At 36.6% G+C, this 226,663-nt stretch overlaps 11 protein-coding genes and 1 non-coding gene across 15 annotated transcripts; 9 read left to right on the top strand and 3 right to left on the bottom strand.

Moving 5' to 3' along the window:
* The first annotated feature begins 13,141 nt into the window (after positions 1 to 13,141).
* Positions 13,142 to 20,044, top strand: LOC120630946. Its single transcript, XM_039900312.1, has 3 exons — positions 13,142 to 13,285; positions 16,509 to 16,714; positions 16,902 to 20,044. Exons 1-3 carry the CDS (start codon positions 13,231 to 13,233, stop codon positions 17,037 to 17,039), a joined length of 399 nt encoding a protein of 132 aa, XP_039756246.1. The 5' UTR covers positions 13,142 to 13,230; the 3' UTR covers positions 17,040 to 20,044.
* Positions 20,045 to 21,354: 1,310 nt separating this feature from the next.
* LOC120630945 lies at positions 21,355 to 25,677 on the top strand. The gene is made up of 4 exons (XM_039900310.1): positions 21,355 to 21,407; positions 23,499 to 23,625; positions 24,478 to 24,571; positions 25,376 to 25,677. Exons 1-4 carry the CDS (start codon positions 21,356 to 21,358, stop codon positions 25,541 to 25,543), a joined length of 441 nt encoding a protein of 146 aa, XP_039756244.1. The 5' UTR covers position 21,355; the 3' UTR covers positions 25,544 to 25,677.
* A 2,559-nt stretch (positions 25,678 to 28,236) lies between these two features.
* Positions 28,237 to 32,934, top strand: LOC120630944. The gene is made up of 6 exons (XM_039900309.1): positions 28,237 to 28,340; positions 29,114 to 29,243; positions 29,325 to 29,430; positions 29,501 to 32,171; positions 32,498 to 32,641; positions 32,709 to 32,934. Exons 2-6 carry the CDS (start codon positions 29,129 to 29,131, stop codon positions 32,922 to 32,924), a joined length of 3,252 nt encoding a protein of 1,083 aa, XP_039756243.1. The 5' UTR covers positions 28,237 to 28,340; positions 29,114 to 29,128; the 3' UTR covers positions 32,925 to 32,934.
* Positions 32,935 to 42,853: 9,919 nt separating this feature from the next.
* LOC120631272 lies at positions 42,854 to 47,184 on the top strand. The gene is made up of 3 exons (XM_039900757.1): positions 42,854 to 42,884; positions 46,058 to 46,239; positions 46,692 to 47,184. The coding sequence occupies exons 2-3, from the start codon at positions 46,058 to 46,060 to the stop codon at positions 47,182 to 47,184; spliced, it is 675 nt and encodes a 224-aa protein (XP_039756691.1). The 5' UTR covers positions 42,854 to 42,884.
* Positions 47,185 to 56,708: 9,524 nt separating this feature from the next.
* On the top strand, positions 56,709 to 63,900 carry LOC120630852. Its single transcript, XM_039900153.1, has 5 exons — positions 56,709 to 56,823; positions 57,469 to 57,650; positions 58,440 to 58,924; positions 62,832 to 62,959; positions 63,296 to 63,900. Exons 2-5 carry the CDS (start codon positions 57,469 to 57,471, stop codon positions 63,317 to 63,319), a joined length of 819 nt encoding a protein of 272 aa, XP_039756087.1. The 5' UTR covers positions 56,709 to 56,823; the 3' UTR covers positions 63,320 to 63,900.
* Positions 63,901 to 70,067: 6,167 nt separating this feature from the next.
* Positions 70,068 to 76,914, bottom strand: LOC120631103 (outer mitochondrial transmembrane helix translocase). Of its 2 annotated transcripts, none has more exons than XM_039900545.1 (7): positions 76,594 to 76,914; positions 75,370 to 75,466; positions 74,796 to 74,940; positions 73,283 to 73,450; positions 72,407 to 72,675; positions 71,592 to 71,720; positions 70,068 to 70,533 (listed from the first exon to the last, which is right to left on the bottom strand). In XM_039900545.1, exons 1-7 carry the CDS (start codon positions 76,764 to 76,766, stop codon positions 70,372 to 70,374), a joined length of 1,143 nt encoding a protein of 380 aa, XP_039756479.1. In that variant the 5' UTR covers positions 76,767 to 76,914; the 3' UTR covers positions 70,068 to 70,371. The 2 variants fall into 2 exon arrangements, with proteins under 2 accessions (XP_039756479.1, XP_039756478.1); XM_039900544.1 differs by having other exon boundaries at positions 75,370 to 75,478.
* A 332-nt stretch (positions 76,915 to 77,246) lies between these two features.
* LOC120631061 (nucleolar MIF4G domain-containing protein 1 homolog) lies at positions 77,247 to 93,543 on the top strand. The gene is made up of 12 exons (XM_039900474.1): positions 77,247 to 77,545; positions 78,293 to 78,524; positions 78,915 to 79,657; positions 80,086 to 80,176; positions 81,090 to 81,302; positions 82,019 to 82,140; positions 83,131 to 83,327; positions 86,042 to 86,217; positions 88,092 to 88,273; positions 89,820 to 89,984; positions 91,693 to 91,824; positions 93,226 to 93,543. The coding sequence occupies exons 1-12, from the start codon at positions 77,345 to 77,347 to the stop codon at positions 93,520 to 93,522; spliced, it is 2,751 nt and encodes a 916-aa protein (XP_039756408.1). The 5' UTR covers positions 77,247 to 77,344; the 3' UTR covers positions 93,523 to 93,543.
* Positions 93,544 to 102,553: 9,010 nt separating this feature from the next.
* LOC120631178 (phosphatidylinositol 3,4,5-trisphosphate 3-phosphatase and dual-specificity protein phosphatase PTEN) lies at positions 102,554 to 180,096 on the top strand. 3 transcript variants are annotated; one of them, XM_039900646.1, is made up of 10 exons: positions 102,554 to 103,259; positions 137,564 to 137,736; positions 157,022 to 157,163; positions 163,135 to 163,233; positions 164,344 to 164,537; positions 165,292 to 165,517; positions 166,228 to 166,325; positions 166,996 to 167,131; positions 173,613 to 173,673; positions 179,212 to 180,096. In XM_039900646.1, exons 1-10 carry the CDS (start codon positions 103,028 to 103,030, stop codon positions 179,213 to 179,215), a joined length of 1,365 nt encoding a protein of 454 aa, XP_039756580.1. In that variant the 5' UTR covers positions 102,554 to 103,027; the 3' UTR covers positions 179,216 to 180,096. The 3 variants fall into 3 exon arrangements, with proteins under 3 accessions (XP_039756580.1, XP_039756581.1, XP_039756579.1); XM_039900647.1 differs by lacking the exon at positions 173,613 to 173,673; XM_039900645.1 differs by lacking the exons at positions 173,613 to 173,673; positions 179,212 to 180,096 and having other exon boundaries at positions 166,996 to 169,428.
* Positions 180,097 to 195,778: 15,682 nt separating this feature from the next.
* LOC120630917 (N6-adenosine-methyltransferase non-catalytic subunit) lies at positions 195,779 to 201,340 on the bottom strand. Its single transcript, XM_039900259.1, has 7 exons — positions 201,176 to 201,340; positions 200,937 to 201,101; positions 199,289 to 199,489; positions 198,471 to 198,627; positions 197,854 to 198,015; positions 196,761 to 196,908; positions 195,779 to 196,103 (listed from the first exon to the last, which is right to left on the bottom strand). Exons 1-7 carry the CDS (start codon positions 201,239 to 201,241, stop codon positions 195,857 to 195,859), a joined length of 1,146 nt encoding a protein of 381 aa, XP_039756193.1. The 5' UTR covers positions 201,242 to 201,340; the 3' UTR covers positions 195,779 to 195,856.
* A 297-nt stretch (positions 201,341 to 201,637) lies between these two features.
* Positions 201,638 to 201,709, top strand: Trnad-guc. The gene has a single exon. It is a non-coding gene; the product is annotated as a tRNA-Asp (tRNA).
* Positions 201,710 to 204,176: 2,467 nt separating this feature from the next.
* Positions 204,177 to 212,098, top strand: LOC120631014 (putative nuclease HARBI1). The gene is made up of 6 exons (XM_039900404.1): positions 204,177 to 204,516; positions 205,182 to 205,375; positions 208,048 to 208,180; positions 209,168 to 209,312; positions 210,165 to 210,331; positions 211,200 to 212,098. The coding sequence occupies exons 1-6, from the start codon at positions 204,289 to 204,291 to the stop codon at positions 211,464 to 211,466; spliced, it is 1,134 nt and encodes a 377-aa protein (XP_039756338.1). The 5' UTR covers positions 204,177 to 204,288; the 3' UTR covers positions 211,467 to 212,098.
* A 2,835-nt stretch (positions 212,099 to 214,933) lies between these two features.
* LOC120631043 lies at positions 214,934 to 219,000 on the bottom strand. The gene is made up of 4 exons (XM_039900439.1): positions 218,649 to 219,000; positions 218,039 to 218,203; positions 217,115 to 217,229; positions 214,934 to 215,357 (listed from the first exon to the last, which is right to left on the bottom strand). The coding sequence occupies exons 1-4, from the start codon at positions 218,847 to 218,849 to the stop codon at positions 215,158 to 215,160; spliced, it is 681 nt and encodes a 226-aa protein (XP_039756373.1). The 5' UTR covers positions 218,850 to 219,000; the 3' UTR covers positions 214,934 to 215,157.
* Between the last annotated feature and the right edge of the window lie 7,663 nt (positions 219,001 to 226,663).

Consider the following 226,663-nt stretch of genomic DNA (forward strand, 5'->3'; position numbering starts at 1 on the left):
AGTTAAAAAAAAATGTTACTGATTCGCGTAAGTGGCCTAAGTTGCACTTATTTATTTATTTATTTATTAGCTTTTCATGGGAAACAAACAGTACCTACTATTACACATAAAAGTAATGCCGTATTTTTATATCACATAAACCAATGAAGGTTCCACAGCTTAGATTATTTATCGCATTAACCTATGTTTTCTGTTACCATTTAATAATCGTGTGGTTAAATGATTTTAATATTATATTTTAAACAGATTAAAAAAAACGAAAGCTTTCTGTCAGAATAAGGTCGCACAATTAACTGATCTTTTTATTAGTACAAATGAATCGCGCAAGACACGGCCTGTCCTCGTGTAATCAATGAACTAAAGTAATTAATTAGTTCATCAGACGAATTGTTCCAGAATAAGTGTGTTCTACACGCACTGTTTATTTTCAATTGAGTTTTATTCGCGTATGTGTAATTACAGAGCTTTTTGTATCGCGGTGTATTGTTGACCGTATGAGTACCTTAATATCGAGGATCTATGATGCTGCCACATATCAAAACCCAGTAAGGAACATTTTATTTCAAATTCGTTTTTTCATTTAAACATGTACTTAAACGCATTTTTTTTTATTGGATATTGTCTGATGCTGCAAAGACGTGCTAACATGCAATTTTGCGTACGATAATAAGAAACAGATGATGATGGTGCGAGGCATGAGCATGACTGTCAGTAATATTAAAAAGGCTTGAGTCATTTGCTGCTATTTGCCGCGGAGTTATTTACTCTATCTCTAATGATATTCCCCAGAAACGGGAAAGGACTGAAACGTAAACTTTACGATATAAAACGGTTAATAAAAACTGTTAAGACTTGACAGATGAATGGCGTCAAATGAACAGAAATATTCTTCCCCTATCCCGTAGGAGGATTCCTTGATATGTTAGTTGCGGGTCAGCTAAATAATAAATAAATAAATAAATATACTACGACAATACACACATCGCCATCTAGCCCCAAAGTAAGCGTAACTTGTGTTTTGGGTACTAGGATGGCTGATGAATACTTTTATCAATATAATACACAAACATACTAATAATATACTTTTAATAGTATGTATATATGTACTTACTCATTTATTGTATGTTAAAAGTATTTAATTATGTAAGTGTTGTTATTATATATATTAGTTTATTTTTATATTTATTTATTTATTATATTATTTACTTTTTATCTATTTGTGCACACTAGTTTATGTATTAGCATGTAGTTATTTGCATGTATGTATTTTAATATTTGTACCACCAGCAGTCTATTCTCCTCTTTTTTTTCCTAATTCGGTTGCCTGGCAGAGATCGCTATTAAGCGATAAGGCCGCCTTTTGTATTACTACTTCTTTCGATGTTTCTGTTTTTGTTATATTTTAAATGTTGTGGTATACAAATAAAGAGTTAAAATAAAATAAATAATAATAAATATACAGATAAACACCCAGACGCTGAAAAACATTCACGTTCATCACACAAACATTTAACAAGTTGTGGGAGTCGAACCCACGGCCTTGGACGCGGAAAGCAGGGTCACTGCCCACTGCGCAAACCGGCTGTCTAAGCTAATACGAAATTGCATTAGTAGTCTCTGCGTGATGCTTGAACAGACGGAAGAATTAAAAATTCTAAGCTTTCCCTCATTATTTCAAAAAATCATGCTGTTGCCCGCGTTCTACGTCCACATTTATTACGGATTCTACAAATACCGTGGGAACCGTTTGTTTCCTTGGGATAAAAAAAGTAGCCTATGATACTCTCCTTTGGTCCTCTCAACCAAACATGTCAAACTATCTGTGCCAAATGTCAAGCGATTGGTGTAGAAAGTGCTAACAAACAAACACTTTCGTATAACGTTCAAAATATGTAACCTAGTACAAATATGATTACCAGCGTTACCTGCGAATTCATATCTTTATTTTTTTTCTTTTTGTTTTAAACGAGCCATATTTATAAGGAGAGCACTGTCGCCTTTAACACAGATTTATACCTAGCTTAGGGACAGTTGATTTCTGTATATCCGTGTTAATTATAACATTAATATAAGTTATACCTATTGTGTTAATGTAAATTGAACCTATGTTTTATTGAACAATAAACATATATTATTATTATTTATAATATTGAATAAGGATAGAGAGATATAGATTGATTGCTTGTGGCAAGACCCCGTTGTTGTGCGTTTTTATAAGAATCGAGTTGCCAGCTATTTTATCAAGCTAAGAAAAAAATTGACTTTACAAGGTTTTGATGTGGGGCAGCCGTACGCCGTTTTGGGCTAGTGAATTTAGATGAAGTACTCTTTGATACATCATCATTCATATAAGTCATCGGAACGTTTGAGGTCACTGGATCTTCCAGCTTTTTTTTAGGCGCAGGTCAATGCTGCCCTCTATCTAACTTGCTCTGTCTTCTTATGTTTCTTTTTCTGTGTGGAGTACTTACATTAAAAGTGTATTTTTTTATTCATTTTATAGGCCACACATATACAATAGGAAACAAAAACATGAAACAGATTTCCTCATTTTATCATATCCCACTGGTGGGCACAGGCCTCGTGTTCTTATTTACTGTTACAATAAACAATATGTGAGAAACTTTCTTTTTTTATGCACAGACCAATTTAGATAACGGTGTTTTTAAAAACTAGCGGTGATAGCCCATTGGTTACGGTTTTTGGCCTCCCTTTGGGGGGAAACGAGTTCGATACCCGGCACACACCTGTAACTTTTTATTCGAAATACGCTATAACAAAAACAACTTTTCAAAACGATATGGTAAACCCGTTCACATGGAAAGAATCATCAAGTTCTGTCTAAAAATAGAAAGCGAGCAATATATTTGAATGAAATAAGTTTCATACCCAAATATGCACCATTGTCCAACAATGAAGGAATATTATTACTCATCATCATCATACAGGGCACGGGTCTCCTCTCAGAATGAGAAAGATTTAGGCCGTAGTCTACCACACTGGTCGTGAAAATTGGCCGACTTCACACGCCGCCGTTGAGAACATTATGGGGAACTCTCAGGCATGCATGGTTTTCTCACCGATGTTTTCCGATAAATTAAAAAAAAAAAAGTACTTATGTCAATAATGGTTATGAAACAAAGATTTTTAACACTTACATGACTTAATATATAACACAAGAAATGAGACACAGGATACAAGATGCTTTATCAACATTTTAGACGCCTTTGCTAAAAAAATAGCAACAACTTTCTCGTAAAAATTGATACTAAAATGTAAAAGGCGTTTAAAATTTCACTACAAATCCCCACTTTAAATAAGCTACAACTTTGAACTGTTATCTCTATTTGAAATTTATTTTTATTTATCAATTGTGCTTTTATGTTCTTAGTAAGGCAGGTCTCAGACTGAATACTGTGTGCTAGAATGTGACTTTATAACTGAATCATTGATTGTGGTTCAGTGTCAATGATCACAAAGGTTGATCTAGTTTTGGTCGGTTCACACGTCCTATCTAGCAAAACACATTCTACTCAAAGGAAACATTAATAAAGGTTACCTAATTTTAAAATAGTTGTTGTTTATTTCGGAAAGCCTACGGAAATTCTGAGTTTTGCCAGGGTAAAAAGTAAAGCAAAATATCACTTAACAGTGAAAAGCATCTCCCATTTTATCCCTAAGCGCCGCAGTATTGTTCCATTTTTAACTTAGTCTCTCCAGAATATCTTTGACATTCTTGTGTAAAGCAGTGTCTCAAAAGCATCCAGGTTTCGCCAAGTTTGTCAAGGCTTCGGCTCCCTACTGAAGAATGGATAAAATGAAACAGCGTGCAATGCGTATGCGAAGCTGTATATTTAGTTTCTTATTACAGAGGAGTTTCTTCCTTTATAGAAAGCACGAGGTTGCTCAATGCGTCTCTGGAGATCAAGACTGTGATCACATTGGTCATTAACATAGTATCCTATGTGCTTGTATTTATGGACGTTCCCCAATTTTTTGCCAGCAGATAATGGCTCTTGACAGAATTCCATTTTGGTTACAGTCATGTATCCTACCTACTTAGTCTCCTTGATTTGTAACGGCTTAGAAGGTAGATTTAGTCGAGAAACCGGGCCCAGGGCTGTTCGTATAATTTGCAGTTAAGTCTTAACTCTAGAATCGCTGAGACGCCCAATTTAGTGTAGGGACAGTGTTTAGACATTATTTGCAAAGCAGTAGTCTATTTTTACCAAGAGCTGTACCTACTTAAAAATAAGTGTTTAGTACAGTGAAATTGCATAGGTATCTGCTATTACTACTTTATACCAAGAAAGCATTATTTGTATCTGGCCATTATTTCAATCAGAAAGTCTTCACTTTTTATCAAGGTAAAGTTCTTCCTGTCCAGCACTGGTAAGAGGGGAATCTGAGGAAATCTTAACCGGATAACGTCGCCTGACGAAGTGGATTCCTGAATTGTAAGTCATTACCCACTTCCACAGAATGGGGTCAAGCGTTGATCAAATCACAGCGGACAGACTCGAAAACACAAGCACCGATTTACCGATTTATTAGTTTCCGGCTACTTGGAAATTACTTGGACGAGTTGACGACCTCCCTTGAAGTCGGACCCGCAGGACTAAGGATACGCGTTACGAGATAATTCTCAGTCTGACACTACACTACTTTTTATACTAATAAATGACGGACTAAGCATAATATACCAGCTGATGGTAAATGTAAAAGAATTGCCTATAAACAGAATAACACTGTGAGCATGCAAGGAACAGGACCTGCAACGTGCCACCCTGTTTCCATCATCCTGGAGTATTTTTGTCAACCATCATACGTCTATATTTACCTCGGAAACCACGCCCTTCAAACCGGAACACAATGCTGATTTGCGGCAGAAATAAGCATGGCGGATGCCCTGGACAAGTTCTGTTGCCCTGGACAAATTGCTTTTCGACTACTTACTACTTTTAGGGGTGTAAAAGTACTCGACACCGGTACACAGAAATAATAAATAAATATACTACGACAATACACACATCGCCATCTAGCCCCAAAGTAAGCGTAGCTTGTGTTATGGGTACTGAGATAGCTGATGAATATTTTTTTATGAATATAATACACATAAATACTTATAATATAAAGATAAACACACATACGCTGAAAAACATTCATGTAAATCACACAAACATTTTCCAGTTGTGGGAAACCCACGGCCTTGGACTCAGAAAGCAGGGTCGCTGCCCACTGCGCCAATCGGCCGTCAAATGCTGCTTGGTTGCAGATATAAGCATTACTTCATCGGGCAAGTTCTTTTACTAATGTAATAACTAATACTACTAGATGGTTTCGACCATCAGACATGAGGAGTACTACTGAAGGAAGGGACCTTCATCTGGCCTAGATACTCTAAGTTCCTCTAGACCGAATGCAGACATCATCCGAAATCATATTTCGCTATGTTCGAGCTATTATGACGCCGAAGAAAAATCTCCATGCAGTTATTCCTCTTTTTTATATGATAATAATACACGGAATAAGCAGATTGCTCACCTGATGGTAAGTGGAAAACCAACACTGCAAACAGAGCAATACTTCACAGGGCATGCAAGTCCATCAATTTGAGACCGTAGGTGTTAAGCGTCACGTGCCCGGCAACCACGCCCTTTAGACCGGTACACAGAATTTTTTTTTTTTTTTAATTATCATTGCAACAATGCTGCTTAGCGGCAGAAATAAGCATGGCTATAGTACTTCCCCGGACGAGCCCTGTCTCAAAAAGCTCTACTACAACTAATATAATGAGATCTTCATGGTGGTACTCTAGCTACTTCGAAATCACTGACGATCGTAAGCGGTGGTATCGAGTGTGCAGCGAATCTGATGAGACTAACTTGTGACTTCTAGCTAACGTAGACCAGGTTTATTTGTAACTAACGAATGAAGTGTATTGTAATGTATGCAAGTTTGGTAATTTAAATTTGTTTTTCGGGAGATTGAATGTCGCGACCGCCATCCGCCCTGCCAACACTTTTTTTAATCTCTGGTATCCTCTAATATATTCTGTAAAGGACAATATTGATCCGATTTTGATGCACAACGTATCTTATGTATTTAATTGGATAAGAAATAATACTGTATTGTTTAAAATAGTTTTGTAAAGAACCCATATTTTTTTTGTAAAGTGTAAAAGATAAAAAAATGGTTACTGAGGGTTATTCTTTGTAAGTAGATAAACATATACCATCGTGAACTTTGTAAACCTTTTTAAGGTGTGCGCTGTAGAATATTATTTTGGCATACGTATTGATAATTAATTATTGATTATCAATCTTCTATCTATATATATATAAAAGAGAAAGTTTGTAGGTATGTTCCGTATAGGCTCCGAAACGGCTGGACCGATTTCAATAAAACTTTCAGGGAATCTCCGGATTGACCTGGCGAGTAATCCTGTAAAGTTTGGTGAGTATCGGAGCACTCCTATTTTTGAACTGTCAAACTGTCATATACAGCTTTTATTTACTATGATGATATTCTATTGTTGGGTGTACATGGGTGTAGATAATGATCTTCATCCGCTCGAGAAGAGAATAGAAGAGAATGAATACGGAGAGAAATAAATGATTTAATATATTATGAGACTTAAATTAAAAATTTTATGATGTGAGTTTATTGTTAAAGTAAAATAAAGGAAAATGTTGCCCGGCGAAGCGGGCTGGGTACGCTAGTTATTTATAATTGTGTAAGTGACATTAAATCCTAATTCTTTAATTATTGTTAATCGAAATTATTCTTATGTTTTAAGTTGACATATTCAAATTTTTTTTTTTGCTTTAAGTTTACATATTTTAGTATTTAAATTGCAATAATAATAATAATATAATTTGAACATAATAATTTAAATTCAGTAAAGAAATAAAAATAATTTCGACAAATTCTATTGCAATGCGCCACGTCTCTTATGTATGTATGTACATGAAGCAATTAGTAAACAATAGTTTCAGCCAGCGTTGGCAATGTAAGCGCGAAAAAATAAGTTTATTTCCGACAACACATTAGAGGCCTCTAAAATTATCAGTGTTTCTCTTCTATATTATGCATGTTTTATAGATATAAACATTCCTCTTGAATCACTCTATCTATAAAATAAAACCGCATCAAAATCCGTTGTGGTTTTAAATATCTAAGCATATATATAGGGACAGACAGACAACGACTTTGTATACTAAGCTACTGTGACGAAGAAATAGTTGAATGTATGATGTGTTCACCGTTCTCGGAAACGAGCGCGTGTCGTGTAATTGAAGGAAATCCTCGTCCTCCCCTTATCAAAGGATTAGTAGCTCCTCTCGTATTACTAGCGGTTGCCCGCGACCTCGTCCGCCTACAATTTATTTTGGGTATGCTCAAATTATTTCTTACCTGTCTATCTATGTCATAACATCCATACTTAATAGAATAATAATAATAATAATCCCTACTAATATTATAAATGTCAATGTAAGTTTGTTTGTTACGCTTTCACGCAAAAACTACTTAACCGATCCGCATGAAACTTTGTACAAATATTCTTGGAGGTGTTAAAAGTAATATAGCATACTTTTTATCCCTACATTAAGCTCGGTTCCTTTGGCAGAGGGGATGAAAGTGTTTGACGTTTTTACACCATAACTCCGACAAATTATAACTGATTTAAATAATTATTATTGTACTATAGAGGTTATAATATGTGTTTAATTTTGCCCAAACTTTGTGTAGATCTGATAAATGTGGTTGGAGATAGAGGAGAGAACTACTCAGCGGACAGCAGCAAACCCCTCATTTAAGGCTTAGCGATACTGAATATTTAAATTTCTACAACTAAATTAAATGCCACATCAAAAAACTAAATCAAACGCAGACGAAGTCGCGGGCAACAGCTAGTAAACAATATTTTCATCGCTTTATGATAAAAAGGTTTAAGCAATTTGAATATCCTTTAACGGTGAAGGAAAACATCGTGACCTGCATGCCTGAGAGTGCACCAAAATGCAATGTTCTCAACGGTTACGAATCTACACTTGGCCAGTGTGATAGACTAAGGCCCAACCCCTTCTCATTCTGAACGGAGACCTGTGGCCTGTAGTGGGCCGACAATGGGTTGATATGATGATGATGATGAAAATAAAGTAAGAGTTAAATATCAATTTAATAATAATTTTCATTATTCTTTACTGTACGGAAACCAAAGGGATTATCAAGTGCAAAGATTGACGGCGTGAAAATGCTTTGAATTCTAGAAGACTTAGAAACGGTAGCAGGCAAAGAAAATTATTAAAAATAAAAAGAGATTTTGTTCATGTACCTACGTCATCATCATCAACGTTTTAATCCATTGGGACATCTACCTACTGCGTGAAAAAAAATATTGAAACAATATAAAAAGTAGAGTCCACTTTTTATACGTAAAGAAGATCATTGGATAGGCTTATTGGTAGGCTTTTATAGCTACCACTCACTCTCATTAGTCATAAATAATAATAATTGTAATTTTACGTGCCTACTTTAAATACGTTTAAAAGACGGAGAGCAATAGGAGAGAGGGAGGATATAAAAAAAAAGCCAAATTTTCAAATTTTCTTTATTCATGTAGGCCTATCACGGGCACTTTTGAAGCGTTCATACATATATGTTTACATAATTGTAAGGGGATGGTGATAACTTCGTTTGCCAACTTAAACCTAAAGGTACGAGGGTTCCACGTGCGCCCTGGTCTAAGAAGAGCCCACAACAAACTTAGCCGGGGAGTTTTTTTTTTGTTATCACCCTATTATATAAACTTTAAACAAATTATCTTATACTTATTTATTGATTCGAGGCTGTTTCCCGAGCACGGCCGCGAAAGCGAGTATGTATTAACATGGTTATATAATATGCCATGTTAATGAATCTAAAATAATTCCTATTTCACTAAATCATTAAATAGTTGATCAGTCAATAATTTGTAAATTAAGTTAGAAATAACTAGGAATATAAAAAGTCCTATTGTATTAAATTATTTTAAATTTGACATTAAAACGATCAAAAGTTGTTTTGAATAACATGTTACTAAAATTCAATATTTTATCTGTAATTAAAATTGTATCTGGGAAAGGCATAAGCTGTTTCGGTTTCCGATTACCGCATTATAGTATAGTGAAAAAAAACTCCACAATAAAAATCGGTTCATAGTTACAATACAGCCGCAGACGAGGTCAATCGAATCTGTATATGATCTACTGTGCTCAGTACTATGCTATTATTATACCAACCTAGTTAAGTGTTGCCAGACGAAGCAACTGCGATGTTCCCGATATGGAAGGAATTTTGACGCGTTGTTTTGGCTCTTCTTTGTGGAATCGGCCTTCCGAACCGGTGGTAGAGTCACTACAAACAGACTGACTTGACGTTTCAAAAGTTCTTATAAACTAGGTTTACTTGAAATAAATGAATTTTAAATTTAGAATTTTGATGTACCATTAAACCGACTTGGTTAAAAAACAGTCACGCGATAAGAATTATTGGTTACAGAGATTTGAGTGCCCTAACCTCTGCGGTAGGAAAATCTGTGTTGCAAGGGTAGTTCCTTCAGATGAGATCTGGGAACATCAATCCGACATCTGACAAACCATTACAATCACAACAGAATTGCAGAATCGATTGACCGAAAGATCGAGAGAGATCTTAATAGGTAAGAAACGATTCCTTTTAGGGCGGCTTGAGTTATTCATAATGTTCTCAACGGCGCGGCGCATGAAGTCTACCAATCAACAGTTGGCCAGCGTGGGAGTCTACGGCCCAAAGCCTTCTCAGTCTGAAGCGGTCATAGCGCATTGGGTAGGAGCTAAACTTCTATTTCGGGGGGCCGAGTTCAATACTAAGCACGTACCTCAAACTTTTCTTAGTTATGTGCGTTTTAAGTAATTAAAATATCACTTGTTTCAACCGTGAAGGAAACATCGTAAGGAAGCCGCATGCCTGGGATCTCCATAATGTTCTCAAAGGTGTGCGGAGTCCACGAAACCGCACTGGGCCAGCGTGGTGGGCCACGGTCTTTACCCCTTCTCATCGTGGGAGACCCTTGCCCTGTAGTGGGCCTGTAATAGGTTCATGATGATGAAGCTTGCCACCAGACAAGACCAGAGCAATTTTATAAATTGCACTCGTGAACCCACTATATCCAATTATAAGACCACCGCGCTGACCGTTGTGCCAGAGAGGTCGTGAAAATTGTATTTCTTCCGTGGCAGGTATAGTTAGGAAAGCTCATATTTAAGCCTGGTAACCCTCACCTCGGCGTATCGCACGCGATTAACAGATTACGGCCCCAGACCACTAACGAGAGGTAACAACTGCTTCCTGCATACGGGCTACGGACCTGCGATCCAGGGAGATTGATAATACTCCACTAGGTTCGTTATTAAACATATTAACTCATTGCTTGCCCACTACGGGGCGCGGGTCTCCTCCCACGATGAGAAGGGGTAAAGGCCCACGCTAACCCAGTGGACATTCGTGGACTCCAGACACATTTGAGAACATCATGGAGATCCCAGGCATGCGTCTTCCTCACGATGTTTTCCTTCACGTGAAAACAACAACAAGTGATATTTTAATTTCTTAAAAGCACATAACTTAGAAAAGTTTGAGGTGCGTGCTGGGTATTGAACTCGGCTCCCCGAAATAGAAGTCGAGTCCTACCCAATGCGCTATCACCGCTTCGTCATCACCATCATCAAAATCAGTCCATTGCTGGTCATAGGTCTCTTGTAGGTCGTTCCAAACTCCTCGATTCTGGGCCGCTTGTATCCGGCCAGCCGCTCCCCGCGACTCGTTTGATGTCGTCTGTCAACCTGGTTGGGGGTCGACCAACGCTGCGCTTACCGGTGCGGGGTTGCCACTCTAACACCTTGGAACCCCAACGTCAATCGGTTTTCCGAGCTATGTGCCCCGCCCATTGCCACTTCTCGACTCGCTGAGCTATGTCGGTAACTCTCTATCTCGGATCTCCTCATTTCCGATTTGATCACGTAGAGATACTCCTAACATGGCCCTTTCCATCGCCCGCATCGCCGCTTCCCTACAACTAAATAAAATACTACTGACTACTAAATAAAATAAAATAAAGAGCCTTTATTCTTCTACCAAAACTAATACATTATTACATGATATAACATTTTTCGTATATAACATTTTTATTCAATTCAATTCAAATTTAAATCAATTTTAAATTTTTATTTATTTGCCGATACAGGTAAATAGGTGTTACAGATAAATATGTAGATCTTAACTGTACCACGCCCAATTGTCATGCAATTCAGATATTGGGAATTATTAAACGTCGTTACTAATTTTCAATTTATTTGATAAAAAATTGTATAAAGCTTTTAGTATAATATAAATTATGCGATGTCTTAAACTGTGTAATCATAAGGTCTAATTTAAGGTAGAAGTCGCCTCATCGGTGCAGGCTCCCCCAAGTTTTTCCAAATATCCCGATCCTTGCACTTAGTCATCCAATCTGTGCCTTTTTTTTGTCTCTAGGTATCCATTCAGTTATTCGTTTAGCCCACCTGGAGTTCAAATTCTACAAACGTGACCAGCCCATTTCCATTTTATATTATTTAATGGACTACGAGATGCGGTGTTTGCGCAGTGAGTAGGAGCTCGACTTCACTTTCGGAGGGCCGAGTTTGAATCCCAGCTCGCACCTCTAACTTTTCTAAGTGGTGGTGTTAAGTAATAAAAATATCACTTGCTTCAACGGTGAACGGTAAACAAAAGCTTAAACCTAAAGAATATGTAAGTACTTGGAATTTAATAACCAAAAAGCAAAAATAAAATAAAATAAAAATAAAGTTGAAACATAAAAAAATCATTTGATTTTTAAAAATATTTTGCTTTTTGTAGTAGAATAATTGAAAAAAAAATTGGCCTGTTCCGATAATCGCGGATCGGGATCTTGTGACCCGTAGACTAACTTGCTAACCAACGAGGCAGATATAAAAAAAAAAAAACATAAGATTATTTTTTTCGGGCTGTTAACCTTCAATCTAAATACAAAATAGGTCACACAAAGAGGTGTCCTGGCCCTTTAACATTCTTCACATTTGCCCCATCACCGGCACCTACATATATCAGTCAATTTGTATGTATTACCGTGTGTTACATCAATTGGATAAGCGGCTCATTCGATCATAGGTAACTACTGGGTAAGTATGATAGTTAAACGCCCGGTTTCTCAGACGATGATCAGATTGCTTGAGAACGATCACTTCTATCTTGGGTCGCCGAAATGGAGATAACATGAAAATAAATAATTAGAAAGGTTACTGAATCAGGCACTAATAAGTACTTTGACCTGTGGTGTAACTACCCTAAGCCAGATGGGCCCTGGGGTGCCTATAGTCATGACATCCCTGAGCTTCGATTAACATCGTTAAAAGATATTATATATGACTAGCTGTTGCCCGCGACTTCGTCCGCTTTTGTTTTTGCTTTCGAAAGACATGTGCCTCATAAATGTGGCAGCACTTTATGTATTTATAGCTAAGCCTGGTGTAAAATCGTCAAACACTTTCGTCCTCTCTCCCGAGAGAACCGAGCTAATTTCTAATACCTTCAGTTATATGTGTACAAAGTTTCGTGATGATTGCGTGAAAGCGTAACAAACAAACTTACATTCACTTTTATAATATTAGTAGGGATAACTAAGTTGCCTAAAGAATTTTAGACTTTAATTTTATGGCCCCTGACCAACAAATCTCGAGGACTCGGACTAGTAATTAAGATTTGAAGAAGTGTACCATATGTAACGAAATACTTGGTCATTACATAATCAGTCTTTAAGCCATCAGCTACACCGCTGGGCATTTATCAGTCTTAATCAGCTCTCCGAGGCAGGACATATTACAATAAAACCTCTTAAAAATTATTAAAATAAATGTAATTCGGACTAAATTATTTCTGTTTGGTTCTTCATTGACATTTTAGATTTCAGCCCCGTGGCCCGTGATTACATAGCGCCAGTGACTTAGCCGTTGTCAGAATCGTTGATTTGATCAGTATCGCAGAAACTGAGGGCTAGTGCAACCACAGTGTAACATAATACTATAGTGGTCATAGATTTTCCCGCAGTCAGTCAGTTGTTGGGCGAAGCGCGCGCGGTACGCAGTGGCTTAAACCGGTACGGTCGGAAGATACGAGCAAAGAGACAGGATGGCGGTCGGGGCTATTTGCTTTTTGGCGGTTCTATGCAGTTTACTACAGCAAGGTTTGTGGTTTTGCTCTGTCACGGTCCATTGAGTTTATCTTAATCATTCTGATCATCAACCCATTAGTCCATTATGTACAGGTCGCCTTTAAGGATGATAAAGGTTTATGCCGTAGTCCACCACTCTGGTCAAGTGCGGATTGGTAGACTTCACACTCCCTTGAGAACACTATCGAGAACTCGCAGGCGTCCGGGTTTCTTCACGATGTTTTCTATCATCGCTGAAGCAAGTGATATTTTAATTACTTAAAACGCACATAATTGAGAAAAGTTACAGGTGCTGGGGTTCGCAATCGGCCCCCGAAAGTGAAGTCGAGCTCCTACCCACTGGGCCATCACCGCTTTTTAGTATTTAACTTCAATTTCATTTTATTCAGCACAATACATAATGCTACATTTACAGTACAATATTTAAAAGAAATTTAATTAAATAATGTAACGTCTGTACATTGTACAAACAGTTTGATCGCAGCCATTTTAAAAATTAACTAATTGTACGAATTTCTAAAACACACAGAAAACCGGAGCGAGAGAAATTTTATGGAGCACTCTCAGACATACAAAGAACCTGAAGATGTATTAAATTGCTTACGAGTTCCCTTTAAGGGAGAGCCTTAATAAAAGTCTCAATACCTCCAATGGTTAAGGGATGTGAATGGCATCTAAGTCATAAGTTCAGTTCCTAATTTTTGGCTTTTGTGATTTTGATAATTCAAGGTCAACGATTTTCTTTTTAATTATAGGTATCCTTTAGAATAAGTATATGCATTGATTGAAAAATTGTATCTGTTACATTGCTCTTATTCGTATTATTTCAATGATTAAGGTTTTTGGTATTTACTTAAGTTACTTAAGGGATGATGGGGCTGGTATATACGTGTTGGATAAAAGCCGTTTGACGCGGAAACGTGAAACTTGTATGTTTGTATTGATTCTATCATCAGCTCAGAAGGCAGGTTCTACAGAGAAGGATTATATCTCAGAAAGTGCGTTTGTCCATCCCTAAAATTTGTAAACAATCAACAGCATGATTATCGCATCTTTGTCTAGTGGTTGGTCTGTTCAGCGATACGATACAAGGTTCTGAATTGAGCAAAAGTCTATTGATTGGTCCTTAGAAAAAAAACTTAGGTTCTGAATTGAGCAAAAGTCTATTGATTGGTCCTTGGAAAAAATTAAGGTTCTGAATTGAGCAAAAGTCTATTGATTACTTACTCAAGTTGTACGTGGCAGGAAACACAGTTGCTGGGAGGGCGTTTCACATCCAGTACGTGTCAAGAACGTGGATAAAAAACGTTTCGTGCGTCTTGATGGAATATGATGCCACGCTTATGACGTATCGCTGTTCAAGAACGGGGACGTCATAAGTTGTAGAGCCATGATATTCTCCTCTGGCCAGACATTTTCTTCCAAGCAACCTTGTCATTAAGAAATTCATCAATTGTATAATAACCTCGCTGTTATAAATGTGTTTTAACACATTTTTTAAACTTATGCATTGGTAGGTCCAATACCATCAACAATCATTAAGTATTGAACGGGGTGGAGGATGAAAGTCTTGTCCAGTTTACATCATAGCCCGGTGATACCTAAACCGACTTTATAGGAGGTTGTCAAATGTCAGATTGATGTCAGCCAATGATTCGCCATTGTCCAATAAGTTACCAAGCGACCGATGTCTTTTTCTTCCACTGCAAACATTATTAATTCGTTCTCTCAACGTTCAATGAAAAAATGTGGCAAATCGAATAACGATTCGATTTTCGGATGGACACTTGCCGATAACCACCTGATGGGTTGCTACGGCGTCACACGGGGGGAGTGGGGCGAGCGCGAAAGGTCGCCATGAGGAGAGCCTCAGGGCTGGACGACATCGGGGGCAGAGTGGGAGACGTCGACCCGAGGGTGCCTCCTGCGAGGGCTCGGCCCTCGGCTCGGTTCGACGTTAATCTGACTGTTGGTGGACTTTTGGACTAATCATTGTTTAGTAGTAGGTAGAATCTGCTTTCCGAACCGGCGGTAGAGTCACACAAACATACATACTTGACGTTTCAAAAGTGCTTATAAAGTAGGCCTACTTGAAATAAATGAATTTGTTTTTTTTTTTTTTTTTGAATTTTTTAGTCCGAACGCCCCCGTGACCTTGGTAACGATCCGAATCGAATATCGAATAACGCGGCATAATAGCCTTAGTACTAAATTGCTCGCACGCAATCGAGCAGTCGTTTTCGAGTATGGAAATACGTGAACATCGGTGTGAAATGAATCTTATTTGTATTAAATTAACGCACAAATTTGACTGCAATGCTTTCCCTCGAGTTTTTGACAGGACGTTTGTAAAATAAAAATCGGAAGTACTGAATTCGCGACTCAAAAGCTAGTGACAATAGATTCATTTTATATTGACGATACAGATTTCAATACTCAAAAACGACTCCTCAATGGCGAGCGAGTAAATCTTGTACTAAGGCTACAGGTAGGCTAAGTAGGCGCGGCTTTTGATTGTTACCTCTCATGTACCTACGGTTTTCCAGGCGTTCTAAAAGAGGTTCTTCCTGCTTAGGACTGCGTTTCACAATGTCCCAGTCATACACATATTCTACATGTACAGGGTCATTGAACAAAGAAAATGGAATAGACTGATTAGAGCGTAAACGTTGCAAGAACACCAGACGAGTGCACGACACCTTGTTGCCGACGTGATCATAAATTTTAACCAAGATTCAAAATCCGATCCATGACCAGGGGGTATTTTAGTTATCGTCCGTCTAACAAGATTGTATTGGATAGAAGCAGTTGTTACTTTGCGGAAATCCATAATATATTACAATGAATTGTAAAGTCAACGTCTCCGTACAGGGTACATTGCCGAAGAGCTGTTTGGTGTGGAGTATAAGTATTTTACCAAGCTTAATTGTAAAAAGAGTTGCTCTGTTTATACATGATTTTTTCCTTCCTACCATGGTGAGCCATCTGCTAGTTCTTTAAACTTCACTTTTTAAAATATACTGCCAACGTATAAATACACGCAGAGCAGGGCCCTTCACCACGGTACTATGATCATACCGTCTTGCCTTCATCTCTACCTAAATATACCGGAAAGTTCTAATTGTACAGAGATGGACCTCCCAGACTGGACTTACTACGTACCTGGTGTGCCGCTTTATCCTATAGTAACTGTACAAAAATAATATTAATAATAACCAATGTCCATTGTCCTCAGGTTTAGCAATAACGTGCTACCAATGCAACAGCCACAACGATTCGCGGTGTCTGATGACCAAGTTGCCGGACACTCTCCGCCTGCCATGCAGCCCCAAGGACACCATGTGCCGAAAGATCTCCCAGGTTGTGGAGTTCGAGATGAACGGCATGCCTCCAGACAGCCGTGTCATCAGGGGCTGCGGATGGGATGACAGCAGCTACAAGGTAAGAAACCATTAGACCCAAACCTCCATTAGTCTGCTTTAACCGGGTATAATTTCCCAGCTCGATAAGTTGCAAAGTGTAGTAACTTCTACAGATCGTCATTTCAGATAAAATTATGTAGAAACTTCATTTGACTTATATTTACCAACTGCTGTGAAAGCTTTACTGATCAATCCCTTTGTTGCAGGGCCGTTGCTACCAACGCTCAGGTTTTGGAGGCAGACAGGAAGTGTGTTCGTGCTTAGAAGACGGTTGTAATTCCGCATCCGTGCCGGTAGTAGCCACTGTTCTAATGCTCCTCACATTCGCATTACTAAGGTTCTAATTAACCTCATAAAACCAAGACATTTCAAGGTTATCTACCTTTAAACTAATATAACAATGTCGCGACTGACAGGCACCATTCAGCCTAAATCCTTGGACAAGTTATTTGAACTTTGGATAAGTGGACTAGAAAGAATTGTAGACATAAATCTAAGGGATTATAATGATTGTACGGAGATCTCTGATTTTTGAACGCACCAGAAAATAATTAACTTATTTGGAAAATCAACCATTATTCTAGGTCAATTTGATATGGATTTAAGTTATGTGAGTAGATCTGGGCACTTCTGTTTTTTTTTCTCTTTAAACTGTGAAAATATCTTAGTTCCATGAGAAACCATATAAACCACATAGAACCAGAATTAGTGTTGCTTCACTTAGAACTTGGATCTTAGTTGCGCTTTCCTGATTCTTTCCAAGGATTCCATAGTAGATACAAAATATTATTGAGGAAGGATTTACTCTTATGTTCTAATAACAATTTATTTCCTATTAGGATTTCCGGACTAGATACTCTTGTTGCGTCCAAACAAAAGTTACACATTATAAATTACTTCGGAGGTTGGACCAGATAATCTTGAAATGTCTGGCCTAAAAGCACTAGTCTTGTACATTGTATTGTACTTGGCCTAACTAGGCTGTAGATATATTAGGAAGTAAATTATATTATTAATTTTTAGATGCGAGTTTCTATAGAATGAATGGAACTCTTCCGATGCAGAAGTAGATATAAATAGGTGGTTTAAAATGGGGGGGTAATTGTGTGCCGCATTTCTAATGGATTAGCTTAACTCAAAACGATTGCAACTACTTACTTTTATTTGTCTATAATAGACCGGTTGATTTTGATAAAATGCATGCACCTGTATCGATTATTCCTAAGATATAATTTTTATGTTATTTTGAGATGATGTTACTAGAAATCAATCGGAGCGGCTAGTTACCAAAGGAAGTGTAGAAATTAGATATATAACCAATGTAGATCACCATCGATGCATATCAACAATTTTGATAATACTACATTAAAAGGTGGTTCCATAGCTAATATTATTTTAAGTAATGCATATAATTTTTTGTACGGACTTGGCAATATCGTAAAACTAACAAAGAACGAATCGTGCAAATTGCAAGAGAAGTTCAGGGAAAGGAATGCTCTTGATGCGTGAATGTAATAAATAATTAAGATAAAGATGTTTCTGAATAATCTAGGTATGAATGATGATGTGAGATTGTGAACAAGCATAAATCTATTTTCGATAGAGATAAATTTTAAATCACCTAATATCTTTGTCCTGAGTGATGTACAACTATGTGAGCTCTGATTACAATTATGGCACCTCTTGATACCAGGGAAATTTTGAGAGAATCACAGTTCTTTAAATGTTGGAACCACAATTATATTTGGCACACCAAAAACTTGATAAACCCTGTTTGCATACAAAAAGTGCGACAAGTTTACAACTACCGAAGTTAGCTTATGAATTCTGTATGGAACTGAGGGCTCCCATGTTCAGTAACTTATCTGGCTGGTTGATCAGTAATTGTCTTATATAACGCAAAATTTAGAGCCGCTAGCATACTTCGTTGACATATCACTATCTTGTTTAAAACTATCGGAAAAGTTACAGAATATGGGAGAAGGTCGCCGTTCGATTTAGAACCTTCGGGAGAGCTTCTCAATCAAGTATAAGGCTGGTAACTATATTTCACAAAGTCTTTTGTTTATCGCTGCGCTTGCAATGTACCCAAATTGACCAAAATGGGGCAAACCGCTCCACTGGGACGCACAGTATTTTATAGATACTACCCTAATACAACCCATTGTATCATACTACTAAAATTTTCATGAGCACAGCCATTATTGAAACAATAAATAAGCTTATTCCATCACATCTACCGACGTGGAAAACTAGACCAGGTCATAGCTTATGCTTAATGGAACGGTGGCTGATTACTCTGATGCTATTAGTGAACTAGCGCGACACTGTACAGGTGAACACAGATTTATATGCCAAGGATTTAGTTATATCTATTACATACGGACATTGATTCTCTGATTTGATCTCTACAAATCGTAATTTTCGTTTAGATTCTCAGAACTACGGCATAATGTACCAAACGGATAACTCATTACAATAATTTCCGTACATTCCCTTAAGTCAAAACATCACTCGATGCCATTTTTTTAAGAACTATAGATCAATCTTTGACAGAGTATCTGCGATCACCCCTGGCGTAGCCCAGAGTAACCATAGATGGTAAGCGATAGAAATGTAGAAAACCATGATTATTTGACGTAACATGACTGTATCTCAGTTGACACTAAATTTATCTAGGCACTATGGAAAGTGGCCATCAAATAATGTCCAAACCATTATTATGCATTACGTAATTGTACGTGCCAATCGAGTCGAAATGAACTCAATTGGTCACTTAGGTTTCAGAATGCAAAATATGGATTCAACAGGTTATTTGGTGGCAACTTTTAAAGTGTTTGTTTAATTTGGTGACAACTCAGATACAAATCAGAGTGCAGATCTGATATCGAGAACCGTTCTAAGCGTTTACATTTGTCTAAGTGTTTTTTTGTCATTGAATTGTATCGTTGTCGTCAATTTGAATTCATTTTGTATCATATTTCTTGAAACGAACTAAATTATGAGTCATTTAAAAATTTGACTTTTAACTCTATTATTTTAGTTTTCTAAGTAAAAAATTAGTTATCTTTCGACTACTGTCATTTGACATTGCAGGTGGAATTAAATACACTCTGTATTTATCACCGACTGTACTAACAAAACAGTGTTAATGATGCACAACTTAGCGATGGTTTGTAAATAGAAGATAACACGTCAAATATAACACTGCCTCCTTAATGCTCTAATCAGTTCAGATTACCAACGTTTTCATGTATTACATAACATTGTATTTATTGCACTCTTGTGCAATAATAGCTTTACTGTTGTGTTTGTTAATTGCGAGTATTTATTAAACGTTTTTCATTATCTTGCTTTTTTTATTTTGAGCCTTAAACTTGTTTAAATTTCTTATCTAAGATTTTTACGATATAGAAAACTGGCTTTGTATAAATTAACACGCACAGGATGTTACCATTGTATTCTATTAATACTATGTTATTAATATATCATGAGGCTTATGTCTTTTTACCTGCGGTACATTTGCATTGATTAATATCATTATTATTCAAGCATAGATTTTTAAATTTTCTACTTAACAATAATTAACTATATTATGTCAAAATGAAAATATCTTTAAATTATACCAGACACTTCTAATATTAACTTTAATGGTGATATTTAGTTTTTTTTTCAAGAATTTCTTATAGATTTCTTTTCATACCCATTTTTGACAAGCAGGCAGTTATTATTTTTTACGGTATAATTTTTTTATCCATGAAGTATATTTCTGTCTTTGATTTCTTTGTGTTGCAGAATAATCCTACCTATAAAATTATCTAAATTCGCATTAATACATGATTCTTTACGATTTATTACAAAAAATGCCTTGGTTACTTTAAAGGCTAATGTAGCCTGACAACGTCTGTGTAATATGGATATTCCTATAGTGGCAAGATGGAACATACAGTGCCATGTGGTACATCACTTAGTAGCTAGCTCGACCCAAAAAGTGACCCGTTAAACACTTTTTCTTACAACTGTAATCAGAAATAATGATAAAAGAACACTATGGAAGCCTATAGACCAAAATATCATAAAAACTGCAAACGAAGAAGCTTAACAAGAAGATCTTGTAAACAAATATATTCTCAAATGAAACTAGATAAATTATTTTTTAAACAAGAAAAGATTTGAATAAAGAAACACTTATCTTTATATGAGATCTCTACCAGTGATTCTAGGGAGTCGGAGAGATGGAGAGGAATGGAAATTACGGTAAACAAGAGGAAAAGAATCGCTACCAGTGACCGTAGGCAGTGGAGAAGAAAGGAAAATAGGTAAGAGTATAAAAATGTTAAAGAATGTTATACAAACTTTGCAACACTCAAAACCAGAATCATAAATGCCAGAGTATAATCTATCGAAAATAATCAAAGTATCAGTCGAATTTCAACTCCCAAATACTTGTACTACCTTAATTGTGTAACGATCTAAATTGCGTCCATCCGTTACGCGGCAACATCTGATTCAATGAGTGACATCCTCTCTATATCCTCGTTTAGATATGACACAACCCGTACACTGCAGTATAGATAAGTTTCAGACAGCTTTTAACCTGTTGCTATATGCTGAGTCTAAGTTCTAACGCAGTCAGATGTGAGATACCCGCAGTGCAGACATGAAGTGTTCCGGTCTTGCAACTGTGATACTCTTTGGACTCATACATTATGGTAGGTCAAGACTTTATTTGTATTTATTTTTTGTTTTGTTTAATGAATTGTTTCCATTGCTGAAAGAGTTGACTTAACGGACTTCAATTAGGTATAGTTTTCTTATTTTAGTTTCTTCTTTAGTGTAGAAATCCCCTCGTGATGTTAACAATGCCTACATATATCATCCTATATATCACGATATACATCATAATCAACATCATTGTCAATAAATTACCGAACAACTACAGGACACGGGTCTCTTTTTAAAATAAAGAGGTCTTTTCTAGGTTTTCCCTTTAGCGCCTTTGGTTGCCTGGAAGAAATCGCTATGTAGCGGTAGCCGGTAAGGCCACCCAATTGTACTCTCTTGCTCTATGTGTATATCTCTGTAACTACTTTTTTCTTTGGTGTACAATAATAGTGTATTCATTCATTCATTTATCCTTGTCCCCCCACGCTGGCCCAAGTGCGGATTGGTAGACTTCACACACCTCTGAGTACCGACATACATCATATAAGTCATAAAAATAAGACATTTAGTAATTCCGACTTTTACTTTGGCATCAACATCAGGTTAGTCCACCACGCTGGCCCAGTGTGGATTGGAGGACTCCATCCACACAACTTTGAGAACATTATGTAGAACTCTCAGGAATGCATGTTTCCTCACGATGTTTTCCTTAGAAAAGTTAGAGGTGCGTTCTGGGATACGACCTCGGCTCCCTGAAAGTGAAGTCGAGCTCCTACCCACTGAGCTATCAGCGCTTCTGCAACGTTGGCAACATTTGACATAAAAGCTACAATTTACATTTCTCTTCTATATATGGCTTTTGAATCTCGGTACGCGTACCACTCACTTGAATGATTGTTTAAGTGTTCATTCAGTCATTCATTCTTCCGATGTCGTTAGTTCTACTTTTGTGTTTTGTAGCTTTCATTTTATTGTACTACGGAAGAAACTTTGTCAGGCGTATATCATAAATATTCTAGCCAGCAATTTGTAAATGTCGATTTGGAATAAATACTTGGAAACAGAATTCGGTGCTTTATCTAACGTGAGCTGCAACATGTAGCTGTGAGATTAACAAGTATAAGTATAATATATTTAAAATTTTGAATACCTGCTGTTGTCCGCGGTTTCGTACGCGGATTTTGGCTTTTTATGAATCCTGCGGGAACTGTACATTTTCCAGGGATAAAAAGTAGCCTATGTTAATCCAGGGTATAATCTATCTCCATTCCAAAATTCTATCAAATTGGTTCAGTAGTTTTTGCGTGACAGAGTAACAAATACCCATCCATCCATCCTTACAAACTTTCACATTTATAATATACTAGCTGTTGCCCGCGACTTCTTCTGCGTTTGATTTTGTTTTTAAAGTATTTTCGCTGATGAGTTCTGTCCTATATCTCCAACCACATTAATCAGATCTACACAAAGTTTGGTCAAAATTAAACACATATTGTAACCTCTATAGTACAAAAATAATTATTTAAATCGGTTATTATTTGTCGGAGTTATGGTGTAAAATCGTCAAACACTTTCATCCCCTCTCCCAAAGAAACTGAGCTTAATTTTGGGATAAAAAGTATCCTATGTTACTTCTATTACTTCCAAAAATTTGTGTACAAAGTTTCACGAGGATCGGTTAAGTAGTTTTTGTGTGAAAGCGTAACAAACAAACTTACATTGACATTTCTAATATTGTAGGGATAGAGATAGGGAAGTATAATTTAAAATTTCACGAACTATGTAGTTAAAAAAAAGTCGTAAAAGACAAATTCAAATTGAAATTCTTTATTTTGGAAAAAATATGGCAGGTACTGAACACTTATACATAGATGTTATTATTTTATGTTTCACGCATATTTTATCGTTAACATCGACGTCCAAATTTTGGGGCAAATTAGAAAAGCATACAATTAAGTTTAATGTGTTAGTTGTAATGAATACAACTGTATTTTAGATCTTGGTATTTTTCTTTAAGCCTTTATAGGCATACTCTAAACAATCGCTACGAAGGAACTGTAATCCGGACACGACCTTCTGTCATGAAGTAAACGACAAAGAAGAAAGAAGGCGTACTCTGACCATCCTTAGTGTTGCAGGATCCGCTATAGTCTGCTACGAATGCAATAGTGCCATCAACGCCATGTGCTCGGGAACCAACCTGCCGGAGAGCTTGAAGCGGAACTGCTCCGATCATGACCGAGGAGTAACTCATACACTTTGCAGGTGATATAACAATCTTAGCAGGTTTTTCTAAACCGTCTTCCATGTTTTTATTGCTAGACTAGAACCAGTCCATTCGAGTACAACCTACCTAAGTACCTACCCTTTTTTATTTCGGGGGGGAAAGCACTTCAATCAGGGGGACGTTTGCTGATTTATTCGTACTCGTATTTAAGAATATATCATATGTTATAGTATTAGTTTATTGTCTTTTATATTTATTAATATTATTATTATTTTATGTGTGTAATCTTTATTATTAGTGTGTAATTATTCATAAATACGAGTATATAACCCCACCAATCGGTTTCTCTTGGTTTTCTTAAACCTAAGGTTGCTTGGAAGAGATCGCCACAAAGCGATAATTTTTTTTAATAGAAATAGTTGAGAGACCAATCAGATGGCCCACCTGTAAGTGGAAAACCACCGCCTATAAACACAGGAACAGGGCTTACAAGGAGCTCGTCCTGCTACATGACGCCCTGTATCCATCAATTTGAGCCGTAGGTGTTAAGCCACATGTGTCTGTAATTATACCGGCAACCATGCCCCGTTCGACTGGAACAACATTAAACATTGCATTGCAACAATAAAATTGAAAAATGCAAAAAAAACATAAATCTCTACTTCTGCTGTGTTAGAATAATTCCGGAGGAACAGTGTTGTAAAATTCCTGAGCACACTTTCCGAAGTATACCTAACCTATAAAATACCATAACGTTAACGATATTTTCATTATTTTTGTAAAGTATGATATATTCATTAAAGGTTCAAGTAACGTATTGGTAAAAATAGTTACAATATTAAATCAATGCAAGTATTCGTAAAGAAAAATCACCAAATTATTGCTTTCAGAAAGATTATCCAACACGTAGACCATGGAATCAATGGTCAAGTGCCAACTGGTAGAGTCATAAGAAGCTGTGGATGGGACGAATCTAAATATAAGGTAACACCACGAATAACTCTCCTGAACCCTGAGAGAGGTGATTGTTAAAAAGGCTTGTGAGTATGTATGTCAAGTTGTTTATATGAAGAAGGTTCGAGACTTTACAAATGGGTAAGGGGAGTAACTATACAATGTGTAAATGAAAACCGAAATATTACTTTACAGGCTTTAGGGTTACATTATTTACTGTCTTTGAGACTTATCTGGGAAACTACTGCCATAGGTTTTACTTGAAGTGATCAGATACATAAACAAAACAACACTTCACAGGGCATTCAAGGTGCACGTCCTGCAACATGCCATCGTATGTCCATCACTGTGACGGCCGAGTGGCGCAGTGGGCAGCGACCCTGCTTCCTTAGTCCAAGGTCGTGGATTCGATTCCCACAAATGGAAAATGTTTGTGTGATGAGCATGAATGTTTTTCAGTGTCTGGGTGTTTATATGTATATTATAAGTATTTATGTATATTATTAATCAAAATATTCATCAGTCATCTTAGAACCCATAAAACAAGTTACGCTTACTTTTGGGCTAGATGGCGATGTGTGCATTGTCGTAGTATATTTATTTATTTATTTATTTAAGACTGATGTGAAAGGCATATACTAATTTCGGCATCGACGGTAGGAGAGCCGTAGCTTAATTGGATTATGCGCTCAAGCCGAGATAGCCAGAGAGTCGCAGGTTCAAATCCAGTCAGTTCCGAAAATTTTTATATGCATTTTAAATTCATAAAATTTAACAAGTGTAAGTAAAAACACTAATAAAAATTATAAAAATGATAAAAATGTATGTCACCAGGGTTCCTGTTATCATCGGTCTGGGTACGGAGGTCGACAGGAGGTCTGCGCGTGCTCAACAGACTTGTGCAACGGGTCCCACCGCCAGACAGCTTCTATGCTCTTCACCATATCTTCCTTATTAATCCTTCAGAAAAACGGTCTTACTTTGATAGTGTATATAGTTTGATACTCCCCAACAGGTTAGCCCGCTACCATCTTAGACTGCGTCATCAATTACCACCAGCACGGCTAGTATGGGCAGGAGACAATTATCTCTCCTACCTCCATCGAATTAAAAATCCACAGCACCGGCCCAAACCCATGTGCACCAAAATTTACAACAAAATCCTGGAAAATATAAAAGAAAAAGAAAGTATAAACTTATTTACAAAATCCTTAAAACATTACTTGCTGGAGAAAGCTTATTATAAAATAAATGACTTCCTAAATGAGAATATTTAATATTGACAATAATAAGTCCGCCTCTCAATCTGGTTACAGCGCCCTCACAGGGTTCCATTTCAAAAGTAAACATTAGATTGACATTCTTTTTGAACAATATAATTATTATGTAATCTATATGACATTGTAATGGACTTGTAATTGAATAAATCTCCCCGGGGTAAGGATAAAAATGTCTTCTCCCACAGCTTTATCAACTCTCAGAGCACTGGCGCACAAGTGGAAATAATATCCAAATAATATATGTGTAATAAACTTCGCCTATTCCATGTTCACGTGCTTTAGCATGTGGAAACGTTAGTTCCCTGCCAGGGATATAATCGGAGGATATATATTTAGCCTCCTGCCTGTGCTAGCCCTGCATGTGACGTTGCAGTCAAGAGCTAACCTGTAGAAATATTTAAAAAAAAAAATTGTGCTGACGAATATTTACTGGAAACCTGTACAGGTATACAAAAGTTAAGACGAAAGAGGTCTTAGTGGTCTCAAATCATCCCTATCCCTATCCCTATCCCTACTAATATTATAAATGTCAATGTAAGTTTGTTTGTTACGCTTTTACGCAAAAACTACTTAACCGATCCTCATGAAACTTTGTACACATGTTTTTGGAAATGTTAGAAGTAATATAGGATACTTTTTATTCCGACCTTAAGCTCGGTTTCTTTGGGAGAGGGGGTGAAAGTGTTTGACGATTTTATACCATAACTCTGACAAATTATAACCGATTTAAATAATTATTTTTGTACTATAGAGGTAATAATATGTGTTTAATTTTGCCCAAACTTTGTGTAGATCTGATGAATGTGGTTGGAGATAGAGGACAGAACTCCTCAGCGGACGGCAGCAAATCCCTCATTTAAGGCTTAGCGTTACTGAATGCTTTAATTTTTTTTAGAACTGCAACTAAATTGAATGCCACATCAAAAAAACAAAATCAAACGCAGACGAAGTCGCGGGCATCAGCTAGTCATTTATAAAACTAGCTGATCCCCGCACCTCGTTTATCACGGTTTTTACAAAACCCGTGGGCATCCTTTGTTTCCCAGTGACGAGAAGTAGCCAATGTTACACTCTGTCCCTTCAACTAAAGTACTTTGTTTCCGACGTTAAGCCTTAGAGTATAGAAAAACAAACAAACACACTACCGCTTTATAAAATTAGTATGGATGACTTTAGAAACTTTAACAGTGGAGGAAAACATCGTGAGGCAACCTGCATGCCTGAGAGTTGTCCAAAATATTCTCAAAGACGTGGGTCAGCGTGAATAGGCGAACCTGAATGGCGAATGTGTTCCAAGAAATATTTTGCTTTTAGAATTAATTGATAAAATAAAAATAGTGAAGAATTTAAGTTTTGTTTTCCTTCTATTTTTTTTGTTATATTTTGTACCAGCCCTGTGTTTTAAATTGCCAAACGTCACTTGGGAACCACGTACAGCCGCTAGTTACGTTTATAATGATTAAAATAACGTGATAAGTACATCAACCCGCATTGGAGGATCGAGGAAATTCTAAGATCTAAATTACTATATCCTATGAAGCGGTGAAAGCCTAGTGGCTAGGGCTTCGGCTTCACTTCGGGGGGACTGAGTTCGAATCCCTGCACATCTAAGCTATATGCATTATAACAATTGAAATATCACATGCTTTGATGGTGAAGGAAATATCGTGAGGAAACCATGCCTGAGAGTTCTCCATAATGTTTTCAAAGGCGTGTCGAGTCCGCCAATTACTACTGGACTACAGCCTAAACACTTCTTCTTGTGGACGGAGCCTCGTGCCCCGTAGTAATGGGTTGAAATGATGATAATGGTGAAAGAGGAGACCTGTTCCCAGCAGTGGGATATTGATAAACTGAGGGTGCTGATTGTTATAGGTAATCTCATGAGTTTGTCTAATCTTTGAAAGCTGAAAAAATAAACAACCTTATTTACTTTCCTCTCATTTAAGTACGAAGAAGTACAACAATCGATGAACGTTAAGGATTTTAACCAACAATTTTATCCGATTTCATTTCAATCGCTAAAGATGTAAAATATTTGTGCTTATATCCTCTTCGTCGAAAATCTAATAGACATTACAAAGAAATTGAATCTTACTTTGAAAAAAAAAAACCATAAAGAAAATATTAACAACACCTTTTTGGATGATCCAAATCGATTGAAAGTCAAGTCTAAAAAGTAAAAATCGAATGACAAAACGTCAGGAAACAAATGAACGAAATCATATGGTTGGTTTCAATTTTTTGGCAAGTCACATTTTCCATTCCATTTCGAGGAGCCGAATAGGATTATAATTTTTATTTAGAAATTAACTTAGAAAATAAGAAAGACAAAAACCGTGCTCCTGAAACATCGAAATCGAGTCCAGCCGTAACGTAACCTGTAAGCTTAATATAACTAGACTTGAAAAAATTTTGACACATCACAGTATCTTCAAATAGGTGATTAAAATACACTTGCAATGCACTGAAATAAAGGAACTAGCCTTGCAGAACTGGCAGAAAGCGGAATTTCAACGGTGAGTAGATTCGACTAACTTCTGATATTTTTTTGAATTTCTCTCTTATTTCTTATTAACGACCGATTTTGTTCAGTAGATCGTGATTACAATAACAAGAAGTTAAGGATATTTTTATTAAAAGAGAAAATAGGCAATGAGTACATTAAAAATGCTACATGATGGCGCTACAGACACCATCTAGATTTTGATCTGAATATATGTGTCACTTCAATCTTTCCGTTGAATATTAAAATAGTTTAAAGTTGAATGTGATTGTTTCCAACCCATTAGATCTCGCTCAAATCAACGATTTAAAACTTTTAAAGCCTTTTATATTTTACATTTTCTTACTTACATCCTTGGGTAGCTGAAAGATATGTCTTATAGAGATATAAGCTAATATATAAGCTTTGCTTTGTACACTTCATAAATAATAAATAAATAAATAAATTTAATTTGATAGGGGAATCTCAAATAACGCAATATATAAATCACTGCCGATTGTAATTTTATCATTATTTATAAGTTATGCGCAATATATAAACGAATGAAAATGATGCTAAGCGGAAAATCATCGTCTATAAACAGTGCAACATTTGCTGGGCATGCAATGAACATATCCTGCACCGTGCCGCCCTGTGTTATTCCTCACACGCCTGTAATTACACCGTTTAGATGGGAACACAGCATAGCAACAATGGTGCTTTGCAGGACAAATAAGCAAGACGGTTTTGCTTCGCCGGGCGAGCTCTGTCACAAAAAGCTTCACTGCTATTTTATTCTCCCGACAGCTGACCGCAAGCCAAATGCAAGAGTATGGTGGCGGTACATCAAACAAATCAGGAGAATTCCGAGATGGCGCAGAGCGTGGCCAAGATGGTTTCCCCTCACAACAACAATACGGAACCCAGAAGAATTATGGTAAGATGACCAGCATATGAATTAAGGAAATTAATAGACAACATCGTAATAAAACCTTATAATCTAAAATCTCTACTGCAGGGTCTAACAGAGATTTATCAAATCAAAATATAACGACGTACAGCAGAGTTGCAACCGGTATCTATGAAGTCACAGCAAGTCAGAATTATGAGAACCAAAACACCAGGTGACCTTTTTAAACAATTTTTATTTAAAATTTAAATTGTTTTAGATTTGAAAAGAAAATTCATTTACAGATACAACCAACTTTCTGTACCAACGTTTAGTTCTCCACCTAATTCACCATTAATTGGATTAGTGTTTGACCCGACTGCACCAAACTACAGCGGATCAAATGTTATGACCGATCATATCAACGCTGACAGACGAAGTTCCTGGTCTTCTCACCAGGAGCCTATCGGAACTGGAGCAAAGAAAAAGATTGTCAAAAGTCAAGACAAGCGAAATGCATATAGCGCTGACAATCGGTACCAAGAAAGATATAAAGATACGAGTACTGAAACTGATCGACCCAGAAATAGAGAAAGAAACTTGACATCTGTATCTACATCTAGTTTAGATTTTTTTACTGAAGGAGAGAGAATGGTATCAGAGCTTTGTAATATACCTGACCCAAATTCTAGACACGACATGAGTAACCAAAAATCTAACCAAAAAAGGTCACCCATTGAGGAAGATAAAAATAAATCTACTGGATTATCTGATGTTTTGTTGACAGCTTTGGATAAAATTGTAATTCATGACCAGATTCCTAATCAGATTGTTCAATTGGCAATAGAAGCTTGCACCGATGCTGAAAACATAGCAATTGCTCATCATAATAGACCTTGCTTTAAAAATATTCACTCAATATGTGCCAAAACCAGATCTAACGTACAGAAACCAGATAGTGCAGTAGCAAACTTGCATTCCCAAGGAATACCATGGGTGATAAAAAATTTCATATTTTCGTTTGTGAGAATTTTAGATGGTTGGAAAGGAGTGAAGGAGTTACTAAGTGAAAAACATGACACGTTTTCGAGAATCGAAAACAAATACTACAGTCCAAATATCAGAGAGTGTTTTGTGCAATGGCAGGCTGTTACGAAAGAAATGCTCACGCATATTTACAAGACATTTAAATGTCTCGACCACGGATTTACAATGGAACAAAAAAGTTTTACACATAATTACTATGCCACCAATTCAGCAGCCCCTAGACATCAAAACCAAAACAAATTTCAACCAGCTAAAGCACATGTTACTACTCCTAGACATATCAATGCCTCTCCTCAACCATACAGTGTAATACAACCGCCGTGGATACAAAACCAATCTACATCGGTGTCACAAAATTATAGTGACAGCCCATGGTCAGCAAGATCTCATGTCACTTATAAAAAAAATCCAGTAGTACCATCACATTGTTCTCAAAATTTCTATCCCCTGAATGAACACAATGAAATCGAAAACTTTCCAAAAGGTCAGTACAAATGTGAGCCTTGTGTTATTCGTGAAACAAAACCGCGACAATCTTGGACGATTACGAATGTTCCTGATTATCGGAATGTAGAAAGTGTTTGCCATCCTGATCAAAGGGATATATATACACAATTAAAACATAAGATGGATGCTGAATTAGGTAAACCATCCAGTCAAACAACTATGGTAAATATGCCCTGCGACTTACTACAACGTCGGGATATGGAGCTCAAAGCTAAAATGATTCCTTTAAGTCATGTTGAGAAGACATTGATACCTAGTATGGCATCGGCCGCTGATATGCGAAGTTGTTATTTGCAAAAAAATAACAGTTGTGGCGATACTAAAGAAGAGACGGAGTTTTTTGCAGCGTGGGGTCAGATAGTCCAAAAAGAATCTAGTGATTTTTTGACTCATCATATTCACAATATTCAAGTACCATCGAGTATTGTGACGATCTCTAATAATATTTCTGGCCCCGTGCAATTTATTGACCTTGAAAATGATGAGTTCCATGAAATGTCTAAAGTATATATGAAGCCTGGCAGTTATAAAGTACCGATAAAACCAGCAGAGCCAATGATACCGTTTACGCAAAGTGCATCACAAGATGTCGTTTACGACACTGACGACACGTCTTCTTTAAAAGTAAAAGATCCATTTTCACAAGTTACATTAGCACCTCAGCCAAAGTATAATATAGAATCATGGCCGTGTTTAATGACCAGACGAGCTGATGAAATACTCATAAACGACCAAAAATCCTTAGCAAGACCTTCTGTGCCCGGCTTCCATATGCGAGGTATTGAACCTCTGGAAATAATAACCTCTGATCGAGCATGGGAAGCAGCTAAACAGTCAGCCCCAAAATTAATGGATTTTATTCATGAAGGATCAAAGTCAGATACTGCAAGGCTCTACGACGCATTAGGATTGACTGCTAATGAAGAATCTACCGAAGAGCCTAAAAAATCAAAATTTAATATTGAGCAAAGCGATGCCTGGTCGGCGATACTTTTGTCTAGTCAGTTTATGTCAAAACAAACATCGTCAATGTGGGATCAAACCTCAAGTAATCAGGAGTGCATGCAAAATAAAAATGACGACAGTGTTGATTTAACAGACGATATATTAAAACATAAACCTGGCGACGAACAAAATTCCACTGAAATCGAAAATCTAGCTGACATAGATGCTAGTAAAAATGATCAAATTAAAAAAAACCCACGTTGTCCTAATTTCGATCAGACTGGGAATTATGTAAAAGATGAAAATCAAAAGAAAACTAGCGGAAAACCAAAAGTAGCTGTGTATGGTACTTGGTATCACCCTAAAAAGAAGAAACCTTTAACAAGCACAATTGTTAAAAAGTTTGAATCGGTAATTTATCAACTCTCTCAGTTAAAGGAAGCTGCTTTTATCGAACACGATATGGATATCAAAGTGGTATGTGAATAATATTATTGAAGTAAATTACTTAATAATAAATTTATCCGTGTTAGTGCGAATCAGTCGATTTTACTGGCTAATTCGAGTAATCTAATTACTGACATTACCGACTGATATTACCGACTTTTGAAATCCGACTCTTGAGAAGATTCTTAAGAGATTGAGTTCTCAGTCCGTTACTTAAGTCCACATACCGCATTTCAACCTAATTTGAGCCGCAAGACCGCATTTGAGCTTAGGCTCTCTTTTACACTTGTAAGACTACTTGCGATGTTGTCAAATTATTTATATTGTATGATTGTTTAACTAAATGAAATTTGCAGGCACCGAGATTTTATGAAGTTGTAAAGTATCCAATGTGTCTTAATGATATTTCAACAAAGCTAAAGAATTCCGCTTATACCGAATATGATCAAGTTGTTCAAGACTGTAGACGAATTTTTAATAATGTCAGACTCTACCTCAAGGTAAATATATAAGTCCTAATATATACTTCAGTTAAATTAATATAACATGAAATATATTTATTTTTAGACCTATCCAGATATTGTTATGAAGAAGAATGTCAGCAAAGTATCAATTGAATTTGAAAAGATTTTAAGTGAAGAGTTTTCCAATAAATGTGACTTAAAAAATAAACCGTGCGATGCAAATAAAAAGCCGGTCAAAGAAAATGAAACACACAAAGCTGAAGCACAAAAGGATGAATTCAAAAAAGATTCTATACAACGTGAAAAGAACTACAAGTAAATTCATTCGTTGTCCCTTACTCATTTATCATAACTCCATTGACAAAATATTTTTAAAGATATTATAAATTTTTAGTAATAATTGAAAAACATTTCATTTTTTGAATGCTTATTATTTTGTATTTAATTGTCTTTATTTATTAATATTTTCATATAGTTTCAATAACATATTGCGAACGATAAGGTGAAATCTTAAAATCTTTTCTTGTAAAAATGTTCCCATGTCTTGATCAATAGATTTATTTAATGATATCTAGTCAAACGATTTTTTAGTAAATGTCAGTGATGTTATCGGAACTAATAATAAGATTATCAATTTAATTTGTAAGTGCTTGCCAATTTTTTGAACTGACTTTACTACGGCTCCTAGAAAGGACATAAACTTTTATTTCTCTTCGTAATTCTTTTCTTATTTTCTTTCTGATTAATTAGTAATTAGATCTTGTTTACTTGTCATAATTATTGTTAAATTAATTTCATTAGATACTAATTGTTCGTGTTGATTTCGTATTAAGGAAACAAATTTAGGTTCATGTACGGCATCATCAAACGTTCTTTGCCTCGATATCAAGCCATGTATACAAACGTCCATGTCTTCTGTGTACCACATACTGTGCTAGGTATTAGTTCTTTTTATATATCAACCTGTGATGTATTATTAGGTAAAAGTTGATACTCTGAATCGTCATTTACGCTTTTATTTTCACGAGGTATTTGTAAATAGAAATAGTAAATGAGATAGGTACTTTGAATATGAAAGTTCACGAGGTTTGACGTTACAGTAATAATATGTTAAAGTAAAAATTGTTTCTTAATTCTGTTCAGGAATGTTTTAACCTTGTTTTATTTTTGTTAGCAAATTGATTTATCAAATAACTTATTTGTGCACACTATACCTATTGATCTTCATTGAAAAACCAAACAATTGCTTTTTACTTGTGTAATGTTGCTTTTTTAGGTGATATGTTCATTTTCACATTCCCATTGTATTAATTATTTTATTAAATGAGTTTTTGATAAAATTTTACCTGCCATAGACATTAAGTTAATTCCTGACGTTACGTTTCGTTTAATGATTTCAATTTGGCGAAAATATTGGAAAATGATTTTAAATTCTAATCTTAAATTCGACAACGACGAAGTTAATTTTAAGTATTCACTAAGTTGATTTAATTATTTAACTTATTTACCTAAAATTATGGCAAGGAACTCATATGATAATACAAGAGTTTTTTCGTATTACGGCTTTTATTTTAGAACCTATTTCCTCATTTGCCTACTATAAGTTTAATCAACCAAACGTAAAGTTTTGTAAAATTGCTCTTATTTTTTACGAAGGAGCTTCTTTTTCTCTGGGCCGTTTTCCGCACCCTACTCCATTCATCCAAGCTCCTCCGGACGAAATTACCAAGGACTTCCGGTAAAGTGGCTGTCGGTTACTACCGTAATGGAAAGACGAAGGATGAAGTCTGTTTATGAAAGATCTATATATGTATACCACTCTGTTGTTTGGTTTTTTACGAGCACTTTTTAACGGCTGACAACATTTCTAGTACATTACGACTCTATTTTAGAATGTGGTATGTTTTCGTACCTACCTTAGCAGTGGGCACCAGTGGTAGCTGGCCCAGGTATACGGACAATACGGTGGGTTCGTAACGCGATCATAGTAAAAACGTATACCCAATACCCAGGGTTGCATAAGATTTTTAACATATATTTTTGTAAGTTTTTTAACTCTAATCACACAATGCTACCCAAATATTTATAAAAAACAATCGTTCGGATGAACTAACATACAGCTACGTCCCTTAGGAGCCGAGAAGACTTAGTTATAGAGTAGGCGGGTGATGCGCCGTTATAGGTCGGGGTATATTGTGTCTTATCAACCCATTAACGGCCCACTACAGGCCACGGGTCTCCCACAATGAGAAGGGTTCAGGCCGTAGTCCGCCACGCTGCCCAGTGCGAATTTATGGACTTTGAGAACATTATGTTAAAGCAAGTAATATTTTAAAAATAGAAGTGCTGGGATTCGAACTCGGCCCTCCGAAAGTGAAGCCGAAGTCCTAAACCACTGGGCTATAACCGCTTCAGCTAAAAGTTACTATGAGAAGTCGCGTGGAATTGCTATACATTATTCAACTCGACTTTTCGCTTACTCTCCCGACTTAGGTTAGGTTTAAAGACATTTATTCTCAAAAGAAACAGTTTCACTTAATAAGAAATTAAAATTTACATTAAGAAGTGGTAATATATTATCTCGTTAGTGTGATACAAAAACAAAACATACACAAAAATACAAAAGATGCGATGAGGCGCGTTTATAAAAAAATTAAACAAAGCTTTTTTAGCTGGTTTTTAAATGATTTAAAAGATTTCTCGCAGAAAATCTCTTTGTGTAGACTATTGTATAGTAGTGCTCCCTCAACCTGTATAGTTTTACTGACATACTTAGTTCTAGGCTTAGGTTATCCAAGCGAAGCCGCGGCGAATAAGCTAGTTTTTGAGTAAATAAACACTTCATTGATAATATCAACTATTGCTGAACTATCAACGGAATGACGATAATGGAATTTGAAATTATTTATGACTTATGAGTCAAGGTCCATTACTCTTTGGTTTAGTGGTTTGCTTGCTCAACTGAGGTCCTGGGTTCGAATCCCGGGGTGGCCAAAAATTGTTAGGTATTGCGTCTTTTCTGTTAAAGCATTTTTAGCACGGAGTTAGGAAATTAGCGATATCAACTCCTGTGCCTCCGAGAATAAGCCCACAAACCCACATCTGCGTCATCTGCATGGTTGCTATACTCTTAAAACTGTCTCTCCTATAAGAGAGAAGGCCTAAGAGTGGTACTACGTTACCTAATAAAGGTTCGTTTTTTAATTTCATACCTGGTGTTAAGTGACCAGTCTAAGATGGTATCGGGCTAACCTGTTAGGGAGTATGGTAGTCATACCCCTAATCGGTTTCCACGCGTCATCGCACCGGAACACTAAATCGCTTAGCGGCACGTCTTTGTCGGTAGGGTGGTAACTAACCACGGCCAGACCAGAGACAATTCAGAAATTATAAAATCCTAAATTGCCCCTGCTGGGAATCGAACCCAGCACATCCTGCTTAAATTCACAGCACTCACCGTTGCGCCAGGTCGCCAAACCGTACCCTACCGGAAGGGCATATACGGTAAATACCATATTTTTTGTAGTAATAATTATTAATCATGAGCAAATGTAAGATGGACCACATGGTGGTAATCGGTAAACCATCGCCTATAGCACTTTTTTGAAATTAGCTTTTTCCCGCGACTTCGTCTGCGAGAACCTCAGATGTGGGTCTAATGCTTCGCTCGCTAAGAAATTCTTAATCCTACCACGGGAACTATTTGACATCGCTATAGAAAGTACATTTCCTTTTCCATAGCATAGGAGACATGCATACTGAAGTTCAAAGCTGTCTGCCCTAAATTAGCTCGTAAACAATTTATACCCATAGAATATGATTCAAATTAAAAAAAAAAAAAAAAAAACAATTTAAAAAATATTCTTCTATGTTTAATTTCGCTTTAAAGCTAATTTAAGTGTCATAAAAAATGTCAATGTCAGGGTTTTTTAAGTGAAATTAATAAGGATGTACCGTACATCATGCAAATTAATATTCTTAGATTATACCGAAACGCGTAACTAACATGGACATATTATATAGTATTTATTCCAATACATTCCTTGACTACAATCTCACCTGGTGGAATGTGATGAAGCAGTCTAAGGTGGTAGCGGGTAACCTGGTAAATCGGTTTCTACGCGACATCGCACCGGAAAACCAGCGTATGAGGTAGTTCCTTCGGGAACTATCTCAGGAATCGGGATAAAAGGTAGCCTATGTTCTTTTCCACATCAAAGGCTACTGACGATAGTTGAACGTGACAACGTCGTAAGAAAATACTGATGGAATGGTTGCATTTTTCAAAAGAAAATATTAATTTTATTTGTTTGATAGATATTATTTGTTATTTATATCGTTGCTATAAACAATTGACACCGCATTCACTTTTCACTGCACTTCATCCTTGCCGAAAACATGTAAATGTATTATTGTATAGAAGCTGTCCACGCGGACGCATCGCTCACTCAAGTAGGAGAGAGACAGATGTCGAACGCGGAGGCCGACTGTGCCTCTTTGTCGCTCGTTCCGTGCGCTCGCTTGCACTTCAAGCCTTGAATGGAACGCCTCAGAGCGAGGTAACGCCGCATACGTCATTTTTTTTCGTGCGTGCCAGCCGGCTCCATCGAATTATAAGGCGTCACGTCAAAAAGTGTAATCAACACCGCGACCACGTTAACCACGTAAATCAAAAATCCGTCTGATAGGAGGTTTCGTCCAACGGGAATTCAAAATCCAACGACTGTTACTAGCAAACGACGCACATTTTACGTCCATGGAATGACATTTTACGTCCAGACAGACTTGACGTTTCAAAAGTGCTTATATTATAAGGCCTACTTGAAATAAATGAATTTTGAATTTTTTGAATTTTTAATTTTGAATTTTGTGTGTGTCACGCCTCATGTGCCTTCGATATCACGTGCACGAGCAACCGTGTCCTTCAGGCTGAAACACAGCGATCGGACGGATTCCTGCAGGGCTAGCACAGGCCGGAGACAAAAATTATATCCCCTGGATATAATAATCCCCCCTCTACAAGGTATATAATAAAAGGGTCCACCTGCCAAAGCAAGGAAACATGAAATAGGGGAAGTTTACCCCCGTTTATTATTACCACATGTATTATTTTGTTAACATTTCCACTTGTACGCCAGTGCTCTGAGAGTTTAGAAAGCTGTGGGAGCAGATAGATTTTTATCCCCGGGGGATATGATTGTCTTCATGCTAGCCGTGCTGGACGAGCCCTTCACCTTGCACCTAGCCTTCATATAGCCTTGTAAGTTATCAGTGGCGTGCACTGTGTTTCTTACCAGGGTATGCATACAGCAGGAAAATTGCATAAAACGGCGAAAATTCTCCTCCTATACGAGTCATATATAAATTTTAGGGTAGGCAGTGCTTTAGTGCATGTATGAAGTGCACGCCACTGTAAGTGATGGTGCAGTCTTAGATGGTAGCGGGCTAACATCTTCGGGGTATGGCTGTAATATTAAACCCGGTATCGTTCTGGAACGCTTAATATTTATGCACATCTTCGTCGATAGAGTTGTCCACAAGGCTCAATCAAGCAAGGTTTCCAGACCGGAGAAAATTCGCTAATTATACATTCCCAAATTGCCCCCCACCGTGGGAGCCCGAATAAACTAATAAGGGAAATATCCTATGCAAACCGGGTCATCACCCCCACTCGTCGTAACAGCTAAGCAACAACTAGGTAGGTAATTAGGCGTTATCTGACCCTGTGACTTTATTAAATCGTCGCTGTGTGTAATTAGGTATTGTTGGTAAATACAAGCTAGATAGGAAGATCACAGATAATTCTCAATGACTCAAAGTATCTATGGTAAATATCTATGTTTAATTTTACACAGATCAGTTCTAAACAGACACAACAGCAAAGTGAGAATGCACGGCTGTTATTTTTAACCGAATTCAAAAAAGAAGGTTTCTCAATTCGACCGTATATATATGATTTTTTTATGTTTGTTCGCGGATAACTTCGTCGTTTATGAACCGATTTTGACGATTCTTCTTTTGTTGGAAAGAAGATATTTCAAAGACGGTCGCATTATAAGAAAATCGGGATTTGATAATGGCAGACCGAAGAAATCGAGGGGCCCTTCGGAAAATCGTAGGGTGGTTGTTTTTCAATAAGTAATTTTATGTAGAAGTTTATGAGCAGTTGACATTCGGCTATTACTTTTTTTGAAGTTTGACAGAAATGACCGACTTTGTTTTTAATTGTCATTTTTCGGCACCACGTTACATGCTCTGTTTTTAGGTCAATGGTATTCGGTGGATCATCCTACTAGGTCCATCAATTAAAAAAAAAATAATCTGGAGCTGGTCCGTACGGTATTGGGGTATCATGTTATTACAAAAATAATAATTAAAAGAAACACAACAACAAGATTAATTCAAAAAAAAAAGTTCAAAATTCATTTATTTCAAGTAGGCCTAATGTAAGCACTTTTGAAACGTGAAGTATGTCTGTTTGTAGTGACTCTACCACCGGTTCGGAAGGCAGATTCTACCGAGAAGAAGCCGGCAAGAAACTCAGCAGTTGCTCTTTTCCAACATCGTTTTACAATTTAACAATCTTTGTTCTATCTTTTTTGAGATGAAAGCGGAGCGGCTTGCTTCCAGGCAACCTTGTCATTAAGAAATTCATCAATAGTATAGTAACCTCGATGTATTAAATGTGTTTTTATACATTCTTTAAACTTATGTAATGGTAAATCTAAGATTACTTTCGGTAGCATGTTATAAAAGCATATATTTACTGAGCCCCACAAAGGTTACTTTCCTAAGTCGATATGCTGATATCACTAATTTATGACCGTTTCTAGTAAGTCGATTGTTTATATCCACTTTTTTTTTATATAGTAGGCATTAAGTATAGTTATTTATTTTTTCGTTAAGTTAATTATTAAGGCAAGTTAACTTGTTTTTTTTTCAATACCTCATCAATCTGCACGTACAAAATATCCATAGTCATTGTGTTCTGTGTTCATAACATTGGTTAGATGTAAAAATGTCAAACATTTCGCGAAAGTCTAGACTAGCCAGAAAAAGTGTATAATTTTAGTTTGGCGCTTCAACCTACAATTGAGCACCAAACGTGGAGGAGAGAGTGTTTAAACCCTAAATCAGCCAGGTGAAGTTCTCCGTACTGCAATGAAGCTGATCTTAAGGGTGCCTTCACATAATTCATCTTACTTCCACCGATCTTTCACTATTCAGGCTGTTAAGCTTTGGAATGAATGCCTCTTGAAATCCGAAAGGCACAGTCTATTACCATTTTAAAAAAAACTTGTTAAGGATCATTTTTTGTCTGAATCTTCGGAACTTTAACATGCCTATTCCCTTCTGTTTTATTTGGGGTTTGATAATATTGTATATATTTATGTATTATTGATATTAATTATATAGGTATATATTAATTATTGTCAGTATCTATATATTTTATTGTAAGTTTTTTACATGTTTATATTATATATGTATATATAGGTATGTATATGCATGGTTATTTAAATGCACCACCTACCTCTCTTCTTGAGCTGTGTTTAACGCCTTTGATTGCCTGGAAGAGATCGCTATGTAGCGATAAGGCCAAATTGTATATATTTTGTTAAATTTTTATTTATAATTTTACTATATCTTTATGTGGTGTACAATAAAAGTGTATTAATTCATTCATTCATCCTTTTTCTTTTGCACAGCCGTGGGACATTTCATAGGCTGAAGAAACTTAAGTTTTGTAATATTAGAGATATAGATAAAAAAAACGAGATATTTTTTATAGCAATAATTGATGGTTTTGATTTCATACCCAGTATTGAAAAATGAATATTGTATTAGATGTGCCCTGCGGCTTCGCCCGCGTAATTTTGAGAGGCAGCGTGCTGCTACATAGTCTACACCTATAGTCATATATTTTATTTTGAGATTTTTTCACAATTTTTTTTTTATCTTACGCAATTTTTTTTTTCAATGAAAAGTATACTATATTATTTCTAATACCTCTAAGAATTTGTATAAAAAGTTTGATGAAGATCGGTTAATTAGTTCTCGCGTGAAAACGTAACAAACAAACTTACATTCACATTTATAATATTAGTAGGGATTTGTTCAACTTCACTTTCGTGGGGCCGTGTTCGAATCCCAGCACGGAACTCCAACTTTTCTAAGTTTTGTGCGTTTAAAGTAATTAAAATATCACTTGCTTCAACGGAAAGGAAAACATCGTCAGGAAACCTGCATGCCCGAGAGTTCTACATGTTGTTCTCAAAGGTGTGTGGAGTCCACCAATCCGCTGAACCAGCTCTCATTGTGGGAGGAGACCCGTGCCCTCCAGTGGGCTGCTAATGGGTTGATATGATGATAATTGTGTGTATGTAATGCAGGAATTAGTACGTACTTACGTAGGTAAGACCATTCTTTAACGGCCGACTGGCGCAGTGGGCAGCGACCCTGCTTTCTGAGTCCAAGGCCGTGGGTTCGATTCCCACAACTGGAAAATGTTTGTGTGATGAGCATAAGTGTTTTTCAGTGTCTGGGTGTTTATATGTATTTTCTAAGTATTTATTTATATATAATTCCTAAAAATATTCATCAGTCATCTTAGTACCCATAACACAAGCTACGCTTACTTTGGGGCTAGGTGGCGATGTGTGTATTGTCTTAGTATATTTATTTATTTATTTATTTATTTATTCTTGAAACCATTGTACGAGTAAATGAAATAACGAAGACTGGTTTTGGGATTCAAAAGTGTGCCGTTGATGATTATTGTAACCTACTTGGGCATTGGAAACTCGAAAGAAACCTTGCAATAATTTACTCACTGTTAACTGATAAGCAAGAAGGTCAGTTCAACTCAAAACAACTCAACATTTTTAAGAAAGAAATAAAAATATCAAAATCACTTCAATATGTTAATTACGCTACTTAGGGCAGATTTCTCCGTTCGCTTTAGAAGCCGAGTTCAATAAAACCACCTTTTAGTATATGTTTCTTTGTTTGTATGAATACAAAGTAAACACATATAATACAGAAGAAACAAAATAGAAAATGAGGCCGTTATATCTCTTCAAATGTTCAAATCTTCCAACTGCGTATTTCCGTCCTGTTTTTACAAAAATCTTTTCATACCTTCCCCAGATCGGGATAATCCTGCACGACTAGCAAAGACACGAGACAAACAAATTTATAATATAGAGTTCATATATCGAACCTTTTCTGAAAGCCACCAATGTTTTTTACATTTAAAAAAGGTTCGATATATGAACTCGAGAAAAGAGTTCTTTACATATATCCTATGACAACGAATAAAAACCTGTACACCTACCAATTCCCAAGGCACGGTAACAGTGGTTATTATTTCCACCCGTGCGCCCATACTCGGAGTGAGGATAAAACTGTAGGAGAAGTTAAACATCTTGTCTTTACCACGTGGAGGGAAATGTCTCCTGCCATGTATTGCCGTGCAAGGTATAAATAAATAAATACTACGATAATACACACATCGCCATTTAGCCCCAAAGTAAGAGTAGCTTGCGTTATGGGTACTGAGATGACTGATGAATATTTTTTTTATGTAGTTACAATTAATTGCTAGTGTGTCTTATGAAGAAATAAATTAAAATAAATACATAAACAATCCTTTAAACTGGCTAGTATTGCGTGGTAAATAGTGAAAATTTCTAGACAGAAAAACTCAAAGTCTACCAATTCTTGGCTGGGCGTAATGCTCGTGATTAGTGCAGTGGCCACATGCCACTAGATCATGTATCAGTTAGCATTCAGTAGTGTAACATTTCCTTTGTTATGTTTAAGACAAACCTACGAGTAGGTATTTAAATTTATATAGTAACTGAGGTCATCTGAGGTGGGCTTAAAGGTCTTTGTAGGGGCCAGTGAAGACTGGTGACGTCATTGGACTATTTTTATCCATGGGATCAACGCACTAGTTAATTGCGATCCAGTAACCGTCCCTGGTATTAACTCTACAATCCAGTGGCACAGTTTTAACAGTATTTCCTTTACTGTGCTAGTAGTTAGAACATATTTACATACGAAAACATTAAAAATACATAACAAATTTTAGAATCGGAATTCAAAATTTTCAATAAAGCAAGGCAAATATTTATATTGAATTACATTGTTATGCGGTGAAATACTCGTCAAGTTGTAACCACCAGTCTCCAAAAACAGTGCAAAGGAAGATTTTAAAACTATACTCTAATTTATTGATAATTAAATTCTGTATAAAGAAGACTGATTTGTTGGACGCGTAAGTTAATTTTTTCCCATGTTGTTTTTCCCACAGAAATAGGAATACACAGAAACCACGTCTAATATTGAAGCATCAAAATCCACTCTACTTTAGCAGGGTTCCTCGAACAATGGGTCATCGACAGTCGACTATACAATCACTTCGTTCCATTTTGCAGTTGACAGTAATTATTTTAACTCTAATGTGTTAAAAGTTTACGATAAAATGGAGGAAATGGGAACAGTTTGTGAGCTAGCAACATTCCTCAGGTGTGAAGTCAAGTGCGCGGGGCGTTTTCACGTTTTTTGGACACATTGCACTGCAATCTGAACTCAATGAATCGAGTTCAGATTTGTCGGTCCCTATTGGTTGTTACCCACTTGGCTTTAAACTGTATGTATTTGGATCTGTTGCCAATATCATATCCACGTTAGCAAACCATCTGTAATTTGTCTCAACGTCAAAATTTGACTAATTCTTACATATTTGATAGATTAACGTTACTTTTAAGTGAGTTTCAAAGTTTTTAGGAAAAGTTACACGAGGACACTAAAAAAGATCTTTGAATTAGAAGACGACACTCGTCACAGTCAGGACACCAGGGTTTCAACTCAAAAGTATGCACTTTTGACAACACAAAAGTGAATTGAAATAGAATAGATTAGAATAAATTTTATTGCTTTAACTGTGTACACTTTTGTGGGAATAGTTCCAACAGTTTGCCACTTTCTGGCGTGCAATTTTCTTACATATTTAGAGTTTATATTACAAATTACTATAACACTTAAAAAAATATTCGTTAATATTATAATACGCCTTACTTATTAACCAAATTCTTAACCTATTTCTAAAAATATTTCCGTCTAATTTTTTTACCATGAAAGAAGGGTTGAATATAGTTTCATCAACAAAATGTTTTAAGATAGAGAAGAGATTGCTTGCAGCAATAAGGCCGCCTTTGCATGTCTACATTGTGTACTGCATACTCCTTACTGTTTCTTTTCCTGTATGTTATATATCATTCTATCTACCCATTACCGGCCCACTACAGGGCACGGGTCTCCTCCCACAATTAAGAGGTTTTATGCCATTACACCCCGCTGGACCAGTGCGGATGTATTATGTACATACAGCTTTCTAAGTGTGCAAGAATGAGTAAAATTGGTGTAGTAGTTTCAAAGTTTATCGATAAACACATGAACAAACAGTCATAATCTTTCCTCTTCCAAAACCCAAAAAAAATTACGATTCCCAAGACGCTTTCGCTGTGTCTAGTTTTTTTAAGATGTTATTTAATTGTAATTTTATTGTCTGATCTACTTAAAGCTACTCTATAAATAAAAACCTATGGGCTTGTCTGTTAATCTGAGAAATCACTTAAAATTCTTATCTCGAAAATTGGTCAAAAATAATTGTTATCCGATGATGTTCCGATTCTATCGTGTCTATTTTCGTAGACGATTCTTTTAGGTGATAAGTTTCTTTAACATCGTCGCTCTTGTATAAATTGCCTTGATCATATAAATGATCTTGACAGTTTATTTTAATTCTTCGTAAACCATTGTTGAAGTAGTTTATTTTATTGACCTAATTATATTTGGAGTTTAAAAAAATAAGGTAAAAATTAAATTAACTTCTTAATTTTTTTTATTTTTATTTTAAATAATCGTGCTTTGTGTACATATCTAGCTTATTCTACTCTTCTATTTCTTTGGCCCATATGAAAATTCATAAAATAGTATAAAAAAAACAAAAGATAATTTAAAAAGAAAAACAATGCATACTGAATTCGACTGAAGCTATCGAATAGTTATTGTAGATACTTTTTTTTTTCATAGTACGGAGCCCTTAGTGACCGGATCTGGCTCGCACTTGCCGATTTTTTTATCGTGTCGAAACACTAATACAATATTATTATTTAGAATTAAGAGGAATTTGACTTCGTTAATAAACACCGAGGTTGATGAACTCAATGACGTTTGCGTTGATAAGGAAGTTTAATTTAAGGGTTTATAACTAAATTTAACGTACACAGGAAAACCAATGTCAACCTACATAGGATACCTCGTTAACACAAAAATAAAATTGTAAATAGGTATAGAAGTAACTCCTCGTTTAACTTCGCACAATGTTTCCAGCACCGAATTAAGAAATTGAGAAACAGTGTACACAACTAATAGCGAAGCATCAAAAACAACTCAACTTTAGATTGGTTTCTCGAACAAACAGAAGAAGAAGAAGAAAAAGTCTTTATTGCACATACAAATATAAAACCAGGTTAACAAAAAATAAAATAAAAACGATAATATACATATGCACAAAGGCGGTCTTATCGCTTGAAGCGATCTCCTCCAGACAACCTTTGGTTGAAGAAACATATTAGTGATAACGGGATAGTGCAAACAGTTTGTCACTTCATGCCATTTAGCAGTTGAAAGTCATTATTATTACACATTTTACCTCTAATGTTCTAAAAGTTTACCATAAAATAAGAAAAACATTGCGAGCTAGCAACATTCCGCGGGTGTAAAGTAGGACGTGCGCGGGACGTTTTCACTGTTTTTTGACACAATGCATTGCATACAAAAATGCTTGAATGAGGATTCTGTGTAGTCTTAATTCTGTGGTTTGCAGCTTAACACCGATCTTTTATTAGTTTAGTTGTCCTTGTGGTTATTAGATACACTTTACTTTGTTTAACTTCGTGCAATGTTTTCTGTTTAACACGGATACTTTATTAATTTAGTTTATTTTGTGGTTATTAGATACAGTATACCGTTTTTAAAGAAGATTTTGGTAATGAGCAATTAAAAGGTCACTGCCGTGCTTTACTTTATTAAAAGCTTAGTTAAGTTCTACTTATAATATAAAGGTAGATTCAGAACTAAGGTTTTTTTATGTAACTTTTTTAACCTCGCTTTCTAATTTTACAATTACTGTTTATCGTAAAACTAGATGTTGCCCGCGGTTTGGTCCGCGCTAATTATGGTTTCTAAAAATCCCGTGTGAACCGTTCGTGTTTCTTTGATAAAAAATTCTTAATTACTCCCCGTCCTTTCAACTAACTACAGAAGCAGAAAGTAAAAAGCGGCCTTATCGTTTAGTAGCGATCTCTACCAGGCAACCTTAGGATTAGGAAAACATGAGGCAACTATTTTCAGTTTTAGTTTATATTGTCACTAATTTTTTAGATGCTGTTACATATTCTGGCATTAGCTGCATTCGTGGTGTCAGCTGCTAGCCATGGTCGTGTCTTGGAGCCACCGTCGAGGGCTTCTATGTGGCGGAAGGGATTCCCCACTAAGCCCAACTATGATGACCATGGTCTCAATTGCGGCGGTTTTGGACGTCAATTCAACATGAATAGAGGAAGGTAAGAAGCTAGGATTTATGTCCTTACCTTTTGTTTTGTATGTTCTGAATAAATTTGTATCATCAGAATAATCTTATATGATGATAATATCATGAGCAGATGAATGTCCTCTGCCAAATATAAAATGTATCTACCGGCTTCCGTCGACTCACTTGTTGTTCAAACGTTCTTAGATGAATAACTTGGAAATGTGGCCAATAATGTCGACCAGTACCTAGACAATTTAAGCATTAAACTCTTCACCTAAGCGTACAAACTAAGAATCTAACGTATTAAAATTTATCCGAAGGTTGAACTTCTTTTATTTTGATTTTATTATCGTTATAAATATAAATCCAATTAGTAAACCCATAATAAAAATTACAAACTTACATTAATAATTACAAAAAATATAAGCCGTCTAAATAAATTTTATAAATATACTTTTAATTTTTATATTAAAATTTAAACAGGTGCGGCCTCTGTGGAGATCCCTGGGATGCCCCCGATCCTAAACGCCACGAACTTGGCGGAGAGTATGGCTCGGGCCTTATTGTAGCCACCTACTACTCTGGCCAAGTATTTACAGCGGAAGTAGAGATCACCGTTCACCACAAAGGGTACTGGTACTTCAAGATTTGCCCAGACCCTAATTCCAAAGATCAGGCTTGCTTTGACAAATACCCTGTACAATTAGAAAATGGGGGAAAATACTTCTTCCCACCGAACGCAGGGGTGTTCAAAGTTAAATACCGTCTACCCGCAGGTTTAATTTGTGAGCACTGCGTCCTTCAATGGAGATATATAGCTGGTAACAACTGGGGTTATTGCGGCGGGGGAAGATCTGGTTTGGGATGTGGAAATCAAGAAACCTTTGGCGCTTGTTCTGATATAACCATCAGAGGACCAGCTCATCCTGTACCTGAAGGGGGCCCGGCGCCTGTGGAAACTGCTCACAACGATTAAACCATGCAAATTGGACACTTCTTTACCATTACAGTATTCTTTTCTGATTCAGGCGTATTTTGTTAATAATCCTAGTCATTGTTTTTATGTTTCACGCACATAATTAAGAACGTACAGAATCCTCATTCAGCCATTATTGCATGCAGTGCACTGTGTCCAAAAACAGTAAAAACGACCTACGCACGTCTCACTTCACACCCGCAGAGTGTTGCTAGCTCAAAAACTTTTTACTATTTAATGGTGAACGTTTAGAACGTTAGAGGTAAAAAAATTACTGTCCACTGCTAAATGGTGTGAATTGACTAACCGTTGGTACGAGAAATACTATTTAAGTGGAATGGTTTATGATGCTTCAATATAAGACGCGTACACGGCATTTGTATGTCCTTAATTCTGTGGCTTCACCTAAATAGAGACGAAATCATTTGCAGTGCTAATATTCCTTTTTTTAATGGATTCTGTCCTATTTAATTTATTTATTTATTTATAATGGACAACCAACAGTAGATACATTAAAACTTGCTTTTTTTTTGGAATAAGTCACATAGTAAATGTTCAACTATTTACAGGTTATCACAGCATGCATTAAAACGTAAAAAGTCATTCTTATAAATTATTTACAATTAATGTATCTACTTATAATTTATATTCAGATAAGTCAAAGCCTAGTATAGTTTTGAATAATAAACTCGTCACTTAAATTAAGATAACTTCGCTTTCGAGTATCGTTGGAGAGGTGGCAATAATGCAAGTGTCCACTTATGTTATCTACGCCAGTGAGCAAAAAACTATTAATACATTATAATATCCAATAGAAACTAAATAATGAAACGATTTCTGAAAAAAAGATAGTTAAGGCAAACTTTTTTGCGTATTTACTAATTTAGGATCTTTGTTGAAGATTTTTCGAAGAGTTGTCTGCCTCCGTATGCAGTCAGTTTTCAGATCAGCCATCCGCCGTATAGTCCTGACCTTGAACCTTCAGATTTCCACATGGACCAAAATAGTATAATTTTTCAGAATCAGAAAAAAAATTGCGTGTTATTTGTTGAGACCCCCCTCTCTCCAACGTAAGATTAGATGAGATTTGACTCGGGAGGGGTTCGAGTCAAATCTCATCTAATCTTACGTAACATCTCACGTATTTTATGAACGCTCCCTAATTAACGTGAATTTGGCTGATTTCCACGGTATCACCGCTGTCTTACTCATATATTAATGTCCGGAACTAACATTATCGTGTCTGATGTATTTTATACTGACTTAATTTTATGAAGAAACAAAAACTGCACTCTTTCAATGAATCAGCCCCCGATTTTAGTGACAACATTTCTAACAAATTGCCAACTGCTTGTCTTTATACGGAAAGTTTAACAGCTGCGATTGTTTTAATACCGATAGTAGTATAGTGGTTTTAATACCACGCACGTCAACGCACCGTTGCTCGTCCCCCAAAAAGGTGGACAGACGACAACAGAATCGCTGGCAACCGCTGGAAACAATTAGCGGCCCAGAATGTTCAGAACTTGGTTGAGGTGCTGATGATGATGACGAAGACTGTTTTATCTTTGACTTTTGTCAAAAGCTGAATCCAGGTTCAAGATATTAGATATATGGGCCTGAAAGAGTTTTTTTCCCCGCGGTGATCTTTGAAGTTTATTTTTAACGAGTTGTAATAAAACCTTTTTTATGGACGTTGTCTTTGATTGCCGTATCATATAATCCATTTGTAATAGATCGATAGATCATAAAAAGATTGATGAAGATAAATTTCTTTTAATAGCGTTAGATTAAATCTATAAGAACATAAATAAATTTACGTTGGTTTCCAAGAGCGCGCTAAAAGTTTTTCGAATTAAGAATAGGCAAAAACAATATTTTTTGTCCAAGTAGCTCGTGAGAGTTACTTGGAACAGTAGCAGGTAGCCCGGTAGAGTTTTCAAACCTTACGCGAGTGTATTTGCTGGTGGATTTTCTATTATTATTATTTAAATTGCAAAGGAGTTTCGCCTCGTTGTTTCCATAAGATATATTTTGTCAGATACTAATGAAGATATTGGTTATATTCCGACCAATTCCGAAAATGGACGAGAGCTAATCAGTTTCAATAAATAAGATAAGTAAACACATAAAGATTCTTGTATAAATGAAATCTATCTACCTATATAGAAATATACGTAGTATACGTTCATAAAAAAATCTCTCTAAACTAGGTACAGTAAAAGGTAATTATTGTTTAAAGAATAAGAAAAAAATTGTATGCACTCTGCATTTATTTGGTACTTTATAGCTATTGTCATAAGGATATAACTCATTTCCCAAGTATATAGGTATAATGTACGACTATATGTATATTATTAATCATTTATATTGCTATATATGTTTATGATTTGATGATCGCAGATGTTAACTATTTATTTTACAATTTCCGATCATAGATTAGATTGAGTGCGACAAAACATTGTGTTTACCCATATTGTTCATCGATTACGAAAACTTTGTGCGAAATGTATCTTACGTACTTATCTGTCAAGTGCAAATGCGATCGGACGATATGGTTACGGAAACCCTTCGCGACATTTTATTGACCGTAAACAGAATGCTGCCTCAAAATCTGCAGAGTAGCACAGTCCTCGATAGCTTCTGTCCTCTTCGATTCGGCCTTGGCAGTCCACCGTTTAATTGCTACCTGGACGTCCTGGACGCTTTGCTGAAAATAGCACTACGAAAACAACCTGGAAGAGAAGGATGGAATCATCTATTTTTTTGTTTATTATTTTTATACCACCCTTTTATTCCACTACAAGTTAACCTTTGACTGCAATCTCAACTGTTTGTAAGGGATGATGCACTAAGGGTAGCTGGACGGGAACCTATTATACCCATACCCTTCAGTGAATACAAAACATGGCTCCATAAACAGACGCAATCAACACACTCGGAGCTATGGTCCAAAACAAAAGATTGCAAACATACGAAGGAGGCCTTACCAGACCTCAACCCACGATTAACAACAAAATTACTGCAACTAAATCGGTTAAAACTAAGGACAGTTGTAGGTATGATAACAGGACACTGCCCACTAAACACACTTTTCCATTTTAGATATAACTGACAGTCCTCTCTGCAGAGCATGCATGGAGACGGTAGAAACACCGATACACGTAATGCTCCAATGCAATGGAGTAGCAGAACAATGCGCAGCATACCTTGGCTCCTCAGCAACACTCCATGAAGCACTCGGTGACCTGGGCGGCCTGCTAAGCTTCTGGAGTGAGCTCGGCTGGCTGGAGTGATCCAGCGGGGAGCCGCATCAGTGGCCACACGTACAACAGACGGTTCCAGACCAACCAAATGCGAAAAAGGCCTAGGAACAGAAGAAGAAGAAGGGATGATACATCTAAGATGGTAGCGGACTAATCTGTAAGGGAGTAAGGTAGTCATACCCCGAATAGGTTCCTACGCGACATCGCATCGGAACACTAAATCGCTTAGCGGCACGTATTTGTCGGTAGGGTGGTAACTAGCCACGGCCAAAGCCTCCCACCAGACTAAACCGGAGAAAATTCAGAATTTATAAATTTTCCCCTGCCGGGACTCCAATCCGGGACCTCCAACTTAAATTTTCAGCGATCACCGCTGCGCCTGTGAGGTCGTCATGTAGCTTGTACTAGTCGCGTACGAATACCTACGTTCAGTAGCTTCATTTGGTAGAGTTTTCATGACTTACGTGAATGAACTTGAGTTCCTTAGATTGCATGTTATCTCCGAAATGGCCTTCGATTCTGGTGGATGGATTGCGGATTTACGGATCCCTCCGTGTATGATGGAGACCGTCGTTATAGCATCTGAGTCGATATTCAAACAATATTCTACTTTAGTCTATCGCAATACGCTCCTAATTTCAATGGTAAATTGCTCGGGCATTTTTCCGTTATGTCCAAACTAACCTTTACAAGACACGAGCAAAGTCGCGAGTAGGTCTAGCTAACAATAGAATAAGTCACGCTCCTGTTTAATGAACTATTGGAGTCACAGAGATGCTGAGATCGATTTTCGGAGAAAGCGAAATGTTCCGAGATCAATCGAATTAGAAAGGCATAGTGTTAAGAAAAATTCGTTTTACTTCCGAACAGTTGCGCGGGCGCACTTCGGAGTGCAGTGCGAAAAGTGAAATTTGATGATTTCGAGATTGTAAAATAATATTTTATCGGGCAAATTAATCATCTGCGATTATCTAACTTCTAACGATCAAATTAATCTGTGCAACCAAATCTGTTGAAAAAGGATAGTGTCTGTGCATCCAAAAAAATCATAAGCAGTTTAAGGACGATTAATGAATCCATTTGAAATAAATAAAGGCAAATTGTTCCCTTATAAATCAAGTTCTTAAATTAAAAAAAAAAAATGTGTTTTTATACGTTTAAAATATCTTAATTTTTTTTATTTGATTTATAATCCTCCGAGTTTTAAAATTAAAAAAAATAAATTAAAAAGTTGCTTTGTTAGTAGATGCGTTTTCGTGTAATTTAATTTGGAACACAACTTTTAATAAAGAAAAAGTAACTTAATTAATGTCCAAATATAATACTAGTTAAACTAATACACGATTAACAAATTACTTGTTAATTAATTGAACACGTGAAATGATTGATAATGCACAGTAAGTATTCATTTATGATCACTGAAGGTGGTATATTTTTAGATGTACTTATGTTTGTGTATCTTTTTATGTTTGTTCGTTGTTTTCAACTGTTTTAACATTAGAAGCAAAAATAAACTTGCAGTGCAATATACTAGCCTACATAAAATAATTAACTTATTAAAAGGAGATTGGATACAATTTTACAATAAACTACCAGTTGATATCTTGGAGATGTCTCTTATAAAGTTCAAAGTTTGTATTAAACGTAAGCTTATAGAAAAGTCCTATTATAGTATTAAGGACTACGTCAACGTTAAAAAATTCTTGGGTGTTAATTATTGCTCTAACCAGTTTGCTTCTTTAATAGTTTTAAATGACAAAATGAAATGATTACGAAAAAAAAAACAACCGGCTAAGTTTGTTGTGGGCTTCTTCTTAGACCAGGGCGCGTTAGGAACCCTTGTAGCTTTAGTTTTAACTTGACGAATTTAGGTTATCACCTTCTATGTCATATTTTACATGTAATGTACGCATCATCGCGCCATCGACGTGCCTATTTGAATAAATAAATATTTGACTTTGACTTTGACTTTGACTTTGACTATACATGTGTTTGTCCGTCTCAAAAATATTCATACATACATACGTACATACATACATATGCACCATAAAAACATTACTCTCCTTTTTAGAACAGTCGTGTCAAAAGATGATGGGAATTTAAAAAAATGCAGATTTTTATTTTAAATTTTTTCAAGTGTCTTTAATTATACTGGCAACCCTGCCCTTTATAACGGAACACATCATTGCGACAATGTATTAGTGAGTTGGTAGAAAATGCATTATTATATTATGCACTTGATATTAATGATTATAGATTACCACTACGTACTTCAAGCGTCTCTGAGCACCGCTCCTACCAGAGAAACACGTACCATAAAGATACGACGGAACCCACCAGAGGAAAAACCCCTAAAATGTAGAGATAAGATACAGTATTGCTGGAATCTTACTATAATAAAGCTATTAATAAATCTAATGGGCATAGAATCAACAGTCATCGTTGTTTTTGTTTTATTTTTGCACGAGTGAACTTAGAATAAGATAGCTCAGAGTCACTCTTGGGACAATGTTTTTTTTTTTTTGTAACTAGACCGAAACACAGCATTGCAATGATGCTGCTCAGCGGCAGAAATAAAAAAATCATAAATTTACTTAGACAATTCACACATCGCCATCTAGCCCCAAAGTAAGCGTAGCTTGTGTTATGAATATTCAGACATTTATTCATTTTAAGAATACTGTTCTAAAACTTTTAATCCAGATGGGTACTCCATCTAGCTCTCTAGCATCTAGCATCTATAAGAGCTTTTTGTGCCAGAGGTGGTCCGGTAAACTACCGCCATGCTGATATGGTTCGATTCCCACAACTAGAAAATGTTTGTGTGATGAACGTGTTTTGGATGAATGAAATGTTTTTAAGTGTCTGGGAGTTTATATGCACTTATACATATATTATAAGTATTTATGTATATTATAAAATAATCATTATGTATATTATTCATCAAAATATTTATGCCTTCTTAGCCCGTACACAAGCTAGGTACGCTTACTTTGGGGCTGGATGGCGATGTGTGTAGTATGGTAGAATATCTTTAAAAAATTATAGTGCCCCGTTTGCCTTTACTAACAATCTGAGCGACATTTTGATTTAAAATTCGCGAAGATTGTAAGCGTAGTAATGAATTTGGCTTTCAAATTACTCAAGAACGTGTTTGGGTTACGAGAAAAATATCGAATGAAAGTTACTTAGACAAACATACCTACATTTAAGTGATTCGTAAATCTACGAACACCTCCGGAACACAACTATAGTTTCCAGTCTTACTTACGTCTCATATTAAAAGAGTTTCTACGCGACAGCGTACCAGCTGCAGTATTGCGTAACTCTGTCAGTTGGCAACCAGTTTGTCACCACCTACCTCTGTCAGATAATATAGTAGACCGGAGACATTTGAGATACTATAAGTTTTATACGACCAAGTGTTTTATAAGCTCGTCTTTACTTTCGAGGGGTCGAGATCGCATCCCAGCACGCATCTCTAACTTTTCTAAACTATGTGCGTTTTAAGTTATTAAAATATCACTATTTTCAACGGTGAAGGAAAACATCGTGAGGAAACCTGCATGCCTGAGAGTTCTACAAAATGTTCTCAAAGGTATATGGAGTCCATTAATCCACACTGGGCCAGCGTGATGGAATACGCCTTAACCGCTTCTTAATGTGGGTTGATATGATTAAGTTTTTATACTTATATAGCTGTTATCCGCGACCCGTGGGAACCATTTGTTGTCCGGCTAGGATGTGCGCCAAGAGAGAATTTTCTACCGATTATCTCGTCAATCTCTATAGGAAAATACGAGTAACGGGTAGAGAAACTATCTCGTGGTGCGCATGCTAGCCCTGCGAGGATAAAAAGTATAAATGAATTAATATACTTTTATTGCACACAACAAAAAGTACATAAAGTATAACAAAACAATGTATACAATTTGGCGCATTAAAAGTAGCATAAGTTACTCTCCGTCTGTTCATGTTATGAAGATTCACTTTTATTGTCGCATTAAGCCAACTTCAAAATACGTATGTCTTCATTAGCGATATATTTGCGACTGCTTTCCTTACTACAATGCATAATTACATGGATCAAAGATATTATGTAATAATAGACACTTTTCTATTTAATAAATAACATATGTATAAATAAAAGACGCCTTCTTTCAACTAACTTTATGGCGAAAATCAAGTTGATGGACTTCTTAGTCATGTGAAGAAAGGGACAACAAACAAACATACTTTCGCTTTAATAATATTACTTAGGATTAAAAAAATATATTACTAAAAGTGCCTCGTTGGTGTAGTGGTTCATCACCATCATCTCTTCATCCGATTTCAGTACACTTCTGGACATAGGTCTTTTGTAGGGAGTTCCAGAATCCACGGACCTGGGCCGCTTGTTTCCAGCGGCGTCCAGCGACTCGTTTGATGTCGTCTGTCCACCTCTTTGCGACTCGCTGAGCTATATCGGTAACTCTGGCTCTTTTACGGATCTCCTCATTCCTGATTTGATCACGTAGAGACAATCTCAACATTGCTCTCTCCCGCTGCGTGACCTACCTTCGATGAGGCCCATAGTAAGTGACCACGTGTACCCCGGTGTAGTGGTTAGCATGTTTAAATACGGATTACGAGATCGTGGTTTCGAATCCCGGGTTGGCGATGAATTATTAGGTATTATCTATTTTCTATGTGAAGAAAGTGCCAACCTGTGTTAACCACGTGCATCGAAGAGCACGTTAAGCCGTCGCTCCCAGTTACTATCACTTAGTTTGTTGAAGCCCACCAACCCGCATTGGAGCAGCGCTGTGGGTTTATGCTCTCAAGTCGCTGCTCCGGCTTGAAGCTATGACCTTATTGATGATACCGAGTTTTTTGTCCCAGTTTCGATGCATTGTCCAACGTTGAGAATGGACGAAATATTGACCTAGAACTGCTATCGGTAATTGGCACTAATATTTCGGAAAGTCGAAGTCAGTATATTGAACGATAGCATAAACTGAACACTTTGTTTTTTGTGATACTCAAAAACAAAATGTCTGTTGGTCCGAACTTATTTTTGAAATAGCTCTATCCGGTATAGAAGAGAGGGATTGTATACTCATAATCGAAACGGAAGAGAAGAGCTGAAAATTTTAGATTGTTTCCGCTCTTATTTCAGAATTATAATCTTACTGTTGCTCTTGTAACTTGTTCTTCGTCGGCGTTTATTATTTTTTTTTACAAATCAGAACCGTTTGTTTTCCTAGGATAAAAAGTAGCCTATTTTACTCTACGCCATTTCAACTAAGTCTATGCCCAAAATATAGTAGGCAGCACCCGCACCTGGTGGCCCGTGCTACAGCGGGAATTCAGACTCCTAATTTTGGGTCTGACGATGAAGATGTTAAACACTTGAATTAGGCAACAACAATACAATGCATGTACGTACTTTGGACTGCTGCTTGCACTCGTTGATCGTCCACCAGATACGGTGACTTTTACATGGAATACGAGAAGCGTTAAGTTACGAGAAGTTTTAAGCGATTCGTTCGCACGCGACACGTTCGTTGCGACGGTAGGGTTTTTAAGAGGTTTTGACAGCTGGGGTCACTTTTTAGTGCCACAGCTCCAAATTCAATGAGAACGACGTGCATGACAGCCGTTTGAAGCGGTGTTGCTATTGCATAGAACAACTGTCCAACATCAATAACTCAAGATTTGTAATTAAGTTTATGGTAACGAAACATAGTTGATCGATTGCTTGCTGACTAAAAATGTTCATCATATTAACCCATTGCCAGTCCACTACAGGGCACGGGTCTCCTCCCACAACGGGCTTCACACGCCTTTGAGAACATTATGGAGAACTCTCAGGCATGCATGTTCCTCACGATGTTTTCCTTCACCGTTGAAGCAAGTGTTATTTTTATTGCACAAAACGCACATAACTAAGAAAAGTTTGAGAGTGCGTGCTGTGATTCGAATTCGGCCCACCTAAAGTAAAACTGAGTCCCAGTCACTACGGTATTACTGCTTCCTGCGCTATCACCGCTTCAAAGCATATAATGTTTGTCTTTAAACAATTAAGTTTCTGCTGATGGCGTAACGCAAAAATATCCGCGGCAAATCCGAGAAGCTCTTTAATTTCGCTAATCCCCAGTTTAGCAAATAAAATTGATTCAGTATTTACCTATTGTTTTGATTCCAAGTGCCTGATAACGCGTATCATACGATAAAGTTTTATAATACCACAATTTATAACTAGTATAAATTGTTGGTGAATCTCACAAGTGGGTAGTTTGTCATTGATTTTATGTGCTGCAAGTGTTAGCGAGATTTCCTATTTTGCGCTGGAATTTGATATTTTAATTGTAATAAATAGAAAAATTGCAAGGTAAGACAAATTCGATGCCCAATGGTGTCCAGTGACGCGTGGTGAACAGGGTCAATGCCTCAAGCGACAGACTAAAGAAAAGACAGCTACTGCCAACTAGTGCATAATCCCGTACTAGTATTTTAAGGCGCTTTCTAAGTACTGAATGACTAAAGATTTTAAACTAAGATTTTCGTGGTTTATCAACATTTCTTGAATATAGTTCAACGGGTAGTTCAACTGTATGACTATTTAAATATACAAACCCTCAGGAAACGAGTCCTACTCGCAGCTCGACTTTTAAGTGTATTTTTGCACGAGGGTAGTTGCGCAAACTTTATAAATGTACATTTTGTGTTAGCTTTAAAATTTGCCCCTATTAGTGCTATAAGCATGTTCGCCATGCCTTCGTGGTTTAGGCGATTGAAATATCACACTGTTAACTTTTTTAAGTTATTGCGTTTAAAGCAATTAAAATATCGCCTACTTCAATGGTGAAGGAAAACATCGTGAGGAAACCTGCATGCCTGAGAGTTCTCCATAATTTTCTCAAAGTCGTGTGGTGTCCATCCAAAAAAACCAGCCTAAACTCTTCTCATTGTGGGAGAAGACCCGTGCCATATAGTGTCAAGATGCCCCTTTTGTACAGTCTAGAATTGCTTTCAGATGCTGCTTAACTTGGTGGCATTAGCGGCTGCGGTGGCGGCGGTGGCTGGACACGGACGGGTGCTGGGCCCACCCTCCCGCGCCTCCATGTGGCGAAGTGGCTTCCCTATGGAGCCCAATTACGACGACGACGGCCTCAACTGCGGAGGTTTTGCTAGGCAGTATCTGACCAACGGTGGGAAGTGAGTCTTAAAAGAAAAATAAGGATTTTGGAAAGTTTTTCTCCATTAAAATGGTTTTCAAAGTTATCGTCATCAGTGATAAAGCCGTCACTTCCAATGCAAGAGGGTGAACACTGGAATTTATGTGGAATATAAATAGCTTTTAGTATTCAGTTGGTGCTGTAAGGTGACGGCCGATTAGAATATATTTGTTACATATATTTGTCACCTCTCCTCTTCCCGCGGGCGTCCCGGGTTCGTTTCCCGGCAAGGGGAAATTCGGGAATTTATAATTTCCTAATTTTCTCCGGTCTGGTCTGGTGGGAGACATTGGTCGTGGCTAGTTACCACCCTAAGCGATTTAGTGTTCCGCGTAGACACCGATTAGGGGTATTTCTACCGTAGTCCTTAACAGCTGAGCCCGCTACCATCTTAGACTACACCAGGTGAGACTTTACCACCAGGTGAGATTGCAGTCAAGGGCTAACTTATAGCGTAATAAAAAAAACTATCCAGAACGCGCACCCTGCGAATCCTGACTAAGACCTTTAAACCTTTTTAATAAGATTAGCAATCTTGCAGTGGCGTGCTAAAAGGGTATGCACAGGGTATGCAGATCATATAGGATGAAGAAAATCTCCAGTACGAGTTATAAAAAAGTTAAGGATAGGCATTGTTTAACTTTTAAAAAGCCTACTATTAAGTATCTATAACTCGTACTGGATATTTTCATCATTTTGTATCATCTGCATACCCTGTGCATACCCATTCCGCTGCAATCTTGGTAACCATAAAGTATATTTCCCTCAGATGTGGCCTATGCGGTGATCCCTATGACGTAGAAGAACCAAGACCTCACGAACTTGGAGGCTTGTATGGCCAGGGTATCATAGTTGCCAAATATGAAGCGGGACAAGTGATAAATGCAACCGTCCAAATATCAGCGTACCACAGAGGATACTGGGTGTTCAAGATTTGCCCAGACCCGCATATCACCGATCAGTCGTGCTTCGACCAGCACCCAGTCGAGCTAGAAGAGGGGGGCACTAGATTCTACCCACCAAAAGAAGGCATATACTCTCTAAACTATCGTTTACCTAAAGGATTGATTTGCGAGCACTGTGTCTTACAGTGGAGGTACATAGCTGGCAACAACTGGGGTATATGTGAGGATGAAACGCAAGGGCTGGGATGTGGAAACCAGGAAACCTTTGGGGCGTGCTCTGATATCTCTATCAGAATACCTGTTGACAGTTTCCCTATCGAAGCAGTGCCGCTGAATGGAATTGACCAAGGTGAGAACGGGATATGAAATTGAAACTAACCCGCTAGGCTTAAATTTCCAGCATGACCGCATGACGATCTGATTGCATGGTACTCTAATATTGAAATGCACTTACTAATATTGATCGTAGACTAAAGGAGAAAAATAGACAGAAAATCGGCAGTGAATAAATATAGTTGAATAAACAAACTGAGCCCTTTTGGCGTTAATGCAATTGATAGTTGAAAGCACGATTATGTGACAAAATCATCTACAAATCTCTCCTTAAAAGATTTTTGATAAAAGATCCAAATAAAAATATATTAACAGTTTTATCTGAATTATTATGGGCAGATGATTTGGCTTAATTGAATTTAACTGATACACATTACCTATTATCGCCTTATTTGGTATTATTTTTGTGTATTTATTCATTCTAAGTGTAATAAATCGCATACTTCTTGATAACTTGCGTTACCTCGTCCAATAAAGCGCATATTTCATGAAACTATCTATCATCTGCCAATAATAATTCAGATAAAAGTGTTTGTATCTTTTTATTTGGACAAGACATAATATATTTTAAATAAAAATTAATATACATATCTACTTAGATTTATTATAAAGTTCGTTCAATTAGTTAATAAATAGTTAATAAAATTGATTTAGTTGTACATTCATATGTATCAATGAATGTACAACTATATAAAATTTGCCAAAAATTTTATGAAACGCACTCTGGCATCCCTCTAGAATGCTTTATCTCTCCGTCTATTTTTTTCATTTGATCTGCGTTTGGTGGTTGATAAAATGTTGTTTTCGGATTGGAAACAACATTTATAGATTTTCGTTGTCATTTTTCACAGGTTTTGCTTAGATTTAATTAAACGCGTGAAGATAGCTATTTTACGTGACAGATACCTGCCCCTGTGTAAGATATACCAATAAGTATTATAGGTATATATAGTGTATCATTTTAATGAGTTAAATAAATAAATAATTATTTTAAAAGCATCGGTCTTTCATTGCACCCTAGATATACTTATATGTCTAGATATGGAGACGCGGCGCTCAACATGTCTTGTCGACGCATTGGACAAAAGTACGATCTAATCACAATTCTAGAGAACACTATGCTGTGGTTTTTTTGCACTTAGCTTTTGTTCAATCTGGCAATTATTGTCTACAAACTTGGCACCTTTACAAATAGCATTTATTGCCTCAGACAGACCCAGTGAATCTTTGGAGAAGGAGGTTATGTTACTGCAAGAATGAAACGCGCAGTAGTTATTACGATGAGTGTAGATTAAAGAATATATGTATTTACAAACGTAAAAGTGTTGCTTGAATACAAATGCGTAGATTATAGCTAGCCAATAGAAACGAACTTAAAAGTAACCCTAACCAATACCGTAACAGTAGTAAACAATTAACGAACAAATAAAAAAGTGGTTAATGACGCTACAAACTAACCTCGCTTTATGTAAAACCGATGGGCTGGGAGAAATCTTGAAAATTTGTGCAAAGCGCCTTTACGCCTTTTACCTGACGCTGATGTGCTACCACAAATCCTCCCTCACTTAACACCTTTAAAACCTTTACTTCCTAACGACCGACAATACATCCCTAGTAACTTAACAGAACAACTTAGTAAGTCACAGAACCTCTGCACAGCGTCTTCGTAGGCGAAAACGAGGACCCTGATTTCTGGCGCCACCTGGCCATGGGTCGTATACAAAGTCACGGGGGCGTTTGGACTAAACTCCAGTCTAAGAAATTCAAACTGTCCACCTGTTCCCGTCACAGCTATGGGTCTCTTTCCCCCTATGTCGTCAAGCCCTAGCGCTCAATACCTAACGAGCTTCGTGCTCACTTCCACCCTCAGCGCGGCTAGGTGACAATCATCTCCCCAGAAAAGAATAAAAAATTAAACTTCTCCCACAGCTGTATAAACTCTCAGAGCACTGGCGCACAAGTGGAAATAATATCCAAATAATGTATGTGTAATAATAAACGGGGGCAAACTTCTCCTTTTCCATGTTCCCTTGCTTTAGCAGGTGGAGAAGTTAATTATATCCCTTGTCAGGGGATATAATTGGGGGATATAATTTATGTCTTCTGCTAGTGACGTTGCTAGACCCTTATTCTCGTCATCAGCTACTTTCTTTACAAAACAGCAACAAAAGCACTTTGGCCTCATATTTTATGCGGCAACATTTGCACACGCTGTCTGGACAGTGATGCTCTGTAATAAAAGTGGCGTAACTATACCTCTAAAGGGGCATACTAGCTACTCAAAAGTCACTTAGAAGAGGGTCTTGCGATCTATAAAAAGACATTGCAGAGAGTCATAAAGATATTAAAATAATGATAGTCTACTGACTGACTACTTATAAGAGAAAATTTAATGTTGGTAAGTTCCCAAAAAAATTCTAACTTTATGAATAAATGTACCTAACTGCTATAATTTAACATAAGCAACAACAAACTTGCAATATAGATACAAGACTACATAAACTTTGTAATTCATTCAAAGGAAATTGTATAGGTACATTTTTGCAATAAACAAAGTAGGTAGGTACTCGTTGATATCTTGGAGATGTCTCAATAGCTTATCGAAAAGTCCTATTATAGAATAAAGCATAACGTGAACTACTTATAAAAAAGCTTGAGTGTAAATAATTGCTATAACCGGGTTGCTTTTAAATAATTTTAAATTGAAATTCAAATTCAAAATACAAAAATGTTTTATTTATGTAGACCGTATTACAGGCAATTATCAAACGTTCATTCATTTGACATGTTACAACTAATGTTAGATGATGGTGATAACTGCATTCTTAAACTGAACGACAAATGACAATGTTAGATGGTGATAACAAAAAGTCAGCTAAGTTTATCGTGAGCTTGTCCTACACCAGGCATGTCTGGTTGTACATAATTATCGCAATCATCGCACGAAAGTGTGTAACATAGGCTTTTATCTCCATTTAAACAAACGGTTCCAACGAGATTTGTAAAAACCGTGCCTAAGTAACGCGGACGAAGAACTTGGGCAACAGCAAGTAATACTCTATGAAGTATAAAAAGCCGAAAGTTTGTATGTAAATGTGTATTTTTGTTACTTCTTCACGCCGTAATCTCTAAACAAATATAAATAATATATAGCCTTTTACACCGGATCCCTGTTGACCAGCTCTACACAGGCATCGCTAAACGCCCTACGAGTTTAGTGTAATGATGGTTTCAGAATGCTATTAGGCTTACCACGTTATTTTAGTGCATCAAAAATGTTCGCGAGGGCTCGTACTGAGGACTTTTTTGCCATCAAAAGAAAACGAATAGCATCGTTGATGAAAAGAACGTGGGTAAGCAGTAACGGCATTCTGAAAGCATTAATAAATAGATACGACACTTCGATTTCCAAGCTTTATATTAAACTCCACGTAGGGCTGCCTGGGTGCAGAAATTCTTATTTGTTACTTTTTGTATATTGAATATTAATAATTCATGTAAGTTTTTTTGATTTAGTTTAGTTTTTAATTATTCTGTTATGTAACAGTGTAGATGGGTCATAGTTACCAAATAAAAATTACTATTATTATTATATAATATACTTTTAACCAGGTAAAAGTCATGGTTTATTAAATAGATTTTGGTAATTTTCTGATAAGTACTACTTACTATAATATTACTCGTATTTTTTATCGACTTGAAGAAAAGGAGGCGGCTTCGTCTTTATTAAACGATTTGAAAATTTTTTTCCCATTTTCATCAGGCAAAGATATATTAAAGAGATATTAGAAATAGAATAAGAGAAATCGCGGAAACGCTTCAAATATTGATAGAAGTGACAATTTTCTTGTCAAAACACTACTAAATCCGGTAATATGTTGTTATTATGATGATGATGGCACTTATATTATTTGTTTATACAGGTTTGCTCGATTTCCTAAGAAACATGATACTTAGACCACCGCCGAAGAAATATTACTCAAAACACAGCTTGAAGAAGAAGAAAAACCATCGGCAACCTCGCTCTAGAAAACATTCAAAAAAGAAAAAGGTATTATTTAATTTAGTATCTTCCTATTATAACATATCAATAAGCTAGTCTATCAAGCCCACTGATTTAATGAAAGGCATTTTTTCTATAAAGTTGGAATCCCGAGCGGACATTTTAATTTTCTGTAAAACATTAAACAAACGCTTTTTGCTTATAGAACTTCCCATAAGTTCAGACTCTAGACTTTATGAATGAGGTCTATGAATGGGGTAAATCAATGGAATGACCTAGAAATCCAGCCTCGACCCAATCCAAGCTATTACAGTAGTATCTATTATTTATATTAGGTAATATAGTTTATTATCTGTAGTAACTAATAATCAATTTTATTTCCAGGTGTCGTTTTGGCAATATGATTAAAATATCCCAAGGATTCAGTGCCAAAATTATGACAAAATTAATTTGATAAATGAATAATTTAAGTTTTACTTAATGACAACTTGGCCGCAAAATTGGGCAACGAATATTTGAGCGCAGCGCACCGAATACAACGATGTATTCGGTGCACACATTTTTTTTTAATATTAAAATGTTTATTCCGTGAAAGAACTCTATTTTCCATTAGTTATTGCGAACGTATCATGTTGGTATTTGCATTTGATTATGGGCGAGGTAAAGCTCCATTTTGTTATTTATTTATAAATCTGAAACGAAGCAGTGAGAGTCCAGTGGGTAGGAGCTCGTCTTACCTTTCGGGGACCGAGTCCGAAGTAATGTGCGTTTTAAGTCATTAAATATCGCTTGCTTCGACGGTAAAGGAAAACATCGTGAGGAAACCGGCATGCCTGAGAGTTCTGGATAATGTTCTTAAAGGTGCATTGAGTCCACGAATACGAAGTGGACCAGCCTGGTGGACCAAGACCTCAACCCTTTCTCATCGTGGGATACCCGTGCCTGTATTGGCTGGTAATGGGTTGATATGATGAAATCTTAAACGTAAGGCAATGCGATTTTTTTTTATTTCTACGCTTTAAATTATTGTTGTTTAATATTAGTTATAATAGTAACCTAAGTTTATGTCTTGTTAACTTAAAATTAAATGTAAATTATACCTTCTATGATGTTTTCATTAATTTATTCCCTTTATTTACATAATATCTGCACAATCAAAGATATCTAACATTTACTATCTACAAATTAAAACGATTTTAACAATTCTCAGCGTACCCGCAGACTACACAAGCCAATCGACCGACTGTTAAGTCGCATCGGCAACCGATCGGCGATATTTGGTCAACCTTAAACTATACTTTGTATGCCACTACAAGCTACGACAAATGCTTCAACAGACGGCCCAAATATCGCCAAATCTAACATCCAAAATCACACGGTGTTGTTGATCGGCTAACTATTAAACTATTTTGTTTAGAATACATTTTCATTGGTCGATAACTAAAAGTATCTACTTATTGAATATTATGTAATTGTTATATAAATAAAAAATTGTTCAAATATTCGACACGAAGCATTCGGGGAACGGCTAACAGAAATTCCCCATTTGATATTTCATGCATTACCTATATTGGCATGTGAATTATAAAACGCGTGCCCAAACGACCAATTGAAATAGTGTCCCCTAAATGGAAGCCTTATAGCATGTTCTATAGAAAATTCCCGCCCCCGAATATAGGATACAAAAAGTTTTCCCATCGACCAATGAAAACGACCTAGCCAGTCTGACAACAGACAAACACCCAAACAGACAGCAGTTTCATAATAACATCAAAACATCGATTTATCGGCAACAGATAAAAAAACACTTAAATATAATTATTGCAGCAATCGTGCGCACAACCTAGTAGCTTTGTAAGCGTAAATAACATTGCATGAAAAGGTCGCGCAAACATCTGGAACGCTCTGAACTAGAAGAGACTTGCAATGGTTCATTACATTTTAAATATTTTTTAAAAGGTTTACGCCTGTTTTCACTATCGACGAATTAGGCAATACCTACATAAGTTATGCCTATGGAGATTCCTAAGCATACCACAACCGTCCACCAAAAGTTATAACCTAAGAGTTGGAGAAACGTTTTTTTCCTATAGACATCGGCTTAGATCATTAGGCATTCTATTTAGGCGATGCCTAGGTTTAGTGAAAACGGACATAAGATAATATATCATCATCATCAACAACAACAGCCCAGAAGCGTCCACTGCTGACCATAGGCCATTCCAAGAGCGCACCACCACACACCGTCATCCGCCTTTCTCATCCAGCCGCTTTCAGATACCTTTTTAAGGTCATCTGTCCAGCGGGCTGTACAGATCACGACCACGGGCTCGTGGTAGTCCCACACTGCGCTAATAATAAGATAATATATAAAAGGAAAAAATGGTTTAAAGTGAGAATAAGTATGAGGCATATAACTTCATAACCGTGGATATGATGATCACGGTTCCCGAGCAGAAAAAAATATTAACAAGTCTGCAAAAGTACTATCTGATTCCAACTCTATGTTGACATGGAAGTGGGCTGCGAGTGTAGCTTCGCGCTGCTACTCAACCGTACCGTCGCGTCCCTTTGATTGGCTGATACCGAATATTGAATTCTGCGCATCGAAACGCACAAAGTTCGATAAGCCATAGTTTGAATAGGACTATAGCAAAAACATTAAAATTGTTACTTTTTAGGTAACTTTAAAGTCGGCTTTAGATATATTTCTTTCGCATTTAAATTACATTTGATGTGGATAAGCGGTGATAGCCCATTGGGGGTAGGAGCTCGACTTCACTTTCGGGAGGCCGAGATCGAGTCCCGGCACGTACCTCTAACTTTTTTAAGTTATGTGCGTTTTAAGTAATTAAAACATCACTTCAATGGTGAAGGAAAACATCGTAGGGAAACCTGCATGTCTGAGACTCATGTTCACTATAATTTTTCTGAAAGGTGTGTGGAGTCCACCAATCCGCACTGGGCCAGCGTGGCGGACACTTTCTCATTGTGGGAGACCCGTGCCCTGTAGTGAGCCGGTAGTGGGCTGATAAAGTGATGATGGATAACAGCGCAGAGCGAACAAGACATTTGGCACGATCTAACCGCATTATATACACACACTGACAATTTGCATACGTACACACATAGCATTCTCGTAGGTAACTTTCAAACGGTACCCGAATATTAAGGTAAGTAACATTTTACTGAAACTGATTTTTTTTATAAATATAAATGATGAAACCAGTTCTGATTTGATCACATAGAGATTTTACCATTTTCAGTGAAATGCCACTACGTTATCTACAAAGCGTAAAAATATTAAGTAATGAAACATACGACAATGCGTACACAGCCAGGCACTTTTAATTCAACTAAAGACAAACTAAAAAAATCTATTTGTATATTTAACGAAATTATCATTTATAAAGGTAACGGCCGGTATACACGACGCGATGTGGTAACGCACAGTAAGCATTCGAATGTTGGCGGCCACGACCGTTTCCAGACACAATAAGTGTATTTTTGTACATTCACAGCGCCGCCTACAATAATACTGGAAAAGCAGACGCAACTAAATGCGCAGAACCTCCCCGCCTCGTCTCAATGGTTACAAGTACGACGTGTAAGCGCTGCGGCGTAATACTGCACCTCGTGGCATACCAATTATTTCCGTATGTAGAACGTAAAGCGCGCAAGTGCGGCGTCGCAGCGCGTATACCATTCTTGTATACAAGGTTACAAGTCCGTCCGGTTACAAGGATTTTTCTTGTAGAACACCGCAGAGTCACTACCGCAGTATCGGAACGCTTCGGTGCGGCGTCGCTGCGTGTAGACAATTTCCGACCTAAGTCTTAAAAATCCAACGGGTAAGAACAGGGGAGCAACAATTCACCTTGTAGAACACCAAGGATTTTCGCTTGTAGAACGCCACAGCCGCACAACACCGGCGCCGCGCCGACTCGCTGTCGCAAAGCATCGTGTGAACCGGCCCTAAGACCCGAATAAAGGATACAGTATCCCGATCTAAGTTGGGCGGACTGAATAAATACCGGACTGATTAATATTAGGAATTCAATAGAAGTATTAGGTGACGTTCGTACATACAAATGCGCGAGCAAAGAGTCAATTTCAACCCGTCCAAGTAAGTGCGAACTGTATCTGGAAATATAGGGCCTTGAATCTTTTAACAACCGATTTATTTTATTCTAGTTGCAATACTTTTACTTACTGTTTTATTTCTTTTATTATTTTGTTCTGTATACGTAATGGAGGGCAGGCTCCTGGGTCACCCTATTTCGCCTTTTTCCTTTTATGGGTCATCATAAATGAATAGTCTCGTATCTACTCGTAAATACATCGACATAAGGCATACTTATACTGATAATAGATTATCTACACATTAACATTAAAGTATCGGACGAAAATTTTTTTTTGGACAGACATACTTGTAACACGCTACTATACATATCATGCCACGCGACTAAATATCACGCCACGACATTACATCCCACGCCATTTTTTCCCAGCACCACACCACACTAGTGTTGCTTCAACTAAACCATAGTAGGTATAGCAGACACCAACTGATAACAAATAAATGTTTATGTTGTAGTTTCTTAATAAAACGTTTACAAGTTATCTCGAGCTCTGTAAGACAAAGATAGCACGTAGCACGGTGTAGATACTGTTACACCATTATTCCATAATTAAGAAATATCAGTCTGGTTAAAACAAAAAAATAAAATGGCGTGGTGGTATAGTGTTACAAATATTCCGTTATTACGCTCATCATTTAGATAGTTAAGTAATATATTCTAGAATAAGAACAGTTTTTTAGAAGTTTCAAACAAATAATAGCGTTATCATATGAAGTGAAATCTAGGATGTGCTCTGCGAAGTAGATAATTTTATAAATCTGTGAAATATATAGGATCGTTTTTAAAACTTTGATTCCCCTAACGAATTGACAGCTTAACCCCAACGTCATATACGAGTTATTCTGCAAACAGACATGATGGGATTTTAAAATGGCGTCGGCCATATTCTCGTTACTTTTTATGTAAACTATGTTTTAAAATATTTAAACGTAATAAAAACATGTATTTCTCAAGATAATCTCTTTTTATCTTATTTGTTTTTAAATAAGTATAAAAATAAAATATAAATAGATTTTATTGTATGTTTTTTGAAATGTATGCTTTTATTATATTTTCTGTATTAAATATACTTAGTTTACAATAAAAAGTAATAAAAAGATTGTTCACATCATAAGAGACGTAAGGAACATTGAAATATATTATATGTTAGTGACAATAACCCGAGACATGACACGACAAAAAAACAATCGTAAGTTCGCCATTTATAATTCCCTGTATATCTGTATGCATCAGTGGCGTGCATAGAGGGTATGCACAGGGTATGTTGATGATATAAAGTGAAGATCTCCAGCAGGGCTAGCACGGGCAGGAGATAGAAATTATGTATCCTGACAAGGGATATAATTAACGTGTCCACCTGCTAAATCTCGGGAACAGGGAAAAGGAGAAGTTTAAACCCGTTTATTATAACACATATATTATTTGGATATTATTTCCACTTGTGCGCCAGTGCTCAGGAAGTTGAAAAAGCTGTGGGAGAAAATAATTTTTTATCCTTTCCCCGAGGAGATTATTGTCTTCTGCCCATGCCGTGCTGTACGATATATGAAACTTAAGGGAAGGCTTTTTATAACTGTTACTGGAGATTTTTTTCATTTATAGTAACTACCCGCTTAGTGGACGCTCTGTGCACGCCACTGGTATGCATTATACAGTTTACACAAAATTCACACACGACGTCAATAAAGATTTTGTTTTATATTTGTAAGTACGAATAAAATTTTACAATTGTTTGACATAACATTGCATGGTTTTTCTTTTTTGTAATAATCAATAAAATATTTACAATAATTTAACAGTTGTAAATAGATTTCGACTCTAGTGATTTAAAATCAATATTTACAGGACATAAAAAGGATTAAACACAATAATGATATTTAAGCAATAAGTGAGAAAAGTGGTCGAGAACTAGTAGGGTTGTTACCTTGAAAGGCAAAGTATAAAAACTATTAGATGATACAAATATATATAATAACAATATATAGATAAAAAAAAGAAGTTGAAAAAATACATGTGAATGAATAATTTTGGAATTATATCGCTTAGCCATCAATATGTAGTGATTCTAATAATAGTGTTTAGGAGATACAAAATACTCGTATGATAAACCTGTTTTTATTTTAAACAATAACGATTTTCTTAGCAATATCAATGGATTTATTTATTACCCACTTCATCCTGGGAGTGTATCCAGGATCAATTAGTTTGGAATAAGTTTGGAAATAAGTGTAATATTTACTAACGTGAAAGCTAACTAAGATTTGTATGGAATCGAAACAGCGCCATCTAGTTAAAATACTGTTACCCAGTATTGCAACTAGTTACTAAGTACTGTAACTAGATGTCGCTATTTCGGATGAACATTTTGGCAATTTCACTAACGCTGTACCTGTTTGTTAGCTAAGCGACGGTATTCGACAAATCCATATAAAATAAAAATGTTCAACGGAATCAGTTTAGACCGGTTTAAAAACTCTATCATCGTATAAAATTATATATGAATACATATTATACATATTATTAAATGCGTTACGCATATGTAACGCATTTATAGCCTCTTTGTTATCAGAGTCGATGAATATTAGAAATGAACGTTGCGAGCTCGAAATATTTAGTCAATCTTGAAAGTTACAAACATCTAAGATGAGGAATGAATGAAATTATTTAATGTTAAATACACACTTGTAACACGTCAAACGCGACGCTTGATGAATAAAATAAAATCGCAGTATTTTCTATGACCGGAAACACACTGCAAACACCCAACGCAATATGGGTGTAGGGTTTCAGTTTAAAAACAAGTGTTTCTTATTCGAAATTCATTATTTTTGAAGTTATACTTATTTGAGAGTGTTAGGGAAAAATGGTGAGAGTAAATTTTTACGATGTGCGCCCACACCGTCACAAAAAACCATGAAGTTACCTATAGTCAACATTTTAGTTTTTCTAAAAAAGGTTTGACAGTTGACTTTAAATAATTCAAACAACACCTTTTTTCTATTGTTAGTGTCGTTTTTTCTACCAACGTAGGATAAGGCGTAAGATAAAATTTTCGAATAGATTTTTATCCTGTTGCGCCAAAGAAGTATAACTTCTAACGCGTGTGTAAGTACACACGATTTTTTTTTTAACTCATATACAGTCATCTCAGTAAGCTCTGGTCTGTTTTTGTGCACAGTAACTGACTTCCCAGCATCAACGGCAGACCAAAGCCTCACAACAATTTGGTTTAGTCCTGCTGCCAGTTTTATCCCATTAAAAAGACTACTCTTAAACTCAAGTCGACAGTTCGGATGTATATTCGACTACGAGGTTCGCCTAGTCGAGTTCTATCCGCATAGAGGGCGCGAGCGAGCCACACTGTATCTTGGACTCCTTTAGTTTGCTGAGCGCCAGTCGCAGGTCCTCCATTGTGATTGGTCGAACGGCGTCCACGTACTCCTCGTCGGAATCCGATGTGCTGGATTTGCATTCTTTCGTCTGGGGAACAAATTCACGTGTATGAAAAAGTAGAGTTACCGACAGAGCTGAACGAGTTGTTAAGTAGAGTAGTAGTCATCATCATCATCATCACGCGTCTCTTCCCTCAATGATAAGGGGTTAAGGCCGTAGTCCACCACGCTTGTCCAGCGCGGACTGGTGGACTTTGCACACCTTTGAGAACATTATGGAGAACTCTCAGGCATGCAGGTTTCCTCACTATGTTTTCCTTCACCGTTGAAGCAAGTGATATTTTAATTGCTTAAAACGCACATAACTTAGAAAAGTTACGAGGTGCATGCTGGGATTCGAACATGCCCTTCCGAAAGTGTAATCGAAGTCTCATACACTGGGCTATCACCGCTTCGAGTAGCAGTAGCAGTGAAATACTTGCGTCAATAATTTAGATGGATAAAGTATTTGTTGCACACAATAATTAAAAGATAACAAAAAAAAAAATACACAAATGTCTTATCGCTTAAAGCGATTTCCCCAAGAGAAAGCCTTAATGGAATAATCAAGTAAACCCTTTTTGGGTTTCTTGGGTGACAGAGCTCGTCCGGGGAAGTACTATCGCCATGCTTATATCTGCCGCTAAGCAGCATTGTTGCATTGCTGTGTACCGAGCTGAAGGGCGTGGGTGAAAGTCTAATTTCGAGTACATGAGACTCAACACCTAAGTTGCAGGACGTGTTCCTTGCATTAAGTGGCGTGCAATGGGTTTCCTGCCAGGGTTAAATACAGCGGAAAAATTGCATATAATGGCAGAAATCCTCATACGTGTTAAATATAAATTTTAGGGTAGGCAGTGCTTTTGTGCATGTATGAAGTGCCCTGCGAAGTGTTGCCCTGTTTATAGGCGATGGTTTTCCACTTACCATATGCATGGTCCGTCAATTATAACTAAAAAAAAACTTAACTCCAACTCATGAAGATGTTATTTACATAAACGCGAACTTAACATATACGCGAAAATAAACATCGAAATCTAAATCATAGACTGGTGAAACCGACTCATACGCCCCCAATTTATCCGGAAAATATTTCGGGAAACATACCTCAGCTTCTCTCGCCAGCTCATCCCTGGCCAGATCCCTGACGCGGTACACTGCGGCCTGGCGGCACAGCTCGTGAAGGTCCGACCCGGAGAAGCCCTCCGTTGCGGCCGCTAGGCGTTTGTACTCGATCTGTTAGAGAAATTGATATAATTCTTACTCGTATATACAAACAAAAAATACTTTTATAAAGGCGACTTCTTAAGGTCTAAAGTATGTATTTACACATGAGGCTTGAGGGACCTATGCCTCAGATTCATAGAAACATGGCGGCACGTTGCAGGATGTGTCACTTGCATGCCCAAGTGTAGCTCTGTTTATAGGCGATGGTTTTCCAGTTACCATTATATGAATAGAATTATTACTATATATTTTTTTTAAAGCCATATAGCACTCGTGTCAGTAAAATAGTACACGCGTCAGTAATATAGCACTCTCCCCAGTAACATAGTACTCTGGTCAGTAATATAGCACGCGCGTCAGTAATATAGTACTCACGTCCGTAATATAGTACTTGCTTCAGTAATATAGTACTCGCATCGGTAATATAGCAAGCGCGTCAGTAACATAGTACTCGCGTCCGTAATATAGCACTCGCGTCAGTAATATAGCACTCGCGTCAGTAATATAGCACTCGCGTCAGTAATATAGTACTCGCTTCTGTAATATAGTACTCGCGTCAGTAATATAGCACGCGCGTCAGTAATATAGTACTCACGTCAGTAATATAGCACTCGCGTCAGTTATATAGTACTCGCTTCTTTAATATAGTACTCGCTTCAGTAATATAGTACTCGCGTCTGTAACATAGCACTCACGTCAGGTGCCGTGGGTTCGGATTGCAGGATGAGTTGGAGTATCCTCTCCCGCTGCGCCTCGCTCGGCATGGGCACGTGGAAGGTTGCAGGCATGCGGCGCTGGATGGCTTTGTCCAGGTCCTGCGGCCGGTTGGTGGCGCCCATGATGATGACCGTGCACGTGGGGTCGGTGATGAGCCCGTCCCACAGCGACATGAACTGCGTCTTCATCATCGCCGTGGCCTCGTGGTCGTGTTGTGTGCGCGTGCGGAGGAATGACTCTATTTCGTCTGCGGACAAAGGAACGCGTCTTATAAGTTCAAATTTTTTGGTTCTCGACTTAATTGAATTTAGATTTTTTTTTTGTTAAATTTATATGCAATGTTTTATGTTAATGGGTAAAACATGAAATAAATTATTATTTTTATAATTATTAAATAAAAGCATCCTTTATTTGTACTTAATCAAAAATTTGCTTTGTATCAACTGGCTCTGACCGCTGATTCAACCGCGCTTTCTATTCGCGCTTACTATATAAAAAAAGTCTAAAAGAACTTTTTTAGTATTAGTCAAGCTTTTTGTGACACACTTCATCTTGGGAAGTACTACCAACGTGCTTATATCTGCCGCTAAGCAGCACTGTTGCAATGCTGAGTTCCGGTCTGTAGGGTGTGGTTGCCAGTGTAATTACTGGCACATGAGGCTGAGCACCTACACCTCAGATTAATCGACATAGGGCGGCACGTGCCACCGAACGAAGTGTGGATTGGTAGACTTCACACACATTTTACAAAAACAATTATCCTGACTATATTTCACTTCACCATGTTTTCACTCACTACGTATAAGCCATTGATTGTCTGAAACTGACAGTCAAAGTGATTTCTCTAAACTCACCTATAAACACAATACATGGCTGCAACTTGACAGCAAGACTGAACACAGCTGCCGCTAGCTTCTGTGTCTCTCCATACCACTTGTCAGTCAATAATGACACATCCAAATTAATGAAACTCATGTTAGCCTCTTTTGCAGTCGCCTTTGCTATGAGAGTTTTGCCGCAGCCTGCAAGAAAATAAATTGTATAAAAGCAAATTTTTTTTAGGGTTTATATCAACTATGAAGTGTTTTGTGAGCATTTGTTCTGGGCCTGATTCCCAGTAATAATAATTTGGGTTAAAAAAAATGTTATGCCACGTTAAACATAAATGGTAATTTCGGGTGGTATTGTTAATCAACTAGTACTTAATTATCATTATCAAACCGTTACCAGCCCGCTACAGTGCATTGGTCTCCTCTTAGACTGAGAAGGGTTTAGGCTGTAATCCACCACACTGGCCAAGTGCACTTTGGTGAACATTATGCTGTAGTACTCTCATACAGTACATCATTACTCACAATGTTTTCCTTCACTGTTACAGCAAGAAGTGGCGTGCTTAGAGGGTATGCACAGGGTATGCAGATGACATAAAATGAAGAAAATCTCCAGTAAAAGTTATAAAAGACTTGAGGATAGTCATTGTAAGAGTTATAAAAAGCCTACCCTTAAGTATTTATAACTCGTACTGGAGATTTTCTTTACTTTATATCATCTGCATACCCTGTGCATACCCTCTATGCACGCCACTGATAGCAAGTGTTATTTATAATTGCTTAAAACACATATCTTAGAAAAGTTATCTCAATACTGTGGTACTGTTTAAACTTAGTTATTTTTTTTTATTTTTTTTCCTTTACTCTTTTTTGTGTTAGTTTAGCTAGTTTTGTTCTATAGTTTATATTGTCAACATTTTTAATATTATTTTATATATAATTTAGGTATTTGTTTTTTTAATTTAATCTAAATTTATGTTTTTGTTTGCGGTGCTAGATTCGTCAAACTTATGTCACAGCCTGATGGATCTTACAGCTTATAAGTACTCTCATGTCTCTCTTAATCGTTTTTTCTCCTTCTAACTGACAATATAGTTTTTATTTGCAAGTTGTGGCAGTGTTTAAGTGGGTCTACAATATTACATTTACATGATGTATTGATGTATATGTTTTTTCATTTAAGTTTAGTTTTTAAGAGTTGTTGTTGTAACCTGTTGATTGTCCCTTAAATAAATAAATAAAAATAAAAATTAATAAAAAGTTTGAGATGGGATTCAATCTTGGCCCTCGAAATAAAGCCAAAATAGCTAACCACTAGGCTATCACTGCTAATACCTTTTTGTTTAACTATGTAGTGTTATGAAAATTATATAATATGTCATAGATTTCCGCAAACGCCTGCATCTATCCAATATCCAATAACTATGTAGTTCCGAATCATGAAGGAAAAGTAAATATTAATCAAGGTTAGTATTGTTGATAGAGAAGAGAGGTTAAAGCATATAACATTATCTATTTGATTAAAAAAATCATTTACCTGGTGGTCCATGCAGCAGAACTCCTTTAGGAGGCTGAGTTAGGCGACTGTCTGCAAACAACTCCCTCTTCTGTATGGGAAGGATGACTGTCTCACGCAGCTCCTTAATCAAATGGTCTAGACCTGCAATGTCTTTCCAGTTCACCTGCAAGTAAATAAATTAATATTTGAATAGAGGACTTCCTTTATACAGGAGCAGAGAAGGAAAAATATTCTAGTAATATTTTCTACTATTTGTTTAAATTAAATAGAACTAGATTTTGAAATCTTAATAGCCACAGCATAGCTGATGTTATCGGTAAGTTAAAATTTCATTAACAATATTGCCTGCTGGGTATGAATTTTCATAAAACCTATCTTAGTGGTTGTGTACATTTAATTAGGTATCTGCTGCTTCAAAATTCACTATCCTGTGGCTAAAGGTACAAAAGATCAGTTAGATAGACCTTTTATATCATAAAGTGTTTTTTTATTGTTTACATTAAATTTTAACTAACAGACATTCTCTATTGCAATAATATTAAAAGTTGTTTCAATTGAATTTCTCTTTGGCTTTGTGGCAGTATTAACTCACGTTAATCTCCTCGGGCACAACCAGCTGTGATGCGATGATCATCTCATGGTCTGTCAGTTTGTCCAGCACCACCGAATGCTTCCCGCCTAGGCCAGCTCTGGAAGACAACCTTAACATATGCAAGTACTATACAATCATACTTATAAAATAATTCACTTAACCCACAAATATTGCTAAAACTCTAATGCCTGTTTTCACTAACAACTAACAAAGCAATGCCTAAATAATTACCACATAAGCTAAGGAGATTCCTAGGCATACATCAACGGATCATCAATAGTTGACACCTAAGAGTTGGTGAAAAGTTTAAATTCTCTTGAACAGCTCCATAAGCTCAATCTGAATTATGAAAAAACAGGTGTTGAACCTCGCACTCTAACAAAAAGCAGTAATCGAGCATCCATACCTACAGGTTCAATAGTTCTGTTCCACCACAGTTATTGCATACTAGCAAATGTTTTCCGTGGGAATTTTTCTTTTTATCTTTTATGTTTTCTCACTTGTCTATCTGAGATCACAGGACTATGATCAGATGCAAGGAACTTAGTGGGGAAGATTGATAACATGTAAATGTTAATAAAGTAAACTAAATGTTTGACAATGTGTTATCATTTTTTGTTAGTGCTGTGTGGCATCACCATAACAAAACAGAGATGATACTGTAAAATCAGACTACTGCTGCGGGTCAACCAGGATGGGCTATGAGTATTTTATGATATACAATGGATATCTTTATAAAGTATGAATTTTAAGTCTGGCAGTGATTTATATATCATCAATGACCTATTAAAATGTCCGGGCACAGACCTGCTCATTTATTGGGAAAAAAATTTACAGCATAGACCCACCACCACGCTCCACATTCAGGTTGGTGGGCATGAGTTTAATGGATACACTTCTACACACACCTCAAGCTATATTTTTTAAACATTGGTATGCCGAACAACCCTATTGCTTTAAAGATTTTTTTTCTATATTCTTCCCCTTAGGGAAAAGGCAAAGGTATATCACCGTATATCCATTGCTTGGATTAGAGGCAACTGGGGAACTGGGGAGCCAAGGGAAAGCAATTGTAAAAAAGTAGCATAGTGGCGCAATGTTTTTATACAATAATATTATAAATAGCAGAAGGCCATCGATTTTAGCATGATTAATATAACTCCTATTGGATTTTTACAGCTGTTGCACATGCATCAAAGTCAAAAATCAATACATTATACATACTTGCGTAACTGTTCCCGCGCTCTCTCTTCCGCCTTTTTTCTACTCTTGGAAGTAGGATCTATTTGGTTCACAAGCCATTTTATAGAGAAATAAGTCACTGCAGACACAAATGCAACGCGGATTGCCATTTGGAACACATCGTTCCGCGTAAATGCCGATCCTTCCACCATCATGCCTTTTGTTTAAAATCGTGATCACCAACCAAATAACACGAAGCTTTTATTAGAATACGTTTGCTTTTCGGATAAATAACGAAAATGTTCTATATTTATCGATAAATTCCCCGTCAGATTTTTGAGAAATTTAGTGTCACAGTCAAAGACAAATTGGTATTTTTTCTTTAATGTGTTGCAAGATAGTTGCAAGTTGGCTAAAACTATAGATAAACTTATGCACTGCTCTCGATCAATCACTCTATTAATCATCAATTATTGAAATAACAAATAATTACGTGAAATTGTTGTACATTTTTTTTTAAATTTGTATGCAAACATCGCTAACACATCTGGTTATGAAATTATCAGGTTTTTATGGCTTCTTTATCGTGTGCAGTGTTCAAGTATTTTAAAATCATTGTCTATGGTGAACATTTTTGAAATACGGCAAGCCAAAAAGTTATTAATGTCATATAGTGAGCAAAGTAAAATACAAATGTCATTTTCATGTGTTTACTGTAACCTCAAAAATTTGTTATTATTATATTTTTAATTTTTTATTACAATCATTTGATGAGAATTTTCTATACTGTATAATGAAGAAAGTTAAATCAGCCAACAGGCCAAAATTTCCAAATACACGCAAAACTCTACGTAAGGAGAAAAGGAAGCAAAAAAAAGTTAATCGGCAAGATCATTATTTAAGAAAGAAAACTGAATCCATTCAACCTAAATACGTTGCAGGAAAGTTCGTTAAACGACCAACTGATAGCCCAGTCCACAATGATGAACCAAAGGTAATTATCAGAAATGTTTACGGGCTTTACTAGACAATAAAGTGTTGGTGTTAAAAAAAAATGTTAACTATTCAAAAAAAATTAAAGAATTGCAAGTATAACAATATCTCATAACCGTAAATTATACGTGTGCAAATGTTATGCGTTTTTTTTCCTAAATAAAAATGAGTGCAATCATTTTATTGCAAATATTTTGTGGCCTCCTCCATGAACGTCCAAAGAACCTCCTCACTCATTCCTCTTGGAGTCGAATTGGTTGTCAAAATCAGTAATTTTTTTTGATTGGTCACATTGTTATAGAAGAAAAATAACCAGACATTACCTTTTTTACACCATGCATAATCTCATCTAAAATGTTCCAGTCATTATTTAAGTATACTTGTCTGACTTCGAGCCCAATTGGTTAAAGTTATTTTTAATTATTTTGTAGAATGTTTAGAATGGGCAAAATAAAGATGAGCATCTGTGTATATTAAATGTCTTAAAAAAAATTGTTATAGTATATTAGTTTCTATTGTCATAACTTGCTTTTTATCTATTTTAACCCTTTTCAATGTTATTTACTACCAATAGATACATATGTTGGTAGTCTGCCACAGTGCTAGTGCCTGAAATAACTTTAAGTCTTACTTTACCCATGACAGTTATTTTAAAATGATTTGCTAAAATATCATATGATAATAAAACTACATTGATTTCTTTGAAGAACACTTTAATTTTATTTATTTCTAAAGACTTTATTTCCAGAATAAAAAACCCAAAGCAAATGTTGAAACCACTCAAGATATTCTATTAAGGCAGCTAAACAGAGAAAGAAATGAAGCCAATAAGCTCAAATCACAGATGAATGATCAAAGGAAGAAAATAATGATTGAAGCGAATGAGAATGAAGATAAGGTGATCAAAAAACTAGAAAAACAACTAAAGCTTAATAAATCTAAGAACAAGAATAATTATTTTGCTGACGATGGTCTTGATTGTATCCTTTTTTTAACTTTAGTCTTATGGTTCATGTGTTGTGTGGAATGTAGGAAACAGGCATTTTAGAGTATGATTTGATAGTTGAGAATCAATGTTAAACCAAATATTAAATTACTAACTGGCAAAAAAGTAATTTCCCAATATTTGTCATGATTTTCTTATTTCTTTGTAAAACAAGTAAGGTTCTATGGCATGTGTCTATGGTGATAAGTGCTATTATTTTTTCTTGTGATAGAAAAGCTTCCCATTACCTAAGGAACTCCCACTCTTAGCTATCTAAAATATGCAAAAAAATAAATTATTGTTTAGTTTATATTTAAAATTTTTTGATACACTTTTATTGTTTCAAATTTATGCTATCTTTAATTTTTCTTAACATTACTCTAAGATTTACTCGAAATCTGTGATAGGGCAACATCAGAGCAGATTGTAGCTGCAGAAAAACATTTAGCTGATGTAGAGCATGACTCAGACTTTGAAGAAGATTTGGCTGTAGTTACTGGTAAAGAATTGCCCACAAAGAATAAAAAAGACAAAAAACTAAAACATAAAGATATATCTGAAAACGATTCTGAAGATAGCATTGATTCAGATGGTGATGAAATAGATTTTGATGAAGACGATAATGCTTATTCAGATAGTGGTGAAAGTCACCCAGATAATGATGAAAGTGAAATAAGTGATGATGATGATAATGAAAGTGAAAATAGTGAACTAGATGACAACAAAGTAGAGAATAAAACGAATAAAAAATCAATAACTAATAATAAAAAAATTAAAGATGTTATAAATAATTTTAACCAGAGTGAGTTAAGTGACAATAGTATTGATAAAAGTGAAAACAGTAAATTGGATTTTAATGAAGAAGTTCATACCAAAAAACCTAATAATAAGCAATCCAGTAAAGAAAAAACATCTAAAGCACAGTCAAAGTTTGTTAAAGAAAGAATTATTTCCGAAGATGACATTAGTAAAGTATTCAGCGATGACGAAGTTTCCAATTTGTCGGGAGATGAAGATTTTTCTGAAGATGGCAACAATGAAAGTTCTGAATTGATAGAGAAGGAAAAACCAGATGTTTGGGAAGATATTTATGGACGGAAAAGGGACAAAGAAGGGAATATAATAAAGGTGACCATATGTTAACATATTATTATATTACCTAAACTGACAGGACTCAAAACAAAGTTGCCTGTGTCTTTTGAATGGCAATTTTTTTTATAGTTATAATTGATAGGTCAAGCAGGTGGTCCACTTGACAGTACATAAGTGAAAAACCATTGCCTACGAACAGAGCAACACTTTGGAACACATCCTGTCTCATGCCAACCTGTGTCCATCCACCTGAGATGTAAGAGTAAAATTGCACCCTTCAGACCGGAACACTGCATTGCAAATATTGCTTGTCAACAGAAATCTGCATCACAAACAGCTCTATTACTACTTAATAAACATTAAATAAAACAACTTTTAGTCTGTGAATTGATTTTCGTGTACAGTTGAACTTTATTTGAAATTATATTGCAATTACTAATCAATGATAATTGTTAACATTGTAGGAAGAAAAAGGAATATACATTCCGCCACATTTAAGGGATAAGGATTCTGCGTCAGACAAGGAACTGGCACAGATCAAACGTCAAATTAAGAGTAAGTGTGGAATCCAAAACTTATTATACAGTTAACGATTTTTTTTAATATTGAAATATTATAAATGTTATTAATAAATCCTCCGCCTCTCTATTACCCCAATTGCTGCCCCCTAACAGGGCTTTCATTACAATTGCCTTTCATTATCGAGAGACGGCCGATTGGCGCAGTGGGCAGCGACCCTGCTATCTGAGTCCAAGGCCGTGGGTTCGATTCCCACAACTGGAAAATGTTTGTGTGATGAACATGAATGTTTTTCAGTGTCTGGGTGTTTATATGTATATTATAAGTATTTATGTATGTTATTCATAAAAAAATATTCATCAGTCACCTTAGTAACCATAACACAAGCTACGCTTACTTTGGGGCTAGATGGCGATGTGTGTATAGCGTTATATATTTATTTATTATTTATTTATTATGATGATATTATTATTAACTAGATGTGCTCTGCGACTTCGCCCGCGTAAATAACAGGGTCCATAGACTGACAAACGAAACACGATTATTCTTAAGAATTCATTGCATGGGACTATGGCCGGGTACAATTTGTGACGTTTAAAATTTTCCCATATGAACTGTCTTTATTCTTTAGTAAAAAAATGATATTTTGTCATAACAACACACAGTACAATATTATCTATTTATATATACCAGTGGTCGCCTACTGGTTGATATTCAATCAAAATCAATTTTAATAATAAGTTTAAACATTATTAAGGTTCCATTGTCAAAGACTTCATTGATTTTTTTAGCATACATCACACCTGTTTTTTTAAAATAAATTTAAAAAGAGTATTTCAGGGTATACATGTTAAATACATGGTAATGTGTGTGTAACGATAAAAAAGAGTATTTATGTGTGTATGTGTGCTAAGAAAGAAAAACTAATTCTTTGCACTTTATCTCTTAGGTGTCCTCAACAAGCTAGCCGGTACAAACCTCCACTGGGCTTGCACATCAATAGAGAGCCTGTACTCCAGCAGCAGTAGGAACTCTGTGAACACCGCTCTCACACAGCTGTGGCTGGACGCTACAGTGGGCCCGTCCCTTACCCCAGACAGAATGCTCGCGGAACATGCCGCGCTCATAGCGGTGTTACACGCCAACGTCGGCTCGGAAATAGGTATGAACATTTTGCTCCATAGGACATGTGGAGAATCTACACCCCAACTTTCAAGGTGATTTAGATGAAAACCAAAATTAAGGTAAAATACATTTTTTTTCTCACTAGGTGCTAAGTAATGATGCATAAGATGGTAGCGGGCTGACCTGTTAAGGGTACGGCAGATTTATTAAACCTATAACTCTAATCGGTTTCTACGCGACATCGTACCGGAACGCTTAATCTCTTACGACAAGGCTATTCCGGCAGGGTGGTAAACAGCCACCGGTAGAAAATTCAGGAATAATAAATTCCCAAGTTGCCCCTTCTGCGGAGCGAAACCGGGACCTCCGTTTATAAGACCACTGCGACACGGAGGTCGTCCTCGGCCGTTTTCCATGTACAATTGTTTTTTTTATTTTTTATTTTAGGTAGTCCTAAGCAATTTGTAACATTAACCATCACCAACCCTCAACCATCATATCGTTTATTTCTAATGGTAGTTAATGTGTAACAGTATTATTTCTTTCCCTGGAAAACAAAACAAAGACAAAAGACAAAAAAAAATCACTAAACCATTGTGAGAGTTGAGAGAAAACACCTTTATTCCTAGTAAAATTGCTGTGAAATGCAACACACTGACAGACTGTTGGTATGACATTATAAAGATTTTGTTTTTGGATTTGGCTTCAGTGTTCTTAAGAAATTTCTTAAGCCTGGTTCATCCATGTTTACAGGTGCCCATTTCCTAGAAGTGCTATCAAGGAAGTTTGACGCCATGATGGAAACTCCGCAACCGGTAGTGAATAAAACTTTAGACAACCTTGTGGCGTGTCTGGCGCTTTTGTATAGTTTTAAGGTGAGAAATTGAATTATTTGACAGTCGCATTACCAGAAATAGCCCTAAATGCGTTTTAAATTGCTACGCTACTTTGTATTTTTTTAGTGTTAAGCCAGTCTACTATTAATTTGGTCAAGGAATTGTTGGTTTATTTTTCAAATATCACTTTTTTTACCCTTTGTTTGCGATCGTTTTAGAAAATAAAAGGCGAAGATTCTGATAATGCGCTTTTCTTGCTGTATTAGTTATAATTTTTTTTCTAGGCATATATGACAAGATGGTGCTATTTATTGCTAAGCTACGTTCACGCTTGTCGCGTTTTATACCCTATGCACCCTATTGAACACCCTTAATTATTAATGTTATCGTAGTTTCTTCAGCAAATAAGATAAAGTCATGTACATACAAAAGCACGCATTGATGTATATTAGAAAAAGTGGAGGTCCTAGTTGATTACCTTGCGGAACTCCTTATACATTTGTGTCTACAGCGAAATTTTGAAAAGGTGACCTATGCAATTTGTTTTTGTTACCAACACTAATTGTTGGCAGTCTTTTACATAACCTTGTACCTAATCTAATGGTTTGTCTTGTTTCTTCACTGTTATGTCAGACTAAGTTAAAAACCTTACTCAAATCCAAAATCACTGTACAACTGTAAACCACGTTATAAGGCAGTCTTCGGTCTAAATTTAACATCTTATTTGACCGGGTACTGGATAATTGCTCCTATTTTAATGTTATAAGGATCTTATACGGATAATTAAAGTCATTACTGTTTATTGATCACAGCAATCGATCCCTTATTATTCTAACAAGTAGGTAGTAAAGGTTTTTGACAGAGCTCGGCCGCCATGATTATTTTTACCGCAAAGCAGTATTTTTGTAATGTGTGACAGTCTGAAGGTGTTGTACTTGAGGCTTAATATCTGCGCTTCAAGGTTATGGGCCCTATTTTTACTTAAGTTTATTGATATTTTACTAATAGATTTCTGTATTCACATTCTAGATATACCACGCATCATTGCTCTACGACATCCTAACACGTTTAGTTGATGAGTTGAGCGAGAAGAACATAGACTGTGTGCTGACGGCCTTGAGAAATGTGGGAGGAGTCTTAAGGAAGGAGGAGCCAGCGGCGCTCAAGACGTTTATCCACGACACCCAAACTAAGATCACTAAGTTGAATCAGAATGCCGAAACCGGGTCAGTATATTTTTTATCATTATCAACCCACTGCAGAGTTTGGGTCTTCTTTCAGAATCAGAAGGGATTGTGCCGTATAGCCAGCACGATGGTCAAGTGCGGTTTTCTAGACTTCACACGCCGTTGAGGACATTAAAAACACCCTTGAAAAAAAAATTGCTTATTTGGGTAAATAAAATTACCGTAAACGCTAATGGCTGGAGCCTTCTTTTAAGGGTAGTATTACTACCCCTTTGTCAGAAGACACCGCTCTTCCATAACAAGAAATAAACATAAAAACGCTGGCTAGGTATACAAACAAAAATATTTGTGTTTATATTAGAAATAATAGACATGTGTAACATGTTTATTATTAGAAGAAGATAAGTTAACTAAAAAAAAAAAATTAAAGAAAAATGATATTACAATATATGAAATGTCTCTCAATAAGTTTAAAGTTTATATAAAATGTAAGCTTATAGGAAAATCCTATTATAATATTAAGGATTACATGTATGATAAAAAAGCTTGGGTATGAGTTGCTCTAACTTCATAGCTCAACATTAACTAGACTGTGAGATGGTGATAAAAAAAACCTGACTATAGTCGTAAAAATGTAATAGGCCCGTTTTGACATTTGTCATCGCGACGTAACTAGTTATGGAACCATAAGACTCGGGACTCGATACAAACGATAAATCAATTCAAGTTTGTATCAGTACTTGATTGATATTATTATGTATTGTAAAGTGTTCGTTCGTTCAAAGTATTCCTTTAACTTCACAACCAATGCGCGTGACTGGCTGTTGATTATACGCCCACTTTTCAACATGTTGAAACAGAGTTAGTACTATATAACAACAAACACAAAAATCGAGTCAAATCACTATGTTTAAATTAATAGAAGAGCCATAGTTAACGTAATAGTAAACAATATATATCAAACTTAAACGAGCGCACAGTCAACTTTACAAGATGAGGAACGAAAAACTGCGCAGTGCGCGCGGGGACGCTTCAGTCATGTGCCGCTTGGTCAGATACATCAACTCAGACTCATTATTTAGAACCCATTTTGAGAACCAAGCTCATTCTTTGCAGTAAAGATAACTACACAATATTTAATTTCGATATTCAGTAAAAAAATGGTTACAGCTCTAGTATAAAAAAAAAAAAAAGACTGAGAACGTAACTGTTTTCGGAACGTTTCGCAACAATTATAAATTACATGCTACTATAAAGTAAGCGCAAAAAGAATACTCGCAATATATTCTTTCATATTATTTAACGTCCCAAAAAAATTTGCGTATTTTTTTAAACACTGTATGTAATTTATTGTTATTTTATTGTTTCTTACAGTTTCGTTCCAAGTTACATTCTATGGTCTTGCACAAATGTCAAAACGGGCCTATTACATTTTTACGACTATAAGTATGTTGTGGGTTCGTCTTAGACCAGGGCGCGTTTGGAACCCTCCTAGCTTTAGTTTTAAGTTAACAAATGCAGTTATCACCTTCATTAACATTAGTGTTAACATGTTAAATGCATGAACGCTTCATAAGTGCCTGTCATAAGGTCTACATGAATAAAACATTTTTGAATTTTAATTTTGAATTTGAATTTTTAAGTCAAAGTCAAAAATATCTTTATTCAAGTATATAGGCCCATAGGTCGCACTTTTGATGCGTATATTACATGAAAATTACACGGTAGTGGGATGATGGCTATAACCATATTGGTAAACTTAAAACTTAAGCTACAAGCCGCGAGGGACCGCTAGTAGTACATGTTTCCATTGTTCTGCACGGCTAGCATGGGCAGGAGACAATTATCTCCCCGGCGAAACGATAAAAATGTACCTTCTCCCACAGCTTTATTATCTCTGAGAGCACTGGCGCGGATGAAATAATATCCAATTTTTTTTATTTTTTTTTATTTGGGAAACAAACAGCTATAAATAAATTGTTACAATGGATAAACTTAATGATAGATCTTACACAAGCCTTTTCACTATTAATTAAAATTATCATAATGATACGGGAGTTTTGTTTAATTATATATATACCTAAGTAACTTATATTAAGTAATACTAGTTACAATAAGTAAATAACGCAAAAAAGATTGCTCATTTTTAAAAAGTTAATCTAAGAAAGAAAAAAAAACACACATTCAAGTGCATTTTTTGATAGCAGATACAAACTTTCCATATTATAATATGTGTATGTGTATTAATCTCTCTCTCTCTCTTTTCGTGCCTCTCCACTACTGGAGGTTGGCCGTCAGCTAAGCGAACTTCTCGTGGTCTTGCGCCAAGCGAAATAATGTTTCTACGCTTACAATATTGTTCCATTCACGGATGTTGCGCAACCATGACTTCTTCCTCCTTCCAACACGTCGTTTGCCCTCTACTTTGCCAATCATTATGAGCTGGAGCAGTAGGTATCGCTCATGCCTCAGAACATGGCCCAGATATTTGACTTTTTAATGATAAGCAGTAACTCTCTGCTTCTGGCGACGCGTTGGAGTACTCTCACGTTAAAAAATTTCTGTGTCCAGCTAATGTGGAGCATTCTACGGTAGCACCACATCTCAAAGGCTTCGAGCAAAGAGAGAGAGAGTGATTTAGCAAAGAGAGAGAGAGAGAGAGATTTAGCAAAGAGAGAGAGATATAGAGAAAGAGAGTGATATCATTTTTATCTCCCGCCCGTGCCAACCCTGCTCAAGTTCTCCTTATTCAGGTCTCGGATAAAATTCCTGCTGGAAGTGCTACTGGCGGTGAAGAACAATAACCTGAACAAGATCCCCAACTACGACCCCTCGTACGTGGAACACCTAAAGAAGTTGAGTCGAGGCGTCGTGCGGCGCGGGAACTATGTCACCACCCTCAACATAAGGCTGGAAGACTTGTTGAAAGGTCCGTTATAAACAGATTCAAATTCAAAATTCATTGTGAAAACTGAGATTAATTTGTTATACTCCGCTAACAGCAGGAGAATCTGTATGGTGTTATTTATAATTTAATATTTCAAGTAGGCCTACTTTATATGCACTTTTGAAACGTCAAGTATGTATGTTTGTGTGACTCTACCACCGGTTCGGAAAGCAGATTCTACCGAGAAGAGCCGGCAAGAAACTCAGTAGTTGCTCTTTTCCGTTTCCTTCAATCCGTATACTCCACACCAAACAGATCCTCGGCAATGCACCCTCTACGCACGTTTCGCTCGGAAACCGGAGCATCCTCAGGAGATGTTGACTTTACAATTATTCATTGTAAAGTTAAGCTTAATTTAGCAATAAGATTAATTTTCATAATATATTATGGATTTCCGCAAAGTAACGCCTGCTTCTATCCAATATCAAAAATTCATTTATTTCAAGTAGGCCTAATATAAGCACTTTTGAAACGTCAAGTATGTCTGTTTGTAGTGACTCTACCACCGGTTCAGAAGATAGATTCTACCGAGAAGAAGCCGGCAAGAAACTCAGCAGTTGCTCTTTTCCAAGATCGTTTAACAATTTAACAATATTTGTTTAAATAAATATATAAATGAATAAATATACTACGTCAATACACACACCGCCATCTAGCCCCAAAGTAAGCGTAGCTTGTGCTATGGGTACTTAAGATAGCTGATGAATATTTTTATGAATTTAATACAAATAAATACTTATCATAAACACCCAGACACTGAAAGACATTCATGTTCATCACGCAAACATTTTTCCAGCTGTGGGAATCGAACCCACGGCCGCAGAAAATCGCAGAAAGCAGGGTCGCTGCCCACTGCGCCAACCGGCTGTCTGAAATCCTAGGGCAACGAGTCCCGAAGCGATGTTAGCCCAGTGGTCAGGTCTTCAGCTTCACTTTCGAGGGGCCGAGTTCGAATCCCAGCACGTCTGTGCTGTAAATTTTGAATTAATTAATGAGTACGCTTTTATTGTACACCGCGGAGAATATTAAATTACTAAGAATATAACGTCACTCTGAAATATAAAAAATAAAAATAATAAGTATCAAAATTTACATTAATTTTTTTTTTTATATTAAATGTATAATAAATAAATAATAAATAAAGTTATCTAAGGAAAGGAAGAGCAATAAGAAATAAAGGAATTGTTGGAAGAATAGTTCAAATTATTTCAATTATTTGTCTTTCAAGTAAAAGTCGTTTTAAGTAGAAGTTTTTTTAATTTTATAATAACTTCACTTTCTTTTTCAAATTTTGTGTAAAGGCAAGGGCAATTTGGGAATTTATAATTTCTTAATTTTCTCTGGTCAGGTCTGGTGTGAGGCTAAGGCCGTGGCCTGCTTCCCTTCCCTACCGACAAAGACGTGCTACTAAGCGATGTAGCGTTCTGGTGCGATGTCGCATATAAACCGATCATGGGTATGTCTACCATACGCCCTGATAGGTTAGCCCGCTATCATCTTAGACTGCATCATCACTTACAACCAGGTGATATTGCAGTCAAGGGCTAACTTGTAGCGGATTAAAAAAAATACATTTATGAATGAATGAATATACTTTTATTGCACACAACAAAAAGTACATAGAACAAAAATAAAAGTATAACAACACAACATATAAAATTTGGCGGCCTTATCGCCACATAGCGAAACTTATTTAGGGAAAGTTTAGTACAATTATATACATTACTTTGTCCCACACATTTTCGATCGATTTGACAATCATACACCCCCAATTCTGACCGATATCGGTAATGGGTTGATATGATGAATACAACAGCTAGTATTTTATATAGAAAGTATTTTTTCTTCAATTCCAGCTCACGAAAGGGGCAAGTGGTGGGTGGTGGGGTCCGCGTGGGAGGGCAATCGCGTCCAAGAGGACAAGCCGACGGTCAAGCTGCCACCGACCATTGACCAGAAGCTGTTGGAGTTGGCGCGCCGACAGCGCATGAACACCGACGTGCGGAGAAGCATATTCTGCGTCATCATGGCCGCTGAGGTTGGTGTGAAACGTCTCAGGCGGATTCGTACAGGTTTCCAATAAAGGCCACAGGTCTCTATCCAGAATGAGACGGGAGCTTACGTGGTAGTCCACCGCGCTGGCCGCCGACGGTGGCGGTACTACCGAAGCCGAGAAAGCCGGGCTTGCGTTACAATAAATACCACTTAAATTTTGCTCGACTACTTATTACGAAATTCAATTCATAAAATAATTCACTCTTGATAGCAATGAGGAAGCAAACACTATGTTTTGACTTATGCTCAACGGTCAAAGAGTATAGTAATACACCACATACTCTGACGGGTAGACTCTGTGGCATTGATTTCATATGTTACTATCTTCTCTGTGTATGACATTAAGCGCCGCACTGAAATAACCCGAACGTGTAAAAAGTTCTCACACTCATCTGCTTATACGGGGCTTACTTATTACTGCTAACACTTATGAAAATGTTAATGTATTTACCGTGGACAATCTAAATTAGTTAATAATTTAGTATGGACGTAAATTGCAAGATTGCGAGTTGAAGTTCGTGCAGATGACTAGCGAGCGAATATAAACAACTTCACACTTGTTATGTTTGCGTTATAACTGAAATTTATTATTATTGTTTGTTTGTGTTCGAGAAAGTGCATTTCAAATTCAAATTCAAATCGTTTATTTGCAGATTGGTTTTACATTGTTGGTACACAAAATATAAGGACGAACAATCCGCCTTAGATGGCATGCAAAAAATATATATGTTCGTACACTAATTCCTACTTACTATAATAATATTATCCTACGAGTAAGTCAATCGTCATTATTAAAATAAGAATAAAATTTAAGACTGATTTCAAAATTACAAATATCTAATCAATTATTATTTATGTCAAATTATAATCACTGTAAATGTCAAACTATAATATTGTGTCTGTTAAATATTCTTCACTGGTATTTTTTTATGAATTCAAGTAAATTTGCTATCACCGCTTCTGCCTTCTATCGATACCGCCTATAGATGTTTCACACCATTTCATTTCATTGACGGCCGCGTGGCGCAATGGGCAGCGACCCTGCTTTCTGAGTCCATAGTCGTGTGTTCGATTCCCACAACTGGAAAATGTTTGTGTGATTTACATGAATGTTTTTCAGTGTATGTGTGTTTATCTTTATATTATAAGTATTTATGTGTATTATATTCATAAAAAAATATTCATCAGCTATCTCAGTACATCAACACAAGCTACGCTTACTTTGGGGCTAGATGGCGATGTGTGTATTCAGTGGCGTGCATAGAGGGTATGCACAGGGTATGCAGATGATATAAAATGAAGAAAGTCTCCAGTACGCGTTATAAAAACTTAAGGGTAGGCTTCTTATAACTCTTACAATGCCTATCCATAAGTTTTTTATAACTCGTACTGGAGACTTTCTTCATTTTATATCATCTACATACCCTGTGCATACCCTCTATGCACGCCACTGTGTGTATTGTCGTAGTATATTTTATTTTACATGAAAACAACGTCAATCTAAAATCGCATTTCTGCATGATTCGCAGGACTACATGGACGCGTTCGAGAAACTTCAACACCTGGGGCTCAAGGGCCAGCAGGAAAGGGAAGTTGTGCACGTGTTGTTGGCGTGCTGCCTGCAGGAGGCCGCGTACAACCCGTACTACGCGGTGCTCGCGCAGAAACTCTGCGACTACGACCGGAAGTACCAGGTCAATAACCTTTGAACTGAGCTTATTCATTTACTAGCGTACCCAGCCCGCTTCGCCGGGCTAGGTTTTGCTTTATTTTATTTAAACAATAAACTTAAATCGTTAAATTTTTAATTTAAGTCTCATAATATATTAAATCATTTATTTCTCTCCGTATTCATTATCTTGGTTTCTCTTCTCGAGCGGATGAAGATCATTATCTACACCCATGTACACCCAACAATAGAATATCATCATAGTAAATAAAAGCTGTATTTGACAGTTCAAAAATAGGAGTGCTCCGATCGTCACCAAACTTTTCAGGATTACTCGCCAGGTCAATCCGGAGATTCCCTGAAAGTTTCATTGAAATCGGTCCACCCGTTTCGGAGCCTATACGGAACATAGAGCCCACACACTTTCTCTTATATATATAGATTTATTTATTTTATTATAAAAGAAAACTTACAGCTAATAAAAGAAAATAAAAAATGAAAGTAAATAATAATCAAGTATAGCCAGATACAGTTTTTACAGATAGAATTTACAGAGTAATTAAGAAAGGAAAATGCTCACACTGGGAGTATAGTACAAAGTTAAAAGATTTATGAGTTGTGTCCAACACTGAGAAGTTATAGCTACTTAAAATATTGTGAAAGTACTTAAAATGACTGATAAGTCCTGAACAGCAGATTCCAGAATCCGTTATATAATTGTTTTAAATTAATAATTATTATAATATAAAATCTCAAGAAAAAACATTTCAAAAAATTAAATCACAATTTGGTTCACAAAGTTATAAATAAAATATGTTAGCCTATAGCAAAATGTTTAGTCAAGTTTGTTACTCTTCCTTAAAATTATATATTTTTTTAAGATTAACATAAAAATTCACTTAAATCATAATAACAGGATAATTTCATGATCAATTTATTTTTAATACATTAAATTCATTTGTCTTAATAAGTTCCATTGGTTATCTATTGTATAGCTTAGGTAACATTTCCGTATACAAATTGGTATTTAAAAGACTTTATTGTATGCATACAAATTGATAGCATTTCGGACCCAAAATGAGATGGTGGTAACAAAAAGAACACTGCTATTGAAATAAACTTGTAGAAGGCACTTTTTATGCATTCTTGGAACATACACATTTTTATGGTTTCGTATCCAAAGTGAGATGTTGATAACAAAAAGAAGACTGCCATTTACATAAACTTGGAGAAGGCATTTTTAGGGTTTCGTACCCAAATTGAGATGGTGATAACAAAAAGAACACCCGTGTAAGTTAGTCGTGAGCTTGCTTATAGAGCAGAGCGCGTTTAAAAGAATTTCTCCAAATCAAATCCAATCAAATATTTTATTTCAAAGTAGGTATCTAACTGTACACTTTCTGAATGTCATACAAATCTGTCATTAATTCAATAATAATTTTGATTATTACATGAATTGGTTCAACCATTTGTAAATTAAGTTTAAAAAACAATTTTACGATGTTACAAAAACAATACACGACTAAAGTTTATAATTATTAAAATAAATTACAGAGTAAATTATACAAAAATAATAATAATAATAATCTTATGAGTGTAGCTCGTTGCCATACCTAACTCTGACAGCTTGAGTTGAGTGCCGGGAATCAAACTCCGTCGCAGCGGATTCCTAACCACTAGGCTATCTATTTCTATTTTTGGAGAAAGATTACATTTTTTAAATTTTGTTTCAGTTGTCAATACAATATACCATCTGGGACAAAATAAAGGAGTTAGATTCACTCTCCAAGCACGGCGTGGCCAACTTGGCGCAGTTCCTGATCCACCTCATCATGGGGAAAGCGTTAGCGCTCTCAGTTCTGAAGGTAAATTTTTTTTGAGCCCTTTTTTTTTTTGCTAAATCTTAATTATTTTCAAGTGGGCTTTATCACTTCGTGATTATGTCGCTCCCGTAATTAATTTTAAACCTATAATCTATGATATTATTCTAATTTAATCACAATAATATACACTAAACACTATAGTCGTAAAAATGTAATAGGCCCGTTTTGACATTTGTCATCGCGACGTAACTAGTTATGGAACCATAAGACTCGGGACTCGATACTCACGATAAATCAATTCAAGTTTGTATCAGTACTTGATTGATATTATTATGTATTGTAAAGTGTTCGTTCGTTCAAAGTATTCCTTTAACTTCACAACCAATGCGCGTGACTGGCTGTTGATTATACGCCCACTTTTCAACATGTTGAAACAGAGTTAGTACTATATAACAACAAACACAAAAATCGAGTCAAATCACTATGTTTAAATTAATAGAAGAGCCATAGTTAACGTAATAGTAAACAATATATATCAAACTTAAACGAGCGCACAGTCAACTTTACAAGATGAGGAACGAAAAACTGCGCAGTGCGCGCGGGGACGCTTCAGTCATGTGCCGCTTGGTCAGATACATCAACTCAGACTCATTATTTAGAACCCATTTTGAGAACCAAGCTCATTCTTTGCAGTAAAGATAACTACACAATATATTTTAATTTCGATATTCAGTAAAAAAATGGTTACAGCTCTAGTATAAAAAAAAAAGACTGAGAACGTAACTGTTTTCGGAACGTTTCGCAACAATTATAAATTACATGCTACTATAAAGTAAGCGCAAAAAGAATACTCGCAATATATTCTTTCATATTATTTAACGTCCCAAAAAAATTTGCGTATTTTTTAAAACACTGTATGTAATTTATTTTTATTTTATTGTTTCTTACAGTTTCGTTCCAAGTTACATTCTATGGTCTTGCACAAATGTCAAAACGACTATAGTGTGCCGCCTGCTTTGATAAGAGGAAGGCCAAGATGCTATTGCACAAACCTACCTGCAAAGATTGAGTAAAAATTTGTTATCGTTCCACGGCGTTCCGTTCACACTCCGTCAAAACATGTTGGATGTCGTCAATAACTCCACAATCAGGACAGTTCGGGGAGTCAGATATAACCATTAAATGTGTAAACTTCTTCGACGGAATGTGAACAGACCGCAGCCGTAATAGTGCGACCAAATTCTTGCCATTTTCTCAAACCATGGATGTCGAAGAGGCTCACTCTGTAAGGTTTTGTACCAAATACCCATCGTTAGTGACCGTTCATTGAAATACTCGTGCCGCATTTGTTTGCACATTACCTTCACTTTGCCGAGTAAGTCAGTTGGCATCAAGAGCCTTAGAGTTATCTAACAAAATTACAATAACTTTTGTCTCTTTCAGATAATCCAATTCTCCGATCTGAACAAAACGATTGTGAGATTCATGCGTCAAATCCTACTCGCTATAATCATGAACGCGGACCTCACAGCGTCGCTGGAAGTATTCCATAGAATATCCAAACCTCCCAAACTGCATATGTTCAGAGAAAGTCTGCGATTGTTCATACAACACTTCCTGATCAAGAATGCGGGGAGGAAAACTACCGTTCTGAACGACGAAGAGATGGCAACACTGAAGGAAAGGGCGATAGAAGTAGATAGGATATTAACTTTGTACGAAAATAAGTTGCAACTCTGATTATATGTTTATTTTTCGTTATTTAGTTCTTCATTATTTATTTATTCCTAAAGGTTGTCTGCGTTCTCCGTTCACATTTATTTACATATCCCACGGGAATCGTTTGTTTTCCTGGGATGAAAAGAAAAGGCATAGACGGCCGATTGGCGCAGTGGGCAGCGACACTGCTTTTGAGTCTAAGGCCGTGGGTTCGATTCCCACAACTGGACAATGTTTGTGTGAAGAACATGAATGTTGTTCAGTGTCTGGGTGTAATATGTTATATTATAAGTATTTATGTATATTATTCATAAAAATATTCAACAGTTATCTTAGTTCCCATAACACAAGCTACGCTTACTTTGGGACTAGATGGCGGTGGTGTGTAGAATGCTTGAGAACGAAATGCTTCTACTTGTATACGGCTCAGGTACCGTTTAAAATGTTGACAACAAAACGAACCAATAATAATATTTTACGATATTAGTTTCCGGTAAGTTATTTCACAAAATATAAAGTTATTTTTCTATTTGGAAAACATTATATATTTAGATAAATATTATTACGAATTATATGAAGCAAAATAGAACTATTAAAGCAATTCAATATTAATGAATCTTATAGTGACGTCACAATATGTTTATGGCGTAGCGTAGGTATCAGCCAGGTGATCAACCGCTAACAGTGTATTATGAAAATGAAGCTTAATTTGCTATAATCCGCGAACAGTTATAATTCTGTTGGTATAATTCTCTTCGCGGATTATAGAAAATTAAGCTTCATTTTCATAATATACTAGAGGGCCCCAGCCCCATCTGTCGGGCTGATTTGAGAATCTAAACCAGCCAGGGTGCCACCCAAACGCATACCAAAAATATCATTCAAATCAGTCCAGCCGTTTAGGAGAAGTTCAGTGACATACACACGCACACAAGAAATATATATATAAAGATTATGGATTTCCTCAAAGTAACGCCTGCTTCTATCCAATACGCTAACAGTCGTCTACTTTTTATCTCAGTTAAACAAACACCCGTTTTTATGTGTCATCATCATCATAACAACCCCTTACCGGGCCACAACAGGGCACGGGTCTCCTCCCACAACGAGAAGGGGTTAAGCCCACCACTCTGGCCTAGTGGACTCTCCTGGTGGACTCCACACACCTTTGAGAACATTATGCAGAACTCTCAGGCATGCAGGTTTCCTCACGATGTTTTCCTGCACCGTTGAAGCAAGTGATATTATTCGAAAAGTTAGAGTTGCGTGCTGGGATTCGAACTCGGCACCCCGAAAGTGAAGTCGAAGTTCTACCAACCGAGCTATCAACGCTTCCATTTGATAATACATTGTTACAACTTATTTTTTTCAGACCCCAATACATATTTGATATTGATAAAGGAATGAAGCGTTCCTGAACGAATGCATTTACTCAGCTGCTGCGAATTGGTTTTATTTAATTTCACATACAGTTAATGCCAACACGACCCCTATTACGAAATCTCAAACTTTGATGGTTTTTAAGTATCGAAGCATTGATATCATTTCATCAAAGTTAAATGGACCTACAATGAATTCAAATTCGTTTATTCCTACCTATATATATATACCTTCTGCAATTTAAGCCTCAATATAAACAATCTAGTATTGTTTATATTTGACCAAATTATGTATGTTTGGGTTGCCTGACCGGATTGCGACTTTTTATTTTGTTAACAACATTTTATCACATATAAATACATTCACATTTCTTACTTACAATTCATGTTCGCGATGATAAGCGAAGGCATGGTATAAAAATGCAGCATGCTTGGTTTGGTTAACTCATTAAAAAATATATATAAATAGCAAGTAAGCGTTCGTCAGTTGAGTGATTATCCAGTCCATAAACATCCATAGCACCAGAGGTGTCACCTATGCATTGCCGGCTTATAAGGAACTTGTTTATACGCCATTGAATACACAGCCACATTGGATGGGAGTTTGTTCTACAATATACGAATACTTGGTAGAAATGATCTGGTATTGCGGGTACCACAAGAATACCATTATTATGTAGATAGAACGAGGAGAGCTAGCATATCATCGACGCGCCAGGAACTCCAACTTAAATACAAGTTAATTTGAGTCTGAACTTGGACCAAATACAAAAGCCACTACTGTTTATGGTAGGTACTATGGGATTTTTTGAGAACCCAGAACAATCGAGGCAATTAACAGTAAATTAACTGTGAAGGACTACGTTAGCAGTAATTACATTTTGCTGACCGCTGTAAGATACGGTGTTTCGATACTCGAAACTAGCGTACGTTGCGAGTTGGGTTAACTCGTACTAAGGGCACCGATGTTCCACTATAGATACTGCACCCCACATACACTCATTATCTTATCAGCGCGTCTGCCTGTAAGCTAACCGTTACCCACCCCTTATCATCAAAGATTTATATATTAGGACACGTGGTAGACCGCGACTTCGCCCGTGTATAAAGTGTCATGTCAATATTCCTATTGTTGTTTATTATTGTTATTAGTAACAAAAGAAGTACTAAAGGTATATATATGTAAATATAAGTAATACAAAGTTTTGTTCTCAGCTAAAACCCAAAGTATGTGTTTGTTTGTTTGTTTGAAATAAACTTGGAATTCAATTAAAAAAAACAGTTTAATTAAAATAAAAGTTGAAACAAAAAAATAAACACTATATGAACTTTAATTACCTATTAAAATGCTTTTAGAAGCTTATTTACAAGTACATAGATATCCTAACTTTTCTTGACTTTAATAATAATAAATAAATAAAAATAATTTTATTGTTCCATAAAAATGACAACATTTATAGTAGGTTTGAACACTGATGCCTAAACTAAGTATTAATATATACTCTTCTCGATGACTATCAGCGCCCTCCCCTCCACACGAACGAGTTAATTGTATAATTTTTTTAGTGTTTTTAAAATGCATATAAAAAGTTAATTGTATATTAACAGAACATGAAATAACTACATTCTCAATTAATAAATCATGGATTATCTAAAATCCGTTTCACACGTTAAGATGTAGGTTTTAGAGAAAATAGTACCTCATTCTCTTGGACACTAAGTAGGTATAGTATTTTAAACTTATTAACGGTTGAAGGAGTGGTTTCGTCGAAACTCGAAGCTAAAGCTTTTTACAGTGCTTTTAGAGTGGCAGAGTGCAAATATTTAATTTATTTATGTATTTAGTTTAAGCTAACATAGTAATTAAGTTTTAAACTAACAAATAAGATCTAGTTGACAAATAAATATACTACGACAATACACGCATCGCCATCGCCATCGTCAAGTAAGCGTAGTTTGTGTTATGGGTACTAAGATGACTGATGAATATTTTTATGAATAATATATAATATAAAGATAAACGCCCAGACACTGAAAAACCATTCATGTTCATCACTCAAACATTTTTCCAGTAACGGGAATCGAATTGAAAGGTCGCTTGAAAGATCACTTGACGTGTGCACACAAGTGCTTATGTTAGGCTTACTTGAAATAAATGAATTTTGAATTTTGAATATGAAAAATAATAGTATAGGATGGCACTAGTTTTAGAAATGTCAATTTAAATTTAGTTTAAAGATTCATATGAAACGAAATGAGAAAATGAAATGAAAACTTATTTGTTCACATAAAACAATAGCAGATAAGGCGGAGAACTTCTGTTAAGTTTAAAACCTGTGCCAGAAGATCTCGCTCTTCCATTACAAAACACATTTTTATTTCAATTTATTTATATAATACATATATATAAATAAATTGAAATAGGTATATACACAACAGCCTCTGAAGCCTGATCTTTATCATCATTACCAACCCATCACTGGCACAATACAGAGTGAGAAGGGTTTAGGTCGTAGTACGGATTAGTAGACTAATTCTGACGCCTTTAAGAACGTTCTGGAGAATTCTCAAACTTCCAATTTTTTCACGATATTTTAAATTAGCAACACACATAACTCCGAAAACTTCGAGGTGCTGCCGGAGATCAAACTCGGTCCCCCAGTAAGGGAAGCTGTAGCCCTATCACACCCCGTTGTAGGCTATCACCGCGCCTAAAAAAATTAAATAATATTTAATGCAATCAAATCGGCCGATAACATTGAATTAAGTATTTCCCTGTAGATAAGTTTCTAGGAATGCTGGGAAACTAGTTGGAAAAACTCCGACGAAAATTCCAGTAAGTTGGACCGGTTGGATGTTTCATCGTGATATCTTTATGTCAAGGATTGCCAGCTATCAATTTATCAATCGTTGAACATTGATAAATGATAAGCTCGTGTAAATATGAATCAGTTAGGTACATAGCAACGACGGCATACAGTCTACCACCATATCAGCTGCTAAGGTGAAAATAACACAAAACATTTTAAGATATAAAGGGTTAAATACGAAATACCAGAAAGCTCTCGGCCTGTCAATCAATCAAATCTTTATTCCGTTTAGGCTATACCTAGTTACAGCACTTATGAACGCCATACATTTTTTTGTTTTATAAGTATAATAATAACACTTATATTAATGTACAAAAAATTTACAATGATCAATAATTAATTATTAAAAAAAAGAAAAGTTTATTTTACAGCCTTCAAATATATAATAGATGTTTAATAAAATTTAGTTCTAAAGCATTAATTAATTATTTTTTATATTATTACTGTTACATGTGTTATCGTAGAGCAGAAGTTAATGTAACATAAAAAGTAATAAATTTGCTCTACAATTTTTTTTTAGTTCGAATCTTGTGAAATATTGAATATTCAATATTTTACATAAAAACTCTACTTGTTACTACACTGTAACGTTACTGAACCGAATACGTGATGCTATTTAATCAAAAGTATTAGGTTTCACAGTGTAATGCCACATTACAGAAATAACATGATTTATAATTTTTTTGTACGAAATAAATTAATACTGAATTATAAGAAGTCGTAGAACAAAAGTTGTTAGTTTTAATGATAGGAATTAAAAGTCCGTGGTATGTTTTATTTAACCCTGTATAGTGCTGCTAATTCCAATGTACCAACACAAATCGCTAAACTATAATAAAATACAAATAGTGCTAAAAAAGCGGCGATAGCCTAGCCGCTAGGCTATCACCGCTTTTTACTGCTCTTTTTTGATTCCGAAGCCCAATCAGCTAGACCATAGCTTAGGTCTTCGGCCTTGACTACGAGTTCGAGCACCAGCTTGCTAACATTTTAAAGTTATATGACACTAGTACTAGACACATGCTGTCGCGGACTTTTTTTTGTTAGTTTTAAAAGGGAACAACTTTGTGATACACGATTTTAGCGCACCAGCGGAAGCTCTTAAAAGGAGAAAATTTCTCCGATTATGGAACATTCTTTCTTTGGTCTTAGCGTGATGATATATAGCCTATATATAGCCTTCCTCGATAAATGGGCTATGCAACACGGGAAGAATTTTTCAAATCGGACTAGTACCTAGTTCCTCTAAACAAACAAACAAACTCTTCAGCTTTATATATTAGTATTAAGATATACGATTTTTCTATCGCGTATGGTGTAAAATAGAGTGTATTTTGTTACTTTTCCTTAGATAAAAAACGTGTGTGTACTTATGTACACGCGTTAGAAGTTATACTTCTTTGGCGTAACAAGATATTTTACGATTATTCTACGATTGTAGAAAAAAACGACACTAACAATAGAAAAAAGTTATTGTTTGAATCATTGAAAGTAAACTGTCAAACCTTTTTTAGAAAAACTAAAATGTTGACTATAGCTAACTTCATGGTGTCGGTTTTTTGTGATGGTGTCCGCGCATATCGTAAAAATTTACTCTCAACATTTTTCTCTAACGCGCCAAAAGGAGTATAACTTCAATAATTACAAATTCCCTATACCTACCTATACCAACGTAATGCCTATTGCCTAGTTGCATGCAGTAGTAATGGCCAGCGTAGTGTAATTGGATGCGTGCACGCAGATAGGGTGGCAACAGGCTGTCTGCTAGCGTCCGATCTAATCAGGGCTGCGACATTTTGTTATTTAGTTTTGTTATATTATTTAATTTACTTTAATCGGAAAACCAACACCTGTAAATACAAAAGGAGTTTATAAGTTTGACCAAAAACGAATAACAGGTTTGCACAAATAAATTCTTTATAAACAAGGGTACCTGGCTGAACCCAGCAAAAATGCAGCAAACAATACCAAAAAAATATACAAAATTTAAGTCAGTATGTTTGTAGTGACTACCTTAGTGGTTACCATTATAACGGTTACCAAATAGTTAAGTTTACCTAAAATGCAACACTTTATCTAATTTAAAATTTTTGCCAGATTAAACTTCTTTAAATCCGTTAAGAGTTCAGCGAGACGCACGAACAGATAGATAGCCAAAATTAAATATCTATTCTGATTCTGTTTGGATATTCCTGCGGTAATTTTCCAAAAATATTTCATCTACATGTAAAATAGAATTGACTAAATTACAGTTTTAATTAATACAATTGGTACAAGTTTAATGTATAGTCGTTGTTGTATGTGTTTCTTTGTGTGCAATAAAATATACTTTCTTTATTTCTTTTGTATGTTGGGAGTCAGTCAACTATTGGACAAAAGGCTTCTCACAACAGAAGGTTTTGTTCATACTCGCTGGGCGGACGGGTGTAGATAGTAACGTATCGTAATCGTATTGACAGGATTTCTCTCAATTTTATTCCCTTAATCGCCTCGCCTCACCTCGTACGACGCGGGGTGGTGACAACTGTTTTCTTCACTACCGTTACCGCACTCACTGGCGTGCCTTCAGGGTATGCACTAAGCGGGCAGATGAAATAATTAAAAAGTCCAGTAAGACTTAAAAGATACTTAAAGTTAGGCATTGTAAGAGTCATAAAAAGTCTACCCTTAAGCTTTTATAACTCGTACCGGAGATTTTCTTCATATCATCTGCATACCCGCTATGCACGCCACTGACCACACTGCACCGTAATTGATGATATGAGACACTGTATTATACCTCTTATTTCAAAGCGAAAAACTTTATGAAATGCAAATGCAACTGGCAGCCCTGAAAAACATAATTATCCACGCTAGTAGAAATCTGATACCTACGTGAATTAACACCTACACCTATAATGTATTGTGCCTACTTATTAGGTGTGGTTTTACAATGTTAGACACGCCGATGCAAAATTTGTTCGTAAAGGACAATATTATTAGTAAGGGCTTCTGTATTATTAATGGCCTATAACAGCTGGACTAAAAGCCTCTACCAACGGGAGGGGTTGCCCATAATCGACACGCGTGACAGACTTGTTGGTAATCGCAGCAGATGGAAGTAGCGACATATAGGATCCTGCTGTCCGTCCTCTGTTATATTCCCTTAGTAGCATCGTATGACAACCGTGAGGAGGGGTGAGGCATCTGTATATCTTTACCTTACCTCATCATAATCATAATATCAACCGACTTCCACTGCTGCAAGGCTAGTAAAAGGCTGGAGACAACAATTTTATCCCCCGAGGAGAAGTTTACCCCCGTTTATATGACACATATTATTTGCATATTATTTCCATTTGTGCTCCAGTGGTCTGAGAGTTGATAAAGTTGTGGAACTAGATACATTTTTATCCTTTCCCCGGGGAGATAATTGTCTCCTGCAGGGCTAGCAAGGGCAGGAGATAAAAATTATATCCCCCGATTATATCCCCGAACTAGGAATTTAATTAACAATGAGGTTTTGTGTATTGTCTATTAAGAAAATTTTCAGTACCAGCCCGGAGTTTGGAAATTGGCGGTGTCACCCCCTTGCCTAGAAGAGCACGTAAAGCCATCTCTGTTATTATCACTTGCTGGTTAGGTAATAATAGTTGTTAAGGCCCATCAACCCGCATTGGAGCAGATTGGTGGGTCGGCCTTATAATTCAACGGTGGAAGGAATTTGTCGACCTATACTAGGTCCCCTGCTAACCTCATGTCTAAAAACATCAGCTGAGAGAATCGCGATAGCTTTCAAACGACAAGCAGCTAGTTATTTAAAAAAAACATAGCTAAATTGTTCAATCATCATTAATTGCTATGTCGAATAAAAACTCTCGACTCGTTCGACTCTTTTTTTATTGAATAAATATCGTTGGAGTTAAAATTGGCTGTTGTACTCAAATTGATGAGGTTAAAAGTAGTGCTATCCTTTTCACTATGTTCTTAGTGGTCAAGGATAGCATAATTTTTAGATTTTTAGACATGTAATTTAGTTTAGCTTAAAGATGTATAACAGAATAATCATAATACATAATATTCGTTAATTTGTTTTCTTAAAACTTGTTAATTGATATTGTCATTATTTCAGATTATTTCAGAGCGCGGCAATGAGTATACAAGCACTAAAGCAAAACTTTTTAGGTAGGACATGCGCGTTCGGGATGAGTTCTAACCTTAGAGTTAAGAGTAATTATCCCACTCAGATACGAGACGTATTATAACACAAAATAAAGAAAAAGAACGAGCGAGCGAGCAGGAGAGTCACCTTATTGGCTCAGCCCCTTGTTGTCATAACAACGATTCTCATAGGCAAGTTTCATAGTAAAAATGTTGAAAAATATTACCATTTATCTATAAATATTTTTAAAGTAGGGCTATATATAAAAACCTTTTTCTGCCATATGCCAAACGACAACAATAAACTTTCCTTTAATGAGAAAAATAATCGATTCTTTGCTTTGGGATATAATTATGGTCATCGCTATGAATCGGATCGCACCTTGTCATTAAACGTAAACCAGCGCCATCTATTTGCTAGATGATGTAACTTGTACTTTATCCTAACTACACAATCAAGACCGAAGTTAAATTATTCCGTTTCAGCACGCTTAACGCCGTTCGTTTTATTCAATTCCGTACAGGTTTTTAAAAGTTACCTAATAAACAAATATGTAATTAGATTATTGTTACTTGCAATTTGAATAGTAGCGGGGTATCATCCAACTACAGCGCTACCTTGCGTGTAAAATTGAAATCTCAGTGAACAAAGAGAGGCAGCAGCCACCACTGAAATTAAGGTTGTGTTCTGTCTCTGTTAGATTACCGCGTACGTTTTGAGTGCGAACGGGACGGCGTCAACACTTTGGCCATCAATTCATAACCATCTTTCTTTCTTGTGCAACTGTTTCTCGTCGGTCGTGTGCTAGGATCGAGTGCGAGCGCAGGATGGACGCCATTCGTGCGAGATAAATTGTGATAAATTGTGGCATCGCTCGCGTAGCGACAGCGGGACGAGTGGCGACAGTGCGTGCATCAGTGGCGGGCGTGGAGTATGCTATATGTGTGACTGGTGTTGGTGCGTTCGGGTGGCCTCGGTGCGCGGAGCGAGCAGCCGCTGCGGAGAGCACGGGGAGCGCAGGGCCCGGGAGCGGCTCGGGCGGTGCAGGCCGAGCGGACCATGGCGGGCGCGAGGTGATCGGGCGGCCGCGGCGTCCGCTCGCGCTCCGCCGGCCCCATGCGAGCGCCGGAGGTTTTATGGGGATTTGCGTGAGCTGCCGGCGCCGCGACCGCAAGGCACCCGAGAAGCGTTGGGTGCCGGGCACCAGGCCCGCTAAGGGCGCGGCGGCAGAGTTGCTCCCGCGGCGCTGGCCCCTGCCCGCCATGGCCAACTCCATCTCCAACATCAAGATGACCAACCCGATCAAGGGCATGGTGAGCAAGCGTCGGATACGCTACATGAAGGACGGTTTCAATCTGGACTTAGCATGTATCCTTTTTGTTCAGTGCTAGTGATAAAATCGCTCGGATCGCATCCCCTGGGTAAGTTACCACTATAACTCGAAGCGCCTCCGAAATGGTCGCATCCACGTACCCGATAGGTTTCCGAGTCACGTTAATAGTTTTTACGAGTGCTAGTATAACCTGTATGTGGCGTTCGCATCGCCAGTTTACGTGTTTGAGGTTATAACGCGAGATACGACTCGAGATATCAATTCCCGTCGAGATTTACAATTGTAAACATTCAAGAAAGCGATCAAACATACTGTTTACATACTTATATGGGGGACATGGGTGACACTTACAATATAGTGGTAGCTCATAAGAAGGCAACAGTTGATGTGTGCTTAGTTATACATGTATAGATGCCTGATATCTTGCATAGCAACAGCTCAAATAACCTATATATTTATAGCATACACATAGATAGTATCTGATAAACAGTTAGAAACCTGCAGATAGTATCATTCATTATTCATTGTGTATTTTAGGGAAGCCTTGGGGCCAATCAATGTCAGGCCATTAGTTGGTATGAGGAAAGTTGCTTATTTGCTAATGTAACTTTCACAGCAAACAAGTCTTTGTTATTTCTCTTGTCAAATATGCATTATAATAGAAAAATTTCACTATGTCATTGCATAATTTCACTATACACACAAAAGGTGCTAATTTTACAGATGTTCCAATGGGCAGGTGTTAGCAATACTGCTTTAATTATAGTTAACTAATATAAATCATAATAGATAAATATACTCTTTATAGTTAGGTATACTGGTAATTCTATACCTATGTGTTTGTGGTTGGTGTTGACAATGCACTATAGAATCAAAGTGGATACAATAATTTGGCATAGCTTTTAAAGAGGATCGGATATTTTTATCCCAGGAAAAAACCACTAGTTGCAAAACATTGCTGATTATGAATTAATGTGCTGATTAATTTATTAGATATTCATTTGCTTCTGTGTCTTTTAGTATATTAGCATAACACTGCCATGTTTCAATATGATTCAGTGTGAAAAATGTTCACATCCCTTTAGAATCTCAGGGATACAGATATAATTTGTAGAAATGCAACATTGTGTACTAATATTAAGTCATTCCATCAACTGTTTTTGAAGTTTTAGAAACAGAAACATACAGAGATTTAGACATAGATCCTTCATTGGGTGTTCAAAATGCCAAAGAGAATGTGCTGTTGGTGTTAAGCATACACTACTAGATTCTAAACATAGTCCATAGACAACCTTGTAGGGCAAAATGAATTACGCTGATTGCAGTATTTTAATTCTAATCCCGCTAAACATATGAACCTCAGATTCCCATGATAGATAGGGCTCCATGTTAATAAATAATTTAACATTTACTTATATATTCATTAAAACCAAGAACCACATAGGTTTTAATGAATATATAAGTAAATGTTATCATTTACTTATGATAATATCAGGAAATCAAAAGGAATAACAGGAGCCTTATCAATTTAATTCACTAATCAACTAATGGAATTGGTTTTTCTCAACCTGGTTAAGAGTTTGCTCTACATAGATACTACTACTTGTAGTCTTCATTATGAACCTCTTATCAGCCCACTATAGGGCAAAGTTTTCCTCTTAGAAGTAGATAGGTTTAGGCTTAGGCAGATTACCACACTAGCCAAGTGTGGAATGACTTCAGACACCTTTGAGAACAACCTTTCCTCATACTGTTTTCCTTTCCCATTAAAGCAAACTATAATAATATATATGTATGAATTTAATTCCACCACCATTGAATATAATGAAACCATTTCAGCCCAGTAGATTTTCAAGAAAATAATAACATTATTAAAAGTGAAAACCCTATGTGTGTGGCCATGTAAAAATATTTAATGATTGTAAACATGCCTAGAAAATCAAACTCTTATGCCACGTATGGGTCCAAAAATAAAGTATTTATGGGTTGGTACAACATGACTTCTTCAAACATGAAGATTGTTTGACTTTGAAATGTCTGTTTAGTATTATAATTACAAGCAGTGCTCTGCATTTTCACCCTTATAAATTTAGGGTTAGACTGAGTTTATAGAGCATCAGCATAAAACCTTGCTGAATAACAAAGTAATAAACAGAATCCTCTAAAGGTTAATCATCCCTTACAATATTTGCAAGGTATAATTTTAACAATGACACTAAAGTTAAAATTATACCTTATAACTGGTATGCTCAGTTGGCATGTTGCTAAACTATAAACCCAGAATTGCATCAAATGTAGCCCTGTCACACTTAGGTGCCAAGAGAATTAAAAACCATAAAATGAAACACAAAATGACAACTATATAATCTATTAAAAACAATCCTCACTACAGCAGTCTTCACTCACATGTATGTATGATGGTTTGTGTGTAAATCTTTACTAATATTATAAATGTGATAGTTTATTTTTGTTCATTGCTTTGTCCTTTTTTCACAATCTAACAAAGCAACCGATATTAGGGAAAGTTTAGAGAGAAACAGGTTAGCTCTTATCCTAGCAAAAAAAAAACAGTTACAAAGGATTTGTGACAAACTGTATTAAAAGTGGACAAAGAAGCGTATTATATTTTTTAAATGTACACAATCATTCTTTCTCTGAATAATACCCCATATAGGTCCTGTGTTTTATCCCTGCGCTTTGTCGGTAAATAATGATGCATTGGGATTTTCTATTGGGAAATTTTCAGTACCTAGCTCTCGCCCTTGAGCTTTTTGTATTTGTTTTGTGTCTTGCTGAGCATTTTCAATTATCATTATCACAAAATTGCTCTAGTAATTGATCTTCTTTGTTGTTTTTTTCATTACTGAAAGCAGAGTCTGGGTTGAGGTGCTTTCCTTGTATTGTTTAGTTAAGCCTTCCCCTGTTCTATCCTCTGCCTTTTGGATAGTTAATGTACTAGGAAAACCTGTAAGCAACTACTTGGTCAGACCAGCTACAAAGTGATTGGTCATTAACCGGAACTATTAATTTATGCAGGGTACTTGGCAGGCGTCAGGCAAAGCAACCAAAAGTTACTTACAATATTTTTGTAACACAATGTGGAAAGCTTTGTGTTGACGTGTTATTGATACATCCATCTAATTCATTTCTTGGCTTCTTACACCAGGGTGTTTTTTGGAACCCTAAAAGCTACAGTTTTAAGATAGTTAGTTTGTTCTATCTTCTCACTACTATGTACTAGTTTTGTGCGTATGCATCAAAAGTGCCTTCTATGGACCTGTTTGAATTAAGATAACTTGTTACTTTAAAAATCCTCACACCATCATTAGCACAATGTGGAAAATTGAGATCTATCCATGTCTTCTGTCAAGGAAGAGACCTGTGCCCAGAATTTAGACATCAATAAAAAAAAGTTGTCTGTAAAGTCGGCTTACTGAGGATAGTTCAACGTGACAACGTCGTAAGAAAATACTGATGGAATGGTTGCATTTTTCAAAAGAAAATTTTAATTTTATTTGTTGGATAGATATTATCGTTGCTATAAACAATTGACACCACATTCACTTTTCACTGCACTTCATCCTTGCCGAAAACATGTAAATGTATTATTGTATAGAAGCTGTCCATGCGGACGCATCGCTCACTCAAGTAGGAGAGAGACAGATGTCGAACGCGAAGGCCGACTGTGCCGCTATGTCGCTCGTTCCGCGCTCTCGCTTGCACTTCAAGCCTTGAATGAAACGCCTCAGAGCGAGGTAACGCCGCATACGTCATGTTTTTTCGTGCCTGCAGCCGGCTCCATCGAATTATAAGACGTTGTCACGTCAAAAAATTAATAAAATTTGGTACAAAAGTCTATTATGTATTATGATTATGTTGTAGCATGTAGGCAGGAGGTATATTCATTTGAATCACTTGATTACCCCTTTTGTTAAAATTCATGCAAGTAACATCTATTATATTATATAAACGGCCATACATACATATGCTAGTAGTTAACTGTAACATTATTTGTATATTATTTTAGGATAAAAAGTAGTTTAGCTCAAACTATAGCTGTTAAAAAAAAACGGTAAAACAAAATAGTCAATAGTCAACTATATTAAAGAAAAACGAATTCAATAAACAGATGATCATAATTTTGTTGATACCCTAAGTGTTTTTTTTATATTTATTAGAAGCGTATGTATATTTTGACTATGAAAGTTGCTGATATAGCCATTTCAAAATATTATTTCAATACCTCTAGCTAGACAGTAATATTATGAAATTTACTTGACCTTGATCTTATGTAATGCAATACCATGCAATGTATTATTTTATCATCATTACCAATTTATATCTTATGCAAATTGACTTAAATTTTAGAGTTCGTGACAAAAAAAAACTCTTAAAGGATTGGAGGAGCACTCCATTTCCTGCCTGTCGGTCATTTTCTATTTGTCAGTCTGTCCATTCGGCACCACCCTTTTTCTCAGAGCTACTTAGTTGAACCTTATGCTTGCACAGCATCATCATTTACCACTGCATATCAGTCGAGATGTCATCATTTCAACCATCGGCGTCCACTGCTGGGCATAAGTTTTTTGTAGGGAGTTCCACAGTACACGGTCCTGAGCCACTTGCCTCCAGAGGCTCCCAGCGACTTGCCTGATATCATTTGTCCACCTAGTTGGGGGCGGACAGATGACATTTACCGGTTTGGGGGGTTGCCAGTTCGGCACCTTAAGACCCCAACGTCCATCGGTTCTCCGAGCTATGTGCCCCGTCCATTGCCACTTCAGCTTCGCGAATCGCTGAGCTATGTCAGTAACTCTAGCTCTTCTACGGATCTCCTCATTTCTGATTTGATCACGTAGAGATACTCCTAGAATAGCTCTCTACATCGCCCGCTGAGTGACTCTGAGCCTTCTTATGAAGCCCATAGCTTCTACTGAAATAAAAACATATATATCTCTTTAGGTAGTCTTTTTGATTTAAAAGAACTACAATTTTACACATCAAATTATATTGTTTAGCGTCGTAGTGAAATAGTCCATAACAAATGCAACGTCAATTTATCAGTTTTCGCAAAGTTCATTAACCCTGCCGTGGCCGTATTAGCGATTTAGCACTAATTATTATTTGCGATTGTCTTGTTAATGGTCTTTACTCAGTGAATGGACCGTTAGTACGTACTTACAATCTTAATCATCACCACTAAAGGGAATCTCCTCAGAATGGTTTAGGCCGTAGCCCACCACCCTGGCACCGCGCGGATAGGTAGTTCACACGCCCTTCAGAACATTATTGTGAAATCTCATGCATTCTGGTTTCCTTCACTGTTAAAGCAAGTGATCTTCAAATGCTTAAAACGCACATAGCTCCGAAAAGTTAGAGATGTCGGGATTCAAAATCTGTCCCGCGAAAGCTAAGCCAAAGCTTTACCGATCTACTTAGCGATCACTGACGTAATAATACCAATTTTTATTTAAAGTAATAATTTACGGTGAAGCGCTGATAGCCCAGTCGGTAGGACTTCGACTTTACTTTCGGAGGAGCACGAATCAAATTCGAATCCCGGCACGCGCCTCTAACTTTTCTAAATTATGTGCGTATAAGTAATTAAAATATAACTTGCTTCAACGGTGAAGGAAAACATCGTGAGGAAACCTGCATGCCTGAGAGTTCTCCATAATGTTCTCAAAGGTGTGTGAAGTCTACCAATCCGCGCTGGGCCAGTGTGGTGGACTACGGCCTTAACCCCTTCGTGGGAGACCCGTGCCCTGTAGTGGGCCGGTAATGGGTTGGTATGATGATGATAATGACCCCATCATGGTAGTGGAAAACTATCGCCTATTAACAGAACAACACTGCCAGGGAATACCAGGAACACGTCCTACAAATTACTGCTCTGTGCCCATAACAAATGTAATTACATGGGTAACCATCGGCAGAGATCGGCTCAGCATTGCTGCTTGGGGGCAGAAGACTGCCTATACTAGATACGTTATGTAATAGAATAATAATTATTACTCATACTAAATCACGCGTTGAGAATGAGATACACTGCACGTCAATTTTAAACACAAGGAAAATTTTAAATTGATACGCACTAAACCACAGTTAGCCTCTCGTTAATTTAACACTTTTCCTTGCTCCACAGCACGGAGTACATAATCCACGCTGGAGGAATCATTCGAGCAAAATCCACACCCTGTATGATGAATTTGTATTATTTAAGCATCACCGCTGTATAATGCAATAAAAACAAAGAACTATCGAGTAATTCACTATTTGATAAATAACTTACGAAAGTGGAATTTTAAACTGTTGTTTCGTTAGCTTTTGACTGCAATCTCACCTGGCGGTCTAAGATGGTATTTTAATCTTTCCCTTCGTTCGTAATTTAAGGTATTTCGTCGACGTTCACACATTATTTGGGAGAATCGATATTATTAAACACGGTACGGATTACAAAATCAACAGTCGCGCCCTCCTAACGATGACCTGAGGATTATGTAATTTTTCAAGCCAATTTTAGAGTTCGGTACAGTCATTGTGTTTTCAAACTTCTAAGGAAACACTTTTCAGAAGATTAATGCTACCTGCATTAACAATTTAAAATAGGTAAAATTTCGGATGTCAACTTTCACAACGTCTTTAATTTTAGCATCGATTTTTTAGTTTAGCAGTGATTACAAAATCCATAATCGTGAAATAATAAGTGATCGCATAGTTGTCCACCAATCTGCATTCGGCCAGCGTGGTGGACTACGCTCTAAACCCTTCTCATTGTGTGAGGAGACCTGTGCCTTTTAGAGAGTGGGATTAAATAAAATCGAATAGCTAAAATTGTAAGCCTAAAATTTAGATTTGCATGTCATAGTTTTTGTACCTGTTATATGCAAGTAACTACAATGTTTTATGCAAATAAAAGAATTATATTGAATTAAATTGAATCAATGTTCTGAAAATAATGATTTATTAAAGGATTTACTTTAACAAGCCAAACAAGAAAATAATGAAAAATAGTTGTGGTTATGTGCGAGAAAAAGAGAAAACATAAAATATTATATACGACGGCCGATTGGCGCAGTGGGCAGCAACCCTGCTTTCTGAGTCCAAGGCCGTGGGTTCGATCACCACAACTGGAAAATGTTTGTGTGACATACGTGAATGTTTTTCAGTGTCTGAGTGTTTATCTGTATATATTATAACTATTTATGTGTATTATATTCATAAAAATATTCATCAGCTATCTTAGTTCCCATAACACAAGCTACGCTTACTTTGGGGCTATATGGCGATGTGTTCATTGTCGTAGTAGTATATATTTTAAGCCTTAACCATATTGGTATAATATTCGCAAACACTGATCTCACTACCATGTACACATATTTCATGTAATACACGCATCATGAGTGCCATATATGGGCCTACTTGAATGAAGATATTTTTGACTTTGGCTTCTGAATTTGACTGATAATGTCAAACAAACATATAGACAGAGCAGTCAAACATAAATTTCTCTTTTTGCGTCATGGATCTGGGGTTAATAAACGGTGAAAAGGGTCTCACGTCATTGGGTCGCCCGTAAGGTCTCGGGGGTCAAAGGTCAACGCCCCTCTAGAGGTAATATGTCAAATATAGGTTACGCCGGTTGACATTTTGAGTACCTCTGGTTACGCGGTTAGAGGGAAACCCTTGTTAAAAGTTAATGAAGCCGTTAGCATTAACTGTTGATTTAGTGCGACGGGCCTCAAACATTTTTGTGTCGGAAACTAGTTGTGGTGATAGTCAACTGGTTAGGAATTCAGTCCCCCTTTGGTGGGACGGAGTTCGATCACCAATTGTAGAGGGCAGGGCTTTTGTGCATGTATGAAGTGCACGCAACTGCAGGATGGACATCTTCTTGGTAATAATTAAATGATTGGTGATAAAAACGATCCTAATTGTTATAGAGAGAATATCTGTATTATAACCAAAAAAAAAGGAATTATCCTACTGAAAGGTCAATTCCTTATAGCCTTGATTTTAGTACAACCGAATTTTTCTCCAATAGCGTGAAAGAAAAAAACCGAATTGGTTATATGTATGATTTAGTTCACGGTTTGCACATTATATTATCGGGCAAGAAGTTCTAGAATCAATTTTTATTCGGTTCGACAGGGATATTTTTGTTACGAGCTAATAGTACTAAAAAAAAATAACGCTTTCGGTCCATCTATGTTGTAGACAGTATAACATGGGAGTTTGTGCAGTAATGTAATACGCATAACGCAATTAAATGTTTTCAACAAACTGGCGAATCCTAGATAAAATTAGATTCAATCTGATATTCAATCCAATAAAATTAGATCACCTGTATAATCGGTTACATGATCGATTAAATCCGCTTTAGAGCGAGTCGGAGTGGTTTTTTTTTTTTTCATAATATGTACTATAGTATTAATAATTCGCATGGGATTAATAACCTAGTAGTAGGTAATGAAGGGCGAGATCTGACCGGAGTCGATTACAGAACGTTGCAAACTAAAACGCGACCTATAATGCTACGAGGCCAGGCACTATCTTCTTTCGAGAAAGTCTTAGATAATCGTGTAAAGCGGATAAAATAAAATAAACATACTACGACAATACACACATCGCCATCTAGCCCCAAAGTAAGCGTTGCTTGTCTATGGGTATGAGGATAAGATGACTGATGAATAGTTTTATGAATAGAATACATAAATACTTATAATATACATATAAACACCCAGAAACTGAAAAACATTCATGTGATAAACATGAATGTTCATGGATAATCGTTTAGTCAGAAATATGATCAGAAATAATATATATTTTTTCGCTTTAAAGAAATTCATAGATTTAATTATAGCATAGTTACATGTATATAAAGTTAAAACCTTGTTTTGGAATACTCGGCATCTTAAGGCTGCACTTCCACGAGCTAGAGTAACGCGAGTACTTCTTAATACCACACCATAAAGTGTAAGTGTTAGTGGAGAGGTTCCGGAAAGGCAAAAAGTTACGACGAGTAAAGAAATATAGTTTGGAAATAAACTGGACCCGGTAGATGCGCTGAAATTAGGTTCTAGTTTGTATCAAGATATTAAAACCGGTAGTAACCGTTTTGGTGCAGACGAACTTGCGCAGTTCAGCTAGTTGTAAATATAATTGGGTAATATTGTATTTGACGGCGTGGTCTATCGCCGCGATATAATCGCTCGTGGAGGTGCAGCCTAATAGGCTGGAGACGTTATCTCGTTGCCTTTAGTTTCTTATTGGCACGTCCTCGACATTAATTGGTTGTCACCTCATGATTTTGGATGCGTTGCCCTAATCCATGACGCAAAGTAAGCGCGCTCGAATAATATAAATTAGTCAAGCTGTTGAGACGTGAGGCGGTAACAGACAAACAAATTAGCAAGGATTACTTTGTCCCTCAGTACTAAACACCGCTTAGCTATCGTACAGTTCAGTAGCGAACGCACTGGCGCAGAGCAAGGGCTGTAAGGATATTTCAATATACCGTACCAAATTGAAATATTATCTTATTAATATCTCTTGCGGTGAGCTCTGTTTACAAAGATTGCCCGTAAGAGATAGCTTGCAGCAATACATACATACAAAGATAAATATACTAATCTACGAATATTTTAGGCTTTATAATCCTGCTTTAAGTGACGGTAGTTAGCCCCCATGAATTAGGTTTGTTAGATACAAGTAGGCTTTGCAGAAGTTCACGATATAAAATGACATTTTTCGTTATCGTGTTTTAGCCCTTGACTGCAATCTCACTTGATGTAGATTCGTGACTGACTAGTTACTTAGTTACTCCCATACTACTAAGAGGTTAGTCCGCTAGCATTTTAGACTACATTATCACTTACCACCCACCAGGTGAGACTGTAAAAGTGTCAAGTGCGGAATTTTTGTTTCTATTCTACTGCAATTACACTTCATCAGTTACTCACTTGGAAATGGCTTCGCTCTAAGAGCAGACACACTCACCTGCGATATACGCCGGCCTTATACCCCTTGTTTAAGATGTAAGATCGTTGATAGCATAGTCGTTTACAGCTCGGCGGAATAAAAACAAAATTCAAGGCCATTTCCAAACTGTAAGGTACCTAAGCTGTGGCGACAACCGCAGAGCAGGACGTTGACGTTTTAGCACAGATTTCTGGCAAGGACCACTGTTGCTACATTGGCCTGTAACCGCTAAATTCTGCGACAAATTAGCTCACTTCGTCACATGTTTACTTGAAAATTGCTACGCTTCGCTCTAAGAACAGAAACACTCAGCTGTGACATACGCTGGCTTTGTACCCCTTATTTAAGGTCTAGATCGGTGATAGCCTAGCCAAGTAGTTTCCACTTTAGCGGCAAAAAAAAATGCAAGGCGATTGCCGAACTGTAAGATACCCAAGCTGTGGCGGCAACCGCAAAGCAGGACGTTGGCGTTTTAGCACAGATTTTTGGCAAGGAGCATTGTTTAACATTGGCCTGTAACCGCTGAATATGGTTGCAGATACATCGTGTTTTAATTTTGAATGGCTGTGCTGATTTAGACGCGTGTTTCGCATGACCTCCTAGTTTAGGACTTCTAGGCAATTTAGCTATTGACTTTGCCGATTAAGAAAATTAAAAAACTGACTTCAATATTTTGATCAAGCTATTTAAGCATAATTAATTAATTCATATATTATTATTTATTTCAAATTAATTCATATACCACTTGGTTGAACGGTAAATGTAAGCAATGAGCATTTTGAAGAAACCTGCATGCCGGAGAGCTTCTCCATAACGTTCTCAAAGGATATGTGAATAATTATTTTATATTTAACTAGCGGACACTCACGAATTGGTCCGCGAATGAGTCAACATTAAAAAAATACTCGTATGTTGTCGCGGACTGTTTTATAGAACTTTAAAGAAACAATTCCTATATATTTACTAAATACTTCCGTCGTAAAGTAAGCGTAACGTTTACCGGTTACGCATCGGATGTATCCGAATTACAGGGATATTTTTTGCAGATTTTGCAAAATTTTTCATTAACCACAGTAGCCATCGGTCGTAGCGTGATGATATATATATATATATAGCCTTAATTGATACTTCCAATCCAAAAAAAAAATCGAAATCGAAACAGCATTTTCTGAGATTAGTGCGTTCAACCAAACAATCGGTTCAAATTTAACGGAACTATAAAGTAAAATTGATAAAAAATTTCATCCCATTTCCCGGAGGAAACTTATTGTCTATCGGGATAAAAAGTGTCCAATATGTTGACGCGGAATATCAACTACCACTATAAAAAAATTTATTTAAATCCCGTCAGGAGTTTTCACGTGATGCCCGGATGGACAGACAGACAAAAATTAAATAAAAATCTGTTTTGGACTCTGAATGATTAGAAAGCATCTCCCGCTCAAAATTTTCAAAATATATTTAATGTACAGATATCGCCCAGTCCAGTAAATTTATATACGTTACAGTTTTATTATATAAAACTGTAACGTATATAAATTTAATAATAATATCAGGTATGCTTAACATATATTTTATAGCTCATAGCATAATTATTAATTATTAATAGACGTAGCCTTCTGCAATATTATTTAAATGGCCTACATCTAAAATTATTTAAAAGGCTTGCAAGGTAAAAAAAAGCCCACCAATTCTCATTTGGTCGGCGTTGTGGACTAGGTGTGGCCCAAGCCCTTCTGAGTTGAACCCCCTACCCTGTGTGGGTTGATGATGATGACGATAATAATGAACGAAGCATTAATTAATTACGTGAGGTGATTTTGAAAATTCTTTAACTCCGCCGTAAGATTTTGCTGGACCAGTCATAATCCCGCCGAAAATCTCACGTGAGATTTTGCAAAATGCGTATTATTGGTGTAAAAACTCGTACGGTAATCGTTGCTTCATTGCGTTGGAGTTATTAAAAAAAAAAAGACATCTTCATCTTCATTTGATTGATAAATTATTTCGCTCTGGTGTTCGATTAACCGTCGTAAATATTATTGTATCTATAGAACTAGTTTTGTTTTCGTTGGGTTTTATGCGTGGTAGAAAGATTTGTTATTTTTATTACTTTCACTTTATAAAAAAAAACCAACTCATTTTCATTATTAACCCATATCCGGCCCACTACAGGGCACGGTTCTCGTCCCGGGAGTGACGGGAATGAGAAAGGTTTCGAGGCCGTTATTCTCCACGCTGGCCAAGTGCGGATTGGTGGACTTTTACCATGCCTTATTATTCTTATATTATTATTATTTATTTTAAATATTTATTTATTTATTAGGAAGCCAACGTTTATTTGTATACAACCTCATCTTAATATATGGACACATTTAACAATTGTTTTCTAATGCTGCACACCCCACTTAAAGGCTAACTCAGCATAAAATTTAAATAATAAAAGATGCACATTTGAATAGCATTGCAGAGGTCTATAAATAATTAATATGTTATGAGCTATAAAATATATATTTTAAGTATACCTAATATTATTATTAAATATAAAATAATTATTGGCATTTCCATCGGTCGTTTAGAGTCATAATCGCGGCCATTTGTATTATGATTAATTTTTTTCTAATCATAAATATGTGTGACGAAATAATTTATTCCATATCATTATTGATAGATAAAAATAAATTTGTCTTTATAGCATGTATAACTCACCGTTTTTTTTAAATAGGTTATTATTTTTGGCCTATGCTTTGACTTATATTTCCTTATTGAATAGCTGAAGCGGTGATAGCCCAGTGGTTAAGACTCCGACTTCACTTTCAGGGGGACGAGTTCAAATTTCAGCACGCTGCTCAAACTTTTATAAGTTATGTGCGTTTTAAGCAATTAAAAATGTCACTCGCGTCAACGGTGGAGGAAACCTGCATGCCCGAGAGTTCATAATGTTCTCAAAGGTGTGTGGGTGGAGTCCTCCAATCCGCACTGGGCCAGCGTGGTGAACTACGGCCTTAACCCATACACATTGTCAGAGGAGACCCGTGCCCTGTATTGGGTTGATGATGATGATTGAAAAGTTACCGAGTTATTTGGAGTAGGGTTGCATAAACCATCAAGAAGTCCAGCGATAGATAATAAATAAATAAACTACGACAATACTCACATCGCCATGTAGCCCCAAAGTAAGCTCAGCTTGTGTTATGGGTACTCAGATAACTGAAGAATATTTATATGAATATTATAGGTACATACATACTTATAAAATACAGATAAACACCCAGACACTGGAAAACATTCATGTTCATCACAGAAACATTTTCCAGTTGTGGGAATCAAACCTACACGGCTTTGGACTCAGAAAGCAGGATTGCTGCCCACTATGCCAATCGGCCGTCTATTCCTCGGTTGATTATCCATTATCCATAAAAGACTAAATAATATTATGATACTTAGATAAATAGTGGAGCCACTTTAAATAGGTATTGACTATTTTCTTTCCGAAAGTGTATACGTATGCCCAAAGCTTACTCACCTACTCGTAAGACCCGAGCCGTTTATTATACTCAAAGTCAAAGTCAAATATTTCTTTATTCAAATAGGCACATAGATGGCACTTTTTCTGCGTACATTACATGTAAAATATGACATAGGAGTGAGTTACTAAAATCCTCGCGAGTTTAAATCTATCCTAAATCGGATAAGATCAGGTGACACAAGACCTAGCTGCACATTCCGGTCATATCCGTCTTAAACTGATTTGGGATTCAAATTCAAAATACATTTATTACAAGTAGACCTAGTTTATAAGGACTTAAGAAACGTCAAGTCACTGTTTGTTTTGAATAAACCACCGGTTCGGAAGGCAGATTCTAGGGAAAAGAAGCTGGCATGAAATTTAGCAGAGTGCTCTTTTACAACAACATTTTACAGTTTACAATATTTTGAATTTTTCTATCTTGTGAGAGATGAGAAGCGGTCTGCTTCCAAGCAGCCTTGTCGTTAAGAAATTCATCAATCGTATCGTAGTCAAATGTGTTTTAAAACATTGTTTAAGCTTCACCTGACATTAGTGTTAACATGTTAAATGTATGAACGCTTTATAAGTGCTTGTGATAAGGTCTACATGAATAAAACATTTTTTAATTTGAATTTGCTTATGCATTGGTATGGTAGGTCCAAGATGACCTTAGGAATCGTAACATTACATTTGATTATTATATATATAACTAGAAGACCCGTGCGACTTCGTCCGCGAATGAGTCAACTTCAAAAAGTAGTCGTATGTTTACACGCTCTAAAAAAGGATATTTCATGCAGTCTTTGCCATATTTCTCATTAAAAATGGTAGCCATTGGTCGTAGCGTAATTTTATTATAGCCTTAATTGTTACTACCAATCAAAAAAAAAAAATCGAAATCGAAACAGCATTTTCTGAGATTATCACGTCCAACCAAACAAACTGATAAGCTTGATAATATTTCAACTAGGCCTATCTAAAAAAACACGTCAATCTAAAACTCCGTTGCGGGGATTTTGAAAGACAAATGCGGAAAAAATAGCGATGCTATCCTGTAGGAGCTGTTGGCTTTTCCGGGATAAAAATAAGCCTATGAGCTATTCCAGGATACGCATGCATTCGATCGTTGTCACACATGCCTTGCGACGTGCTGTTATCTGTGAAAAGTTATGTCCTTTATCTCCGACAATATTCATCAAAATCAAAAAAGGTCTTCATTAAAAATAGACAATACATACTTAATAGTACACACTTTCACATAAAAAAAGAATTATTAAAATCGATTCAAATTTAACTGAGCTATGAAGTAAAATAAAAGTTTTCACGTGATGCCCGGACAGATAGACAGACAGACAGGCAGACAGACTGACTCACTATCGGTTATAAAGCACCCCCCGGTCAAAATATATTAAATGTACAGAAATCTTCCAGTTACAGATTTATTATAAGTATAGATAGTCTTTGTGCGACAAAATATTATTCTCTTTATAAACAAAAAGCTATAAGAAACTGATATAAATTAGTGATATCTGCATATCGTCTGCGAAAGATACAGAACTTCCTTTTGGGGTTGAGTATACGCTTACAACATGATTCCTAAGGTAATTTTAGAGCTACCGATGCATAATTTTTAAAATTCGTAAAAACACATCTAATACAGCGAGGTCACATTTGATGAATTTCTTATTGAAATCATATTAAAAACAATTTGCTTTAATCGAAGCACTTCCAAAATTAAATGACCGCATGAATGACATAACAATATGCCGATACTGTCAACACTGAAAAAAGTTCGAATTGGACAGCACAATCCCCATCTGAAATTGCAATTTGTCAATTTGTCCCCAGTAAAATAATTACCAGCCATTTTTTGAATTTATTAGTTACAAGAAATGTGATAAATGAAGGACCACTCAACCGATTTTGTGCAAACTTCACATAAACCATCTATTCAATAGTCCCAACATTTGGTTTGTATATGTGAGCCCGTTCTTGAGTTATAAAATTACAACGAAAAGTGGCATTGCTTTTCATCTTATATATATATTTCTTGTGTGCGTGTGTATGTCACTGAACTCCTCCTAAACGGCTGGATTGATTTGAATGTTTTTTTTTGTATGCGTTTAGGTGGCACCCTGGATGGTTTAGATTCACAAATCAGCCCGACAGATGGCGCTGGGGTCCACTAGTGTATATAGATATATTTATTTTATTAATTTTTCTATGTGCATGTTATATAATATAGTATAGTATGTTTTATTTTTTTTAAATATATAATGTCTACTTTCAATCACAATAATCTAAAGAACAATGTTTTGTCTTTATTAAAGAGTTATAGGTTACATATAACTGCTGCACTCCATAACAGGTTAACCTGCTACTATCATAGACTGCTTCATCATTTAAGGTATCGTCACATTCACAAGAACATACGCGCGGTGACTATGTGCGTTAACATCGTTTACAAACGCACCGATAATGCAGTCGTCGATTATTATTCTTTTGTTTACCCCCATTACAATAAATAGGTGTAATAACCTCTGTTCAAATATAATATAATATTGAGAATATTCAATTTAACACTTGGCAGTTATTATTAATAACAATCGCATGGTAAGCCGGTGGGTGCGGTGACCTCATAAACTAGGTCGTGTACCTGCGAACCATGCTGTTAAACTTATTTTCTTAATAATTTTATTTTCACACAATTAAGAACACACAGAAACCGTGTACAAGAACAATATTGAAGCATCATAAACCACTCCACTTTAGTAAGGTTTCTCGAACGGGCGGTTAGTCACTTCATTCCATTTAACCGTTGACAGTAATTATTTACCTCTAATGTTCTAAACGTTTACCATAAAATGGGGAAAATGGAAAAAGTTTTTGAACTAGCAATACGCGGGTGTGAATTTAGACGTGCGCGGAGCGTTTTCACTGTTTTTGGACCGAATGAGGGTTCTGTGTGATTTTAAACTTGTTGCAAAAGTAGTTAAGTATTATGAATTTCATCTGATTCTGATTTAAAACTTAATACTTTGAGCAGGAAAGGCACGCATAAAGCAGCGGGAATAATGACAGTTTCAATATTTTATTTAAAGTTATTTTCATGACATTTTGTGTTAGGTTTCAATAGCGTATAAAAATCCACACAGCAGGAGACAAAATTTTATCCCCCGATTATATTCCTGACAAGGGTTATAATCAACATGGTCCGTCTGCTAAAGCACAGGAAAATGGAATAGGAGAAGTTTATCATTAGGTGCACATGTATTATTTGGATATTATTTCCACTTGTGCGCCAATGCTCTGACAGTTGATAAAGTTGTGGGAGAAGATAATTTTTTATCCTTTCCTCGGGGTGATAATTGTCTTATTTGTAATTATAAAGCGTGCGTTCTTTATTTAGATCTCAAAAAGAGTAATTACTGCAAACTGCGTTGCAAATTTAAAAAAACAATTGACATATATGGCTACTGTAAATCAATCGTAGCAGATATATTATGTATTGATATGCATTCGCGGGGTTTTCTTTATGATTTTAGAATAACTACAATTCTCTATATTTTCTTTTAGGTACCCATTATAGCCTGAATTATTTTAGGGTCTCAGAATTAGGTTTTTTTTGTAGATGTTATTGTTATGGACTCTCTTAGTCAATATAAGTTTTTTTGTGGGCTCGTCTTAGACCAGGGCGCGTTTGGAACCCTCCTAGCTTTAGTTTTAAGTTAACGAATGCAGTTATCACCATCACTAACATTAGTGTTACATGTTTAATGTATGAACGCTTCAAAAGTGCCTGTAATAAGGTCTTTAGGTTTAATGAATAAAACATTTTTATATTTTTGAACTTTATCTGATCATTAATATTTTGGGTCAAATTCTTACTTCTGGAAGTAACCAAGGACTGCCGTATGGCTCTTACCTTATCTTTTCATATGTCAGTAGCTGGTTAGTCTACATGATTATTATTTAAATATTTTTAAATCATTTGATAAGTATTATTAAAGCATTCTGTCATCGGTAGAACTATAATAGATATTAATTTATTTTGCGAGAATTGGTTAATTTTTTTGTGAACGAGTTAATTTCGGTTTCTTGGTTATTAAGTTATTTCGTTGATAACTTTAGTTTTTGCATTTGACAGCACTATTCTTGTGGAAATATATTATGCTTTTTAACGTTACGCCACGACTTTAAAATTAATGTGGATTTTCATCCACCGAGGGAAACTTCTAACGAACCAAAAATTACTTTTCCCTACCCATGTTTAAAGCTATGTGCTCGAATATTCGAATTAACACGATAGGTCGTGTACTTTTAGAAGTACATTCGGTGACAAATATGCCTAAATACCTCTACCATCTATCTATTCATAAAGTTTTTTTTGTATATTAAAAAAAAAAAAAAAGGGATAAATTGATTTGAACGATTATTGTGCTCATAATCATTATCAATCCATTACCGGCCAACTACAAGGCAAGCCGGGATAGCCCAGTCGGTAGGACCGTGGGGCCAAGTTTGAATCCTAGCCCGCACCTCCTAACTTTTCTAAGTTATATGTGTTTCAAGCAAAAATATCATTTGCTTCAACGGTGAAGGAAAACATCGCGAGGAAACCTGCATGCCTGAGAATTCTCCATAGTGTTCTCAAAAGTGTGTGGAGTCCGTAAGGGCCAGGGTGTTTAGGCCGTAGTCCAACACTCTGGCCGAGTGCGGATTGGTACACTGCACACGCCTTTTGGTTACCTCACGATGTTTTTCATTACCCTTAAAGCAAGTGATATTTAATTGCTCAGATTAGATAGCTTCGTGATGCACAATAGCATCGTGATGAAGGGATGGAACTGGGCCGAGGCTTGAACCACTAGGCTAGTAAATAATAATCTCATACAAAAGATATAGGTAAAAAAAAATGAAAAGTTAGGTATTTAAAAGTCGCGTCGGTCAGAAATATTATTTATAATAAGTATTTCCATCCATATATTTTATCTGTTGATCAGTGTACAAACCTATGAAACCTTGCAAGAGGTCGTATCTATGTCGTGAGTGGCATAAGTTATTTATTAAACAACCGGTCAGGGGCGTCTAAGAACACGCTTTACATAGGGTTCCGTAGTCGTGGTTTTAATAAGACTAGCGGTTCCCCGGGACTGCGTCGGCATAGAATTTTCCAATTTCTTCTGTTACTTAACACTGTTACGTATATACTGACAGACCGTGTTGCCCCATTGTCTAAATTTCAGTACCGGGTTGTTGAAAACATATTCGGCTATTGCGTGCAAATAAAAATACAATCCGTCTGGTAGTTCCAGAGATTAGCGCATTAAATCAAACAAATTCAGGTTTTTTATTAGTATAGAACCGTGTCGTATTTTATGCAGTTTTCTTTTATTGTCTAATATCGACAGCCCTTTAATCTATCCAATCCAGAGTAACTCGAAAAAATAACATACGAAGAGAATTGAAGTTAATTTAATTCTCTTCGTATGTTTTTTATTTTACCAACAAACAGTGGACGTTTTACAGATAAACTGGGTCACGGTTGCGCGGCGACAAAAATCATCGCATCATATCATCAAATTGGCCAGTCCTGTGTCAGCTGTGACGGATTATCAGACCGACTAGAATCAATAAATAATTAAAATAATATATACAGATTTTAATTTTATTATTATAGACGTCGAACGGGCCGCATCGCATGTCGTATCCGAGTGTCTAGTTTGAGTTTTATTACCTACGTCTATATTATCAAAATTAAGCTTAATTTGCTACACTCCGCGAAAAGCTGGAGAATCTGTGTGGTGTAATTTATAATTTCTCAATCCTTATACCCCACACCAAACAGATCTTCGGCAATATACCCTCTACGCACGTTTCGCTCCGAAACCGGAGCATCATCAGGAGATGTTGACTTTACAATGAATAATTGTTAAGTACTTATTTACTTTACAATGAATAATTGTTAAGTACTTATTTACTTTACAATGAATAATTGTTAAGTACTTATTTACTTTACAATGAATAATTGTTAAGTACTTATTTACTTTACAATGAATAATTGTTAAGTCAACATCTCCTGATGATGCTCCGGTTTCGGAGCGAAACGTGCGTAGAGGGTATATTGCCGAAGATCTGTTTGGTGTGGGGTATAAGGATTGAAGAAATTATAAATTACACCACACAGATTCTCCAGCTTTTCGCGGAGTATAGCAAATTAAGCTTAATTTTGATAATATATCATGGATTTCCGCAAAGTAACGCCTGCTTCTATCCAATAACTACGTCTACTCATTCGGTCTCGTAAAAGTTATCTACGATATAGTATATGATATCAAAAGAGTGTCACCTAGTTACATACATGCAAAAAATATTGTCACAGATTACCGAGACCGCGTATTCTAAATTCCGATTTGAATTCAAAATTCATTTATTATAAGCACTTTTGAAACGTCAAGTATCACCGGTTCGGAAGACAGTTTTTACGGAGTAGAAGCTGGCACGGCAACTCAGCCGTTGCTCTTTTCCAACATCATTTTACAATTTAACAACCATTGTTCTATCTTGTGTGAGATGAAACCGGAGCGGCTTGCTTCCAGGCAAGCTTGTCATTAATATATGCGTCGGTGCGTCGTTACGGTGAATGGACCGAGAAAATAATTCCTTATTTTACCACGGAACCCTAAAAACTAGTTTCACTCCGTTAAGGTTACTATAATAATCCTCAGTGTACGGCGGGCCTTGTCAAATATATTACAAATACGTCGTTTCTTGTTAAGGATTAGATAAACGCATGTTTAGTGTAGGTCGCGACACGTAAAACGAGCAATGGACAATTTATGCGGGAACGGTGAAGCGGCAAACTTTTGACCGTCATTGTAATAAATAAGATACCTAGATAGTTGGTGTTTGACGACCCCACTGGCGCAGTGATGAGTGCTGTGGTCATATTAGTTGGAATTGTGGCGCAACAATCAGACGCGTTTTCGTAAGAAATCCACATTTTGATAAATCTCACCAGGGGGAAGGGAGGGACAGAAAATTAAAAAATAAAGCCTCACGTAATTTATGGACGCCTCCTTAGTTTTTTTTAAGGCTTTGGCCGTTACCACTCTACCGGTAAACACGTGTCGCCAAGCGATTATGCTAGTAACCGATAAGGGTTTTAGGTGCAATAAAACTTCCACATCCCTAACAGGTTAGCCCGCTACTATCTTGGTCTTAACACCGGGGATTGCTATCAAGGTCTAACTAGGAGTGGACCAAAACCATCTTCAGGTAAAAAATTGCCTTAAACACGCCTGGCCTGGCCGAAATCTTGGCTACGAAAACCACGACAAATTCAGAACCTCATTTTGGTATTCGGTTAAAATAAAATGAACTTTTGACCTTTTATTTTACATCGTTTGACTGGTTTTATAGAACTGGGTCATGAATGTAGCAGAACAATTTAATTGTTACTTTTTTATTTTATTTTATTTCTGATTGTTCGGGAATAAACAACTGATTTTTAAAGAATGCATTATTTTTTTGCTCGTTTTTTGTTGTTTATTTTAGTTGTACTGTTGCCTGCGACTTTGGCCGCGTTTATTTTTGTTTTGAAAAATCCCCAAGGAAACCATTCTTTTCCCGGGCCATGCATTCTACTATTTTTATGTAGGATTTCGCCAAAATAAGTTGAGCGGTCAAGCCATTAGGTAAAAAAATTTATTTTTTGAACCCTGAAAATAACTTTTATCAGCAGGTTATCCGGGATAAACATTTTTTTAACTTTACTGCTAGTAAGCCCTTGACAATCTCACCTGCTGGTAAGTGATTATGCTGTTTTAAATGGTAACGGGCTATCCTGCTAGGAACATGGTAGTTATATCAAACGCATCTGATCGTACCAGAACGCTAAATCGCTTAGCGGTCTTTGTCGATAGGTGTGTAACTAGCCATGACAGAAGCCTCCCACAGATGTAGATACTATATTTGAACTATACCTTTCGTTCCTTTTAATATTAGAACTAAAAGTTAGACGAGTTGTAAAAGCCATTAAGCGTTTCTAAAACTTTACTTCTCAGAAATCGTACTTAAAACCATTTAACGCAGTATAGTTAATAAATAATAAATACACGTGAAATGGAAGCTTATTGTATTTACACAGATATCAGATTTGAGGGCAAATATTTGATAGTTAGAGGCTGCAACCTCGTAATACTAAGTTTATAGTTTGAGAGCTCGTGACAAGAATAGCTCATCACAAAACCGCAAACAAAACATTGACATCACCAGCGGTCTGTATAGCAGGCAGACGGTTAAGGCTATAATTCATGTTTCAAGTTGTACGTGTAGAAACCAGAGGAAAAGATTAAAACGCTGCAACAATAAAAGTCATTTTCGTGAATTTGCAGTAGTAATAAATATTTTATTTTAATTTAACATACGTTAATAAAAAAACATGAATCGTATTAATCATATTATTCGATAAATTAGCTTTTTTTTCGATTTCGCTCGCAAGAATATGTTGATGTGGACTAAAAAGTAGCCTAAGTTACGCTTCGGCTATGCATCTGATGAAAAAATCCCAATGGCCTTTCGGAAAAGCCTGTCCGGGCCAGGCTGGTTGTCCTGATCTTTTCTTGAGCTCACTAAAGTGTTCAGATTTTTATAGTTGTACAGAATTTGGTTAAACATTGATGTATTTCCTGGTTGAATCTGATAGGTATGTATGATGTATAATAAAACAGAATATGTTCTATACTACTTTAACAACATACGAAGTAACTTATAATTTTATCATCTTCATTTTAAAACCCATTACCGAATGAGAAAGGCTTAGAACGTAGTGCACCACGTTGACAAAGTGCGGTTTGGTAGATTTCGCACGCCTTTGCGAATATTGTGGAGAACTCTCAGCTATGCAATTAATGTTTAATTGCTTGAATCGCACATAACTCCGAAAAGTAAGATACCTCCAAGCAGTGGCGTGCACAGGATTTTAAACCAGGGTACCTAAGCATAAAGAAGTATAATGGCATAAAATGGCATAATCCTCCTCTGTTGCCAGTTTTATGAAAATTTTAGGGTAGGCAGCGCTTTTGCGCATGTATGAAGTGCACGCCACTGCCTCTAAGCAGAAGCCGAAATTTCACCCACTAGGCTTTCAACGCTTTTTTAATTTGATATTTCATTCAATGAACTCTGACTCAACTGAAACGTAATAAATACTGTCCTAACTAAATATTCGTCGGTAAGCTCCCACACTATAACGGTACGTTTATCGCACTCCGCTATAAAGCTACACTTAATGATCCCAAGGTCGCAATTCAATAGTGAAATTAAACGCGCTTAGCAACAATGACTGATTTACATAACTGGGCTGTGCTCGCGCGCTTAATTACGTTTAATAGTTTGTTGCGATTCACAGAGTTGCGCCGTAATGCCGGGACACACGCGCGGGACACTGGCGTGGGCTTGTGATCGAAATGACTTTTGCTTCATAACTCACAAACTAACAGCCTTCGAAGCAGCCTTATATAGCATGATATATTTCATAGAGTGTGCTCGAGAACGGTTTGATCTAGTTCCCCCCTCGCCTTTTACCATCGAACCGCGAGGCACCGTAAGGATCTACGCTTACTGTTAGAGCGGAAAGTTCGGTGTTTTTAAAAAAACACCGATTGTTCTTCACACCAATTTATTACTTATATAATTTGTAAACTTGTAATATCCACATTAACCAGTTTACTATTTACTTGGGTTATAAGAGTCGCGGAACCCTAATGAAGGGTTTATTCGAACCGGGGTAACCTTATCTTTAATCTCCTTGCTGAAAGCCAACCGGCAGGCAGAAACCAGGTCCTTAGTTGGGCAGTAATTCGACTGAAGAATAAGAACTAGATTTGGTAAAATGTATCGATTTTATAGGCTTATAACTTTTAAACGACTTAACCGATCGGAATCTAGCATACGGCGTTCTAAAGAGTTCCCTCAAACTTAGATTTCCTATGAAGTTGAATTGATTCGGACCGATAGATTTTGAGAGATTTTGAAAAATCTCCAAAAAAAATAAGAAAAAGAACATTTTTGAAAGTAGTTGAAAATTTGAAAAATAGTGTTTTATCCAACTTCTATCAGACGCTCACACGTCTGTTGCGTGAATAAGGGTTTTTGATCAGTGTAAGCTTAAAGTACGAAGATATACGAGATATTTAAAAATAGGTAATAGGGCATGTTTTCGAGCATATATGTACTCAACTGCTACACCCTACTCTTTCTGAGAGGAGGGCCCGTTCCCGGTAGTGGGCTGGTATCATCATCAACCTATGATAATGATGATACGCAGAAATAAAAATGAGAACAGCTCTTTGTCTAAAGCTCTATCATAGATTAATTGCAATTGTGGAGTGTTTATTCGTTGCTTGACGATATTAAATGAAAAAGTATTGGATCGGGAACACCAATATTTTCAATTAGAAAACATGAACGTTAACTGTTGGATATAACTTATTTGTAGGATGATAGTGAAGAAGTACTATAGACGTATTTCTGCCGCTAAGCAGCATTGTTGCAATGCTGTGTTCCGGTCTGAAGGGCGTGGTTGCCGCTGTAATTACAGGTACATAAGGCTATGCTTCAAATTGATGGACACAGGGCGGCATATTGCAGGGCGTGCTCATTGCGTATATGCTATAGAATATAATGATCTTACAAATAGGTAATTTAAGACTTCATGCGTGGTCGAATTTATTCCATTCTACCTCATAACATTCAATGACTACTTTGTATGACATTTTATGATAAAGTTACGTTTTTTTCATCATAGCTTCTAGTAATATACGACCCTTTTCGAGTTGTTTCATTAACACTGTTAGACTCAAACGTCTCTCCCAACGGAAGGGTTTGCCCGTAATCAACAAGCTGGGCAGACGCAGTAGATCTGCCGCCCTTTCTCCGTTATATGCCCTTGATCGCGTCGTACGGCGCCCGCGGGAAAAGAAGGGGTGGTAATAACTGTATTCTGATTTGCCGTCACCACACTTTAACGGTGGTTATTAGTGTTTATTTATTTACATTAAGTAAAAATATGTGAATAAATGACGTGTTGCTAGTGATGACTTACGGAACTGAGACATGGTCGCTAACTATGGGCCTCATAAGAAGGCTCAGAGTCACTCAGCGGGCGATGGAGAAAGCTATGCTAGGAGTATCTCTACGTGATCAAATCAGAAATGAGGAGATCCGTAGAAGAACTAGAGTTACCGACATAGCTCAACGAGTCGCGAAGCTGAAGTGGCAATGGGCAGGGCACATAGCTCGGAGAACCGATGGACGTTGGGGTCTTAAGGTGCTGGAGTGGCGACCCCGCACCGGTAAACGCAGCGTAGGTCGGCCCCCAACGAGGTGGACAGATGACATCAGGCGTGCCGCTGGGAGCCGTGAATTGTGCAACTCCCTACAAAAGACCTATGTCCAGCAGTGGACGTCGATTGGTTGACATGATGATGATGAAGTAAAAATAAATACGACCTTGCAGCTATTAAGTCGCGAGTTTAATATTTTTGTCCGTTTTAACTGAAATATGCAACAATATTAAAATTAAACGCGCTTGGCAACAATGGCGGATTTACATAACTGGGCTGTGCTCGTGCACTTAATTATGTTTAATACTCGGCGATTTACAATGCTGCACTGTAATGCCCCCCGGACACGTTTTCTAACCCCTAACGCAAAAAAGAGATATGTTATTAGTTCGATTTGTATGTCTGTCTTTGTCATCGTACCGCTTTATCGCGTAGGCCTATTTCTATGTAATTTTTACCCAATAGCTCTTAAAAAAGTGTACCTAATGTTTTTAGGGTTCTGTGTATGTTTTTGAGTTACTTTCATCATTATCCACCCATTACCGGCTTGTGAATGAATTAATGAATAAAAAAACACTTTTATTGTACACCACATAAACATAACAAATTGTAAGTAAAAATTTAACAAAAAATATACAATTTGGCGGCCTTATCGCTACATAGCGATCTCTTCTAGGCAACCAAAGGCGTTAAAAACAGCTCAAGAAGAGAGGTAGGTGGTGCATTTAAATAAACATGCATAAACCTATATATGCAAATATAATATATACATATAACAAACTTACAATAAAATATACAGCGCACGAGCCTCCTCTTAGAATGAGAAGGGTTTAGGCGAACAACAAACAAACACACAGTGGCGTGCATAGAGGGTATGCACAGGGTATGCAGATGATATAAAATAAAGAAAACCTCCAGTACGAGTTATAAAAAACTTAAAAGGTATAGGATATAAAAAGCGTAATTATTTAAAACTCGTACTGGAGATTTTCTTCATTTTATAGTATATCATCTGCACACCCTGAGCATACCACCTCTATGTACGCCACTGCAAACACCTTCGCATTTATAATAGTAGTGAGGTTTATCAAAATATTACCGGCCCACTACATGGTACGGGTCTCCTAGTCAGATGAGAGTTCGTAAGAGAGTTCGTGAGAGGCGGTAATCCATTACGCTGGCCAAGTGCGGATTGGTAGACATCACACTTTGAGAACGTTATTGAGAACTCCAAGGCATGCATGCAGGTTTCCTCTCGATGTTTTCCTTCACAGTTGAAGCGAGTGATAATTAAATATACTACGACAATACACACATCGCCATCTAGCCCCAAAGTAAGCGTAGCTTGTATTATGGGTACTGAGATGACTGATGAATATTTTTATGAATAATATAAATAAATACTTATAAACACCCAGACACTGAAAACCATTCATGCTCATCACACAAACATTTTCCAGCAGTGGGAATCGAACCCACGGCCTTGGACTCAGAAAGCAGGGTCGCTGCAAACTGCGCCAATCGTCCGTCAATTAATTCTTAAAGTATGCGCCTGTAAAGTTAGAGAGAGGTTCGCGCCGGGTATACAACTCGGCCACCCCGCTCTAACCACTAGGCTATAGCCGCTTCTACTTAAGATTTTCTAACTGGTGCCCGCTTTCTTCGTAAAAAAAAACTACCGGCTAAGTTTGTTGTGAGCTTTTTCGTAGTCCAGGGCGCGTTAGGAACTATCGTAGCTTTAGTTTTAAGTTTACGAATTAAGTTATCGCCATCAGCTAGCTCACTTCTATGTTATATTTTACATGTAAAACAAACGGTTCCGGGATACGTTAAATACCGTAATAAACGTGAACAAAGAGGGCGGACAACAGCTTCTAGTAATAAATATTTTTGTTTTAAAATATTACTTCGTATATTAGGTAGGTATTCTCAAAACGCACGCTTGACAGAGAAACTATTGGTTGCGTAACAGGGGCCAACTCAAGTGACTTTATTCCTACAGGACACTATAATAAATAGCGATTTAAAGTTCGGCCCGGGCCATAATTCACCCGTTCAATATACCGTAAAAGGCTGACCTTTTTAGTCTCATCCTGTCGCTGCTGTAAGATTTATACGGGCAGCGTCTCCCGAAGATTTTTGGCAAGATTACATTTTAATATTCGAACGGGCGAAGTGAAACACCGAAATAAAATTAAGACAGTTTCCGTAGGCTGCCAAGATTCGGAAGATAAACTATTTCACATTGGACTGATATTATCGTTGAGTGGGGAACTCGACAAGTTTCAAGTAACGTGCTGAGTGCTAAGTTTTTGGTAGTTTGATTGTTTACAATCCCTTATTTTGTTTAAGGCTTTATTACTTGATCAATTTACAAAAGTCGCTGGGGTGGCTATCTTACCTTAAGGCTTTTAATGACAATCTCTGACAAGATAGAAAAATGAATTTTCAAATGTAAAATGTAAATTGTTGATATTGGAAAAAAGCAACTGTTGAGTTTCTTGACGGCTTCTTCTCGGTAGAATCTGCCTTCCGATTCGGTGGTGGCGTCTCTATACACAGGCAGACTTGACATTTCAAAAGTGCTTATATTAGGCCTACTTGAAATAAATGAATTTTGAATTTTTTGAATTTTACCAATAGAGTCGTCATCATAATATCAACCATCTAGCGGTCCCTCCCGACTCCGTCCGCGTATACGTCAATCTTAAAAGGTAGACATATTCTGTCGCGGACTTTAATTCAGAACTTTTAAAGGGGAACAACTGTGTCATAATTTTTAATCGTAAAGGATCCAAACGCGCCCTGGTCTTAGAAGAGCCCACAACAAACTTAGCCGGGTAATCTTTTTTTTCGTTATCATCTTATTTCTATACATGTCAACTTTGGGTAAAGTCCAGCAGACGCGCTGTCAACAATATCAGGGTGCAATACAATAATGCTTATCGTATCTTGATGAAGTTGCCAAGGTACTGCAGCGCGTCGGACATGTTCGCTAGGGCCAGAGTACCGGATTTCTTTGAGATCGCGAATCGCAACTTTTTGGAGTCGTTTGCGAGCCCCCGATAATGAAATCGTAAGCACGTCGGCAGAGGGTCTGGACTGATCAATTTTCAAGCACCGGCTTTCGGTGCACCATGAGGCGAATAGAAAATAAACTGTAGTGATTTTGTAAAGGTTAGGTATAAGATAAGCCATAAACTATGACCAACTATATAATGATAATGACGGACGTGCGTTTACAATATTTTGATTGTTGCTCATTATTATTATTTTGTTATTTTATTTATCTTTTTATATTTTAATACCTTTCAATAAAGATTATTCTTATTATTATTATAACATTATAGAGAACTCTCAAGCATGCAGGTTTCCTCCTTGTTAAAGCAAGTCATCAATTGCTCGCATTAAAAACGCACATATCTCCGAAAAGTTAGAATGGCATAGCGCGGATCAAACTCGTTTCCCTTTTAAAGGAAGCCGAAACCTTACTCACTAGGCTTGTATACTAGACATACAGTTTTGTGACATAGTTCATCCGAGGAATTACTAACATCACACTATTTCTGCCGCTAGGCAGCATTCAAATTCATTTATTTCAAGTAGGCCTACTTTATAAGCACTTTTGAAACGTAAAGTATGTGTACGGGAGCTATGGTGATACGCTCGACCGTAACAATAGAAAGATCTTCCTCCGAGCGGGTGATCGTGCTCGGGGACCGAGGTCCGAACATTCATTTTTGGAAGTTGTATATATAGGCATTCTTCGTGAACACTTCGCTAGCGCGATGCAGGATTTTGTAGCGCCATCTAGTTATGTAATGTGGAGACCGCTACATATGTATGTTTGTAATGACTCTACTATTGCTTTGTTCCGGTCTGAAGGGCGTGGTTGCCGGTGTAAATACTGACACGTGAGGCTCGAGGCATTCGCCTCAGGTTGATGGGCAAAGAGCGGCACGTGTTCCGTGCGAAGTGTTGCCCTGTTTATATTGGCGATGATTTTCCACATACCATCAGGTCTATTTTTTATTTATTTATTAAAGTACAGTTCCTACATCTGCCTCCAGGATGCGAGCTATCTCGATGCCAAGTTTAAACTACAAACATTCAAACTAAGCACAAGTTTCCAAAGCCATATAATTGGTTGTTAATGAGGTGCACCTAAACTAAAATAATGTATGTTTCTGAACTGCATGATTGCTATACTGTGAGAATCTATCCGTCCGCCTATAGAACTAGTCCGTAGTCGTATAATCGCCAGTTTATATGCGCTGCAACGGTGTGGGTCAAGAAAGTGGGCCCGTTTGGAGGTTTTATTTTACTTCTTTAATTTAGTAGTCCAGTCAGTTACGTCACATCGCGACTTTACGCCGGGCTATGAATTTGTCGTGTGAGCGGCGGGCATCGAAAACCAAACAGAATGAATGAAGGAATTGTTCCTCGTTCAAAGTTCTTAAAAAAAAAATCCGCTACAACATATATGTCTATCTTTTAAAGTTGACTCGTACAATGACGAAGGCGCGGGGGACCGCTAGTTGTTATATAAAAAAAGCTAAATTTATTGTTATGTTATGTTCCTAGGCCCTGGGCTCATTGCTATGATACTATCTATCGCTTGAAGACAGCGCCTTTCAATTGTTAGAGCATGAAAAAGCACTTAAAAAGTATTCCATCGGTATGCCATGTTCATCAAGGGGGCCCTTAAAATATTGCTGTCTTGTCCATGGAAGTCGTATACTTTTTTTATTTTAAATTAATTTGTCGACGTTATATGCAATGCCATTAATCGCTTAGTAAACAGTAAACCCCTTCTCATTGTAAGAGAGGAGACCCCTAATGGGTTTGTATGATGATGAACCAGTAAAATTTTACCCACTATGAATAAACTTGGCATAACGTCGTAATATATAATTGTTATATATATAATACTAGCTGTTGCCCGCGACTTCGTCTGCGTTTGATTTTGTTTTAAAGTATTCAGTATCGCTAAGCCTTAAATGAGTATAGTTGTATATACATATAACACGTGACTGTCAATTAATTATAGACAAATAATTTGCAATAAAATAAAATTGTGACTTTACTTAAAGATCTAAGCTATCCTATCTCTTAAGTTGGGACCAGACTGCTCACGGTGTGCCAATTTAATTTAAAATCGGTTCAGTAGTTTAGGAGTCCATCGCGGACAAACATCGTGACAGGAGATTTATATATATATAATATATATATATATGCAATAAAACCCTTAAATAATTAACTACTCGTACTTTCCGTAACGAAATTGGGTTCGATTTTTTTTTTTTATGTGTTTGTTATTACCGCTTCTGCGCCGTGTTAGTGGCCAAGTGGAAACATTTCGTAACTTCGTTATTTTTTCTATGTTAACAGCGCGGACGTCTCGTCTAGAGGACCGCCTTGTGAAATTGTTTAGTTCTCGGTTGCTGGTGAAAAATTCGCGTCAAGTGCGAAACAGTCTCGTAACTTATTTCAAATTAATTTATGTATATTAACCTTCTTCAATATGTACGGGAGCTATGGTGATACGCTCGACCGTAACAATGGGAAGATCTTCCTCCGAGCGGGTGATCGTGCTCGGGGACCGAGGTCCGAACATTCATTTTTGAAAGTTGTATATATAGGCATTCTTCGTGAACACTTCGCTAGCGCGATGCAGGATTTTTGGGGCGCCATCTAGTTCTGTAAAGAGTCCGCTACAAATATATATAAATTAATTTGATTTCTATAAAAAGCCCAGTGGGTAGGATCTCGACTTCACTTTCGGGGGCTTAGTTCGAATCCCTGCATGCACCTCTAACTTTTCAAAGTTATGTGCGTTTAAAGTAATTAAAATATCACTTGCTTCCTCTTTTTTTCCGCTGTCATAGATTTAATCGAATCACATTTCGGAATACCAGCATCTATATTATGAAAATCAAGCTTGATTTGCTATACTCAGGAGCAGGAGAATCTTTATGCAATTTTTTCTTTCATCAATCTTTATACAACACACCAAACAGATATTCGGCAATGCTCTCCCAACTATACTCACATCTTAAGGTTGCAAAGCACTGTAAGAAGGTTAATATCATTATATCAACCCATTACCGACCCACTACAGCGCACGAGTCTGCTCCCCCAATGAGAAGGGGTTAAGGCCGCAGTCCACCAAACTGGCCTAGTGCGGTTTGGTGGACTCCACACACCTTAGAGAATATTATGGAGAACTTTCAGCAGGCATGCAGGTCTCCTCACGGTGTTTTCCTTCGCCGTGTATGCAATTGATATTTTAATTACGTTCCCCCGGTCTACCGAAATTGAAGCCGGAACCACTGAGCTATCAACGCTTTTTTGTTTTAGGTACTAATCGAAAAATACATAATTAGTTTATATTAAGATTTATGCAATTTTTTTTTCTTTTTAAAACTCGAACTCAGTTCGAGTTTTAAAAAGAAAAAAAAATTTCTATATTATTCTAGTGTTCTATATTCTATATTATAGAATATAGAACACTAGAATTCTTGGCAAGTTCTATATTATTGGCAATTTATTTATTTATTTGTACAAACTTTAATTTACCAAAGTCTCTAGCGAGTATATAATGTTTTTAGATATTGGCATGATACCTGTATAAATTTTAATATTTTACCTTTTTACTTGAATTCTGCTGTTTCTTGTGGAGTGCGGAGTCCTATTTTCATGAGTTTAACCGCGTTTAACCGTGGTTGGCCAGGTTTTTTTTTGTTCGTTGGCAACTAGCTAGGCTGATCCCTACCATGCTCGGATTTTTGGGATGCCATCTTGTTTTTTCCCCACCGGTTGGTTATTGTGTGTCCCGCTCATAAATTTTACTGAGCGAGGTAGTAAATTCGACGCTAAGTGTGACAATGTTCCTGAATTATGTATTTTCGAACGACTTACAAAAAGTGTGCTATTGACTGGGAGAAAAGTTGAAAGAGAAAACGCAGAACGTCGTTTTCTTTGTTGGCAATCTTATTCCAAAACAATATATCCCAAAAGTTTGTACAGACTTAAATATAAAAAAAAATACGAAACAAATTTAAAATTCATTTATTTCAAGTACAGAGGACGCTGCTGTCCGTTCTATTTTATATTCCCTTAGTCGCCTCGCACAACACCCGCGGGAAGAGAAGGAGTGGTGACAACTGTATTTCTTTCTGCCGTCACCACACGGAATCCATCTCTCCTTTGCTTCTTGCCCTAATTGGTCCTTCATTACTTGTTTTAGAGCAAAAACCCTTAGTCGCCTCGTACAACACCCGAAGGAAGAGAAGGTGTGGTGACAACTGTTTTCGTATCTGCCGTCACTACGAGGCATCCATCTCTTCTTTGCTTCTTGCTGTACTTGGTCCTTCATTACTTGTTTTAGACCAAACACCCTTAGTCGCCTCGTACAACACAAGCAGGAAGAGAAGGAGTGCTGATAACTGTTTTCGTATCTGCTCTCACCACACGGCAGCAATCTCTTTTTTGCTTCTTGCTCTATTTTGTCCTGCAATATTTATTTTAGATCAAAACGTGGGTAAAGTATTATCGTACCAGTGTTATCATACAATACAATATTTGAGTGCGCAACGCATTACAAAACCCGCGATTAGAAATCCACCGTTTGCTCTGCTATTAGCCTAACGACTCGGAACAATATTGTAATTAGATTATTTATTAATGTCATAACAATTAATTAATTCTTAACGACATATCTTAAAGTCACTCTCAAGTCCACGCGCCGGCGGCGGACAGTTTAATTTGAAGTCATAATATAAAGGCCGGGGCAATTTTTGCACTGTTATTTGTAACTAGCGGTTCCCCGCGACTTCTTCCGCGTACGAATCAACCTTTCAGAGGTAGTGATATGAGGTCGCGGGCTTCTTTTTTTAACTGTTAATGGGAACAATTAATTCATCATACATTGTTGTGACGTAATTTTAACCGCTTATTCATCGGAAGCTATCAGAAAGAATATTTTATCCCATTTTTTGCAACATTTTTCATTGAAGCTCCTTGCACCTACGGGTCGTAGCGTGATGTAACATAGTATATAAGCCTTTCGCAATTAACGGGCTATCAAACAAAAGAGATTTATTCAAATTCGAACCAGCGGTAATTAATGTAATTACAGAAACCGCTGGTTCGAATTAGATAATTTATACTATTAAATATAGATGGTAGGTACCAATAGATTAGTGTAGACTCGTAACGTGACCACGCGTGGAATCCTACTTTCAAGGAGAACTGTACTTTTTATACAAGTATAAAGGAAAGTTTTGTTTGTTTATTTGCTATCGATACACTCTGAAACTACTGGTTCAGTAGTACTTTATTTACAAAGTGCTCCTTTTAACGTAGTAACCTACCGCTAAAAAATTTCTTACATGACCCCACTATAACTGGTTTTATCTGTTTATCCAACCAGACATTAACTGCCTTATGAAGAGAGTGATGAAGACCTCTAAACTAGATATAATAAAAGAGTTAAAGACAGACTCGGATAGGTAGGGGTTCTGTGCATCGCGAGCCTTTCTGATCGAATACGCGTTGATCAAGTGTCGCTACATTGTATTGGACGCAAAAAATGGTCTCAATGAAGCCTGTAGAATAGGTATTATCTTCGGCCTGCACTAACCCCCACTAGGATAGGTTAGCTTCCTCCTTACTCTATGGATTCCAATGTAATGAACATAATTCTACTAATCAAGTCCTTTTATTTCATACAAATATTGGGGTAGTTGTGAAAAATTCTACTACTCAAGTCCTTTTATTTGTGGGTGTACATTGAGGTAGTTGTAAAAAATAAGCAATTCTCCATTTTGTATCGGCGGCCATCTTGAACGATTTTCATCCAGCATAGCTAAGAACACTCCCGACTTATTAACCATTCAAACAAAAAAAATAACAAAAACAAAATCGGTTTTTGCAGTTTTCATGTAACGCGTATCATCTGCAAATAATAATTCGAATTAAAAAAAATAATTAATTTCTATTAGGCCTAGTTAATAACCACTTTTGAAATGTCAAGTAAGTCTGTTTGTAGTGGCTCTACCACCGGTTCGGAAGGTAGATTCCACCTAGAAGAGCCGGCCAGATACTCAGCACATTGCTCTTGTAAAACATCATTTTATAGTTTATTTATTTATTTAGGAAAACCAACCGCTAATTAATTTTATCTCGTCAAAGTTTCTACGTTGTGGGCTAAGTGAATATTTTGCTTATTACAGGTTTTCACAACGTTTGCAAATAATTTCAAAAATATTAATTACATTTTAAATACAGTTATATTTATATTTTATTTTTATACATTTATTACAAAATAAATGTCTAAAAATATTTTACTAATAAATAAGGTTGTAATGTGAAAAAAAATAGAATTAAAATTAAATACAAATGCGACTTGAGGCTAAATTTCTGTATGTAGGTTTGTAATGATACTTTGTTATTGTAATGTTTTGCTGTGGATGTTTCCTTGACCCCGCACAACCAGATATAACGGACAGGCTCATAGCGATGGGCTACCCGGGGGACAAGCTGGAGGGAGTGTACCGCAACCACATAGACGACGTGTACAAGTTCCTGGAGCAAATGCACAAGGGCCACTACAAGATATACAACCTGTGCGCGGAGAGGACCTACGACAGCAACAAGTTCCACGGGAGGGTAAGCGCTGTTTTTTTTTTTTTTTTTTTTGTATTTATATATATATATATATATATTATTTATATATTTGTATAATTTTAAATCTTACTTATTGCACCACCTACCTCTTTTCTATGTTTTTTCCTTTTACGCCATTGGTTGCCTGGCAGAAATCGCTATGTAGAGATAAGGCCACCAAATTGTACTCTCTTGATATGTATTTATATCTCTGTAACTACTTTTTTTTCTTTGGTGTACAATAAAAGTGTATTCATGCATTCATTCATTCATCATCATCTGTGGAAGCGTTCATAGCGCAGTGCGAATCCTAGCACGCACCTCTTAACTATTCTTCGTTAGTTGCGTTTTAAGCGATTAAAATATCACATACTTCATCGTTAGGTAACCTGCATACCTGAGAGTTTTCCATAAGATGTGTTGATTCACCAATCCGCACTGGGCCTAGTGGAATACTACGGTCTTAACCCCTTCTCATTGTGGCAGAAGACGGTGACCTGCAGTGGGCCGGTAATCCGTTGATATGATGTCGATGATGATCATCCGTATCCTATTGACGTCCCACAGCTAGGAACGGTTTTAGAGCATAAACAATTTTTTCTTGCGTATCTATGTTACCACGTATCTATGTCCACCAATCTGCATTGGGCCAGTGTTTTGGACTACGGCCTTAACATGACATTTCGTCATTTTTATTAGGGTTCCGTGCCCGAAGGATGCCAACAGAGTCACTATTGCTACCACCATCCGTTCGTGCGTCTGTCTGTTTGCCTCCAGTGGGCCATATCTCATAAACTTTAATAGATAGACAGGCTTTTCACATAGTGTGTTTGTATTGCCTATTGTCGCTATACAATAAAAAATAAATCTATAAAAGTACAAAATTAAAGGGAAACAACAAATAACTGTTTATTGTTATAACTGTAACAAATAATAAATAAATATACTATGACTATACACACATCGCTATCTAGCCCCAATAAGCATAAATTGTGTTATGGGTACTAAGATGACTGATTAACATGTTTATAAATAATATACATAAATAGTTATAATATACAAATAAACACCCATACACTGGAAAACATTCATGTTCATCACACAAAGATTTTTCAGTTGTGGGAATCGAACCCACGACCTTGGACTCAGAAAGCAGGGTCGCTGCCCACTGCGCCAGTCGGCCGTCAAATAACACCATGTAGTGTTTTATTAAACTTTGGTACGAAACCAACTCGCGCTTAGTCGGTTTTATTATCATTTGCTGTAAGTGCTGCTAAAATCACAAAACCGTGAAAACGTCGATAATAGCTTTTTAAAAAGATTTTTATTTTAATTCCCTCACAAGAGCTGGAAGAGATCGCTACAAAGCGATAATGCCGCCCTTTGCATACTTCTTATGCCTGTGTTTTTTTTCTTCTGTATTTGCGTTTGTGTGCAAATAAAGAGTATAAATAAAAAAAAAAAGTAAAGAGCATCTCGAGCGTCGTTACGCAATAACCACACAGCCTCTAAAGATTCATATCATTATTTGTCGTGGGCAAACTCCATATTATGTCCCGGCGTCAAGGCCACACGTGGACGTGCATCGAGAGTAAGGGCAAAACATAATTGGGCGTTTAATACAAATCTAAAAAAACAAGATGTTTTCCTGACCGATATTGGCCACGGTGGTCAATCTCCAAAGAGATTTTCCAACTACGCGCTAGACTAAGATATATAGTACTATAGTGCACATGTGAGTGCGCTTTGCATTCCCTCACTATCATACTTACTCCGATGGGATGCGGCAGCTCCGACACGACCGGAAACGTGCAGGAGCGACGGCTTTGCGTGATCTCTGAGGCACGGTAGTGAAAAGTCTGAGCTAGTACTAAAAATATGATGGTATAAATAGTCCCACCCGGGGATCGAACCCAGGAACTCAAACAAACATACTAACCACTAGACCAACGTGGCCTTTTCATTGACACACGAGATTTAGAGATCTTCCTAAAGTTTAAAAAAAACATTTCATGTCAGGGTCGTGGTCCCGTATATAAGTGAATTTTAAAATTATATTATAAGGACTAGCAAAATAAATTAATAAAAAACAATAAATAACATTGAAATAATAATACTTCATATTATTGCACGTTCGCGTTAAAGACGCAAAATATCGTTGTTCAGTTTTTTAATTTTTTGCGGAACTTTTTATTTTTTTTCCTTTAAGAGCCTTCTTCAAGTTATTAGAAAATTAAAAAAAAGGTGGGTGAAATCAATAAAGTCACTCAAGTTATGGCGTGATGGAAGTTTATCTTTATCTACGCGCACTTTGCAGCTAACTAATTTGACGGTCGCTGTGTGTCAGTAATTGACCTAAGTTCCTAAGTTGCCTTCTTCTGAATCAACTATGAACCAAGTCACTATGCAAGAACAGCCCTTAAATATTACCATAAGTATTTGTCGTGGGCCAACAGCGAACTTTTTAAATTTGTGCCGACTTCCGGCCTCAAGGCTACACGTGGATTTGTGGACGTGCAAAGAATTTAAGGGCGCGATCTCACTAGGCGTCTAAATTGTGATTATTATTGTTAAAGCTACGCATTGTACAATAGCACTGTGAAAATTAATAAGGCGGTCTGCTTGGAAATGCACGCCAGCTATTAAATTGCATAACTGCATCAAGATTGAAAATCACTTTTTTATTATTACAAGTTAGCCCTTGACTGCAATCGTAGTTGTAGATAAGTGATGATGCAGTTTCGTGGTAGACCGTATTGGACGAAACGTTGACGCTGTAAAGTAAGTTGGGGTTAAAACGGTGTTGAGACGATAAATGAGCAGAGGCCTTTATTATACATCACAAAGAAAAATAACAGAAATACAAATACAATAGAGTAAGTTAGCCACATATATATATATATACATTTGGTGGCCTTATTGCTCCATAGCTATCTATTCCGGGCGATCAAAGGTGTACAGACAATGCTATAGATTTGAGGTAGCGCAATAATAAGGCCCCCTAGAATTATATTGCGCTACTTTGTTAGTGTGTATGTGTCTTGTGTTATTGTTTGAACCTCTTAACTACCACTATCCGAAAATCATGTGTCGCTATGAAAAAAAAAATATAAAAAAAAACAAATCTTTTTTTACATAGGAACCGTACATTTTCTCAGGATAAAAATAATTCAATGACGTGATTGAGACTTTCGCGTTTATGTTATTAGTAAAAAAATATTTTTGTATTATTTTTACAAGTACAGACGACATAAAACGAATTGAGACACTGGATGAAAACGACTAGAAATCATAGCATCATTAGAAATCCCTATTAAAGATTTATGCTCAGCAGTAGACGTCCTGTGGTTGAGATAATGATTTGACGATCGTTCCATGAGTTGTTTCTTTCATATCTTTTGCGATAGAAGGAGAATATAGAAGAATCACATTTATCTACCTAATATTAGCTTTTAAATGTAAACAACTTTAGTTTGTACTTAGTGAATCTTTTAGACTTATAGACCAAAACAAAGTCTTCGAACAGTGTGTGTTGCCAGGGATGACTAATGACTCCGAAACGTGGTCGCTGACTATGGGTCTCATAAGAAGGCTCAGAGTCACTCAGCGGACGATGGAGAGAGTATCTCTACGTGATGAAATCAGGACTGAGGAGATCCGTAGAAGAGCCAGAGTTACATAGACTCGTTAAGTCGCCAAGCTGAAGTGGCAAAGGGGCACATAGCTCGGAGAACCGATGGACGTTGGGGTCCCAAGGTGCTGCAGTGGCGACCTCGCACCGGTAAACGCAGCGTTCGTTGACCCCCGACAAGGTGGACAGATGACATCCGACGAGTCTGAGAGCCGCTTGACCCAAGCTGCACAAGATTTTAGTGTTTATCCTACTAAAAAACCTATGTCGAGCAGCAGATGTCAATCGGTTGATATGATGATGATAGATCTGGAGAAATTTGCTGAAATCGCAATAACAGCTGAAACTCTTTGTTTTGCGTTTTCGGATTCTTTCAATCCTACCTTTAAAAAAAGTGTAAATATGCATCTCACTAGCACTATCAACCCATTGGTCCACTACAGCTCACGGGTCTTCTCTTGGTCATTGGAATGAGAAGAGTTTAGACAAAAGTCAATAGGGTATGCATACAGCAGGAAAATTGCTTAAAATGGAAAAAACCTCCTCTTATAGGGCTATATTTAAATTTTAGGGTATTGCTTTTGTGCATGTATGAAGTGCACGCCACTGACAATAGTACACCAAGCTGACCAATTTGTTAGACGTTAGCTATAACCAGCAATTTGGGTCGAAACAAGTCGAAACAATATTTCTGATCAGGATTAGCCTTAGCCACAAGTCTAGCGTAAAACCAAAGCTTCGGTAGGTTAGTTTTAAAACATTATCCTTTCTGCTGAAACTGGGGCAATAATCGCTTGGCTTTCATCATTGTGACGTTTGCGATCTTTTACATCGATCACGTAGGAGCCAACTGAGTCATATCCAGCATGCTCTACGTGACCGTACACGGTACAATAGTATTCATATACAAGATGCTCATTTTAAGTTCTTCATTTTTATCAAAATTCAAAATTCAAAATTCAAAATTCATTTATTTCAAGTAGGCTTAATACAAGCACTTTTGAAACGTCAAGTCTGTCCGTGTGTAGTGACTCTACCACCGGTTCGGAAGGCAGATTCTACCGAGAAGAAGCCGGCAAGAAACTCAGCAGTTGCTCTTTTCCAACATCAAAAATTTACATTTTATATTTTAACATTCATTTTTCTATCTTGAGAGATCAAAGCGGAGCCGGATGCTTCCAAGCAACCTTGTCATTAAGAAACTCATCAATTGTATAATAACCTCGCTGTAATAAATGTGTTTTAACACATTCTTTAAACTTATGCATTGGTAGGTCCAAAATTACCTTAGGAATCATATTATAAAAGCGTATACTCAATCCCACAAATGACTTCTGCACCTTTCGCAGACGATATGCAGATGTCACTAATTTATGACCATTTCTTGTAAGTCGACTGTTTATATCCACTTTTTGTTTATAAAGACTAATATGTTGTCTTACAAATACTATATTGTTATAAATGTATTGTGAGGCTACCGTAAGTATACCAATTTCTTTAAATTTTTCACGGAGGGATTCACGTGATTTAAGTTTATATATTGACCGTACAGCTCTTTTCTGCAATATGAATATAGTTTCAATATCAGCAGCTTTGCCCCATTATTATGGGGCAAAGATCCCGTAAGACATCACACTATGAAAGTACGCGAAGTAAACAAGTCTTGCTGTTTCTACGTCAGTAATCTGTCTAATTTTCCTGACGGCGTAGGCAGCCGAGCTTAGTTTACCTGCTAGTGTATCTATATGGGTACCCCACTGAAGCTTACAATCCAAGGTCATGCCCAGAAAAACTGTGGAATCTTCCATTTCTAGTGATTCTCCATTTATTATTATATTTTTATTAACTTTCTTTACATTTGGTAAAATAAATTCCACACACTTAGTTTTTTTGGCATTTAAAAGTAAATTATTGACAGTAAACCAGTGCGACACATGCGACATAGCACGGCTTACATCGTCAGAGTTGTCTCTACCTCTATTATCATCATCATCATCATATCAACCGATAGACGACCACTGCTAGGGAGTTCAAAATTCCGCGGTGTGTCCCCTGGATCCAGCGGCTTCCTGCGACGCGCTTAATGCCGTTTGTCTATCACATTGGGACCAAAGCTGCGCATACTAGTGCGTGGCTGCCATTCCAGCAATTTGAGACCCCAACGTCCTTCCTTTCTCCGAAATACGTGCCCCGCCCATTGCCACTTCAGCTTCGAGACTCGTTGAGCTATGTCGGTAACTCCTTAGTTAGGTTTTTATTTTAGTATCCATTTATTTATGCTTTTTAATTTGTACACCACCACATGTTAAGAATATCAAAAAGCAGACACTTAAAGTAGCAAGATACAAAAGTTGGCCTTATCACTAAGTAGCGATCTCTACCGGGCAACCTAAGGCTTCAGAAAAATAAAATCAACAAAAAGGTACCAGACTACAGACATAAAACAAAACTATAAATAAATATAAGAAATAAATTAATTAATATCTCCGTAAGCATACCATAAATACCAACACTTAAATATGAGTAAGAGTAAATAAATGATAGTCTTCTTTATTGAACACATTTTTAGCAACCATTTTCTTTCACTATTTAGTAACAATTTTTAAAAACAAAGCATCCTGTATTAATTCCAGATGCGATAATTCCGATACACTGCAAGCGATTTTCCTCCTTACGCGTCACAATTAGATGTTAGCCACGTGGATCGTTAGGGCTGTCACTGCTTTTGAAATAATAATTCTCTTATGACCTTGTGCATAACTATTGTGTGACGTAGACCTAGAATTTTTTACTAAGCGAAATGTACAAATCGAATTTGTTGTACGACAATCGAATTTGTACTACGACAATACACACATCGCCATCTAGCCCCAAAGTAAGCGTAGCTTGTTTTATGGGTATTAAGATGACTAATGAATATTTTATGAATAATACACATAAATACTTAGAATATTTATAAAAACACCCAGCCACTGAAAAACATTCATGCTCATCACACAATCATTTTCCAATAATGGGAATCTAACCCACGGCCTTTGGCTCAGAAAGCAGGGTCGCTGCAAACTGCGCCAATCGGCCGTCAAATTAAAAACACTATTGCCGTCACCCTGAACCTGAGATTGCTGTCATGGGCAAACTAGTACTAGAATTAAAAAAAATATATATAATATAATGTTTTTTCAGCTTTAATTTTTTTCCAATTTTGAAATTGACAGCCCTAAATAAAACGCTAAAGGATACTGTAATATAATATAGTACCTAATTACAATGCAAATATCAATTCCTATTCAGTTTTCCTACTCACAAATTTACCTACTGGAGTGGAAGTGAACTGTTTTGTCTAACTGTACATAAAAAATAAATAAAAAACGTGTGTGTACTTATGTACACGCGTTAGAAGTTATACTTCTCTGGCGTAACGAGATAAAAATGTTTTAATTTTATTTTATCTTTATTTACGCCTTATTCTACGTTTGTACAAAAAATTACAACAGAAAAAAAGGCGTTTAATACTTTGAAAGTTTTATCTCATTACCGGACAACCAATTTTCACTCATCATTAAAATTTGAGATTTTAGTACAGTTGAATCAAATAAATCAAATTTTTTAACTGCGAAATAATAATTAAAGTCCGTTCTGTAGTAACATTATACAAGTATTGAATACAAACAAATATTACCTCTTTATAAAAATATAGAGGCGTGTAATTACTGATAAGTCTTCTATTTAAACTTTCTAGCGCTATTATATATACACTATAAACCCCGACCCACCGCGTCGAATCGCCCGCATGCGTTACACTATGTTTGTTTGGCACCTAAGGGTCGTCGTAGCTCGATGTAAAATTCCATATTACCTTTACCGAGAATCGGGTTTCCTTTTCCTTTTTCGAACAAGTTGTTGTAGGCCTCCTTCGACATCTTCTACTTCCCGCGACATTGAGCTGTTTAAACTGCTTGAAAATTAGAACCGGCTACCTTCTTCATGTCGTCTTTCCCTCTATGGCTTCCATTCGAAAAGACGTTTGCACCAAGAGTTCTCCTTCCGAGCTCTATGTCCGGTCCACGTCCATTTAAGATGCGCTACTTTTCTTGCTACATCTGCAACCTTACTTTGATCTCGGAGCCATTCATTTGTCTAATGGTCTCTCACTGTCACTCCCACCAGTTTTCGCTCGACTGCCCTCTTGCCATTTCCTTGTTGATAAATACTCTGGTGAATACCCAGGTTTCGGCTCCGTAAGTGAGCACTGGCAGGATGATTTTGGATTGATTTTTTTAACAAATTTGACTAAAAGTTAAGAAAACAATGCTCACATAATATGCCAAGCAATAAGAAACGGACTAAGGTGACTTTTTCTTTGTTGTACAACAGTGACGTAGCTATGTTTAGGTATGTTTAGGTACCTACTATTTATTTGTAAAAAAAAAAATTAAAAAAATAAAAGTTAGAGTATGGTGTATAAAAAGTATCCTATAACGACTGTTGGCGGCACTTCAACGAATTGCGGTCGAAGCATGCAGCACAAAAATAATTCAAATAGATACTTAGTTTGCTCACCTGCTACTGCACCTGCACCTAAACTTAACCTGCTATAAGAAAGCTAATAAATAAAATTAAAAAATTTATAATAAATCTTTCAATGTATTATTAAATACCTTGTTCTATAGTTAGACTAGTTTTTTCTACAAACGCGATATAAGGCGAAAGATAAATAATTTAAAAAGATTATTATCCTGTTACACCAAAGAATAGTATATAATAGTTAGAAAAGTATATCGTCCGCGTAAGGTACAGGGATCATTTGTGGGATTGAGTATACGCTTTTATAATATGATTCCTAAGGTGATTTTGGACCTGCCAATGCACAAGTTTAAAGAATTTATTAAAACACATTTATTACAGCGAGGTTACTATACAATTGATGAATTTATTAATGACAAGGTTGCTTGGAAGCATCCGGCTCCGCTTTCAGCTTTCACAAGATAGAAAAATGAATGTTAAAATGCAAAATGATTGTTGATGTTGGAAAAGAGCAACTGCTGAGTTTCTTGCCGGCTTCTTCTCGGTAGAATCTGCCTTCCGAACCGGTGGTAGAATCACTACAAACAGGCAGACTTGACGTTTCAAAAGTCCTTATATTAGGCCTACTTGAAATAAATGAATTTTGAATTTTTGAATTTTTGAGTATAACTTCTAACGCGTGTTCATAAGTACAAACACGTTTTTTTTTTTTTTAATAATCTTAAATACATACGAAAAATTAAAAATAAGATTACACTAACGCAAAATACAACACATCGTGTCAAGTTTGGTAATATGAGTTGCCTAGTGAAAATCGATTGGTGAAAGGTAAATGTAAGCCTAGGTATGTATGTTCTTTGATTGGGCGTTACTTACTTGGTCTTATTCGTCGTTATTGAAAACGGGAATTAGAATCGCATATATTGAAGCAGTCATACTAACTCTGTAAACACAAGATAGCAATAGTTTTAGTTGTATTCAACGATCATAATTCAACAGCTTGACTAAGGTGAGATCTATTCCGGGAGAAAGTGGGCAGACTAGGTGTCGCCCAGGGCGCCCTCCTGATAACACCACTGATAACACAGTTATCACAGCTCGCTTAGGGCGACATCAGATTGGTGCCAGTGTCGGCGCGCTATTTATCGGTCGAGAACACAGAAAAGATGCGTCGACTATCACGAAATACAATAATTTTCCTCGTCTGAGAAAACAGTGCGAGATCTGAATAGTGTGTTATGAAATTGTTGTAAAAAATAAATGGTTCCGCCTTTTAAAGATTTTCTTGTCCAGTTGTGACATTTTCTATACACATAAATATCTATCGAAAATCTAACCATTATCGAGTGAAATGAGGGTTGGAAGATTGTATGAAGATTTTATGTTTTAGAATAATTGTTATCCTTTATTTTATGTATTTTATGCATAACTATCCTTTACGTATTAATCTTATACGAATATATAAAAATGATTTTTTTTTTGTTTTCTTACTTGAACTACTGGTCCGATTTGAAAAATTCTTTCAATGTCGTATAGCCCATTTATCGAAGAAAGCTATAAGTCCAAGGCTGAGGGTTCGATTCCCACTGGAAAATGTTTTGTGTGACGAACATGAATGTTTGTGTGTGTGTCTGGGTGTCTAACATATCCAGCAGTTATCTTGGTAGCCATAGCACAAGCTACGCCTACTATGGGGCAAGATGGCGATGTGTGTATTGTCGTAATATATTTATTTATATCATCACGCTAAGACCGTGATGTATAGAATAGTAGCGTAACACCAATGAAGAAAGATCTAAAATCGAGGGTTTTTTTTCCATTTGAGGGCTTCCGCTGCGTGCACTGCGTAAACTGTTAAAGCTTCGATAAAATCATGTATGACAAAGTTGTTCCTCATTAAAAGTTCTAAAAGTCCGCGACAGCATATGTCTATCTTTTAAGGTTGACTTATACGCGGACGAAGTCGCGAGGGACCGGTAGTGTATAGATAATAGTGATACAAATTCGCGACCAGTCTCAAATAGACATTTGAAGGATGATAAGCGTGTAACGACGCTTACATTGTATAAGTCTTTCCTGGAAATGCTCCACAACAGTTTCAAATGCACGCGCCCGTTGTCACTGTAATCTTTGTCTAGTCTAGACTGCAGGCGTTATTAATTGCGATAATGTTGAGTGACATTATTCCATATGAAAAGGATCATATTATTTGTACCTACTCACTAGGTACTTTATCGTAGCAACTTATTTGCAGTTCATTCATTCAACATTGGATCAAATAGTCTTATTGCTGGAAACAGGCTTCACGAAGCAATTCTCAGTTTTAGTGTTTGTCTCGGGGTCGTTTGGGCCTTTTGAGAATTTATAACTTCAAAATTAAATCTGATATTGTGGGAGGCTTTATAATCCGCTGTCTATTAACGTTACATTGGACAGGCGGTTTTGGAGGCGGTTTGGACTCACCACGCTGATCCAATTCGGTTTATAAATTGGAGGGTTCTGAGGTAACAACCAAAAAAAAATAACGATCCTCCACCTTTATTGTAAGTCGGTATAAAATACACGATACCTTATTTAATATGTGGTCCGACCCGACATTCGAATCCAGGAACTCATGACTCTGTAGTTAAACATGCTCACCAAGTGGAAGGCTTGCGCCCGGGCTACGATGCCGCGTAGAAACCAAAGCGGCGGTATAAAAAATAACTCATGTACACGCGTTAGAACTAGATTAAAATCTTTCAAAAATTTTATCTTTCGCCTTATTGTATTCTACGGTGGTAGAAAAAACGAAAGGTATTTAATACATTGAGTTAAATTAAGTAAATAATGTTTACTTAAATATCACAAAAAAATATTTCTACATAATTAAAGAAATGGACTGAATAAACATAATTAAATTTGGAATACTATGGATATTAACTATCGGACTCATTATCAGATGATCGAGATTCTTATACAATTGAATCAATTAAATCACCGGAATGAACCTGCAGACTTTGACAATTGAAAGTGTACACTGTCAAACCTTATAGCTAACTTCAGGGTGTTGGTTTTTTGTGAAGGCGCTTTGTAAAAATTTACTCTCATCAATTTTCCCTAACGCGCCAAAAGAAGTATAACTTCAATAAAGTTTATTTAAATATCACAAAAAAAATATTTCTGCAGAATTAAAGAAATGGACATAATAAACATAATTAAATTTGGAATACTAATAGACTCATTATCGGACGACCAAGTTTCACGCAACATTAATTCTTGAGATTCTTGTACAATTGAATCAATTAAATCACAGGAATGAGTCCGCAGACTTTGACAATTGAAAATGTACAATTATACCTAACTTCAGGGTGTCGGAAATTTGTGTCGGTGTTTGCGCGCTTTGTAAAAATTCACTCTCATCATTTTTTCCTAACGCGCCAAAAGAAGTATAACTTCAATAATATGTTTACATCACAAAATTGTATATATTTTCGCACCTTTTCCCCCGCGATTAAGATCACGCTTAACGTAGGTATGTTCCAAGTGATAGCGTATCAAGGGTGCAAGCCAAGTGCGCGGCGCGATATCGGCGGGTTATCGGTGAAATTGGCCAGATTACCACCGATACGCGTACAAGGAGATCTTTTATTCCGATACATTGCGTGACGTCGCTGACTTGCCCATATGATGCAGATAGTGTTAATAAATAATAGATAGTTGGCTACGACGTGCAGGACCGCCAAAAGGCCTTTAGGCAACATTTTTCAGGTAAAAATAAAAAAGACATTTATTATTCCTTGATTGAAAATATAAAAAAAAAAACATTATAAATATAAAAATAGATAAGAATATAAGCTTTTGCAAATTTGTTACGTTAGATATATATATATTTTTTTGACAAATTGAGTTATGAAACCTAAGACCCCTTGTGGGTAAAGGCTTCCTCCATTCTCTGCAACTCAATTTTGTTATACGTTGTATTGTGATCTGCCTTCACTGATTAGAATATGATTGTCATTCAAAAATGCACGCCAAAACATACGCGATGGTTTCGCATATTTGCTTGCCGCCAAAGCCGCAGAAAATTCAAGTAGGCGTTACTTACATTGTATTAAATGTATAAAATGCAGCGCCCTAATCAGATTCACCCCTTTATAAAGCTTCGCTAAATCAATTTCGGAAGCCCCACGCAGGCGGCGCTATAAACTGCCGACGATATTCGCCAATACATTTTAACAAAGCCTACAATGTATGATTGTAAACTAATGAAAATAGAGGAACTAGCTTGTGAGTTAGAATTTTGCTATGTACCCTGCTTTTTGAGGCCTAGGTTGTGGGTACGATCCCGCAACTTTCGACGACTTTCCTGGCGCAACGGTGAGCGCTGTGAAATTAGGTAGGAGGTCACGGGTTCGATTCCCGGCAGAGGCAGTTCGGGAATTTCTAATTTCTGAGAATTCTCTGGTCGGGTCTAGTGGGAGGCTTTGGCCGTGGCTAGTTACCCTACCGACAAAGACTTATCTGTATAAGTATTTATGTATATTATTCATCACTTAGTACCTGTTACACAAGCTACGTCTACTTTGGGGCTAGGTGGTGTATATAGTCGTAATATATTTATTTATTAAAGTCTCAAAGCGTATGGCTCCGAAACGTGTTCGCTGACACTGAGGCTCAAAAGAAGGATCAGATAGATAGATAAAGTCTTTATTGTAAAAATTTAAAGTGAAAACAAGAAATAACAATAGCAATAAAAAATATATTTTTAAAAAAATGCGCAAAAACGGTCTTATCGCTTTAAGCGATCTCCTTCAGACAACCCTTTGTGGTAGAGAATTACGTGATCATATCAGGAATGAGAAGATTTGTAGAATATAGTATAGTGATAAATACATATATGAATATACTACGACAATACAAACATCGCTATCTAGCCCCATATTAAGCATAGCTTGTGTTATGGATGATGAATATTTTTATTAACAAAACACATAAATAGGCACCCAGACTCTGAATAACATGTACATTCGCCAGTTGTGGGAATCGAACCCGCGGCCATGGACTAAGAAAGAAAGGTCGCTGCCCACTACGCCAGTCGGCCGTCTAGAACTACCATCGGCTAGAATCTAGATGAACCAGAATTACCGACATAGCTCAATGTCGCGAAGCTAAATTGGCTTTGGGCGGGTTACATAGCTCGGAGAACCGATGGAAATTGGGGTCCCAAGATACTGGAATGGTGACCGTGCGACGGTACACGCTCCGTTGGTAGACGCCAAGACGAGGTGGACAGACGACATCAACGAGTCGCAGGGAGCCCAGTGGCACAAGACTGTGGTATTTGGAACTCGCAACAAAATACCGGCCACCGTGTCGCGACATCTTGTCTAATATATTCACCAATATACTAGCGTACCCAGCCCGCTTCGCCAGGCTAGATTTTGCTTTATTTTATTTAAACAATAAACTTAAATCATTAAATTTTTAATTTAAGTCTCATAATACATTAAATCATTTATTTCTCTCCGTATTCATTCTCTTCTATTCTCTTCTCGAGCGGGCGAAGATCATTATCTACACCCATGTACACCCAGTACAATAGAATATCATCATAGTAAATAAAAGCTGTATTTGACAGTTTGACAGTTCAAAAATAGGAGAGCTCCGATCGTCACCAAAATTTACAGGATTACTCGCCAGGTCAATCCGGAGATCCCCTGAAAGTTTAATTGAAATCGGTCCAGCCGTTTCGGAGCCTATACGGAACATACCCACACACTTTCTCTTTTATATATATATATATATATATATACATAGAAGTATATCGAAGAAAGCGGTGATAGTCTAGTGGGTAAGGTTTCTTACCTTTGCTATGTGCGTTTTAAGCAATTAAATATCACTAGCTTAAGGAAAACATTTTGAGGATACCTGCATGCCTGAGATTCTCAAAGGCGTGTGAAGTCTACCAATCCTTGGCCGCCAGCGTGGTAGACGACGGCTAAAAGCCCTTCTCATTCTCTATTCTCTAAGACCCGTGCTTTGTATTGGGCAGGTAATGGGTCGTTAACGGTGATGATGATCGAAGTATGGATGGATGCAGCTCTCTTACCACTACTATCTATCCATACATAGCCTTCAAATATTCATATAAAAATTAGAAGAGTTTCTCAACAACTCTCAACTTTCATCACGTCTTATATAGAATTATCCCCCTTGTTTGAACAGTTTTAGCTTTTTAGTGTGTACGCCCACCGGCCGCCGTGTCGCGACCGTGACCGCGCCGCGGCGCTACGCATAAATGTCATTATTTGTGAACGCTATGGTGACCATGTGACCATGGTTTAGTGAGATATCGGGACATTGCTTTTGAAAGTATTATAGACCGCTCGCACTTGAGGCCGGTTAGCGTTTAGAACTAGGACAAGTAAAGATAAAATTACCAAAATCCGTATTAATTTTATACACACACAAGACAGATTGTTTATTGATTTCTTGGCTTTACCTATGTTAAGTTAAGTACAGCCGCTGCGCTGCGCTACTCTTAATGTAAAAATTTAAGGAAGTCTTTAAAGAAGATTTACATAAAAATGCTGTACACAGGTATTCCATCCTTAATAGCTTAACCAATCTTGGCTATATTTTCCAGACTGACATAGATTTATTTTTATCCCGGAAATACTAAAGGTTCCCTCGGGACCAACGGACTAACACATTTTTTTGGGTGTATATTTACAATACGGGTCGAAGGATATAATATCTATGGATGCAAAGTTAAACAAGCTAGACTTCACTACATATAGCTAAATTGCAGTTTGAATACGTCCATATGCTAATTATAAAAAAAAAAACGTTTCTCATGCGATAGAATTAAAGCGCAATTTAGAGTTCGCGTATTTATATTGTGAATATCGATACAGTTAAGTAAGTCAAATGACACCTGGGAGCATGAGCTTTATTTTATGTCAATGTTCTAAAATAAAGGAAATTACTCTTAAAATATTGTAACTAACAAATGTATTGAAAAAGAAAGAAAAAGATGAAATGTAATGTTAAAATACACAAAAAAAAAAAATAGGGAAATGAATAGCAAACTGATAGGAACGGTTTCCTACCGCCATGTTGGAAGACAAGCGTCTGCAACCCTATACTATGGAGTTTAGAAACTAAACATATGTTGCGATAAGGCCACCAAATTGTACTCTCTCGCTCTATGTTGAAATCTCTGTAACTTTTCTTCGGTGTACAATAAAAGTGTATTCATTCATTCATATGACCAATAATGATTGAACACGTCAGTCGGGCGAAGGTCAACAGTGAAATGAGACTATCCGCACTCGACATAAAGTTTGGTGAGCATAGTGTCGATTATGGGACATTTCACGACCCACGCGTCAGTGCCGAAGTGCCTCCGATGTCTGTATGTCATTATTTGTGAAGATTTGATGGTGTAACACCCACGCGTCTGGCTCGGCGTGAGGTCACTGACCTGCTTCCCTGTACTACTACAATTTTAATCGATTTTTGACCAAGCGAAGCTGTTTCCTTCGCGGTATTTACACTACGTCACGCCGTCTTGTCTGTCTGTGTGTGTTTTTCTATATTAACATAAAATTTGAAAAATAGATAGTAGATAGGTACAGATGTTACTTATAGGGTCTAACACTATAATTTCAATCTATTTTTAACAACGCGAAGCTGTTTCTTTTGTGAATATACACAGTCAGTCCGTCTGTCTTTTGTATGATCGTCTTTATGATAGAACATTAAGAATATATAGTAGTTATTTTGGATTGGCAACGGACAAGAGGTCCGGCGTAAAAAGGATTATTCTTACCCTTAGGGGGACAAATAGGGGAATAAAATATATATGCCAGTATTTTTCATTTAGAATTTTGTCGGTAGGGTGGTAATGGTAATGACGGCCGATTGGCGCAGTTTGCAGCGACCCTGCTTTCTGATTCCAAGGCCGTGGGTTCGATTCCCACTACTGGAATATGTTTGTGTGATGAGCATGAATGTTTTTCAGTGTCTGGGCGTTTATATGTATTTTCTAAGTATTTATGTATATAATTCATAAAAATATTCATCAGGCATCTTAGTACCCATAACACAAGCCACGCTTACTTTGGGGCTAGATTGCAGTGTGTGTATTGTCGTAGTAAATTTATTTATTTATTTAATTAGCCACGGCCGATGCCCCCCACAGAATTAAGAAGTTATAAATTTCTAAATTGCTGGGTATCAAAATCAAACCACAGCTTCCTTAGTGAGGTCGTCAACATGACCTAACGTAAATCTCTAACGTTATAGATCAAATGTCTCGGGTAGTAACAAGCCACGGCCGAAACCTCCTGATCTACTAACCTTAGCAACGGTTGCTAAACGGTGGCCACCTGTTATCCCCATACAAAGCGTATGCGTTTTGTATGAAGACGACCAGTTGGCAACTTGTTGGCAAAGTTAGTATATAGGTCAATAAAAACTCAGTAATTTTAAATTCCCTAATTGCCCCTACCGTTGTTCGAACCCGGGACCTATAAGTTAAGTTAAGTTTAAGTTATAAACCCATAGTGCTCACCACAGCGCCAGTGACGTTAGTTTCATATTAATAATAACCTTAATTTTAACCTAACCATTTTCGTTACGTAATAAAGTCCGATAGCCCTAAATGGCTTCTAGTTACAGGGAAAATGACGTCACAAACTACGAAGTGACGTCAATTTAAGGACGCACGCGGAAACATTGACTGGGTTTCATAACGATTATATGAGGAGAAACCCCCCCTGACTAACTGTGGTTACTCTTTTAGCAAATTACATTGGAGTAGATTATGGAAATGATTTTTACCAAATAAGTACCTACATGCAGAATTTTTTTTTATTACACTGGAAGGCAACCCTTGACTACATTATCACCATGTGATGACATAGGGGTATTTACAGTTTTATATTAAGTATATACCCCTAATCGGTTTTTACGCGGAATTAATTTTTTTGTAGTATATTCAACATATGTTTTCATAAACTTAACGTAATTTAATTGTATATTTTTTTTTATAAAATTTTCATTTGGAGTAAATATCAAATTTGGTTTATCTTTAAAGCACTTACAAATTTACTGTCGCTATAAGACGAATCAAAAGGCATTAATTTATTTCGGCATCGTAGATATGAGAACCGTAGGTTAGTTGGTAAAGCGCTCACGCCACGTTTGCCAGAGAGACGAGTGGTTCAAATCCTTACATAATTTATATGCCTTATAAATAAAGTCGACGTCATTTAGTAAAGATTTAGTATACATGTTAACCCGGAACTGGGCAACGAATATTTTTATTCCGATGATTAAAAAAAATATATTTTTTGCTATGCCCACCAACCCGCATTGGAGCAGCGTGGTGGGTCGATTCTCTAAAACCGTCTCTCGCAAGAGAGGCGAGGCCTATGCTCAGCAGTGTGGCTTTAAATTAAACAAATAAAAGTCAATTATTTCGACCGACTTGGACCATCAACGGTTAGTAAAATACAAAGTTAAATATTAGTTAACTTAGCCTCAAGAAATAGTTAATATAGAACCCTTCTGGCATGTCCGATTGGTAAGCGCATATACCATGCAGCATCAGCGGCGTGCACTGGGTTTCTTACCAGAGTATGCATATAGCAGGAAAATTGTATAAAATGGTAAAAATCCTACTCTTATACGGGCTATATTTCAAGTTTAGGGTATGCAGTGCTTTTGTGCCTGTATGAAGTGCACGCCACTGTGCAGTCTATGGCACAGGTACTGACAATCAATCCTGCCAGCAAGTGCCTTCAGAAGGCCGCTAGAACTAGCCCGAACCCTGCGCACCAAGGATGTACACTGTTTTCGCACGATCGTGTAGAAACAATCTATATGCGCTTCGGCAAACATCCCTAACGCGCTGCAAGACCGAGGCAATCCCATCAGCATCCTGAACCTAAAAAAACGCATCCTGATCGCATTATTATAATAGGCTGGGGATGATGATAATATTTTTTTGAGGGTACGGCTAAATACGTGAGCGCAGACGCGGGCATAGCTAGCATATCATAGTAAACTTAGCTTAAAAAGAAAAAGAGCAGTCGAGACAGTTTTTTCGTGGCATCAAATATGATAGAAATGTTTACCCATACCGAACATATACGACGCGAAGACCTCTATGTGGCGACCGCAGACCGCTTCCAGTAAAAGGTTTTGCGGGCTTTCTCGAAATATGCCAACCGCATTCCCACAGATCCAATAGCACTTTAGACTAACTTGGAATATGACGGAATGAGGCGTTCTGTGGGGCTTCGCAAGTTCAACCAATACGCTTCGTATAAGTTTTACATTCTCGCAAACGTAGAGTCGAAATCGCATATGGAAATACAATACCGACAAAGTAAAATGGGTCGAATGTCACTCGTTTTAAAGTTGCAAATTCTGTACTACTGATTTTTAATTTACTAACAATCTGCCAATAGCAATTGCTGTAGGATTGTAGGCAATTTTGAGTGTTAATTGGGTGTAAATAAAAATCATTTTACTGTGACGAAATGGTGTTTCGATACTCGAAGACGGCTTCTCGATTGCGAGCGCGTAAATACTATGTTAGACTGCATCACAACATACCACCATGTGAGATTGCAGTAAAAGAGTAACTAGTACTGGAATAAAAAAATTATAAGTTTATATTTTCTATCTTCATACCGAATATCATTAGGCACTGCCTACACTGCCTCGTTGGTCGAGTGGTTAGCATGTTAGTCATTTGGTACCAGCCCGAGTTAATATGTTTACGGTGTCAGCCCCCTTGCCTCGGAGAGTACGAAAAGCCGTCGTTCCCGGTTATTATCACTTAATTGTGGCAATAGTCCACTTTCTATGAGAGACAAGGCCTGTGACCAGGAGTGTAACGTTAATAGGCTGCGGATGATGCCTGTTGTTATTCTATCATCACCATCATCATCATGTCAACCAATCGACGTCCACTGCTGGACATAGGTCGTTTGTAGGTAGTTTTACAATACACGGTTCTGGGCCGTTTGCCTCGTTGGGGGTCGACCTACGCTGCGTTTACCGGTGCGGGGTCGCGGTGTCATCGGTTCGTTTGTTATTCTATATTTTGCTCTATTGTTTATATTCTGTTTCCAGGTGCAGCGGTACGAGTTGGTAGACCACGCTCCCCCGGAGATCACCCAGATCCAGCAGTTCTGCGATGACGTGCACCACTGGCTCAACGAGGACCCGAAGAACGTGGCCGCAGTGCACTGCAAAGCTGGCAAAGGGAGGACAGGTTTGTTCTCCTACTTTATTTGTTCGTCTTTACTAATCATAAAGTTTTTTTTATTACTCATGCGGGATAAGTAGTATCTTAGTACTCGCTGTTGCGGTTGAAAAAGAGCTGTTTGCCCATTTTAAAATGACGCGTGAGTTTTTTCGTAAATTAAACTTATTTGCCAAGTAAACTTGTCGCACTCAAATACTTACTTGTAAAATTGTATACAATTTCCTTTAAATGATTTACTTATTTTATGTAGTCTATTACATTGCACTGCAAGTTTATTTGTTTTACGAGGACGCGAGCGGGGATCCCAGCAACTTCTCAATTATATGCTAATTCAGCAATTAAAAAATCACTTGCTTCAACGGCGAAGGAAAACATCGTGTAGGAAACCTGCATGCCTGAGAGTTGTCCATAATTTTCCCAAAAGGCGTGTATCTCGTTGAGGGTGATGGTTTGATATGATGATGATGATGAAGCTCGACATGTACTTTGATAGACACAGGGCGGCCACGGTGCAGGACGTGTTCTTTGCATACCCTGCGAAGCGTTGCTTTGCGATGGTTTTCCACTAACTGATTTGTCCGTAAATTATTAATTTACTTATTAAATTTACTGAATTTATATTTAGTTTAATTTAACAAATATAACCTAAAATAAACTAAACTATTTAAAACTAAATAAAATCTAAAACGTCCTCGAAACCTCCGCTGCGAGGCACACAGTTCCTACGATGCTGGCAGCATTCCCCCTTTGGATGGCCAAACTAATTCGTTGGCCAAGGTAACTGCCCGCTCTAGGATCACCGGAAGAATCGATAACCCTTTTAGATTATTCTTTGAAAAGGGCTCTTGCCTCCGGACCCCACGGTCCCAAAGTCTCTACTCCAAAAGGCACAAAAATGAAGCTGCTATCCTGGTTTTCATATTTACGCCTCTTGGCCTGCTCGGCACTGGTAGCAGCCGCACCTAATTTACTACAATTCCATGTTAAGCTTTTGTATAATTACATTTGAACAATGATAACAGCTGTGACGACGTGCCTCATTGTCGCAAATATTTCCTCAAGTATATTTAGCTTTTAGATAATGGCTGTATGTATGGTGACATCCGGAAAACCGTATCTATAAAGTGAATAGCTTGTAGACATCACACCACCACAGTAAATGTATTAGCAGTGTTGAAACTAGACTAACTAACTAGATGCACGTCTTTACGAGGCCCCAAAGCTATTGTCCAAGTGTTTTAGTCATGGTTACCGTGACGCCCTGTCTCCTTCAACCTGAGGCGAAGGTGAGCATGATGTGTCTGTAGTTAACCCGGCAACTACGCCCTTTAAACCGGAGCAAGGCGACTTGGCGGCTGAAATAAGCATGGCGGTAGTATTTTTATTAGTGTTTTTACACTTGGAGGAATTATTGCCTCGATTGCCCGAGAGTCGCAGGTTCAAATCCTGTCGGTTCCGAAAATTTTTAAATGCATTTTTAATTTATTAAATTGACAATTCCTCCAAGTGTAGGTAAAAACACTAATAAAAATTATAAAAATATGAAAAGAGCAATGTGTCATCTCTTGTTTCAAACGTGTCTCATTGTAATATGGACCTTTGAAAAAGGAGATTGAAACTGCAACGTTTCCTACTAGATGACGCTACAGTCGCTATAAGACTGATGTGAAAGGCATATACTAATTTCGGCATCGACGGTAGGACAGCCGTAGCTTAATTGGTGAAAGTGCTCAGGCCGCAATTGCCCGAGAGTCGCAGGTTCAAATCCTGTCGGTTTCGAAAATTTTTATATGCATTTTAAATTTATTAAAATGGCGGTAGTAGTTCCCCGGAGAAGCTTTGTCACAAAGAGTGCTACTGCCTGTTTTCGCTAAAAGCTTAAATCGAATGCCCAGTGCATGCATAGAGGGTATGCACAGGGTATGCAGATGATACAAAGTGAAGAAAATCACCAGTACGAGTTGTAGATACTTAAGGATGGGCTTTTTATAACTCTTACAATGCCAATCCTTAAGTTTTTAATAGAAACATATTTTGCACGCCTCATAAGCGAAGCGTTGAGGTTGTGCTCTACTCTCGACATTTCAAAAAAAGCAGTTTTCTCGAAACTGAAATTGATTTTTTGTTATTTATATTGCACTTACAGGTTAATTTGAGTACACTAATATCAAGTCAAATAATATGTCAGGCACATAAAATACATTTCAATAACAATTTTTTTGTTTAACATAGTAAATAATAACATTAAACATAATCTTTTCTGGACGTCCGTGTATGGACGGGTGTATGTGGCATCAAAATTGGTCGAAAAAATGATCGTATCGGAATAATTTTTTTTTAATTATCTAAAGTAACACACGACATAATTTCTTAATTAATATGAGCGTTCAATTCACTGTCGTTCAATTTCCATGTAATTATTCTAGCTAATATTAATTGTAACTTTCAATGTGCAATCATTATGACATTCCCGTGTCTTGTTTACAAAAAATGAATAATAATTAATATGAAAAAAAAAATTTGTAATGAGCATTGAAAGTTTCAGTTAAAAAAAATTCAATTTTATTGTGAAAAAAATGAGATTATGAGGCGTGCACTTTTGGATTTTCCAAACTTTTTCAAATTTAAAATTGGAATAATCTTATCAAATTACTGTATTGTCATCGGTCCTCGATATATCTACAAAGTTTTCACGAAATAAGACCGTTTGAAGAGCATCAAAATCAATTCCAAAGTATTTGCATACAAACATACAAACAAACATAAAGCTAATATAAAGGGAGTACAAAAAAACTCTTACAATGCCAATCCTTAAGTTTTTAATAACTCGTACTGGAGATTTTCTTCATTTTATATAATCTGCATACCCTGTGCATACCCTCTATGCACGCCACTGCCGATGCCTAATGGTTTAGAGAAAATTTACTAACTCTTAGGTAAGTCTAAAGTTACGACACTGATTCGGCGGTGCGTAAAGTTTTTTTGCCCGGTGGAAGGATTTGGCCGTGGCTAGTTACCACCCTACCGACAAAGACGTGCTGCTAAGCGATTTAGTGCTTCGGTACGATGTCGCGTACAATCCGATTGGTGGTATGACTACCATACTCCCTGACCATTAGGAGTTAGCCCGCCACCATCTTGGACTGCATCATCACTTACCACCAGGTGAGATAGCAGTCAAGGGCTAACTTGTAGTGGAATAAAAAAGAAAAACTAGTAAACTGACACTCGACAGATGAAAACTCCATACGGAAAGTGAATAATATGATGATTAAAACACAAAGTGGCAGGAATCATAGATAAGTTAGGTTATATGAGTTGGCTAGCAAAAATCTTCTGGTGAAAGGTTATTTATTGTATGTTTAGGAATCTTCTTTGAATGGGCGATACTTAAGCATTGCCTTGTCTTGTATGAAAACGGGCATACTACTAATAGAGAGGTATATCAAAAGGGGGTTTCCAGGGGAAACATTGTGTTAGCATCACAATAGGCATCGACTTCAAAGACGAGACGCGGCGCGTCGCACGTGTAATTCGTATAGCCTCGACCTTTGTTATTTGGGAAACTATTAGGTATACATTGTCGTCGGTGTTAGTAATTTTCTGCGATAAAATAATCTGGAATGGGATTTTTTTTATACTTTTGTTTCGTTAGGGTTCCCGATCCTCTGTGAATTGAATAATCATCATATCAACCCATAACCTCACTACAGGGCACGGGTCTCCTCCCACAATGAGATGGGGTTAAGGCCGTAGTCCACCACGCTGGCCCAGTGCGGATTGGTGGACTCAGCACATCTTTTTAGAACATTATGGAGGCCTGTAGGTTTTCTCACGTTGTTTTTTCTTCACCGTTGAAGCTAGTGATATTTGAATTGCTTAAAAGTAAGAAAATAAGTGCGTGCTGGTATTCGAACTCGCTTCCCCGAAAGTGGAGTCGAAGTCCTATCCACTGAGCTATCACCGCTATTCGCAATACCAGATCATTTCTACCGCGCACTTGCAATTTGTGACAAACTAAATAATTGTAGGCAAATAAATATAATATGTTAAAATAAATATATGTGCCTATTGGCCTAATAAAAAACTATTTCTTTCTTTCAAATTTGAGCTTTAACTAAATGTGAATAAATTATTTTTATTTCGATTATCAAGTACCTACTTACTAGATTACGACTTTTCGATTTCGAGCGACCTCTACTGCGCGAAATCTTGTAACTTGCTCGTTTACCCGCTATTAATATTTAAAAAAAAGTTCTCTCTAAATTGCATTGCGTGCGATGTATTTACGGTACCAACGAATGTGCGATAATTTCTTTACCACCTATAAATTGGCAGAATTACCAACCAGCGTTCGGTGTTTTCACGCGGTGTCATAAATCTCGAAAAAGGTGCCTTTAGAACGCCTCCCTTTTTTTCCTTTCGCGGTCAACCCTAAAGGGACGTAAAAAACTCGAAGCCATTCGGATATGAAAGGAACAAGTTTTCGGATGTACAATGGGTTGGTGTGCGTTTCACTTGTTATAAATTTTTACTAGTTGCGCCCCGCTGTTTCACCCGCATCAAGTATGGGTGGTAGTGTAATGTTATTTATATTATAGTGAATGGAGGATTTTGTAAAAAAAAACGCCTAAGTATGCGTTTCACTGGCATACGACGTGTTCCATACCAAAGTGCGACATGGAACACTGTATAGTCACAGAATTTAGAACAAACAGAAACCGTAAACACGACTAATATTGAAGCATCAACACCCACTCCACTGTAGTAGTGTTTCTCGAACATGCGGTTAGTCATTTAACATTCCATTTAGCAGTTGAGAGTAATTATTTTACCTCTTATGTTCTAAACGTTTACTATAAAATATTAAAACGTTGAAAGGTTCTGAGCTAGCAACATTCCGCATGTGAAGTCAGACGTGCGCGGGACGGTTTCACTGTTTTTGGTTACAATGCACTTCATGCAATAATGGCTGAATGAGTGTTCGGTTTTTTTTTAATTCTATGTGTAATTAATTATATTATTATAATTACTATGATCTAGCAAAAAACATTGAAATACACGATTCTTGGGTGGGCATCTTCTGAGCTAGCAACATTCCGCGGATGTGAAGTCAGACGTGCGCGGGACGGTTTCACTGTTTTTGGTTACAATGCACTTCATGCAATAATGGCTGAAAAAGAGTTCGGTTTGTTTTTAATTCTATGTGCATATTCTTATAATTACTATGATTTAGCAAAATACATTGAAATACACGATTCTTGGGTGGGCTTCATCATCATATCAACCCATTAACGGCCCACTTCAGGGCCCGGGCCTCCCACAATGACAAGGGCCGTAGCCCACCACGCTGGCCCAGTGCGGATTGGTAAACTCCACAGGCCCTTTGAGAACATTGTAGACCCAGGCATGCAGGTCACCTCATGATATTTTCCTTCACCGTCGAAGCAAGTGATATATTAATTTGCTTAAAACGCACATAACCCCCGAAAGCGAAGTCGAAGTCCTACCCACTGGAAAGTATCACCGCTGTACAGAAAGCAATGATATTCCCCTATAAACTAACTACTGAACAAAAATGTAATATTAGGATTGCAATGATTTAAAATATTACTTCTTATTTTTTTCTTAACAACAATCTAGGGTTATCAAGCAAGGGGCGGATAAACATTCCTTAAAAGCCCGCAACGCATTGGTTGCTCCCGTGGTGCTGCAGATGATCATGGGCGGCGATGATCGTTCAGTACGCTCGCAATCGAAGAGGCGTTTTCGAGTCATAAATTCTGTATTGTCAAAGTGAAACGAACCTTATGGCGCTCAGTTTAGAGTCGGAAATCCTGTACTTCTGTTATATTTTTGTATATTGTATAACAAACATTCTGTCAGGCCCGAGCTAAATAATTGTAGGCAAATTTGAGCTTGAACCAAATTTGAATAAGATCCATTTTACTTCGATGATTAAACAATTTTATTTCAGGTACGATGGTATGCTGCTACCTGCTGTACTGCGGGCAGAAAGAGTCGGCGGATATGGCTCTACAGTTTTACGGGCACAAAAGGACGCACGACAAGAAAGGTGATCTTTTTTTATATCCGTCTGTGGAAAATATAAAGAAATTGGTACACTGAAAGCTTCGCAATATATTTATAATAATTTTATCTTTGTAAAACAAAACATAAAAGTCTTTATTTGAAAAAAAAAGTGGATACAAACAATCGACTTATTAGAAACGGTCATAAATTGGTGATCAGGTCAATATATTTTGAAGGCCAATTGGCGCAGTGGGCAGCGACCCTGCTTTCTGAGTCGCGGCCGCGGGTTCGATTCCCACAAATGGAAAATGCTTGTTTTTATCCGTATATTATAAGTATATATTTATGTATATTATTCATTAAAAATATCATCAGTCATCTTAGTACCCATAACAGAAGCTACGCTTACTTTTCGGCTAGATGGCGATGTGTGTATTACAGTGTCGTATTTATTTATTATTTTATATTATATCGTCTTAGAAAAGCGCAGAAAACCTTGTAATACTGCGATACTAATGTAACCAACCCACTTTTGTTGCCACCGGTGATTTAATATAATTTTAGAACTCAAAAGCTGCTATTGCGACTGAACTATTGTAGACAGACATACTACCTCGCGGTTTTTTTTTTGTAGGTTATAAATTATAATGCCTACTATAATAATGTACTGCATACTTTTTATGTATCATCAATAGTTTTCTTAGTGAGTAGTAAAATTTTGCTACTTTGGGTTACATTATTGAAATTTTCTTAAGGATCTCGCAACTTTTAGAAAATAAATTATAGCCTATGTTACTTCATGATAGCTTAGCTTTCTTTTGGCGAAGAAATAGAATAGAATAGAATAGAATAGAATAGAAAAACTTTATTGCAACACAACACTATAGGAAAAGCACAAGGATACAACAGTAATAGTACTTAGTGCTGGGGTGCAAAGAAATGTTTAAAATCGGTCCAGTACTTCGGGAGCCTATTAGGTGCAAACAAATAAACAAAAAATACTTTCCTCTTTATAATTTTAGTAAAGACAGCAGATTGTGGATTAATGTCATCCAATCAGAAAGCATTACTACTAAGACTCTTATTATCGCTATTTAATAATAATAGTGTGCGCCATCCAGTTGATTTTGTAAAGCGAATTCGCTTTTCGCAGGCGTAACGATCCCGTCGCAGCGGCGCTACGTGGACTACTACGCGGCGCTGGTGCGCGGCGGGCTCGAGTACCGCGCCACGCGAGTGCACGTGCGCGAGCTGCTCATGTCGCCACCGCCTGCGTTAACGGGCTCCCAGTGCACGCTAGAGGTCACCGTGACGCAGCCCAAGATCCTGCCCGAACAAACGTTCAAGGTCAGTTACACTCCGATCCCATCCGTCGAGCCATGTGCTACTTAGCGGACTTCCAGAAACAGTTAGATCAGAATGATGTAACACATTTAGCAATCAAAGAGTCTTGCCAGAGTAAATTTTCAAGGCCAGTTACATACACTCGGATCCCGTTAATTCTGTGGTGAAAGTTCGTGCAGTGGGATGTCAAGGAACGGTTATCAAATGATGGGATACATTAAGTAACCAGAGAGTTTGACCTGATCTTGCCAGAGTAAACTTTGTTTGGACTGATCTTGCCTTAGTAAACTTTAAAGGTCAGTTACATACATTCGGATCTCGCTAATTTTGTCGTAAAGGTTCGTGCGACGGGATGTCCAGAAACAGTTCAATCAGAATTATGGAACACATTTAGCTAACAAAGTGTGAACTGATCTAACGGATCCCGTTTATTCTGTCGTGAAGGTTCGTGCGGCGGAATGTCTAGGTACAGTATCAAATGATAAGACACATTTAGTAGTCGAGAGTTTGAACTAATCTTGCCCGAACAAACGTTCAAGGGTGTTATAAGTGGCATACACTCAGATGTCGTTTATTCTGTCATGAAACAAAACGGACCTAAGCTATACGTTTTTAAGTGTTTAAAGCAAATTCTGTAATTTTCTTCTTTCTTCTTAATTTTCTTTAGACAGATCAGCAAGCATTTTTGTGTGGACAAAGTTGAGCTTTAAAACAATTGGCTTAAAGTCTATATTACTTTGACGTGTCGATGTCGCAGGCGTCGCTGGGCTCGCACGAGTTGCGGCGCAGCGAGGGCGGCGCGGGCGCGGCCACGGCGCGCGTGTGCGCCGCGGTGTGCACGCCGCTGGCGGGCGACGTGCGCGTGGACGTGTACTGCAAGCCCAAGATGATGATGCGCAAGGAGCGCCTGTTCCACTTCTGGTTCAACACCTTCTTCGTGACGGCGTGCGTCGGCGCGGAGCCGGTGCCCGCGCCCGACGACAGTAAGTCTTTCATTGCGACTGTTTCAACAAACCTTAGTATCATCACCACATCAGCTGACAGCTCGGCCAACTACACTATAACTATCAAAAAGTTCATTAGTATAAATACGAAGGAATAGCGGAGCCAAGAAGCTCCCCTGGGCTACCCCAAAAGGTTTTTTTTTATTAATTTGAAAACCGAATAAATTGTCTAAAATCAATATGGTAAAATTAAATGGTTCTTCAAGCGAGTATTAACTATAGCGCGAGCGGATATGTGTGCAACGTATTGATGTTTTTGGAGAAGAGTTTTTAACAGATCATTAATTCGATAGCAATTAAGCGGTAGTACGTAAGCCCATCCCAGTTTATTGTGTTGTCAATAATCATCATCTTCATAATCATCATAACAGCCCTTTATCGGCCCACTTAAGGGCACGGGTACTCCCTCAATGAGAGGGAGTTGACCCGTGCCCTTAAGTTAAGGCCGTATTCCACCACGCTGGCCCAATGCGGATTGGTTGACTCCACAAACCTTTCATAACATTATGGAGAACTCTCAAGCATGCAGGAAACCTCACGATGTTTTCCTTCACCGTCGAAGCAATTGATGTTTTAGTTATTAAAACGCATATAACTTAGAAAAGTCAGAGGTGCGTACTGGGATTGGTAGTATTATTTCGGTTTTTATTTACACGTTGTATAGATAAAACATATAATTTCCATCGCAGGTCCAAACCTCGAGACGTTCAAACTGACGCTGGATAAGTGGCAGTTGGACGATGCGCACAAAGACAAACAACATAAATTGTATAGTCCTGACTTTAAGGTATGTTGTACAGTTAATATCAGTCCGTCTATTATCAAACTTCGATAATAGTAAAGCGTAAGAATAGCACATCTTAGTGACAAAGAGGTCCCGCCAACCGTTTTAGCTAATTGGTGGAATTCTCTTTTGGTATGCCTTTATACCGTCCATATTTCGATAGCGGGCTCACCTGTTTGGGATAATGCAGTTATATTAAATCTATACCCCCAATCAGTTTAATCGTTTGGCGGCACGTCTTTATCGATAAGGTGGTAACTACTCACGACCGAAGCTAAGAGACTGATCAGACCAGAGAGAAAGGGACAACAACTAAACGGACCAAATCGTTAACCCCTTCACACAGGTCGACAATTTTAATTTTAATATGATTTTGGTTCTAGATGGTTCTCATTAGTTGGAAGTTTGGACGACGTAGACAAAATTTGCAAAGTCCAATTAGCAAAGAGAAAATAAATAAATACTGAGAAAACGTACTTTTTTATGACTAAAAACCAAACCTCATATAATACAGGTGATTTCGTTATATACGATACAATTCAACAAATATCAAAAACTCCAGTCGTTCCTGCTAACTTTACGTCCATTCTCCCGTTGTTCCAAATACCATGGGTGTGATAGATTTATAGACTCTCGGTGATTTAAAGTTAAGTTCTAACATGTATGTTTTCAGGTGGAACTAATAATTCAAAAGCAGCCCGAGTCGTCAACGTTCAGCGGGCACTCCGCGCGGGCGTCGTCGTCACTATCGTCCTGCGCATCCTCGGGCTCCGAGCCCGACACGGAGCCCGACGGCAACTGGGACTCGGGTGAGCGCATCTACCGGCCCTGCCACCGCTGCCCCTACCTCTATAACACAGATTACGACTACCCCGATTCCTATACGAGCAAACCCGACGACTTCGCGGACCTACCCGAGTACACTCCCAATGACGATGATAAACTTTACATGAATGTTAATGATAATTCTAATACTAACACACAATACGACGATTTTAGTTTAAGTAAGAATATAAATGTACCCGATAACTCGAATGGTGATAAATTATATACTAACGCCAGCGAACACACGATAGATACAAACCCACGATATGATAACAGTAAAAGTAAAACTCCAGAATTGGATGATTATTTACGTATGAAGACGCAAGAACGTCTTAATGAGTCGAGTAAATCTGACGAATCTAGTCAGTCTGTAAATATAGATGATGAGTTATGTTCGAACAAAGTTCTACAGCACAATGATAATGAAATGTGTAGGACTGAGATTGATAAAGCTAGTGGTGTACATTCAAAACCTCTGTCCGATGACATTGAAGCATCACGTGATACGAATTTCCCCGTTAATAATGAATCGTGTACGTGCAAATTGGAACGGCTCGATAGAAAATCATCATTCGCAAGTCATCTTCTTGACGATGACAAAAAATTATATACAAATCAATTTGAACTGCCCGTTAATACAGGTTTAGATAAACCTGAATGTGATTATAATGTGTATAGAAGCAATGGTGAGAATACTATAAAACCTTGTCAAAATTTAAGTAAACCTCAATATTATTCAGTTAACGCTGATTCATGTATCAATAAATCAAAACATCCGATTGGTAATATGCACACATGCAATACAGACTCGATTAAACGCGATTTCTTTACCGATATTCAGTCAGATAATACGTTTACGAATAAAGTTGACTATCAAGTTAATACTATTGATCAAAACGATGTAAAATATTCTATAGATAATGAACTATCTGATCCCGAAGATACCGGTTCTATTAATAAATCGTTAGATTACTTCAAAACAAATCTATGTACAGATGGAGATTCAGTTTGTACTAAACCTCCGGAATATTTGGACGGTACGAATATTTATCAGGCTGTTACTGAATATTCTATCGGTATAGAAAAAACCCCCCAATATCTAAACAGTACAGAAAAACCTCCGGATTATTCGGTAGAAAGTAAAAAAATCGTTAAAACCGAGGAATTTAGTAAAAAAGATAAGAAATGCAAATCTGTGTCAAAGCCTAGACTCTCTCTGGGCGACGTGAGAGCCTCTTGGAGAGAGTTCAGTGGAAAGTTCGGAGAGAATAGGAAGAAAAAACATAAAGACGACCGACAGTGATATTAAAAGTGTCGTAGCCACAGACTAAAGCGCTCTTGTTCACACACGTTTTCCGCCGTGGAAACCTACGCTTAATACGTAGGCACGGTATATAGGTGTTGTTGAATACTATGGAAGTTTGTTTACGGATACGGTCGTAATACGCCAAGGCATGTCGCATTTGCGTGTTATATGACAGTCCAGTCTTCTTGGATCTGTCTCCGTATTTAGTTGACCGGAACCTTCGTATAAAAGTTGTAAGTAGTGCCGCTGGTACGGCTTTTTGCTGGGTCACTCTAGCTGGCCGAGCTCACTCAAATAGCTTAGCGGGCTCCCCGGGTCGTCGAGTGATACCTAGCCCTTATCAAGGCCGGTATTTTACCGTCTTGTATACAAGTTCACACGATTTATTGACAGCGCAATTAACGCACTGTACGATAAAGAAGCCCTGCGGTGAAAATGAGGCCTAAAGGCCATTTTCTGATCACAAAAACGACTAGTTGCCTAAGGGCGCCCTTTTCATCAAGGATGTGCTAGCATATACGCATAAATGCACTGTCTACCCTTAAGTTTTGAAACAGATAATATGTATCATTTTCTTGACCTACGTTGGTCAAATCTTATACACTATCGCACTGTGTGCGTATCTATGTGCGAGAAACTAAAGTTGCTCCTTGTAAAGTCCTCCTCCATATGCTAGCATATACGCATAAATGCACTGGCTACCCTTTTAAACGGACCTTTCTTGTTTGTATCATTTTCCAGACCTACTTTGGTCATATCATGTTCACTTATTTCACGGTGTACGAAATATCTATGCGATAAGAGCGTAAAGTTGTACCTCAAAAAGGCCAAGGCCTCTTCCACCAAAATAGGGCTGTTTTAACCGCCTCATTGAAGCTACGTGGTGGGCTTAATCTCTATATCCCTGCCATAAGAGAAGAGACCCGTGGAACATTAATTATTCCCGCAGGGCATCCTCTGTGGAAAGGCGGATGTAATAATATAATTCTAAATATTTGTCACACGTATTATTAATAATTACAAAATAATCGATAATAGCAGTCACGTTTTAGTTTAATATAATAACATAATAATTAAATTAATAATACGCGAGTTAATTAGGGTGTTATGTACAGATTATAGTATATTACGTTTTGTTGTAGTTGTTATATTATGTTTACTATATTTGTTATTTTGAAGTGGATTTTTTTTACGGATTTTAACATTAATACTAATAACATCCCAGCATTATAGGATATAATAAACAAATTAAGTTAGGGCTTCGGCCTCCCTTTCGTAGGGACCGACTTCGATGCCCGGCAACTCTATCATTTCGGAGTTATGTGCGTTTTAAATTAAAATATCACTAGCTAGTGAAGGAGAACATCATGAGGAAACCTGCATGCCTGAGAGTGTCAAAACTTTTCTCGGTTAGGTTAGCCCGCTACCATCTTAGACTGCATCATCACTTACCACCAGGTAAGATTACAGTCAAGGGCTAACTTGCAGTGGAATAAAAAAAAACTGTGTGTTTGTTTGTTTGTCATTACCACCCTAAATGGGCAACCAATCGACTTTTGGCATAGAGTGAGTTCAAAGGACGGAGAGTAACATAGGCTACTTATTATCCCACGAAAAACAAACGTATCCTAAGGGATTTGTGGAAAAACGTTATAAACGCAGACGAAGAACGCGGGCAACAGTACCTTAATAAATTCTCTTATTTTGAAGGTATACTATTAATACTCAGTGCGGGAATCTTACTCACACTTCGCCGGTCTATCAAACTTTTAAAACATAGCATGTATTAAGGTATTATTATTGGTTCCGTACCTTAAGCTGATACATAATAATATATTATATAATGTTAAAATCCGTAAATATCTCTGTGCCGTATAGAGTGACCTCCTTTTATTCTATTAATTATTTTGGAATTCGGTAGTTGAAAAAGTTTTTTTTTTATAATGATTTGAATTGAAAAAAAAAAACACTTACTATAGGTATGAGAAAGGGTCTTATAACATCTACACGATCAGTGGCGTGCACTGCATACATGCACAAAAGCACTGCCTACCCTAAAACTTTTGTATGACTCATAAAGTGGCAGGATTTTACACGATCGATGTAGTGCTATCTATGGGTGTGATAAAATATTGCATTACTATAGGTGGTTAGCGCGCTCAACTATGCATGACAAGGCCCTAGGTTCATGCCAAGTGTTTGCCCGTGCCTCGGAGAGCACTTTTTCGAACGGCTAGGTTACTGGGCTATTTACAATACAATGTCTCCATGTCGATCGTACCTAATTGTCTCGCCCTAATCATTCAGAGCCTTCAATTATCAGTTTAAAATATTCAGCTTTGATTGATTGACAAGAACATGGTTGATCTTAAATCTCCGTTTTTAATTAATTTTCCTAGAGTATTTTTAGCGTCAACTATCTAATTTTATTTCATTAGAGCGATACGTGTGGCAACCCTGATCTTATGTCAAATGATTTAAAAAAAAATCGATGTTGTATTAAACAATTAGGGGTACAGTCCAATTTATTGGTTATGTAGATAGAAATTGGTATTATAGATTTCATGGTGAATGTAGCGCTGCCATCTTTGAAAAATGGCGACAAAAACAGTTTTACTTTTTTTTTTTATTTCATAATCGAATCTGAAATAAAGTTCAATTATGTAACAAAGTAAATAAAGGTAGAGAAAGTTTGTTTGAATCTATGTCGTGACCTTTTTTGTAAATTAATAGTTTTAGCGTACGGGCGCCGATTTTCCAATATGGCGGTTCGAATGGCATAGATACGAGGTAGCAAAGAAAACATTTAAAATACGACACTTTGAAATAATATGAAACTACCAATTTTATAAATTCCCGGAAAATTATCCAGGACTGGACTAGTTTTAGATTAGTGATATCTGAAAGCGATCTCAAAAACCGATAACGAGTTTTCTAAGCGTATTATAATTTGGTATAACAACGATTGAAACTATTGAAAAAATGGCGTCGAGACGCAGCGTTTGCCATACGCTCACACGAAGAGAAGAGACAGTTCTCTTGACGTTACTTTCTTCGACACGTTTAAGTTTATGCCCTAACAATTAATTTTATATAAGTAGATAAATCGGGATAAGTATATTGGATTGGCAATATTATTAAATTGAATAAGGACATATAAATTTTGTATACAGTTTCTGAAACTTGTGTAAACCCCCGCCAAAACTTGTGTGACGGTTTCAATCGTTATATCGAGAACTTTCGGTAATACTTCTAGTTACTGTAACTTATCTAAGCAACGCATTATGTACGTTTTGAAGGAATATAAATAAGCCATCAGTTTGACACTTTTGAATCATTATCTTACCTTACTTGGTTATCCTACAAAATTAAATTTAATGATAAGAATTGGTGTATTTATATAAAAGACTGACGTTTGGTTATCAAAAATATCGAGCTATTTAGATCGTGACTTAGCTCCGCTTTAATCAAATTCCAATTCAAATTAAAATTAAAATTCTAAAATTTATTTATTTCAAGGAGGCCTAGTTTATAAGCACTTTTGAAACGTCAAATCAATCTATTTGTAGTGAAACTACCACCGGTTCGGAAGGCAGAGTCCACCGAGAAGAGCCGGCAAGAAACTCAGCAGTTGCACTTTTCCAACATTTTATAGTTTAACAATCTAGATTTTTTTCTGTTTTGTGTTAATACTTTGGAAACGTGTATTTTCACGGTCATTTATATACAATAAAATAAATAATACCACTTAGTTCTCGGCTAGATGTAGTTTTTTACATTAATAGTAACGACTTTTCATTCAATATTTTACATAGATTCTCTACTTGTTACTACTCTGTAATGTCACATCGGCAAACGCGCGCGAAACACGACTCTGTTGCGCGTGCGCTGCGAGCACCAACATGGACGGTGGACTACGGTGACTGTTTCGCTGATTATATGTATTTGGTTTCGCAGTGGAATGGCACTTTAGAGAAATCACATGGTTTTTTTTTGTATGAAATATATTAATACTCAATTGTGAAAAGTCTTAGAACAAATATTGTTAGTTGATATGATATGAACTCCAAAGCCGAGAGCTTTCTGGTATTGTTTATTTACCCCGCATGTTCTATCAACATCACAATGAAAAACTTTTGCCCCATAACTATTTCTTGGGTTCAATACTTCAATTTTTCAAACTTCAACGTGCTGTTTATTACATTTAAAGTCATATGGCGTGACAACACTATGGCAGCACAAAAAGATTAAAGTCCTAGATAATATTAAAACAACAGTTTACACACACACATTAACTCGTCTACGTCTTTGATAAGTTATGGTTGTGAATTTCTTTAGGTTAGTAAAAGTAACCTTAATTCAAAAATATAATCACTTCTCTTAATCGAGTATTAAGTGATATTAGTTCTCGGAAATGTGTTTGTACCCGCTTTCAAAATGACCTTGTAATATATAGCTTGGCCGTTTAGAGAATGCGTTCCTGAAAGGTCGATATTGAAAAGAAGATGTAACTTTTAAGTGAGGTTCTCCAGTTATACAGGGTCACATAAAATATACCAGAAAGCTCTCGGCCTTTAGTTGTTTACATTAAAACTAACAACTATTGTTCTACAACTTATATTTAACGCGATAGTTTGTGAAATATAAAATATCCTATATGTTAAATAGATACTCTACTTATTACTACTCTGTAACGTAACATCGCAACAGAGCGACAACCACGACTTTATCGTGCGGTCACTGACCCGAATACGCGACTTTGTCGAATCACATGTATTTGGTTTCTCAGTGTATCGTCATTTTACATTAATATTTTTTTTTTAAATCAACACTTCTTTGTTACAAAAAGTTATTGTTGTCCACCGTAAGGAACGCATTCTCAGCGGCTGGATTTTGGTTAGGGGCAGTGGTGTGCATAGAGGGTACGCACAGGGTATGCATATGTTATAAAATGAAGGAAATCTCCATTACGAGTCATTAAAAACTTAAGGATAGGCATTGTAAGAGTTATACAAAGCCTACCTTATTTTTAAATCGTACTGGTGATTTTCTTTATTTTGTATCGTCTGCATACCCTGTGCATACTTTTATGCACGCCGCTGTTTAGGGGTAGGTTATTGGTATGAATGTCGTGTATTAAGTGAGGCCCTACGTCACAGGGGCGGGGTGCGAGCGCGTGGGCTGCTATCGTCCGCTGTCGCCGGAGAACAGCGCACACACGTAAATATTACACATTGTACACGCGCAATGCGTCTGTGTGAGGCTGTCTAGGCTCATTCACGATATCACAGATTAATGATATTCACACGTATAGTGTGAGCTCTTTGTTGAATAATAATTAATTTTGCTTCCTTAACAATTACATTAATTTCTTATTTCGACTGAAAACTCCTTTTGAGTAAATAAAATACTTTTTGCGGGAAGTCGCGCTAAGATTTAAAACAAGGTGCATAAAAAAATATCCATTTTTTGTTTATTTGGTATAAAATTTAGAGTTTTTAGTGTGCATTGAAAATTTTACTATCAAAAAAAAAATGCAGTCAAACGGCACAAAAACGGCATTAATAAAACTGCCATCTATTATTTTTTTTTAAATACTTGTACTCATATGCACGGTAGAATCCGGCTCTTATAAAACACGACCAATGTCACATCTGTCAAAAGGTTTCGTGAGAGAAATAATCTAATCTGTGGAATGTATGGAACAAGTTTTTATTTAAATACTTTTTCCAAATTTTAATATGACATACTCGTATGTTCTACCTTATGATAAGATATTCCGTTATTTTTATTGGCTTCCATGGCGGTGAGAGGAAATCCATTGCATCTAAACAACTGCAAAGTCCCGCTGGTGTTAGTGTCATGCGCCTGTAAGCCATGTCATGTCACAAAAGCCTCGATATTACTTTTTTTTATTGCTTTTTTTTAAATTAGGAATACTGCGGCCTCGTGAGAAAACTAATTGATGTGAACTTATTTTTCACAGACAGTATATCTTGTCTAGTAAGTGATATAATTGGTCGAAGCTTTTCGCGAATAGTAAAATTTATATGTGGAAGGAGGCTTTTACCCACCAACCCAAATTGGAAAAGCGTGGTGGGTATAAGATGTGAAAACCTCTCGCCTATAAGACAGGAGGTATATGCTCAGCAGTGGGAAGTTATAGGCTTAGGTTGAGAGAGAGAGAGGCAGTTCTAGAATTGTAAGGTTTTATGTTAAAAATTTCGCAGCATCTTTCAGCCTAGAGTAGGTTTTTATACGACCTTCCTGGCGAAGCGGTGAGCGCTGTGGTTTTAAATTGGTCGTCCCGGGTTCGATTCCCAGCAGGGGCTATTTGTGAATTTTCTCTGGTCTGGTGGAAGGCTGTGGCTAGTTACCACCCTACCGTTAAAGATGTACCGCTAAGCGATGCAGCGTTCCGGTGCGATGTCGCGTATAACCGCCATACCCTAACAGGTTAGCCCGTTACAATCTTAGACTGCATCATCACTTACCAACAGGCGAGATTGCAGTCAAGGGCTAACTTGTTGTGGAATAGAAAAAAAAAAAAATTAATTTATTCAAAATTTTCTACTAAAACACAAAATTACTCTTTCGAAACGTCAAGTTATGTGTGATGTTTGTATTGCTGATGATAATTTAATAACACTCTGTCTTATACGCATGCATGATTGTCATGTATGTATAATTCTACTAACGGCATATTGCTTCAGGGCGCAGTGGTTATTGCTCTGTGACTTATAAGAGGGAGGTCCCAGGATCTTCAGCAGGCTATCTGCAATTGCTTTGTTCTTGTCTGTTATGACGTTTCTGTCCTCAGACAGTAACCACTAAGAAGTAACCACTTTACCGTCAAAGACTTGACGCCGAGTGATTTAGCGTTCCGGTACGATGTCGCGTAGAAACCGATTAGGGGTATAACTGCCTAAACCTGAACATCTTACTGCACGAAGTGAGATTGCAGTCCAGGAATAATCTTAAAGATTAAGAACGACTTTACGTTAATGCACAATAAGTTTTGTCCGTTCCTTTAATTCTTGTTTCGCAATAGAGAAGACGTTTTCGAGTATCGAAATACTTGACCATCAGAGTAAAATAAATCTTATACTAATTGTTTTAAAGCTCAAATTTGCCTACAATTCTTGAGCTAAAGCTTTTGGTAGAACTTTCAAAGGAAGTACGGGATTTGTGACTCTTAAGACGAGTGACAATAGACCCATTTTACTTGGACGGCATCGAGTTTAATATACCTGAGGCTACTCTTCACATGTGTTTTAAGAAATGTCCGCGTGAACGCATGCACGTACCATTAAATACGTAAATTAATAGTTAAAAATTCTATATAAAATTATATTGCAATATGCAACCATATCGTGAATGAGTCTAAGTATGCCCTGTGATGCATTTGCGTTTGATATCTACATTTTGAAATTAACGATTTTGTGTTTTTAATAGCCATTATAAATATCTACTTTATTTAATGCACATAAGGTTCATTTTCGAAAGCACATAGCATTGGGCGATTGCATAAGTTTTATTATTTTGTCTTTTTCTGTTAACGAAAATCGTTTAAACGCACGTATAAATGAAAAACCCCAGCTTTTCTCTCCAAGCATTAATATTGTAGTGCGTGCCATTATAAATGTTTTGAAAATGGTGGTTTTGAAATATCCTTCTATCGCGTAAGAATGGGAAAAACGTGCTTACAAAACCTGGTTTTCTTTACCAACCGTACTAACACACGAGCCATGCGCTCGTTTAAACCATAGAAGTTTCAGTGGTATCCCGTGCCACACTAACTAAAATAAAACCACCATATTCAAGTAACCCGCATCCTATGAGCGTTTTACTTTTTGTTACTGCTTATTTCTTTTTCGTACTCTATTATCACCCTCGACGTCCTTATTTGAAACGAAAGTAGATTTGGGGCTACTGGACTGTTAAAATATATTTATTCAAACACAATATTTCTATAATGTACACTCGAATATCGATAAAATTAATATTCGGGGTGTGAGAATACTTGAAACTTCGAGTTATCGAAGACAGGAATAAGAAAACAGGCCAAGTGCGAGTCGGAGTCTTGCACCCAGAGGGTTCCGCACCATTGTCTTTAAAAACGCCAAAAAAAATCAAGTCTGTTGTCTATGATATTTATTTTATTCTCTTTTTTAGTATTTATTACCACAGTAGCAAGCTGATAACAGACGGACAGACAGAAAGACGGACGGACTGCGGAGTCTTAGTAATAGGTTCCCATTTTACCCTTTAGGTAGGAAACCCAACAAATTGGGTTCAAATCCCCGAACCATCCGATAATAAACTCCAATATTTAATAGAATTAAATTATATCTATTCGAGCAAAATTCGCACACCCTTATTTAACGTTTTATTCACAGTCGACTAACACCAAAAAACACTCTCATTTGTTACTAATTTTGTGTGTAAAAATTCTGTTTTTTTTCTTCCAGGTTTTTGTGTCTCCCACCCTTTTAATATTAAACCGTTTTCGCTTTAATAGATTTAAACCGCATGCTTATTATTAAGGGCCCGTCCGTTTATCAGGTGAGGTATAAGGCCTCTTCCAAGATAACGTGTATCTGAGATAAATGGACGAACCCAAAGGCGTATCCTCACACAAGCCGCCGGCTTTCAAGAAACGCCTCACCGACGTATGCGGTATAGCATTAAAATAAAAGCCGCCGTCGAAAGTGGGGATACGTCTTATCTACCTGAACAGAAAAGTATCTCTTTAAAGTTTTCTTTTTCGATCTAATGTACTCTTTCTTATTTAGTTTTAATGATTACCAAACACTTTTCTGTTTAAGTAACAAAGTATTTATATAAAAGTATACTTGCGTAGTATGTTTGTACTTTTGTATAATGCACTGTCCTTTGTCCTTGTGGAATGTGTTTTGTGTAAAGGTTTCGTTTCCTGTTAATAGCTGTGTGTGTTTGTTTTTATTGTGATATCCATACTCGTTTTAGAACTCGTTTTTCCGTGCATTTTATACATTAATTTAATAAGTCATATAACGAACAAGGTTTAATTTATGGAAAATTCTAGCTGTTTTACAATTGATTTATCAATAAATTATCTTATGGAAAAATGTGCGCGATAATTCACTTTGATTTTATTTATATTAGATTGTATTTTATTCTTCTAGATTTTATATGCATACATTAAGAATAACTAAACTAAGTAAAATAACTTAAAAAAGCTGTTATGACTACATATATTTAATTCTAAGCAAAAAAAAATAATTTTTGTGTAAGATCCATGAAATTAGACTTTTTTTACTTATTAACCATAGACAATAAAGTATGGATGTCACATGTATTTATGTATCATGTCCACTTAACAATCATTATCTCATAATGCTCACTCGCTTCGCACAAACCTGACCGCATCACACATGCCACACAATTTTCGAACGCCTTTTTTTTATTTTTTTTTTTTACATTCTTCCACACAGTTTTTGCTTCGAATGAGATTTTAACGATTTACAAGGCGTTTTAAAATTGCTTTGAAATGTTGATCTTTTGATTTATTGGGCTGACTGATTAAGGCATAAAAATAAATACACCTGTAAGCAAAACAGTCACTTAAAATCACGAATCAAAACAAAACTTTTTATTTTGAGTCCACTTTTTTGAAGACATTTGTATTTAGGATGTAAATATCGCTTCTGTTGAGTCAGTTGTAATTTTAAAGAGCCCAACAACTCAAAATTGTTGTAGGGACCATCCATGAAGTATTTCACTCTTAAAGAAGTCTAAGATTAGATCAAATATTTAAATTAGTATTCAAAAATAAGTGTATTAAATACGAAGCATATAATGAAGGTACAGACAGATTGGTGGCACTTATGCGTTGCGTATAACACCTGCCTTGAAAAAAAAAATATTAATCCTTTTTTTTTATTGAAAAATATTATAATACAAACACAAAATACCACACCTTGTGGCAAAAACCATAGACACTTAACTTTGCCTAGTGAAAATCGATTGGTGAAAGGCAAATGTATGCCTAAGAAACTTCTTTGTTTGGGCGTTGCTTACATAGGCATAGCCTTGTTAGTGAAAACTGGTATTATATTTTAAAAAATAGTAAAAAGGCACATTACAGTTTCCATTTCAACGTGTGGATTTGAGTAACAACGCGAACTTACTTTAATAAGAAAGAAAAATCCACGTGAGAGTGTTTCGAATCCAAATGTTTCCATATAAGTTCACAAGTATAAAAGATGCGACCAGTCTGACTTAACCTCCCTATTTTCGGGAATTTGGAAATAAAATACCGAATTGCATAGCTTCTCAATTTTTCTCTGGTCTGGTCTGGTCAAGACACCAGTCCTGATTAGTCCTCACCAACATAGATGTGTCGCTAAGCGATTTAACATTCCGGTACGATTCCGCTTAGAAACCGACTAGAGATATTGGTTTAATATACCCCTAATCTAGTTACCACTAGAAGAATAAACTCTTTATTTTAGCAAAAAATAAAGGAAAAGAGACGGTTAGAAGTTTACAGTAAAGCAAAATCTCTTACAGGCCAACCTTTGTTGGTAGGACTTACAGCAAGAGCTTTTTAATATATTCATATATACCAAAAAAGTATAGATCAACAGATAAGATGACAGTAAATGAGATGTAGTGGAATAAAGGAATACTTATGGATGGTTCGTTAAACATAAAAAAAATGTGGCATATGTATACGTGCCGTCATCGCTTATATGGGTTTCTTACATTTTTCAGGTGAATCCACATACTTGTGAGGGTGGCACGTGGGATCAGTGACCTCCGCACTCTTCTATACATAAACCCCGCTTACATCCCCCCTCCGAAATATATGGCAAAGACTTAAAAAACGATTCGCCAGAAACTTTTAAAGAATTACCTGTGCCCGAAAAGACTTTCCCCTCCGAGCCTTTACCATAGTGACTTTTTAACGGACAATGTAGAAGTTCATGTGTGTTTACGATGATGTGTAGATAATATGGATTTTAATTAATTAATTCTGCGGGTCGTGCCATTGCCCCGGTGGACTATTGATATTGAATGTATGAGAACGGTTCGATTCTAAATTTGATGTGATAAACTTGAGTGTTTATAACGGTTGTAATGTGAAAGACTTGAAACGTTTCTTCGTGCGATTATTTTGTGAACGGCGCATTATTTTGAGGTCCGGATTTCATTACATCAACTTCGCAATGGCTAGGCTTGGTATCGTTTTAGCTGTGTGTTCAAAAGTCCAAAGTGGAAACCATTTTTCAGGACAAATCATACTAAACTAGACTACATTACACTTTTTTTTTCAATTTTATTTTGTTATGGTGATAGCTGAATTCGTTAACTCCGTTTATATTAAGTTGTAACCAAAACGTTGTCTCAGGATTTTGTCTTTATTAAAATGTTGACTATTTATATTCATTCTTAAACATACACTCAAAAACAAATAAAATTACGATAAAACAAAGCAATCCAATTCTATCATCAAAAATATATGAGCGCTTTAAAGTTTTGGAAAGAGAAGTTTTGTACTTTTCTCACAAAAAGTATATTTTTATAGCGCCAAATGAATTTATTGACTTATTATGTGGCGGTTTTGTCAAACTATCACTGTCTACTTTTGACGGCCGATGGGCGCAGTTTGCAGCGACCCTGCTTTCTAAATCCAAGATCGTGGTTTCGATTTCCACTACTGGAAAAATGTTTGTGTGATGACCCTGAATGTTTTTCAGTGACTGGGTGTTTACATGTATATTCTAAGTATTTATGTATATTACTCATAAAAATATTCATCAGTCATCTTAGTGCACATAACACAAGCTACTCTTACTTTGGGGCTGGATGGCGATGTGTGTATTGTCGTAGTATATTTATTTATTTATTTTTTACTAAGAATAAACACGTACATCTGTAGGATTTTAATTACCTTGTTACCGTAAGTCATACAATTTATCTTATTTTACAATAATTTAACCGAGAAATTTTGCTCATTATTTGGAAGCCACTTTGTCTTTCTTTCAAAAGTGAAATGAAGTAGAGCTAGAAAACAAAACACATTTTTTTTTTACAGTGTCAAACATTTACCAAGAGGTATTTGTTGGCTACGTTGTCTTAGGGGTCAAAGCACATTGAGTCTCGGTCAAAGCTATAGACACATGAATAAATCTTTACGATAAGGTATAAATTTGTTTCCCTAACAGAAGTCTTCGACAAAATGAACCATTCCTTTTTTAAACCAAGCCTTTCTGTTATAGAGTTGGTGTCGAATTTCCGGGCCTTTTTAAAACTAGTGTCGTAAATGTTACGCAATAACGCACGTATGAGTTTAATATGTGTCACATGGCTTATTTACATTGGGGTGTCTGAACTGCTGTTTTATTTCGGACGGTCACCGAACATAGAAGTAAATGAAATAAAAGCAAAAACTGTTAACTTACGCAATATTAATTTCAAGAACAACAACGTGTACTTGTTAGGTTTTATCATGGAAACTAGGCTATTGATGAGCATTTATTTCTTCCGTGACCTTGGCCAGATTGGTCTTGATAAATTGATTCGAAATATCTGGATACCTTTGATTTTCAGCTTCGATTTCATCATTCCAAGGTCACGGGATTAACTGAACTGATAGATGATATTTACCATGCGGACGTCTAATCAACTCTAGTGGTTTTATAAAGCATGCACTTTGGGGCTGCTTACTGAGCTATATAGTTCGAGATGGTTTTCAACGGAGCAGACAAACTACGAAATTTTCTCGCTGGCTCGTTCAGCGGTTGTTTTCACTACGAAAAACGTTTAATGTTTAATAGTCACTCGATTCACCACCCAAAATAGTCATTGATCAGTAGTTAAAAGCCGATCGACCCAAAAATGTACGCCATTTTAGAGTGATTACAATGCGAGATAACACTCTTAATGAACAGCTTTTCGACACTAGCGAGTTTGTAGAGGAAATATTTTTTTCCGAAACTAAGGTAGTTTCAGAAAAAAATAGTCTCAAAACAAGTCAGAAATCTGAAAAACAAAACAACCGTCCTCGAATTCCATACCAAACAGAATTTTCCATTCTTTTATTCGAATTGTCTGGGTTTTCTCTTCAAAAAGATTTGTATCTGTTTCACACACGTTTCAGTCTGGACGACCTAATGCTAATGCAAAAAGTAATGTTTAGTTTTAGATGTTCTGTAAATAATTACAGTTAAAACACCCCATGTAAATAAAGCGTGAAGTTTTTACTTTATCTGCCGGTACTCAAGGGTCGCCTTGCAGTATGGTCACAACGTTTAATAAAGGGCGTAAGCGACACGTTAACGAAACTTGTAACCAGAGATTCAGTACATGGTTCTGGGAATTCGAAATTTGTCGGTCTCTTTATGAATTTCACGATATTTCAAACTGTTTGTATAACTAATACAGCTTGAAATCATCTATTTAGTCTATCTAAACTGGATATTTAACGAAATTCAAAAAATCTACGACAGTTACCAAAAAAGGCATGCGCGGGAGAATTTTTATCTTTACAAACTTGTCCAACTTGACAATGTTGCGAGCGAGCGCTGCGTAGTTATTACTATCTCTCGACATCTATATATCACACGTCCCTATTACGCTAATTCAGTACAGATGCGTACGTAGATCTTGAAACGTTGTAATCGCGATCTACGTACGCATTTGCGTACTCAAAAATTACAAGATCTGTTACCCATAGTAAATTTCCGACGTAAATGGTATAATGAATTTTTGCTGTAGGAATCAAACGTAACTTTTTCATATAGTTTTAGTTAACTTGTCACTTACACCCTGTTTAATAATTATAATGAATAATTAAAAAAAAATTTAACAGCAAATCTTATGACTGAATAAGAAGTACATTGAATATTTTTTAAACACGGTATTTTTATTACGACTCTTCTCTCTTGATTATGATGAGTTTTTTTTTCACTTACCCCTAAGAAAGCTGCATTGATTGCGACTTCAATGTTTTTGTTTTGAGGGACGATGTTTTTGAAATCTTTTTCTTGTGTAGGAATGACCTTGTGCGAGAAGTTGTGTTGTGTTTTATTTTCGTACCTATGAAATAATAATGCTTTCGGTTAATATGCGTTAATCCTGTTAATTACTTGATCACGTTAATCAGTTCTTAAAAATTGATTTAACAAGTTTTAAAAATTGATTGGTCTATTAATGTCCCACTACCTCCTCACACTCGACAGTGGACTTCAGATCTACCACGCGGTGAATGTGGGATGGCGGGCCATTAAAATATTTACTTCTAAGCAATGGGGATTCACACTGCCAATTTATCCCGACAGGCGACAGGTGATTCCGCTTTGAATCGCCTTATTTTTCAACCATTATTACTTTCATTAATAGCCTTATCGTATATGTTTAATTTTTATCCTCGAAAGAATCGTTATCGTGCATCGATATCGATAAATCGAATCAAACAAACAATAAACAATGTGGCGCCCTCTGTAATTAGATTTGCTTGTTGATCCTTATTGCTTTACAAGTTAACACAAACAGGTTGTAAAGGGGGTTATTTTCTACCTTCGTTTAATTAATTGAATGGTTGATAGTAAAGTATGATTTATATGGTATGGAAATTGCGCAATCTAGCGACAATATTCAGTGGCGTGCACTTCATAAAAGTACAAAAGCACTGCCTACCCTAAAACTTTTGTATGCCCCAAAAACAAGACGATTTTTTTTCATTACATGCCATCTTCCTTGTTTATCCATACCCTGCTCAAAAACCCTGTGCAATACAGGTAGAAAATCTTAGACTAGGCATTCAAAATAGATTGCATAGTTGCCATACCACAGATATAAGTTGTAAGGGCTTATTCTAAACCCTTATTAGGAGATGTGGATTAATGTATTAAGTACCGAATCATCAATATCGAGATAATTTTAAAAGCATCGTCCCATATATTTATAAAACTACTATAGTTGGTAAATAGTGGCCAGTGTCTAACACGACAATGGTGCTAATTCTGTTATACAAAATTATCTTAATTTAAATAAAAATAGTTGATTTAGTTAAGTTAAGATATTTTTGTATAACACAATCTGCAAGAACATGTCGTGAATTTCTTACTACCTAGTAAGTTTACAGAAACATTTTTTAACAGTGACAAAATATTGTTTGAAAATATTTGTCAATTAACTAATATCTAATAATTTATTTATAATTAATATTTTATAATATCATTCGAGAATATCTAAATTCTAATTTTGAATTTGAGTGGATACATGGGAATTTATTCATGTAGTTAGGTTTTACTACACTTGGGGAATATTTTTTTCGCTAACCATACAAAATCTTTGGACGACAAATATTTGATATCGGCATTGATAGAGCCTCGAGTGTATGTTTTTGCACAAAGAATTGCTCATCGGAGTTAGTTTTATACTTACGGAAATTGGAGTTTTAAATGTTTTTATGTTGTTTTCAGTTTGGCGTATTGAAATAAAAGCAAGCTTTGATGGCTCGTTTTGTTTACTTAAAACTGGCACTAGTATTAGGAAACCGTACGCTTCACGTTCCACCAGTTGACTATATCACACCATCCTTAGTATTACTGATAGAATGCAAACTGTGCGTTCGATTGGGCTCTGAGTTATAATATTAAGGTTTGTGTTTACACACGGTTGCTACTCTCGAGGATTTCTTAGGACTTAATTTTCGGCGTTTTATTTTTCCTTCAAAACGTACATTTACATTAATCCCGTTTCATTTAACGTAAACCCTTTTTAATAAAAAATATTACTCAAAGTCAGTTCCGATTTGACGGATGATTTTTATCTTGTATAAAAATCCTCCGTCGAATCCGAAGTCGGTCGCAAAAGCAAATACTTTGAGGTTTTCTTGACCTCGCCTAGTACTTGAAAGGTAAGGAGTTGGGTTCGATTCCCAATTTTTTATGAATTTATAATTCTGTATTTTTTTCTAATTTGGAATGGCGGTACATTATGTACCATTTTCTCGTCCTATTTCTATGAGATAAGACGAATAAATGGGTAGACATAACTATCTCGTGCCGTGTATCTTGGTCTAAACTGCTTGCTTACTGGTCCTTTGGGTACAAAGCTATCATATCAAATCCTTTTATCTGTTTACCTCAACTTTGACTTACTCACAAACTTGGAAGGTTCCTATCCAAAGAAATCATGTTAAATCTTTTGTATCTGTTGTATTATCACATTGCAGTGCACCGCCTGCGGGTGATGTACTAAGTACACTGGCATTATACATAAGTTTCAAGAGTACAAAACTACGACTTCATTTATAGCTTTATGAACTCATGTGAATGCGCATTGCTTTGTGCGTTCATGAGGGGGGTAGGGGTTCTCCAGGGGTTTTGACCAGGGCATAAGCACGAAGAAGGCTTAAAAAGGTAAACTGCTGATTTGGCTGAACAAATTTCAAAATTGATGTTTCAGTTTATACAATTTTTTGCGATTTTTTACTTTTCAACTAGTTTTTCAGTTGAATTCGCCCTCCGATCCGGTAGTAAAGTCGCTATATAAATAGACAGAACGTTTCAAAAGTTCCTCATAAAGTAGGCCTACTAGATCCGGCCCGCTACAATTTGCAAACTGTCTCTCCGTCGCTGCGTCAACGACGTCAGCGTCTGTTGGTACTGACGCAGCGTCACTGACGTTGGTGTTTGTGACGATTTTCGTATATATATATATATATACTTAATGCAATAATCTGTCTCTGCATCAACGTTGGCAGCGTCTGTCTTTACGGACGCAGCCTCAGTTACTCTTTTGGTGTTTATATGCATTAATCGGTCTCTCCGTTGCTGCGTCAACGATGTCAGCGTCCATCGTTACTGACTCATATATGCTTACGTAATTTCGCATATATGCTTAGTGCATTAATCTGTCTCAGGGCGCTGCGTCAACGACGTCAGCGCGTGTCGTTTCTGACGCAGTGACGTGGTCGACGATACTGACGAATATCCTTGCATTCAACTGTATTTATTGAAGCTTTCTTCGACTTAGCAAGGTTTTAGTAACAAAATAAAAGCACTGCAACCGTATGCCCATATAAGTGTACTACTATACAATAATTTAATAGTTAGCCAAAAGTATCATATTTGCGTATCTTCGGAAATTGTTTTTTTTATTAGTTCCGTTGTTGAATTAATAGTTTTACTATTTTTTTTTTAGTTAAATCGTTTTAAAACTAGTTTAGAGAATTACTATGCCGTCAGTTGAGGCAGACTTACCCACCATTTGATCTAAATGCGCTAACACTAAAATCACCTTAAAACTATTTATTATTTAGTACCAATTGTTTATTATCCCTGCGATTACCATAAATTAGAAAAGTTTCTATTAAATATTTTCCATTTTTTATAATAGCTTTGCATAAAAAAAAATACACTTTGACATTATTCAAACATTCAATTACAAAAATCATCGTAACAGTAACTTTAAAAAAGATGAAATTAATTCCGATTAATGTTGGTTTAATACTAAATACAGTCTACAGACTAACTACAGACACCTACCTCATACCCAACTCATCTTTTAGTTAAATCCGTTAGTCCAAAGCACTATGGCATTTTATTCGAAATTGGTTTTTAAATAGTTCAGGGTGTTTTTATATGTAAGCGCACAAAGTATCTTTAGTTTTGACTTGTCCCAAATTGGACAATATTATTCGCGTAGATCTTTCAAGATCTCAAAACTGTCGTCTCTTTTAGGCTATGCGCAAGCGCGGCGGACGTTTTAAGAGATATTCTTAATTCTTATTGCGACACTCCCAAATTATCCTTTATAAAAATGCAAGTTTTTCATCCTAAACTCATTTACTCAACCGTTTTGGACCAGTATTAGATACTAGTTTTGACTTTCTATGGCACCGGTGTTATAATTGATCTATACATTTCTATCTTTTCATTGTAATAAGAGATTTAGAAGGCGGGTACGCCATATTGGTTTTTATTATCTCATCTTTTTCTACGCAAATAACTGTACAAGAATGTAAAAGTTACGTGATATCGTCGAGTAAACTGAGGACACTTCTTTATAAGCAAGAATTAAATTGAAGATGCGAAATGAAGCGTAAAAGTTTGAGCACATCGCATGTTTAAAAAGAACTATATTTAGGCCTACAGGAAACTTCTCCACTGGTTTAAATTAGGCAAATTCTTAACATTTTTTATAGTGTAGTACATTTTCTGGAAGCAATTGGGACCAAGGCTTGACTTTATAATTTGCTATACCTACAGAATCTCCGGAAGATATTTATCACGTATCCAATTTTAATAAAAAAGAAAACAGATTGATATAGCGACTTTGATTGATTTTTTGATACGCTTTACACTACATTTTTGATCTATAGATTTTGGGATTAAAGATATTTTAGAATTTCGGACGTTAATTTTAAACTATAATGTAATTCCATAGGTTTCGATATAATTCCAAAAACGTTAAAACCTTTAAAAAACTTAAAATATTTGACCATTATTTTGAATTATTTATAAAAAAATTGGCGTAATGTCTCTCTAGATTCCGGATTGGTATTTTTTGAACCATTCCAAACAGTTAAATTGCTGTAGCCTACTCAAAAACAAATTAGGGCTCAAGCGGATGTATACAATCGTTTTGTGACCTGAAAGTATTATAATTCTTTTACCAACGCGCCCTGTTGTAAAGGACGTGGATTCGAATTGATACCATTTTAAAACACGCGGAGTAATATTTAGAGAGAGAACGATAGTTTAAAGAATAAATTGAGGGATAGGAATGTTAATAATAAAATGGGTAGTTTTTTTTTGCGAAAATAATAATAATAACTTGTAATCTTTATGTAAAATCTTGAATTAGATTAATTAAAATTGAAAAACAAAAAATCTAAACGGAGTATATGATATATTTTAAAAATATAAAGGAAAGTGACGCCTCAATCAAGGTTTGATATGATTTCGTTAATATTATTCTCATTGCCTTAAAGTGGTTAAAGATTTTAAACTAAGATTTTCGTAGTAAATCAACATTTCTTAAATATAGTTCAACGGCTACATACCACGATAATATTTTGGATTTGTCGATATTTAAAGTGGTTTCTCATTATGTGTGATGTCGCGACCGTATACGACCTAGGCGAGTTTCCAAATACATGGAACGTGGGATACTACTATGTTGAGCGGATAGTGAGATGCACGCAAGCCCCTACCAACTATTAAAGTCGATGCAGTGGTACAAGCGTATACTGTGACGTAACCAAAATACCCTGACATGTGCATTCGCTTCCCATGATACATGCGTCACACTGGTATCTGTGTTAACAAAGAGCCCTAGAGAAGCACCACGGCTAGCATGGGCAGGAGACAATTATCTCCCCGGGGAATGGATAAAAATTTAACTTCTCCCACAGTTTTATTAACTCTCAGCACACGTGGAAGTACAATAAACGGGGATTACGTACCTTACACTGTGAACATATTGTAAAATATTGCGTGAAAACTTGCTGACTTGAGTTGACGTTTTATGTCAATATTACGTATACGGAAAGCAGCGCTATCAGTGGGTAATTTGATAAGCACCGAAGGTAAAATTGAGTATGGTTTTTCTGTATTTTGTTGCTAAATTTGCGATGGTCTCCCTACGTTTTCTTCGATTTATATATAATATTGTAAGTTTATTATCTATATATTTATATTATTTATGTATATATAGGTATGTATGCAGATATATATAAGTATGTATATTGATATGCACCACCTACCTCTCTTCTTGAGCTGTGTTTTACGCGATTGGTCGCCTGGAAGAGATTGCTATGTAGCGATAAGGCCGCCAAATTGTATACTTTGCGTTAAATTTATATTTAAATCTTTTTTTATGTTTGTGGTGGAAAAGTGTATTCATTCATACATTTATATGGTGTCAAACAGCGCCATCTAATGACGTAGGTAGAAAATCTTATACTTGGCACTCAGTTCGTCATTAGAAGTGACAGGATAACGCCAACTTTGTTTTTTCTTTGACGAGTTCAGTTAACTGTTAACAGAAAAACTTACAACCGAGGCTCTGCATTAAAAGGGCCACTGGTCAGATTATAGACGTTATTCTTTAGATTGCGGGCCATGTGTTTTTTTTTTTTTATAAATCGTTTCTAGTTTGTTTCTATGACGTTTAGGCGAAGTAATGCTAAGGTCGTTAAGATTCGGTATTGGAAGATAAGGTTGTTGCTGCGGTTTGTATGGATAGGATGCAAATAAAATACTGGACCCTGATTCTCAGTTTTTGACGTCGAATTTGTGATGTGTCTAATTTAAAGACACGCGTCAAAAAAAAATTATCGAAAATTCAACGAAAATTTAGGAAGTATTCATAGAAAAGGAATTGAATTCCAGTGAATCCCATAGAGCGTATTAGAGCCGAGTGAAAGGGTTCTCGGTACAAAGTTGTGTTGACCTTGAATTATATTGTCCTTCTTTTAGACTGCATCGTCACTTGAACGATCTCTATCGAATGAACCAGCAGTCAAACGTCCACTCACAAATGTGCTATCTCAATGTATTGTAAACTTATCACGTTCGATACAGTTCGCGTTCTTTATATACCTTAAGATCTAGTCTAGTACGAAGCTAGCATAGCTTCTATGTACAACTTCTAGATGAAGACGTCGGCATTCAACACCAGATCAAAGGCTGACAACTCTTGTATTTGTTTTACCTACTGTGGTTCTAGCGTGTTCTCTTTGTGCGTTTATAGCTAAAGTTAACCAGTGTTGAATCTAAGAGATAAAGAAATGTATTAAAAGTTTAATGAAGTTCAAATTTTGCTGTCACAAATCATTCAAAAGTCAACGGGAGTCCGGAATCTCAAATGTGCGATTTTTTACCTATTCGATCGCGTGAATGTTATCTACGATTTGTATGGAATTTAAACAACGCCATCTAGTTCAATACATTACTATCGAATAGGAAGAAAACCTAACACCAGGCACTCTGGCTCCTTTAGTAAGTGCTTTACTATATTTTTCTTTTATTTATTTTATAGTAAAAATTGACGGGCAAAGCAGATGACCCGCCTGATGGTAAGTGGCAAACCATCGCCTATAAAGCGAGCAGCGATTCACAGGGCATGCAAGGAGCACGTCTTGCTCTGTGTCCATCAATCTGAAGCGTAGGTGTTAAGCCTCATATCCTTGCAATTACAGCGGCAACCACGCCCTTCAGCTCGGAACCCAGCATTGCAACAATGCTGCTTAGCGGCAGAAATAAGATAGCTACTAATACATATATTTCATTCAAACTATATCGAACTACATAAGTTTACAACGCACGATGAGATTGGCCAGATATTTACTAAAAACAAGGTCACACTTCTTGCCTTGCAATAAGAGAATTTGAAATTGAAAATGTGGGATATGATAAGATCACGTTGCGAAGGTCGATTTTGTACATGTATGTAGGTAGATCAACTCTACACCGTTGACGTTTATCTGTCAAATAAATAAACTGACAGTTTTACGCCAACTTTAGTGACGCGTTCGTTTCCTCTAAACTCGAACACAAACTGAATTTAAAAAAATGTTGCGAGTACCCGAGTGTGTATAATATACGTGAAAGAAGTGAAATTTCTAAAGTTGGCCTGACCAAGCCAACTGACTTAGGTTAGTAGGAATCCGGCCACATATTTCTTTTCCGTGAAAATGTTTACCCCTAAAAAGAAGTTTCACTATTTTAACATTGATGATGAGTTCACAGATAATAAATTGAATTGTGACGCCATTTTTATTGTATTTGTTGGGATGGAGCGGTGAGTTTATTCGTGTAGGCGTATGTTAGGAGGAAAGAATTGTAAGAGTAAGTTAGGTAGGCTAGGATAGAAAGGTAAGTTAGGAACGTCATAGAATCATCTAAATAATCGCAGTGATAGATTTCTTTTGTACAATGTATTTCGTTTAAGGGTTTGTTTCGATAAGCCACAGATTTCTAATAATAAAATCTCTCTTAAGTTCTAGAGTTTAGCGTTAAACTAAACGAAACTCACATCCTCCCAGGATGTAGATTTCGTTTAGTTAGACGCTAAACTCGATACACACCTCAACTAAAAAAAATGAAACGAGCGAGCAGAAGCATTCTCTGCTATATTCAACGCGCTGCTTAGCCAAAGAGGTGGATTACTATTTGCCACAGCTATGATGTGTAAGCACGTAAGCACAAAATGAGATACATTTGTTGCCATTCTGTTGCCACTCAATCTCTTAACTAAACTAAATTGAGACAGGTCTAAGTGTAGTGCTGTCCTATTCACAATGAATCACATGTTATAGGATAGCATTATTTTCAGACTGGCTATTTCAATCTAGATTTATGCTTCACTACAAGCACTAATTTATCTATATTTAATTGGCACTAATTTATCTTTAAATTATTTTAAATTTGCAATTAGTAACATAACTGATTGACCACCGAGTCAATTAGCATCGCTGTCATCGCGTACGAAATGTCACTATACTGAAAGGCCAATTATATATCTGCTGAGCTTCTTGCTGGCTTCTTCTCGGTAGAATCGAACTGGTGGTAGTGACTACAAACACGCGTTTCAGTTTCAAAAGCACTTATAGAGTAAGCCTACTTGAAATGAATGAAATTTGAATTTCAAATCAAGTTTGGACGCCGGGCCAGATATTTTAATTGGTCGATAAAACACTTTTCTCTGTCACCTTTTTTTTTTTAATTACAAGATGTTTAGATAATCTGTTGGCTCAGAATTCAAGCAAATCCCTACGGTTAATTTATTTGGGCTAAGGCAGTCGCAGTCACACAAAATGCTTCCAATATGAAATGAAAATGTTTTACTCTTTAGGTGTCATGATTTTTAACATGTTTTCTCATTCATTAGTTTGTAATTAATTAAATTCTTTGAATGTACATACCGCTTTGTTTTCTTTTTATGTCGACGGTACCGTCTATGTGGGTAACTTTGACAGTCAACTGAACTGGGACCTATTTTTTGACAAAACAACGATATAGATGGCAATTCTGGTGTAAACAAATTTCTAAACGCTAAACTTAACTAAAATGGTCTTAAGAAGTGCTATTCTTTCGCAATGTAAAAAGGGAAAGCACCTGTCAATTAAGTGTAGTTAGAGATTTGTGTTACAGAATTGGTCCAACCATTGTCAATGAAAAATGAAGGAAAATATACAAAAGGATCCCACTATCGCTTGACTGTCAAAATTAATGAAAAGCATTTACCGAACTCCGTACCGTACCAACGCATACATTTTGTTTCTTTGTAAATACTACCTGTACGTTATACTATTTTCTATATTGACCAAAATCGCACCGTTAACAACTTTAAGCAAGCGTTCATATTGGTGCAACAGGCATGTAGTTGAATTGGCGAAAGCCATCGAAAAATCGATTGATGTGATCTATTCTGTGAGCTTATACAATCGTTTTTGACAGCTTCGCGTACACTTAACTGTCAAGAAGGAACTTCTTATAGAAAGTAGTATAACAGAATGGACTTTAACTTCTAGCTTGGTTGATGCGTTTTTTGTTTGTGTTAGCCATATTGACTTTTGCGTCCGGGTGTTTATAAGCGTTTCTATAACGTCAAGTACAAATTTAGGATTCTATTAGTCGGGTTCCGTATAGGACATTCGATGTTAACTGTAACGCTAAGTTTCTTTGAGCTCAAAAAGTACATTGAAAGATTTTTTTTATAGAAGCTGCTAGTTATTTCTTTTTGTTGACTAGCACTCTTAATCAATATTTTAAAAAAACAGTTTGAGCAAGAGCAAAATTCGCCCTGTAGCAGTCGTTTTGAAAGCATCATAAGTGTTGCCATCCTTTTTTAAAAGAATGAATTAAGAAGTTAAAAAGGACAAGAAGACGCGTCGCAATTAATGTGACGTTTTGACAGTTGTATTATCTGTCATATTTAAATTAATTAAAGGCTTCAAGAATAAGCCCTTTAAAAGTTTTTGTAACAAAAAATTGCCACATCTATCATTCGTCTCAAATTTAATAACTTAGACCAAAAAAAATCTTACAATTTACTTCTAGCGCTCCTAAAATAGAACTTTACCCGAATAATTTTTGAACGATTTTTAAAAACGTTTCGCTCCCCATTCCAATAGTTGGTTTATCCGTTTTTTCGCACGTTTATTTTTTTAAATTATTCGTTATCGGTTTTTCGCTGTATATCTCCCCCACTTTCCATTTCACTGACCCCCTTCATCAAAGGTTTAGCTTTAAAGATTGTTGTTTGCCTTATAAAAAAATGTGATCTTATGACGATTATACTTAAAGGATGGGTGTCGCAGTAGTCGTGGTCACAGTGTATTATTGTATAAACGAAATCTTTTTAACATACCCTCATATTTTTTTTACTCTTACGTGTCAGATCAAATCAAAAACCTGTGACAGAGTGAAATGGACCTAATTTACCATGGTTTTAAAGTTTAAATTCGTTTGATCTTCTACAATCAGCGCTCCAACCGAGTAGCTTGTTAATTAAATTACTATCCGTAGAACACAATGTTAGACCTTAGAACGTTAAAAATAGGTCCATATTACTTTGACGCTTAAGTGTTTTGATACTCGAAAATGATTTGATATTGAGCGGGTAAATCTCAAGCTGGCGCGCACTGCGTTTTAGTCTCGTTATATTTTTATCGCGAAGTACAATGTTTGGGTTTATAACCAAATGTAAGCGTAGCTAACAAAAATTTCGCAGCCTGAAAAAATAAAAAAAAAACGTGGTGCGCGCTAAGCCCAACAAATATATTACTCGCAAAACATTTTCTGGTATTTTGCACATATTTATAGAATTAAGTAGGATTTATAAGCCACTATTGGCATATGACCTTAATAACGACTATCTATTAGTTTATTAAAAAAGCGACCCTACAGCGTCTTTATACACAAGAAAAATGGTTTTAATATTTTATATTATGTTTGCTTTTCATTATGACAAGTGGCCTATTAAATTTGTCGGCATCTTAAAACCTCATAATTACACCTTCAATCTTTATTTTAAAACGAGGTTTTTGTACTCAATCATTGAAACGTAACTTAAAATTTAGGGTGTGCTTTTATATTAAGTTTCGGTATTAGACAATACACTGTGACCGCGACGCTGAATGAGAAATATGCCTTGTATAATGATAACAAAAAAATGAATTATGTAATATAAGACTTGACAATGTGCGATGTAAAGAATAAATAATAGGATCAGTGGAGAATTGTGTCAATTGGAGACGGATTTAGTGTGTGAAGGGAAGTTTATTGCTCTTTATTTATCTATGGTATTTTTTCCATCTTTTTTAACCAATGATTTAATTCAACTAGCTTTTAAAGAAGTGACATTACATCGGTTTCACTTCGATAATTAACCATAAATGGGATTTTCTTCGCAGATGCATTTTTTTTATTGAACTTTTAAAAATTTGAACAATGCATTCAGGAAAAAACTTTCAGAGTTAAATCGATTTAGTGTTTCTTGTTTTCAAGTAAAAATATTGGTGTTAGATACTTATTTCTTGGAATATCCCAAAAATAAATCGACGATCAATAAAGTTCTCTCTCAGATGTTATGTTAACGTTTTTTTTTTTTTATTAATGAATCGTAAGAATTTCTTAGTTTCCACAATAAATAATAATTAAAATGAAATATGTAAATTTTTTCTTATCTTAGTAAGTAAAAGATCTCATATGACATATTTTTTTTGTTTTGTCTTTTTTATATTTTGATGAACTTCAGAATAGTCGAGTTGATTTAAAGACAGCCTATGTAAAATAAAATATATTGATGTATATACTTTTGAGTTTTATTTACCCTGAATACCATATTTTTTATGTTAATTTTGTGTATACCAACATTACGTTTGCCCGTTTCAGATCTCCACTCCAGCACCTTTAATTTATATAAATGCATTAAAGGATTCCAAAAGTAATTTCTTTGGCAAACAATCAATTGGGAATCAAGTAAAAATTACATATTTCTAATCGAAATATTAACACCTGGAGTCGACGATCTAACTTCATTAACAATAATTTTTACAATAATTACATATTTGGAGATAATTTTTTATTTATTTATACTCGTTATTTGTACACAAATAAAAATACAGAAGAAGAATAAAAAAAAACACAGACAGAAGCAGTATACAAAAGGCTGCCTTATCGTCAGGCAACCTTAGGATAAGGAAAACAAAAGGATAACATACTGCAGGTTGTGCACAGAATGAGAAGGGTTAGGCCGTCGTCCAGCACGTTGGACAAGTGCGAATTGGTACACTTCACACGCCGTTTAGAACATGTTTGCCTCTACCATTAAAGCGTTTGATATTTAATTTCTTAAATCAGAAAAGAAGGTGCCGGGGGTCGTACTCTGTCTCCCCGGAAGGCAAGCCAAAGCTTTACCCACTAAGCTATCACCGCTTCTGCACTGGACTTGAATGTTGTCATCCACCGGCCCACTACAGGGTTCGGGTCTCTGGCTTAGGTCGTAGTCCACCACGCTGGCCCAGAGCGGATTGGTGGACTTCACACACCGTTGATAACATTACGGAGAACACTCAGGCATGCAGGTTACCTCACGATGTTTTCCTTCGCCGTTTAAAGCAAGGGATATTTAAATGGCTTAAATTAAAAACGCACGTAACTCCGAAAAGTCAGTGGTGCGTGCCGGGACTAGAACTCGGTCTTCACGAAAGGAAAGCCGAAGCCTTACCCACTAGGCTATCACCGCTTCAATGTTATAAAACGTTTTAATATAATTTTTTGAATTGTTATAAGTTTTCAGTGGTCAATGCGGGTCGGAATTCATGTTCTCTTAATTCATTCTCTTTTCCGGAGTTGTTTTCGGTCCAAGAAATTAAAATATTACTTGCTTTAACGATGAAGGAAAATCGTGAAAAACCTGCCCGCCTGAGATTTCCATATGTCCTCAAAGGCGCGTGAAGTCTACGAATCCGTACTCAGCCAGCGAGGTGGCCTAAACACTTCTTATTCAATGTATAAAGATTGGATAGAAGCCAGCGTTACTTTACGGAAATCCTCGATATATTATGAAAATTTAGCTTAATTTTCATAATACGAAAATAAAAATTAAGCTTAATTTTCATAATACACAATGTTATAGTTTCACGATTTGTATTTAAAATTGTTTTTCTACAACCACGCTTAAATTCCTTTATAAAAGATCCTGAAACAGTTAGCCTATTGGCAACATGAAAACACCCAATGTCCTAATAGTTATTTATGAAACTGTAAAGAATACTTGCATCGTAATTATTAAGTTATAAAAAAATACAGCCACGTACAGTAACAAATTTTATTAGAATCACCAATAGTCTAGGAACAACCAAATACTCCAAGAGTCCATATATGAGATACCACTAAATAGCGCCCCTACCGCGGCCTCTGCCCCTAAAACCACCCCTACCCCTCGGCCGGGCGCCTTTGCTTGTATTCGGAGGGCTTTTAGGCCTCAGGGCCTCTATTCTTTCTGTGCAGCCAGTTGTTTCGCGGCCCTCCGTGAAGTAGGACGCGTAGAGTTCTGCGTTGAAGTTAGAGTTTGTCAGCTCGTGTCCAATGGTGACCCAGCCCGGGCGGATGGTAGAGTCTTTGCCGAAGAGATGCACTCTGGGGAAAAAATATTTAGTGTCACATCTTTTTTATTTCCGTTCATTTTACTATTATGACGCTTCATGGTGAAACCGCGCATTTTGTATGTAATGAACGCAACAAAAGTGCCATCTATGTGCCTAATTGAATAAAGAAATATTTGACTTTGACTTCAACCCATAACCGACCCACTACAGGGCAAGGATCTCCTCCCACAGTTAGGAGGGGTTAAGGCCGTAATCCACCACGCTGGCCCAGTGGACTGGCATACTCCATGCACCTTTGAGAACAGCATGGAGTACTCTCAAGCATGCAGGTTTCCTCACGACGTTTTCCTTAACCGTTGAAGCAAGTGATATTTTAATTGTTTAAAACGCACATTGTGTAGAAAAGTTAGAGGTTCGTGCTGGGATTCGAATTCGGCCCCTCAAAAATCAAGTCGAAGTCTTCTCATCAAACATTCATTTCATTCAAATATTTAAACCAATTAATGTGACACTGTAATATTGCATAGTATATTGCATATATTTAAAGTTATTTTTTCTTAGCTATTTCTTTTACGTAATTGACTCTCATGGAAACCTTTACGTTCAGGTTGTGTCAACCATCGTGCGATGGGAAAAATGGATGGTCACATCTTGGAAGACAACCTAAAATGGATGTTTGCAAAGTTACCTTCTACGGCCCAGACAGAAATGCTCCATGATATGGAATATCTCGATTGGCTTCTCCGTACTCCCGAACTCTGGGTCCTCGGATATAATCAGATCTATGTCTACATTTGCATGTATAAAGTCCCCGTCAACTGATCTCCTCACCGTACCTGTACAGAGAGAGTGCATATTAGTGATTGGTGGGATTATGCACAATCAATAAACTGTGATGACGACTTTCCGCCGTCTGAGCCTCTCACAAGACTGAAGTGTATCGAAATGCACTCATTTCTATCAAAATATCCACCGATACAATGCCTTCAACATGTGAAAATGTTTGTGTGATGGTAATGAATGTTTTTCAATCGGAAGGATTCGTGAGAAGTTTAAAGAAATGGGTATACTTACTGTAGCTTCACAATATATTAATAATAATATAGTATTTGTAAGACAACATATTAATTTGTAAGACAACTATATAAACACAAAGTGGATATAAACAGTCGACTTACAAGAAATGGTCATAATAAGTGACATCAGCATATCGTCTGCGAAAGGTACAGAAGTCATTTGTGTGATTGAGTATGCGCTTTTATAATATGATTCAGGAATCATTCAATCAAGAATCAAGATCAAGGTAATTTTGGATCTACCAATGCATAAGTTTAAAGATTATGTTAAAACACATTGATTACAGCGAGGTTACTATTGATGAATTTCTTAATAACAAAGTTGCTTGGAAGCATCCGGCTCCGCTTTCATCTCACAAGATAGAAAAATGAATGTTAAAACTGTAAAATGTAAATTGTTGATGTTGGAAAAGAGCAACTGCTGAGTTTCTTGCTGGCTCGGTAGAATTTGCCTTCCGAATCGATGGTAGAGTCACTACAAACAGACAGATTTGACGTTACAAAAGTGCTTATATTAGGCCTACTTGAAATAAATGAATTTTGAATTTCAGTATATAGGTGTTCAGCTGTAGATTATAAGTATGTATGTATATTTTATTCGTTTCTTATCTTAGTACCCATAACACATGTTACGGTTGACTTTGGCTGGTTATGTTAAAGTATATTTATTATTTATTAATTATATTTTGTTTTTATTATTAATACCCTTAATGCCCATAAGACAATGCTCCTTAGTCCTCTGGAACACGGCGTTATGTTCCAAGTTTTTCGAGTGGCCGGGGTTCTTGATGTTTGTTTTGATCCAGCAGATGTCCTCGCAGCGCCGGAACCCCCACTTCTTGAGGCATTCCCTGCCCATGTCCAGTCCTAAGAGATTAATAAGTGGGCATCATCCACTGACCTCTTTTATAAACACATTTGCATTTTTTAGAATGTGTTATCTGGCAATAATATTATATTATTATTATTATTATTATCATTTATTGGTTTTCTTTTTTTTAATTCTTAACAATAGAAATAGGTCATCGAACTGTAACCAGGGTACAAATGCGATTAGATCGACATCCGGTCCCGACAGGGCCTTGTAGAATCTGCCATGCAACTCTTAGGAGTTATGGCGGTATGGTAGAGCTTACTCTTCACACGTTCTGAGTTACTAAGTACTTGTGGGATTGTTATATTATTATTATTTTTATTATTATGTTGGCAGTTAGCACCCCTTTTGATCTTTTGTCGGCGAAGTCGACAAACATCCATATTCTTCATATGGAACTTGACTCTTAATTTTTAAACTTATGTTTTTGATCGGATAAACTACTCACCCTCAGAACTTCCGCACCATAGAAAAACGAAGGAGCGCGGTTGTGCGATATGATGCAACTCCAACGCCAGCACGTCGCGCCAACGCCACCCAGCGCCCAGCGGCGGTTCCACCAGCACCACGTCGAACTTGCTGCCCATTGACTTGAGGTCAAACGTCTTAAAGAAATTTATTAAAAGCCGTGACAACCAAAAATAAATATCGAGATCAAAAATTCAAGGTCACGTGAAGGCACATTATGTAAGAGAGAGAAAAAAGATATGGCATAGGTAGAAAGAGATAGATAAAGGAAAAAGAGAGCTATCTAATACAATTACATACAGATTTTATATCTAATACGAAATGCGCATGCGTGATTGCGGACATGCTTGACTTTGAATGAATTGAGACATATTCCCAAGATTCAATTTAGTAATTTGTTATAAATAACCAAATAATGTACCTTTGAATAAACTACTTATTTTATCAGGATACTAGTATGTAGAACAATTTTGGTTCTACATACTAGTATCTACATACTGATGTTACAATCGCTTTTTTTATTTTGTTTCTTTTGTGGATACACAATAATAATTCCAGTGTATGTCAGCAATTTTGTGTGAATAGAGCTTCTGTCATACGATGAAATTAAGAAAAATTTTCTGCATAGATATGCTGGTCTCCAAAAGGCAAAGTTTATAGCAATTAAAATACAAAATTTAACGACATAATTTGATGAGGGACTTTCATACAAATTTTTTATCCATATTTTATCTGTTTGGGGTTAATTTATTCATAGGCAGTAAAACTTTTATGAACTTCAAACTCTAGTTAACATACCTTAAGATCACACTTCAAGTACATAGGAGGTGTAGCAGTTCTGGCGATGAGCTCATCTTTCAACTTTATCAGCTCTCTCAGTTTGGGGTACTCCTCAAACCTGTCTGCAAGTCCAACATCACGGATGAAGTTCTGTGGCCTCTGGCCCGTGTCCACAAAGTGCTGGCAGTAGTCATTGTGAGGATTCGAGGATTGGGTACCCTGGGGGGAGAAATAAAGCTCTTATTTATTAAGTAACCCATACAGCATCTTAAGATGCTTCATTACTATCAACCGATTCCTAATACTAAGATAGATTCAGAAAAAATCACAGGAATAAATTCTTTTGTGGGGTGTTCCAGAAGGGTTATATAGGGGAATAGTTTTTGAATTTATTTTAGTTAAATCAAAACCTCTAAAAAATAACAATGAAGATTTAACTAAAGAAATTCCTAAATAATAACAATAAATTTATTTAATCCATAACAATGAAAATATTACAAATACATACCAATTTTATATAATTTATCTTACATATAGTTTTCTTTATCATTATATGCAACATATAATAAATTTATTTAAAATGTTTGAATTAAAAGCTAAGCTCATGCAATATTTGTTATAGCTTTTAGAACTCTTGCTGATGGAAGCTATCAGTTTTTGCACATAATATATTGTTACTTGAGTTGTTGACTATTAAATGTTACAATTTTCCACCAAATTCTTTTTCTGGTACTGGTGGTTTTGAAATTTACAAACTATTAATTTAATTTATTGAATTTTGCTATTTTAGTTTTGAGAATTGAGATATTTTATATAGATAATTTAATATGTGCGGTGTACTGAGTGAGTGAAGGTGTGTGTATGTATGCTTTGAGTCTGTGTAAGGATAGGTTTAAATATTGATATGGTTAAGTTTTATCTGTTAAAACTTAATCATATCAAAAGCTCAATTAAATCTGGGTAGTTAATACTTGGTGCTTTTTTCTTTTCTTTTGTTGTTTCTATTCTTTTCTTGCCATTTTTCTGGGGCCTGGGGGGTTCTTGCCACACGAAAACGAAAAAAACTATGGAATTTGAAATTCCATAGTTCTTTTCGTTCTTGCCACATCTGGTTCAAATAACAAAAAAACTACAAAACTTATACATTTTAGGAAAGGGGGGATGAATATGGCCATAAATACCCATCCTACACACTCTCATAACCCAACTTGAGTACCAGATATCTATAAGCACAACATATAGCAATCTTTTTTATTTTAGAGAACTCCACCAGTGGCCCCAGAAAAATGGCAAGAAAAGAATAGAAACAACAAAAGAAAAGAAAAAAGTTGGACATAATATGCAAATGCTAAAAAATACATAGGTACTTCAACAAAAATAAAATATTATGATAAGGAAGAAAGATAGTGCTGCTTAAGTCTGAATATAAAGTAGTGACAGAGGTGACTTGTGTACAAATATAGGCAATCCCAGGACAGGAGAAAAAAAAAAAAAAAAAAAAAATCCCAGGACCGGGCTCATATATATACAAATGTTTAAACTTTAGACATCACTAACTTTATTTTTGATAGTTTTTGTCATATTCAAACATAATATTCAGAAATAATGGTTCACCGTACAATATATTATACACAATACCATCAGTATGAAAAATAAAATAGTTAACCTTCAAGAAAGTAGAGGAGTCTGTATAAACAAGGCTATCAGTTTCCTTCTGTGTAGGTTTCTCAATTCCGTCCGAACTGTACTCTGTTGAGGCTTGCTTTTTCGGTAGTACGTCTGCCGTGGCTCCCAAGGCATGGCGCAGTTCACTAACACTCGATACGCCTAGCTGTAAGATGAGATTTATTGCAAAATAGCCACTCGAAAAGTTATAACTAAATTGGAAACTTTTTCGGAACCTACAGTTTGTGCTAATAATTTCTTCCTTTTTTGAGACCTTTCTCGGAGCTCCTTAAGTTTCTCACTCATTGTTAAATGATATAATACACTAAAGAATTCTTTGAATTATCGCAATTCCATATAAAAAAAATACCCAAGCTTTGCTTCTTTGCTTGAACCGCTTTCAAGTTCCGCTTGGCACTATTTGACAAATAATGACACTTGACAGTGACATTGACATTTGACAAAGGTCTACTGTTTAAAAACTAAGCTCAAAAATTTTATTATTATTAAGTGAACTACAGGCGAAACTAAATTCTAAATTTTATAAACACAATTTCACATTGTAATGGCTAATATGAGATAATAATTTGGCTATAAGCAGTATTCAAATTAAACTAAATAAAGATTGATACAACCGGACATGATATTTCTAAACGGTCTACTGCTAACAGTACGTACGTATTTTTAACAGTAGTAATCACATCTTCGGTAGTATAGTGGTAAGTATCCCCGCCTGTCACACGGGAGACCGGGGTTCGATTCCCCGCCGGAGAGATATCTTTTTTATTTTTTATATATATTTTATGATTGTTTTTTTTATATATATGCATGTTTTGCAAAAAGTAATAAAAAAAGGACAATTATTTGTATTAACATTTTGTAAAGTGTTAAAAATATAGTTTTAACAATTACAATGAAAAAATGACTATTGTGTTACTTATTATGTAGATTAATTTTTTCATTAATTTCATTTATTCGTATTAATATATTTTAATGTTTCATTACCAGGTTAATGACTTCAAATCTTTTACACTTTCCGAAATATTATAACAATAAATACAACACTTAGACCACACTGTGCGCACGGCTTACTTGAGATGTAAGTAATATAAATTTTGACGGCCGAGTGGCGCAGTGGGCATTGATCCCACTTTCTTTGTCCTGTAGCTGTAGCTTCGATTCCCACAACTGGAAAAATGTGTGTGAGACGAGCATAATCAAAAAATAACATGAGCATAATCATAAAGCACGATCTGTAGGTATATTGTAAGTATTTATTGTTTATCTATCTTAGTAGCCATAACACAAGTTACGCTTACATTGGGGCTAGATGTGTGTATTGCCGTAGTATATTTATTTATTTATAAATTTACATTATTAGTAAAGTAAAACTTGCTTTTAACTTGTTGTAGTACTCTTTCTGCAAAAACACATTAAAGACATTACAGACAACGAACTTCCGGTAACCCCGTTTCGCCCGTTATGGGATCATTTTTAATTTTATTAGGTTTAGGTTTAAAGACATTTATTCCCATAAATAGACCTAAGTCACTTACATAGGAAACATTATTTTCAATAATAAATTATAATAAATTATTAATATACTTAGACTAAACAAAATAGAATTTTACTATTATCTCCTTCAATGTATTCGTCTTTAAATTTGTTGCTATTACTTAATATATAAGAAGCTAATTTAGTTTTGAATACTCAATGTATGAGTTTACATTTTTTATAGGTATAGGTATTTTATTATAAAATTTGGCGCCTTCAAAGGTGAGGGACTTTTAACCATAATTTATTCTATTTCTAGGTAATTTTCTTACTTTGATCCAACTCCCATTGGGTTCTGAAATGAAGTCCAGATTTTTTTTTATTTCTTTACCGGTTAACCCTTGACTGCTACCTTGCCTGCAGGTAAGTGGCAATGCGGTCTTAGATGGTAACGGGCTAACCTGGTAGGGGCATGGCAGTTATCTTGAAGCCATACCCCTAATCGGTTTCAACGCGACATCGTACCGGAACGCTAAATCGCTTAGCGGTACGTGTTTGTCGATAGAGTGGAAACGGTCCGCAGCTGCAGCCTGCCACCAGACCAGAGATAATTCTAAAATAATAAATTTCCAAATCCTCTGCTTGAGTTCAAATCTGGGACCTCCCGCTTAAAACCACAGCGTTCACTGCTGCACTAGAAAGGTTGCCAACCTACCCTTCTATGTGATTTTTTAACAGACTTTCTTCGCAAAGGAGAAGGTTTTCAATTCGACTTTATTCTTCGAATAAAAATTTTTACAATTCTTATTTGCAACATTCTTTTTTTTTCCAGAGGGATTCATTCCGATGGTCCCATTTAAATTGCATATTGATGATGAGTTTCGAGGACAGACAACTTGCCAAAAAATTACAGCATATATAATGTGCATTGCTTACGCAATATCGCACATCATAATATCACGCCCGCCTGAAAGAGTTCGGCAGACGTATTCAGTTTATCGGTGTACACCAACAATTTCTAAAACTATATTTTAAGTGAGGTCATAGAACGCTCACAGGCCACAGCTGCGCCAGAGGAAGGTCGTCAAAAACCCTCCCTCTATAATCCTCTACCTGCCTGTATTTTTTTCAGTTAGATCTAAGTATTAATGTCGTTCGTATCAATCCGTCTAAAAACACTAACAGCCAACTAAAATATTTCAAAACAGTTGTTTGGGATAAGTCCTATAGCTCAATGGGATAAGTAAATAAATAATCATTTGAGTCATCATCATCATATTCATATCAACCGATAGACGTCCACTGCTGGACATAGGACTTGTAGGGAGTTCCAAATTCCACGCTTTGTGCCGCTTGAATCCAGCGGCTACCTGCGACGCGCCTAATTTCGTCCGTCCACCTCGTCGGGGGTCGACCAACGCTGCGCTTACCAGTGTAGGGCTGCTATTCCCAATGTGCATTGGGACCCCAACGTCCATCCCTCCTCCGAACAATTTGCCCACTTCAGCTTCGCGACTCGTCGTTTGAGTATCTAGCCCACAATCTGTGAGGAGTTATTGCACAGAACAATATTACTCCAAAGAGAGTAAATGCGAAGTGCTGGGTTCAGCTTTCTGAAGTTGGCTGCAAAAAGGATGCAAATGGTAAGTCATTTGTTTGTCAAATGTCAATGCCAATTGTCAAAATGACAGCAAAGCGCAAGCCGTAAATAATAAACACAATAAACTTAACTAAAAAAATCGTTTTATTAAATAAACAGTTGATTTTCAATAATTCTTTTAAGATATACACCAAAAAATCATTACTAACTGTAACACAGAACGTATTTATTTCGAGATTTCAGCTGGAAAACGCATAAAATGTCTGGTGCTTATTTCTTGGCTGCGGCCGAAGAAGATCGTAAGCAGCGGCAACTGAGAGTGAACAAGCGGGTTCTGAGAGAACAGGGCAGTCCCTTGGACCTCCCAGATGAGGAGTTCCTCAAATTGTTTCACCTGACTAAACCCCTATTTAAAGATCTTTGCACCGTGCTTACACCTTTTCTACCAGGACGTCAATATTCCAATGCGATTTCTTCTGATATTAAGGTAACTTAGAGCAAAGAGTTTATAATGTCGTGTTTATCAAATAAGTACTATCTATATAAGTGAAGAGGTATGCTTCATATTTGAAGATAAATGGAAAGGTATTGAGTTTTTGTCTCAATACTAAGCTACTATTTTATGTTAATGCAAGGCCACACCACTTTCTTAGCTGTGTTTAAGTTTGATTTTTTTTAAACTTTATTGTAAAACCAAAAAATGGTTTACAGAAGGTAGACTTAATGCTGAAGCATTTTCTACCAGGCAACTGTTATTGCAAACAATCACAAGTGGATAGAAATTAACTTCAACTACCCCCATTCCTTGGAGAGCATTTTAAGCCATCTTGTCTAGATTATTATCACTATTATGACATTGACATTCTTAATGACACTCTGTACAAAGTATTCTTAAGATATTCTTTAGTTAGTTTGTTAGTTACTTAAAAATTATTTTAATTCTTTTTCACCATTACTTTATTATAATATGTCTAGTATAAGAGGTCAATACAATAAATAAATTTTTTTTTTTGCTTGAAGAAGCATTTAATGTTTCAGGGTATGAGATAAACCAAATAATTGAATAAATAGGATGGCAGAAATTAGCAAATCAACCTGCTCCTGTGAGAGACATTAATATGTTAGAGATCATGATGAAAGCTATTTTTACAGATATTAACAGCTTTGGCGTTTTATGGACAAGGTGGCTATCAGAAAGAAGTTGGCACAAATCTGCTCGGTCTGTCACAGACTTCCGTGCATGATTGTCTGAGGGATGTCACCAACGCACTCAACTCTCCGAAAATATTGAGAAAGTACATAAAGTTCCCTAGGACCAATCAGGAGTTAGAGGAAGTATCTAGGGGGTAAGTTACATAAATTATTGTGTATATCTAATACAAGAAAATTCAATAATCAAATAAAATTAAGAGCTTTCCTAATAAAAAAAAGTACTTGATTAAAACAGAAGTTGTGGTCAAATTAATCTGTGCGAAGCAGTTCATCATTATTTTCAACCAATAAATAATAAACCCACTGACTGGACATAGTCAACATAGTTGACGGCCGACTTGCGCAGTGGGCAGCAACCCTGCTTTCTGAGTCAAAGGCTGTGGGTTCGATTCCCACAACTTTAAAATGTTGGTGTGATGAACATGAATGTTTTTCTGTGTCTTGGTGTTTATCTGTGTATTATAAGTATTTATGTATATATTATTCATAAAAATATTCATCAGTCATCCTAGTACCCATAACACAAGCTATGCTTACTTTGGGCCTTGGGGCTAGATGGCAATGTGTGTATTGTTGTAGTATATATTTATTTATTTATTTTATTTATAGTCTTTAAGGGAGTTAAGGTTTTTTGCAACACACAGATACTTCAAGCAAACCATCGCCCGCTAATTGTCTGTGAACCATCCTATGAAGGCCCTTGGTTCACATTATGGAGCCATAATTTGTTTCAGGCACTGTTCGAAGATATTTTATCACACTTTTAAATTGTAATTTAACTTGTCTTGTACGAGACTAATGCTTATCTAACGATACCAACATTATCATTAAAAAATTCATACAACTTTGTGATATATGATTTTATCGAAACTACCTTTTACGCAGCTGAAGCTCTCAAAAGGAAATAAAACCCTGATTTTGAAACATTCTTCATTGGTGCTATGCTCCTATTGATCTTAGAATGATGATATATACCTACATATAGCCTTCCTAGACAAATGGGCTATCCAACACTGAAATAATTTTTCAAATAGGACCAGTTGTTCCTAAAATATTCTAGTTCAAGTAAACAAACAAACAAACTCTTCAGCTTTATATATTACTAGCTGTTGCCCGCGACTTCGTCCGCTTTTGTTTTTCGAAAGACATGTGCCTCATAAATGTGGCAGAACTTTATGTATTTAGGATAGCTATGCCTGGTTTAAAATCGTCAAACATTTTCGTCCCCTCTCCCAAGAGAACTGAGCTTATATTTCTGGATAAAAAGCATCCTATATTACTTCTAATACCTTCAGAAATATGTGTACAAAGTTTCGTGATGATCGGTTTAGTAGTTTTTGCATGAAAGCGTAACAAACAAACTTACATTCACATTTATAATATTAGTAGGGATTATAAGGCTACTGGCCCACTACAGAGTACAGGTCTCCTGTCATCATGAGATGGGTTTAGGCGTTAGCCCACCATTCTGGCCATGTGCAGATTGGTAGACTTGACATGCCTTTGAGAACATTATGGAGAACTCTGAACCATCGTGGTTTCAACCACGATGGTTTCCTTTACCGCTGAAGCAAGTGATATTTAATTTTTTAAAACGCACATCACTTAGAAAAGGTGCCCCACCGAAACTGAAGTCGAAGTCCTACCCACTTGGCTATAACGTTGTTGAGAGTTGTCCATAATGTTCTCAAAGGTGTGCGAAGTCCACCAATCGGCACTGGGCCAGCGTGGTGGACTACGGTCTTAACCCCTTCTCATAGTGGGAGGCCCGTGCCCTGTAGTGGGCCGATAATGGGTTGATATGATGTTAATGTTTAATGTCATCTTTCATTTATTACTGTTGTAGTTATCCATAAATAATGTAGTTTCGTCTTCTTCATCATAGAATTAGTCTCCCAAATAAGATGTAAAATAAATAATACCTACTTGAAAAACGAACTCCCTATATATTACCTTTTATTATATTCCCATTACGTATATTTTATATATATATATACCAGATATGTCCTTCGACTTCACCGTACTACTGCAAAGTCTACACCTATCGTCATACATGAGATTTTTGGCAAACATTTTTTTATCTTACGTAAAATATATAATTTTTTTTTAATAAAAAGTATACTATGTTACTTCTGATACCTCCAAAAATACGTGTACAAGGTTTTATGACGGTCGGTTAAGTAGTTTTCGCGCGAAAGCGTAACAAACAAACTTAAATTCACATTTGTAATATTAGGAGGATATTACGTATATTTATTTCAATTATCTATGTATTTGTATCTTTACATTTTGGTATTATGTATATCTATCAACACTCTTGGCACTATCCCGTTCTCTTGCTGTAAGTCCTATCTACAAAGGTTGCCTGTAAGAGATTGCTTGCAGCAATAAGGCCGCCTTTGCATGTCTAAATTGTGTACTGTAAACTCCTTACTGTTTCTTTTCCTGTTTTATGCGTGCAATAAAGTGTTTCTTCTTCTTCTATTATAGTATATATCAATTTAAATTAGTATTTTTGTAGTTATTATGTAAATGTAGTATGTATGTTCATGTAATTTTATTTCATTTTTGTAATGAATGGTGCATACTTTATGCACCATTCACTTTCCACTTTTTGATCGGCTTCGCACGCTCAGGTTGCCTTTAAAAGATCACTTTGGTAAGGCTGCCTTTGCACCCTAGCACTAAGTACCTACTATTACTGATTTCCTTGTGTTTTTCCTATTCTGTTGTGTTGCAATAATGTTTTTCAATTCTATTCCTTTAGTGCAGTAGTAAAAAGTAGATACCTAACATTTTTTTCTAGGTTTTTCCAAGAATTCGGTATTCCTGGCGTAGCTGGTTGCATAGATGGGACCCACGTCGCCATCATCCGGCCTTGCGAGAACGAGGGGGCATATTTCAACAGGAAGAACTATCATTCCATTAATGTTTTGATTGTGAGTACCTTTATTACGGCCTTAGCTTCTTAAAGCCCATTTGAGACTTCCTAAATTTTGAAGATTGAGATGAAACTCACCTAAAAAGTAACCTTTGTTACTCTCTATCCTTAGAACTGATTTTTTTTATCCTACTTGCAATATTCAACCATTGGTAATCAGACAATCAATAGCCTGTACGTCTCGAGAGACGATTCAAACACTGTCTAAGCGACACTTCTTTGTATCGCTAAATAAGCCGATGCGCGAGCGACATTTACGGCCGCAAATATGGCAGTTGAACCCTTCGGCGCAATCTGAAGATCCCTTCGTATCAGTTTTTGAGCAAGAGCACCAAGCCAAGCTTCGTCACAGATACGGCATCCCTCATTAATGCTTTTGCGCAATTCATCTCTTTTTTCCGCTAGCCTCTCCCAATGTGTACGATCGATGTTGAATTCGGTCATGTCCCTCTTGGGGCAGTCTTTAAACCTTAACGTTTATAATCCGTTGGTAAGCCGCTTAGCAACTTACTGCTTACTGTTACTGCTTACTGTTAAAGCTTACTGTTTTTGTCAAAAATGGTACGTATATTTTTTGACAATGACATGTCAAGCAATGAATCTACAGATTACAGATAGATTGAATATTACATTTTATGTTATTCTTAAATTTAGATAACTTACTAACGTATACTTCCTAGCTTATACTTAGATACTTTTCACGGCCGATTGGAGCAGAGGGTAGAGACCCTGCTTTCTGAGTCCAATGCCGTGGGTTCGATGCCCACAACTGGAAAATGTTTCTGTGATGAACATTAATGTTTTTCAGTGTCTGCGTGTTTATCTGTATTTTATAAGTATTTATGTATATTAGTAATACAATTATTAATCAGTAATCTTAGTACCCATAACACAAGCTACGCTTACCTTGTATAGATGGCGATGTGTGTATTGTCGAAGTACCTATATTTATCTATTTATTTTAACTTGCCATGAAATATTTCAGATATGCGACTCGAAACTGAACATCCTGTATGTGGACGCGTCATTCGGCGGCGCCTGTCACGACTCGCACGTGTGGAGCCAGTGCCCCGTCGACCATTTCATGCAGCAACTACACAGTCGCGGGGAAGGCACCTACTGTCTGCTTGGTATGAAGCGATAAGGCCGCCTTTTGTATTCTACTTCTATTTTTATGTTTCTTTTTTTTCATAACGTGGTGTACAAATAAAGAGTTATAATAATAACATGAAGTTCTATATACTACTGACTTCTATGGTCCTTCCGCTCAAATTTGCAGAAAAACCACGGATTATTTCGGAAGCTTTGCGTGTATTGATAATAAATGCAACATTATTAAAAAATTTAGAACCTTATTTCATGATAATAAATATAAATAGCGGTAATAACCCAGTCGGTGGGAGCTCGACTTCGCTCTCAGGTGGCCCAGTTTGAGTCTTAGCACGCACCTATAACTTTACAAAGTTAATTTAATTACTTAAAACGCTATGTGCGTTAGAGACGTTAACGTCACTTTACAAAGTTAGAGAATCGTGCTGGGATTCGAACTCGGGCCATCGAAAGCCATATATTAACTATCACCGTTTCCGGTTTAGTGATAGATAATATATAAATTAAAAAAAACACCCCCGCCTTTCAGTATAGTGAACACTGTATATTATTCTACTAGCCATGCTCTTTCATTTGATACCCATATAGAGGGAATTGTGAAATATATGTAATCCGCCATTTTGTGACGGCGGCCATCTTGGACCGATTTTCATCAAACAGAGCCAAGAATACTCCCAAGTAATTTACCTTTCAAGCAAAAACAAAACGAAATCAAAATCGGTTAATCCGTTCGGGAAATGCGTTGCCACAGACAGCCATTTAAACATACACAAACACGTCCAACATATAACACCCTATAGTTCTTGCTCGGGCTCGGGGGTTAAAAAACCGTAATAAACACGGACAAAAGGCATTTCGTTCATATGTCGCAGGGGATTCTGCGTACGCGCAGCGACCTTGGCTGATGACGCCGGTGCCGCGAGCCAACCCCGGTTCGGCCGAGGAGTACTACAATCGACTGCACGCACACGCCCGCAGCGCTGCGGACCGGTGCATTGGCGTGCTGAAGGGACGCTGGCGGTGCATGTTAGCGCACAAGGTACTTTTGAATCAATACTCTGTTATTATAAAATTCAAAGTAAAAAAAAACGTACACAAATAAAATGTGTAATTGTAAACAATTCTTAGACATTCGTGTACATTTATATTCGAACGAATGTTCTTAGCTAATGAAATCGGCATAATAGAAGTCGCGGGTTTCTTAAATTTTAAATTTATATGCAACGTGTAACAGAATTACGAAATAATATTGAAAGATGCATTGGTATTTTTCGTGGGGATAAACCCTGTAAAAATATTAAATCAAAGAAGCTAATTTTTTTTTTCATACAAAATACAATAATTCAGAATATTCCAAGTGTTTATTTATGACAACCCTATTGAAGATTAAAGACCGAAACGCGCATAGTCGATACGCGACGTGTACCTAATACAGTGACAAGAGTCGCATGATTTTAATTTTGCATGAGATGTTAGAGCTGTTTCTGATTTCTTTTACTAAAAACATAGTTTAAAGGTTTTCGGTTTCACAGAGAAGTCTCAGAGACAGTAAATAATGTACCTCTAAAGCCTGTGAAGTATTATTTCGGTTATCAATTACACATTGTATTACTCTTAATTGTCTTATAATATAAGACAAGATCGCTTATATTATAAGACATTTTTTATTTAAGATTACTATTTTATTTTAGTTTATTTATTTAAAATTACCGATATTAACACTACAAACTATAATAAAAATACGAAAAGTTAAACAAAACTAATATTACAATAAGAAAAATAACGAAAGAAAACTAAAAATTACAATCCAAAAGTGCAGTCCGAATTGCAGTGCGAATTTAGAAATAATGGAGTGTACAATGTCCGAGTACGTAATCTTTAATTATTTTTTTATGTAAAATTAACAGGTACTCCGCTACAGCCCCATCAAAGCCGGTAAGATGGTGAACGCGTGTGTGGTACTCCACAACTTCGCCAACCAAGCCGGTTTAACCGTGGACTTACAAGAGGAGCTTCACCTGGACTACCAACAGCAGATCCTCGAGGCAGTGGAGTCCCATGATATGGACGGCTCGAGGCAAGCCTTGATCGGTCGGCTTTGGGGTACCCGTAGCGCTTGTATGTACCAAATGGAGTATAACCGCCATTGTGACGGAAATCAATATTTTACATAGAAACTTTGTTAAAAAAAAATATATATGCCTGTAATAAAGATATTAGTATTATTATATGTACTAGATGTACTAGGACAGCAGAACTTTATAGGAAGTACAGTGAACATTTATCTGTAGAACTGGTATGGAGTGGCATCGTAAGATTCGATTTCAGAACGTTGCAACCCTAAAATGTTACGTCACCGCTCTGTGCATTTGTTCATTTTAACTTTTTTGCGTTTCTTAAATACATATAATTTTATTTAATATTACAAAGTTGGAGAGTATGTTTGGTTGAACGCGGTAATCTCAGGAAATACTGCTTCGAATTGGATATTCAATTCATCGTGGAAGGCTTTTAACCCCGTAAGGGTAGTAAAGAAAATAGTATTAAAGTTCGTAATTTTTTTAATTCATGTTGTATGGGTTTATCGTGATATTAAAACAATTTGACCAGAGTTATCTGATTAAATGTGATATTTTATATGAATGTATTATTATATAATTTTTTTTTATACTTCTGTATTAAATATTTTACTTTCTGTGATACTTTTACCTTCTTTCATAATACTTAAGTGTATACTATGTGTAACTGAAAACCGAAATAACACTTTACAGGCTTCAGAAGTATATTATGTACTGTCTCTGCGACTTATCTGTGAAACCGAAAACCTTATAGTTTTTGAGTAAAATACTGTCCTAGTTTTTAATAAACTAAAAGACACCAGATACAGCCCTAACATCACATGCAAAATTAAAATCATGTGAGTCCTATCCTTTTCCGCGTCGCGTAGCATAGGTATTATGTGCGTGTCGGTCTTTTATCTCCAATAGGGTTGTCATAAGTAAACACTTACATTTTATGAATTCGTTTTTATGGAAAAATATGCTTGTTTTGCTTCAATGTTTTTACAGGGTGATTTTTTATGAAATATACTTACGCATCCTTCAAAATTTATTTCTTATGTCGGTTACACGTTGTATAGTTAGGCTAACTGTGATATGAATGTACAGTATTTTTGTACTAGTATAATAGTAATTACACAAGGCTAGTTAAAATGTATGTACTGTAGGCTAGTTAAAATTCTACTATGTATTCCTCTCATAAATACTTTGAGAGAAATAACTGTTGTAATATAAAAAAACATGCATGGATAAGCAGATAAGCTGATCAGCTGTGTTTTTAATAATTTTATTTATTTATTTAATGTCATATGGAGAAGAAAATTAGACACAAGTTTTACGCACACACATAAATATGTAAAACAGTTAGGGATTCAATATGTGTTTAGGTTAATTATAAAAACTGAAATATACTCGACATACTTTATATTATAATAATTTATCTCAATCGAGTATACTTTTGATATGTTGTGTCATATTAAAAATTATTTCAAAATTACCTTGTTTAATAATTGTATGTAAAAGCTGTAGAAAATATTTCAATGTAATTACCTACTTTTAAATAAAGTTAGTTATACTTTTAATAAATCAATTGTAAATGCATTTCTTTAACAGTCTATTAATATTACAGTTTCTAATAAAAATATTTAAATAGGTGATAAAATAAACTATTTTGTTAAATAAGAATTGTTTTATTTGAATACTTTTATAAATAAGAAGTAAATAAATTATTTACTTAAATATAGTTGAATTATCAGTATCTGTACAAATAACCCGGTCAAGTTACCCCAAAAAATAGGGGTAAGGTAACCGAAATTAACAGAGCTCTAAGTTGGTACACGTTTTCGGAATACATATAAATAAATATGAAAAATCCCCATTCCACATGTGCAAAAGAATGTATTCAAAGACCAATTTCACATTTTTTTTTCGTTTTTCAGCCGTACTATAGTCGTAAAAATGTAATAGGCCCGTTTTGACATTTGTGCAAGACCATAGAATGTAACTTGGAACGAAACTGAAAGAAACAAAAAAATAAAAACCAATTACATACAGTGGTTTAAAAAATACGTAAATTTTTTTGGGACGTTAAATAATACGAAAGAATATATCGCGAGTATTCTTTTTGCGCTTACTTCATAGTAGCATGCAATTTATAATTGTTGCGAAACGTTCCGAAAACAGTTACGTTCTCAGTGTTTTTTTTTTTATACTAGAGCTGTAACCATTTTTTTACTGAATATCGAAATTATATATTGTGTAGTTATTTTTACTGCAACGAATGAGCTTGGTTCTCAAAATGGGTTCTAAATAATGAGTCTGAGTTGATGTATCTGACCAAGCGGCACATGACTGAAGCGTCCCCGCGCGCACTGCGCAGTTTTTCGTTCCTCATCTTGTAAAGTTGACTGTGCGCTCGTTTAAGTTTGATATATATTGTTTACTTTTACGTTAACTATGGCTCTTCTATTTTGGACATTAATTTAAACATAGTGATTTGACTCGATTTTTGTGTTTGTTTTTATATAGTACTAACTCTGTTTCAACATGTTGAAAAGTGGACGTATAATCAACAGCCAGTTACGCGTATTGGTTGTGAAGTTAAAGGAATACTTTGAACGAACGAACACTTTACAATACATAATAATATCAATCCAGTACTGTTACAAACTTGAATTGATTTATCGTGAGTATCGAGTACAGAGTCTTATGGTTCCATAACTAGTTACGTCGCGATGACAAATGTCAAAACGGGCCTATTATATTTTTACGACTATAGTAAGTTTAACATAAAAACAGGTTACAAGAAAATTGAGCATGCAACCTCTATAGCTATAGATTGTTTGGGGACTTTTCATTTATAAAGGTGTACCGAATATTCATATCATATCTATGAATATTCTAATTTTGGTAATCTTAACCATCTATTTTGACCGGGCTAAAATAATTATTCTTATCTATTAGTACCAACTTAAATTGGCTCTATCTATTTACATTATTTTAATATTAATATGATAGTGAAAAAAAAACTTTTATCATCACAATCGTCAGCCTAAGCAATTCCCAACAGCCGGGCACCGGGTGTAGAATATGCTACCTACGTTTACTTATTAGACCGCGTGAAAGTTAACTACGATTTATATGGTATCGAAAGAGCGACATCTATTGGCAGTGAATTTCGCAGTATTGTAACTAGATGCCACACAAACTACCACACAGATAGTTTTTTTTTATTCCACTACAAGTTCGCCCTGACTGCAATCTCACCTGGTGTAAGTGATGATACAATCTAAGATGGTAGCGGGCTTAGGGAGTACGGTGGTCATACCTCTAATCGGTTCCTCCGCGACATCGCGCCGGAACACTAAATCACTTAGCGGCACGTCTTGGTGGGTAGGGTGGTAACTAGTCACGGCCAAAGCCTCCCACCAAACCAGACCAGAGAAAATTCAGAAATTATGAATTCCCAAACTGCCCCTGCCGGAAATCGAATCCGGGACCTCCTACTTAAATTCACAGCGCTGCAGTCTAAGGTGGTAGCCCTTTACCATCTTAGACTGCATCATATAACATATTATACCCTAAATCGCTTAACGGCACGTCTTTGTCGCTAGGGTGATAACTAGCCACAGCTGAAGCCTCGCTGAAGGCTCCGGGAGTTCAGAAATTATAAATTCCCAAATTACCTCGGCCGGGGATCGAGTCCAGGACCTCACACTTAAAGCCACAGCTTTCACCGCTGCGCTAGGAATGTTGTCAGAACCATTTGACAATAAACACTATTCACTATCACTTATTATTCCACAAGTCAGTAGTTATTGTTGGGTCTAGTTTCCAGCAGTGTCCGTATTTGTGCGAGCTCGTGCCGTATGCCCGCGAGGTTTTCGCTGAGGCCCGTGGCTGAGGTGGCCAGGGCTTCGAAGGCGGCCGCTGAGCGTTCCTCTGCTCTCACTCTCTTTGCTTCTATCTGCACCGCCCAGTCCGGTGCTACTAAACCTCTGCGAGTTCCTGTAATGAAATCATCATTTTCACAGGAGGTAGGGTTTGCCAATTAGTCACCGCGCTGCGCAGACGGGTTGGTGATCGCATTCGATGGAAGAATTGAGGCTGTATATTCCTTTAGTCGCCTCGTACGACACTCGCAGAAATAATATATTTATAAGGATATGTAAAAGACATTTTTTAGCTAATAGTTCCAAAAAAATGCCACTGTTCGATTAAGATTGTCTAAATGATTCACATTAAGATTAAGTTACATTTACATTTAGATTAAGTAGTTGAATATTTTTAAAGATATCTATATACTTAACCCGCCATCCCCACCATAAACGCATAGTTTCTAAGGGGTTGGATAATTATGTTGGAAAAATATTTGTTACTTTTATTTTTGAACCATAAATTAAAAAAAAAATAATATAATATATTACTATTCCACATATATAATAATAATTGTTGACATTACTATTCCACATGAAGATAATCTGGTGAAAGCTGAAAAGGAAAAAGTATATAAATCTACTATCTACTTATCTATGTGATTGAGTATTATGTAAGTTTATAATAGCATAAATATATATAATATATATAAATTTATATCGGTATTTGTGTAGTTAATATTTAAATGTAGTATGAATGTTCATGTAAGTTTTTTTTTTTTTGTAACATACTTTATGCACCAACCACTTTCCACTTTTTTATCGGCTTCGTACGCTCGGGTTGCCTTTAAAAGATCCCTTTTAGTGATAAGACCGGCTTTGCACCCTAGCACTAAGTACTATTACTGTTTTCTTTGTATTTTTCGTATTGTGTTGTGTTGCAATAAAGTTTTTCCATTCTATTCTATTCTAAATACTTGCACCTTGTTCAAGAGATTACCGCCATGTGGAATGTCGAGTCGACCGTTATTGTTCCGATCGTCGTTTCAGTCAATGCTCTTCTCGCGAAAAGCTGTGACCAACATCTTAAGAAGCTTGGTTGCTGGATCAAGGGTCGGATACAGAAGGCAGTAGTCCTTTAAACGGCGCGCATTGTGAGGAGGTTCCTCACTCTGGAGCCCTGACCGCCGGTAGCTTGGGCATTCAAAAGCCCCGCAAGCGGTGGGTGGATGTTTTTTCTTATAAATTTTTAATAGTGTTTTTTATTTTTTAAGCATTGTTAAAAATATAAAAAAAAATCAGTAAATGATAGACTAAATAATAATTTATTCACAAGAGTGTACATAGGTATATAGAGTTTTTATAATATTAAATAGAATCCAGTACATTCTACCAGTTGTTGCATATATTCACAATATCAAAAATATTACAGTAATGAGATTAAATTAAGAATGTACATATGTACTTAACAATCTATTATAATTCAATAGATTCATAATTTAATTTTTATTAAAGTCATCATTCAAATATTCTGCAATATCATAATAACATTTATTCAGCAGTAAAGAAATAAATATACTACGACAATACACACATCGCCACCTAGCCCCAAAGTAAGCGTAGCTTGTGTTAAGGGTACTAAAGATGACTGATGAATATTTTTATGAATCATATATACATAAATACATATAAACACCCAGACACTGAAAAACACTTATGCTCATCACACAAACATTTTCCAGTTGAGGGAATCGAACCCACGGCCTTGAACTCAGAAAGCAGGGTCGCTGCCCACTGCGCCAGTCGGCCGTCGAAGTAGCAATAATTCGTGTATGCGTTTTCTGATAATATTAATAATTGTGTCTTGTGTTGCTTTTAAAAATAACTTACGTATGTAGCGACGTCTTTTTAAAGGAACTGCTGTGGTTGGGTGCGTTGAACCATCTGGATTAACACCGTTAAAGCCAGCAGGGTCAGGGGGCATTTCGCCATCCACTGCTGTCTCCTAAAACATAAGTTATCTTCTTATGTTGTTTATGAAATACATACATTATGGTATATATAGTATTTGCATTATTGTAATTTATTGTATGGCTTTTCTAACATAATATAATATAATGAACTTTTACTATTTTGTAGGAAATCCTAGTTTATAAGCTTTTGCGTTATGGGTGTGGCAGTAGATGTGTCTGTATGTGTGGCTGTAGGCGCACTATGGGTGTTTCTGTGGAAGTGGCTGTGGCTGTGTCTGTAGGAGTGGCTGTGGGTGTTTTCGTGGAAGTGCGTTCATGATTTTCATAGCCTTTATGGTACAAACAAACAAGACCAAACAAAAAATGTTTCCTCTTTATAAAATTAGTATAAAAGTAGATATGTTCTTTTTCCACTGAGCTGTACAGTACAGTATCTTAAATCCAACGTAAGCAGTTTTAGCTTCGCAACTCCTTGAGCTATGTATCGAGGTCAGGTTGTTGTACAGATCACCTTAGTGAATGACTTCCTAACTTAGTAAATGCACCCTGCTGTGCTTCTTGGGGTAAATAAGTTGTTTGGTTGCTGTGTTAGGATGTGAATAAAACATAATAGAAAATTTGGTATATGAATAAGTGTCGTCCTGTAAACCGCACTGAGGAATTTGATATTCTCTTATGACCAAAATTTGCCAAGATTAAGTAACTCTGTGCTAAAATTAAAGCAAATTGATTGCTTAGCTAGAGCTTGAAGAAAGGACAAACAAACAAACTTTTGCATTGTTGTATTGTAATATTAGTATGGATATCAGATGTCTTCTCTCAGAGTAACATAAGTACTAACATCATCAAATGGATTTGGTATCCGCACAGACTCCTCAGAGAAGACAGCAACCTTGCCCACAACATTCAGTATCCTGGCTTCCATCTCATCCAGTGACTTCTTGCAGGTCCCACCTGATATTGATAGAGATTTCTTTCTAACTGAGTACTTCTTGTCATTCCAATACTGTAACCAATAATTAAAAGTAAAATTGAATAATTTTTTTTATAAAGAATATTTACATAATACTAGCCACATACTACTACATACCCAGTAAACTTCGTAATACAATATTAGAATATTTTTTTTATAAATTTTCATATCTGCAATCAGTTGTGAGACTATCATCAGATGAATTATTGGCAGTTACAGACGAGGGTGCCATTGCTTGACCGTCCGTCAATTGATGAGCATGTATTAGAAATATAAACTGTAAATTTTATATGGCTAATAAAACATTACCAAAAACAAAGTGTACAGATGACAGCGAACATCAAGCTGGTAGATGGGAACCGCTGGTAACTAGCCAGGGACTGTGGATTTTAGAACTCCCAACAAAAGACCTATTTCCAGCAGTGGGCGGCAATCGGTTGAATTGATGATGATGATGATTACATTCTGAAGTACGCACCTCTCTCCACTTCCTCGCAGATTTGTTAGCACCAGTGACGCTGTTGAGCCTTGTGGCCAGCTTGGCCCACTTCGCGGCCATCATCTGCTTTGCAAGCGGCCCCTTGCCGAAGACATGCCCTCTACCAAAGTCCTTGTTCTCCTCCATAAACGATACTAGTATCTCCATTTGTTCAGGAGACACTACAGTTTTTCCGACCATTCTGACTATGGTTTTATGCAAACTCTTATTTTACTGAACGCGCGTCCAGTAAAATCATATGCTCGTTAGATTATTACGGACATAATTTAGTAGGGATTTAAGTGAGAACAATCAATTCAAAATCACAAACACAATCCCAGGCATCTCTTGTAAACAGTCAGCTGTCATTTAATGTTGTTATGTCAAGTGTCAACTCAATGTCATTGTCAAACATTGTTTGGGGAGTACTATGGAGGGTAGAGGTAAGGAGAGTCATCTGTGTATATGAAAAAGAGTCGTCAAAATGTATTAAATTAGGATGGCGCCACATTTGCATCAGGGTAACTCTTAAAAGAAGCGCCAAATATAAATATTGTTAGAGTAGGCTTGAAAAATAAACAAGGAAGTATGGAGATACAAGGAAGTAAGGTTATATTTACCACAATATTTTGTACAACGTAAGTTGTTGAAATTCTCAATAATTAACTACTTTAGTCGATAATGACATTAAATTTTTTAACTCGGCATACTTCAATTCATCTACGATTGCTACATTCATACCATACCCTGTGCATCCACCAGCGCCATTGTGGAGGATTTTTGAACTGTTATTTAGCGCATACACTGGACACTTTTTCAACTTTTCTCCCATATAAGATCACTCTCCTTACCTCTACCCTCCATAGGGAGTACTAACAAAATGCAAGTTCGCTCATGCGTCGTGTTTGTATCATCATAGCACAAGTGCTTACACTGCAACAAAACGGTTGGTAGCACTACGATACATTAATAATAAAATATCTAAAATAAAAGAAGATTAATCAAGGTATTTTTTTTAGTAATAGAATTGAAAACGAGAACTTCTTTCAAATACGAACTCTTCGAATTTTTTAACGAGTTTATTAAAAAGTGTAGCAATTAACTGTAACTACTCGAATACAGTACCGGTTCTAACATTCTAACGCACTGAGAATGAATTTTACTCCTTTGCAATCTTTAGGATCGATTAAAATCGTGCGGTGCGATGTGATGTCAAAACTGAGTACACACTACACTTAAAAAAAAATCATTTCATCATTTTCGACATCATGCGACTCTATGATGTCTCTGAAAATATTATGTAGTACCTTCAGATGTCCGTTTATCTCAGATTTCAGAGGCCGTGCAGAGTTAGAAGCAATAAGTTTTTGGCAGTGCGAGTCATATGGTTTCGTCTTCGCAATGTTCTGCATTAATTTAATATGTTACAATCGACGTTGTTTTTTTATTCTTCTACAAGTTAGCCCTTGTCAGAATCACACCTGATGGTAAGTGATGATGTAGTCTAAGATGGTAGCGGGCTAAATTGTTAGGGACTATGGTAGTCATACCCCTAATCGGTTTCCACGCGACTTCGTACCGGAACACTAAATCGCTTAGCGGCTCGTCTTTGTCGGTAGGGTGGTAACTAGCCACGGCTAAAACCTCCAGACCAGAGAACATTCAGAAATTATAAATTCCCAAATTGCGCCTGCCGGGAATCGAACCTGGGACCTCCTACTTAAATTCTCAGCGCTCACCGTTGCGCCACGGAGGTCGTTGTTCATGAAAGAAATATCGCTAGTTCAAGCAAGACGAAAAAAAAACCAGCGTTGAAACGGTCTCGGGTTCTCCGATTCAATCTGAAACGTCGACCTATGCCGAGCTCCAGGCCCCTTAGGTCGACGTCCCTCCCTTCCCCCCAATGTCCTCGAGCCCTGTGATTTCCACTCATGTCGAGATATCGTGCTCGCCCCAATCCCCCGGTGACGCTGTTGCAACCCTAAGGGAGCTATCAGGTACGATACTTCCAAATGTTGAAATAAAATGGTCTTATATCCATATAGTATATGTGTAATAATAAACGGGGGTAAACTTCTCTTACTTCCTGTTGCCTTGTTTTGGCAGGTAGATATTTACTGTATTTATTGTACCCTATGTCAGGGGATATAATCGTGGTATCTATAAATTTTTTGTCTCCTGCCCGTGCAAAAACTTTACCCATCTCCAGGATGAAATTTATATATTTACGTGCAAAATGACATCAAAAGGTTGAGCCGACCATCCCCACTAATATTATAAATGTCAACAAAGTAAGTGTCAAAGTAAGCGTAACAACGCTTTCACGCAAAAACTACTTAACCGAGCCTCATGAAACTTTGTATTTATATTCTTGGATGTGTTAGAAGTAATATAGGATACTTTTTATCTCGACATTAAGCTCGGTTCCTTTGGGAGAGGGGATGAAAGTGTTTGACGATTTTACACCATAACTCCGACAATCTATAACCGATTTAAATAATTATTTTTGTAACATAAAGGTTAGTCGGGTAGTACTTCTGACCCCACTAACTTTAGACCAGTATCCGTACTACCCACTTTCAGTAAAATCTTTGAAAAACTAATTTTAAATCAATTACTTTACCATTTTCATAAGTATAATTTACTTCATATTAAGCAATTTGGTTTCACACGGGGTCGCTCAACAATCGACGCAGGTGTTGAGCTAATACAAAACATATTTGATGCCTGGGAGGAGTCACGTGATGCACTTGGTGTGTTCTGTGACTTATCTAAGGCGTTTGATTGTGTTCAACACGAAACGTTAGACTATGGAATTCAGGGTGTAGCTCTAGACTTAATGAGTAGTTTTTGCTTAGTTCTGCTGCCTATGCGGTAAAGAAGATACGCCATATGACCGACGTAGAAACTGCGAGACTGGTATATTTTAGTTACTTTCACAGCATTATGTCATATGGAATTTTACTTTGGGGTAATGCTGCTGATATTAGCACTATTTTCGTGCTGCAGAAGAGGGCTGTTCGTTCTATCTATAAAATGGGTCCGAGAGAGTCATTGAGAGATAAATTTAAAGATTTTAAAATAATGACAGTGTATAGTCAGTACATATTTGAAAATTTAATGTACGTTCATAAAAACATTTCTAAATTTAAGAAAAAATGTGACTGCAATAATTTAAACATTAGAAGTAAGAATAAACTTACAGTGCAATATACTAGGTTACATAAAATTCACAATTCGTTTAAAGGAAATTGCATACAATTCTACAATAAACTACCAATTGTCATCTTGGAGATGTCTCTTAAAAAGTTCAAAGTGTGTATTAAACGTAAGCTTATAGAAAAGTCCTATTATAGTATAAAGGACTACGTAAACGATAAAAAAGCTTGGGTGTAAATTATTGCTCTAACCAGGTTGCTGTTCTAATAATTTAAAATGACATTGTGAGATGGTGATAACAAAAAAAAAAAAACACCCGGCTAAGTTTGTTGTGGGCTTCTTCTTAGACCAGGACGCGTTTGGAACCCTCGTAGCTTTAGTTTTAAGAATGTGGTTATCGCCATCATCTCACCACCGTGTGGTTCTTATGTACGCATCAAAAGTGCCACCTGTGGGCCTACTTGAATAAAGATATTTTTGACTTTGACTTTGTTATAATATGAGTTTAATTTTGTCCAAACTTTGTGTAGATCTGAATGTGGTTGGAGATAGAGGACAGAATTCCTCAGCGGACAGCAGCAAACCCCTCATTTAAGGCTTAGCGATACTGGATACTTTAATTTTTTTTTTTAGAACTACGAGTACAACTAAATTGAACGCCACATCAAAAAACAAAATCAAACGCAGACGAAGTCGCGGGCAATAGCTATATTTTTTTTTATGTAATAAAAAGAGATGCGCAGAATATTCGTTTGGTATTCGGTATCCGGCGGAGGTATTCGGCATCTTTTCCACTACTGGTATTCGTTGCCGAATATATTAGGTTGCATACATGCATTTCTGTTAATATTTATTCTGTTAAGTTCATTGTATCAATATTTTATTATTATTGTAATGATTTTTTTTTTATAGGTAGATAACTAAAGTGACAGCGCGGTGTGTGAGCGGGAAGCGGGTGGTAAGGTACGGCTCGTTCGTCATCTAGCCAGCACCGACACGTAGAATACATGTAAGAACACGTCTACCGGTAAACTGAATAATTCCACCGTTGATACGGTAAAGATTAAACCGAATATTATTCGGTTATTCGGTAAAACATTACACAATTAAAGGTAAAACATTCGGCGCATCTCTACTAATAAACAAACAAATAAACAGATAGACACACTTTCGTATTTCTGTCTGTATTGATTCAAAACCCCTGACACGTTTTATCCGTGCGTCTGTAAAAGCTGTGCATTTCATACATTTACAGTGTCCCATATCTATGCAAAGTCTCTTCCTTTTGTATCATAAATTCAAAGGGAATAGAATATAGCCGTCCGTACAAATGGGAGCAGCTGGCAGCAAGTAATCGGAGATGGCTTCGATAAGATGAGGTGCATTAGGGAAATTGTGCAGCCGCGACGCGATTTGCAATCCACCAAAGCAATCTACTTTCGTTCAATCTACTAATTTAAAAGCTCAATGCTTCTAATGGATGCATAAAATGTTCTTCGAAATCTATATGATTTCACGATAGGGTTGAGCTAGGTATGCCATCTATTCTTGTATGGGGCGCCCATCTGGGTAGACTCCCTGACTGCCCGTAATCGAGCTCTGCTGCGGAGGCCGCAGCGGGTTATGGCAGCTAGGGAAGCGAGAGCGTATCGCACCATCTCCTGCGAGGCAGCCTGCGCAATGGCCGGGACACCTCCATGGGACCTAGATGCTGAAGTTCTGGCATACGTATACCAGCGTAGAGTAGCTGTCCGGATACGAGGGGAACACCCTTCATTAGAAAGGATCGCATTGTGGCGGCGAACAGCACAGGCAGAGCTATTCCGCCAGTGGCAAGGAAGGCTTGAGGCACCCAGCGCGGGCCAACGAACTATTGAGGCCATACGGCCTGTTCTCCAGCAGTGGGTGAAAAGGAAGCACGGAACACTCACTTTCCATCTTGCACAGGTCCTTTCAGGGCACGGTTGCTTCGGAAGGTACTTGTTCAAGGTGGCTGGTAGAGAGCCTACTGAGGTGTGTCATGAGTGTGGCTGTGCCACAGATACAGCACAGCATACATTGGCTGACTGCCCCAAATGGGCGGAGTCACGCAAGGCACTCGTAGCTACGGTTGGGCAGGACCTCTCTCTACCAGCCGTGGTTAGGGCCATGGTAGGAAGTGACAGGTCGTGGGAAGCAGTGGTCTCCTTCTGTGAGGATGTGATGGTGCAGAAGGAGTTGGCCGAGCGGTTGAGAGAGGACGATGTAGACTCTAATCCGCTCCGCCGCAGAAGAGTCGGGCGTAGACAGATGGCGCACAACCGACGTCTGCCCCCTTGAGAAGGACCTCCGGGTGATAGATACGGGGATTCTGTCGCCCGTCGGAGTTTGGTCCTCGAGTTGAAAGGCATACCCCGTGTTCCTGGTTTGCCTTCGGTGGTGTTCAGCAGTATCCGAAGTTGTTACAGGGAAGTGCCTGCCTCAGTAGGCACCGCTGACTGGGTTGTGGTTGTGTGCGAAAGCGTTCCCATGACCCAGTTACCAGGCGATGAGTTGGAACACCGTGGGGTTTTAGTCGGTAAGAGTCCGGCATAACCACTGCGCCTCCCCGTGGTGTAGTGGTATTCATGAGGATTTCCCCACGAAAAAAAAAAAAAAAAAAAAAGGTATGCCATCTATTAAATTAGGAATTTCTTTTTGTAGCCAAGCCCATAATCAATCTTTTGGGGCGAATTTTATCGGTCGATAGAAACTCATTCCGGGTGCGCAAAATTTGTAAAACAAGGGCCAATGTAGACTGGTCAATTTAGTTAGTCGTTATCGCACGGGGATTTCCCGAATGCTGCGCACGTTTTAGGAAGAAGTTTTTGACCAATGAAGATACGGCCTATAAGTTTTGTAAGAATCAAATTGCAAAAGCCCGTATTATTGTGTTTATTGTTCAACCATACTACACGTCTTAACAATCCAACCGATCAAATTATGATATATCGCACAGACAGTTAATTAAGTAAGCAAGTCGACATAAATAAAAAATACGTAAAACCATAATTTGGTAGCAACAACGTTAGCAATTTAAAAGTTAATGATTAGGCCACTAAGGACTTTATTGTTCTAGAATATATTATCAGGATTCTATTTTCGTTCGGTAGGAATTCGGTTTAGTCATTTGGAATATTGGCTAGAAGGCGTTACATTGCGGAATTGATATATTATGAAAATTAAGCTTAATTTGCTATACATACTCCGCGTAAAAAAGTACCTTCTACGCATGTTTCGCTCCCAAAGCATCATCAGGAGTAGTTGAATTGACAATGAATAATTGTTAAGAACAAGAAGTATAAAGATGGAAGACATTATAAATTACACCATACTGACTCTCCTACTTTGATTTTTTCCTAATAATAATTTGAAAATAATTTATTATCTACAAAAAGATAACTATATCTAACCGTTACTAGTATTTTATTCTATAGGAATGGAAGATACAATTTATAGGCATAATTTTCTCGCGCTGCGCATGCGCTAGCCGTACTGTGCCCATCAGATGACAATGACGATGATGATGTGACGGACTTACGGACGGACTACAAAAACCATTAACTTTTAATTTTAACAAGATAATGGATGTAATTTTTAACTTGTGAGTTAACACACAACATTAAAAGGAAGTAAAGTAGCAGGGTTAAAAAAAAAGTATCATCTTTGAAATGCGCTATATTTTCTCTCAGTTGCAATAAACTACAAACAAAAGTTACAAATAATAGTGTAGACAATAATAATAGCTATAAGAAAATACTCCATCTTCGCGTAAAAGCAACCATACCACGTGCAAAACCCAAAACCATTTTGTGTGGTGGCCATATTAAACATAGTAAATTCAAAGCTAACCCAAGAGTCACAGAGTTGAGTTTTGTAAATCTGCTACATTTGTATAGAGGAGATAGAAGTATAGCAGCTCGTGGCGATACCAGGACCGCAGCACAGACCAACAGACGGCATAACACCTAGAAGTTGTGATACAAGGAATTAAACCCGACTCGCCATACCCTTCCCTCGTCCTTTGTATTGAAAGTTGAAGTAGATCCTTGGCGACCTAATCTCCGATTTGTAATACTTATTTTAAGGACGTCAAGACTAAATGAACTGTTATTTAAAATCGCCTCGATCTTCAATTGATCGCACATCAGCCTGGTATGCAATAATTTATTAATTTCCAATTATCCGGCCAGCGAATTCTGATATATACCCACCAACATTTGCATTTAGCTCAGCTTAGAGTATTACTTTCGTCTTTTTTCTCTGTCACCTGTATCCTTACTATAAGTTTTCAGGTAAACTAATGTCAAATCCACGTTAGCGTTAACTTGTCATTTTATAACTCCATACAAAGTTGACGGATCTACTTTATTTCAAATTTAAGATCATTAACTTGATTAGTTACACTAAGGGCATTGTTCAATTTACTCCTCAGTTAAACATTATTTCACAGTCGAAAAGTCTACCCTCAAACGCGTTTTAATGTGGCCACCATTTCACGCTTGACTAGACGAAAAATCCACCAAAAGTTAAATTTTTAGAGGCAAAATTGAATTCGAAGATTTTAAAAACAATTCCATTTTGTTTCACCTCTAAAATATTAAGAAACCCAACAGAATAATCCTATAAGTAATAATGGTTATAAAGCAAAACATTCAATAAATGTCTTATAAAAAGGACAAGAAAATTTCTTGTATAAAAACGACTTTTAAAGTTTTATACAGACCATGCTCGTATTTCGTGTGTTCTATACCGTCTTTAAAAAAATTGGACTTTGTTCGTATTTATGATGGCTGTCAGTTTACGCCTATTACGATCTTATTTTGTGTCATTCTTAA

The sequence above is a fragment of the Pararge aegeria genome, chromosome 17, assembly GCF_905163445.1.
Source record: "Pararge aegeria chromosome 17, ilParAegt1.1, whole genome shotgun sequence".
Lineage (NCBI taxonomy): Eukaryota > Metazoa > Arthropoda > Insecta > Lepidoptera > Nymphalidae > Pararge > Pararge aegeria.

Coding starts and splice junctions, on each gene's coding strand:
- LOC120631103 (XM_039900544.1), bottom strand. CDS start 76,766: ATGATGGTGGAAGGATCGGCATTTACGCGGAACGATGTGTTCCAAATG. Junction 75,479..76,593: donor GCGCGGGAACAGTTACGCAA/GTATGTATAATG, acceptor GCATATGTTAAG/GTTGTCTTCCAGAGCTGGCC. Junction 74,941..75,369: donor TTGTGCCCGAGGAGATTAAC/GTGAGTTAATAC, acceptor ATTTACTTGCAG/GTGAACTGGAAAGACATTGC.
- LOC120631178 (XM_039900645.1), top strand. CDS start 103,028: ATGGGGATTTGCGTGAGCTGCCGGCGCCGCGACCGCAAGGCACCCGAG. Junction 103,260..137,563: donor TTTCAATCTGGACTTAGCAT/GTATCCTTTTTG, acceptor CCGCACAACCAG/ATATAACGGACAGGCTCATA. Junction 164,538..165,291: donor TGCCCGAACAAACGTTCAAG/GTCAGTTACACT, acceptor TCGATGTCGCAG/GCGTCGCTGGGCTCGCACGA.
- LOC120630917 (XM_039900259.1), bottom strand. CDS start 201,241: ATGAGTGAGAAACTTAAGGAGCTCCGAGAAAGGTCTCAAAAAAGGAAG. Junction 199,490..200,936: donor ACTCCTCTACTTTCTTGAAG/GTTAACTATTTT, acceptor TTCTCCCCCCAG/GGTACCCAATCCTCGAATCC. Junction 196,104..196,760: donor TTCTGTCTGGGCCGTAGAAG/GTAACTTTGCAA, acceptor TTTTTTCCCCAG/AGTGCATCTCTTCGGCAAAG.
- LOC120631043 (XM_039900439.1), bottom strand. CDS start 218,849: ATGGTCGGAAAAACTGTAGTGTCTCCTGAACAAATGGAGATACTAGTA. Junction 218,204..218,648: donor CTGCGAGGAAGTGGAGAGAG/GTGCGTACTTCA, acceptor TATTGGTTACAG/TATTGGAATGACAAGAAGTA. Junction 215,358..217,114: donor AAAAAGACGTCGCTACATAC/GTAAGTTATTTT, acceptor ATTTCATTACAG/GAACTCGCAGAGGTTTAGTA.
- LOC120630946 (XM_039900312.1), top strand. CDS start 13,231: ATGGCGGTCGGGGCTATTTGCTTTTTGGCGGTTCTATGCAGTTTACTA. Junction 13,286..16,508: donor ATGCAGTTTACTACAGCAAG/GTTTGTGGTTTT, acceptor CATTGTCCTCAG/GTTTAGCAATAACGTGCTAC. Junction 16,715..16,901: donor GGGATGACAGCAGCTACAAG/GTAAGAAACCAT, acceptor CCTTTGTTGCAG/GGCCGTTGCTACCAACGCTC.
- LOC120630945 (XM_039900310.1), top strand. CDS start 21,356: ATGAAGTGTTCCGGTCTTGCAACTGTGATACTCTTTGGACTCATACAT. Junction 21,408..23,498: donor CTTTGGACTCATACATTATG/GTAGGTCAAGAC, acceptor TTAGTGTTGCAG/GATCCGCTATAGTCTGCTAC. Junction 24,572..25,375: donor GGGACGAATCTAAATATAAG/GTAACACCACGA, acceptor GTATGTCACCAG/GGTTCCTGTTATCATCGGTC.
- LOC120631014 (XM_039900404.1), top strand. CDS start 204,289: ATGTCTGGTGCTTATTTCTTGGCTGCGGCCGAAGAAGATCGTAAGCAG. Junction 204,517..205,181: donor CGATTTCTTCTGATATTAAG/GTAACTTAGAGC, acceptor CTATTTTTACAG/ATATTAACAGCTTTGGCGTT. Junction 210,332..211,199: donor GGTGCATGTTAGCGCACAAG/GTACTTTTGAAT, acceptor TAAAATTAACAG/GTACTCCGCTACAGCCCCAT.
- LOC120631272 (XM_039900757.1), top strand. CDS start 46,058: ATGCTGTTACATATTCTGGCATTAGCTGCATTCGTGGTGTCAGCTGCT. Junction 46,240..46,691: donor TTCAACATGAATAGAGGAAG/GTAAGAAGCTAG, acceptor AAATTTAAACAG/GTGCGGCCTCTGTGGAGATC.
- LOC120630852 (XM_039900153.1), top strand. CDS start 57,469: ATGCTGCTTAACTTGGTGGCATTAGCGGCTGCGGTGGCGGCGGTGGCT. Junction 57,651..58,439: donor TATCTGACCAACGGTGGGAA/GTGAGTCTTAAA, acceptor TATTTCCCTCAG/ATGTGGCCTATGCGGTGATC. Junction 62,960..63,295: donor AACATTCAAAAAAGAAAAAG/GTATTATTTAAT, acceptor TTTTATTTCCAG/GTGTCGTTTTGGCAATATGA.
- LOC120630944 (XM_039900309.1), top strand. CDS start 29,129: ATGCAAGAGTATGGTGGCGGTACATCAAACAAATCAGGAGAATTCCGA. Junction 32,172..32,497: donor ACGATATGGATATCAAAGTG/GTATGTGAATAA, acceptor TGAAATTTGCAG/GCACCGAGATTTTATGAAGT. Junction 32,642..32,708: donor ATGTCAGACTCTACCTCAAG/GTAAATATATAA, acceptor ATTTATTTTTAG/ACCTATCCAGATATTGTTAT.
- LOC120631061 (XM_039900474.1), top strand. CDS start 77,345: ATGAAGAAAGTTAAATCAGCCAACAGGCCAAAATTTCCAAATACACGC. Junction 88,274..89,819: donor GCGTCATCATGGCCGCTGAG/GTTGGTGTGAAA, acceptor CATGATTCGCAG/GACTACATGGACGCGTTCGA. Junction 91,825..93,225: donor TAGCGCTCTCAGTTCTGAAG/GTAAATTTTTTT, acceptor TGTCTCTTTCAG/ATAATCCAATTCTCCGATCT.